The sequence below is a fragment of the Martes martes genome (assembly GCF_963455335.1).
Source record: "Martes martes genome assembly, chromosome: 4".
In the NCBI taxonomy this organism is placed as follows: domain Eukaryota; kingdom Metazoa; phylum Chordata; class Mammalia; order Carnivora; family Mustelidae; genus Martes; species Martes martes.
Window position 1 is genome coordinate 112,906,691 of NC_137891.1, and position 271,289 is coordinate 113,177,979.

Genomic DNA, 271,289 nt, shown 5'->3' on the forward strand with positions numbered 1-271,289 from the left:
AGTCTTCACATCAATAAAATGGGGCTACTGCTACCCTCTGTGACTCACAGACATTGAGGGAGGAGTGATCGCGTACATGAAAGGTGTTGAAAAATGCTCAGTGTACCTAGACGGGATCACGTTACTCTCTAGCAAAGGCAGGGGTTCTGACGTCTTCCACAGTTGTCATCAAGACAGGCATTACTCAGCCTCTTGGACTGCAGACCTTTGACCATTTTCCTTCAGCTGCCAGCCCACTGGGGTCAGACAGACCTGGGGTTAGCCTTGGTTCTGCTCCCTACCTCTACAGTGAATTTGGGTAAGTTACTTAGCTCCTAAAATCCACTTTTCTTCTTTGTGACATGAGGCATTAATAGCACCAACTCATGGGTTAGGGCTTGTAAAGCACTTAGCCTTGTATTTAGCTTGTAGTTACTCCTAACCCAGTTGTAGCTACTGTTATTGTCATCATTATCACTGGTAATTATTAACTCTTGCCAATTATTTCTTGGAATAACTTTGGTCATTTTGGTCCTTCCATTCCCCCTACCACCAGCCTGGTCAAGGCCCTTGTCATGTGACAATTGCCATAGCCTTCTAATCAGTATCCCGTGGTGACTTCTCTGGTTCACTCTGCATGGTTTCCAGAATGAGTTTCCTAAAGTAACAGTGCTTTGCATATATCAGCTCTTCTCTTTAACATTATCATTGAAAAAAAAATTTTGCAGCTCCTAACATGCAGTGAGGTCCTAGAACATTAATCATAAAAAGACCTACAAATGGATAGAAAAGTGGGAGTACCAATGCCAAAAGGGAAAACTAAATGACCACTGAACATGAGAAGATGAGCAGCCTCACTTATTATAAGAGAAATGCAAATTAAAACTGCAGTGAAATTCACATCTTATCAGGGTGACAAAAATTCAAAAGTTTAATAAGACCTTCTGCCCATCATAAGGGGAAAATCTTATATTGCTGGGAGGAATAAATTGGTACAGTCCCAATAGAAGGCAATTTGGATCACTTCATAGAAATTGCAAAAGCATATACCCTTCGACGGGAAATTTTATCTCTGGAAATTTATCTTACAGATATGCTTGGACATACCAATGGCATATATACAAGGTTATTCATTGCAGTATTGTTTGTAATAGAAAAGGATTGGAAACAACTTAAATGTCCATGGGTAGGGCACTGATTGAATGAATTACAGCACATCTCTTCAAAGGAGTACAATGCACTACTATGAGAAAATCTCTGAGGCATGCTGCTAAGTGAAAAGAAAAGCAAAGTGTAGAACTGTGGGTATAGTATGTTACTTCCTGTGGTAGGAGTTGGGGATAATATACACTTAGAGAAGCTCTGCTAGGAATACATGATATTAATAGCAGTTTTGCCTGTGGTGGGAGGGGGACTGGACAGTTGGGAGAAAGAGTCGAGAAGGGGACTTTTCACAGTATACCACTATATTTCTCGATGTTACCTAATCAGAAAATTATGATTGACCCTTGAACAATGCAGGGTTTAGGGGCACTGACCTCGGTGCTGTTGAAAATTTGTGTATGATTTTTGACTTTCCAAAAATTTAGCTACTAATAATCTGTGGTTGACCAGAAGCCTTACCTTACATAGACAGTTAACACATATTTTGCATGCCGCATGTATTATATAGTGTACTGTTACGATAAAGCAAGCCAAAGGAAAAAAAAAATGTTATTGAGAAAATCCCAAAGAAGAGAAAATACACTTACAGTACTCTCTGTCCTATATTTATCCAAAAAAATCCTCTTATAAGTAGACCTGTGCAGTTCAAACCCATGTTGCTCAGGGGTCAACGATATATTAAAAAATGCTGTTATCCATCCATTAATGTATTGAGCACATACTATGAACCAGGCACTGGGGGTACAAGTGTGAAAGTAGTTGTGTGGTGAAAAGACCACTGAACTTAAAACACCTGATTTAAATTGTGACTCTGCCTCTCACTAGCTATGGATCTTGGCACATAGTAGGCATGCAACAAATATCTGTTGAATGAATTTATGGTTGACATTACTTAACCTTTCTGAGTCTATTTCCTCTCATATAAATGGAGCTAAAGATGGTTCCTGTCCTGCAGGGGTGTTACGAAGACATAGAATGTGTCATGAAGTAGAGTATAGTCAATGATAACTACTATATGCCAGGCACTTTCACATTTATTATTTCCTTGACTTCTCACATGCATTCACTCACTCACTCATAAGGAAATGGAGGGACTGAAAGGAACAGTGACTTGCCCAAGGCCTCTCGACATGTGAGTTGTCTAGTCTTTCTTTATTGCTACCTCCCTATCATGTGCCACAAAGTAGAAACTTTATATATAGTAGGTGCTTAGGCAGTTCTGAAAATCAAGAAAATCCAACATGTTTTATCACTGTTTTTAATGACACTTTGGAGCAGGAGAAAGTCAGTAAGTCTATTTCTGATAATTCAGTTTAGATATATACTGGCTGGTCTGACATTCACTGCACTAAACATTTCAGGAAAATTCACCCAAAAAAACCTTTTTAAAATAAATATATAAAATAATAATATATATTATATATTACATATAATATAATAAAATAATAAAAATAAATAAAATCTTCTTTTTTTTTTTTTAAAAGGATTTTATTTATTTGGCAGAGAGAGGTCACAAGTAGGCGGAGACGCAGGCAGAGAGAGATGGGGAAGCACGCTCCCTACTGAGCAGAGAGCCCAATGCGGGGCTCGATCCCAGGACCCTAGGACCATGACCTGAGTTGAAGGCAGAGGCTCAACCCACTGAGCCACCCAGGCGCCCCTAAATAAAATCTTCTCATGAAGATTGAAACCCACCCACAAAACACCTGTGAGGAAAATGTAGAAACTCATTCTTAAGGATGCTGTACTTAGAATCTTACAGACTTGCCAATAATTCTTTCTTAAAGGGATGAAAATGACATAACACATATCCAACGTAGGGGTGCTTGGGTGGCTCAGTCCGTTAAGCTTCCGATTCTTGATTTTAGCTCCGGTCATGATCTCAGGGTGGTGAGATTGGGCCCCAGGCTTGTGCTGTGTCTGGAGACTGCTTGAGATTTTCTCTCCTCCCTTTGCCCCTCCCACTCCCCCAAATACCCAATGTGGCACAATTTTCAAAACATTTTTACTGGAGTAGAACATGCAGGAAGAGCAGTGCACAAACCAATTTTTATAAAACGAAGGACAGTTAATTTTTATAAAATGGACATATCTATAAACAAGCACCTGACTCAAGAAATAGAGTATTTTCACCAGCATCTGGAGCCTCCTCTGGGCTCCCTTTCCATCATTACCCAACCCAACCCTCAAGATAATCCACTCAAGATAACCACTATCCCTCAAGATAACCCAATCCTCAAGATAACCACTATCTTTACCTTTAAGATCATAGATCTGTTTTGACTGTTTTTGGAATTCATGTAAATGGAAGTATATAGTATGTATGCATTTGTGTTCAGCTTCTTTCACTCAACATCTTATTTGTGAGAATGTGATCTTGTTGAGTATAGAGGTAGTTGATATTACTGTTTATTATTGCCCAGAGCTTATATCTCTCCCGCTGGTGGACATTTGGGTGGTTTCTTTTTTTTTTTTTAAGATATTATTTATTTATTTGACAGACAGAGATCACAGGCAGGCAGAGAGAGAGGAAGGGAAGCAGGATCCCCACTGAGCAGAGAGCCCGACTGGGCTTGATCCCAGGATTCTGGGATCAGGACCCCAGCAGAAGGCAGAGGCTTCAACCCACTGAGCCACCCCGGTGCCCCCGGGTGGTTTCTTTGCTATGGACATTTCTGAACATGTCTTTTGGTGAATGTGTACATAAATCTCTGTTGAGTAGACAACAAACCTAGGGATGGAATTGCTGGATCACAGGCTACATGCTGATTTCACCAAACAGGTCTGTAAAGTGTTGCTCAAAGTTCTCTAATTTTATCCATTCTGGTGGGTGTAAAGTGAGAGATTGCATCTTTAGTTTTCATTCTGGGATGATTAGTAATTGAGAAACTTTTCATATGTTTATTGTTTTGTTTCGAGAAATGCCTGTTTATCCCCTTTTGAGAAATGCTGTTCAAATATTCTACCTATTTTCAGTCAGATATTCTGCCCTTTTCTTGCTGGTCTGTAAGCATTCTTCATAGATTCTGTATACAAGTCCTTTATTGGATACATGTGTTGCAGTGATCTTTTCTCCCTTATGTGGCTTGACTTTTCACTAATGGTGTCTTCTGAGGAATAGGAGTTCTTAATTTTAATGCTGTCCAATGATCAGTTTTTTCCTTTATAATTGGTACTGTATGTGTTTAAGGAATCTTTGCCTACCTCAAGTTCATGAAGGTCTTTCTTTTCTTTTTTCTTTGGATAGGTTTATTATCTTTCACATTTAGATTTAAAATCCATCTGTAATTGATTTTTTTTTTTTTGACATGGTGTGAGGTTGGGGGGGCGGTGTCAAGATTCTTCCTTTTTCTGCATGTAGGTATTCAGCTGATCCAGCATCATTTACTGAAAAGACATGCCATCTTTTCTCAGTGCATCGCAGTAGCATCCTTGACATAAATCGTGACCATTTAATGTAGATCAGCTTCTGGACTCTCTATTCTGTGGGTCAGTTTGTCTATCCTTGATGCCAGTTACTATGTCTGTAGCTTTATAAAGGGTCTTGATTGATATCTGGTAGTGTAAGACCTCCAGTTGGCTCCACTTTTTCACCCCACTAAGCCAGTACTGAAACGCCAATTCCACTTCCCACTTTGCTTTCAATTTGTCCAGGTGGGTATGATTGATTTGCCTGTTCCAGGATTTGGTTATTTGTGGTTACCTGGATCGTTGCCTCATCAAAGCCCTTTAAACTGCAAGCCAGCCAGGTGTCTGCAGAGAGCAAAGCCGACCAGCCGGGTAATTAACGCGGGGAAGGGGGAGGACTGGAATAGGGAATACCGTCCCTCGAGAGGGGTACAGCGAGGAAGTGGCCAATCCTCACTTCAAGACTTTTTTTGGGGGGGGGTTCGAGGGGAACCAAACTCTCGAACCCGGCAGAGGAGGGCAAGGCGAGGTCACGGCATGTAAATGTCTCGGGGTTCCGCGAGGGCGCGCGAATCGGCTCGCCGGGGTGGGGCCGCGGCGCCGCAAATCACCAGTTGAGGGCTGGAGCGCGCGCCGCGGGCTCAGAGCCGCGCCTGCAGCTGCCGGGTCCGGGGTAGGAGCCCGAGCCGGAGCCGCCGGAGCCGCGGGAGCCGCCGGAGCCGCGGGAGCCGCCGGAGCCGCGGGAGCCGCCGGAGCCGCGGGAGCCGCCGGAGCCGCGGGAGCCGCCGGAGCCGCGGGAGCCGCCGGAGCCGCGGGAGCCGCAGGGCGCACGGGAGATCCGCGCGCGGGCTTTTCTGCGGGCTCGCCCCGCCGACCATGAGCGGCCCGTGCCCCGGGAGCAGCCGCGGCTGGGGGGTCGCCGAGGGGCGCCTCTGAGTCCCGGCACCGAGCGCCGCGCGGGGAGGTGAGTGTCGGCCGCGCGCCCCGCGGGGTTGCTGCTCGTCCCAGGGCGCCTTGGCCTCCCCCTCCTCTGGGAGGACGGGCTGGGAAGTTTGTTGGAGAAAGTTGGAATAGGGGGAAAGTTGAGCCGGCGCTCCCCCTGCCCCCAGCAGAGTTTGGGGGCGGGAGTGGGGCGGGAGTGGCTGAAGTGCGGACCCGGCTTGTGCCCTCGGGGCCCTCGGAATTGGCCGGTATTCCCCAGACGTGGCCCGCGGCTGGAGCCGCTCAGCGCCGTGCGGTGAGCATCTCTGCTCTTTGCTCTCGAGCGGCATCTTCCCGGCCGCTGGTCTCCTCCAACCCCCACCCCTGTCCCCCGCCGGTCCGGGCTGCTCGGCCGGCCGCCCTTGCTCGGCTCGTCCGGTCCGCTCTCTGAGGGGGTCTGGGGGGCGCGGGGGCCTAGGGGCTCCGTTGGAAGCCCTGGGCTTGGAGGAGGCGAATTTCTCCCGTAATCTCTCCGAGAGTTTGCAAAGAAAGCGAAGGAGCCTGCCCAGTAACTGTTGACAACATCCCCCTCCCTCTCTCTTTGTTGAGAAAGAATGAATAGTTGGTTGTGTCGCTCCCTCTGCGTCGGAGAGGGGAGGGAAGGGGAGGTGGAGGGAGGGACGGTGGACGCGACTGGAAGAGGTTCGGATCTCAGCCCCTCTTTCCCTAGCGGCAGCGGCTGCCACCACTTTAAAAGTTGGATCAGGTGTAGACACTTGTCTGGGAGCGGTCGAGTGGGCTCCGAAGCAGCTGGCAAGGCGAAGTGTTCCGTGGGCAACACGGTGGGTCGTGGCTGGGGTGGAAAACTGGTTTTGGCATTAACTCGCTTGAGGAAGAGTGCACCGAAGGGGCAAGAGCGTTTGCCTAACCTCGCGTGTGCTTTCGCCCAGAGCCATTGGCTGGGATAGAAAGTGGAGCCAGGCGTTCAGAGATTTCTTTTAAACCTTGAAATTTATCTCCCAAGGCTGCACAGATCTGTCCAAGGAAAATACATTGGCGGAGGGAAGGTCAGTTTGGGAGCGGATGATCTTCCTGCACGTTGCCAAGGACGGAGGCGGGAGGAAGGGGAGGCCTCGGTGCTGAGAGAGGGGGTTCAGCAGAGCATCCGTGCAGGGGCTGCCCAGTTAATAGTGGCGAAGCCACAAGTCAGGCTGCTGTGTGGGGGTGTGCAGGGGAGTGTATGGAATATTATGTGAAAGGCGTGCCATGCGGGGGCTCCCTTACCTCCAGCTTTCTCTAAACCTGCTGAGAAGCCTGGCATTTCCAGATGACTAACCAAGATCTCAGTCTCCTGTTCATATAGAAAGGACTGCTTGTCAAATGAAGGCTAAGCTTAAGAACTTTATCATGTAAATTCTGTGTTGTGTTGCTTGAAATACAATCCATGGAAGAATTATTCATACCTCAGTCATTTGGCTAGACTTCATAAATTTACTTCGAAAAGAGGGATACTCTTCATTTCTAAACTGAAGAAAAAATTCCTTTTAAGTGCCTAAGCCAATTTTTTAATCTTCTCTTCCTGTTTGACGCTGCAGACAGGTCACAAAACTCCATATCCAAATGAGAAATTCTCTGTTGGGGTCATAATTGGGCAGCTGACCCAGTTACATTTCCAGAGTTTCAAATTTGACAAAGTTTTTAACTCCCACATCAGGTGACCATCTATAAGTTTAACTTGAAAAATAGCTCATTTTAGAAATAAATTGGAAAAATCCAAACAAGCGGGCTGCCTGTCTCTGCCTTGACTAGCACGTGCTCTTCAGTTTCTTCGGGACATCTCTGCAAGGCGAGCAAGTTGGACTGCTGGTCAGGAGCACTTCAGAGACAGCCAGTGAGCAGGACCAGGAAGGTAGCACAGAGGGTGGGAGTTGGTCAGGCTCACTGTCACCCTGTTGAGATTTCAGCTCTTTGGACATTCACAAAGGTCTCATATGTTCATATCAAGATGCAGAATCTTTGACCTTTGTATATATTTCAAGGTCTGGCATTAGACTGAATTAGGACACCGTGTCTGTTTACCTGCATAGTGGAGAGAGGTGACGTCAGGTGGCCAAAGTCTCACCTGGGCTTTTCTTTTAAAGACTGCCTGTAGGCTCTCTCCATGGGCCTGTGTGTGTCTATGTCCTGCTTGGTTTGGTGTTTATGTCCATGGCTCTGAGTTAAAACATTTACCTCCCCGTCCTTCCTGGCTGTGGTGTTTCCCAGAAGCAGTGACTTCTTTTGTGAACTCTTTGTAATAGGGATACCATGCTGAGCAAGACAGATCTGGTCCCTGACCAGCTGGGAGGAGACCTGCTATTTATTGAGTTCTTGCCACATGTCAAGGGCTTTCTGTACACTGTTGCATTTACTTTTCAGAGCAGTCCCACAAAAGAGCTATTTTTAACCCATTTTTACAAATGGGAAGCTGTCAGAGAGGTTGAGTAACTTGTTCCAGGCCACACAGCTAGTAAGTAAATGGCAGAGTAGGGATTTGGCCCTGTGAATGTCTGTCTTCAAAGCCTAGGTTCTGATTCATACTGTGTTTGATTAAAAAAAAAAAAAAAGAAAGAAAGAAAGAAAAAGAAATCACAAAGTACATAAGTATGTAATGGCTAGGAACATTGAGACAGAAGCATCTCCAAGTAGAGAAAACCTGGGAGCCAGGAAGTGGAGAATTGGGGTTAGTCTTCACCATACTTTTCCAAGCACTATGCCCACCTCAGAGCCTTTGATTTGCCCAGTACCCTTCCTGGAACTCCCTTCTCATCTTCTCTTGACTGTTTCTATGTCTTTTTTCAGGAACCTTTTCAGAGAAGCCCTCCCATACCACCCTAATCTAACTAGCTCTCCATCCCAACTGGTATGTTCTATAATTTCTTCCTGGTTTGTGTTCTTTAGGACACTGATGCTGGGATATTACCTGGTGTGTTTTCTTGTCTGTTTTGACTGGACACCCCCCCCCCACAATCCTAACTTACACTCCATGAGAGCCAGGACCCTGTCTAGTTTTTTAAGTCTTCATCCCCGGTACATTGTAAGCCCTCAGACAATATATACTTAGTGAATGAACATTTACTTCCTTTATTTGGGCTTGATTCTCTGAGATCCTACTTATATGTAACACTCTGAGATTCTGCCTGGTGGAGTCAAATGTAGTAAGTGGCTTTGCTCTCAAAATGAAAGGTACTTGGGGCATCTGGGTGGCCAGTCGGTTAAGTGGCTGCCTTAGGCTCAGGTCATGATCCTGGGGTCCTGGGATGGAGCCCTGGAGCCCCAAGTTGGGCTCCCTGCTCCTTGGGGAGTCTGCTTCTCCCTCTCCCTCCCCCTCCTTGTGTTCTCTCTCTCTCTCAGATAAATAAATGTTTAAAAATTGAAAGATACTTACCTTGAACCTAGATCCCAACTACATACCATGTACTTCCTTCCCTTAGATTTGCCCGAGGTTTCTAGAGTCTGGAAAAAATAAAAGTGAATAAGGGTCAAGTAGGAAATACAGGGAGTACCCTGTAGTAAGGTTGTAAATGAATTCCTTCCACCTATAGTTCCCCCTTCTGCCCTCCGTCCCACTTTTAGTTATATTTTTGGAAGTTGTGTCTCTGGTCTGGGCCCACCTCCCCCACTCTTAGGCCGATTTAAGCTTGACATAGGGCCCAGGGCTGAGCCAGTGTTTCCAAGTGACTACACACAGGGCAAGCCTATGTTTTAATGGGGGAAGAGTCCCAATTTAGAGGTAGTGGGTTGTGGAGGGGAGCCTGGCTTACATATTTCAAGTTTGTCTGCAGCTAAGAATTCTCTGGAGGTTTCAGCTTGGATAATCTTCTCCCTCCGGTTATTAAACTCTGCTTTACATTATTCAGCTCAGCATCCCATCTGGCCGCTGGCTGAGTCTAGACCCTCGTCCCCACTCTGTACTCCCATAGCGCTAAGACTCACCAGCTTGTGTGGCCGGGACTTGCTGTCTGCTTCCACCACAGAGTAGTAACCTCGTGAGTACTGTTGTTGACACTGTCCCCAACACCAGTCACCGTGCCAACCATGGAGGACGCCCTGCATCCTGTGTGTGGTGATGAGAAGAATGAATTGATGCTTCTCTCGAGGGACCCCTCCTCACTGCCATTCTGTTCTGTTCCTTGGGTACCCTAGTCCGAGTGCAAGTCGCTCTTTACCAAAGAGATTTGCTTATCTAGTGGGCCTCAACCCCCGACTCCACTTTGGACAATACTGGTGGCTTTCAAAAGATTGAAGCCAGGGTCACACCCACCGAGGTTCTGATGTCATTGGTCTGAGTCACAGCTTGAGTGTCAGGATTTTATTTTGATATTTTTTAAAGATTTTATTTACTAAGAGGGGTTGGGGAGCAGAGGGAGAGAGACAAGCAGACTCCACATGGAGCGCAGAGCCAGACGTGGGTCTTGATCCCACAACCCTGAGACTGCGACCTGAGCAGAAATCAAGTCAGATGCTGAACCGACTGAGCCACCCAGCGCCCTGGGTGTCAGGATTTTAAAAGCTTCCCAAAGATTCTTATGTGCAGCCAGCTGGAGGACCGCCCCCGCCCCCTGCTCCCCACCCCAGCTTCAGGTTTTCAAAACTCAGTCCTTGCTTTAGGCCCTATAGGCTCGAAGCAGCCATGGTGAGAGAGAGCAGGGATATAATTCATGGATATTGTATGGTTCCTGACAGTTTAAGAGATACTTTCACATCTGTTATCACAGTTGATAATAACAAGCTAAGGGATCTGCTCTATGGTTTAAATATTCCCTTTATGTTGAAAAATCCACATCCTGTTCTGGCTCCTAAGCGAACACACCAGTATCTCACCTCCTAAGACTGAATTGCACCATTGGTTCCTCACACTCCCCAGCTCAGCAGCCAGCCTGTTAGCCTCCCTCCCGCAGGAGGCCTCTTCTTACCCACTCTGCACATTACAGCATCGTACTGTCCTCTCTTGGCTGTGGCTTTGAGCTCCTCATTCTTCCCTCTGTCCCTCCTTTGCTTGGCCACTGCCCGAGGTCAGGGTTCTAAATCCTTCCTCGCTGGCTTGTGGGCAGCAGCTTGATGGGCCTGCCTGTCTCCCTTCTTTCCTTTCCAGAAGTCCCGGAGTTACCCGCTTGGGCACAAACCGGCTTCTTTCCCTCCCTTCCAGATCTTCTCTAGCACCTAACCTTGGAGGTACCTCCTTGCCTCTAGCATCCTCTCGGAAGGCTTTTCCATACAATTCTTGACCTTTCAGAATCCCTCCAAAATGTCTCATCTCCAGCATCGCCCGCCCTGTTTGAGATCCTCCTCAAGTCAGTTTGTTCAGATTAATTGTTTTTCCCTCCAGCATATGAAGGGTCCCTGGTGATTCTGAGTTCCTGGTCAGGGATTGGGGGTGATACATCATTGATTCTCTAAGTATCTTATATGGAAGAATTATTTCAATGGTTTTTGAATTGAAAGTAGGAGGGGCACGTGTTAACCCTCAATGCAGAGAGTAAACTGAAGTATGGGAAGCTTGCTGAATGGCATTCTCAAGCACTTTGGCCCCGTTTTGAAATCAAGATCTTGGATAAGCAGAGAAGAAACCTGTGGCCAGAAACGTTGGAGCTGGGGCAACCTTTACCCATCGTAAGAACCAGATATAGTTGATCAACTATCCCTCTGCATAGAAAGAGGTTCTGTGGGCTGCTCTGGGACTCCCCAGCAGGCTCTTTGGAATGATCTAGGCCTCCCTCTGAAGAGGGTGCTGACAGCTTGGGCAGGCAAGCATTCACAACTGTGGGGGGCGGGGTGTGTGTGTGTGTGTGTGTGTGTGTGTGTAGGGTAAGGGAATCCTGGTAGGCTTACGTCACTGGTGGTCAGGCGGGGAGGGCCAAGGAGCTTGGATTTCTTTTCAAATAATGATGACTAACATTGAGTAAGTTCTGACCTTGTGCCAGGTGCTGGCCAGAACTGGGAGCAGCCCACACGGGGACTCACAGTCCTATTGTTCCGCGCCCACCATGAGCCAGGCCTTCTGTGTGGTCACTGTTTGGTGTGGAGCAGACAGGCCCCAGAATGACCAGGTCTGGGGAAGAAGGAGGACAGCGTTAGGATCATACACCTTGTAGGAAGGCTTTCCTTCTGTCCAGCCCTTGGCACTTGTGTGTTTCTGTCTGTCACAGGTGAAGCAAGGGATTGTGGATGTTTTATTGTCTGTCGTTCCCCTTGTGCTACCTTCGTCCCGGTTCTGTGTGCTACACCATGAGCTTCTGCAGCGGTGCACTTGCTTGTCTTCAAGCCACATGCCAAGGCCCCAGTTCCTCTGTGGAATGGACTCTGCAGGGGTATTATTCAGTAATGATTTTCACTCCAAGCTGTCCTTTTGCAGTGGAGAGGGGTGGCCTGTGAGGAATGGGGGCTGCAGGGCTTTGGGACAGACTACAGAGTAAAGGAAATGTTTTGCTCCCCAGTCTTGGGGAGGCCAGTGCATCAGGCAGACTGAGTTCGGGTGCTGTGTTGTCCAGACCAGTCTGGTCCCCTGGCGGGTGGGACGGATTCTGGATCCTTAATGTCGCCAGGGACTAGTTCTAATTTTTATTCAGGCATGGGTTTCTTCTCCTGTAATATTGGCCTTAAAAATGACTTGTATAATTTGGCTGAGGCCAAAATCATAGTTTGGTTTTGTGGGGGGGGTGGGCATATGCTGCCTCTTGCTCAGGGCGAACATTTCTGCTAGTGATCGTAGCTGGGCATAATTGTTGGGTCTACTTTTGCATACAACCTAGTACACGTTTTCTTTTTCTTTCCGTACTCTTCCCCCTTTCCCCCCTTTTGTCTTATTTCTCTTCCTTCCCACTCTTCCCTGACTACAACATGCTTGCTGCTTAACCCTGCTAGTGGCAGGTGTGTTTCTGACCCCTCTGGGGGACAATGTACCCTCACCCCAGGAGCTTTCCTGTGCAGCTGAGCCCATTCATGTAGGGAGGAGTGACCCACCTCCTCACCCCTGACCCTGGCCCGTCTTCGTTAATTAGAGTACATTGATTTATTTGTAAGCACCAAGTCTTTGCTAGAAAAAATTCTGCCCGGTTACCCTGGGTAGCACAACTGAGGGGCCAGTCGACACGGAAGTCCTAGCAGCTGAGGAATTCCAGTAATCTCCACCTGTTCTTATCATGTACAGGGTGGTGGAAAGACGGGGGCTAATTATCTAACATTTATAATGTGTTCTCTAATGCACTTACCTTGAAACCTTGAGTACTTCCTCAAGAGTCCTTTTTGTTAGTCATGCTTTTCCATCAGCTTTGGTCATCTGAAATAATAAAATGGCTCATGTGCCCCTAGAGTCTCTGAAACACGTTTGCCCTTTTTCCATCAGTGGATCTGCTGCTAACCCAGGAGAGTTCCTCTGTAGGATCGAAAAAGGGACATGGTTAAACTTCCCATTTCTATTACATTTCACTGGTGACGCCATGCACTGTTTGTCCTGTTAATGCTCCACGAACCTGTTCTTTTGTTCTATGGTACATTTCCATTTCTATTTGTGAGTAGGAAGTCCGTTCTTGTGATGGCCTGAGATTCATGTCTTTGCTCTTTTCTCTTCCCCTTAGAGGAGCCGAGAATTATGGCTGCAGGAAAATTTGTGAGCCTTCCCAGAAACATGCCAGTGAATCACCAGTTCCCTCTGGCCTCGTCCATGGACCTTCTGAGCAGCAAGTCCCCTCCAGCTGAGCATCCCGCAGATGCTTATCAGGACGTGTCTATACATGGCACCCTCCCACGGAAGAAAAAAGGCCCTCCTCCCATCAGGTCCTGTGATAACTTCAGTCACCTGGGGACCCTGCCCCATTCCAAGTCCCCACGGCAGAACTCTCCTCTGACCCCAGCCATCATCCAGGAGCACCCCCTGCAAGACTGGAAAGGTGAAACCTTCACCTTTAGGTAATTTCTTCATTTATTTACCTTTTTTTTTTTTTTTTTTTTCCAGAGAGAGAACCTGGGGGTAGCAGATGGGGTAGGTGCAGAGGGAGAGAGAGAATCCCAAGCAGGCTTCACACCCAGCGTGGGGTCCAGTGTGGGGCTTGATCTTACAACCCTGACATCAACCCTGAGCTGAAATCAAGAGTCAGACGCTTAATGGACTGAGCTACCCAGGCGCCCCTTCAGGTAACTTCTTTAATGCCACAAGTGAAAATGACTTGGCTTAAAGGGCTTTTTTGAAAAAGCCTTTCTCTTAGGGAATATGTCAGCTGTACAGAGTAGAGCAAATAGTTTACCTCCCAAGGGCCCGCCACCCTCCAGCTACTCTGGGCTTGGGCCTGGGCCAGCCCTACTTTGTCTGTACTCCCGCCCACTTGCCTTCCTCTGTGATTATTTTGAAGTCAATTTCAGCCCCTGTTTTATCTGTAAATATTTTGGTATGTGTCTTTCAAAGATAAGTACTCTTATTTTTAAAAAAACGTAGCATAAAAAACTATAACACCTAAAAACTTTAACTGTTTCTTAGTATCTAGTATTTGAGAGTATTTTTACAGCTGACTTCCTATATATTGCTAAGTCCCTCAAAAGGAAGCACAGGTATATTTTTTAATTATCATGATACCAGATTCTGAGCTGTGTCCATCTGATTCTATAGAGATGCCAAGATGGCTGTAAATTAGGACCCACTTCTCCAACATGCTGAAGTAAAATTTGGTCTGGCTCCATCATCGGGTTGGCTTCTGAATACTTTACAACAAGGATTGATTTCTCCTACCCACTAGGGATCTGGGTAAATAAGCCTTACGGTTATAAAAGCTTCTTGTCCGGGGTTTGTATTGGGCCTGGCTGTGATTAGTTTCTGCTTGTTAGAGCTGGTTTAGAAACTGCCTTCCTTTTCCTGCCGGGGAAGATCAGCAACCTGTGATGTTATCGGGCAGAGAAGGGGCTGGTTCTTTCTGTTTTATCTCCTGGTGTCTCTTTTTGTCCGACCCTGCAGCAAAGAAAGCCACTTTGATCCTAGCTCACTTCTTTGTTCAATATCTATATATTGAGCATCTGTGTCAGAGTACATTGATTTTTTTAAGCACTAGTGCTTCACCAGGAAAGTTCTGCCCAGTCCCTCTTAGTAGATGAACCAAAGGGCTGGTCTGACCTTAAAGATATTCTGGCAACCAAATTTTTCCAGCAGTCTGCTCTTGCCCTTTGGTGGGGTGAGGAAGGATGTGAACTGACAGGATAGCCATGGGGCATCTGAAATGGTATCTTCCTGGAGCCACTATTCTAGCGAAGGGCCCAGGTAATACACATGTTAATTGCAGATTATATTAAGTGCTATGAAGGAAATCGCGATAGACCGAAGATTTAGTGGGCCTTTTTCTTTTTTATAGTGCAGACAGATCTTCTGAGGAGATGCTATTTGAGCTAAGACCTGCGTAATGAGAGAAGGCAGCCATGGGAAGAACCAGAGGAAGGCTGTTTCAGGCACAGGGAGAGCAGGGCAAAGAGCTGGAGGTGGGAACAAGTCTGGCATGTTTGAAAAAACTCCAAACGAAGCTAGTGTGGCCTGTAGCTGCTGTGTAGCAAGCTGGGAGGTGGACAGTACAGATGCTGGGAGAGAGCTAGGCAGGTAGGAGATCAGAATTCGTTTTAGGGGCCTAACTGCAGTTGTATAAGACGAAAATAAGTAGAGGCCAATATACTCTGTAGAAAGTGCTGGAGAGTCCTGAAATGTTTCTGATGTCAGCTCATAAGATTCCCCAGGGTGTCCTGGGCATTAGAAAGCCCTGCACCTGCTCTGCAAAATGTAGCCGGGTGACCTCCCAGCTCGGAGAGCTCACAGCCAGCCCGCTGGGGGCCCAGGTTGGTGTGGAGGTGCGCAATTCGGTATTGTTCATACCGAATCATTGGCATGGAACATGCAGAATGGGTGCTGTCATTGCTCCCTCTTGGGAAGATTAAGAGGCAGCCAAGAAGAAGAGCTTCTGGCCAGCCAAAAACAAGCACTCATACCGGGCTGCACAGGGTGGAGTCAGAGCCAAGTAGTCCCCGACTTCCTGTAGCCACTTTTTATTTATGGAGTTAACTCTGTCGTGAGCTCCATGTCCACTGTGTGCCCTAAGGAGGCCATTCATGAACTCACTCCTTGACATTCTAAGGCCCTGGCTGGGTGCCAGCTCTCACAAGGGGGCAGCTCCTGGGAGCCCGAAGGGGTGGCAATGGAGTCATCCTTTCTGTCTTGAGGAAGTTCTTGATCAACACCCAAGGTCCAAGCCGTCAACCCTGCCAGGAGTTCAAAGCTTTTTGATTTGAAAATGACTTGGACAGAGGTCAGATCTCTGCAGAAGATCTTATCAGATGATGGGCCCAAGTCCTGGGTTTGAAGTCCAGGCTGTGGAAGACTTGACAAGCCCTGCTGGCTTACGTGTGTCTATCATTCAGAACTACATTTGTCCAAATTCACAACTTCGTCGCTTAACTTAAAATACCTCATTGTGAAAGGCGAATACAGGAAGTAACAAACACATATCCTTTAGGGTTACTGCTGAGCGAGCAGGTCATGTCGAAGGATCGTAAAATCCCTTTCTCTCCCTGGTCTTATTAATAGATATTGTTATTTTTAAATGTTATTTATTTACTTATTTTTTTGAGTAATTTTATTTATTTTACTTATTTACTTATTTCTGCCCCCAACATGGGGCTCAAACTTAGGACCCTAAAGAGTTTCATGCTCTGCCAACTGAGCCAGACACCCCTATATTTGGTTCACGCAGTGCACTTTAAAAACTATCTTGAGGTGTTCCCGGTTTTGAGGAGTTCAAAGTACCTTGTATTATTATTTTATCCTTTTAAATATTCCTGATATGATTATTAGCTGCCTCAGTTCCTTTTTTGGAACAAGCCACAGAATTAACAAATAAAGCTTGTGCGCCTGTGAAAAGGAAGGGACAAAAAGGTATGAATGAGAATCTGGGCCTCCAGAGGGGGAGGACTGCCTGGGTGCCTCAGCAGAGCTGCCGTGAGGGAGAAATAGCATTTCTAGACCTAACTCAGCTCTTATAGCTCAGCTGCTATGAAAACACCAACCACCTACTGCTCACTCACTTACCACTGGAAGCTGGGACCTGGTAACTTTTTTTTTTAAAGATTTTATTTATTTGAGAGGGAGAGAGTGTGAGCCCGGGGAGGGGCCAGGGCAGAGAGAGAGGCAGACCCCCCCACTGAGCAGGGAGCTCCACGCGGAGCTTGATCCCAGGACTCTGGGACCATGACCTGAGCTGAAGGCAGATGCTTAATCCACAGAGCCACCCAGGCACCCCATGCTGGGAGCTTCCAAAGTTAAGAGTTTTAGATCTCTGGCCCCAAGGTGTGAGACTAGTTAGGTCTACTTTTAGCAAGATTATTGATTTTTTTTTTTTTTTTTGATGGGGGGACTTGTTTGAGGTTAACTTTTTTTGGTCTTACTTGTTACTTTTCATAATGAATTCATAGGTTAATTTCAGTGAGAGTGACTTGCCTGACAGTCACTCGACAGTGACTTGCCTGGATGTCAAGTCTGAAAATCTTCCATTTTGTCCTATTTGCTGTTGGCGCAATGATAATGGGGTCATCTGGGAAAGCCCAGACCCACTTTTCTTGTACACCCCACCTACACTCAGAGGGGAACCCACCAGACAACACCTTTTGCTTTGTAAAATACTCTGATAAATTGCAAGTTTGCTATTTTCCTGACAAATATATTTAGCTCATTAATCTTTAAAAAGTTACCCTTATTATAATTGCATATTATTTGAATATCTGCCCTGTGGAAGGCCCCAGGCAAAACAGAGGAAATTTCCCCTTTCACCTAAAAATTTGTATTATTAAGCAGTCTTATAAACATGTGTCCTAGCCACACAAATTACTCTCTCTCACATTTTATAGTTTTAAAATATCCTTAATGACATGTTCATAAATTATCCTGTGTGCCCATCCTCACCCCACGTAAGAGACCTGGCAGATTTCATCATGAGTAGCAGCAGTTTTTGTTCTCATTCACAGTTGAGAAGGTGGTTCAGGAATGTTGAGGCACCTGAGCTCAGACCCTGGTGGGTGACCGAGCAAGGATTAGAACCCAGAGTGCTATGGGTCCTTCCCCAGACACTGGGCCCCACAGCCTTCTGAAAAGTTGGCCTCGGCTGGGGGCATCTTCTGAGCTATCCTCTTGCATGGAAAGCTTGCAGTCCCCAGAGTCTGAAAACTAGGGCACCTTGAACACCCACCTTGGGGAAATGGAGTCTTGGCCACCAGGAGCCAGGCAGAAGGCAAGCCTGGAAGGGAGAGTTGGTCTTTCCTCATTTGGAGACTGTATCTCTTGGCTTTGTTGTTGTCTTGGCTGCCCTTGGATGTACTTGTGGTTTTGAAAGGTGGCCAAAGTGAGAAGCCAGGGTGCTCTTAAACCTGCTGCTTGATGTCACAGAAGGAGCCTTTGTTGTGCAGGCAGAGTAAGGCTTCCCCAAGAGGTGGGCAGACAGGATTTCCTCTCGACAGGAGCGTTTGTTTGACTGCTGTCCCTTTGAGTCACTTATCTTCAAGGGTGAATTTTTATTTGAACCTGGGACATTCCTTGGGCCGAGAGGGGACCGGTTCCTGTTGTTGAGATGTCTGTGTTGTCCGGATAGCCAAAGGATCGGCTCTGGGAGAGCGGTACAGGTCCTCTTCCTGTCTTTGGGTACGTGGAGGCATGCATTCCTGGGAACAGCTGCCTGGTGCCTAATCCCTTCGGCCCTGTGTGCTGTGGGAGCATGTGGCGGGACAATGTGATGTTTCATTAGTTTGCATGAGCAGAGCTGACTGACTAGTCACAAGTGTTTTAACTGACGGGACCCAGAAAGTCTGCAGAATGATCCCAAATTAAAATCCGGAATACTTTCCCAGGCGGTAAGTTACCTACCATGTTGCAGTGTCTGCTCTTTTGAGTGGAATCAAAGTGGAAGGCATTGGATCTGTGTAGATTCTTCTCAAAACACTGATTGATTTGATTGATTGATTGATTGATTGACTGATTGAGTTTTTAAAAGATTTTACTTATTTGCCAGAGAGAGCGAGAGAGAACACAAGCAGGGGGAGCGGCAGGCAGAGGGAGAGGGAGAAGCAGGCTCCCCACTGAGCAAAGGGGCCTGATGCGGGACTCGATTCTGGGACCCTGAGATCATGATGTGAGCTGAAGGCAGAGGCTTAACTGACTGAGCCACCCAGGTGTCCGTCAAAACACTGATTTACATATCTAACTCTGGGCTGTATCAGTGCCCTCACCCCCCCCAAATTATTTCATTGGTTCCTCTTGAGAACCACCAAGTTCTAGAACTTTCTACTTTCTCTTTAACAAAGCAGGATGTCTCCCCAGACATGCAAATATGTCTTTAGCTTGCAGTTAATCAGAGGGATCTGTAATGTAAAGATCCACATGCAAATACCTGCATTTTAGTTATATACCAGTGTGTCTGTTTTCTGCAGATTGGAAGCTTTTTGTGCACAGAGGAAATGTTGGGTTTGGAGTTGCAAAAGTCTATGTACTAGATTAACAGATTCCATTTAATAGAAGGCACATTTATTGAGTTAGCCGAGTGACAGTCGCTTAATAGCCAAGAATGTCTCCAGGCAAGTTGTAGTCCATTTGTTGAATTTTTATTTTTGAAATTTCAAGTTGTGTTTCTACCCCTTGGTGCTTGAAAGCAGCTGTTGTGGTTGGGGTTGTGCATTCTGAGGCATGGGGCACGTTCAGGCCCTGGTGGCCCCTGGTGTGCTGAGCCGGGAGCAGCTGGGTCAGAGGTGAGCTCAGCCCCTGCTGGGCATCTTCCCCTCCCCCACCCCAGCCCCAACCACCAGTGCGGTGGGGGGTGGTGCAGAGAGCCTGGGGACTGGGAAATGCCTACTGGTCTACCAGCTGCCTGACAGTGGTCTTCAGTCCTCTACTGACAGGGATGATTTGAACCTAAAGGCTGGGATCTGTGCATTCTCAGCTGTTATGGGGAAAACGGAAAAGTTTTTTTGTTTTGTTTTGTTTTTTGTTTTTTGTTTTTTTTTTCAGTGAGTGCAAATGTCAATGTAGAAAATGGTCAGAGAATTACACAAAGCAGTCCTTGCCGAGTGATACTGCTCAACATCTTCTCTGCCCTCCCAGGACGTATAAATGAGGGTTTCCTAGGTCTCCTCCATGCTGTTTGGGGAAAGGTCAGGTTTTTAGTCTTCTGAGAGTCAGAAACCAGAGTTTTCCACACCTCTCAGTATACGTGGATTCGGGAGCCTCCATGGCCTGGACCGAAGATACAGGCTGGAGAAGCTGTCACTGCTGTTGATGGGAAGGAGATGCCTCCATGGGGCCCATACTGGAGCCCCAGGACTGACAAGCTGGCAGGCCGCCTCACGGTGGTTCCCTTTGCCATGCTGCCACCATGCTGACTGTCCCCAGGAGACTAGCTGCAGAGCTGGTTGTAGAATTTCAGGCGGTCTCTTCTTAGAGGTCCCGAAGACAAGCGCATGGTCTTCTCGTTTTAAGGATTCTGATGTTACTTAAAAATTCTAGAAGTCTGGGATGCTTGGGTGGTTCAGTCGGTTAAGCGTCTGCCTTCGACTCAGGTCATGATCCCGGGGTGGTGGGATCGAGTGCTGCGTTGGGCTCCTTGCACAGCGGGGTGTCTGCTTCTCTTGCCTCTGCCTTACCCCTCCCCTGCTTGTGTGTGCTCTTTCTCTTTTTCTCTGACAAATAAATAAAATAAAAAAGATTCTAGAAGTCTGAGAAACGGTCCATAACAGACCCAGCCTTTGGGCCTCCTGGACTGTCTGTGATCCCAGATGCACCCGCAGACATGGTAACCAAAGCTAAAATAACTCCTGCTGTGAAGAGGACAACACTGCAGGCTCCCAACCCAAAGGTCTCAGTTCAGATCCCTGTTTTGCCACTTATTACGCATGTCAGCTGGAGCAAGTTCTAAATCATAAAGTGAGGGTGAAAATGCCTCCCTCTGAGGAGTGCTGTGAAGGTTCACTGGTCACCAGATACGAAGGCTGCGCTAAATGACAGAGCTCTGACTTCTGCACTGGAGCCTGGCACCGCCTTCTGGGGCGTCTCAGCAGCTGCCCCCTGATCACCAGCCCTTTATTCTCCTCCTGTCCCAACTCTGCTGTGTGACACCTGACCTTGAAGGCCGCTGTTGCCTTTGCTGGGATACTGACGTACTTGTGGGTATCAAAGAATGCTGCTAGTAACCTTGGCGCTGATTCAAGCAACCATACCCAGTAGCTTTGTGACCTTGTGTAAGTTATTTTACCTTTCTGATTGTCTCTCTGATTCTCTACTTTATCTTTCTGATTCTGACCTTGTGTAAGTTACTTTACCTTTCTGATTCTGACCCTTTCTTCAAAGGGCAGCTGTAAAGCCAGATAGAATCCCATGTGAGGATGCCTAGCACAGAACCTAGCATGGAGAAGGGGCTCGGATGTAGTTTTCCATCCTTCCTTCCTCCTGGAGGCTCTAATCCTTGGCCGTAACCTGAGATCCCATTCAGTGCCTGCAGCTTCTGTGGGAGAAAGTTTCCCACACGTTGCCGGAGTTTGGCCCGAGTCCTGCTCTCTGGGTCTGCCCTGGGCTGCCCTAGAGCGGTGTGTCTTGGCCACCATTCATGCTTACAGGTATAATAGCCTTGCATGGCACTGAAAGATCAGCACACCATTATACGGAGACAGAGAACAGAGCCTGTCTTCTGTGGATGGGCCCAGCCCTTTCCCACTTGCCCTTGTACTTAACATTAGTATCTTTGCTATTTATTCTTTGGTAAGTGTTTATTGAGCTTATTTTGTGCCAGGCATGATGCTGGGTACCAAGTACCCATAGAGATTGACATAGATAATGGCCCTTGCCCTTAGGCAGTGCCCAGGGTAGGGGGCGTGTAGACAAATGCATCAATCAGTACAGAACCACAAAATGAGGAGAGGCCAGAGTTCCTTGGATTGGGTGAAGGGAAGACCTCTCTAGGGGAGGGAACATTTGAAGATTTACTATAAAAAGAGAATGTAAAATACTTCACTAGTATTTATTATGTTACTATGTATTAAAATGGTATTATTTTTGAAATATGTTCAATAAGATTGAAATTAATTTTACCTATTTCTTTTTAATCAGCTACTAGAAAACTTTTTAAAGTACATGTTTTCATATGAATAGATAAAGAAGATGTGTGCACACCCCCAACAATGGAATATCACTCAGCCATCAAAAAGAATGAAATCTTATCATTTGCAAAAACATGGATGGAACTAAAGGGTATTATGTTAAGTGAAATAAGACAATTATATGATTTCCCTCGTGGAATTGAGGAAACAGAACAAATGAGTGAAGCAGGGAAAAGAGAAAGGCAAACCAAGAAACAGGCTCTTAACTATAAACTGATGGTTAGCAGAGGGGAGGTGGGTAGGGGGATGAGGGAGATAGGTGGTGGGGCACTTTTACACAGCACAGGTTTTTTAAAAAAAAAAATCATGTGGTTTTCACATTGTATTTCTATTTGATGGTACTAGTCTACATCTTGGTGTTAGGGGTTTAGGTTTTCTCCTGAGGGCGAAAGGAAGCCTTTAAAGGGTTTAAGTAAAGGAATAATGTGATCTGATTCAGTTGGTAGAATATCATTTGGCCTCTGTGGAAAAGAAATTGGTAGGGCAGAGGGACTGGAGTGGGGGGCAGGAAGTGGTCACAGAAGCACAGGAAGCAGGCGGAGGTAGGTCTGTGCTAGGACAGTGGTAGAGGAGGTAGAGGGGGGTGGGTTCAAGATCTATTTGGTAGGTAGCGTCTGTGGGACTTCCTGAAGGTGGGATGTTGTGGGGTGAGGGAGGGAGACAGCCAGGCATGGCTCAGGCAGCTGGGTGTATGAGATGGGGCCATTTACTGAGATGGGAAAGACTGGGAGGGGAACAGGGCTTTGTTTCTTTGGCTGCATTTTATTTAGTGGATGGCAGAGAGTTGAGACTTATGTTTGGGGGGTGTGTGTCAAGTGGAGGTGTTAACCAGCCGGTATTATGAGCCTGGAGCTCTGAAGAGAAAGCTGTGCTGAAAGTTGCAAAGTTAGGAGTCTCTATAGATGTGAAATTCAAGCCATGGAAACAGATGTCCTCACCAAGGGAGAGAGCTGTGTAAAGCATAAAGGGAAGGGACCTTAGGACCCAGCCCTGAGGAACCCCACCACATCTGTTCCAAGGAGTCAGCCTTGGAGGCCGAGCCTTGGGGTTGGAGGGGAGCAGAGAAGTTAGGGGAAGCTGCATTAGGGGTACTGTTCAAAGGAAGGTTTTTCTTCTTAAGATGAGAGACAGAATTCAATAGGAAAAGATCTAATCTTTTAAGCATATAATAAAACAAAAACAGTTTTTCATTACTTTAGTCTTTTTCTAAAACGTTTTTTATTTAATTAAAGCAGACGTGTCCCCAGGGCTTCCCTCCCTGTGGGCCTGTGTCAGCAGCACGGGGATGACGCTTTCCTGTGGGGTCCCATGATGACTCTCTGGGCAGAGGAGGTAAATGGATGACTGTGGGAGACATCTTTTGCCTGAGGGGTGATGGCTGCTTTTCCAAGGTTTGGTTGGGCAGCCCCCTTGAGGACGGCTGCCTGCCCTTGGAAGGCAGGTTGAGGGCATGTGTTCGGTCTGTCTGGCTCGGTGGTATCTTTCCTCTTAGAGGTCTCGAGCACATTATCTCAAAACCACAGCACTCTTATTCTGCCTTTGAGTTAGTTGAGAAGAAACCTTGACAGACGCACAGTTCTAGAGGGAATGAGGAGCGGCTGGAGGTTGGGGGGGATGGGCCCGGGGGAGTGAGGAAAGGGCAAATAGTGTACCCCAGCCAAACAAAGCATCTGCTTTTATCGAAAGTGCTGTGTTTGGGCTCAGACAGCCTGAAGCCTGATGAGTCACGATGCCAGACCCTCTCGGCCTGCCAAGAGACATACTGGCCTCGATACGGTTTTTCTCATTCTTCCTCTATTCAATTTGACTGACTGCTGCCAAGTTAAGATTGGAGCCGCAGCTTTTAGCTTAATGCTGTCACCGGAATTGTGCTGAGCGTAGGTTAGCCGCTGACCGTGTCAAGTTTTTAATCAACTGATTAACCTTGGATTCCTGTATAGACTCACCGGAGTGTGTATGCCGTGTAGGATATTTAAATGCTGCCTTTTTTCACAGGATTAGGGAATCTGCCTGAGGAGGTGGTTTAACTGCCGTTGTTTTAATACATGCCATGAACATATTAATCAGGCATTGCTGTCTTCTCAAATGAGATAGAAAGAGACACAGAGAAGCAGGAGGTGGCTGCCAAAGTGAAAGAAGCAGGAGTATCTGAAGTCCCCAGGCCTTAGACTCATGGATCGCCAGGCAGGGAAGGGTGTCCTCATCTGCAGCTTACTATGGGCCTCAAGAAGAAAGGTTGCCAGAGCCGAAGGAAATACTACGGCTATCACACGGCCCAAGGCTCTGGAAGGGAAGCACAGTTGAGGACACCCGTGAGTAGCACGCCCAGCACAGTTTGAAGGAGGAAGAAGTAGGTGATCGTTCAGGTCATTCTTGGTTTCAGGCTGTGTCTGCAGAACTGTCTCCAGCTGGGTCCCCCTCATGTGGCCTGATGAGCCGGGGCCATTCTGAGGAATTCATCCACGGGTTCGTTGACCATGGCCTATGTGCCTAGCTTCATGCTGGGTGGGAGAGCTTCAAAGGCCGGCCAGGGGCTGTGTCTGTGTGAAGCATTCATGGCCTTAGGGAAAAGGGGTGCCCTTTTGAGGCCTCCAACCTTACCAGCATCTGTTTTTTCCATCTTCTTCGCCGCTGACCGAACTTCCCACCCGTGGGCTAGCCCTTCGCATCACTCCCTAGTCTCTAAACAATTCTACTTTTCTTGACCTCTGACCTTAACATATTTCCAGGTACCACGTTTCCAGGTATACCCATCCTTGATGGGGTGGTTGAAGATGGTGCTTTCTAGATAACCCTTCCCTAGAGGCCTGCCTGCTCTGTGCCACCACCACTTGCTCTGGGCTGTCCTGGCCTTGGACCCAGGCCCGGGAAAGCTTGGGCCACGCAACCCATGCAACCAAGGACCATATCAGAGGGTGGCTCTGGGCTAGCAAAGAAATCGAGTGCAGAGTGAGCAGAGGATTGTGCAAAAGGCTAAGGGTAACAAAAAGGGCTTTCAGAAGTTAGGTTTGGAACAATAAAACCAGGGAGAGGGGTATGGGGAGAAACCAAACTGCTGAGCCTCTGTCTGGCTTGCGTGTTTTTTTTTTGTTTTTTGTTTTTTGTTTTTTGTTTTTTTGTCAAAGAACTGACTTGTCTGATTGGAAAGGGTAAGATCTGTGGAAAGAAAGAGAACTGTCAGCCTGGAGCAGAAGAGGCCAAGGAAGGAGGCTCTAATGCCGCCAAATGAGGTGAGGCCCCGACGCCCCAAAAGACCAAGGGATCCTGAGCCTGAGGCCAGGACCATCAACTTGGAGGAGTGCAGGCGCAAGGCCCTACAGGGAAGACAGAGGAGTATTTCAGTTTTCCAGAAAGGAACCAGAGAGATGAAATTAACCTGTAAAATGATGCGATTGACCTGATCTCGGGAAGTATCTTAAAAGGATTATTAGGGCAATGACTTTTGCATACGTGGTGGAGGAAACAGCAACTTTCGGTATATTAGCAGGGCGTTGCCTAAAGCAAGTCATACCAGATTAATTTCCTTCCTGGGGTAATTTGTTGGGAGATTAAAGGAAGGTTGAAAAGGTGTGTAAGCAGATGTCAGGTGATAGAACTCAGGTGAGAGGCAGCCCAGGGGGCGTAGATGAAGCCTGACGTAGGATGTGTCCTGACTGAACCAGGTCTTGGCCCACTCTGGCCAATTTTTTAAAAAATTGTTTAGATAGTAGTATTGACCTATAGATCACACTGGTGGATGACATGAATCATAGAAGAAAGATATGTCAAAATGACAGAAATGAGATCCAAAAAAGATCTTGGCGTTTGGAAAAAGTAGACCCAATCTATTTGGATAAGACTGTAGTGAGAGGCAAAGACTGGCACTGGAGTCCAAAAGCAAAGTCGGAGTATGGGGTTCGGGGTGTAGCTGCGTGCGAAAACAATTGCAGGATTTGGGTAAGGGCAGCTCAGAATGAGTGTGCTATGGTTGTCAAAGAAGTGAATGGGATTTTAGGAGCATCAGCTGAAGTTTAATATTCAGATGAAGGGAAGTGGTCAGTCTTGGCAGCCAGATCACGAATCTGGTGAACTGTTTGTAGCTCTTGACAACCAGAAATGGAAGGTGCATTCCGTACCCCGCCCCCAACTGCAGAGCCGTGAGCTTCTGCGGAGGATGTGCCTCCCTAAAGCAGATCTTTTGGTTTATTCATGAAGGAATATCCCCAAGGTGTGGTGTGTTAGTGAAGAGGAACTTCTCATGTCTGTATGTTAACCCTGGAGGAGAATATAAAATATGCACCACCCTTAATCCTGTCTCTTCCTAATGAAGCCGACTTTAACAGGTGAGGTCAATAAATACATTGTGAGATGTGGGAGAGTGACTCATTTATTTTGCAAGGTGATGAAACCAAAATACATTTTCCTGGGTGCACATCTAGAAGTATTAGAGTTATCAATTTTTAAAGCTACATCCCTTTTAAAATTAGCTAAGACTTGGGATGCTTGGGTGGCTCTTTCAATTAGGCATCTGCCTTTGGCTAAGGTCATGATCCCAGGGTCCTGAGATCAAGTCCTGCATCAGGCTCCCTGCCCTGCTCTCTTTCTGCCTGCTGCTCCCTCTGCTTGTGAACTCTTTCTCTTTCTCTCTGACAAATAAATAAAGTCTTAAAAAAAAAAAAAAGACTATATATATAATGAGCCCCCGCCTAGAGTAGGAAGTACCTCTTTCCTGGTCTCTGGGACGGCTGTATGGTTCCCAGCATCAGTAAAGAAACCTGTCCATCTAATCACATACCAGTTGAGATTTTTCCAAGAGACACCATCTCTCTACTCAGTAGGCCAGCCCTGTTTTACGTGTCCATTTTTTTCTAATGGAAAATGAGAAAAAGCTGATGGAAATGGCTCTGTAGTAAACTCCCTTTCCTCTTGGTGCGCTCCCTGATGAACTTCAAACGTGGCATTTCAGACATCTCTAGAGAGTCATTTTCAGCAGGAGCAGCCAGCCCCTCAATGTCACTTTGAAAACATCTGGTCTCAGTGGGGCTGGGGAGCCAGGCACAGCCCTGACAGCAGCAACGACCCACAGCCAAAGGGGTTCTGTCTGAGGCCACCACAGTTCAGGCACAGGCTTGTGGCTAAATTAGCTCCTTAATGTGGGGGCCCATCAGTCAAAAACATTTCTCTTGTTCCCTCTCTCCCTCCAGTGTTTTTCTTCCCTTGGTGAATTCAGGGAGTTGTGGCAAAGAGGAGGGTTGAGGTCTAGACCTTTTGCACAGTGGAGAGAAACACACACGCGTGCGCACACACAAACACACGCACGCATTTGTTCATTCACTCATTCAGACCAACACTTATCAAGCAACTGTGCCCTGAGGATACAAGGGTGAATAAAATACAGTCTCTTTTCTTAGCTCACAGTCCCATAAGGGAGATGGACAAGAGTACATGTATTGAACTATAATTATTTGTTGAAAAGTTTTATAATAAAAAAGGAGTGCTGGGGAGATATTATTCTGTGAGTTGTAGAGGGTAGGGGAAGGAGTGGTCAGAGAAGGTGGGAAGACGGTGGGGATTCAAGGCCTCTTGGTTCAGGGAATTCCAAACAATTTGGATTTATAGAGTGTGAGGAGCAGGGTGAGGAGCTGAGGCTGGTGAGATGGGCAAGGCTTAGCACCATGGATATCATCTAATAATAAATAATAAAATGAGGATGCTAGACTGTCCTACATATTAACTTTACCTAAAAGAACATGATCTAGTGAGAAATACTGTCCAGTGGACACAGACTCCTAGTAGATTTAAAGCCTGTTGCTAGCTCTTCCTTCCTGCCATCCTTCCATCCCCACGTTCTCCCACCCAGGATCCTGAGATGTTGATGGCTGTTTGTGGTGGAGAATGGAGGGTGAAGGATCCAGGTTCCAAGGCCATATCCACATATGAATGGGCTACAGCCACCAAGTTACCAATGGAAGGCGAACTTTGTCTCAGTTGTTGGGTTCACCTTCCCTGACTGTGGGACATGCCCTGGTCCTGAGTTGGTTAAGAATGGTAAAACAGTAGACCTCAGGGGTTCAGTGATTATTCCTCCTTGGCCCTACCACTTGGGGGAAACAGAGAAACTTGACCTATGGGTCCCACATATCTCTTTGTCTTGCATTTCAGTTAGGTGTTCTAAGAATGAGTTCGTTGTGATGAATGGGCACCCACAAAGCAAGAACTCTGCCCTTGACATTACAAACCTTCTAGCTACGACCCTCAGTAAGTCTTAGGTAGAAGATTTTTGACGGTGCTTCCTGTCCAGGAACTTTACTCTACTTCCTTGTAAGGTCTATAGGGATTTTTTTTGTCCTAATGTGACAGCATTTGTGAATAATGACAATTTTGTTCTCCTTCTTCTGGTTCTTATACCTTTTATTTCTCATTTATCTGTATGGGCTAGGACCTCAGGACAGTAGTGCATAGACGTAAGAATGGACATCCTTGTCTTGTTTCTGATTGATGGTTTGATTTTAGTAATGATTATAATACTTTGCCATTAAAAATAATACTTGCTGAGGGCATGAAAGCCCTCATGGAAGTTCTTCTGTATTTTGTTTGTGAAGAGTTTGTTTTTCCCTGCTGAGCTCCCAAGGATGATTTTTTTAAAGTACTTTTTTCTCCCATTAATTAGATGCCTCAAATGATTTTTTTCCCTTGTTAATGTGGTAAATTGTATCTATAGGTTTTCACCATTAAACTGACCCTGTATTCCTGGAGTCAACCTAGTTTGATTATCGTGTATTTTTATATGTTGTTAGAATTGGTTTCTTAATATTTTATTAAAGATTTTTTTTAAAAAAATGTCTATTCATGTGCGAGATTACCCTATACTTCCTTTTACTGACCTTCTCTGCTTTCGGGATCAAAGTTAAAATACCCTCTTTTTCCAGTCTCTTGAAGCTTTTATATCATTTTCAAGTAAAAACAATTCCAACATTTGGCAGAATTTGCTAGATAGTAAAACTATCGGGGCCTGTGGGACGATGTTGAATTACCGATTCAGTTTTTTAAATGGTTAGAGGGATCTTCAGATTTCTGTTTCTTTTTGAGTCTGTTTAGTATCTTTCTAGGAATTTGTTCATTTATGCTAGGTTTTAAAATTTATTAGCCTAAAAATGTTCAGAGGATTCTCTTCCTGTGTTCTCTTGTACCTATGGCTATGCCCTCTTGTCATTCCTAGATTGTTTTGTGCTTTCTCTCTTTTCCCCCAGATGATTGTCAGAGGTTCATTTTATTAGGCTTTCCAAAGAACAAGGCTTTATTTGTTGCTCCCCTGTTGTATCATTTGTTTTATATTTAGTTTTTCTCCTTTATCTCTTTTGTTCTAATTTTGTTTATTCTTTTAACTTAAGCTGGACACTTAATTAATTTCAGTCTTCTTTTTCCTAAAAATAAACATTATGGTTATACATTTCCTTCAAAATACCACTCTTTTTTTTTTTTTAAGATTTTATTTATTTATTTGACAGACAGAGATCACAAGCAGGCAGGGAGGCAGGCAGAGAGAGAGAGGAGGAAGCAGACTCTCTGCAGAGCAGAGAGCCCGATGAAGGGCTCGATCCCAGAACCCTGGGATCATGACCTGAGCCGAAGGCAGAGGCTTTAACCCACTGAGCCACCCAGGTGCCCCCAAAATACCACTCTTATTGTATCCTAAATATGCTATATTCTACCTTCTGAAAATCTGCTTTGCGAGTTTAATCTAGGTAACATTTACTGTATTTAGTGATTTATAGTATTTGGGCTTATCACTGCCTCTTATTCTGTATGTCTGTACTAACTATACATTTTTTCAAACCTACGGGTTTTTAAAAATTGTCTTATTTTGTATTGTCTTTTTAAAAATACCCTACTCCTCATTGAGTGATTACTTTTAAAATACAATTACTTTATAAAACATAACGTTTTAAAACAGTACCTTTACTTCTTTTTGAACAATAAAGGACCTGAGGATGCTAGCTCTGGCTGTGGCCTTGTGCTTGGCTTATATACCATTGTTGCCTTATATCTTAGTTTGTCTCTTTATTATTTTTTTTAAATTTTATTTATTTATTTTGGAGAGAGAGTGAGTGTTTGGGGAGAGGGGAGAGGGAGAGATTTCTGAAGCAGACTTCCCACTGAGCGCAGAGCCTGAAATGAGGCTCGGTCTGATGACCCTGAGATCCTGACCTGAGCCAAAATCAAGAATCAAGACGCTTAACTGACTGAGTTGCCCAGCCATTCCATTTTGTCTTTAAAAAAAAAAAATGTGGTGAAGTACACATAATATAAAATTTACCAGCTTAGCCATTTTTAAGTGTACAGTTAATGAACGATGAGTTAGACACTTTGTGTAAATTGTCCAGGGGTGCCTGGGGGACCCAGTCGGTTAAGCATCCGACTCTTGATTTCAGCTTGGGTCAGGATCTCAGGGTTCTGAGATCAAGCCCTGCATCTGGCTCAGCACTTGTTGTGGAATCTGCTTGCCCTTCTCCCTCTGCTCCTCCCCCTACTTGTGTGTGCACGCTCACTCTCTCGCTCTTTCTCTAAAATAAATAAATAAAATCTAAATAAACAAAATTGTATGCTATTTGTCCTTTGGTGACTGGTTTACTTCATTTAGCACAAAGTCCTCAAGGTTTATCCATGTGGTAGCCTGTGTCAGCGTTTCTTTCCTCTTTGAGGCCGAGTAATATTCCATTGTGTATGTACACATTTTGTTGATCCATTCTTCCATCAGTGGATGCTTGCGTTGCTTCCACATTTTGGCTTCTGTGAAGAATGCTGCTAAGAACACGTATGCACAAATATCTCTTCGAAATTCTGCTTTCAGTTCTTTTGGGTATTTATCTACTCAGAAGTGCAGTTGCTGGATCAGATGGTAGTTCTATTTTGAATTTTGTGAGGAACCTCCATACGGTGTCTCCTCGCAGCTGTACCCCTTACGTCCCCACCAACCATGCTTAAGAGTTCCGATATCTCCACATCTTTGCCAACACTTGCTTTTTTTTTTTTTTTTTTTTTTTAAACTCCACAGATGACACATCCGTCTTGTTCTATACCATCCGTGCTGGTTCAGAGTCATCTACACGGTAACCAGTTACTGTGTGCCTCATTCACTCTTAGATCTTCAGCTGTTCTTCTGGCATCCTCTTCATTCTTCCCAAATGGTGTTCTCTGTCTCTATTTATCTAAAACTGTCTTTATTCACCCTTGGTCTTGGTAGTTTCACTGGGCAGGAAGTTTTGAGCTCCTCATGTTCCCTTGTGGCTGATGAAGACCCCCCACTGCCAAGCTAATCCTCGTTGCACCGAGGGCAGCCTTCCTTGGCTCTTGGGCTGTTTTTATCATCTTCTCTCTGGTTTTGATGGTTTATAGTTCCCTTGCGGTGTGTCTAGGTGAGAATGTATTTTTGTTGAAATACTTCAGAGGATACATTGGGATGCCTGAATCTGAGAATGGGTATCTTTCATTGATTTTGAAGATTTCCCATCATTATTTCTTTGACGATTGCTTTTTCTCTCTCACGTCTTCTTCTGGAGTTCTGGTTAAATGTAATTAGGCCTTCTCATTCTACCTTCCGCATCACTTTTATATTTCCTATCACCTTTTCTCTCTGTGCTGTGTTCTGTGTGTGTCTTTGTGTATTTGTTTATGGTCTCATCATAGATTTGTCATATTTTCTTAGGTCATGTTTAATCTATTCCGTAGCAGATTCTATATTTAGTTTTTATTTTTATAACCATCTATTTATTCTGAGATCACTTTTTGATTCTGTCTTTTTTTTTTTAAATCCTACATTGTTATTTTATCGCTTATATCTGATATTCCGGTATCTGAAGTCTTTGAGGATCTCAGTCTATTGTTCTTTCTGCTGATTTCAGTGATTGGGGCTTGCTTCCTTGTGTATGGTTATTTCTGAAAGGAAATTTATGTTTGACCCCGTTTGTGGATATCCTGAGTGGCATTCTGTTGATAAAGTTTTCCCCCCAGAAAGTATTTACACTGTTTCCTTACTGATGGCACCACCAACCCAGACACTTTAATTTCTTAGTTTTGGATTCTCTGTCAAAGCAGGTAGTATAAATTTGAATCCCAACCAACATGAAGGCCCATCTGCGGTTACAAGTTCTTGGAGGAGACTCTTATTACTGTCATTTTTTCCATCAGGATTTGTGGTGGAGACAATAGGTTTCCTTCTTGGTTCCCCTTGCTGGAGAGCATGCTACCTTCTTAATTTATATGTACTTATTTGTTTTTGCATATTATTTTTGTAGGGCAATATAGTCCCTTTCTCACTGCTTTGCTGTTAGCTGCTGACTTCTGTGGGTTTAGGGCTTACCCTTCCTACTTTGCTTCTTACTCTCTTGTTCATGTTTTGTGTTCCTGATTTGTTCTCTGTTTCTGTATAGGTTTTGTATATGTCTATGCTCCTTGAGGATTTATCTTTCTTGCGACTTCCACAATGCATTTGAAAATATCCTTGTAACTTATCATTTAGTTTTCAGGGTATCTGGTCTACCATATTAAGTGAATCAAAGTCCCAGAGTAGAAATTTCTAATTTTCTGAGGCCTTATTTGGACTATATACAAAGGTGGATTTTTGTGGTTTAAATTTTCTTTTTTTTTTTTTTTAAAGATTTTATTTATTTATTTGACAGAGAGAGAGATCACAAGTAGGCAGAGAGGCAGGCAGAGAGAGAGGAGGAAGGCTCCCCGCTGAGCAGAGAGCCCTATGGGGGTCTTGATCCCAGGACCCTGAGACCGTGATCTGAGCCGAAGGCAGAGGCTTAACCCACTGAGACACCCAGGCACCCCAGTGGACTTAAATTTTCATTTGTCCATGCTTGCCCTTGTTTATTTATTAATTGGCTGCCATGTGACCAATACAGTTCTAAGGGCTTAGTATACATTGGTGAGCAAGATAGAAGTAGCCCTTACCCTCATGGAGGGTGCAGTCCCATGGAAAAGCCATAAACAAGCACTGGGTGCTCACAGTGGGGGTGGGGCTGGTGGAGAAGACAAAAGGATTATGTACAACAGGTATTCTCGGGCAGTATCTATGCAGCTATCTTGTTTTGTTGTTCTCTGTTTCCTTCCTGAGTTAACTATTTTTGTCAGTATGAAGGGATCCCTTAAATATTTGTTCTATTTCATCATACTTTATGGGAAAGATTTACATGTTCGTAATTTGAAAGATGTGAATGACCCTTCTGAAAGTAACTTACTTAGCAGTTGAAAAGGAAGGGACCTTATCTGAGACATTCAGTAGCTGAATGCCAGCAATCCTACGTGTACTGCTAACCGTGGAAAAAGGGTGGTAATGGGGCAAAGTCTTAGAGATAATTCAGATCCCGATATAGTCTTGGAAGTTCATATAGTACAATGCTTGAGACAAAGGTTTTTGCCAGTCCATTCTTGATGACTGTATTGAGATGTGCTAGGCACCATCTACTTAGTTCCCTTAGAAAGAATTCAGCAAGTGCCCTTACCTCTCTCTCTTCTTTCACCCAGTGAAGCCAGTCATTTACCACCATCTGTCTTTTCTCACAGATTTAGAAAAGTCTCCTAAATCTGTACCATCCCCGCTCCCTCTGTCATCCAGACCTCTCCAGCATTGTCTCCTTTGGTCTTTCCGACTCCACGTTGCCCCCCATGAATCTGTTTTCCACACCAGCGCAGGGGGGGTTTTCTGACACACAAATCCCTGGTTCTTCTGCTGCTTAAGATTTTTCAACAAATCCCAGTGCTTTCCTAAGTCTAGACATGTTTACATGGCATCCAAGCCCCTTGTGCTCTGGCTCTGCCTCTTCATCCTGATCTCTCAACCCCCACACCGCTCCTGAGCCTCTCCCAACCCTGTGCTTCCATTACTTGTTCTTTTATTCATGAATTCAGCAAATGGTTACTGAGCAACTGCTGTGTGCAGAGCACAGGGGATACCAAGGTGAATAAAGCAGAGAAAGCCTCAGTCTTCTTGCAGGATTATATTCCAGAAAAAAAGACTGGGAGCAAATACACATTTCCTATAATATCAGATATATGGAAAAAAATAGAGCCAGGTAAGGTGATAGAAGGTAGTAGTGGGCCTTATTTAGATGGGCCTTAGTTATATTTCCTTTTAAGGAAAGCTTCTCTGAGGAGGTGTTGTTTGAGCAGAGATATGACTTGTGAGGGAGTGAGCCTTTGCGAACTGCAGGGAGAACATTCTAGGCAAAGGAACTGAGTAAATGGTGAGCCACAGAGGCAGCAACCAGCTGTCAGTAGGGCTTGGATGGAATGAGTAGAATAGCCAGTGAGTGTATTAGTATGCTTTTGCTGAGTAACAAATTACCACAGACTTGGTGCTTTAACACCTGTTTATTACCTCACAGTTTCTGTAGGACCGAAGTCCCACAGAGCTCAGCTGGCTCTTGGTTACGGGTCTCAAACTCCAGATATTAGCAGCTGTGTTCTCATCTGAGCCTCTGGGGAAGAAGCTGCTTCCACAGCCTTTCAGGTGGTTGGCAGAACTCAGTTCCTCGTGGTTGTAGGACTGAGGTCTGTTTCCTGGATATCTGCCTAGGGCAGCTCCCACATAGAGGCCGCCCAAAGTTCCATGGCATGGACTTTGTCACAGGCTGTGTTGTAACGTCATGCTGGCAACGGGTCCTTCCTGTTCAGGCTCCCCTACTTTGCACGGCAGGTCCACTTGGATAGTTGCCAGATCTTGATGTCAGCTGACTGGAGGCTTACACCTGCAAAATCCCTTCAGAGCAATGCTGATGTTAGTGTTTGGTTGACTCTCCAGGAGATGGGGCTCTTGTCGGGGGACATCTTTAGAATTCTGCCCACCCTAATGAGGTTGGAGAGCTGGCAGGGACCATGCCAACCAGGGCCTCAAATGCTCTGGTGAGGACTCTAGGGTTTTGTTCTGATCAGATGGGAGTTATTAGAGGATTTTGATTGGGGAAGGATCATGCTGGCTCCTGTCGTTTCCCAAGTGCACCACAGTGTCCCATGTCCCTGTGTGTTTGCACATGCTTCTCCCATTGCCTGGACATTTCTCATCACCACCTAGCTCAGTTAAGAGCTAAGCTAGCTCACAGCTTCCTCACCTGGTGAGTCCCTACCTAATCCTCAAACCTTAGTTCAAAGGTGGCCTGAAGGGCCTCTCTATGGTGTTTCCTTCCCACTGACACCAACTTGAGTTGTGCTGGGTCTGTTGATCTGTCTTCCCCGCTTGCCTGCAGCTTCTCTGGGAGCAGAGCCTTTGTCCCTGATTCCTCTGCTTCCATTGTCTGGTCTACAGCATAGCGTGTTGTAGATGCTTTATGATGTTTGTGGGATGAATGCAAGAACGATGGAGATACTGGGAATGAAACAGACTCACCACTACTCTTGAGTCTCTCACCTTGTCAAGGAGAGACCATAGATGAGTAAATACACACTAGAATGAATCAGAATGCAAATATCATGCCATGTGCACCAAGGAGAGGTGCCCGCTCTGTGGATTACTGGTGTGCATGGAGTTTAAGGGGAACCTCTCTTCTACTCAGTCTGGAACAGTTGGATCTCACATCCCTCTATTGCATGACTTATTACAAATGATTCCTCTTTGTTATATCCAGAAGGACATTTGTTTGGCAACACTGTTAGCCATTAATTTATTCTATAATATTTAAAGAAGTCAAACATTCATTCATTTAAAACATTCTATAATTTAAGACAGACATAGGGTTCTTCATTTCCTCATCTGTATTCCAATCACTCAGAAAAGATCTGTTAGTGAAATCTGGCTTATATATTCAAGACGGAGAACCTCTTAACTCAAAATAGCAAACATGTAGATCAAGTGTCCTTTTCAGAAGGAGGAACTATTAACCTGGTTACTAATGAGAAACAAACCGAAATAGTAAATACATCATTTCTGTGACTCCCAACTGTACATCCCTTGGTATGAACCTAAGAAAGCAGTACCTGGAGAGACTGTTTTAACCCAAGTAAACACAGTGATGTTATTTAAAATGTAATAAACATAAGAACAAGATCACAGGAGGGTCCAGTTTCATTCTGCTGCTTTCCTGCGGTCTGCGGGCCCTGCGCGGCAGGGCGGCATGCCTGACGGAGGGGCCTTGGGTGCCTGCCAGCCTCGCCAGTTGTAAAGGGAGATGCGTAAAACATCATAGATTCTCAAGGGTGGGGATTCATAATTTGCATAAGCAAAAAAATTTTTTTGAATCTTTTCATTTATATTGCCAAGTTCCTCTGTTTGTTTTCTAGTGATCTCTGTTGGAGAATATAAATCTGTGGCTTAAGGAGTGTTTGCTGCAGAGACTTGTATGAATAATTGGATATTCTATTTCAAATTGAGGCTGGGGCTGCAGGGCCTACTGCCATGTTTTCTAGCTCATATCTCCTTTTGGCTAGCTGGGATGAGGTGGAGGCCAAGAGGGGAGACACAGTCCTTCTGCACTGAAACATAATTTTTTTTAGATTGAAAAAAATAAAAAATAGAAATAGAAACTAGCTATTAAAAATAAACATAATTTAGTCCAGGGCAATGATTTTTTAAGTTTTTGGATTCGTAACACACTCTTGGTTTTACTATATTCTCTCCTGTATTCCTTCCTTGCCTGTCTAAAAAGGATGAGGAGAACATGAGGATCCTCTGGGGCACCCCCGGGAGTCCTGAGTTAGAATTGTAAGACATTTGGATTCCCCTCTGCCCTTGTAGCAGAATGAACAAGGTTTCCTTTGCAGAGTTCATTTTGGGGGCAGAGTCAAAGGGGACTTCGGACTTATCCCTCACCAGAGCTTCCCCGTTTCCTTCTCTTCTGCCCAGAGAAGTATGTGGTAGAGGATCAAAGAGGAACACAGGAGGGGAACCTGAGTGGCTCAGTTGGTTAGGCATCTGACTCTTGATCTCTGGGTTGTGAATTCAATCCTATGTTGGGCTCCGCGCTGGGTGTGGAGCCTACTTTAAAAAAAAAAAAAAAGGCATACAGGAGGTTTCTCTAAGGTGGGGGGGCATTTTGGAGAACCCCCCAGACTCTTTGGTGCTGGGCTCTGTGGATGGGAGAGCAAAGGCTGCCCTGCCTCCAGGAGATCTTGTCTCTGAGTGGGGACCCTACTAATCAGTGCTGCAGCTCCGGGCCTAGTCTGTCCATGTTGGTTACCCCACCTCTTCCCAAGAGAACTTGAAGGCCCTGTTCTGAGAGAACTAGCTCAGAGAGTTTCCAGGTACATCTGTAGAGAAAGGAAGAAAGGAATATTTCAGCTTTCAGAGGTGAAAGGAAAAGTATTTTAGAGTGAAATCTGGTGAGAAGAGCAGATCCTGGACAAAATTCTAAAAAAAAGTACACTAAAAGAATGACATTTGAGCACCGAAAAAAGGAGAATTAAAATGACAACAGTGACTATATGGTCTTGGTATTTGGCAAATATTTTCCCAAAAATGAATGAAATGAAGCTCAAGGAAAATATTTGACAGTGTGTTAGCTGCCAGTGAAAAAATTCAAGCTTTCAAGTGAAAATCAGAAGTGTGGAAAACCTGCATCGTCCACTACATGCTTGACACTTCGCAGTGCTTAATAACGTCTGATGCGATCAGTGACGATACTGACAAATGTGATTCTTTTTTTATATTATAATGAAATGTGTCAAAATTTAGACTATCTGCATAACTCAGTGACCCAGTATTTTCCTGGACAGTGGATGCAGAATCACGCGTGGATTACAGGTCCAATCAGAGTGCAGGACAGATGCAGAAGAGTGAGAGGCGTGGTCCAGGATGCGCACTACAGGGAAGCTTTAAGGAACTACCATTTGTTTCCTTTTGGTGTGGTATCAGAGAAGACTAGCCATGATTACCTGAAAGTCCGATGAAATGCCCTGACCTTTTCCAGTTACATATCTATGTGAGGATGGACTTTTTTCTTAAACCAAGACATAACATACTGAATACAGAAGTAGATGTGAGAGGGGTGCCTGGGTGGCTCAGTCAGTTAAGCGTTTGCCTGCAGCTCAGGTCATGATCTCGGGGTCCTGGGATCGAGCCCTGTGTTGGGGAGTGGGGGCGGGGGGCCCTGCTCAGCAGAGAGTCTGCTTCTCCTTCTACCCCTCCCCTCTGGTCGTGCAGGTGCATGCTCTCTCTCTGTCTCTCTCTCTCTTTCAAACGAATAAATAAAATCTTTATAAAAAAAGAAAAAAAGTAGATATGAGAATTCAGCAGTACTTCTACTAAGCCAGATGTGAAAACGATTTGCAAACATGTGAGACAGTGTCACTCTTGCTAAATTTTTGTAAGAAAAGATAACTATTTGTAATAAAATTGCTTTATATAAAATATAATGGGTTCCTTTTAAAAATATTAATACATATTTTGAAAATTTCTATTTAATTTCTAATACCAGTAATCAGTAGGTATAACCCACATGAACAAAAGCTCCTTGAGGTCCTTAGCATTTAGAATATACAGAGATCCTGAGACCAAAAAACATTTGGGAACCCCCCCCAATTCCTATCCTGTTTATCCATGCATTAAGACATGGGTGTATGAATGTATATAATGCACATTTTTAAATGTACATAAACAGAGAAATTTGAAGATGAGAACAGCATTTCGGTGGTTCTAGCATCTTCTTGCCTACGCAGGGCCAGACCTCTGGGCCAGATGATTAGCCTAAGACTGATGCTATAAGCCTGAAATGTTTATTTAGGAGAAAACCAGGGGTTCAAGAGTTTAAAAGGGAGCACAGCCAAAGTGCCCACGATGGTTTTCGTCACTGGTTAGGTGGTTCCGTGGATGCAAAGCCTGATGACATTGACACAGTGTCCAGAACGTGTGGCCCAGGTGGTGACCAGGCACAGCCCAGACTCCAGTGCTTTGGGAAAAGATGCCTGATAAACAAACTTGAAGGCAGAGAATTTTCAGGCTTCAAAGCCTGGTTTATATCCCTCTTTGATGGGAATGCACTCAGGGACGGTGAGCTTATGCTGGTCTCAGAGCCTTTGGCCCTCTGAGGGACTCGCTCTAGAGCCTCATCCACTGCCATGGAGAGGAGCATCTTGGATGCCAGCCTGCCTCCACGCAGGTGCCCCCATGTGCAGCCCTGAAGGGACAGTCACATCAAGCCAAGCATGGCTTTGGGGGTTGCATCCATTTCCACAAGATGGTGGTATCCCTGGGCCAGGGGTTTGGGACTCCTTGTGCTCCGGCAGTGACCAGAATCCTCCCTTATCCCGGGGAGAAAGGCTGCCATCTCGCGGGCTCTGTCCACCACCAGGGTTTAGGGGTGGAGCCCACCCTTGCAGAGGAAGCTGCTTGTTGGGGGTGTTCGTGAGGCACCTGTTCTTTCTGTGGCTACACTAACACCCTCTCTATGGAGAAGACTACCCTCACAGGCTTCTGAGCCAGTCTGCCCTCTCAGAAAGGATGGCGTCTTTGCAGGGATGTGTTGCATTCTTGAAGTTTAAGTCTCTGAAGGCAGCTAGCTCTTTTTTCATATGCTCTGTTGAGAGAGGACCTCGCTATAACTCTGCAGGTGCTCCTAAGGGCCGCTCTCATGTCTGCTGCTCCTCTCCTTTGCCCTAGTCGGTTCTCTTCATTTCTGGAAGAAGTCAGCCTCCTTAGGGCCACCTGCTGCTGTTGACTTGTAATTGTCTGAGTAATCCCGACGTTGTATTAAGACAGACCTGAGCAGATGTTAGATGGAGAGGGAACAGTACTGGGGCACCAAACAAAATGAGGACGACCTGCTCCACTTGATACCAGGGGTGGGGGGTAATCGAGGTAGCAATTAAAAGAAAAAGAGAGTGGGCACCTGGGTGGCTCAGTGGGTTAAGCCTCTACCTTCGGCTCAGGTCATGATCTCAGGGTCCTGGGATCGAGTCCCGCATCAGGCTCTCTGCTCAGCAGGGAGCCTGCCTCCTCCCCTCTCTCTCTCTCTCTGCCTGCCTCTCTGCCTACTTGTGATCTCTCTCTCTCTCTCTCTCTCTCTCTCTCTGTCAAATAAATAAATAAATAATCTTTAAAAAAAAATAAAAGAAAAAGAGAGGAAGACGTGGTCTAGAAGCAGAGCTGGGTCTACAGACTCCATCTTCTGCCCCTGCAACTGGGTGACCTGAGGAAGCCACTGGGCCTGCATGAGCCTCTGTCAAAGAGGGTGTAACACAGCTGTCTTGTCCAGAGTACCCCTCATTTGGGCTTCCACTTCTGCTTCCTACCCACCTCTGTCGTCCTTGCTGTTCTGTGCTTCAGATTTTTAGGCTAATTTTTGTGCTCAAGTGAATGTAGAATTAGCACCTGAACTAGTCTAACATTTAGAGCCTGACTGTGATGAGAAAGCAGGTGGAGCTTCTAGATGGATTATGGCGGTGTCCCACCCCCAGTTCTACCCCCAGCACATGCTGCAAAAGGGATCTGTGTCTGTTCTAACTTCCTCATCTGTCTGCTGTGAGTACTGCCGGGGAGGCGGGCCCATCTTAATAATTTGAACGAACAGGGTGACAGGGTGAGCATGCTGTTGGATACATTTTACTCAGCACGAGAATGCATTGTTCCCAATTGTTCTCATACTGTGTTTTCTCTTTCCAGGGATCAGCATCTTCTGGACCCAGCTCTGGAATATGTGAAGGTAGGAAACCAGGATTTAACGTGGAACTAGGAGCCTGTGTAATAGATTTCCCATTTTTACCACAGTGTTGCCAAATAATGCTGCACTCTGGCCTGTGAAGGAAACTGTTCGGATTGGAACAACCAGGGGGTAATTTGACTCTTGGGCCTTCAGTAACTTTTCTAAGGGTCTTACATCATCCTATCATAGGTCTATGTTCTTTTCCCTCTTATCTGAAACCCTTGAGGCTAAATGGTTTTTAGAATTCGGAATTTTTGGAAAGGTAATATGGTACACATCTGTAAGACCCTCAGGGGGTCTAGCTAGGGTCAGCATTCCAGACTCAAAGTCATTATTTCGGCAGTGAGATGTGAGAATATTCACACAAAGTGGGATAAATAGACTACAAATGATTTTATGTAGCTCAGCTCACGCTTTGCCACCAAATGACATCAGGTTTGTTTTGCTGCCAAATGACTTAAAATCTTTCAGTTTTCAGAGTGTTTTGACTTTAGGGAGTTGGTAGATAATGAATTGTGAGCCTGCGTTTATCCTCAGCGGAGGACTGCAGGCTCCCTGAGGTTTTCTGAGACGGCCTTTCTTTCTGACAGCCACTGTCCTGTGTAGTAGTAGCTCATCTAGGACCAGGAGCTGTGGTCATGTGCTGCTTTCCAGTGGGGCTGATATTCATTGCTTCTAAACCGTCAATAATCTGAATCAATGATTTCCTTCTGAGCAGAAAGAAAAGATGCCTTTTACCAGCGCCCCCCCCCCCATATTTTGGCATGTGTATGTTTGCTTTTTTTTGTTTTTGAGAACTGAAATCTGGTACTTACTACAGAAAAGAGAACTCTGATTTGTCATACTTAGCTTCTTGCATTATGACAACTTACATCCTTAATTTTTAGGAGAAATCATGGCATGTGCTAAGTTTGAAGGGGCTTGTGTCCTAGGAGCCACATTCTATCCTCTTTATTCCAAGGGCAGTGTCACAGTTTGGGAATATTTAGGCCTGTTGCTTTTTTGTGTACCTGTTGGCATGTCTTCTCTCTTTAGACCAGAGGATGGATGATAAAGGAGAAAGCTATAGTAGAATCATTTAGTCACTTGAAGTAGTCATAATAAAGCTCGTTGGAATGGAAGTGGCTATTCCTTTCTCCTCTCTCATACCCAGTCTGAACTGTAGTATCACTGCAGCAAATGTAAAATCCTAAGCCCGCATGCTGTCATGTCAGAATCACAAGAGAGCTTTATAAAGGATGTCTGTGTGCCTCCTGCATGCAATGACCTGTGTTTTTCTGCAGGTTGTACCCTGCAAAGCATCAGTCACGGGGGTGCTATTCACAGAGACTATGATTTGACTTGAGCATGACATAAGAACTGTGCCCTAGAATTAAGCGGTGTGTAAATCACAGCAGCCCATTAAAAGCACCCATGCCATCTTTCCAAAAGTGGCTGTCTCCCGCTGCAGGCCCCCCGTACTCCAGGAACCTGGTTTTTCTTTCACAGTATCCAAGCCTTTAAGATAATCCGGTGATGAATTCTAAAGCTAAATGTAGATTCTGGAATGATCTGTTTTAGTATTCTTTAAGCTGTTCTGTCTCATTCATGAATGTCGTTCATACTAAGTTGAGTTGCGTTGAGGGGGAAAAGATACTGGGGCTCTCGGTGGCATCTGTCTTGCTAGGCAGTCCTTGTCTTCCCCAGCAGTGAGATGTGATGGGACCGCCCTCAGTGGCTTGAAGGCACTTCTTTCCATGGACCTGCTGAGGTGTTCTGAAGGTCACTCTTTGCTCCCAGCCTTGTCTGAATCTCGTCAGGGCTTTATAAAGGAAGTCTCTGTGCTCCTCCTGGATTTACCACATATATATGTATTTTATTGTATTTTATTTTATACTCCCTTTGCCCCTGGTTTGGAGGGACGGTTTGGGGATTTGTTAGGTGAATGTGGAGTATTTTCATTTGCTTCTGTGGGTGCTGAAGTTCGGAAAGCACATTCATGGAGGCCTTTGACCTCAAGGTCTAGATGGACCCATGTGTCCTGCTTCTTGGGCCAGTGCAGGCTCCTCCTAGCTTTCCTCAGACTCGGCTGCCCTCTCGAGCCTGGCTGATGAGTCCATCACGAAGGCCTTGTAAATCGGTGCCATGTGGTGCCTCGTGATTTGGAAAGTGACCGAAAATAATCAAGGGACGTGAGACAGTTGTAGGTAAACTGGGATGCAGTTTGGTGCCCCCTGACTTTGAGCTGTTACTTCCGTACGAGCTTCTGGTGCACTTAACGCCTCTGGGACATGTAGAAAAATAAAAATTCTTTGTAAAATTCATTACATTGGGTTGGGTTCCCTTCTGGTAGAGTCGGATTTATCAACCTAAAAAAAAAACAAAAATCAAAGGAGCACATTTTTAGGGACCTCTTAATGGGGGTGGTCTGATCTCTGATGGAGAGTTTTCACAGCGGTGGAAGCAGCCAGATGTGGCCCAACAGACAGCAGCTGTCATTCTGTGGCGAAACCCTGTCCCAGGTCTCCGTCTTCACATGCCTTCTCCTTCCCATGGGAGACTTTCTAACCATCCTCACCTGGTTTTCCCAGTGCCAAGGAGGGGGAGAGAGAGAGAGAGATGATGGATCAGTGGATCCATCTATTTATCTGTCTATCTGGGAATGTCTCTGCTTCCATGTGCCTGGGGAAGCTGAGGCACTGGGGGCAGGTCGGGGGTGGGGACTGGGGCTGCAGTATTGGGACCGAGAGAGCTAGGTAGAGAATGAATCCAAAATTCACTTCCGTCCAGTTTGTACTCTGTGTTCTCCTAACACTCTGTGCAGTCTGTATCGCGGCACATTAATCTGGAGTGAAAGGGGACCCGTCTGCGGTTGCTAGGCTACCAGCAGCTCCTCTGTGCTGGGGATGGAGGGAAATGTGTACAGGCAAGCAGAGAAGCCCCAGGCTGATGGAGGTTCTTTTTCTTCCTGCTGCCTCCCAACAGCACCTAGACCCTACCCGCTGAATTCCATGTTTGGTTGTGATCAGAAAGTTAGAGCAGCTCCAAACCAGCCAGAGGATTTCGGAATCTCATTCGCCGCTATGTCTGTCTCTGTAATTCTGTTAAAGAGAGGAGGTTTTTTTTTCTTTTTCTAGTTTTGCCTTATTTTTTGAGCCCTTGCTTCTCCCTACATTTTTTTTTTTTAAGATCTTATTTATTTGACAGAGAGAGAGAGCCAGAGAGGGAACACAAGCAGGAGGAAAGGGAGAGGGAGAAGCAGGCTTTGCACCAAGCATGGAGCCCCGATGCGGATGTGGGGCTCATCCCAGAACTCTGGGATCATGACCTGAGCCATCCAGGTACCGCCTCCCTACCTATTTTTTTAATTCCCCCACAGTAGTTCAAAACATGATCATCTTGAAAGTTTGATTTTAACTGGTTTGTGTAATCATGAGGTCCTTTGCTGTAATGAAATACAATCCACTCTCTTTTTCACTGCAAAAGAAACCACTTCTTCCAGGTTGGAAAGCAGAAACATTTACCGGACCTCTGCCTTCCTCCTGCTCTTTAGTCATTTGTGACTTTGCTTAGTGGTGTACAGCTCTGGAATTTTCCTCTGCGTACCTAGCATACCTTACCGGGGATAAAAACTTTTTTTTTTTTTTTTTAAACAGAGGAAATAGCTTTTGGAGGAAATAGCCGTAGGCGAAATTGTGAGGAAGGCTTTATCTTCTGGGCTGTTTGACTTATTCAGTGCCCTGTTCTGTTTTTGCCATATTTTTACCCCCATTGCAATCTATTTATTCAGTGTCGTTTCTTAGACCTGTGTCAGGTAACTGCTTAGAACATTTGATAAAATAATTGTACTAAAATGTGAGTAAATGATAATAGCTCAGGGTGTTAACCTTCCCAGATCAGACTCCCAAGTTATACAAACCCGAAGAACCCTCAGGGAGAGGAGCCCAGTCCACCCTCTGTGACTGTGGACTTACTACCTTCTTTCTGTAGGCGCTGTCTTGTCACAACTAAAACATCAGGGGATGGGTTAATGTCCTTTGAACATTTTTAGGGTCCTCTACACCTGTGATAGGCTGAAGGGGAAAGTTTTTTTTAGCAAGTGGGAAGGGGTTCTTAATCTATCCATTCTTGATCGTCAGTATGAGTGGAAGTGGCATGTTGATTGGAACATTTGTCTCAGACATTAAGACCAAGGGTGTGAGAGCTAATAAGTGCCAGTTCATCCTAGTACCTCACAGAATTGGGGATGCACCTCAACACTCCTCCATCTGCTCTTAGATCCACTATGCTTTCACTTTTGTAACCCCTTCTTGAACCTACAAAACCTACTTTGGTTTTCACTCTTTATCATTCTTTTCACTCTTTTTCTGGGGCTACTTTTTTAAGCTTCAAGAACTGTCTCCCCATACACTAAATTTTATAAATTCATATTATTTCTTGTCCTTTCCCCCTTTGTACCTGTCTTCCTTATAGATTGAAGATTCTTTCTAGCTTCTTCACATACAAGCCTTACAGTCATTTTAATAAAGCATCTCTTTTCTGGGAATGGTTTAAAATGTATTTTTTTAGGGGAGGTGGTGATTGGGGCAGAGCTGGGTGATTTTTCCTTTAAAAGAAATGTTTATTATAGATTTTTCATTTTAAATGAAAAACCTTCAGAAAGATAAATTAGAAAATAAACCCAAGTAGAAAAGAAAATCCGGATGACTGTTTTTCAAATTAGCCAAGATGTAGGCAAGCCCATTTACGTGGCCAGGCTGTAAACAGCGCCCTGCCTGTGGACAAAGGCCTGCTCTCCAGGCGACGGCAGTTAGCAAGTGTCAAGACGGAATGCAGCCTTTTGTCCCTGGTTAGCCTCCTAGTGAACAAATATCCTTTCTTTTATAGGCAGCCTGGGTGGATTCTTGCTAGAACCACTTGTGAGCTTTTATGAAACGATTTGCAGTTTCTGAGCCTCGCAGGCTGGGAGAAGGGACAGGACTGGAGCCATTATCCTGAGTGGGGACCTGCACCTCTGAGGGCTTCTTCCCCTCCCTCCCGGTGCCTCAGCCCCCCACCTCCCCACCCAGTGCGCAGGAGCAGCTCCCGAGCCTGAGTGCTTTGGCAATCAGCCCTTTAGGGGGTTAATGCACTGAAATGCTCTTTCGGAGAGGGCCTTACTGATAGGACAGGCTGCCCAAGGCTCAGATCTCCGCAAGGCCTCTTCCTGCGGCCCTGCCGGGCTACATTAGGTCACCCAGCAGATTAAAAGAGGAGTAATTATGCGAATTCCAGCGCCAAGAATAAGTGCGTGCCCGCCGGCGTTGGGGAGCTCCTGGGAGAGCGCCCGGGGAGCTGCGGCTCCCGCTTTGTGCTCAAGATGGCCGCAGCCATGGTCACGGTTAAATAGCTGCCTTGGACGAACGCCTTTTCTTCCAACAGAGAAAACAGGCCAGTCTGCTCTGAATTAGCCCGCTGACAAAGCCATGAAAGGGACTTACAAAAACAATGGCACGCTGTACATTCCGTGAGATTTTAGCAAGTTATAGGAACCAAATAACGGCGCGATTGGCTGGCTCTGCAGGTTTTTGCCTGAGTGTGCACATCCGCAGGGCCAGCGCCGTCCTGGGGGAGCCGAAGATCAAACGCCGTCCGCGGTGAATGTGAAGCAGCCCGGGGGCTCCCATTCAGAGCCCCGGGAGAGCACTCCCATCCAAACTTCTCCCACTCCACCCTGAAAACATTCTCTCTGGATCTCCTTGGGAGGTTTAATGTCACTGCGATTTAAAAACAAATTGCTGAGGCAGGGTGGGAAAACAGAAGAATAGGGACGGAGGACAGCCCTTCATTCAGTGGAATCCTTTCCTGCAGGGTCTTTCAAAATGCGGCCATTTACACAAAGTGAAATCTTATCATGAAAATGGAAAACGTTCATTTAAAAGTCTGTATGTGTATGTTGACGGTGACATTATTTATAATTGATAAAAACTGGTTGCAGTTCAAATGTCCTTCAGCTGGCGAATGGAGAAACCATAGTACACCTTAGAATGGCATGATGGTCAGCCTAAAAGATGGACTGTGGGATGCCTATAAAAACTTACTAGTGACAGAAAACAGTTGAGTTGTTGAAAAGGGGTAAGGGAGAGGTCGACTGCAAATGGGAACAAAGGAACTTTTAGGATGATAGAAATACCTTGATTGTGGTTGTTTCCAAGCTCACCTGATGGTACCCAAAAGGGTGACTCTTGCTGTATGTAAATTACACCTCAGTGAGCCTGACTTTTAAAAAGCAATCTAAAACCTCATCATATTTTAGCCCTTAGGTGATGCCACCCCCCGTAGGAGAAGTATTTGGTTTTGAGACGGGCCACCTCAAACTGCTGATCACATGGAGAAAGTGCTGAGCTGTGGGTTATTCTGCGGCCCGGCTCATTCAGCAGATAGTTTGAAGCCCATACCATGTGTTAGTAATTGCTCGGGGGAGCGAGCTGTAGGAGCCAAGTGTTCCTGAGAGCCTAACCTTAGATAGTGGTGGTGGGCATGGAAAGTCCGGGCAAGGGCTCGAGGCCTTTTGGAGAATTAAGAGTCATTTTATTTGATGAGCTGACAGCTACATGTGGACTTCACTGGAGGAGGTGAGGGAGAGGAAGCCAGGGAAGATTCCAGAGTTCACAGAGTGCCTGGCATCTTGCCAGAAGCCAGTGAATATTTTAAGGGAGGACAGGAAACTTCCAGTTGGAGACCTTGTTACCGCAATGACATTACATTAGTTGATGAGCATTTGGGGATATCATTAAATTGGGAGGATCAGCAAACTACGGCCGGAGGAGACCAAATCTGGCCGACCGCCTGTTGTTGTACGGCGCAAGCTAAAAATGGATTTTACAATTCAGATTTTTTTTTAATTTTTAAATTTTTTTTATTAACATATAATGTATTATTAGTCCCAGGGACACAGGTCTCTGAATCGCCAGGTTTACACACTTCACAACACTCACCATAGCACATACCTTCCCCAGTGTCCATAACCCAGCCACCCTCTCCACACACCCTGCCCCCCACAGCCCTCAGTTTGTTTTGTGAGATTGTCTCTTATGGTTTGTCTCCCTCCCGATCGCATCTTGAGATTGTCTCTTATGGTTTGTCTCCCTCCCGATCGCATCTTGTTTCATCAAAATTTTTTTTTAAATCAAAAGAAGAATGAGACAATTTTAAAATTCAGATTCCAACATGCATAAAGCTTTATTGAAACACAGCCACACCCTTTCATTTACATATTGCTGCTTTCTTGCCATTATGATGGAGTTGAGTCGATTTGACAGATTGGGCAGCAAAGCCTGACATATTCACTGTCTGGCCCATTACAGAAAAGATTTGCAGACTCCTGCTGTAGACCCTATGCATAGATACCGTCCCTGTTTCACCTCTGAAGAACGCACAGTAGGCTTTCAGCAAAAACTTTCATGCGGACACTTCCATGATACTACCTTGCGTCATTGACAGGACTTTACCCTTGCCTGACAACACAGCAGGGAGTCCTCCGGCAGGTTGTGAGACCTCGCACAATCGCAGAGATGATGCTGTGGCAGCCCACTGCATGATTTGGATGCATCTCAGCACCTCGTGGGGTGGACCTGTCTGCTGTGAGCAGCATCTCCCCACTGGGCCTGTCACATCTGACGCCTTCAGTTCTGAGGGCTGAAAGGGAGGTGGGGACAGCACAGGTGCTTGAATCCTGACTGTTATTGCCTGGGGCTTGTCTGGATAATTTCCTCAGGCCAGATTGCTCTGCCAGTGTAATCCTGTCCCAATGCCAGACCCAAGTCAGAAGTCAGTTCTCCCTGGGCCTCCTGAACTTGATGGTTTGACTCCAGGTCAGACCGTGGAACTGCCCTCTAGAAGTGCTCACAGGAGCCTTGTCTGGCCCATGAGTGGAGAAAGGCTAGATTCCTGCTTGTATTCTATGCTGCAGCCTTCATCCTTGACTGGAAGGAGAAAGACTCCTCTGAGATCCCAAGCAGTGGCTGGTGGAGAGGTGGCAAAGAGACTGCGGAAACTACCATGCAAGCAAGAATTGAAGCTATGACATCAGGCTAGGTTCCCATTTTATAACTGGACCCTAGAGCCCTTTGCATGTGGCCTGTCTACCCCTAACCTCATCTCCTGCCATCTGCCTTTGTCACTCTACTCCTCCCTGCTGGCTTTTCCCACTGCCCTGGATCTTTGCCTGTGCCTTGGCATGGAAGTTTCTCTTGAAGTCGAATGGTTTAAAGTGGGTGGAATTGTGTTCCCCCAAAAGATATAACAAAGTATTAAGCCCCCTAGTACCTAAATATGGCCTTATTTGGAAATAAGGTCTTTGCAGATACATCACACTAGGATGAGATCACACTGGATTAGGGTGGGCCCTAAGCCAATGCCTGGTGTTCTTAGAAGAAAAGAGAAATTTGTGCACAGAGACACTAACGCATAGGGAGAATGCCATGTGGCCGCAGAGGCAGAGACTGGGTTGATGGCTGCACAAGCCGACAACATCAAGTGTTCTAGTCGTCATGAGCTACAAGAGGCAAGAAAGGGTGGCCCCCAGAGCCTTCAGAGACAATGTAGCCCTTGCCCGACACCTTGATTTTTAGAAGCCTAGCCTCCAGAACCCAGAGAATACATTTCTGTTTTCAAGCCACCCAATCCGTGGTGCTTTGTAAGAGCCACCCCAGGAAACTAACGCAGACACAGAGCTCTAACTTAGCCATTTCTTGGTTGGGTGACTCTGGGCAAGTTTTCAAAGTTTTCCGGCACTCCGTTTCTTTAACACTAGATGGGAGAGTGCAGGAGTTGAATTAGTTGACACATGTGAAGTTGTTAGCACCCTGTCTGACACGTAGATAGCACTCAGTAAATACTAGTGTAGTAACTGTCACCCCGGTGCGTGGTGTGGCTGGTCCCTCTTGACTCAGATGTCATTGCTTCAGAGGGACCTTCCCTGACGCCCCTGCTAAGAGCTGCCTCGCCAAGTCCCACTGTCTCCTTACTGCGTATATCATGCTTACAGCACTTGTTGGGAATTCTTTGTGTTTTTTTAAAAAACAAACAACCAAGAAACCCCAAACGTCTTCTCATTAGAATGTGAGTTCTGAGGGCAAGGACCTTTTCTTGTCTTAATATTTCGTGACTGGCTGGCTGACTGATGACCATATAAAACCAGATGCAAAGGGCATTTAAATTGAAGAAGGAATGAGATTTTTCTAAAAGATCTCAAAGTTTCCCAAAGCAAGTAACACTCCCATCTCTAAAAAATTTCCAGAAATTCTTCAGCGATTTTATTTAAGGAAAGCAAGAAAGTTCTTATAACTAACCTCAGCCTACCTTCTCTTGCCAACCTGGTGTAGGATAACAATTGTGGGATCACTGTTATCATCTTAAATACTCACACATTTAGGCAGAAGTAGATACACTCTTTAAGGTGACTTTGGGCAAGTTTCTGAGCCTCTGGCTCAGACCTGTCAGTTCCTCAGGAGATGTTGTCATCAACTATAGGGTCCTAGTCAGTAGTAACTCTTCAGCTCCCAAACGGGAAGCCAGGCTTGTTAGCGTTGGACTCATTTGCTGTTAAATTCCGCCCTCTAGTGGTAATAAAATGTCACAATAGTGCAGCGTTTGGTTGCGATTCAGTCTAATTATTCTGGGAGCTTTTGATATTAAATTATTAACATTATATTCACAACCTCAGAACCAAGGGCTGTGTTTAAAGTATATAAAAAGACAAGTGGTTTTTGTTGGCTTTAAAGAAGATAGATTAAAATTGTTAAGGCATTTTGTTAACAGAGTGAATTGTGTTACATTCTTGGAAAAAAAGCTCTAAGATGCTGTGACACTGTATGTAGATTTTGTGTGAGAGGGGTTGGCATGGATCTGACGTTTAACCTGTGGTAACCAAGAAGGCTCCTTGGGAAAAGTTATATTTGAATTGTGATTTGACAGCTGGGAAAAAAAAATGGCCAGAAGGAAGCTGGTATTATGTGAAGCAGAAAACAGATTATCAGTGTGTTAGAGACTGAAGGGGAAGACCCTGTGCCTATGGGGCTGTGTATGCCCAGGGAGCGCGGAGTGAGAGTTCATTTCTTCCACCAACGAACAGCCATGAGGCCAGCGGGGCTGGAAAGGCAGGAGTGAATTTGAGCGAGAGAGAGTGACCAAAGCTGATGTGAGAGAGTGACAGGGCAGATTGCATGGGTCCCGTATGTAACTTTTGTGGAGTCATGTAGAGATGACATTGGCTTCTATGTTGCTGGCAGACTTTGTGGGGCAAGGGTAGGAACAGGGAGAGGAGTTGGGAATGCCAGGTGAGACAGGGTAGTTTGGACCTGTGACAGCAGAAGAGGTGGTAAAGAAGGGACATTCTGGTCTCATGTGAGGGCAGAGTCTTCAGGATTTCCTGCCATATTGGGTGTACATGGGAGCACAGAGGAATGAAGCATAATACTGGAGAAGGATGCCTGGGGGGCCCAGTTGGCTAAGCAGCCCACTCTTGATTTTGGCTCAGGTCATCATCTCCTGTCCTGGGATGGAGTCTCGGGCTAGTTAGTGTCAGGTTAGTGTTTTTCTGCTAAAGTTATTTATTAAAATAAAAAGAGCCCTCTGTTAGCTTACTTCATAAATATGATGAAAACTTAGGGTCCAATCAAAATTACGCAGAATGGTAGCTTAGGTATATTAGAGCAGAAGTTCTTAAACTGAGCTCAAGACCCCTTTTCACTCTTAAAAATTATTGAGACCCCCAAAGAGCTTTTCTTATGTGTTTTAACTATTGGCTTATTGTATTAGAAATTAAAATACAGGAATTTTTTAAGTATTTAGCTAACTCATTTAAAAATAACAGTAATTATTTTTGTGAAAATAATCATTTTCCAAAACAAAATTTAATGAGAAAAATGGCATTGTTTTATATATATTTTTTTCATTGTTTTATATTTTTGCAAATTTCTTGGTCTGGTCTCCTAGAACATACCTGTGTACAAATTTATACCACCGTGCATTGGGTATTTGAGACATACTGGTTTCCTGAGTTAGACAGATATTCAAAATGTTAATGTATTTCATTATACAATATTAAAAAGTCGCATTCATTTATATCACCAGTTATCAGAAAAACCACTAAAGTATCGGAAAGCTGTCAAATTCACGGTCATGAATACAAGTTTCCCCAAATTCTGATTTTTCAGTTGAAAGCTCAGGTTTCATCACTGGCAAAAAATACCGTCCATTGTTCTTCTGGAAGTGACAGGCTTACTTTGTTCCTTTTTTAGAAAATGCCTGCCAGATAAATACCACGTCCGAATAACCAGTTTGTCAGACATCCTTTGAAGTAAAAATGGTGTTCCATGCAAAAGCAGCTAGTTGAGCACACAGTTGCTTTCCCTCAAGACACCCATTGTACTTGGGTCTGCCGGAGAAGGGCCACATGTGTGCTCCCTGTGTCATCCCACAGAATATTAAAGAGAGACGTGGATGCAAAGGTCCCTCTGATTTAAAGCGAGTAATTCTTATGGCTTCATCAAGGATTTCTTTAGCAAAACTGGCGATTTTTTTAGAGAAATACTTAAAAATTGTTTTTTCAATATTTAAAACAAATTTTTTTTTAAAAATGTGGTGACTCTCCCTTGCTTTGTGCTAAGGTCCTAGCAGCATGCCCCATCATTGCTTTCACCTTATTGGTGGAAATGTCAACCCAGTGAAAATGGCAAAAAATGTCTCGGTATTTTTTTTTTTTAAGATTTTATTTATTGATTTATTTGTCAGAGAGCAAGAGAACCCAAGCAGGGGGAGCTGCAGGCAGGGGGAGAAGCTGAGATCAAGACCTGAGCCAAAGGCAGATGCTTAACTGACTGAGCCACCCAGGTGCCCCAGAATGTCTCAGTATTGTCATGAAAATAGTTTTAGCCTCATGGACTCCCTGAAAGGCCCCAAGGGCACATAGGCTGCACTTTGAACATCGCTGTCCTAGAGGGGTTCCCGCTACTTAAGAGCTGTTATAAAGCCTATATATAGGATCGATCGATCTATCTATCTATCTATCTATCTATATGTAACTCTCTCTATAAAGAGAACAGTGATCATCAGCTCCTGTTGATCTAAATCCATATTTTTTTCTCTGGCTAAGTGGGTATTTTTTAAAACAGTAACATTTATATTAAAAAAATACTGATTATTAAGACAGAAGAGACATTAAATTTTCATTTAAAAATGAGAAAAGAGGGGCACCTGAGTGGCTCAGTGGGTTAAGCCTCTGCCTTTGGCTCAGGTCATGATTTTAGGTCTTGGGATCAAGCCCCGCATTGGGCTCTCTGCTCAGTGGGAAGCCTGAATCCCCCTCTCTCTCTGCCTGCCTCTCTGCCTACTTGTGATCTCTGTCTGTCAAATAAATAAATAAATAAATAATTTTTTTTTTAAATGAGAAAAGAGGGGCACCTGGGTGGCTCAGTTGTTAAGCATCTGCCTTCGGCTCAGGTCATAATCCCAGGTTCCTGGGATCCAGCCCCATATCGGGCTTCCTGCTCAGGGGGAAGCCTGCTTCTCTCTTTCCCACTCCCCTTGCTTGTGTTCCCTCTTTTGCTGTCTCTCTCTGTCAAATAAATAAAATCCTTTTTTAAAAATGAGGGAAGATAGGGGCACCTGGGTGGCTCAGTGGGTTAAAGCCTCTGCCTTCAGCTCAGGTCATGATCCCAGGGTTCTAGGATCGAGCCCCACATTGGGCTCTCTGCTCAGCGGGGAGCCTGCTTCCTCCTCTCTCTCTGCCTGCCTCTCTGCCTACTTGCGATCTCTATCTGTGAAATAAATAAATAAAATCTTAAAAAAAAAAAATGAGGGAAGATTGAGAATCTATCCTAGAACTAAGGGCGTGTTGTTTACCACTGAGCAGATTGTGAGCTAACAACAATCTTCTGTAAATACTACCTGTTTCCGATGATGGAGCTACTCATTATATACTGTGAGGAGCTGATCCAGAGGCAGTTGCTGTTCTGCTCTGATTGTTTTATATTAAAACCGTGAAAACCCCAAGCTCAGTGAAGCCAAGGTCTGGTTTATGGTGGAGATGCTCAGCTTGGATGCGAAAAGTGCAGTCAAGGGATACATTTACTTGAGGTAGGCTGAAAATGAACATTCTCCTGGTCCTTAAGCTTTTATTAATTGCTGCCACATTGGCCCATTCTGTGCTCCCAGTGTGGGTTAGCTGGCCGAGCTCCATCCGTCCTTTATGTCAGTGAAGATAAGGACGTGTCAGACCCCGGGAACAAGAACATGCTGTTTGGCCCTGTGAGACCATTTCCTTTGAGTCCCAGCTCTCTCCAGATGGCATCTAATTGTTTCTTGAATGACCTCAGTGTCCGGGCTGCAGGAACCTGGTCTGAGAGGGCATTTCACATATTTATTAGCCCGTGGACGAGAACTTAACTACATAAAGCCCCCATTCACGCTCTCAAAAGAGCATTTTGTTCAGAAGCGATGATGAAGCTGATGGACTGTTTCCTGTGACCACCAGGCTCCAGTTGGAGTCTCATTTTTCCCAGACCCAGGTGCGTGTTTTTTGGAAACATCTGAGTGCATCGTGGCCCACCGAGTCCATCGTGGCCTGGTCTCCCCCTCTTTGTCTTTCCTGGGTCTTTGCTGGAACAAGCTCGGGAAGGACAGCGCTGCATCCTCTTCTCTCCTGGTTTCCAGAGCGTTCAGGGATTGCTCGTAGAGGTGGTAGGAGCTGGAAGTCACCTGTTCTGGAAGCCTCTCTCCATTTGGGAACCCAGGTAGCTCACGTTGGAGAGTGGGGTGCTTCTGAGGGGCCGAAGAAGGGACCAGTCCTCATCTAGCTGCAGGGAAGGGCAAGCCTGCTTCACCAGTGAGAGTGATGACGCTCTTGCAGCAAGTCACGTCTAGGGCCCCCTGTGGGTCTGAACTTTTTCGGGGGCGGCGGTCCCTATCTCTTTGCGATAGGGATGAAAAAGAACTGTGTGTCTAGAAATATGCATGTGTGCCTCTTGTGCATCTTATTTCCAAGGTATTTCTGGACCCAGATGGACAATCCCTGTGCTTTCTCCAAACCTTCTCTGGTCCCTCTCCTGTTCAGGCATTGGCTCCAACACTCCCAGGCATTGGAGTGTTGACAATGAATAAGTCCTGAAGCAAATAGACAAGGACACAGGTCACTTTAATGAGTGCTTCAGGCTTGGAGCTGGGGCCCCTCACTGGGGTAAATAAAGCAATAGCAGGAGGCGAAGGAAGCCCCGTAGGGCCACACAGACCGAGAACCAGGGCTCCGAGGCTCCTTCTGGACCGTGTTCACCTAAGGACTACAGAAGGAGTAAATTTGGGAAGATCTGAATATATTTGGGGGATGATGCAGATTGCCCTTTCTCTGACATACAAAGAAGTCATGAGAGTTGCCCTCCCAGGTAATCAGTTATCTCTGGTAAAGTCCACACGGCCTCAATAAAAGGGAATGTCTCACTACCTCTGCATCAGGTCCTCTGTCTTCCCACAAAATTCCCACAATAGCCTTTGGAAATGTCCTCCAGGAACTTAAGAGGGTGCTGTTGCCTGCATGAGTAGGGTTGAATGAGCCATTTGTGAGTGGTTTCCCCCAGCCTGGGAGGGGTGCTGGGTGTGGGAGCAAAACTCACACCTACATTCAGCAGCACGGGACATTCCGACTCCATGAATCCCTCTCCCTTTTCCTGGAGGCGAATTCATGTCTGCTTCTTCCTTGAGAACTCAAGGCAACTCAGTTCTTTAATGGAGCATCCTTGCAGTAGGCTGTGAACCACCATTCATTTCCACCCATCACTGAAACACGAGGGAACAACCCTGTTATTAATGGATGGACCTTATACATGTTTTCATGTAACATCGGCTCAGGTTGGCTCTTTCTGAGCATTTCTCAGGTAGGGAGATCATGTCGCATTCACGTGAACTCCAGCGGAGCCCAACACGGTGCGTTCTGTCTCGATCTCAGGTTTCATCTAGCCACCCATCAGTAACGTGGAGTCAAGCTGAGGATGTAAGCTGGGAGGTTTACTGGGGCAGGACAGGGGTCCAGTAGCCTGGCTTGATGACTGTTCTGGAGAAGGAAGGCCTGTCCACACTCTGCCTTGTACCTGCTTCTCAGCACACTGGCCACATTCAGTCCGATCACTTTATATAATGGGGGCACGTGGGCATAGGCTGTCCTGACTTCTCATCTCGGAGTTTATGGCCCAGGGGGAAAGGAGACCTTCTTTTCCGCTCTGATTTGAAAAGCCCCAGGGAAGCACTCCAATTGGTGTAACTTGGGTCCATTATGTCCACTCCAGAACCATTCAGTGTTCAGAGTTCTGATTGGCTCACACATCCAAAACAAGTGTGAAGGTACGTGCCACGGGGTGAAGCTTTTAAACGCAGTAACCACTGACTGCTATTTCCATCATTTTTTTTTTTTTGGCCTGAATTTTCAGTATAATGAGCTATATTTCTAGTTGTCTCTGTCTATGTGGGGTACATACGTAAAATGTTGACATATGAGTAGTAGGTTGTGTAGAGATATTTTCTTTTTGGCCTCTTCAAACCCTGTACTCCCCTTTCTCTAGTTTTCTCCTACGGACCCCCACTGCCCCCCAGTTTAATTGTCAGATCCACGCTGTTGTAGAGAAACTGGGCAGCGGAGCAGAGGGGCCCTGGATTCCCCTTATAGTCTGGTCTTGGAGAAATTCCCTCATCTGCTGTCACAGGCACCCCGGCGCTGAGGCTGCTGTGATGTTCCCAGAGATTGGGACAGGGGTTTCCTGCTGCTTTCCCTGGCAGCTCTCCCTTCCTGCAGCCTGCTCTCCCATGCCTCTGGGCACACGGGGCAAGGCCAGGGATTGTACTGTCCTTTTTTTTTTTTTTAATTTTTTATTAATTTATTTGACACAGAGAGAGAGATCACAAGTAGGCAGAGGGGCACGCAGAGAGAGAGTGGGAAGCAAGCTCCCTGCTGAGCAGAGAGCCAGATGCGGGGCTTGATCCCAGGACCCTGAAGATCATGACCTGAGCTGAAGGCAGAGGCTTAACCCACTGAGCCACCCAGGTGCCCCAGATTGTCCTTTGAATCACTGATAAAGGAGCCCATTGTCCCACCTCGGGCACGCACCAGGAATGTTCACTGTCTGGATGTCACTTCTGTAGGAGTAGGCGGCATTGTACGCAGCACCTGAGTACTTCAGGAAGTGAAGAAACTGGCTGGTAACCAGTATGATCCTTCCCATGCAACACCCTGTGTTGAGTCAGCCTTTTCTTGCAGAGAAACACACCTAGATGGTGTTTCTCCTTACACTAAGGTGGTCCCCAAGCCCTGGAGCTGTCCCCTGTGCTCTAGGGCTATGTGTCCTCCTGGCTCTTTGCAGATTCTGCCTCAGCCTCCGTCTGTCCATGTCCTACCCTTCCCCATCAGGAGTGAATGAGGAGCTCTGATGGGATATTTCGGATGAGACCTGCTGCCGCTGTTGCTAAGGGTATGTGTTCCTGGGTAGGAGGGTGGGGCTGTTGTCGTGGCCACTGTTCTGCCTTTGGGATTTGCACGAGATAAGGTACTCCCAGTGACCAGGTGGTAGCCGGGCTTCCATTATCACCTCCCAGGGATGCAGACTCTGGTTTAATGATTAACTCTGAGTCCTGTTTGCTCTTACCTGTGACATGGTGATAATGATACATGTGTCCTGGTGTATTAAATAAGACACTAGGGAGAACGCTGCCTGGATAAGTGCTGGCTCTCGGGGGCCTTGTCCAGGGTTGAAAAAGGGGTGAGGGCAGCTCCTGCTGAGAGGCAGGGTGCCTCTGACAAAGGCAGCCCCCGGAGCATCTGAGGGGAGGAAGGGGGGCTGAGAGTCCCCCTCGCAGGGCGTGTGTGTCCGGAGGTGATGCCTGACCGCTGCTGAGGTCCTGCTATCAAACTGTGCCTGCAGCTAATTTCCCTGAGAAAAGGTGATGCTGAGTGTGGTAGGCAAGCAAGGCCTTTGCCCCAGTTGGGGAAGGGAAGGGGTCCCCTCCTGGTACACGTGTGTCACACAGCTCCAGCGGCAGAAGGGAAGGTGGCACGGCAGGCCTCAAGGCTTTCTGTCTCCTCCTCTCCCGTCCGCAGCCCTCCTGGGCTGACTGTCATGGTAGCTACAGGCTCTCCCTGTCATTCCTCACGTCCATGGTGACCAAGGTTTCCCCCTCTCTCTTCTCTCTGCTAGAACAAAAGATCCAGTAGGACCCTCCGAAGCCCCCTCTTGAAGAACCACTGAAGGTCCTTCTGAATCAGTGGGGATTTTAGGTCACATTGCTCTTTAGGAAGTGGGTAAAAGCCATATCCTCCTCACCTTGGTGAACACATACTCACCCAACCATTTGTAGACAATTTCCAGGAGCTCGTGGGAGCCCCACTCCACCCCCAGCTCAACAGTGCCTGGCCTGGCCTGCTTCTCCTAGCTCTTTGGGCAGGAGGCCGAATTCACCAATAAGTCACTGATGATAAGGCCCACGATCAGTTTATGACCATGACAACAAGATATTTTCCGCACCGAAATAGTTCACTTAGGTGGCTGGAATTTGCTTGAAAACAGAAGGAGAGATTAATAAGATCATTTTCTGATGGATGTTGGACCCCTTTCAAGGTTGGGATGAGTGCAGTCAGCTCTGACTCCACCTCCCCCCTGGTGCCGACCCTGCCATGCACCCCAGGATTCCTGCCCTCTTGGCCATTCCTTGGTGCCTGTTCCATCCGCTCACACGTCCGGTAGCCTCTCTGAGGTGGAAGAAGGGCATGGAGTGGCCGCTAGGGCTGAAAGAGGGCGAGGAACATAGAGGTAGAAAGCAGATTCTGGGTGGACACTGAAAATCTGGAGAGGGTGGCTGGACAGAGCAGGCAAAGGACCCAAGTGTCTATACCAGACCCTGTTCTACTTCTAGAAATGGCTGTCGTCAGAGGAGCCAGTAATATGGGCCAATGAAGAATGAAGGTGTGGGGTCCATGGGAAGTGGTCCTCTGGGGCCTCTGGACTCCTGTGGAAGGTCTAGTTCTAGGGCAAGACCCTGGAGGGCTAGGCAAGGGGGTGAGGTTGGGGGAGCATTGGGCAGGACGAAGGCAGAAGCCCAGCTCTGCAGCAGCCAGCTCAGTGTGGGGACAAGATGGAAGGAGGGATGTGACCCAGATCCTGTTAGGGGGCTACAGGTTCCCCGGTCAGACTGGCGGGGATGGGGTGTGATAGCAAGAGCTCAGTAGTTGTGGATGGGCCAGGAGTTTCCCTGGGTCAAGGCCAAGTAGGCAGATGCTGTGGACATACATGCCGCCTGTTAAAACAAACAACTCTCCAAATGACAACAGCTCTGGAGTAGGAAATCATCTGAGACATCTGAGCAAGTGTGATTAAAACCATATGTGCAACTTTAATATGGGATCTTAAAATTTAAAGGCTAGAAATAGTTTAAGATTGAGACAACTCTTAAACACCTCCTCATTGCTCCCTGGCTTTCAAGATCCAAGAGTCACTACAGTACCAGCCTGCTGGGTAGGTCAGCAGTTGGGGCTGCAGCTGGGGGGGTGTGGCTCCCAAGCCCCAAAGGTGGGTGAGGTGGGGCATCTGTCCCCTCAGGAGGACCGAATGGGGAGGGGAGGCTCACATTTGCTCAGTGCTTACTCTGTGTCAGATGCCCAGCTCTTTATGGGTTATCTCACCTGGTCCTCACAAAGACCTGGTCAACTAGAGGAGGAAACTTAGGCTCAGAGAGGTTAAGTAATTTCCCAAGGTCACCCAGCTCACTAGCTGAATAGCAAAGACTTGAAACCACCCTGGCTGTCCTTCTAATCTGCTACCTCCCAGTGTCACTTCTGAGACATGCAAATCTGTGTCTCACAGCTCAGTTTTGGAAGATGTCATTTTGCAGAAGTGCTCATGAAATGGGGGAGCCAGGGGCAGGGGAGATGGGAGACAGTGCAGCTGGTCCTGGCTGGGGAGCCTTCCTGGTGTTCTGGCTTTGCCGATGACCCTTGGCCCCTTTATGCAGCTCTGCATGGGAAGGACGTCTGAGGGGCATTTGTGGCCCCTCTTAGTTGCTTAGATAGCTCACACTTACCAAAGTGGAAGAAAGGGGAAAGAAAAGTGTGCAGCATGGAAAATGTAGGCATTACAATGACCAGAAAAGCAAACGCCTGCTCTGGGTGAGGAGCGCGCACCATGGGGGTAGAGTGGGAGAAGGCAGGGACAGGCTAGGTCATCTCAGATGAGTGACTCCCAGGGTTGTATGGCTGAGCTTCAGGGGACAAGGTATCCCCTAAAATTACACACAAAACATTACAGTATGTGCTTTTTGCTAGGGGAGGAGGGTTGATGGTTTTCATGGATCTGAAGAAAGACAGAGACTGCCAGAGGCTGTCTGAGCCTGCCGGCGGAGAGGCTGGGGTTATGCCCCATGCTTGTTCTTTTCATTTTGCTTTGATGCTGAAAACAGAAAATGGGGCTTGTGTAACCTAGGATTTCTGGGGCGATACCAGGAAGTAGGTGGTGGTGGAGGGACGCATGGGATGGAATTGTATGTTATAGAGCAAGATGGTGAGGTCCGGGCTGGGCCCTGACCTGATTTAGCTCCCCATGGTCAGTTCTACAATTTTAATAGCCAGTTAGAGAACAGGGAATTTACTGGGCGGGGCGGGGGTGGGGTGAGGGTAAGGGGGTAAGACCCAGTAGAGAAAAGTGTGTTTGTTGAGTACTGCCCTTAGTTCCTTTGTTGATGTGCTGGGCAGATCAATACCGCTTCCGGAAGGAGGCCACTTAACAGCCATACTCTCAGCCCCCTGGGGAATCTGGGGGGACTGTCAGACGGAGCCCTGCCTGGCAAGCGCACTTCAGTGCACCCTCTGTATTCCCTGGCATAAGTGAACATCTTGAGAGTCCACAGCAATACACACAGCGGCCCCGAGAGCCAGGCCAGCGTTTCCCACCCTCCTCCTGCTGAGTCCAGGGTGCATTTCCATCTAGAGCAAGAGATAAACTGCATATGAATACAGAAAAATGGGTCCAGCGCTCTTTGGTGGCTCCTGTAGCTGCCGAGTCTGGTGTGAGGGGAACCCTGACAGCTGCTCCTCATCTTCAGCGGTCTCCCAGCAAATTCTCCTCAATCCCTGAGGTCCTGTGGCTTTTATGGGAGGCTCAGAGCCCCTCCTCCACCACCCTGCCTCCCTCCAGGTTTCCTGTGCTCAGAATCATGCAGACCGGCCGGACAGGGCCAGGTACCTGGAAAGTTTTGGGAGACAGGGTTGCAGAGAAACACACCTTTTCTGGCCCAGGGCTCATCCCCAGGCGTTTGCCTCCCTGCTTTTCAAAGGGCCGAACCTGCAGAGGGCAGTCTTGGATATTTAGGAGTGGGCCCATCCAGGTTAATCTTCCCCGTTTCCTAGGATGCCAGGGGAAATGGATGTGGTGGTAGTAGCATCGGTTTTACCCCCTGGCTTAGTAAAGCTGTCTTTGTTCATGGGAGTCTGATCACCAGGGTTTAGTAGAGGCAAAAAGCCAGGTGAGAGAGAGACCTTGCTGAGAAGGTAGAGTCTCATTGGTTGCTATGAGAGGTTGAGCTGTTTTGACCTCCACGACTAGTGTTCATCCCTTGACTGGTGCTCTGAGTGTGTCCCTGTGGGCAGGGATGAGCCAGCCCTTGCAGTCTTGGACCGGTGCCCTCTGGTGACAGCGTGCTGCCCGCCGTAGGCAGGGTCAGTGTCCACAGGACTGGTAGACCATGACCAAGAGCACCTCAGTGCACGGCAGGCTTGATGCCTTGATTCTGGGCTGGCTGTGGGGAGAATGGCAGAGTATTGGCAGCTTTGTTTTCCCAGTTGTCCTGAAACAGGTAAAAGCAAATACTTGGTGGGCACATCTTTCCCCCAACAGACTTTCCCCCCAGTGCCGGGTTAGAGAGAGGGGCGGCCTCACTGGGAGCCTCATGTTCTAGTGAAGACGGTAGCTCTCTGGGGAGGGACTCTTGCACGCTTTCAGCCTCTCTCAACCCAAGGGCTGCTGCTGACAGGAAGCAGGGATGTGTGGGATATGGCTGGCAGGCAGCTCCTGTTTCTATGGTTACTAAATAGGGCAGGTTAGTATTAGGGCTGCCCAAGGAAAAAATGGCACTGAACAGGGGCCTTCCTCCGGCCTGCTTTAAACCTCTTCCCAGATGGGGTGGGCAGCATTTGACCTGAAGGCATGGGACTCTCCCTCAGGGATCTACCTGGCTGCCCTGCTCTGGTTTTTCTCCATAGGTCTGTCCCTTGGTACCGAGGAATAAGTTGTCCAGGAGGCCAGAGGGGGGCCGCTAAAGAGCACAGTTTCCCCAGAGTTGTGTGTGCTGCCAGCACCACTCCCTATCAGTCCCTGGGGCTGCGCTAGAGATGCTGACCCCTGTCCTGGGAAGAGCGCGGTGTGTAGAAAATCCTGAATCCAAATTTGGTCTTAAATCACATGTACCAAATCATCAGAGAGTGACCCCCTGCCCCAGGTCACCGCCTTTTCATGGGGCTGTGTGAGTTACAGGTTTAACTATAAGACATTAAAAAAATCTCTCGTTTTTACATACCAGGCTCTGCAATCACACGCTGGAATCCCTAGTCCTTTGTCTGTTCTCTGCTGAATGACATGCTGTCCTAGTCTTCTGTTTCTTTGTAACTGGAAGAGAATAATCACTGTCAGGAGAACGTGGGAGAATTGATCAGTGTGGACGCAGATATTGAAAAACATAACAAGTCGGTGAAGGGCACTTTGCAAATTCATGCGGTTACCGTCTTTCATTGCAACAACGATGCGTTATTTTAGTCTCCCTCCTTGGCCATTTCAGGAGAAGTTTATTAATACCTTTGAGTGATGTTTCAGAAATTATTTTTGCTGTGGAGCAGAAAAATTAAAAAGTGACAAGGTGCCTGAGTGGCTCAGTCAGTTGAGCATTGGACTCTTGGTTTAGTCTTAGGTCATGATCTCAGGGTCATGAGATCAAGCTCCGTGTTGGGCTCTGCGCTCACTGGGGAGTCTGCTTCTCTCCCTCTCCCTCTGCTCCTCCCTACCGCTCATGCGCAGGCTCTCTTTCTCTCTTTCTCAAATCTGTTTTTTTTTTTTTAACTTTTTTTTTTTAAAAGATTTTATTTATTTATTTATTTGACACACACAGAGAGAGATCACAAGTAGGCAGAGAGGCAGGCAGAGAGAGGAGGAAGCAGGCTCCCTGTGGAGCAGAGAGCCCGATGCGGGGCTCGATCCCAGGACCCTGAGATCATGACCTGAGCGGAAGGCAGAGGCTTAACCCACTGAGCCACCCAGGTGCCCCTCTCAAATCTGTTTTTTAAAAGTGCTTAGGAAACAGTTACCTAATAAGATTAGCCTCTTCTTTAATCCTGACAACCAATTCTTTGGGCATGTGGGGGACATTTCTTAGAGTAGACTGAGAAAGCCTCAAGTGACAAGACCCATGATTCTACAGTGACCTGAGGGTCTTTTGTGTCGCTTTTTCCCTGGCCCCAGAGCACTTGATGACATAATTCTTGGTCATGTACAGGTCTGCATTATTTGCATATTTCTTTCAGGAGTGCACTCCATTCAGATTTTCTGAGGGGAGGGTATGAGGTCAAAAGCTTTGGCCAATCTCTCTGAATTTTTGTGTGGGATTTAAAGAGTTGCTCTCTTTCCTCATCCCACACTAAAGATGGTGCTTTTTTGTAGCCCCTTGGGGAAGTTTCTTAGGCTGGCGGAGCACGTCTCCTGCCGGCAGGGATGAGCAGGTAAACACTGGGCCCCTTACCTGGTGGCTGTAGGCCTCAGGGATGAGTCATCCCTACAGGTCATGGGCCCTTGCTGCTCATGAAGACTTACCTTTGAACCCTCTCTAATAGAAACCAGGGCAAACAGAGCAAATGCTTGCTCATGGATACAGTATATGGATCTTGGAGGACAGTATCGACCCACCAACTGGGCCATCTCCAAGGGCCCTGTGACCTCTGCCACCCTTGATGCTTGCTTCCAGGTTCTTGGATGGACTTCCCTGGGGTGGAGCCCCCAGGACTGCGCATCTGGCTTCCAAAATCACAAAAGACAGGGACTGAGGGATCACAGAGTAAGTCAGCTTCCCCTCCCCCATCACTGCTGTGGTGACAGACCCTCTGTAGCTCTGTCTCCACATCCTCTGTATTTATTAGGGCTGCCCCTCTGCTCCTTCAGGCTGTGTTCAGGCACAGAGGCTGCTCACAGGCATTGAACAAACAAGTCTCTATTTTTACAGGCCGACTTGACCTAGTCCAAAGGCCAAGGCCTCCTGAGGACTTGACACTAATCCTGTTGGATATTTCTCATACCTCCCTCATGCCTCATCTGGTGTTGTTCCTTTCTGGACTGAATGGGTTCTGTTTCTTCCTCGTTACAAGTTTCTGCCTGTGTGAAGTTTCAGAAAGCTTCAGGACACATTCCAATTTTGAGTGGCCGAAGCCACAGAAAGGTAACATCTGAAACAGCAGGAAAGGGAGAGCTACAGGCAGAAACCTGGGTTTGATAAAAACCAGAATTGTTGAGCATCCACTCTGGCTGGAATGCAAAAAGAGAAGCAGTTCCCTAAAGGTCACAGGAGGCTCTTGGTGGGGGCAAGGGTCTCTTAGCCCAGGAGAATGGCTTGGCTACGTGTGCCCCCTGGTTCGAGCGCTGGATCCGGGTTAGCCAGAGAGGACCACTGGATGGAGTATTCGAACTGAAGAAGAGAAGTGAGACAAAGAGTTGAGTCAGAAGAGGGTATACAGCCTGACCCCCAGCCTCCCAACAGACAGCTCGGCCAGGTGGGACGGTATGGGGCGCCCAGGGTGTTTGCCGACAGACGTGCTAATTAAACACCAGAAGACTGTATTACCCACGGTGATGGCTGTGCCAACGTTATCAGCTACAAACTGGCTGCCAGGAGCATTCTAATTAAAAATAAACAGTGCTGCGGGTGGGCTGGGAGAGTGGGGACGGGGACCCTGTTCCCATGTCTTCGGACTTCTAGGATTGGTCCTAAGGAGAAGTCACACCCCAGTCACCTTTTAGGTCCTTTTCTCAAAGGAGCCTTTGTCTCATCACAAGGTGGTGTGATGTGTGCTTCCTTAACCCTTAGCTGCTGGGGTGACAAGCATACAGATCCCTACTCCGGGAGCCGATTGCCTGGTGCCCTGGCCAGGGGAAGGACAGGCTGTCTGCGGGGGTTAATGATTTCTGCCGGGTCTCTAGATTGAGGGGACAGCTAAAGCCCAAAGCTCTTCAAGGAGAGGTTAGAATTTCATCAGAAAACAAGTCTGGTCACATGAGAATTTCTGGCACTGTGTGCATGGCAGGCTGGACACCAGCCTGCCAGAATTGAATGAGTGGATCGTATTGGCTTCAGCGGAGGGGAAAAGTCCCAGCCTGGCCTGTGAGCAGGAGTGAGTGGCTTGTTCCCCAGGCCGGCCGCTGGACCTCAGGCAGGAGTAGCAGGGCTGCCGCGGCGGGGCTGGAGCTCTGACGCTCGAGCCCCATTTCTTTCAGCCCTAAAGAAAAAGTGTGTGGTCCAGGGACTGGACATTGCAAGATGCCTAAGGAATGCAATGCCTTCCACGCCCTGTCGGCAGCCCTGTGCTGCTTCTATCACCGCCGGTCATTCCTTGGAGCCAAGGTAGGTGCGGCTTTGAGATAAGATGCGCTGGAGATTCTTTGGGGAGACCTGAAAGTGTTAGTCTTCTAAAAGGCCCCAGAAAAAGTTTGCAGCCTGCTGGCCGTGGAGCAGAGGCACTTTGTTTGGCGGGTAGATCTTGCTAAGCCCCCCATAATGGGCCTCCCTCCCCTGGAAACGGAACCCAGCTGCATAGAGGGGGGCTCCGAGTCTGTGTTTGGGAAAGAAGCTCTGTTTTTCAGGACACTTTCAGTCTCCTTGGGGGGATTTCTATACCAAAGTAACTCAGTAAGATGGACCTATTTTTGTCCTCTCTGTCTTTGCATCGCTCTCTCTCCCCTCGTTCGCCGTGACTGTGACCTGGCTGGGGCATTAAGTCAGTAGTGTCTAGAACCCACAGAAGCCACGAAATACCTTCTCTCCAATCTCAGCCAGGCTCCAAAACAATTTCAGTGTTTGGAACTGTCTTGTCTTTATTGCTCTCATCTGGAACCTTTGTTACGAGACACCAATGCCAAAGGTTTTGCGTAATACGTCGGAACACTGTTTATCTTGATGAAAATCCTCAAAGAACCTCATTTGATTAATTCAAGACGAGACCTGTGTTCTGTGTTGCCTGCCTGGGACAACACTAAGAATGAGAATTAATACAGGCTCTCATTGATCTGCAGGGTTTGTCTGCCTTGGAAAAAAATTCCCGTCAGCCGTTAGCTTGACCACGGCCCTCCCTTATTCGTGGGAAATAGAAATCTGAAATCTCATGACATTCTCCCCCCTATCCCCCCAGATGGTGGAGCTCTGTCTCCTGAGGGACTGACTGACTTTGTGCAATTGAAAGAGCTAAAGCAGAGTTATGATGTTCTGTTTCCTTCTCAATAATGCTTAAAAGAACTCTCCGGAAAACATAACAGGAAAACCTGCTAAAGGGAGAAAGAGCCCTTTGTCGAAAAACAGACACTGAGCGAGAAGAGGTTAGGTTTCTTCTGATTTTACTGCCCTGATGGAGTGTTCAGAGAAGCTTTCTAACCATTTAGCAAAGTTCGTTTTTGTCTCTTTGTCAAGGAGTTTGGAGGGGGATGAGCAATTAATCATCAGTTAAAAGTGTTTCCTCCCTGACTGAAGAGCCCCTTTCTATCCTGGAGCCCAGTGGGGTGATATGAGGACCATGTGGTTTCTGGCCTAAATATGGATCATTCTAGCGTCGGGTAGATGAAGTCATGCCATTAATGGGGTTGTAAAGCTGTCAAAGATAGACCAGGAGGTCCCAAAGGGACCATGTGCTTCCAGTTGGCAGTAGGATTTCACTCTAAGAGGAGTCCTTTCATAAGCCAACCTCTGCTAATTCAGAAAAGTGCAAGTCAGCATTGGTATGTGAGGAAACAGCCTCTAAATAAATGGGTCTGAGTGATGAGATTCTGTTTGGATGCCCCGTCCCTCTGCCGTTATGTCCTTTAAGGCCCGCACAGAAAGGCCACAGCGATATATGGGGTGCCGCCGTCCCTCAGCTTCTCCCTCCCTGGCCTCCCCCCTGACCACTCTTGGGGGTCGACTGGCCGTAGAAACACCTCCCTTCCACCCGGGGCTTCTCACCTTGCCCCCAGCTTGGTGCATCTTCTTAGCACAGAGAGAGGACCTGGCTTGCTCACTCACCAGAAACTGGTGCTTCCAGACCCAGTTTAGGGTCCCCCACCGAGCCTCAGGGTGTGCTTCCCTGCCCTGTTTCACTTCGTAGTTACCTGGGGAAGAAAGTCCTCCTGGGCCTCAGTCCCTGCCAGTGTCGCCCCGGTGATCACACTGCATCGCTTTATTGACTCGGACTTTAATTAGGGGTTTCAGGTCTTGCCACTCATAATTAGTTTCCGCTGCAATTAGGGTTTCAGAATTAAATTGGGATTGATTGCCTGATAGCAAAGCGGAAACAAGGCTCCAGTTCGTGACCGTGTAGGCTGCTTCCCTTGGCATGAATTTCTCATACCAAAAATAACACTCTGGTAGCCATGGTAACTTTCCATTTGGTCTAATCCATATTATCTCGGGAGAAACTAGAATGTTATTAATAGTGTTTGTTGTATGGGAAGAAAACTAAAAATGTAAAATCTCCTTCATTACATAGACCAGTCACCCTGGCACTTAGAGGGAATAAAATCTTACTTGCAGAGATTTGCTGGAATTTAAAAAGTATTTAGGGGCTGGTGTGGACTTGCATACAAAGGCCCAAGGGGTTGGTGGCAAGAAGGGAGAGGAGAACTAAGGGTATGCAGACCTCGCTGGCCCCCAGGGAGCTGAGGCCGGAGATGAGATGTTCGGGCCATGTTGAGGGTCATGACTGTAACATCCTGGGTGAGAAAAGGAAGGGCTACTTTGCTTATGCCCAGTGGAAAAGAGTTTGGAGTGAAGATATTACTGATCCATAACATTCCTGGGGCACGTTCAAGTTCAAAAGACCCTGAACGTCGACTGTAGTAGCCCATCCAGGTGTGAGCACTCTTCGGCAGGGCGGGGACGATAAATGACAGTGGAGGTGCCGCCCCCGCCCCCGGCTTTGAAGGACTTACTACAAGAGCATTGGGTCATGGTGTCATTCTATTACATTTGCAGAAGTCTTTCCAGCTTCCTTGGGAGTTCCTTCACAAGGAATGCACGTGAGTTGTCTTACTGGAGTCTCAAAACGAGTGCTCCAAGTTGAGAGTTTACCCCTTCCCACAGAGGAGAAACGGGGGCTCAGAGAAACTACCTACCCAGAATCATTTAGGGGGGCACCAAGGTGTAGAAACCGGCTTCTACCCTCACCTGGCTTCAAGCCCAGTGTCCTTTCTACGGTAGCACGTTAAGACCATTGACACCTAAGATGAGATGATACTGATGACTACTTCAGCGCAGTGTGGTTGGGGAAAAACAGTGCCTACCTCAGTTTTCAGGAGAGGCCTGGGGCAGGCGGGTGAGGTGGGTGTGTGGAACTGCTCTTTGGAGAATCAGTAATCCTGCAGCCAGTGGTGGGACCACCTTTAGGTCCCTTGTGAACCCCAGAAGGAATTTGGTGAGAAGCACAGTAAACAGATCCCATTTCTAGAACTGGCAGTAAGAACAAACTCCTTCTTCTTCTTGTCGCTGTGCCTCTGATTTTCTTGTCTGGGGACGGGGGAAAGGAGCTGAATTTTGCCACTTTTACCGATGACTGCCCTGAAGAAAAGCAGTGTGGTTGTTTTTTTTTTTTTTTTTTAAGATTTTATTTATTTATTTGACAGAGAGAGAGAGAGAGAGATCATAAGTAGACAGAGAAGCAGGCAGAGAGAGGGGGAAGCAGGCTCCCTGCTGAGCAGAGAGCCCGATGTGGGGCCCGATCCCAGAACCCCGAGATCATGACCTAAGATGAAGGCAGAGGCTTAACCCACTGAGCCACCCAGGCGCCCCAAGCAGTGTGGTTTTAACCCAAGAGGTGGGAGTTACCTTGCAAGGACAGAATAGCCACGTTTCAGAAGGAGCCTGAACAGAGAGGTTGGAGTATGGAGTCTCGGCTGGCCAGCCACTAAGTCCAGTGGCAGTGGTCTTGTCAAAGAGAAGTCATGGCTAGAAGGCAATGGGTTTTAAGCACATGCTTTCCCACGCGTAGATTTGATCATCTTGGCGCTCTATAGTGGGAAGAACTGAAATTGGGTTGTTGCTACTGTTGTGTTTTCCTTTCAGTCGTTTCCTTTGCCCCCACAAAAAGGATTTGGAGTCTCTCTGATTGCACATTACAGTCCAAGGTGTCCCATCTGCCCATCCCTCGAGGGTTGTATTCCTGGAACTTGTTTTCTTTAGAAACTGCCTTCCTGTGTGAATGTGGCAGAGCCGCGGTTCTGCTTGCCTTCCCGGTGGCCAGTCCCTTGGTCTGTTTGCTACTGTGACCACAGCTTGGGTCCTAGTCCTCCATCCTGGTGTTGATGATGGCCTGAGTTGCTGTAGTCAGTGGGGCAGATGCACCATCAGCACGAGCTGTGCAAGGTGGAAAAGGTCAGTCGGAAGATGTATTTTCAAATTGACTCAGCCCCTCCTCCTGGAGACTGCTAGTTGCTCATTTATCTTTCCTGTTCCCACCCCCTCCCACCCCCGCCAAAAAAGGCCTAGCACAGCTTTTTAAAAAAGAGACCTAAATGCATTCCATTGGCATCTGGGAGCTTGGGGGATCTGGTTTCAGCATCAGGGAAAGGGAGGACATGCCTGATGGTGGCTGGGTCCCGGCATCCCCTCTCTACAGACCCCGGAGCTTGGATCCCAGCCCAGGCCTTGTTTTTGTTGGAGAGACGTGGGTGGGAAGCAGAAATGAGACTGGGATCCTGGGAAAATTCTGTTAGTGGGCTTATCACCTCCAGCACCACAGAGAACGGGGCCTGTGCCAAACATCGGGGGCGGGGGATGCTGGAGAGTCAGGGTGCTCAGACCACAGAGATCTCCCTGCTCTGTACCACGTGGAGGACCCAGGGACCTGTCCCTGGCTTTAAAGATGTCAGAGACAGCTCTGGGGTCTTTTAGTTGATGCATATCTGGGGTGTCTCCAGGCCAGCAGAGGAAACAAGGGCTGCCCTAGTTGGGGACAGGAGGGGAGGGGAGGGGAGGGCGCCTTATGGGTTTGGAATGCGGCATCTCTGTCCTCATCTGGATCTCCACTGCATGTCCACGGCCCCAGGGGCTACTGTTGGAATCTGGCTCTGGCCACGAGAATGCCATGGCTCTTATTTTTCAAGCTCATAAAAGAGCTACGATCAGTCTTTTAGTTTGTATAGAGGACAGCTCTCCTCGGTGTCCCCTCTGAAACACGTGTGCTGTTACAAAAGCAGTTTGCACAAAGAACCAAGAAGATAGAATCCCGGAATTTGAGAGACCCGGGAGCCCCCCCCACCCCGCTTGCAGTTCATCAGCTCCTCTCCTGCCCTCTGCGCCCAGGGTGTGTGCCGCCCAGGGTGTGTGCCGAGGGGCTCCTGGGCGCTGGGGAGACAATGCAGGCTCCCGAGGAGGGAGCAGTTCCGTGGCCGCTGGGGAGATGGGTGTGCAAGTGGCTCTCTCCGGGTGCCCGGTAGGTTCCGGGCAGGCAGAACCCCCAGGGGGTGTGAGACCCTGCACCAAGGCATTAATCCGGCCCTGGGTCAGCGAACTCCATGGTGGATATAATACTGAGCAGCTGCTAAAGGGGCAGTAGGTGGAAGACAGAGAGAGAGTGAGAGTGAGCGTGAGCGAGCCTCAGGCACTGGACCTCAGGTGCAGCCCATGCGGAAGGAGAGATGGTGGCGAATGGACAGTGCAGGACAGGGGGCCAGTGAACAGTATGGATGGGGAGCGCAGAAGGTCGGGGGCTTGGTCCCTTTGCGGGCAGCCTGAGCTTGAGGAGCATAACCAGCGTCTCCCCCAACTCTTGCCCATGTCCTTAAAGCCTCCTGTCAGTTCAGTTGGTCCCTGCTCAGCTCAGGCTGGTCTGCCTCCCTCCACCTTCTCTTTAGGCGCTTTCGAAATGCTCAGATCTTGTTTCTTCTCGGCCGCAGTTAAGACCATCAGGCACAGTATTTCCGTCCCCACCCCTGCCTCCACAAGCCACAGCTCTATCCAGATCCAGATCCTCGCTTCCTCCGAGGATGAAGTGTCCCTCTCCCTAACCCAGGCTGGCCCGACCACCTGTGCCCGTGACCGCCCCCTCCTCAAAGACGCCTCTCCATTAGTCTGTCCTCGGGGACCTTCAATCTGTCCTTCTCCACTGCTTGCCTCTTAGTTTGTAAACATGCTTCGGTCTTTCTCAGTCTAAAAATACCACTGATTTCCATGTCTTCCTTTCCTGGTCCCTATCTTCCTCCACCCAAAAACTGATGAACAGTCTCTGCTTCCTCACTTCCCAATGGCCACTCAGCCTCCTTCACCCCACGAGCAGCCTTGCCAAGTCCTGTGGCTGCCATCCAATTCTGATTTTATTGGAACTCTTCTGCACTTGGGATTATTGGCTCTTCCTTCCTGGGACTCTGTTCTCTCGCCGGCTAGGACGCTACACTCTGCTTATTCCCCTGGATCCTTCCTGAGAACTCCCACGCTATTGCTAAGGACTAACTCTTTGTGCCCCTCCAAAATTCATGTTGAAATCCTAACCTCGAGTGTGATGTATTAGGAGGTGGTAGGCGGAGCCCTTATGAATGGGATTAGTGGTCTTGTGAAAGAGGCCCCAGGCAGCACTCCTGCCCCTTCTGCTAGGTGAGGATGCAAAGAGAAGAAGGCTGTCTACACAGCCAATCTGCTAGCACCTTGATCTCCATCTTGCCTCCAGAACTGTGAGGAATATATGTTTGTGGCTTCAGCCGCTCGGTATATGGTATTTTTATTACAGACGTTCCAATAGACTAAGACACTATCTTCAGTTTCTCTTAAAAGCCAGCATCCCCTAGCCCTCTTCTGATATGTCATCAACACCCCATCTCTTAGGTGGCAGGTGAGACAGTCTCCCCCTCCTTCCGAGGATTCCCCAGCTCCCGCCGAGTCCAGCCCTTCTCCCCACAATGCCTGGACCCCACGGCCTGGTGAGCCACCCCCACAAGCACCTCCGCTACACAGCCTCTTCCACAAACCTGTTCCCTGTGTGCTTCTGTGTTGGGAGTTGGTGGCTCAGCATTGCCCAGAAGCCCCTATACCTCTTCCCCGCACCGCGTCCTTATTTTCATATCTCATCAGTCACGCTTTAGGATTTTACTCCTAAACATTTCTGTCATCCGTCTCTTCCTCCCTGACTCTACCACCCGTACTGTGCTAATTCAGGCCTCTTGCCATCTCTTGGTCGAAATTCTGTAGTAGCCCCCTAACTGGTCCTCCTGCCCTGAATCTTCACAGGGAAATATTTCACCTTTATGTTTGACATTTCTGGACACAGGGAATGTACTGTACCCTTGAGGCAGTTCGCTCCCCCACACGAACAACTGTCCAAGTCTGCGCCACTGCAGTATCCGCCTTATTCTGCAGCTAAGTGGGCACGATAGCCCTTCAGCTGCATTTCTTCCCTTGCATTCTTGTGAACACGTCTATTTTGAGACCATTTTGGCTGGTATGAGTGAACACCTAGAAATAAAACTCTGTGTGTTTGTGCGTGTGTGTGTGTTGGGGGTGATTCTAGATTAGTTTCCCTCGGGACTTAAACCAAGGATATTTGACCATCCTCTTGGGATGGCGACAGCCCAAGTGTTGAGCTATTTCCACACAGCCCTCATGTTTCTTTTAAGTCTGTTCTGTATCGACTAAACATTTCCAGTTCTTTATATACTCTGGGAGACTTGGATTCTAGTTTTTAGTCAATCCCTTATTCTGTAAGTCTGAGCAAATCATGAAAATTCAGGGCCTTGGTGATGTTTTCTCTTGGGAGATATAACTGTTCTCACTACCTGTTTGACTCCAGGGATGCTGTACAGATTCATGAGATCTTGAGTTGTTTTAGGTGCTTTGGTTCTCTGAAATTCAGCTGCCGTTTTCCCGTTTCTGCCATGACCTCTAGCATGGTGATTGTGGTTTTCAAAAGCTTGTTAGATGAGATACATGGGCGTCAAGTGCTTTGAGCACTGGGAGAAATATACCTTTAAAGTGACGTGTGAGTTGTATGTTGGAAGTGGTGAAGTTGATACTCGGCCAAAACCCATCTTGTGATGAATCAGTTGGTTTTACTGAGAACCTACTTTGTATCTGTCCCTGAAAATATGGTGTGCTTTATCCTGAAGCAGATGCCCGAGACAGTTGTTAGTCATGGTATGCTTTGGGAGAGGTAAATTTAGAAAGTCATTTTTTCTACACCCCATGCTGGAAAGGTTTCTGAATCTTTGGATTTTCCTCTGTGTGCTTGGCATTTCTCTCTTCTCTTTTTTTTCCTCTTTTTTTTTTTTTTAAGATTTTATTTATTTATTTGACAGAGAGAAACGAGAGGAAACACAAGCAAGGGGAGTGGAAGAGGGAGAAGCAGGCTTCCTGACAAGCAGGAAGACTGATGTGGGGCTCGATCCCAGGACCCTGGGATTGTGACCTAAGCCAAAGGCAGATGCTTAACGACTGAGCCACCCAGGTGCCCCTTTCATTTTTTTCAATTACGTCTCCTAGTGTCTTTCAACCATGATACATTTTGTTTATACAGTAGTGCCTCATTCATTCAAGGTGAATTAAGAGAAGGATGATACAGTTGATCCTGAACAATCCCTCTGTGGAAAGTTCATGTATAAATTAACCACTAAGAGCCCACTGGAGGCCTAACATAAATAGTCAGTTACTGCCTATTCTGTATGTTTCATGTGTTGTGTACTGCATCCTTATAATAAAGGAAGCTGCAGAAAAGAATATGTTATGAAGAAAATCATGAGAAAGAGAAAATGCATTTACAGTGATGTGCTGTATTTACCCAAAAGGCTCTGCATGTAAGTGGACCTATGCTGTTCTCACCTGGGTTGATCAAGCATCAGCTATATTTGAATTGAGTTGATTTTTATTTTCTGTGTTCTCCTGAAGAGCAAATAGGGCATCTGTTTTGGAGAACAGCTATGTTTCCCCCAAATCACTCATAGTTTGGATCGAGATGCATTCACAAGGCCGAATGACCAGCAGGAAGGATTTCTGGCTTGCACCTCCTTGCATTCTGAACTTCGGCCAGCTGGTCTCCAAACCCTCACCCTGGGGTCTGCCTTAGCCAGGGTGGTCTCTGTCTCTCCTTTCCCCATAACATAACAAAGGACTACTCTTACTGGACAGAATCTCACCGCCAGACCCAGTAATTAATATTTCACTTCATTGTCTCATTTAGCCTGTGTGCCGACCAGGTGAGGGACGTATCCTTGGAAGCCGAGGACACGGTTAAAGGGAGCAAAACAGTAGACATGGGGGTGTCCTAGGTCAGCTGGTATTCAGCTTTTATTCAAAATCTTTTATTTCACAGGCTCACTAAGTGATTAAGTGCCAGCAGTGGCCTTCAGCCTTCATCCTAAGCATGGCAATCTGACTTCTCACTGGGAGGAATCTGAAAACGGGGCTGCCTCATGGGGATGATTTGGCTGTTCCTGGCCCCTCTGCAGGCCAGCTCCAGGAAGTCCCCATCTGAATCAGATCAAGCAGGGAAGGTACCCGCCCCAGCTTTCAGCAGGGCAAAATGCTAACAAATGGCTTGTTGAAAATCTCACTGTGTTTCAGCTTATCTTTCGCCAGGGAAAGATGAGACGAGGCACCCCCCCCCCATCCCCCCCTACCCCCCACCCCCACCCCACCTCCCCGCCCCACCCCAGGCCTTGGAGCTGAACACGAGTCCCTGTGCTCACTTTGTCGAGAGGGTAAGAACATTACGGGCAGAGCCACCAGGACAGGCGGTGGGGGTGGGGGAGAAGGAGATCTTCAGTGTAAGGAGCATGTGGAGCAATTTCCCGCCCGTGCGGAAAACTGTTGTGAGGGAGAGCGGCCACATCGGTTGGTGTTGGGCATGCTCCATGCTGTCCAACTTCACATTCCTCCTACAGGTTTTGGACTCATCAGTCTCTTGTGAAAAATAATTTTCAGTCCCTTGGTGTTCCACCAGAATAAAACCAAGCATCAAAAGCAGTAACATTGTGATCCTACAGGACGGGAGGGCATGGATACCTTGCCTAGAGAATGACAGGGATAAAAGGCAACAGGGGTTGAACGTCTAGGGGAGCTACGGGCACCTAATGGGGAGCCTAATGGAATGAGTTAAGCCTGGGGGGATGAAGTTACTTCTTCTTTTTTTTTTTTAAGATTTTATTTATTTATTTGAAGCAGAGAGGAAGATCACAAGTAGGCAGAGAGAGAGGGGGAAGCAGGCTCCCTGCTGAGCAGAGAGCCCGATGTGGGGCTCAATCCCAGGACCCTGAGATCATGACCTGAGCCGAAGGCAGAGGCTTAACCCACTGAGCCACCCAGGCGTCCAGATCAAGTTACTTCTGCCCCTAGGGGGTGCACCCTGTTTAGACTCCAACCTGCCCAATTTAAAATGAAACTAGTCTTTTTCATACACACACATGGAAAGCAGAATTTTAATGGAAATTTCTCAGAACCTTGATAAACGAGTTCCACAGATGTTCTCTTCATATTTCCTATTCATGGTTTATGAGCCTCTTTTGTTAAGTGTTTGATAAGGTTTGATAATGAGTAAAAAGGAAATCTCTTGGATTTGGGCTCTCCAGTGGGTTTGATGGCAGTTTCCTGTCTGTGCTAGGGTCTGACAGCCCCCATATCATTGTTTGTGTGTGAAAAGAAAAATCCCATGTGATAGGAAAATGAAGCATCTTAATTTAACAGCAAATTGCAAATCTGTTTTTAATGGCACTGGAGCAAGAATCTGGTGTTAAGTGTGATAAATTATACAGGTTTAATTATAAAATGGTAAAATGGCATCAAAAGCCATCTGCAGAATCTTTTCTGAAGAGATTCTTTCTAGGATTTAGAAAGGAGAAATTATGTCATCAGGGTACTTAAACATCAACATCAAATTAACTGAAGTGTCTCAGAGTGCTAAAACTTTCTGAGATTTTATGAGATGTCTTCGCCACGGATTCCTTTCTCACAAGGGGCCAGACACCCTCGCTGACCTCAGATAGGATAGAGAACTCCGAGAACTTCAGCAAAACTGCTACCGCCATACATTCTCTTCAGATGTCTGTCCCCTCGAAGAGACGGTAACCTGTCAGGCCGCAGAGTCATTCTTACCCACACCCACGTCTCCTGTCAGATCTAGTCCAGGAGGCCAAGTGGCACAGCGGGCGCTTGGTCTCAGAGTCTAATCACGGGCACGGTGTTCCAGTGGCTAGCAAGCTCTTGATTTAAAACTGACCTCCTAATTGTTTCTGCAGAACTGTGGCCAAGAAGGTGAAGTAATCAGAGGCACGGTGTTCCCATGACTATCAAGCTCTTGATTTAAAATTGACCTCCTGACCATTTCTGGGACACTCTAGCCAAGAGGGTTAGGAAGCTGCCCATGAAGACTATTTCATTGAGCTTTAGTGTAAGGATTGAAAGGCACAGGCTCAGGGGAAGGGGCCCCAGTAAGACCAGAGGTCCCCATTTATCAACAGCCCAATACTTAAAAGGTGGGGGACATGCTCAGAGTCTCTCCCTTCTAGCCCAGAGAGCACCTGTGCATGAATTCGAATAAGGCACCTTTCCTCAGGATACGTGCCATCTGCCAGGCAGCCGTTGTAATCAATATGGAAATTTTCTGTGGCTGCGTATGAGGGGCACTCCTGAGATGTGCTGCACATGTCCCGGAGCCGAGGGCCAGGCCACCATGTGCCCATGCACTGGACCGGACCAGGCTGAAATGCCCAATTGCTCATGCCACCATTTGCTTTTGTCTACCAAATGGGATATTTAAAATCTAAATTTGACTCCCCCCCATCCCGTCTTTGGGCTTTTGTTTACAAAGTTAATTGTGTACTTAACTAAAGCTTTTGGCTTTAATTATAGTTATTAGCACGGAAATGCTATTCGTCTAGGCTAGCACCCAGTGGGAGAGCTGCACGAGTACATTCAAGCCTTTCTTCATTTATCTTGGGAGTATAATAAAATATTTTTAGGCAAGCCATAAAGAAAGTGAGTGTTGATAAAAGGTGACACAGAACCCAGTATACAAAGGGTTTCATATCAAGGCTTGAAGATTGGCACAAATGCTACCTTTCTTCCTTCCTTCCATTCTGCCTGCGATGAAAACATCTGAGGGATCCTGCTCAGAGTTGCTGGGCCTAAAGCTTAGGGAGAACTGGGTCTTTATGGTTGGCCAGTGGGCAGGGTTAAGAGTGGCAGGAGTAATTGGGATTTATTTGTCATGTGGGTTCATGATCAATTTCTGCAAGTTTTCTTTTTTTTTTTTTTAAGATTTTTATTTATTTATTTGACAGAGATCACAAGTAGGCAGAGAGGTGGGGGGAAGCAGGCTCCCCACTGAGCAGAGAGCCTGATGCAGGGCTCAATCCCAGAGCCCTGAGACCATGACCTGAGCAGAAGGCAGAGGCTCAACCCACTGAGCCACCCAGGTGCCCCAATTTCTGCAGGTGTTCATCGGTAAAAAGATACCACCTGGATCTTCTAAAGAGCCCTTGATAGACTTTGGAATTTGATTATAAACTAGGCCACTGCTTGAAGATGAGCACAGGGCAGGTCCTCACAGGGACCCGTTTTCTGACATGACCAAAGAATGTCGGTTTTAGGCGGATGGACTTGCAGGACGGCCCTGCATGTGGCAGCCTCCGTGAGGCTTCGGAATGCTCTGTGTTTTGCGGCGGCATGTGCTGTTTTGAGAGCCGGAGCCCAGTCCCTTAGTCTGTTCGTGCTTGCTTCGGGACTGCAATGACACAGGCTCCCAGGCATCACAGGCTGGGTGGATTCCAGATGAGGGTCTGCCCCTTTGAACTCCTGCGTTGTCCCAGCTTGAGCCACCTGGTGGCCGCTCCGGGCACATCCCTGAGGGGTTTCCCAGCAGCATGCGGGAGGACTCGGGCTTTGCTCAGAAAATAGACCAATTTTGTGCTATGATCTGCGACACCAGGAACACTTACAGTGTTGTTTGTGATCATAATTTCTGGATTTGATTTCTAGAAAAATGTGACCTGCACGGTTGTTTGGTGCTACTTGATGAGAGTCCCAGACTGTTGTTGACTGCTCCCTCAACGGAATAACCTGCCCAGGGCTGAAAAAAGGAAGCTTTTGTTTGAGAGCCGGTAGCTTCAAGGTGCTTTGGCCCCCCACTCTTGACTGGGATAGAATAGCCCAGAAGCAGCCTTCCTCCTCATTCTCTCTCTCTCTTCCCTTGCCTCTTGTCATGCACAGATTCCCTTCCTCCTTTTCTTTTTTTTTTTTTTTAACTTTTTTTTAATGCCAGTTAATCTCTAAAACCTTCTGATGGATTTTATAAGTCCTTGAAAAATTCTTCAGTGAAGTAGCTTTCCATTCTTGTGGCTACCAGTCTTCTTGGAAAGGGCTTTCAGAATCTGCATTGTCTCAAGTCCACGCACACCAGGCTGGGTGTCAGTGCCCTATGCTTCCTATGCCTTAGGTCAGGTAGTCCCGGGGAGTGAGATGCCCCTCTTGGTGCATACAGAAACTAGTTCAGCAAAGTCTAGAAAGGTGGCCAGGGTCACCTTTTCTTGACCAGCCTCCAAACTTGATTTTTCTCCCCACCCCGGGGACAGGAAGCTTGGCTCCGGTCAGTAAGTGTTTACCGGGCACCTGCTATGTGCCAGGCACAAGGCTAGGCTCTGGGAGCCAAAGGCAAATATGGTCTGGCCTCTGTCCTCAAAGAGCTTATGTCCGGTGGACCACATTGCCTCACTGGCTAGCTGTCCTTAGCGGATTAGAGAAGAATAGATTGGCCTACTTGGGCCTTTAAGGCTCCTGCCTGCCTTATCTAGCCTCCCCTCTGTCCTCTCCCCATTCCCCAGTGTGAGCTCTTGCCAGGCAGTTGAAGCCTCTGCAGGGGTGACCCTCTGACTCATGGACCCCTAACACATGATGGCAGCACCCTGGCCCATCTCCCCCACTTGTCAAGCCTCTGCCAGTTACTTTGGGGGAATCCCTAAGGGATCCTCACATAGGCATCTGTAGCCCTCCTGTGATCCAGGTCTTCTAGCAGATTCAGACCTGGATCCTAGTATGTGGTGTCAGTGTATGGCATAGGGGGTATTTCACTTCACTGGGGTTAAAAAGAATGCGTTCAGAGTCGGGGTCTGGGAGGACAGGGCAGGATAGGGGTCTGTGTCCCCCATGAACCAGGTCTGAGCCCTGGGAGAATAAAAACCAGGCATTGGAGCCCATCAGGTTCTTGTGGGGGCACTGGGAGAGTCTCTGGATCTCATGTCAGCCCTCACTGGGGTACTCCTTAACTAATATCGCCGAGCCGGCGTACTATGATAAGTGTGTGACCTCATAGGTGGCCAAGTGTAGGAGTAGAGATGGGGGTAGGGAGGTTGTTACGAGGCTGCTACAGAAGTTCAGGGAGAACAGAACAGGGTAAACTCAGTGGGGATTAGAATGCATGTTGGTAAGCAGTAGAATCAGGAGTTTCTGTGTTGGTGGAAGCCAGTTCCGAGGGTTCTGGCTTGGGTAATGACAGAGGAGGTGCCGGTGACCAGGAAAGGGGGAGAACGGTAGGCTTTGCAGAGAGGCTTTCCATTTATTTATATCGACATCCATGTTCTGGAGTGGATTCTGGTCAGTATCCCAGCTGGGGATGGAGATTTGGCTATCATCAGCACATTTCAGAAGTCTCAGACTGGCTTTGTGCCCCAGGGCTGAGCCCAGCCCCTCTGCCCACTGCAGCCAGATTGATCTATCTAAAAGCATCTTTTTTTGTACCTGTTGCCTATTGAAAATCTAGGCAGAGGTTTTCAGTGACTCTCTGGAGCATGAAGGTCTGACCCCTCAGCGTCCAGTGTCCAACTCCCCTCGGTCCAGTCCCCACCTTCTGGATGAGGATGTCTTTGGCACAGGTGACAGGAGTCCAGAGCGAAATAGCTTAGGTCACAAGAGGAGTTTGCTGCGGAAGGAATCAGCTGGGGCTTAAGGGATGTGCATGCCCCTGGGACACCTTCCCTCTCTTGCTCCTCTTCTCTTTGCACGCTGATTTCTTCCTTCACCCAGTCTGCTCCACATGGTGGGTCAGTGCGAGATGCAGGAACCGTGTGCTTCTAGTCCCATGATGCACCCCCCACCGGTGTGGGGCCACAGCGAGTTTTCTCATTTTGACAGGGGAAAACCAAAGGCCAGTGAGGGGGAGTAACTTGCCCAGGCTCCAGAGCAGAAGGGCAGGGATAAGATCCAGGCGGTGGTGTGTCTCCAGAGCTCAGGGCTGAGTTTAAACTGTTTCTCTGCGTGTGGTCTTCCGAGAGCACTGTGCCCTCCTGAGGGCAGGGCCCAGGGTGTCATCCCCTCTTGGCAAATAACTTGGCAAAGTGCTTGGCCCTGATTGTTGATGGCCGGGAAGTGGTGCCGTCCCAGACTTTCCCTTTCTACCTTCAGCCCTTGGGCCTGGGGACAGGATCTTTCCTGGTGATTTGCACAATTTAAAATTCTATGGGCTTTTCTTAGAGGCAGGAACAGAGTAAAATAAATATTAATTATAATGCAGATGACATCTTTTTCCAGTCGACTCTGAGGTCTCCTACATACAAATGAGTATGTCGCCTTCTCTGGGGCTTTCCCACAGCTTACAATGTGCACACCCTCCCTCTGTCCCCAAACTCAGGAGCGCAGACCTCCTCCTCCGAGGCTGCTGGGTCTTATTGTTCCATCTGATTTGAAATGCACGCTCTAAGGTCAGGCAGGCCTTGTGAGAGGAGACCCTGGGCTCCATTCCTCCTGGGCCGGAGCAGCTTTTTCTTTCTGGGAGAGCTGTTGAAATACGGGTTTCCGTGTCGATCAGAGTTCGCAGCACATTTGTGGAACCGGCTCTGTACGTCCAGAATGTGTTTTCCAACCATCCCCCGGGCTCTGGCTATTCCAGCCCGTCAAGAACGGACTTGCTGGGGCTGGATGGGGTGGCAGAGACGTTCAGTCCAGATTCAGAGCGATAGGCATGATTTGGGGAGTGGCCACACCAGGCTCGAACGGGTCGTGGTGCTGTAGCAGGACCAGAGGTGCTGGGCGGGCAGGAGGGTGAGGCCACCTGTGGACACGAGGCCGTTCTCCTGAACTGCTTCCTTCCCAGGCACCCACCCCGGACGCACGTCAGGGGTCAGACTGAAGGGCGTCAGACTGAAGGCACCTCCGGGGAGAAGTGTTTCTTTTATATAACCAGACGCGTCGCGTTCTGGTGTATCTGTGATAATAGTAACCCGTGCTGTCTGTGTCCCAGGGATGTTCCGAATGCTTTGCAGATATGGACTCGTTCCATCCTGATGAGCATCTCGCCTTGTACTATCATCCCCATTTTGCAGACCAGGAGCCTGAGGCTCTGCGGAGAGATGAAGTCATTTAACGAAAACCACGCAGCCTGTCAGTGGCCCAGCGGCCTGTGGATCAGGGGGGAGAGGGCTGGCCGTTCTTAGGTAGTGTGCTGTGACATCAGGGTCCTTAAAATGCTGGCAGCAGGAAGGGGGTAGCTAGACTCAGGTTTCCCTGAGAAGCAACAGTTACGGTAATGCACAAATTTACTAGCTGAACTTCAGTTTGGTCGGACAGGTGTGGGCCTCCCCACCCCCTGCATCAGCCCCCAGAACTAACTACTGGGATGAGATGACATTTTGGAGGTGGAGCCGTGTGGGTTGGAAACCATGATACAGTAGTTACTAAACGTCCCTCCCTCTCTTTCCTGCTCAAGGTATTCTTCTTACTTAATCTACATCCATAGCCCCTTTTCTTGTACCCCACCCCTCCCCCAACAAGAACTCTCACATTTCTGGTGGCTCCATCCGACTCAGGCAAAGCCTTGGAGTAGGAGACATGAGGCCCGCCCACGTCTTTCTCTCTTGTGGGTGATGGGGGAATTGGTCACTCCAGTGAACCTGGCAGAGCTCACAGGCAGAATGTTCTTGATCTAAAGCCTAGCAGCAAATCTTTCTCTAGAGGGTGCACCCCAGCTACCGTGTGGTGGGGAGCTTGGGATGGCTGGATCCGGAGCCCGTGCTGGGGCAGAGAAACTCGACTCTGCCTCCAGCCCTTGAGCCCACCACCACCCCCTCCTCACCTCAACACGAGGAGCTCGGGTCACACACAGTCAGACTTGCCTTCTAGGCATGAAGTTCAGATGCAGGGGAGAGTAGTTAGAGAATGTGAGCATGGAGGAAAAGGTGTGTTGCTACAATGTGTTGGTTAGTAACACCCATAACATCTGTGTGAGATAGAGATATTCATGGGTTTTCTTGCTGTCTCTCTGGTGGTGGAAGAACATAAAATCCAAAGGGCCAGTGAGGACGTATTCCCATTCAGTGTAAACTTTCTGAGGGAGCCAGGCCCTACTGTCCTGGCTCTGGGGTGTCACGGTGCCCTCTGTCACAGAAGCCCGCTGTCCCGTACTCACAGAATACTGAGAATGACTTGGGTCCAGAGAGTCTCTGAGGCACATGAATTCATGAGATGTCTGCAGAAACAAATGGGGAAGAGCTGGGAAAGTTGAGCTGAGAGAAGAGGCTATAAGAATGGGGCCAGATTGGTATGAAGAGCTTATGTGCTCTTTCCTCTCCTGAGATTGGAAGGCACTGGAGTGATCTACCGGTACCACTCTTCGGCTGCCTCATGCATAATTTTGGGCCCTGCAGAAGATAACAACGTGTGTGGGAATAGGGACTTCTCTTTTCTCCTTTTTTCCTCAGAAGATAATCTCAGGAAGGCCAGGAGACTTCTTCTGGCATTAGTAGAATCAGTCAGAACTTCAAAGGACACTGGTAACCACACCCATGGGATAAACCATTGCTAAGAGCAGAGGTACTGCTGTATTACCCTAAATTGCTAGAATTTCTTTTGTGGTCCCAAAGACCCTAAAACTAGCTGAGGCCATGACTGAAAGGGCTGCATTTCAGGAGCAAATTCATGTTTGCCCCAGATGGCCACATTGAGTGGAGAGGTGCGCTATTAGCCGAAGTTCTGGTCGTTGGGGGCAGGCTGACAGAATCCTGCCAACCTCACAGTCCCATGTGACCTATCCTGTGAAGCGGGAACGTCATTCTTCATCTCAGAGGAGCACAGATATCCATCACAGTGCTTTCAAAGATGCAAATGGATACATTTTGCCCAATTTCCCTGTACCGTCACCCCTTACCCACCATGAGGTCAACAGCCCATCAAAGTACTTATATATCGTGGCACGATCATAGTTGACAAGGGCAAGGCTCATAAAATATAGGCACTTGAAAAGAATAATAAAAGTTGCATTAATGTATGTGATTAAAAGAGTATGTGAAAGTTCTAGAAGGCATTCACCCCTGAAACAATTACTAATGTAATCATGAGGGTGACCCTGTGTGGGTGACTTTTGATTGCCTTGGTCAGCTGTTTGAGAGATGTTGCCCACGTCTGAGGCTGAGGTAGAGGCTCTCCGAAACTGATCTGGTTCTTTTTAGGGTAGCAGAACCAGCTCTCACGGGCTTGAAATGAAGAGTCCTCTTGCTTGCAATTGCTTGCTGACCTGGATCTCTCTCCCACCCACCTTTCCTCCTTTTCCTCCCCACTCCCTCTCCTCCTGCCTCCTTATCTCCCTCCCTCTCTCTCCACCCCAGCTGTAAATCTAGTCAATTGGGTAACCTCCTAACTTTGCACAAATTATGCAAGAGCTTAAGGGCATAGTTTTTGAAATCTAAGTTTCCATCTCAAGGTATGGTCAATCTACCTGACCCCCTTTTCTCTCCTTCCTGGGTACTTTCCTGCAGCGCCCGATGGTGCCGCATCTTCACAGTCCACAGTTGGGGGGAGAACAATAATTGTGGATATTCCTCTAAGGAATTAGGACAGAAGTAACAAGATAGCAGATTTTGTATCTCTGGTAACAAGTGTAAAGCAGTATTACCTCAAAATCTGGAGTGAAGGATTGTTGTTTATAAAATGCGAAGAAATCTTGGCTATTTGTGAAGGATGCTGAGAAGGAGAGAGGGGATGATGGTGGGAAGTGGCCTGCGTGTTGGGCATTAGGGAGGAAGGAGACTGTAAAGAGAAATATGGGAATAGCTTTTCGGGTCTGGGTGAATACAGTTTGGGTGGAGGGTTAACTGGGGCATGACTCCTGATGACTACATTTTCAGACCTCAGGCCAAGAAGAAGTGGGCCCGGGGCACAGTACGAGGGAATCGGGCTCGGCAGAAAGACTGTCAGGATGGCCGAAGGGAAAGTAGGGTCACAGCATCGGTTAGGAGTTGAGTTCAGCTGCCAGTAACAGGAACAACCAAAATATGGGCTTAAACGGGACAGAAGGTCATGCAGGATACCCGGAGGTGGGCAAACTGGGGCTGGCGTGTTGACCCCACCATTGTGAGGGATTGGGCCTCTTGGGGCCTCTGCTCCCCCACTTGGAGGCTGTGGCTCCCTCCCCGTGTCCAAGATGGCGCCAACAGCTCCAGAGGTCAGGTCTCGGCTTAGAAGTCCCGCTAAGCAGCAGTGCACCTTTCCTTGACCACATGACGACATTAAGGGAGGAAAATTGAGGAATGACGTCCTTGAGTTGTGTGGCAACACGCTCAGCTAACATGGGGCTTCATATGGTTTGCGACTAAAGAAGAGAAGCTCCATAATGAAGAAAAGGCTAGAGAGGCCTCATCTTGGGGTATTGGTTCATTCAGTGACTGCAGAGAGCCTAATTTGTTTAGGCATTGCTGGAGGGCGGCAGGTGGGTTTTTCTGCTCTCGTGAAATTTAAAATCCAATGGGAGGCATGACAGAAAATAAACTATCGGGAAACGCAGTGTGGTTGAACGCAGTCCAGACTGCGTTCTGGACTGCAGTCTTCTCAATGAGCGGTCTTCCGATGTAACTACAGTTAACGACGGGCGTGGAGCAGCGCTGCCGGTGACTGCGGGCAGTTGATGTAGCTGGCCTTGGCATCTCTGCGATGCAGGTGTCTGCTCTGCGGGACGGGGAGTGGTGGTGAAGTGGAGGGGGGAGAAGTAAGCAACTGGTAAACCAGAGCCCCACTTTGAGAGTGGCCCTGAGTCCTGCAGCCAGTGCCCTCCTGGGCCAACGTGCCCACCGAGACTTGAGGGCTGTAAAAATCCCAAGTCTGTTTCCTTTTCCTTGGGTGGAGAAGGGTCTGGACTCCTTCCCGTGAGGAGAATTCGGAGATTCCTAGAAGCTTTTGAGGTCAAGGTGGGGAACTTGGGAAAACCCAAGGACACGGCATATTCCTGCTGCCATGACCTTCAGCCAGTGATCCCTGAGCCAGGTTTTGCTGGGAACCAGGCAGGAGTGCAAGTGCAGGTCACACGTGAGTGGGCGTGGATTCTAAAGGGAATCTGGAGGCAGTGTCGCCCATCCAGACCTCTGCCCCAGCCACTGTGTGGCCACCTACATCTGTGATCCTCATTCAAACCTTCAGAGGCAAAAGACCAGTGTTTTCAGTTTCAAGTTCCAATCTGTCCTCAAAATGAAATATCAGAAAAATGAAATTAAAAAGACCTACAAAATACAAAGTCAGACTTGTGTTAGTAGATTCAAGAGACAAAATCTTCTGTCCGTTTCTAAAAAGTTTCTAAAGGTGAACTCAGATCCTGAATTGCAGTTTGCCAGTAGCAGAGAATTCAGGGCCATTCCATCATCAGTGGGGGAACTGCACTTTGGGCCGCCATGTCCTACAGCTCTGGACCGCGGGCCAGCCGATGGGCGGCTGTCCTTCCTGCTCCCTGTTAGGACAGTTCCCAAGGAGAAGGAGGAAGGTCCCCTGGCTTAGTTGTGCCTCCCTCCCTGCTCATCTCTCTCTGGTGCCCCCTACCCTGCTCCCCTTGTCTGCAGCTGCTTTCTGAGCCCCCCCACCCCACCCCCCCACCGACTTGACAGGAAGGATCTGCCAGCTCTCCTACCAGAGTCCTCGTGTGTAGGTGAAAATGTTACCGCATACTTGTAGCCGGAGAAATGAAAGGTCACAGCTAATTGTAATCATTATCCAGGCTCCCCTACCTGAACGAGGCTTTTGGCATAAACTGGCTTGACTAGCCAAGCAGCCAACCGCAACACAGGCTGGCCTTTCCAGCTGGCGGGCCTGGCTGTCCCGGGCAGCAGGGGGACGTCACCACTGACCCTGTGTTGCAGTTCTCCAAGGAGAGGCACATCATGGACAGGACCCCCGAGAGGCTGAAGAAGGAGCTGGAGGAGGAACTGCTGCTGAGCGGCGAGGACCTGCGCAGCCATGCCTGGTACCACGGACGCATCCCCCGCCAGGTACCTGCTCCTTCCTGCCAGCGCACGCCCAGCCGTCCTCAGACACTACCACACTGACCGCCCCGCGGGGTCACCCTCTGGCGCCACGTTGGAGCAAGCCCCAGTTTTAGCTAAAAGCAAAGAGTCAAGTGGACTATAGTAACTTAGGTCCGTCCCCAAGAAGACCTTGGGGAGAACTAAGGTCAGGAACCCATAGTACATTTCCACATGCTGGGGAAGTGGATGGAGGAAAGTCAGGTGTTCTGTGGTCTGCAGAGCTGGAGGCCGCAGGAGGCCGTGGCTGCAGGGGTATAATCTGAAGAGGTTCAAGGCTGGCCTGTCGTTCAGATAATTGAACTCCTGGCCGGCAGCCTGCAGCCTCATACCCTTTGGAGTTTCTCTCTTAAGGCAGTAGTTTAATTTCAGGTGAAGAGAGGGTATCATCGAGGCAGGTGGCAAAGAGCAGCAAGGCCGCTAGTGCCCTCGTGGGGCTGGTGACTATTCATTCACCATCCCTCCCCTGCTGTGCCCCTGTCTGGAGCTGAGAAGAAGAGGAATTACACCAACGACCATAGCCCCATGGCTTGGAATGTACTCTGTGCGGTTGTCATTTGGGGTGATAGCCGTGAGTGTTTTTTAATTTAAGATATAGAAACTGAAAAATATAAGTGCAGAATTAGGGTATAGAATTTCTTAGGGTTTGTTTTTTTTTTTAAGATTTTATTTATTTATTTGGCAGAGAGGCAGGCAGAGAGAAAGGTGGGGGAAGCAGGCTTCCCTCGAGCAGAGAGCCCGATGCAGGGCTCGATCCCAGGACCCTGGGATCATGACCTGAGCCGAAGGCAGAGGCTTTAACCCACTGAGCCACCCAGGCGCCCCTCTCTTAGTTTTTATCATAACCTGATCTGTCCAGTCACTCACCCAGGACAACATGACAGGAAAGGGGTGGGTGGAGGGGGGGAAGGGCATCATAGTTGTGACAATTTTTTTTAATGTAGTAGATCTCTCAGCACTATCAAAGAAATAATCTCTATTCTAACTTTTTTTTAAAAAAAGTTTAAAATTGATTGTAGAATATACAGAGAGTAAAATGAAGAAAATGAAATTCTCACCCATAATTCTCCCTCCTGGAGATAGCCACTGTGAACATTTTGATATAATTCCTCCTTCTAGGCTTGGCAAGTATGAGATCATACCACATAGACTTTTGCAACCCGTTGTCTTCATTTAATGATATATTCTGGGCCTTTTGTGCTGCTGTGAAATAGTCTTCCCCACCACCCTCCATTGTATGTATGTCCATTGTACACGTTCCCCACTCTTGGGTGGGCACCCTCACCAACAGGCTTTAAGATAACTACTATGTTTATAACTAATTATTTCCTCAGGCTCAATCCCAAGAAATGGAATTTCTGTGTGAAAACATATTCTTAAGGCAAAGATGCAAGTTTAAAGTAACTGTGGCAGCGCACTGTTGTGCGTGTGCTGATCCAGTGTTGGAATATCCTGGGAGAAATGTCCCAGTCTCATAAAACTCATGACCGTCACTACCATCCTTCTCTTTATGGTGATCATAAACTTTCGTCCCACTTGCAACAAGTGCAACTTTTCAGCCGCACGTCGTTTGATTGTTTAACGAATGGCCCACCATACCAGTAATAATGGTAGTTACAGCTAACCCTTTACTCCATTAAATCTTCATAGCCACTGTGTAGGTGACATTAACCCATTTTACAGGTGATGTAACTGAACCACAAAGAGATGACCTAACTTGTCCCAAGTCACCCAGCAGAGCCAGAGTGCAAACCCAGGCGGTCTGGCTGGAGGAGCCGCCATCTGCAACACAGTGTCGATCCTCCTTTTGCTATAAACATCAGCATCTTCATTGTTAACAGTTTTTGAGCACCTGCTGTGTTCCAGGCACTGTCCTAGTGCTTTGCCTAGATTATGTATGCAGATAACACTCCTCCAGTGAGAGGAGACACGGAGCTGACTTGGTCACAGGCCCGCCAGTGAGTGGCGAGCCCAGCACCCCACTCAAGTCTCTGCTCCCACAGCCTCTGGCCTCCCTTGCGTGTGGACCCCTTGCGTGTGGAGGATCCAAGCCGACAGAACCCGCTCCTCTGCCTGTTGGTGGTGGGGAGGAGGGATCAGGCTCCCTGGCCCTGCATTTCCTTCTTTCTTTCATTTTCTGTTGCTTCACTTGCTTCAGGTCTGCGTGCAGGTCATCTTCTCATGACACCAGCTGACCCACCCCATCTCAGAGAGCAGCCCTCGTCCCCTCCCAGGCACTTCTTATCTCCCTTCCCGATTGACTTTTTTCCTACCTTTACATCTGACCGGCCATCCCGGCTGCTTACTTACCCTCTGAGGTAGCAGGATCTCCACTCACCACAGAGGCCCCATGACGGTGGGGATGTAGGGAGGCCAGCGGGCTCCCCATCCCTGCCCTAAGCCAGGCGCCCCCAGCAGGACTCAGCACCTGGCGCCTTGTTGGTGGGCGTCCAGTAGTTCTTAGGTGAATGCCTGGGTCTTCTAAGAATTTGGTGTTTGAGAAAACAAAGAGCCCGCCGAAGAAGAGACAGAATAGCCTTGTCTCCTATCGGCCCCAAGAAGCGGAGCACGGTGCAGCTTTAACAGGAATGTTCACTTGCCCTTCCGACTCCCCCCCATTTTGTCCTGAAGGTGTCGGAAAACCTCGTGCAGCGGGATGGTGACTTTCTGGTCCGTGACTCTCTGTCCAGCCCCGGCAACTTTGTGCTGACCTGTCAGTGGAAGAACCTGGCTCAGCACTTCAAGATCCGCCGGACGGTGCTGCGGCTCAGCGAGGCCTACAGCCGCGTGCAGTACCAGTTCGAGACCGAGAGCTTCGACTCCATCCCCGGCCTGGTGCGCTGCTACGTGGGCAACCGCCGGCCCATCTCGCAGCAGAGTGGAGCCGTCATCTTCCAGCCCGTCAACAGGACGGTGCCCCTGCGCTGCCTAGAGGAGCGCTACGGCGTCTCGCCGGGCCGGGCGCAGGACGGCAGCCTCCCCGAGGTCCGGCCAGATGCGGGCAAGAGGCTGAGCCTCACCATGGGCGGCGTGCAGGCCCGGGAGCAGAGCTCGCCCCAGGGGAACCTCCTCAGGTGAGTCAGGGCCTCGCTGGGTGTGTCTGTTGGGGGGGGGTGCCGGGACCAACGGGGGCCCTCAGGACAGGCCCAGGCTTTGGTGACACGGGTGAGGAGCAGTGAGAGGTGCTCCTAAGGGTGCCACCTGTTACTGGAACAGCTGCCATGAGGCAGCACCTGCTGAGCTCCCAGCTGAGTTGGTGCATGCATGAGATGAGGCAGTTGCTGAGGAAGGGGAGGCCTGGCCAGGAGAGCTCTGTGAAGAAAGGAGGACTCTGGCTGCTCTGAGGACTAGGGAACATTTGGATACACACTGCAGAGGGGAGGGTGCTCCAGGCACGGGGCTCAGTGTGAGCATGTGCAGGGCTATAGGAGAGAACACGTGGGTAGATTAATGGGGCCCAAGGAAAGGGCCCAAGTAAGGAGCCAGTAGGGGCAAGCTTAGGGAGGTGACCCCAGCCAGATCATGGAGGCCTGAAAGCCACGCTGAAGGGTTTGAATTAGCCTCAGAGACTTGACATGGTGAAGGTCCTGAGAATGGAGCAGGGTGGCCATGTGTGGGAGGGGCAGGGAGGGAGCTCGGAGAAGGAAGACCTCTGTCAGTGAGTCGTGAGGGTCAGGCTGTGCAGGGGTAGAGGAGGGAGAGCCTGGGACTTTGGCTTCCTGGGACTCTCGTGCATGTGGGGAAGGTTGGAGAGAGGTGAGTCAGAGGGGGCAGACTCGGAGGAAAAACCAGTTGCTGCATCTGAGATACAGCCATAGGCTCATCTCTGAGTGCCAGCGTCCAGCAACAGTCTGGAGGTATGGGAGGGGAGTTCAACCTGAAGGCTTAGATTTGGGCTTGGTCCACATGGAAAGGGTGATTGACCTGGTGAGAAAAGATGAGATTCCTGAGATGGGAGACACTGAGAGTCTGGGGGCTATGTCCAAACCTGGGGACAGGGGAGAGAAGATTCCAGAGAACTGGAGGCCCGGCTGAGGCACCCTGCCCTTGACGGCCAGTGCTGTGTGCTGTCTTCACATAGGACCTGTCTCTCAGGGAGCTGGGTGCCTGTGCTGCCATCTGATCATTCGAGAGAAGGAGAGCAGGGAAAAGGCGGGCCTGGCAGGGTATAGACTAGCTCCAGACCCTTGGCGACACAGCCCCCTTCTCTGGCTCCCTGGCCTCTGAACTCACACGCCTAAACCAAGGATTCAGAAGCAAAACACAGGACTCTGGGCAATACACATGAGGCCGTGTGCTGCTGCAAAGCTCTGGTCCATGTTAGGCAGGGTCTGGCTGGGGACCCTGCCTACCTGGCCACAAATGCTGGTCTGCCACTGATCAAGCTACTTACCTTCTCTGGGCATCACTCTCCCCCACTGGAAAGATGGGGTTCGTGAGGGTTAAATGACTGAAGACTTGTGAAGTGCTTGGAACAGTGCCAAAGGGCTATGTAGGTGTGAATAATCATAATAAGGATTATTTGGGGAGGCAGTAGAATGTAGGACTCAGTTGCAGGGAGGAAGGCAAGAACTGATGCAAAGAAATTCTCCTTTTCTTAGTAATAAGAATGGACGTGTGATCCCTTAAAAATATTGAAGAGATGCTTCCTCCTTTGTTTCTTTTTTGAGTGTGGGAATTGGCTGCTTAACTGAGGAAGAGGAGGGTAATATAATGAAACAAGCCAGGGAGCATTGGGCAATGCCCAGAACCCCTGCCTGGGGCAGTGCTGGGCAGGAAGACCTGCCTCCTGGTCTATGCTCAGTGACCCAGATTTAGAAGAGAAACTTATTTTTTAAGATAAGGAATAGAAGACTGAGAAAGTCTCTCGATCAATGAAGCAGGCCCAACAGAGCCACTCTTGACTGCCCAGTGAAAGCAGAGTTTTTTGAGCCCTGCCCCTTCTTGGCCGCAGCAGCAGAAGGTCTGACAGTGGGGGCGGGGTGGGCTCCGCAGGGAAGCGCCTCCCCGCTGCTGTACGCCCTGCCCTCCCCCACCCTCCAGCCCACACCTTCCCTGACGTCGGCCCGCTGGTTGGCAGGCCAGCGGGGTGCGCCGCAGGTGGGGGTTCTGGGCCAGTAGAGTCTGGTTGCTCTGAGGATCGCTGCAGAAATACCACTTGGCTGAAGCCACTGCCTTTTGGAATTTGCCCTCTGCCCTGCCTTATCACTGAGGGCTTGCTGGAATTTCTCTGTTGCTGGGAGTTTGGGGTTTTTGGGGATAGGGGGGGTGTTTGCTTTTTTCTTTGTCGCTTGCACAGGGAGGAAAGAACTTAGCGATTTCGGTAACCTAAGCTTGTGGGAGGGCCAATTAAAGTTCATTACAATTTGACTGGTGGGGTGCAGTCTCTTCTTAGCAAAGGAGAGATTCTGTTTGTGGGGGCTAGAGAACTTCCGGGTCTAAGTAGGCAGGGGAGCAGAGGGGTTACTAGCAAGTTGTGTGGAAGGTGATATTTCCTTGCTTCCCTGCGTGGCTGTGCTCTGTGCCTCCCAGCGCGGGGCTCGGCGAAGGCCGGGCCCTACCCCAGCTCAGCAGGAGGCCTTCCAGGAGGAGGAGAGGGACTTTATTTGGGCGACATGGCAAACTTGCGCTGAAACGCAGGCTGCCCCAAGTCTTCCTTCCTAACTGACACCAGGAGGCATGGTGGAAAACGCCTTTCAGTTAAACAAGTCGTTCCTCCTGGGTCTGTAAGTAATTTTAAGCTCTGTTAAAAGTACACGAAATTCTGGTTCATCAGATTTTCCTGAGAGGATCATGAGATCTTTGCTCTGCTCTGCTCAGCCGGATGGAAGGGCTCAGAGGACCAGACTGGATTGGTCCCGGGGACATGGGGATGGAGCCTGGGGCACAATCCTGTGTTAACTAACCACCCCCAGCAGTCATTTCCTCCTCCAACAGACATTCCTCTACTGCTGGGATGTGCTGTACCCCTCAGCCTTCTCGTAAAAACTTTCCATGACGCTGCCTAAAGGTTTTATGATTTAATGACACGTTTCTGCTCCACTTATCTTTGGCTTCAGAAATAAAGAGAAGAGCGGTAGCCAGCCAGCCTGCCTGGATCACATGCAGGACCGACGAGCCTTTTCCCTCAAAGCGCACCAGTCGGAAAGTTTCCTGCCACTTGGTAGGTCTTGGGACCTTTTCTGGGAGGAGGGTGGCAGTGTTAGCCTGATTTCCTTCAGGCTGTTTCCCCGCTCCTTCTGGTCCTCTGGTGTGGGGACAACACAAGGCTCTGCCCTGTAGGCTGGAGGGGAAGGGGTTTGTGAAACTCTGTCGGAGATGGGTCACTTTATGTGTGCTAGCTAGCTTTTAAGCCTTACTACAAACCTTCCCATCGGGAATGATTATTCTCTTCTCCTTGTTGAGGACACTGAGGCACAGAGGTGACATAACTCCTCCAGGGTTACCCGTCCAGCCCCCTGTGAAGCCGGCATTTGAACCCAGGTTTTCTGATGCACGGCTCACCTGCTAACTGGTAGCCTTCATGACAGAGGAGCCTCTCTCTGTGCCCTCCCTGGGCGGAGGGGGCTGGGTCAGAGCTGGGCTTCCTGGGGGACCCTTCCTCCTCTCCATTCTCCTTTCGCAGCCAGAGGAGCGAGGAGCTGTGGGATGGGGGCAGACCTCGTCAGCAGCATTGTTAGTGAGCCAGGGATGGTTGGTCATTCATTATTTTTATAACTGACCCTCCTTGGGACCACAGGGTGATTTTCTTCATGCCCCGTGGTGAACCACTTCCATGTGGGTTAGCTCAGCATCTTGTCCCCCACTTCCTAGGGTGCCTCCGGCTCTCCCTCCAGGGTGGCTGGACCCACCCTGGCCATGAGAGTGATTCAGGCCCTCATGCTCTGTGACTGAAGACTTCTGTTTCTTAGGGCAAGACTAGATTACTCACTGCCCTCCTGGCGCATATGTCTTGTCCTTGACTGGACTAGCCTTCTCTGACCATAAAGTGACACTGCGGCCCAGCTGCTGGAAGTCACTGGCATTCAGAATCCCCCAGAAGTGGGGTGCGGCCAGCCAGCCCTCGAAATGCTCTGGATGGCACTAGGTTGGGCACTAGGTCCTAACGCATTATTTCTGGGAAGTGACAACTGAAACCCCAAGGGTGTGAATGGAGGAGATGTCACTCCAGGTTTGCCTTGTGTTCCCCCACACAGCTGAGCTTTTCCTGACCCTCACTTTTCCTCCACAGGCTGCAAGTTGCCCCCTCAGTCCCCAGGGGTGGACACAAGCCCCCGCCCAAACTCACCCGTTTTCAGGACGGGCAGCGAGCCCACCCTGAGCCCCGCACTGGTTCGGAGGGTCTCCTCGGACACTAGGGCAGGGGAGGCCCTGAGGGGCTCAGACAGCCAGCTGTGCCCCAAGCCACCCCCCAAGCCCTGCAAGGCACCCTTCCTCAAGGCTCCCCCATCTCCATCCACCTGGCTCAACTCGGAGGCCAACTACTGTGAACTGAACCCAGCCTTCGCTGCAGGCTGTGACAGGGGCGCGAGGCCCCCCATCTGTGCCCAGGACAGCTACGTGGAGCTGCTAAAGACCAAGCAGAACGGGGGGCCGGGTCCCCGGAACTCTGGCACCAGCTACTTGATCCTCGAGGATGACGGGGCGGGCCCTTGGGAGGCAGTGGCCGTGCAGATGGACCGGAGGCCAGAGGAGGGCGAGGCTGAGTTCGTGCTGCCCCGTCTGGAGACGGCCTCCTCATTCAGACCCAATGACTTTGAGTCGAAACTCCTTCCTCCTGAGAACAAGCCCCTGGAAATGGCAATGCTGAAGAGGGCGAAAGAACTGTTCACAAAGCACGACCCCAAGGTCATCGCCCAGCACATGCTGAGCACGGACTGTGTGGTAAGTGCCTGGGCAGGGGGTTTGGCTCTGTCTTCGGAGAGTTCAGACAGGGATGGCGGGCTGGCCTCGCTCCACCTTACCCTTTAAGTGCGGGGCTGGGAGAAAAAGTCAGAAGATAACCTGGGTGGGGATTTGTTTAAAGGGTGGGAAGCGCAGGCCTGGGACAACCTTTGCCCAGGTTGGAAGCTTGTAAAACTTCCCTCGGGCAGAGGGATGCCCCAGCCAGGCCTTCCCCAACCCCACGCTCCCCACTCCCCCCGCCTCTGCCCGCCCACCACCCCCCGCCCCCGCCACTGGCTGCAGGGTCTTCCCTGGCCTTAGCTCTGTCAGAACTGGGAGAGTCAAGTCCAAGGACAGAGGACTGTAGATGAAAATGTACTTTCTGGAGTCATAAAGCCTAGGTTATTTTTATTTTATTATATGTGATGCGTTCTGTGGACATATACACACACGTCATACATTTATTGTTACTCAAATGGGCTTGAGAATAGACATTTTAAAATTTACCCTGTTTTTTTTTTTACGAGTAATACTTGCTCAATTTAGAAAAATTATGAAATACAGTTTAAGAGAAAAGAAAAAAATTACACAAGGTCTACTTTCCTGATGATCACCATGGTTAACATTTGTTCTGCAAACTGATACATGTCAATAATTTCATGCACATGTTTGTGTTTACCGCAGGCCTGAACAGATGATTCTATTTTATTGTACTTTTTTTCTAAACATACTATTTTAAACCCTGAGTCTTTGACCAAACAACATAGTATGATTATCTTTTCATGTGACTAAATAAATATATGTTTACATCATCATCAGTTTTGACAGTAAGCATTTCTTTTAGATATGGGCAGCTTTTGTTCATGAGTGACCCTATGGCAAGGTTATCCTTTAGAGACATCTTTCTAGAAAGCAAGTGTCTTAGACTGGGAGGGACTCAGCCTACCCCTCAGTTACAGAGACAGATCCAAGTGTTGGAGCAGCAGGTAAGGCCTTACTTAGTGAAATTTAAAGCCCTTATTCGTTCAGGAAGTCAGTTACCTTCAAAGTTCAGAGCCTGTTTAGGAACTGAGTTTTCCTCATGACTCACGGCAGGAAGTGTAGTCTCTGAGCAGCGCCCTGGGGACTCCCTAGTTGGTGGAGCTCACAGGGGGACAGAAGGCCTCCCAAAACAGCCTTGAGGAACTTGAAGCAGGTGCTAGCTGTTCTGAGCTCTACAACCCAGCGCCTGGAAGTGGGTCTGAGGGATCTCTCAGTACCTAGTTGGCAGGCCCGGGGGTGGGGTGTGTGTGTATGGCAGGGAATGGGGGCGCCCTGGGGAACAGATCTGGAGAGAGGCCAGGCTGAAGAACAAGGGTTTGTTCACGTGGTGGGTTGGGTGTCCTTGGTCAGTGCTCACAGGTCATATTAAATGCTTACCTCACTTAAAAGCGGGCTAAACCCGTTCGGGCAGTATGAGGATTTAAGACTCCTGTTCTGTTTCCTGGCCTGGACTCTAGGACGCCAGTAGGCCAGGAGTCTGGTGTGAACCTGCCTGAGTTCTCCACAGAGGGAGGTCCTCATAGAAACATGGATCAGGGTTGACAGAACAGCCTAATTCCCAGGAGGAAATGAATCCTTCTTCCTGTGACTTCAGACAGTGCTTGGAGGATCTAGGAGGGTCTAGGAGGAAGTGAAACGCCTCACTGTCCTTTGGCAGGAGAGTCTAGGATGTTCCTACCACCTTGGCAGCCATGAATCTAGAGTTCAGATCTGTTCTCGACTGAAGGAACATGAAGCTTGCCCTTTTCCTTGTTTGGTTTCTTTCTTTGCATTTTGTCCTTCTGGTCGGGTCCCTCTCCCCTGTTTGCCTTTAGGCATTCCCTGGAAGAAGGGCTGGATAGAGCCCCCTGGCAGTAAGGTGGAGACCAGGAGCAGAAAGCCGCTGGACTCTGCTCACCTTCGGTGTCCAAGGGCAGGGCTGTTAATAGTCTTCCTGCCTCCCTCCGGAGTCCACTGCCATTTGCTTTTTCTCTTCCTGAAACCACTGACTTTAGGGCTTTGCCAACAAAGCAGACACAGCATCTCTGAGGGACATAGACGGGCTGTTGTTACGCACTCCAAATGTAGGGACCACCCGATAGGGCCACTCAGAAGCTGAGAAGAGACACTGGACAGTGTTTGGGACCCAAGCACTGGTTCCCACCCCCTGCAGAGCCCGGGGCTGATGCCCGCAAAGGCCATCCTGACAGTGGCTGGCCTGAGTGCCTCACGGCTGCCTGTCTTGCAGTGTCAGCCCCTCCTGGGCAGAGCTGGGTGGAGGGCATCCACTGAGCCCCTCTCACCCTGCAGATGGGCACTATCCTGGCCTCCCGCTGAGTGCAGCCTGTCTCCTACCCATTTGTTGCAGTATCTAGAAGTGGGGCCCCGTAGGTGAGAGTTGGCCTCTGGGGATGAAATCCCTGAGTCTGATTCAGGCTCTCAACTTTCCGATTCTTTCTGTCCCCACCTGTAAAAGGAGGAGAACCATACCAGCTGCCCAGGTGGTTGTGAGGACTACGACTAAATGAAGTAACTTATGTAGACCCGTCCACACACCATGCCCGACCAGAATGAGGCTAGGTCTTGGCTAGTGTTGGGTATTTAGCCTTGCTTTAGCACCTGCTGTGGGGTGGTGGGGGGTGGGGGGATGTGAGTGAGGAGACAACAGTGATACAGGACTTCAGACCACAGCCCAGGTGGGAAATGCTCTGCAGGGGAAGGCACAGGAACTGTGGGGCCTCTGAAGCACAGTCTTAAACGTGGAGGAAGGAGGGGACATCTGAGATGAGTTTTAAAGACTGAATAGGAATTGACCAGAGGAAGAATGCAAAAAGCGTCTTCTGGGTGGCAAGCGGTGGACGTGTGCAGACGCCACTGTCAAGGGTTGGGTTTACAGAGGACTCACTGTGTGGCAGTGAAGGTGGGGATGGAGTGGGGAGGGGGTGGGACTTGCAGGTCTTTCCTTGGGTGTTAAGTCTCTACTTCTGGGCTCATTCCAGGTTGTTGCTTCAAGGCACTTTGCAGTTCAGTGAGGGGACAGGCCCGTGAGTGCATAGGGCAGATCAGAGTCCTCTGCTAAGGGCAGCAGAAATGGTGGGCAGAGCCAGGCAGTCTCACTGCAATTCAGAAGATCCCTTGGCAGCTGCGAGGAGGGCCAGCCCCCCCCCCAGCACCCCCGTGGGTCACAGCAGCTCCCTCAGGCAGTCTGGAGATCCTGTAGAGTAAGGATAGCTGAGATCAGAAGAGCAGAGGGAGGCTGGAATGCCCCACCTGGGAGTGCTGAGGTGGCGTGCCGGGTGTGTCTCATAGTAGATCCTCTGGAAGCGTCCATCCCTCCTCTCCGAGCTACATGGCTCTGGGCATTTTCCCAGAGGACCAGATCCAAGTTCTGCAGCCTTGGGGCAAGCAGGTGTCAGTGTATCCTGGCAAACCCCCAGGAAAGTGAGCGGGGGTTGCATGTTCACACTGAAGGAAACCGACTTGGAGGCTTCTCTCTCAGAGCAGGGATCATTCTGGTTAGTAGTGCTTCGGGCACAAAACTGAATCAGTGATAACCATTTGAATCTCATTACACAGACTATGTGTGAATTGGAGGGTGCCCACCACTCGGAGGCTGGGTTTGGAGGCTCTGATGGTGCAGCTGTCTAAACAAGCAAGCGAAGTGTGTGACCGCAGGTGGCTGGGGGTACATCTGGGTTGCTTGACCATGCTCAAGGTGTAAATCCCTTTCCAGAGATCTGGCCACAGTTCTTCCCTCTTCTACATGCCAGTGGTTCACAACTCATATTTTCAAGTGGCTTTAAAGTCATTTGATCCTCTGCAAAGTCCTTGAGAAAGGCGAACCTAGCAGCTGCATTAGAGAAGGAGACACTGAGGCCCAGAGAGCATAGTAGGAATCTGGCACCCTGTACCCCAGTCTGTCTCTGCATAGCTAATTCCCACAGCTCCACTTCCCCAGGGCTGACAGTGGTTCCTTTGCTCAACCACCGAAGTTAGGGATCAGGGTTGTTAGTATCAGCCAAACGTCAGGTGTTTTTTGTAGCCTGTTACGAAGACAATCTGGACTGATGCCTGGGATCATTATAGTCGAGGACAACTCCAGCAGGAGGAGGAGGAGGAATTGTTCTGTGCCTGCCACGTGTCCAGACTCGATCGGACGCACCGTGCCTGCTGGTTGCCTCATTAGACATCAGGATGCTGCAGAGTGTCATTAGCCTGGTGTTGTCGAGATGCAGAGACTCGGCTGTAACATTTCGAGGCAATGTGTGATAAATACGAATGGTCGACTTATACCTGGTACCGGTAGACAGTGATTACACACTAGAGGCAAGACCAGGAGCTGGCTGGGACAGACAAAGGTTTTCTGTAAGGAAGGCCTCCTAGGGAGAGAAGGGGGTATGCTTGAGACCTTGGGTTTCAAATTGCTGTGCATGTTTCTAATGGTTTCCAGACATATGGTGCCTTGACTGAGCTCAGGGGAGATATAATTAAGGGTAACAGTGGCCAGCCCTCGTGGGAAGTGAGAACACAAACAGCAGACCTGGCGGCAGAGATGCAAGCCCTCGGCCCGGTCGCTGTCCCACCACAGGGACTCCCCACCCAGTGCGCTCGCAGCCCTGCCGCCGGCAGCGGGACCCGGCCCCTGGTGGCCAGGAGCTGGCAGGGCGACGCCGTTGGCCAACTGGCCAGAAACATCAGATCTGCAGATTCTACGGACTGTGCTAGGGGCTTTCCTCTCCGGTTTTGAATTCCCGTGGTGTCTTGGAATTCTTCTAATCTCGTCTAGAAACTCTCTGTGGGGAGGCTGCTGCCTGAAAGGAAACGCAGCAAGCACATCCACACCATCCCGGTTTCGTGTCTTTCTTTTCACGTGCTGCGTTCGTGTTCATGGTGAGCCCGCTCCCTGATCCAGTCCGTCTCCGCTTGCGTTCTCAACAGGTCACGAGGATACTTGAAGTCTCGGAAGAGATGAGGAAGAACATGGGCGTGAGCTCAGGCCTGGAGCTCATCACCCTGCCTTATGGCCACCAGCTGCGCCTGGACATAATTGAAAGGTGAGCCGTGCTGCCCCCCCCCCCCCGCATTTCGGGCCCATCAGCACAGCAGCATTTGGAACCGATGAGGGCCCAGCACCGACCCGGCCAGGAGCCTTTCCCTTCTCCCAGAAGCCTTAGCCACAGAATTCCTGGAGAGGCACAAAGTAGCTGGCACAGAGGAAGTCAGGGAACAAAGAACACAGTCCTGTCCCTGCTCCAGGAGGGGGTGGAGGACGGAAGAGACTGTTGGCCCTCGCTAGCAGAAGTCACCCCTGTCGCCAGCCTGGGTGGCGCGGACATCTAGCCCCCCACAGCTCCACCTCCCTGAGCGGCGGCTGCTCTGTCCCTCCGGAGTTCAAGACCGCGCCAGGACTAAGGAGATCGTGGGAGAGGTTGGGAAGAACAGAGTCTGAACGGTGTTTTCTTTGAGGGGTGGGCAGGGGATGGCAGCACTCAGGGCCCCTAGCCTCTGAAGCCTCACTGCCCCCTTCTCCCAGTGTCCCCAAAACCCAGGCTGCCCGCGAGACCCACATGCTGCAGCGTTGGAGGTTTAGAAATCAAAAAGACAGAAATAGCGAGGCCTGTTTTTAAGAGACGTGCTAGACTAGATTCCCGTATTGCCGCAGACATTGGACTTGTTGACACACATGAAAAGACCGTTGATTTGGGCAAGACTGTCTTGTTATCTTAAGTGTCCTATTTTTCCAGCCAGTTTCCTAATTGTCACGACACAAACGTGGGTTGTAATGGACACCCAGACATTCTAGGTCATTAGCGCCATCCAGTCTGAGCTGTCGGCTGAAATGTGGCAACTGAGGGACACACTGTTGTATTTTACTGTGGACTCTTTCTGGTGTAAACAGCCACATGTGGCTGGTGGATGGTGCAGTCCTAGGATGTCAGCCCCTAGAAAGTAAACAGTGCATTTCAGGGAGCCTGAGGGATCCACACAGCCGCTTTCTAGGTTCCCTGGCCAGAAAGCAGATGAGCCGGCCCCCATGCCACTGTGGCTTTGGTTCCCAGCCACAGAGAGAAAACACCCAGAATGCCGAATGAAAGGCTTCTGGGAGGCAGGAGGTTAAGACATGGTCGTTGGCTTTGTTCATTCTTGTCGTTGAATGGCTTTGGAGAATTGTGAATGCTCCTCCTTTTCCTACAGGCTTTCCGAGATTCTAGCCTCTCTCTGCAGGCACCCTCTCCCCTCCCCAAGCTCCAGGGGCCTGCTTCTCCTCTAGTTTTGCCCTCTGTTGTTGCTGGTCCTGTGGTCACGGTTTCAACAGAGGTGAGCCCTGCTATCACACGGCCCCATTCCTCATGCAAAGTGTGTCAGTGCCAAGCCCCCAGGTTCCAGGCCTTACTTTATCCCGGTCGCTGGGTACACTGTACATGAACTTGGGTTTAGGCAGCGGTCGGCAGGCTGGGGGCTCCTCCAGACTGTTTTCGGACTTCCTTGCCGGTCTCCTTATCGCCAATTCCCCGAAGCCTCTCTCCTTGCTCTGCTTCCTGGTCAGGGCTGACCTGGGGGATCTGCCTGCTAGAGCCTGGGGAGCGGGGTTTCCTCCTTACAGGGTGTGTACTGCATAAAGGCCGAGAGGATAGCCATTTCAAAGGGTCAGATGACAGCAGCTTCTTGTGTTCGAGAATCAAATACAGACCACCCTTTATTTTCAACACACCACCTCACCCATTCCAGGCCTACTGAGCGGAGATGGCCTGTGTATAACGTTCAGTGTCTGTCCTTGCCACCCACCCGAGCATCTGCCTCAGACCTGCCATGCTGTGTTTTTCCTGCAGCAGTGGGTATGGGAGCTCATAGGCACACATTGGTTGAATGAATGGATAGAACTACTCTGATCTTAAAAAAGTAGAGAACCTATCTTTAATTAAGGGCAGTTTAAAACACAGGAAAAAACAGTGAACAGAAGGATCCATTGAAGGCAACACAGGAAGCCAGTGTACTGTTAGTTAAGAGAAACATCTGAAATGCTCAGCTCAACCTTAACACTTTGCAAATAAGTAAGAAAACTCTTCAATAAATTCAGCAAGTAATAAAAATATACTTTATGTTAGGATCCATGAATGAAGACCTCAGGAAGAAGAAGAAAAGGCAGATAGAGACAGACTGACAAAATGGACGAGGATGCAGAGAAAGATGTACACATGGAGACAGTTGTGGTCACAACTACCATTTGCGAGGGGCCTCCTGGCGACAGGAACTCTAGTGATTTTGACACTCCCACACCCTCTCTCTTTCTCACAACAACGCTTGCTCCCATTTTTACAGTGAAGAAATGGAGGAATGGAGCAGTTAGGTAAGAGCCTGTGGTCATACCATGAGTGAGTGCACCTGCACCCCCCAAGACACACACACTCGGAGAGAGCAGAGCTCATCACTTATAATCACTAGAGACAGTGGTGGGACTAGGCACTTGATAAGTCATGCCACTGTTGGCTCAAGGCACTGAGAGCATGCCGGACACTACGGGCCTGCAGAGAGAGGAGCATGGCCATGGAGTGACATCCTTGGCTGTGAACCTGGAGAACAAGGTGGCCCTGGAACGCCAAAGGCATGTTGTATTTTGGTAACCATTGCCGTGGATGGGGGCTTCACCTCCGGCACTGGTACCACGGCCTCAGGGAGATTTAACAGAGGCCATTCTGGCCCAGTGCCGTCAACTCGCTGGTCGCGGTTGAGGGAGAGAAGGAAAGGATTGCAGTCTGTGCTGCCTACCATCAGCGGAGACTGCTCTGTGACCCCATTCATATTAGTCCCATTGTCCTGTGGAGACTTCCTGTTGTGGGTCTGTGAGCTTGACCCGGGTAGTATAGGGTAAGAAAAGGGAGGATTTGGGCAGATACAAGATTTCTTTTTTATTAGGCTCTGACTTGGAGGGAAATTCCCATCCGTCAGCTGCGCAGTCTTTGTCCACATCTCCATTCACCTTCCGGCCTCTTGACCAGAGCCACACTCTCTCCATCTGAGTTCCTCATGCCTTCTGAAGTGCTGAGACCCGTGTCGTTGTTTTGGGTCAAGCATACTCTCTCATTTTTCTGTTATTCTCCTTTCCCGGTCCAGGGTGCCCAGGGGAGGTGGCCCAGGGCTTCCCTGAGGATGGGATTCCCCAGCGTGTGAGGGTACCAGGGGTCTCCCCAGACCTCTTATGGTGGAAGTTACAAGGAGCCCTGTGTACTTCGGAGCAGCTTCACCCGAGAAGGGCCTCCTCGTGCTCCAGATGGTGGGCTGAACGTGGCCCTGTCCTGGGCAGTTGTCCTTTCTGACTCTAAACAGTGCATCCTTGGAGGCCTGGCCAAGGCCCTCCTGCTGTCAGCCTGGGGGAGGGGATCTCACCGTTGAAATCGGCACCCAGAGAGTCTGAGCTGCCAGCGCCTCACAGGGCGAAACAGCAAACGGCATAAATCTAGTCCTTTTCCTGGCTGGTTTGCATTCCTTTCTTCCTAGTCCTGTCTGCCCTATGCCTGACCCCTGGTCTCCTCCTTCCCAGACACAACACGATGGCCATCGGCATCGCAGTGGACATTCTGGGCTGCACGGGCACTCTGGAGGACCGAGCGGCCACCCTCAACAGGATCATCCAGGTGGCGGTGGAACTGAAGGACTCCATGGGGGACCTCTACTCCTTCTCGGCCATCATGAAAGCCCTAGAAATGCCACAGGTAAGTCTCCCCTGGGTCGGTGTGCCCTGCACTCCTGTGTGGACTTAGAGTTCTGAAAGTAGGACTGCAAGCCCAGGCTTAGCAAAGCACCCATGTTTTTAGGCAGTCCCAAAAGGCCGACTAAATCTTAGTGAAAGCAGCTCTGATTAGGGGCAACCGAAAGCAGTGTCAAAAGTGTTTCAGCTCCGTTTTTAAAAACTGGATCGTTGTTGACGGTGCACACCTTCTCTTTGGTGTTCCAGAGGAGGAGGCGTCCTCAAGAACAATCGGTATTCCTTAAGAACCAATCAGCAGATATGTCTGGCTGACGTGTGTCATAGAAGAGACTTCCCATCTGTGTCACCAGACAATTGGGGAGCTTATCTCTGAGAATCCCCAGAGTGGTTTGTCTCAAAATTATGTTGCTCAGATCACCTAAAACAGACTTGTGTTTAAAAATTCAGATTTCTAGCCCATCTGCCACTTAAGCCCCTAATTAGAGTTTCTGAAGTCAGGCCCCTTGCATTTATCTGCTTGGATGGGCTGTTTTTAGGATGAGTGTCAAACCAGAGAGGCTGTGTTTAAAGTCCAGTAGATCTGAGAGAGGAAAAGTTGTTCTGTCATCTTGATTGCCTTGGAATCCGTGGTCCCATTTTGGTTCTGTCTCACAAGCCCTGGATGTGTGTAATCTCACCCTCGGGGTCCTCCCGTCCTATAAACCCAGTCTGCAACTGGTAACACCGAAACCGCTGGTCATTTAGCTTGGCTCTTTGCTAACTACAGACTGTCTCTGAAAGCCTGCTGGGCACTCACTGAAAAGCCACTGCTGCTGCTAGGGAAGACCCCACAGTCACATGTCCTGTAAGTCAGAGCATGTTAGGAACGTCATTTCCTGGCATTAAAGCAAGGTCACCCTTAAGACAAGCTGAACAACTTAGGGCCTTCACCAGGAAATTTTGAGGAGAATCAGTTCCAACCACAATATCCTAAGAGTTTAAAAACTCCTTAGATGCCTGGAATTTTATAGGATCCATACTTGAAATAAGAAAATCCAGCTGTATTTTCATGATATGCTGACTCCTATTACTAGCAGGGGTTATAATTTTTCATTCCAGTGTTTTTCATTTGCATCGTATTTATTTTTTCTCACCCAGAACGGCCTGTAATTTTGGAAGGCTGCGGCATCAGGCTAAGTTGGGTGTAGTCCTCCAGCCCAGAGCTTCCTCTGAGGGTGTGCTTGCCATCCATGGTTAGGGGCGTCTCCCAGCGCACCTTAATATGCCTGTGCAGGGGGCTCCCTGGCCTCCGGCACCATCAGACTGTGCCCTGCTGGACCCCTTCAGCAGTGAGGGCGTGCAGTCCTCCAGGGCATTTGGGCCCCCCACAGTGAGCTAGGACGCTGCCAGGAGAGGGAGGTGGCAGACCCAGGGAAGGCTGAGGGGGGACTCCTATCACTCCTGGGTGTCCTCATCCAAATCTGACCCTGTACTGTGGGCTCACGTGCCTTCTCTTCTCAGCTTCCAGTCTCAAGAAAGAGCGTCCAGCAGAGTGCGCCCAGACGAGAGACCGGGGCTACTTTGGGAAAGCAGATGCTTCGGGGAGGGGAAGAGAAGGGACAGGAAGAAGAGAGAGGTGCATGGGGTGGGGGGTGGGCAAAGGAAGACAGGTCACCTTTCTGTCCCAGCAGACCTGCTGGTGCCGATCATTTCTCCCCTTCCTCTGGGAAGATGCAGCTCTTAGAGGCCAAGGGAATGAATCTCTTCTCTGTCACTTACCAGCTATAATAACCTGGAGCAATCTAACTATTCTCTTTTGGTTTCTAATCTATAAAACGAGGCCAAAATACTGCCTCATAGGGCATTGGAGGATTAAATGAAATTCTTCAAATACCCGACAAAGAGTTGGCATTCATTCCCCCAAATATTAGTGCCCTTCCTCTTTCTTGTTTTATGGAAAAAACAAAAAACTTCAGACACTCCAGCTTGCTGGTTTTATGGTATGAGTGGGGGTTGTCTGTCTTGGGGCAGTCAGAGTCAGTGGCATATGTTGGCATTGACTGTTCTAAAAGAACAGAATGAAAAGGGACGAGTGAGTGGCATCATGTGGTCTGGGCAATCTTCTGTGTGTCTCAGACATTATTACTTATGAGGAAATGAAAATGCTATACATTACATTCCTACATGCTTTCATCAGTATAACCTCTGTGGACAGTTGGCAATTCCCATCAACATTTAAAATACATGTATTCTTTGACCGTGTAGTCCCATTTCTGGAAATTTATACCCCCAATATTTTCACACACATACACATTTGCAAAATCTTCACAAGGTAATTTCATAATAGAAAAATTTTGTGAAACTCTTCTCTATGGGAGACTAGGTAAACTTTAGCTTATCAGTAAACTGGAACATCATTCAGAAGTTTAACAAAATAAGGCTCTTCTGTGCTGTTTTATACATACTTGAATGATTTCCAAGCAAAAAACTGAAAAATGTATAAAGCGTGATATGCCTTTTATTTTAAAAGTTGTATATGTGTATACACAAAAACCTGGACACATACAAGAAACTGATGAATTGTCTCTGGGACAGGTCGTTAGAACAACACAGAACAGGGGCAGGGGCAGGGATTAGCCTTTCTGTATACACTGCTTTTAGCTGCTTTGACTTGTTTCTAAAAAGAGCCTTTTCCAAAATGATAACACCTTTCTCTCTTCCAGATCACAAGGTTAGAAAAAACATGGACTGCCCTGAGGCACCAGTACACCCAAACCGCGATCCTCTATGAAAAACAACTGAAGCCTTTTAGCAAGATCCTGCATGAAGGCCGGGGTGAGTACAGGCTCAGCTTGAGTGGGAGTGGTGGTCGCCCAGCATGTATCTGTGGGACCGTTAGGTCTGCTCTGCTCTGGTTTGATCAGAGCCTTTAGCGGGACATTTCATGAGATCCGAGGTATCTGTAGGATTGTTGATGGATCATTGAGGCTTTTATCAGATGGCCACGTCATTTCTAGAAGAACTGCGGTTGCTAAAACAGGACTTGGCCTACCAGTCACCTCACTCCGTGCTTTCCTTTCTTAATTGAGGTGTAATGTATGCAACGTTGTATTAGTTGTCAGTAGACAATGTAATGAGTCAATATTTGTATATACTACAAAATGATCACACTCCAAATAATATCCACATCATATACAGTTATCAAATTTTTCTTTCTTGTGATGAGAACTCTCAAGATCCACTCTCTCGGTTACATTCAAACAATGCAGTGTGGTATTAACTGTAGTCACTGCGCTGTACATTACCTCCCCATGACTTACTCCCTTTGTACCTGGAAATTTGTATCCTTTGACCCTCTCCACCCATTTTGCCCACCCCTGACCACCAGCCTCAAGCAACCACCAATCTGTTCTCTATAACCATGAACTGAGGGGATTTCATTTTTGGTTCTATTTTTTTTAGATTCTGCATACAAGTGAGATCAGATAGTATTGCTCTTTTTCTGTGATATATTTCACTTAGCAGAATGCCCTGAAGGTCCATTCATGTTGTCAGACAGCAGGATTTCATTTCTTATTTTTATGATTGAATAATATTCCTGTGTGTGTGTGTGTGTGTGTGTGTGTGTGTGTGTGTGTAGTTAGTTATAAATATATATATAAGTATACCACATTATCCATTCCTCCGCTGGTGGACACTTTGGTTGTTTCCATAATCTTGGCTACTGTAAATAATGCAGTGAATGTGGGGTGCAGACATTTTTTAAAGTACTTTTTTTTCCTTCAGATAAATAGCCAGAAGTGGAACCACTAGGTAATATGATAGTTCCATTTTTAATCTTTTGAAGAATCTCCATACTGTTTTCTGCAGTGGCTGTGCTAACATACATGCCTGCCAGCAGTGCACAAGCATTTTCTTTTCTCCACATCCTTTCCAATATTGTTATTTGTCTTTTTGCTATAGCCATTCTAATAGGTATGAGGCAATATCTCATTGTGGTTTTGATTTGTGTTTCCCTCATGTTGAGTACCTTTCCATGTACCTATTGACTATCTACATCTCCTCTGGCAAAATGTCTATTCAGATCTGCCTTTTTTGTTGGATTTTTTTTTTCCTGTTGACTTGTGTGAGTTTTTTATATATTTTGGATGTTAACCCCTTATCAAATAGTGATTTGCAAATACTTTCTCCCATGCCGTAGTTTGCCTTTACATTTTGTTGATGGTTTTCTTTGTTGTGCAGAACCTTTTTAGTTTGATGTAGTCCTACATATTGATTTTTGCTTTGCTGTCTTTGCTTTTGTTGTCAGAAAAAATAATCACCAAAACGAATGTCAGGGAGCTTCTGCCTCTCTTTTCTTCTAGGAGTTCTGTGCTTGCAGGGGTCACATTCAAGTGTTGAATCCATTTTGAGTTGATAATTGTGTATGGTGTAGGGTAGTGCCCCATTTTCTTTATTTTACATATGGCGCTCCAGTTTTCCCAGTACCATTTATTCAAGAGACTGTTCTTTCCCCATTGTATGTACTTGGCTCTTTTGACATAAATAAATGGGCATGGGTTTCTTTTTGAGCCCTCAATTCTGTTTCATTGATGTAGGTGTCTATTTTTATGCTAATACCATACTGTTTGGATTACTATAGCTTTGGAATCTAGTTTGAAACCAAGGAGCATGATACCTCCAAGCTTGGTTCTTTCTCAAAACTCCTTTGGCTATATGGGGTCTTCTGTGGTTCCCCCATATTTTAGGATTGTTTGTTCTATTTCTGTGAAAAATGCCATTGGAGTTTTATAAGGATTGCATTGACTGTAGATTGCTTTATATAGTATAGACATTTTAACAATATTAACTCTTCCAAACCATGAACACAGAATATCTTTCCATTTGTTTGTGTCTTCTTCAATTTCTTTTATCAGTGTCATATAGTTTTCAGTATATAGGTCTTTCAGCTCCTTGGATAAATTTATTTTTAGGTATTTTATTCTTTTTGATAGTTTCTTATTAGTGTATAGACATGCAGCAGACTTTTGTATATTAATTTTGTATTGTGCACCTTGACTGAATTCATGTATTAGTTCTAACAGGTTTTGGTGGAGTTTTTGTTTTCTATATATATTATGTCATCTACAAATAGTGACAGTTTTACTTCTTTCCAATTTGGATGCCTTTTATTTTTTTCTTGCCCATTTGCTCTGTCTAGGACATCCAATACTGGATAAAAGTGGTGAGAGTGGGCATCCTTGTCTTGACCCTAGAAAAAAAGCTTTCAGCTTTTCAGCCTTGAGTATTAGCTGTGGGTTTGTCAGATATGACCTTCACTATGTAGAGGTGCGTTCCTTCTATACCTTCCTTGAGAGTTACCATAAATGGATGTTGTAATTTTGTCAAATCCTTTTTCTGCATCTATTAAGTTGATCCATATGTTTTTTTTTTTTTTTTTGAGAGAGAGAGCACACAAGCAGTGGGGAGGGGCAGTTAGGGAGAAGAAGAAACAGACTCCCCACTGAGCAGGGAGACTGATGCCGGACTCAATTCCAGGGCCCTGGGATCATGACCTGACCCAAAGGCAGATGCTTGACTGACTGAGCCACCCAGGCATCCCTGTATGCTGCTGCTTTAGAATGGAATACTCTGTATATATTTGTGAAGTCCATCTGGTCTAACAGGTTATTAAGGCCAATATTTTCTTACTGATTTTTTGTCTGGATGATCTAGCCAGTAAGTGGAGTATTAAAGTCTTCTATTATTATTGTATTGTTGAGGTGCTCCTATGTTGGGTACATAAATATTTACAAATGTTATATTCTCTTATTGAATTGACCTCCTTATATAATGCTTTTTTTGCTTTCGTTTCTTATTACAGTCTTGTTTTAAAGTCTATTTTGTCTGATATAAGTATAGCTACTCAAGCTTTGTTTTGGTTTCCACTTGCATGATTATCTTTTTCCATCTCTTCACTTTCAGTCTGTGTGCATCCTTATATCTGAAGTTAGTCTCTTGTAGGAAGCATAAAGATGGGTCTTTTTTAATCCATTCCGTTGCTTATGTCTTGATTAAAACATTTAGTCCATTTATATTTGTTGATAGGTGTGTATTTTTTGCCATTTTGTTCATGGTCTTCTAGCTATTTTATCCTTCCTCTCTGCTCATTTCTTTATCTCTTATTCTCTTCTTTTGTGGCTTGGTGATTTTCTTTAGTGCTATGCATGGATTCCTTTCTTTTTATCTTTTGTGTATTTACTGTAGGTTTTTGCATGTGGTGACCATGAGGCTTACATATAACAACTTATAACAGTCTGTTATTGAACCTGATACCAACTAAGTTTGAATCCATTCTAAATCTGTACATTTTTACTCCCTCCGCACAACATTTTGTTTCTGATGTCACATTTTACTTCTTTGTATCTGTGTTTCCTAAGTGTTGTAGTTAGGTTTACCACTTTTGTGTTTTAACCTTCTAGCTGTATAAGTGATTAATCTACTTTTACTGTCTATTTACTTTTACCAGTGAGATTTGTATTTTTACATGTTTTATTACTAAGTAATGCCCTTTTCAGCTTATAGAAGTCCATTTAACATTTCTTATACAACCAGTTTAGTAGTAATGAACGCCTTTATCTTTTATTTGTTTGGAAAACTCTTTGTTTCTCCTCCAATTCTGACTAATAGCTTTGCCAGATAGAGTATTCTTGTTTGGAAGATTTTTTTCTTTTAGCACTTTGAATATATTGTGCCAGTCCCTTCGAGCCTCTAGAGTTTCTGCCAAAAAATCTGCTGATATAGTCTTATGGGGGTTCCCCTATACATTACAAGTTGTTTGTCTTACTGCTTTTAAGATTTTTTCCTTTAACTTTTATTTTAATTATAACTTGGTGTGTGGATCTTATTTGTAACTCTGGGCTTTCCTGGATCTGGATGTCTTATTTCCTTAGGAAGGTTTTTAGCCCCTTTTCTTCTAGTACCCCTATAATGCAAATGTTAGTTTAAGGGACTTATGGAACATCATTAAGAAGACTGTCTTCACTTTTCTCATTCTTTTTTGCTGCTCTGATTGTATGAGTTCCATTATTGTGCCTTTGAGTTCACTAATTCTTTCTTCTGGTTCATCTAGTCTGTTGAAGCTCTCTACTGTAATTTCCAGAAAGTTCAGTTGTTTTCTTCTCTGTGACTTCCATTTGAGACTCTTGTATTTTCTGTCTCTTAGAAGTTTTCACTGTGTTTATCCTTTTCCCAAATTCAGTGAGCATCTTTATGACCATTATTTTGAACTCTTCATCAGGTAAGTTAGCTATTGCCATTTCATTAAGGGTTTTTCTGAGTTTTTTTTCTCCTTATCCTTTCATTTGGATCATATTCCTGTTTCTTCCCTTTGCTTGATTCTTTGTGTTGGTTTCAGTGCGTTAGATAAAACAGTTACCTCTCCCAGGCTTGAAGAAGTGGCCTCATGTAGGAGATGAACCTTACCATTCAGCCCTGATCTAGTTCTTGGTTATCTCTCTAACCTTTGCGATTGTCTAAGCAGGCTTTTATTTTTAATGGCTCCCAGTAGTTTAGGATATGCCAAGACCTGTCAGTGTCCCAAAGGGAAGGGTCTTGGCCAGCATCAGTTTTTTAAATTATGCAAATATATATAGTCCTGTGAGAATGCAAGTATAAGCCCCCATTGGCCACCAGAGCCAGGTGATGTGGAGCTGTCCCATGGATGGCAGTTGCCAAAAAAAAAAAAAAAAAAAAAAGGCTTCAAACAAGGGTATTAGCTTAGCTCCCTTCTAGGCGGTATCAGGAAGCAGTAGCAAGGCAGAGGTAGAGGCAAAGATGGCACCCACCAGCCTACATTACCTCCAAGTATCTCTGTAGGCCCCCAGTCGTGTGCCAGAAGTGAAGCCTGCTTCTCAGGCTAAGGCTCCAGGACAAGCAAATAGACCTCTTTCACAGAAAGACTGGGGTATGTTTCAGTCTGCTATCCGTGCAGCACCCTGGGGGGTTCCAGTTGTTAACAGTTCTGTGAGATACAGGATCATGGTTCCACTAGCCTTTACAGCCAGGTGATCAGGGGTGTATCATGGGGAATACCCACAAAAACTGAGGCACCAAATGTGTGTAAAAGCTCCCCTCTGAAGATACTGGCACTCTGCAGTTTGGCAGAGGGGAGAGCATATAGATGTCGCCTGCAGGAAGAAAGAAAAAAATGATGGCACCTGCTGGCTAGAATAAGGCAAAGAGCATGAAGATGTTGCCCGCCAGCCAGCAGGCCCCTAGATGTGTGCTATATTAGCCTGCCCCTCAGACCAACACTTCAACTTTAGCAAATGAGCTCTTTACAGTCTGCTGCCTCCATGCTGAGCCCTGGTACAGGTGAGTCTGAGCACACAAGCCCTTTAATAAAGAGCTTGTTCTCAGTTTGTTACAGCCTGTGGGTCTTGTGGGCGAGAACAGTCGTGATTTTCAAAGCTAGCTGTTTTAGGGGCTTGTCTCTTAGGTGCAGGTTTTACAGTTGGGGCATCCAATGTGGGATTCAAACCCTTTGCTCCTCAGGGAGAAAGCTCCAAGTTTTGCATTCTCTCCCAACTGTGCCAGGATTGAGGTTTATAGACAGGTTGGGTCCTGGCCTCTCCTACTTGCTTCGATGTGGGCCTTGTTTACCTGATATGTAGGAGTTGCTCAGTTTTTAGGGTTTTTTTCAGAGGAAGTTCCATATTTAGCTGCAGTTTCGGTGTCTACTGGGTGAAGTGAGCAGTCTCTTCCTATGTCACCATCTTGAATTGGAACTCTCTTTCCTTAACTTCGGAAAAAAAAAAAAAAACAAACAACATGGAAAACTTTATTCCATTTTTCAGAGTCTACGTGTGTTCCCCCCAACAAAATATCAGTCCCACTATTGATGCCTCTTGTCACCCTGATGGAGCGCCAGGCTGTCACTTTTGAAGGAACTGACATGTGGGAAAAAAATGATGAAAGCTGTGAGATTATGCTGAACCACTTGGCCACAGCCCGGCTCATGACAGAAACTGCAGACAGCTACCGGATGAATGCCGAGAGGATCCTGGAAGGTAAGAGCTGTTTTCTGTAAGCCGCTCTCTATTCTGCATAGTAATTAGAATGAAGGAACAAAAGAGCATGGGTGCTCTCAGTTAGGAAAAGACAAAGTAGGAAAAATTAAGTAGGCATGGACTTCCCTTTCTTATGATTGATCATTACTCCCTCTTAGTCCCCCTGAGTGACTTGAGAATCCTGTTTCTCCTTTCCCATGTGTTCTGTTGTGTCAGTGGCATAGAATAAACTGAGAGAAAGGGTCAAGAAGGAATTGGTCCGCTTGCCTACCATTAGTACTTCTGATTGGACCTATGTGAAAGTGGGCCAACATGAGGAGTTAAGAGTTCTATGTGACTTCATTTACCTGCATTCCTATTTCTTCCCACAGAGAAGTGAGGTCCCCTGCTTTTAGCATCAGAGGGTCCAACACAGGCAAAGGCACTGCTGAGAGAGCCTGGAGAAAAGTATAAACCATCAGTGTCTTAAGGAATGACCAACTAGGCTGAAGGAGGTGGATATTGGTGGGAAGGCCTATTTATTTCTTCCTGAAAAAAAAGCTGTTGCTCCAGAACTAAGTGGCTTACAATCTATCTGCTGTAGGTTTAAGAACTATATACATCTTTTAGTTTTTTAATCAGAAAACTCTCTAGGGTTGGCAAGTGTATGATTCAGAAAATAAAAGCACCTAATTGAATTCACCAGATACTGGAGTGCCTGCTTACATAAAGCTAATAACTATATTACTTTGGATGTTGCCTAAGCCAATATATTAGGATGGGTTTTGAGAAAAGGGCTTGAAGCTGCTCTACAGCAAATTAAGGTTATCTAATCGCATTTCTCAGTTAATCCTGCTACAGATTTATGTAGCAAGTTTCCATCGCTGGGAGTAACTATGAACCCAGTAAGACCAGAGATTTGCTCACCATCTACCCAGGCCAAGGCAGGGAACCCAGAAGCATGTTAATTGAATGATTAGAAATCATCTGGCCTCTGGTGTATTATCTGTCAAAGATATTCTGGCATCACAGGGAAGGATGGACTAGAAGTCGTCTTTTTTTCTTATGTTAGTCACCATACAGTACATCATTAGTTTTTGATGTAGTGTTCCATAATTCATTTGCGTATAACACCCAGTGCTCCATGCAATATGTGCCCTCCTTAATACCTATCACCAGGCTCACCCATCCACCCATTCCCCTCCCCTCTGAAACCCTCAGTTTGTTTCCCAGAGTCTCTCATGGTTTGTCTCCCCTGACTTTTATTTTCTTCACAAAGATCCTGTAAATCTAGATGGTAGAAACAGATTTAAGGACAGAGCAGATTACATCCAGCAGGAACCAAGGATAAGAACCACATGTGTATGACTCTGGCTGGAGGTTTCTACCTCTCAAATAGTTGACTGAGTATCCTTGGTTTTATGTAGACAGATCTTCTCTTATGTAACAGAAGAGAGGCACGAAATAGATCCACACATATGGCTATCCATATATTTTTGAGAAAGGTGCCAATGTAATTCATTGGCTTTAGTCTTTCAACAAATGGTGCTGGAACTATTGGATATGCAATGCAAAAGAAAAAATGAATCCTGATCCTTACCTCAACCATGTACACACTGATCAATCTAAAATGGATCATAGGTCCAAATGGAAGAGCTAAAATGTAAAGTTCCTGTAAGATAACAGAGGAAATTCATTGTGTCCTTGGATTAGCAAAGCTGTTTTAGGACACAAAAAGCATGAACCGTAAGAAAAATTTTTGATAAAATTTTAAATTTTGCTCTTCAAAAGACACCATTAAGAAAGTGAAAAGGTGAACCATAGACTGGAGGAAAATATCTGCTAAACGTTTATCTGATAAAGGATTTATAATCTAAACTATATAAAGAACTCTTATAACTCAATGAGCAGACAGACAAGATTTGAACAGACAATATACCAGAGAAGATCTGCAAATGACAAATAACTATAAGATGTTTAAAGCATTAGTCATTGGGGAAATGTAAATTTAAACCACAATAAGACAATACCACGTACTGCCTAGAATGGTTACAATTTAAAAAGAATGATAATACTGGGGCACCTGGAGGCTTAGTTTGTTAAGTGTCTGACTCTTATTCATTTCAGCTCGGGTCTTGATCTCAGGGTCATGAGTTCAGACTCCATGTTGGGCTCCACACTGGATGTGGAGCCTACTTAAAAAAAACAAAAATGGTAATACTAAGATTTGGCAGCTTATGGAGAAACTGGAGCTGGTGAGAATGTAAAATGGTACAGCCACTTTGGAAGAGTTTGACAGTTTCCTTAAACATACTGGGGTGCCTGGGTGGCTCAGTGGGTTAAAGCCTCTGCCTTCGGCTCAGGTCATGATCCCAGGGTTCTGGGATCGAGCCCCGCATCGGGCTCTCTGGTCAGCGGGGAGTCTGCTTCCCCCTCTCTCTCTCTGCCTGCCTCTCTGCCTACTTGTGATCTCTGTCAAATAAAATAAATAAAATCTTTTAAAAAATTGTATAAAATAAACATACATACTGTATGACCCAGTAATTCCTCTCCTAGAGAAATGAAAACACATGTCCACACAGACTTACATACAGATGTTTACATTATTCATAACAGCCAGAAACTAGAAACAAGTTATACATCCATTCATTCCTTTTTATTGCTGAGTAGCATTTGTTATATGGACATTCCACATTTTATCCATTCACCAACCGACAGACCAGTTGGTGAATGGATAAAATGTGGAATGTCCATATAACAAATGCTACTCAGCAATAAAAAGGAATGAACTGATAACCTGCAACAATATGGAATAGTCTCAAAAACATGGTACTTAATAAAAGAAACCAGACATAAAGGCTGCGTTGTATGATTCCATTTATATCAAGTTCCTAGAAAAGGTAACACAAAGCAAAGAGGTACTAGCTAGTTTTCCAGGAGGGTGGAAATGTTCTAAAACTGGTGGTGATGGATGTATAAATTGTATAGGCTTACTATTGTATATGAAACTGCAGCTATAGTAGGTGCTTTATGACACATAAATTATACATCAATAAAGCTGTAAAAACAAGATTCTTTGAACACTCCTCTCCACAGTGGCTTGTGCACACGAATTTTATTCTACCATGTTTCAGTGAGTTTACTTGGTATTCCTTCTCCAACGGTGCTCAGGTCCTTGAAGACAGGGCTCTGCCCTTTCCTTGTATAAAGCAGAGCCTGTATTTTTCTTTGGGGGCATTTTTAAAGTTCTGATAAAAGATGAATTTCATTTTGATCTGACTTTAAGCAACTAGATTTTCAGTCTATTGCTGACATTACCTTTGAAAACTGAAGTAACTGTTCTGTTTTCCTAGGTTTTCAGCCAGATGAAGAAATGAGTGAAATCTTCAAGACTGAATTTCAAATGCGATTGCTATGGGGCAGCAAAGGTGCACAAGTGAATCAGACAGAGAGATATGAGAAATTCAACCAGATTTTAACTGCCCTCTCACGTAAACTGGAACCACCTCCTGTAAAGCAGGCAGAGCTTTGATAACTCTCCAGAGAACCTTAGGATATTATTTGAAGCTTCTCCAGTTTCTTCTTTGGGAAGGCTTATCATTTGATAAAGTAATAATGTGCAAATCTGACAGTATACAAACTTTTAGTATCCATAGGATATTAAACATGTAAATTGCACAGAGCACACTTATTTATGAATTGTTTAAAATTACTACTGATTTTAAAATGAAAATAATTTATTATGAAGGTAACTATTGCTAATGTTGATCAGTAAATTTAAGAGAAGACGATGTTGGCTGGTTGCCTTCTTCTTCTGAGGTATTTGACCATTTTAGTTTAAATTCCTTGACAGATAAGTGTAAATAGAAAAGAGTTGAAAAGCCTGAAAGATTATGGAAGGTATCAGTTGTATGATATTCTTTAAATATGAAAAATGTAAATAGTCATATGAAAATATATCTTTTTGTGAAATAACTGTATCTGGTCTCTTTATTATTAAATAACTCATCATAGTACAATAAGTATACCTCCTACCTTCCTGGGGTATCCTCTTCCCTAGATACTATATCCTAATAATAAACCAAAATTAATGAGAGGATATGGAAAATGTAAGGTTTGTGGGCATGGGAGACAGAGTGAATAGTGATACAAGGTAGACCTGGCTCCAGAAGACCTAGGTTCAAAGTGAAGCTGTGGTGCTTGCTAGCAGCTGGACTTTGGTCAAGTCCAAACTCATCATTCTGCGTGCAGCACAGCACCTAGTATAGAGGAAATACCCAGATGCTAGTATACTTCATGACAGCACTTCATGCATTTGAAAATAACCAACTGCTGAGCTTCCAGTTCCAGATGGTGATGTAGGAAAACCCTGAACTCACTTGTTCCCAGATACACCAAATCGATACCTATTTATAAAGCACTTCCTCCTAAAGAAGTGAGGGCTTACTGGATAGCTTCTGCACAACGAAAGACGAAAGCTAGACCACACACAAAACAGCAAGAGGGATAGAGGGATGGTGACAGTAACAAAGGGAACCCCTACTCCCAAAGCTGCAAACTGAAGTGGGGAGGGATACTACTGAAGGACCACAAGCAGATTTGTTTGTCCTGGGGTAGAGAAAAGCCATGGTTTAAAAGGGCAATTAGAGAGGCACCTGGGTGGCTCAGTGGGTTAAAGCCTCTGCCTTCGGCTCAGGTCATGATCCCAGGGTCCTGAGATCGAGCCCCGCGTCGGGCTCTCTGCTCAGCGGGGAGCCTGTTTCCCTCTCTCTCTGTCTCTGCCTGCCTCTCTGCCTGCTTGTGGCCTCTGTCTGCCAAATAAATAAATAATCTTAAAAAAAAAAAAAAAGGGCAACTAGAACATAAAGGAAACAACCCTAGAGCCCTGCAAAATAGTGGGGGAGCTGCTGGAACTCTAGAGGGTCAGAGGGACTGGTGAACACCATGGTTTGTTCCCCCCGTCACCTTGACAGAGCAAGATAGAGCATGGTCTTGGCACCATTGCTGGCCTGCCACCTCAGTGAGCCCCAGGCCTGTAGCCCACACCAGGCCCAAATGCCCTGGCGTGCAGAAAAAAGCCATAGTTTAAAAAAGCAACTAGAATGTAAAAGATCCAGCCCTCAGACTCCACCGAAAGGCAGAGAGCTGCTACAATGCTCTCTGTTCAGAGGGGCTGGTGACACTGTTTACATTCTCCCTCCACCTTTATAGCGTGGAAAAGAGCAGTCTACTGCTTCCACGAGCCCCCAGTTCCTAGCCCACACCAGCCCAAGCCACCCCATCAGAGTGGCCTCAGTATGCCACATACTGGACACCCCTGGTCAGCATCCATATAGCTTCAGCTGTCTCAGCAAGGTGACAGAGGCACAAAGCACGCCAGAGCAGTCCAGGCCCATGCCACTTTGGCTCCAAACAACTTGCTAGGGCAGGATGTCCTGGCTCATGACCTTTATGGCTCAGGGTGCCCCCCTCTATGAAATGACTTGGGACACTGGACTGCATCCCACTCTAGCTCACTCACCCCACCAATGCACCTCCTATGCAGAACACCCTAGGACACCTAAGCTTACACCACTTCAGTTTCAGCTGCCCTGCCAGGGCACCCTCTGCACAGAGTACACTGGAACCCAAAACTTGCACTAATTTTGGCTTCAGCTATCCTGCCAGGTGCCCTCTGCACAGAAAACACTGGGACCACCCTGGGCCACCCACATCAGCTCTGGACATGGCAACAGGGCAGCCCTAGCAAAGAGTGCCAAGGACCCCTCGCCCTTCCCAGCCACAGCTCTAGCCAACTAAAATCACCAGGAGCACACAGTTTATACAGGGGACGACCAAACAAAAGACCATTTCTTCAAATTTAGGAGAAATAGCTCTTCTACCTAATTCATAGAAACAAAAATAGTAAACCAAAATGAGAGAGGAATATGTTCCAAACAAAAGAACAAGGCAAACCCTTGGAAAAAGAACTAAATAAAAAAGAGCTAAGCAATATGCCTCACAAAGAGTTCAAAATATGGTCAAAAGATGCTCACTGGACTGGATAGAAAAGTGGATGAATTCAGTGAGGATTTTAACCAAGAGACAAATATTTAAAAAGAACCAGAGGTGAAGAATACAATAATTGAAATTGAAAAATACACTAGAGGCAATCAACAAGAGATTAGAGAATGCAAGAGAATGGATCAGCAATCTGGAAGGCAGGTAGTGGAAAACACCCAAGCTGAACAGCAAAAATAAGGAAAAAAAGAAAAGAAGGGGAAAAATCAGGTTAGGTTAAGGGATCTCTTGGACAACATAAAGTAAACAAGTATTCTCAGTATAAGAGTCCCAGAGGAGAAGAGAGAAAGGGAAAAAACACTTAAAATAACTGAAAACCTCCCTAACCTGGGGAAGGATATATACATCCAAGTCCAGGAAGCAAAGAAACCTCTAAACAAGATAGACCTAAGAAGGTCCACATCATGACACACAATAACATTTTTGTTCTTGTTAGAACAAAGATTAAAGATAGGTAATTCTACAAAGAGGGAGAAGCAACTAGTAACATACAAGGGAAACCCCATAAGCCCATCAGTTGATTTCTCATCAGAAATTTTGCAGGCCAGAGAGGAGTGGCAGGATACATTCAAACTGCTGAAGGGAAAAAAGCTACAACAAGGAATACTATGCCCAGCAAGGTTATCATTTAGAATTGAAGGACAAAAAGTTTCCCAAACAAAAGTTAAAGGAGTTCACCACCACTAAAACAGTCTTACAAAAAATGTTAACGAGACTTCTTTAAGTGGTAAAGACAAGACCATACTGAGAAGAAAATTATGAAAAGAAAAAAACTGACATAAGTAATAGCAAACATACAGTAAGGCAGTAATCACGAAGCTAGTATGAAGGTTAAAAGACAAAAGTAGTAAAACCAATTATATTTAAACAGTTAAGGGGGACTCACAAAATAAAAATGTGAAAATTAACAACATATACATAAAACATGTGGGGAGATGAGTAAAAATGAAGTTCTCTTATAATGTGTTCAAATTTAAGGGGTCATAAATATATGAAGGCTAGGGGTGCCTGGGTGGCTCAGTGGGTTAAAGCCTCTGCCTTCGGCTCAGGTCATGATCCCAGGGTCCTGGGATTGAGCCCCACATTGGGTTCTCTGCTCAGCAGGGAGCCTGCTTCCCCCTCTCTCTGCCTGCCTCCTCTGCCTACTTGTGATCTCTGTCAAATAAATAAATAAAATCTTTAATATATATATATGAAGGCTATATACTTAGGATATTACATACAAATCTCATGGAAACCACAAACCAAAAACCTATGATATACACACAAAAAATAAAGTGAAAGCCAAGAATACTACTAAAGAAAGTCATCACAAGAGAGCAAGAGAACTATAAAAATCAGAAAACAAAATGGCATTATGTACATACCTATCAATAATTACTTTAAATGTAAATGGTCTAAATGCTCCAATCAAAATAATTTATTGTTACCTTTTCCTCTAGCTGGTTAAGTACGAGTTTTCCAGGCTTACTTTCTAGGCTTCTGACTTCACAAAGGAGACACTTTCTAGTTTATTAGGATCCCTCTCATTTTTTTCCTATTATAGAAAATTTGGAATACAAGATTTTAAAATAAAATAATAAATTTCAATCACTCTGCCACAAACTGCAAACACTTACCAATTTGCTTTTTCTTCCTTTTTTCTTCCTGTCTTCTAAATAATTTGGGGATCATATGAAATACCCAACTTTTCTCAAGTTACAAAAATTTCTCCATCATGTTAAATAGCCTTTGAAAAAATACAATTTATTGGTTACATAAGTTATACTATAACCAATTTCCTTCCATCTTAAATATGCCATCTTAATATTCCATTTTAAATATGTTCCAATATACTAGAATGAAGTATGAGCCTCTCATTATGGTCTATTTATTATAAGGGAAATATTAGTTTTGAATCCTGGTTCTCTGTATTTCCATTAATGTGACCTAGGATCGTAAGGCCCTCTCCCATTTTTTTCCAAAGGATTATTTGCTTAAAAAAAAAACAAATAAAACCAAAAAAACCCAACCAAACCAAAAGTACTATTCGACTTCTGGCAATATGGTGGTTTAGGTACTCTTGGAAAACCCTTTCATTATAACTAAATAAATAAATTTTTTTTTAAGATTTTATTTATTTGACAGACAGAGATCACAAGTAGGCAGAGAGGCAGACAGAGAGAGAGGGAGGAAGCAGGCTCCCTGATGAGCAGAGAGCCCGATGCGGGGCCCGATCCCAGGACCCTGAGATCATGACCTGAGCTGAAGGCAGAGGCTTAACCCACTGAGCCACCCAGGTGTCCCTAAATAAATTTTAATAAACTTACCTTTTAATGAACTGTTAAACTTGACAGAATGAAAGGGAAATCCCCAAGAAATAATCCTTCCCATCCCACTTCACCTACCAAAAGGATCAGCAAATAGATACTCTGTAAGAAAACTTAGGTGGCTCCCTAAGGCAAATACTAACATCACCTTAGTGAATGGGAGGTGTCTTAGGTGAGTCAAAGGTGAAAGATCTCTATTAAGTAGATCTCTATTAAGTAGATCTCTATTAAGTAGAGTCCCTCTATCAAGGGTCCCGGTTGTTAGGCTGGAAAAAAAAAATCCATCTGCCTAGCAAAGAGAGGTTACCAAGAAATAGGCCTTTCTTTTATGCATAGCTACAAAAAAAGAATTGTAGTGAGAATGGTCTTTGGTGAGGATTTGCAACTATAAGCCTATTCTCAAACAAATCTAGAGTAAAAACCCAAAACTAAACTGATTTACAATGTTCCTAGGTTGCTGGCATCCCTGGGGCCTAGCAAATAAACCCATCCTCTCAGGAGGAAAGCATCCAGTATTCATACAAAATAAATTTAAAAATGAAGAAAGTAATGTTTAAAACTAAATATATATTTACATATGAATATATATAAAATCAAGCAGAAGCAATGTTATCATGAACAAAATGTTGGGGAAAGAAAGATTTAGAACCCAATGCCTTCAGATACTAGAATTATCACATTTTAAATGCAACACAATCATATACAGTTGTGTATAAAGAGAAAATGAACCCCAAAAGGAAATGAGTATTAAAAAATGCACTGGGTGTGGTGCATAAACAATGAATTCTGTTACACTGAAATTAAATTAAAAAATAATAATTATTATCTGTATCTAACCTACTAACTAAAAAAATGATTACATTTTGGGGGGCGCCTGGGTGGCTCAGTCGTTAAGCATCTGCCTTCGGCTCAGGTCATGATCCCAGGGTCCTGGGATAGAGCCCCACATTGGGCTCCCTGCTTGGCGGGAAGCTTGCTTCTCCCTCTCCCACTTCCCCTGCTTGTGTTCCCTCTCTCACTGTGTCTCTGTCAAATGAATATAATCTTTAAAAAAAAAAAATTACATTTTAAGAGAAACTTGGTAGATCCTTTAGAAATGTATAGTAAACTAAAAAAAAAAAAAAATCAATGGATGCTAATATTAAACAGAAGATTAGATCTTGGGGCACCTGGGTGGTTCAGTGGGTTAAGGGTCTGATTCTTTCCGCTCAGGGTCATGGGATGAAGGCCTGCCTCAGGCTCCACACTGGGTATGGATCCTCCTTGGGATTCTCTATTTGCCACCCCAACCACGATCATACTGTCTCCAAACAAAAAACAAATAGCAAAAACCCAGAAGACTAGATTCAATTGAAGCCTTAATGAACTCACAGAGACAAGGAGAGGAAAAGTAGAAGACAAAGATGAAAAGATTTAAAAGACCAAAACAGAATGACCCAAAGCATCGCATCAGAGCTCCAGAAGGAAAGAAAGTGCGGTGGGAGGAAGCAATTCATCCGGAAGAAAGGGCAGAGATTTAAGGATTGTTGAGCAGTGAAATGGGTAATCTTCTAGGTATATCGAGACAATATTGTGTCTACTGTGTGAAGTTAAAAAGGCAATCAAAACAGTAGCACAAACTAGGATCGGGGTGATCAGTTACTAGAGTTCTGATAAAGTGTTTTCTTCTAATCAGTAGGAGGATTAAAAACACTAATTAGCTTTAAGTTTTAAGTTGTAAAATGTAAAGGGTAAATGCTATAAGAACAAAATCAAAGTTTCAAATTAGAAGAGGAAAAAATGGAGAAAACAAGAATGCAAAAAGACAGTAAAGTGAGATGAATAGCAGATGAATGACATCCGACAAAAAGTCAGAAAAAACTCCAAAGTTATCAATAATCACTGTAAATACAAACAAACTCAATCTGCCAGTGAGAAGTCAGAGATAGCCATCTAGATTTAAAACAAAACAATCTAGGGCACCTGGGTGGCTAAGTGGGTTAAGCGTCCAACTCTTGATTTCAATTCAGGTTATGATCTCAGGTTTTAAGATCAAGCCGGACATCAGGCACATGGAGCCTCCTTAAGATTCTGTCTCCCTCTACCCCTCCTTGCATTTTCTCTCTCCCCCAAAAATAAAAAATAAAACCTACACTCTATATAAGAAACAAAATATAAAAATACATAAAAACTTGAAGTCCATATAAAAAGGTTAGGAGAGGGGCACCTTGGTGGCTCAGTGGGTTAAAGCCTCTGCCTTCAGCTCAGGTCATGATCTCAGGGTCCTGGGATTGAGCCCTGCATAGGGCTCTCTGCTCAGCAGGGAGCCTGCTTCCTCCTCTCTCTCTGCCTGCCTCTCTGCCTACTTGTGATCTCTGTCTGTCAAATAAATAAATAAAATCTTTAAAAAAAAAAAAAGGAGAATTTTGAGGGAACAGGGTGTGATTAAGGGAATGTAGTATGTGTCTGGAGTGCTGGTAATGCTTTATTTCTTGACTCAACTGTTGATTTTATAGTAACTTACAGTGTACATTTACGTTTCATGCATTTCTCTGAATGTGTATTTTATAACAATGTGTTAAAATATTCATAAAAATATGTGATACCTAGGAATGTTTTCAAAAGATGTACAAGAGTTTGGTGAAGAAATTTTTAAACTTTAAAAATCTGAAAAACACTTTAGAAAAATAAATAGGAACATCATGTTCCTAGATTTTAAAACTTGGTATCAGAGATACCACTTCTTAAAATGACCTATAAACTCAATGCAATCCCAACATCCAGCAGGATTGTTCAAGCTAACTTGATAAGGTTTTCCTAAAATTTACATGGCTAAAAATAGTCAAGACCATCATAGGAAGATAAGATGTAGGGAGGGGGGGAAATCTGTTCTACTAGATATAGAAGTTCATTATTAAGCTACAGTAATTAAATTATCACTGGAAATTTGATATGACAGAAGTAACACTGGCAACAGTGGGGAAAAGGGTAACTTTTTAAATAAATAACTCTTGGACAATTGGTTAAGCAAATGAAAAGGGGAGGAAAATGGCCCCTTGTCTCCTATCATAAACTAAAATAAAATCTAGATGAATTAAGAGCTTCCATGTGAAAGGCAAAACCATAAAACATTTAGAAGAAAATCCAGAATTTTTTATTTTACTTTGAATCAAGGAAGAATTTTTTAAACTAGACAGAAAACATTAACTACAAAAGATCAGTCTACATTAAAACAAGTCTGTTCATCAAAGGAATCATATTACAAATGCAGCCTCCAACATTGGCTACGCCTGTTCCCTGCCACCTAATATTCACACCCTTCCGTTGTCCCCTTCTACACTGCACCAGGTTTGTTTTGCATCACCAAGTACATATGGCAGAAGTCATGGTATATTATGTCTGAGATTAGGTTATAAAAACTACGCCTCTGTCTTGGGTTTTTTCTCTTGTGGATACCTGAGGGAAGCAAGATGCCATGTTCTGAGCATCCCTATGAAGATGTCCACATGACAAAGTCCTGAGACCTGCCAACAATCATGTGAATGATCTTGCAAGCGGATCCCCCAGGTCCACACAAAGTCTCGAGATGACTGCAACCTCCGTAGAAACTAAGCCAGTCACCAGCTACGCTACATAGCAAGATAATTAGCACCCTTAATGCATAAAGAATTCCCATGAATATAGAAAGACAATCAACAACAAAAAAAGGGCAAAAGATATAAATTGCCTTTTCACAGAAAAGGAAACACAAAAGATTTTCAATTTCATCAATACACAGGGAAAGCAAATAAGACTACAATGAAAGGCCATTTTCATTCACTGAACTGACAAAAATTGAAAAGACTAACTCCTAAGTGTTTGCCAGGTTATGGAGCGTAAGTAACTCATACACAAGTTGTAGGTGTGTAAAACTGTTACAGTCACTCTGAAGGAAAAGGTGGCATTTTTAAAAAACTGAAGATAATTATAACCCACAAACTAGCGACACAAAACTTTTGTTATCAGTAAACATGCATATGAATCACAAGAACAGAACAACACAAGAATCAGGAAAAAGCACACATATCCATGAACAGGCAGATGGATATATTGTGTATTTATGTAATGGGATACTATACATACTAAAATAAACTATACATAAACATGGATAAATCTTAAGAGTGTTGAGTGAAAAAGCCAGTCTCAGTATTCAAAATATTTAAAAGTGGAATGTTAATAATACAGAAATCACATGAACCAATAAGTTCATACACATCAATGTGCAACTCTAGTAAAATAATTCTTTATCCTTTAAATAAACTACACAATAAAACTTAAATCTAAAGTGATGAAAGTAGCACATTCAGCAACCACTAATAATTTCCAAATCATTTTGAACAGCTGGGCTGATATAATTTTTTGTTTAACATGACTCTCACCAGCTAAATGATATCCTCACTATTTGATAAAAGGCTGCAAACTCTTCCAGTGACATGCCCCATTCAACTGATAGTCATTAATTTACTAATGTGCTGTTTGGCACCTAAAGAGAAGGGACATGCTGCTGATCCACATTTTACCTCATTGGACAGGATAGTGCCATCTGGGTGCTGGCTATATGCCAAGAGCCAGTGGTAGGAGCTCCCAGCTAGAGGAAAGAATGGGGGGTGGGGGAGTACTGGTTGGATGGGGATTGATGATCTGAGATGAACTGGGAAATTGTATGTTAGGTCTGTCTCATTCCACACCCAAACTGGTTCCCATATTGGCCAAACCAGAAAGAACCAATGACTGGTCAGATGCCAGTTATGATTCAGGACAAAGAAAGAAGGGGATAGCAAAGAGAATATAAAACTAGGCAAGTCTGCCAGAGCTTCTGCTGGCCCTGGGACAAAGCAGCTTGGTCAGGCCAGTTAGTGTAAACCAGTGGAGATGAAGAGGGCAGAAAAACAAAGATACTCCTATCTGGAGACCAGCCAAGGGAAGAGGGGGAAGAAAAGAGCAGGAGTTGTGCTATCACCTGGGGAGAGTGCTCTCTTTTGGACTTAAGAATCCTTGGTAAGGTCACTCTCCTCACATCTCTTCAGTGCACAAGGCAGGTCACCCTCCACCACAAAGGGCTATGTCCCTAACACTTATGCCTACCCACACTCCCAATCTTCCCAGCTGCTACCAGAGCTTAGACACCTCCCCTTGAGCAGGATGAGCCATTTCTTTGGGAGGATGAACAGAAGAGCTCTTCTTCAGCTTGGTTGCTCAGGTTCCTCTTCCACTCAAGGGCTTACAAAGATTTCCCCAAACCTGAAATAATAGTAAATCTATAGCAATTCCTTCACCTTTGTCATCATTGCTCAAACCTGAAATATGTCATAAAGTATCATGGGTGGTTTCTGAGAAACCACATGTACTGGAACTTGGTTTTACTAGTTTCTGGAATTATCATTTACCAATAGGTATGGAAATATTTCAGTATTAATATTAACCATGGTTGTAACGGTGTACACTGGTTCAACATCAGGCCTGCACATATAGAGTATGACAACTTCTTTACTCAGAAACATGGAATGCTAATCAGGTTTAGGAAAAAATACTCTTGTGGTAACATTGAGAGAAACCGACAAAACAAAAACTAAGAAATTCGGGATAGTGGTTATCGTTCATGGAGAGGAAAATGGTAATTTTCTATTTAAATTGGGTGATACACTTATATTTATTCTGTATGGTTCATAACATAGACATATTTTCCACAAGAAATTTTCCTCAGGGTTGACATTCTGGGTTTACCCTATCAGCTCGTTGCAAACTCCCATTTTCTCCAACAATGCTATCACCATCTTACAAAAATGAGTAAGAAATCCTGTAAGTCCTGAAATTGTGCTGAAATAAATACATTTATCTCGAGTTTCCCAACCGTATCTAAAGAAAGGAATGAGGCTAATTTGATGTGTCTTCTTCTTAGGATCTAGGTCAGTTCCCCATTACATTTTCTTCTAAATGTTGACAAAATTGCCCAGTACTTTTAAGACTTGTCAAACTTCCCAGAGTTTAGTGTTCACATTTTGTATTTTCCCACCCCTAATCTTTTAGCATCTCTTAAATTTCCAATAGTTTCTTATTCACAGTAACTATACTTGAGAATGTATTTGGCCCCAGGTTTATGAGTTCATTGAAATAGGTTTGGTGTTTCTTTAGTATTTTTTCATCTAAATGAATACCTTCTCACAAAGAAAATCTATCCTTTTCAACAACTCTGGAGATCCTTTCTCTCTTGTTAATATTGTTATAAGGATGTTATCTTTCCCTAGCAAGTAGGATTTGACTTCCTTGATCTCAATTCAGATAGTTTAAAAGCCCTTCTCATTGTTTTGAGTTTTTGTTGTCGACACCGTTTTCCTGCTATTTTGTATGTGTCCATACTTCCAAGCTTGGCATGGATCTCTAAATTCTAATCACAACAATTACAACCCGTTATTGTTCAGGATCAACCCAGAGTTTTGGTATTTTCTGGGGTTTCTAGAAGTTAATAGTCATGGTTTCATATTTCCCCTTTTAAAAAGCCGAGCCTTCTGAAATTAAGACTTCCTAAAATGTCAGATATGACACTATTGTGACAAACATTGCCTTCCCATGCTTTGAAATGACAGGAAGATACAGGTGCTCTCTGACCAGGAATTCAAGGAGAAGCACAGTAAATGCCGATCAGCATGTGGATAGATCAATCTATGGTACAATGACACTTTTTATGGATGCAGAGGATAAAATGGTGTAAAAGGAAAGTCTGTGCAACATAGCTATGGTAAATATAGAGATTAAAAGATCCAAATTATTACACTCCATTTAAAATTACTCTAAAGAAACAGTTAGTTTTTCTTACCTTTAGGAAAGCTTGAAAGAAACTAAAAACTAGAATAAAATTTCCAAAACTGCTTTGCAAAAAATGTCACCCAACACAGATACTTCCACTTCTGGAACTTGTCATCTACTTTGTATCATCAGAAATTCAGCACAATGAAGAACAAAATCATTACATCTCCTTAGTTCACATAGGAATAAGAGATAACACACTATACACCTTAAACTGACCATGAAAAGATTGTTTTATTCTGTGAAAATATTCTCAACAGAGAACACGATCTTAAACAAAGCATTTACCATTAAATCAACATGTGCACAAAAAGAGTAAAAATTACTGAAAAATTAAAGATTTCTTTTGGACAATTCACATGTTCAAAATTTAAGAATGATTTAAGAATGATTTAAACTGTGTAAGTACAAATGTCTGTCCTATTGTAATAACCCATGTACAGGTTGCACTATTCCACGTGAAGGACCTTGCCTCCTACGGAAGCAAATCCTGCTTTGAGAAAAACAAACAGTAGCTTGAAAAGAACAGTTAGTCCTTACAAGAAAGCCTTAAACTTTGCCCTCTGTGGCTGTCAGCCAAAAAAACACAAGCACTTCAGGCTTTGTACAGAGGACAAACACAGCCAGATCACATTTCCTCCTCACTGCTAACCTTTAAAATAAAAATAGCACTAGATTTTAAAACTACTTTATGTAGTCTGTCAGTACTGAATAATGTCACATTATATAAATAACCCTGTAAAGAGATTCAAAGTCTAAGCTATATAGTTTACTAGCCTCAAAGGTAATACACTATATGTCAGCTGTGTAACAGGGGTGTACTTGATCTTATGAAGGCATTAACTTTCACACAATTGTCACTCAGCTTTAGTATAACTGGTAGTACGATTCAAATAACACTGGGGAAAAAATTATTAAAGCAGTCACACAGCTTCTAAAATATTGCTTAAAATCCAATAATACACAGACCATTTCACGTTCTTTCTTTCCTCAAAACAGTAACGAACAAAATTAATGAAGCTTCTGTGGTACAAATACCAACCCCCCTACCCATGCCCATCTCCCTGTTAAACACCACTAAGAAATTCGTTAAGATACAAGTCATTAACAGAATCACAAATGTGAGGCAGGACAACATGAGCAACAGGGGCACTAAGGACAATTATATTTACAAGTATAAACATACAGAAATTTCCATTTTACAAGTAAAAGTGCACATAGATCATTACAAAGTTTCACTAAATTTTATCTGGTTCAAACAAAAGCATCACTTGGAAACAGACTATCGTTGTAATAATCAAATAAGAACATGGTCACCCCAAATTAAAACACAATGGGGGGGTCCATAAAACTTCTCATAAAAACACTGAGTAAAGTAAAATGGACTTGGACATGTCTTTAGCTTGATGCATAAATTTGAAGATGCACCATCAAACATGGTAGAGCTCTAAAAGCCACCTACCAAGGCTACATCGGCATCCGCAGCAGCGCTGCCGAGTTAAAGGAGGTCGCACTGAGCTGACACATAAAGCCCTTAGTGGGATACTGTAGTGGTAGTGTTGGCAATCAACAGATTTAGGCACTCTAGTTTAAGGCAGCATTTGAATGGAAGCAGCTGACTTCTGACAACAGTCCTTTGTCTTGAGGTGGTGAGTATCTTGTGTTTATTATGCCAGGATTTCAGTGCTGACTATAGATTCTTCTCAGACTGAGGTGAAGATGTATTACGTTTCAGAGTTCTTTCAACTGGGTTGTAGGCTAGAGCAGAGATGTTTTCTTTTTCTTATCATAAATACTTTAGGTTCACAAACTACTTCATAATGCCCAAACTGGAATGTTTGCAGTTGGGAAGTTATAGCAGGGTACACGAATACTAGGATGGAAACATTAGTGCTGGAGATGTCTGACAAAGTGACTTGCACTACAAATGTAAAACAAAACAACGACTTTGACAAGAACAAGGGATTATAAAGACATGCCTGAAAACTCTAGCCCAATCGCTCTAGACATGCAACAGGATGTTAAGCAAGCACAGAGGTGGCGCAGGCAGACACTGACAAATGGCAAGGGTTCTAACAGACAATGGGTCTAAAAGCCAATTAAAACAGAGCTGGGATAGACGGTCCTGTTGGGACAGCCAAATGTAAGACAAATTTCATGACAGCTCTACGTTTTTTCTGACTTAAACATCAGTAAAAGAAATGGAAAAAAAGTTGGCCATTTTGGGCTTTTTTCCCTTTATGTGAATAACTGTGAATGAGGAACTTAAGGACTGCTATTAACAATGATTCTTTAAAACAATGTATGGAAATGATAATGAAGTTAGTAAAAAAAGAAAAAAAAATGTCTGCATGCATTCATGCAACTTGCTTCTCTCACTCTCTGAGCCTGACAACTTAATACCCTCCCCCTAAAAGCAGCTGCATGTAACCTCCTTCAACATCTTGCCCATTTCCTCAGAAACCCTCTTCAGGAACCTGTAGTCCAGGAGGAAAAAGAAAAGAACAATTACTGAAGACCTTTGGTAAGACCAAAAGGGGTATTCAGTTTAAAGTGTCTGTCCCAAATGTCTAAAATCATTTTAATAGTCAGCTATGTGAAAACACCAGAAAAATCTGGACGTGAGCAAAATTAAGGACCAGTCTCTTAACTGCTTCTTCACTTTACTTCCCCACATGACCAGCACTGCACAATCCTTAATTACACAGCATTTTCCAACAAATGCTTGTTAAAATTAATTGGAAAAAAATAATCTTGAATTGATGATTGAGCTAAAATGAGGAAATGTCCTAAACAGTGGTACAGATAAAGTCCTACAACCCAGTTAGTCAAAAAAGGTTTTTCTTTTCAAACTAAAAATTTGCCAGTACTTTCCTTCCATTCAAGATTTCCTCTCAGTTTATTTAGAATCTATTTTCCTAAGTATAATTGCTAAATCATCACATAAGTGGTGGTATTTCCCAAAAGACATTTTTCAAGATGAAAAAATATAAGTGTTAATCTGGAAGGAAGTCTGTACATTATTGAAAATTATTAGTATACTAGATGAAAATATTTTCAGGTCTCAAAAAAACTCCATTTTATTCACATAAGAGCAAGACCAGGTTGATTTCTTTTACAGGTCTCTTGATTAGCCTACAACTAAAATAGATTTATGTTCAAGGTGTTTGTTTTCTTCCTTTAAGAAACCAAAGCTAAGAATAGGCAGAAAAACGAAAATGATTGTATTGATTTTTTCAATTAGCCAACTATTACTTTTCTTCCTGGAAACTGCAGCTACAAAAATTCAAACTCCTAGGCCAAACCACTCTTTTGGGAGTTAGCTTTCAGAGCAGTTTTACTTATTTGAATTCACTTACAGTCACTGTGTTTTCTGAAGCAAAGTGTGTGTTGGGGGAGGAGGGCTTCCTATATCTGGATTCCTGCCCAACAGATCAAATTCTATGACTTATAAGGCAGAAAAACACAAATCTTTCACAGAGACTTAAGCAGGACATAAAGCAAAAGGCTTTACACCAATAAAGCTTTACATCAATAAAGCTTCACACCAACGTCACTCAAATGGTAAAACATCACGAGAACAGTTTCTTGTGGTAATAGTATTCACATCTTTAAGATCGAGCCTACACTCAGCTCACATAGTGAACAGTGTATCTTGGATGCCTTTAAGTTTTCTTGTTTTCCCACCCATTGAATGTGTTTTTGTTTTATGTTATCGTTCCTATGTCATACACATCACAAAACTGCCTGGTTAGTTTAGATGTAAGTTACTGCACCTTTACTGTTTTTCTCTAGAGTTACATCTATGTATGATGTGGGAACGTAGCCTTCTTCACCATTCTGTCTCCGAGCTCTTGTCCATCCATCACCTTTGTCTTCCTCAATTATGTATAGAACTTCACCTTCTTTCATTGCCAGGGTACCTTCATTATGTCCTAAATGAGAGTTTTCATAGCACAAGCATAGTTAATAACTTCAAATAAAAGTTACAAATATACAAAACAACATGAAAACCTACTAGATTTCAATGTACCTGGAACTAAGAGCCCACTAACTCTCATTAGCAACAGCTTTATGATGCTTTAGTTTAACCAACACTTTCACAAACATTATGTCACTGGAAATGCACAATAACCCTGGCAAACTGGCATTGATATCACCCCCCCCCCCAATGCAGATGAAGTATCTTAGCTACATTACGTGTTTTTGACAGGATACTCTTATTTCACTACTTCAATTTCTTTCTCCAAATTTTTTTTGAAAGATTTTGTTTATTTATTTGACAGAAAAAGAGAAAGACAGAAAAAGGCAGCAAGAGAGGGAATACAAGCAGTGGGGAGTGGAGAGGGTGAAGCAGACTTCCCACTGAGCAGGGAGCCTGATGTGGGGATCGATCCCAGCACCCCAGGGTCATGACCTGAGCCAAAGGCAGACGCTTGACAACTGAGCCACCCAGAAGCCCCTCCTTTCCCAAATTTGAGTGGCATTGCTACCTAGAAAATTCATGAGGTGTGGGTCAGGAAAATATTACTGGAGGGTGGGAAGAAAGAAGAAAAGAATATAGTTTGGAGAGGGAATAGAGAAAAACACAGGTTCAACTCTGGTGATGTTGGAGGCAGAATAGTCATAGCCACAAAGCATGAACTTTCTTCGAAATCTCCTCAGACTCAGGGCTCTCCTTCTTCTCCACTACCAACCACTTCCAACCAGATTAGCAGTAACAGTTTTCACTAATGAATCTTCATTTAACATATGCTAAATTCTCCAGGTAACATTAGAGCAAGAACTTATTTAATACTACTTTCTCAGAATGAGGAGTAAATAAAAACTTTATTCAACTTTAAAATCAATACAATGGATGGGTGGGGAAGGACCTTGAATCATATGCCACTTTATAACAAATGATTATGGAAGTGTTACTCTGCTCCTCTGTGAATTTAGGAAAAGGATTTTTCACAGTCCAAGAGAGGGAAGGGCAACAAAAAATCTCCAAGAGAGAACCACAGTGTCTTCCATCCCTCACAGGAACTGTTCTCCAACCATCAGAAGGGAAGGATGGTATAGTCAGAAGTGACCATATTCTCTCCTTCTCTCACTTGAAAATATAGCCTACACGGTCTGAATATAATAGGGACATTCAGTTATGCCATGTGCCTTGTACCTGTCTCTCAATGATAGCAAGTTACAAGGAAGAGCCTTTTACTTCCTAGGTTGAGCTACATGCTCAAGCTGCTTCAACTGTGATGAGTACATGTAGTATTATTAAGATCTCTGGGGGAAATTAAATTCTGTTATCGACCAAAGTTGATAAATGAAATCTGTACTAGGATGCTGATAACACAAGTAATTTTCTTTCAGTGTCATGTACCGAAGAAAAACCTCTATTTGTAATATAGTTAAAACAAAAATATTCATACTAATGAGCTGGGATTACAATTTGCTGACAATGAACTATACAACTAAGGACATTAAAGTGCATGATTCAATGCATGTAGACTTTAAGGAACCAGTTTTTATCAAACACAACAGAAAATCATACCATCAAAAGGGTAGATAGCTTTGCAATGTCCAATAGCAGGCAAAGGATCATCATCTTCAAATTCATCATCAAACTCATTGTGGTGACCATGTTGTTGAGTTGGTCCACGGACTTCTTGGTTTGCATCATCAGTGTAACTTCCCTCAGGACTATAAAACATAAAAGTATACCTCATCAAATATCACAAACATGGGAACTTTTTATGCTACCTACAAGCTGAATTCCTCAGGATCAATTCAGAGAACTAAATAACAACGACACAGTTTCAAATTAAGCCTTTATTTTCTTAAATCCTGATGATATACATAAATTGCTGGTAATACAAAATGCTTCTTTGTTGAATTTACTGAAATTAAAAAATTACAATGTTCTAGGCATATGGCATGCATTCAATAATCACTGGGTCTGTCCAGAGATAAAATGGAGGGGACACTTGTCTTTCATCACCGCAGATTTATCACCTCCTCTTTTGGCAAAAGAACCCTAAAATTCCATAGGGGGCCCATCCAGACCCATGTTCAGTTCCCAGGCTTCAGGCAGAGCTTTGTCCTGACTGCAAAGGGCCTGTCTCAGCATAGCACATGTATGGTCAGAGTGAACAGTTCATGAGGAGGCTTATAACCCAATCAGGTAGAACAGACCCCAGAGACTTTTCTTTAGGACTGAAAAGAAGCTCCCTCCCCGCCTTCTCTACTGGACTTGAACCTGGAGAAATATGAGCCCCAAACTTTGGAAGATCATCATATGAAGGCTTCAAATGGAGCCTACATAGTAGAAGGCAGAACTATAAGGTGGAAACAGTTCTATCATCTGAGATCCTAGATCAAGCTCTCCCTAAAGCAAGCCAATAAAATCCCTTTTTAGTTTAAGCCAGTATGGGTAGAGTATTTATTCTGTCCCTGAAAGCAAAAAGACTCCTAATAAAGTTAACTTCCAATTAATCATGCCAACAATGAAGTTAGTAAAACTCAGAAAATTCAAAGAACAGGTAATCCAAAGGTATTTTTTTCTTAAAATTTTTTTAAAAAGAAAAAAGTGTTAATAATTTTGCTAAAGAATCAAATGACTGAATAAGATAATGGGAAAATCTGTATGAACAGAAATTAAAAGCACTTTCAGTATGCCTGGAAGCCATGTTCTTAAATAACACAACCTAGAGATTATATTACTTTAATCTAGGTTTTACCTAGTAACAAAAACCGGTATATTTGTAAGTATCTCTTGAGATACTAAAGATAGGTACTCTTTCAAAAGTGATAACGTAAGAAAAGAGAAGGAAGAACTAAAATTTATCAAGCACATACTATTCCCAGGTATTTTACTACGAGGTGCTGTATGTACATTATTTTATTACTAATAACCCTGTATGATAGGTATTTTAATCTCTATTTTATATTTTAAGAAACAGACTCAGAGATTATTAAAAACGAACTTGTTCAAATTGCACTGTCATTAAATAATAAGCCAAGATTTGATACTAGATCTCTCAAATTCTCTCTAAGGAGAATCCTAATTTGTTGGATGTTACTGGAGGAGGGGGGTAAGACATATACACAGCGGGGGAAATGTCACAAATGGTATGAAAACATGGAAACTTAACAAAATGCCTTTTGGAAGCTGTGATTCAAACTAACAATACAGATTTTTTTTTTCCTTCACAAAACTTTGAGCAATTTAACAGTTAAGTTTTTCTTTGGCATACGCCACCCAACTCCATCTAAACCTTGGAATCTTCCCAGGTCAGAGGAGCCTTTGCCTCCAGACTGTAGCTCCACAAATTTTCTGTTCCTACCTGTTTCTGGATGCATGCAATCTAATACAGACCAGTAATAGGAAATTTCATATTTTACCTGTAGCTACTGTAAAGAAACAGAAAGTCATTTAGGTTCATAAAACTAATGTTATTAAAAGCCAAACCTGTTAAATCAGGGAAGAACTCTATGAATTTTAGGACAAAAAGGTGAGAAAAATTTGAGGGAAAAGAAGAAATACACATAAAATGCAAAAAGTGACCTTTCTCGTCCCTGTGTTACAAGATGATTTATGTCACTGCTATGTCTTCTGTCTCCTCTCCCACCTGTTTTGCCTTCAACTTCAGAGAGCCAAGCCTTAGGGAAAAAAAATAAGTAAAACTTAGCTCAATAAATATTTTTAAAAGTTCCCAAGATAGTCTACATTTCAAATGTGCTTTAAGTTTTTATAATTACCTAATTCTTAGAGAAGGGAAACCTTTATTCTGGTTTGATCAATGACCAACTTCACAGCTGGTAAGAAAAGCAGGTTTAGTTTTACATAGTTTTAATTAGGAAAAACTTGAATGAAGAACTAATTCTAAAGATTATATACTATAGTGATTCCTTTTAGACCATACACCCTAAAATTGAATAAGAATTTGAAGATGAAATTGTAGTAAAAACCAACCTATCATAATGAAGTTTATAAAAATGATTTTACCTTAGACAACTGCAAAACAAACCTACCTCATTCTTATGGATTTCCATTCGCAGGCGGTCAATGTTATTCATGGTCTCTGCTAATTTAGGCTGCAAACTCCCTGGATCCCCCATTTGTGGATTTTTCTCATACACATCTTTCATTTTGTTGAGCGCTTCTCTGGAAATGGGAAGGAAGTCACAGAATATTCACTTCGTATGTTTCCAGGTAAACATACCTGGAATGACTCTGGTGACTCTCACATAGCCTAATCTTAAGAGTCCTATCTCTTTAAATTTAGTCAAACATTACCAGCTAAAGATAACCCGCATAAAGATGATAATGTATACAGAGTTAGTAATTTATGGAGACCGTCTTTTTAAATATTTGGAATGAAAAAATAGATTTCTAATTTCTTGCTTCTCATTTATAAGATTTTATACATAGTATAAATACATACTGTATATACGTATATTGTGTGTGTATGTGTATATATATTATATATGTCTTTGTACATATATAGGTTAAATGAAGGCCTGAAAAAATATTTCTCAATATTCTTAAATTCACTTCCGAAATCAAATTCATTATATCCCCATGCACTCATACATTCCTCAGTGTGCCTCATCTTAAATCACAGCATCTTTGTCCTCCCACTCAACTATGCTAGAAATAGGAATGCCATCTTTCACCTGTCCCTCTCCCAGTTCATTCATCTCTTCTTCATTTCTCTAATCATATCACTGCCAGTTATACTTCAGTCAGCACTCTGTGACTCCCTCTAACATTTGACATTATTGACTAACACTCTAATAATCTTTTCCACCTTGATTTCCTGGAGGTTCCATTTTCTTTTCCCTTCTCACCTCTACTATCTCATCTCCTTCCCTGGCTTCTTCTCTACTTCTGTTCAAACTTTAAACGTACGTTACATAAAATGACAAACGTTTCTTCTCACCTCATCCTACATTCATTTTTGAAAATGATTTCTTGTTTTTTTCTAGTTTTATTGAGATATAATTGACTCTTACTATCTTCAGAGGATACTCAATCTCCAGCCTTCCTTCTTTCCTAAGTTCTAGACACCCTGAACAAGTACCTTTTTTGTTGTCCATCTAGTGCCATGTTTTTTTAATTGTGTGCTCTTTGTTCATTTTTCCTTTTAAAATAAGCCCTTAAGTGTGGTGAAGTATTATCTAGTGCTTCTAAGTGCAAGAAGGCTGTGAGGTGCCTTATTGAGAGAATACATATGGTTAGATAGGATTTTTAATGCATGAGTTACAGTGCTATTGGGCCTGAGTTCAAGTTAATGAATGAACGGTATATATTAAATTATGTGTCTTCAAAAAGAAACACATATAAAACAGGGTTATAATCTGGGCAGCTCAGTGGGTTAAGCATCTGACTCCTGATTTCAGCTCAGGTCATGATCTCAGGGTCCTGGGATCAAGCCCTGTGTTGGGCTCCATGCTCAGCCAGGACTCTGCTTGAGATTTCCCTCTCCTTCTGCCCCTCCCCCCAACTCATTCTTTCTCAAATAAATAAAATAAAAATAAATATAAAAATAAAAATAAAATAAAAAATAAACAAAAAAAACCAAGGTTATAATTGATCAGTTGATAAAAATGTGACCAGAGGCTAAAGGGAGCTTAAACCTGTACTTCACTATTCACAGTGACTTTATAGAATATAACTACTACAAATAATGAGAATTGATTACATTACAATATTTAATTTACAATTAAGTATACTATCATACCCAATGTACAATTCTTAAGATCAAAACTTTAATCACTTCTACACCTAAAACTGAAGTGACATTGTGTGTCAACTATACTTCAATAGCAAGAAAAACAAAACACTAAATCTGGAATGAAACTGCCTGAGCTGCAAAAAAACAAAAACAAACAACCCAAAAACCTTCAAGCACTCATGTTATAGTTTAAGCTCCAATTTTATCTTCAGTATAAAAGCAGATAGTAAGGCACCAATTCACTTAATAACCCTTTATTCATCATAACTATCTGTTCATGAAAACAGAACTAAAGGAAACTTTATATAAAATTGAAAAAAAATTACAGCTTTGAATCCATGAATCTGAAGCTGTAAGTGATTAAGTGTTGTTTGCCAACACATTTGCTGCAAACAAAATAATTATAGCTTTAGGTTTTGACTGAACTCAATGTATATATCGAAGCAAAATGAAATGTATCAAAGTGTAAGAGATGGTTAGTGCTGGTGAAACTATTTTGTAAATGAATCCTCAAACTATTTTGCAATATTAGGGAAAGCATAAATATAGACTACTGGCATCCAAGAGGTAAGCTGCAACCTAAGAAACTAACATTTCATTATTACCTGTGACATGGCAACCATAAAATTTTTCAAAGTTTAGGAGTCTACTTTTCCCTCAAAAGGTATTTCAATTAGGATATATGATTTTTAAACCTTTTATACATCACATTTAAACACATCATTCAGAGTCAACCTCTTAAAGAATAATATGGTAGAAAAGACTTAATGGAAAATACTTTTGGTCTGATTCTTTTTGTAGTTCTCGGTTAAGTTCATCGATGCGCTGCTGCAGCTTTTTACGTCTCTGTTCTGGTGGCAGATGACTGAAATCTTCTAGTGCTGGGCCCTGAAAATCATTATAAAAGACATCTTCAGGACATTTTATTTTTTAAATATACTCACTATAAAATAAAAATACATATCAATTTTAAGTTTAATTTCAAATTAGCCCCCCAAACAACTCTTTTTAAAAAATCGTAACAGATATGTATGTTAATTAAAACAACTGTATTGAAGAGCTCGAATTCCAGTCAGTTTATGAAGGCATAAAATAGAATACGTAAAAATGTAACCAGATGAAGAAAATTGGTAATGACCACTATCAGATTATTTTCAGGTCTTGGCGGTTAAAATAAATACATATGAACCTTCTTACGGCAACAACAACAAAATGGAAACACATAACATTTCTCACCTATACAAATTATTGTTTTATAGATAACATCACAATGCCAAATCAAATATTGCAAACGCTGACTGCAAATGTGAAAAGTTTATAGAAATAAGCAACTTACCTCATGAAGATAATCTAATTGGTGAAATATATTTTGATATTGAATAATCTTTCAATAATTACATTTATTAAGCCACTCTTTAGAACCAAAACATACCTGATTATTAAAAAACAAAAGGTAGAACTATCCCCTGTGTGAAATATAAGAAATTATTCTAATAAGGAGATATTCATTATCCTTTTGTACAACCTAGTAACATCCCTCAGTTATTCCTGAAAGAAAGTTATAATCCAAAAAAAGATGGGATCCTTCTTTAGGAAAGATGCTTGATGTTTGAAAAATTTTTAATGTTTTAATATTCAAGTAACTATCATTTAAGAAAAAGTATTAGTATTTAGATGTAAACTTCTGATTCAAATTATGTCTTTCTCATCTTAAGTGTTAATCATGTCACTCTTATTTGTCTTATCAGAGCTTACACAACAGAGCCAATATTAGCAACTACTGATTCCATTTACTATAAACCCATATTTACATCTTAAGTTTTTATACACTCCAAAAACTGATGACATTTTTCTTTTGGTGATTTTAGGAATATGCCAGTTCAATTTTCCAAGTATCGTTGAAATGAAATGCATCCTTGCTCTTTAGGCCACTTTTGCATATAACATATGCTAAGTAGCTTATTTCATCATCTGTAAGAATACTTCCTTGACTTTAAAAAAACTCACTTTTAGGATGGAGCCATGATCAAAGGTAACATTTAATTAATAAACAGAATCTCCAGAATTTTCCCCAAGTGGCCCATACATTATGGATATTTAACAAGCTTGCCTTTAAAAAGGCAGAGTATCTTGTCTGAGTAATTTTTGTTCTTTAATCTACCAGGTAGCAGAAATAAGAATCTGTCAATCAACTAAATCTGACCTAACTAAATGAATGGAAGAACTTCTTAAAGAAGGTGCCTTTAAATTTAGTGGTCAATTATTAATGTAAGCTGTCAGATTTAACCTAATTTCAGGTACAGGTTTTGAAAACTATTATATATGTGCCAAAGATAAAACTTCATAATTTATATTTGTAAAAATATTTCTTAAAAATTCTGAAAAGCTACTTAATGAAGAAATATAATTCAGTGTGGTTTTTGTGTAGTATTACAATAAACTCATAATTACCTATAAGTAAACCTTCCAGATTTCTACTTACCCCTAATTAAACCTTGTTCTCAAATTTATTAAACAGTGGATACTTAGGCATTTCTGATATCCCATTTTGACACTATAACCTGTTCTTTTACTGAATATGAGAACACACTACTTCCTATAGATATAGACCTCTGAGGCATTTTACAACTTTTCCTACTACAGGGGGTTAATTTCTAAAAGGACAGACTACAAGTCTGAAATTAAGTGGTCTGAAAGAGAGTGGTCTATTTTCCAAAAATAAGAAACTATGCAAGCGAAGATTTGGGGGTTAGGTCTTCACAATGTAGTTCCATTAATGTGTTTGAAATGTATAAAGGACCATCACACACATACACTGCACACACACACACACACACACACACACACACAATTTAGGTTATGTGTACTTTTATTCCCATTCAGTAGTACAGAAGAAGAAAGCACGAACTCTCTAATGAAATTAGTAGGAAATTTTCTTTCTTACTGTTTTGAAAATCTAATGTTTCTTAAGATAAACTAGAAATAAAAATTTATACAATCTTTTTCAAAGATGTTAAGAAAAATTATTTTTAATTTTCCACCTGTAAAAATATGAACTTTTGTTCTACCACATAACTTTAAAAATAATGATTAACCATAATTTTATGCTCCGTTAACATGACAAGGACTCCACTCAGTAACATTTAAGAACGTAATGGGTTGATTACAGTTAATCACATTATTTTTGAATTTTATGACATCAAGAGATACTGGCATAAATTGGACTATGGAATGAATTATAAAAAGAAAAGACGCATACAAGGTGAAAATGTGGGGTTGTACCTTACCACTTATTTTGAATTAAAAAAAAAAGTTTTGAAATTATTTAATGTTGGCACAGTATATAGATCAGCACATAAGGCTTACCATCTTCACCGACCACTGAATAGTTCAATGGAAAACAGAAAGAAATGGTAAATTATTCACATGAAATCATAATACAGAAGATGCAATAACTTATACTTTTTTTACAGTATTAAAATAAATCATGAACATTTCACAATCCAAACAATTATGCCAGAAAAACAATTTTAAAGCACATGTTGGGGAAAGTAAATTACTTGCAAAAAAGAAATACACTGATGATAATGGGCAGATATTTTCTAAATGCAACTAAAATCCAAAACAGAAATCATTTGATTAGTAATCATTTATTTTCTTCTTTAAAAGATAATCTTTTCTATAAGTAGATTCACTTATATAGCTCTTTATCCTCAAAATACTAATATCTGAAGAGCTGAATATAAAGATCTACTATTGGCCATTTAAAAGAAATCTTATATGAAGTATTAAAAAAAGAAAGGTTCTTTCCAATGCATTAAACAAAATACCATCACAGGAATTTTTATAGTTCAAAATAAATTTCAAATAAATTCCGAATTTAGTTCAAATAAAATTCAAAATTTTGAATTTAAATATGTCAAGGGTAGATAAGGGTAACATTTCTACTTTAGTTTTAAGGTTTTTTTAAGAAAATTATATTATCAAAGTACATTATCAAAATAGTAACTGAGTCACCCAGACTCAAGTTTCCCATATATATTTCCTAATAGACACAACTATATGGGGTGAATGTTGCTTTGAAGATCAAGTTTCTATTTTTCAAATTTTATTCTGAAATCCATATGTTCAATAAGCAACACTAAAAATATAATGGAAATTTTTAGAAAACTGGATATAATTTCTCAAAATATGAAATGACATAGCCAGAATGCTCTCATACAGTATATATACCACTAGTGTGTGTGTGTGTGTGTGTGTGTGTGTGTAGACACACACACACATACACACACGCATATATATGCCACATTATGTGGGTTAGCAACTGGCATTGCATCTATCAAGCATTCCCAGTAAACACGTGTGCACACATGTGCACGCTTACGCACGCACACACATACACACACACGCACCCCTTGTGACCCATAATACACAATACAGCTTTAAAAAGTTAATCTTCACATTCAATGTGTTTGGTTCGCAACCTCTGAAATTTATTTTTCCCTATTTTCTAAATCATCATGTTTTAGAAAACGTGGGGGATGTCAGGTAGAATTTCACATAAAAAAACTGAACATTAATAAATAACTGACAAAAATATCTACCCCTTATCTCCAATGAATTAGCTATATATATAGATGGTTATGATGATAAGAAAGATGACATTTATTATTCATTATCTTTCCAAATTAACTTAACATTCTTTAGACTGTCAGTAGTTTCAGGGAACAAACGCACAACTTATTTTGGTATCACAAAATTCCTGATAAAAAGATTAAAAGGATTAAATTTTAAAAAGATATTCACAATCTTTAATTTTATTAATACAAAATTATACAGAGCACAAGAAACAAAATATGTTAAGTATTTGAATTTATGTTATAATTTTCCCCAGCTAAATTTAAGTGAAATAAAAATTATTTTTCCAGTTTCTATATTAATACGTTTTAAAGAAAACATTAAGATGATTATAACTGAAGTATCAAATGTTTCAGTTTTTAGTTAATCTAGTTTCTTATCAATTAGAAGATTAATTTATAGTTCAATAACTTTAGATTTGGGGATACAAAAAACAAGTTCTTTGTAAAAATATTAGAAATACATCAAAATATTTTTTAAGTAATTCATGTTCAATGCATAAATACCCTCTTACTCTCATAAACAATTATCATGTACCTATAACTAGAAAATTTTATATAATTCCACACTTTAATAAATACACAAAGGAACTAAAAAGGAAATCAGGCTATTATAATTATTATATGTATTTCATTTAAAGACAGGAAAATCCTGATAACTGTATTCTGAATAAATAAAAGCTTACAAATATGAGTTTAGGTTTTTCAGATCATGAATAATTTAGATGGAAAACATGGACTCACTATTGCTAGATAAATCTTCCCCTCCAAAAAAGGATTACAAAGAAATCTCAAATAGTTACAGAGTAAAAATTATTTGTTTCTATATGAAGTAGTTAATTTTAGGTGTGCACCAAAGTAATAGTGCACCTAACCACTAATGGTTAGGTCTTGATGTCACAGAAGGAAATTATACACCACCAGCCCTCAGAAAAGGTCTACTGGTCAAAAACATCAGTCCAATATAACATTTCTCATACCTTTAAAAATATTAGGAACTACACATACTAGGGTTTAAAAAAAAAAAAAGAAAGAAAGAAAAAAAGAAAAAGAAATTATAATTTTTTAGGAAAGCCAAAAGTAGCTATTTAGGAAAAACAATGTTCAAACATAGTGCAAAATAAGAGTTTCTGATTTGAATGGTACAACTCTTGAGCTTTAAGAAACCTTAAGACTTACTTTGTAAGCTTAACAGACTGACATGTAAAACTGGCTTTTTAAAGCTTCTCTTCTTTTTGGATTTTTCTACATTGAGAAAATTCTTCAGTGGCAGAAAAATATTTCTACAGGTTAATTTTTAAATAGAATCTGATAAGCTATCAAATACCAAAATGAAAAATTTCTCAATAATAATAAACTTTGTTTTCTGCTCTATCCTCTAATCCCCTAGAGTCAATTTATCTGCCATATTTTCTACCTTGCATGTTGCTTTTCCATTGGTATGAAAACTAATAACAGGAGGAGGAAGATTTTGGCCTTCTGGAACTGCCCCCCGCCCCAGAACAATGTACTAATATTTAAAATTAAAGCAGTAAGTGTAAATAAGACAAATAATGGCTAAGCAGATACTTTTAAGTTCTACAGCTTATAAAATTCTATCTTAAGAATGAAGATGTCATATGTTTAAACTTCTTTCTCTAGAGCTCAGTTTTAACTTCCTAAACTTTTCTTCACAGAACTATATTTATTTCCTATCTCTACAACTATACAGTATAGATTACTGTAACTGGGTCTGACAGACTTGGCATGTACAAAGCTATAGCTATAAATAGTAATTTTGCATAATTTATGTAACAGAATTTAATTAAGTCTAAATCATCATAGAGAATAAGGATGGGAATTCTACCCTCATAACTCAATCAACAGAAATCCCAAGTATGATGTCTTAGAAGTCCTTCAAAGAAGTGTTAAGGGCTTTTAAAAATGGATACAGGTACCTATACTGCTTGTAAGTATAATACAGACTCATTCCTAGAGACTTTTCAGAAAGTCATTAATTACCTGTATCATTCACACACAGAATTAGGTAAGATAGATGTAAAAATGTTCATGACATTACAGGAAAAAAGGAAGTCCAAAAAGGGACATCATACACTAGAACACATCTGCTGCATTACTGACAATCACTTCAGTTTGTCATATTGTTTTAATGAAAATGCAGAGAATAATGTAATCTTGCCCTAAACAAATATATCTTGCTCTATACGTGGCCAGAAGAGAAACTCAACTAAAGCAATTTGTAGAAAAGACTATAAAATGTATTAAAACCAGACAGGCTAAACAGAGAAGGAAAGAGAAGACACAAAAAAGAAAGAAGGAAGACAGAGAGAAAGGGAGGAAAATGGACAGTGTGGGGAGAGTGGGCAGCAAAAATAAGAGCCCAACTATAGTTTATCACCACTAATGATTAGATTTCTTATGGCACTGATAGACTCAGAGTTCTCACCTGTGGGCTTTCAAACCTATGTTTTTCATATGTCCAAACAAATGCTCAAATTTCATAAATATATCTAAATTGTGAGCTATGAATATTATAAGCACAACCTTAAAATCAAACATAAATAAGAGAAATTAGCTTCACTGACATAATGGAATAACACTAATATTTATCAGTTGTATAACAGCTGTTGCTAAAAAAGTTTAATATTGCATTTTACTATTCTAAAATTTTTCACTTACAGAGAATATCTTCAGTTTTAAGTAAACATCAAAGGCTGGCCAATTGTTTTTTTAAAGGAAAAATTCTGGTAAAAAGTACTTTTGGTTTAGTCCAAGAACACAAATTCCACGTGGACATTCCTCAACATCTAGTATTTTATAGGCTTTTTAATTTACAAAATACTTACTAACGTATTATCTTACTTTGATCTACAATCCTAATATTTAACATGCCTTTTGTTAATTCTTTAAGTACTGGAAACTTTTTATACTTCTAAAAGTAGGGCAATTAAAATCGAACGTGATTTTTTTATTGTCAACAAAATATAAATTGGCAGAAGTCATTATTAGTGACAAATTATTGCATGAGTAACTCCAGTGACAAATTACTGAAAGTCTTAAAAATGTAAATACGTTACAAGACAATGGTGGACATATGATTTCACATAAACAAAAAAAATAGCTAATATGACTGTACCCAGCACCCTCTTTATAATACCATTCTTTTATGGTTGAGCATTTCAAATGTTATAAAGAGGAGTTGTTTTTAACTTGAGGGTAGCTATACTTAATTCTGTGGTGTTTTTAAACTGCATATTTACAGGAGAGAGCCTTATAATGAGGGTGGAGAGTATTAAAAGCCACACTACACACACAATAGGCCATCATGCATTTTAACCCATTATTAAACTTACCCCTCTTTTGAGGCTTCTGAAAGAAGGAATTCTGGGCTTCCCTGTTTTTATTTCATTCATACAATAATGCACGGGCTCAATGGAGAATGTGAGAAACTGGGACCCATTAGGAGTACTGGATGTGAATAAACTAGTAGGGGTTAAGGGTGGGGACTGTGGCTAATATGGAAATAAAGAAAGGAATCAATAAGCCAAATGTGCATAGTTTTTTCCTAAATGAAAATTCTATTTTTGGCAACATAATTTTCACAAAATAAATCTCAAAGTTTTCTATAAAAATAAGAGAATTAACATAGTTTTGCCAAAACTGTCATTTTAAAAAGTCAAATTTACTTTTAAAAACGTACCATTTCATTTGATCACTTTTTACAAGCTGACATTAAAAATATAGAGTACACAAATTATAATGTTAGAGCAATATGACCTACATAAAAAAATTCTCTTCTGGTTTCTAGAATATTAGCAATACCTAATTGGTTATACTTAACCTGTATTTGTCAGAGATAAAGGTGGCAGCTACAGGTAAAGTTATCTAAATAGGTAATGTTTATTAAAATATTAAAATTGCAACTATTATCACAAATAGGCAAATTTCATTACATTTGTGGTTTTTCTCTCAGACTGTTTCTATTTCATCCTCATTACACCTCATTAAAAAAAAAAATCAGTAGTCCTTATTTTTCTAAGCTCCATCTAGTTTGATTTGACTTTTTAAAAAGTCTCACCTCTCAACTTCTCACCTGGAAAATATTATTAAAAGCATGAATAATGACTGAATTAATTCTAAGTGCATTTCTAAAGATATTTATAGGTATATTATAATTTGAGTTATATTTATGCACATTCTTATGTCAAGAGCAGAAAAATGAATTACAATCATGTGTACTTTAGAAGAGCATATCAGATTAAAAGTACATATCTATTCTCAAACTAGACAGACACTGTTATAAACACTAAATTGGTAAGATTAAGCACTCATCTATTCCATTTGCTCATCTGTTGAGTTAGATTTTTCTAACATATACAACACATCAAAAAATGGATTCCAACAAAAAGTTAAGAATGAGGATCTCTTAGTAAACTAGAGACTTTTTAAACTTCCAATGACCACAAACACTGAGCCCTTCCCATTAAATATTTACCTGGATGATAAAAATAACTTTATTAGTATAATCTATAAAACCTAATGTGACATTTATTTTTGCTATGGTCACCCATTCATTCTAATAGAGAAACTGCAATTTTAGTGGTCTTACTGTTAGATCATAAAGACTCCTTAGAAATTCTGATTGAAACTATAAACAAGTGAAATTTCAAAGGCATATAATTCATGAGATATTAACAACTATTTAATATTTTTACATATCAAGTGGTGTTCAAATGTTCAATCCAGAAATAATTTTTACTATTTAGATACAAATCTGTTTCTAATAAGTAAAAAGTTAACTGAATCATTCAAATAAAAATGCTTATTCTCTATTAATAGTAAGCCATTATCCAATCAACACCTACATTGATTTAAATGACACACTAAAATAAAATTATTAGCATAGAAGAATTTTATGACTTTTACCTTTGGCTTCTTTCCAAAGAGCCACAACTTGCCCTTGGCCTTTCCTACTGTGGTTTTGGCATCCATCTTCCCACTTTCTTGTTTGGATGCACTGATAGTCCCATCAGATATGGTTCTATAAATATGCTGACTGTAATCTTCAAATGGAAAGTCTCCTGGAGGTTCAAATCCAGACTTGAAGGAGTCTACCACCATTTGAGAGTCCTACACATATGAAACATGTTTTTAAAACCATTTCATTTATCTTTAATACCATTAGCTTTCAAAACTTTACTCAAGAAAAACAACAAATAAAAATTTAAAGGGAAGAATTCTATAGTTATCATTAAAGGTTTAAAGTGAATAATTTGTTCCTGTAGATTAGTAATAAACCTTAAATATTTTAATCCCAATAAAAATACTAATTTATAATCAAGTTAACGCTTTATAAATTTGTAATATTCATGAATGTTTTTATTTCATAACTTCAACCCACTGAAATTCATCTAAGGACAAGTTAGTTGATAAGAAAGATCTGACAGAAGGAATACAGGAAGAGGTTCTACTCAAGTAGAAATTCTAAGAAGTTTCAAAGGAAAAGGGCATCTAACTGCAAAAGAGAGTAAGAGACAAGTAGAAAGGCTTTCATTCATCCAAATGGGAAAGGATAAACAAAGTATCTTAAAGATATACATGTTAACTGAGCAACAGAGAAAGATCTCACAAACAGTATTAAATTAAAAAAGCAACTTTAAAAATACAAAGTTCAGTATAATTTCCCTAAAACTTTAAAACTCATATAACTACTATATATCGTCTTTGGACAAACCTACCAGGATCCCAACGTTCTACTGACACCTTAAGCTCATTATTTTCAAGCAGAATACTTTATCTCTATGAACTCCTCCAGACCGGACCCCTAACCACTTCTCTTTTGTGGCCTATTTCTGTTAATTGTGCATTTTACCTGTCATTTAGTCAAATGTTATCCATAAGTCACACTTCAGTTTTGTCATTAATGCTACCCCTACCAATATGAGAAAGGAGAAGGGACTTAACTATATTTGTATTCTTGTATCCAGCCATACTGAAATGTAAACGTAATCTCTGAATTCCCAATTAAAGAACCCAAAAATTCTTATTTTTTTAAAATTTATTAATTAATTTTGGAGAGGGGAGGGGGGGAAGCAGGCAAGTGGGGGGAGGGGCAAAGGAAGCATCTTCAAGCAGACTCCCCACTGAGCACTGGGGTGGGGGGTGGCTGAGGGAACCCCCACGGGGCTTGATCCCAGGACCCCAATCTCATGACCTGAGCCCTGAAACAAAACCAAGAGTCTGACACTTAACCAACTGACCCACCCAGGCACCCCCCAAAATGCTTTTTTAATTTTTAAAGGATTATTTACTTATTTATTTATTTGACAGAGAAAGAGAGAGAGAGAGATCACAAGTAGGCAGAGAGAGGGGGGGAAACAGACTCCCTGCTGAGCAGACAGCACGATGCAGGGCTCAATCCCAGGACCCTGAGATCATAACCTGAGCCAAAGGCAGAGGCTTAACCCACTGAGCCACCCAGGTGCCCCCAAAATCCTTTTATTTTTAAAATTTAAATTAGAATTCTATGTGTTACCGGAAGGATGCTAACTAACATAATACCAATTTGCTATGAAGACTAAAATATGTGGTATATATTTGGTACCCCCCAAACACTGGTTCTCTTCTCTTACTCTTTCCTCATAATCTCTGTTTCTGGCCAACCATCCTTTCTGGTCACTCAATCAACATTTACTGAGAAATGACCAGGTACAAGAGTCTTGCTAGACCTTAATCAAGATAGAATGTGACTGGATATACTTCCTCAAGGGGAGCAGGGCTATGCTGTTCCTTCTACTTATTAAAGCCCTCCGCCCTTTTTCCCATGGGCCATTACTTCATACACTACCCATGCTTCAGGTGCCAACTCTTATATTAAAAGCAATTCCTACAATAACTCCAGATCTATTTCTTTCTCTTAACTTTCACTAGAGTTAAGAATATAATACAGTTTGTAACCTACAGTTCACAGGTTGCATTATACTCTTAGAGTAGATTTAGTGAGGGGAGGAAAAGGATTAGAACTCTTTCTTTCAGAACTAGAATTTTAGTGTTTAGAATGATCTTTAAACCCAAAGGAGTCCAATCTACTGCCAGACATCTACAGAATATAATTTAGAATCAGGTACTCATCAATTACTTTGCCCCTTTCCTAATTCATTTCACCATCCCCAGCTGCATACCTAAACCAAATACACTTATTCAAATACAATTATATAGCACTTACTCTTCTTTCATCAACTGATTTTGCGGCGAGAATCATTCCTTCCAAACATTTTGAAATGATAGGAATAACTTTGCGTTCTGAGTCTGCAAATCCTCTGTAACACTCACTGAGTTTAATAGTCCTTCGTTCATCCATTTCTTGTAGTTGCTAATAATCAGAAATTTTTTAAAAAAGGGAATACTGAATTTTCTTTTCATGCTGAAGTAAATCCCACCTCCAAATTAAGGATTCTACAGTAACAGTTACATTGTTGTTAATACTTTTTCAGTGCTACAAACTTAAAATACTTAAAACTTGAGACCTGTTCTGTAACAAAAGAAAAAAAAATATCCAGCCTTTTTAGCACATCTTAAAACCAGGTGACACTGGTTTTCAAGTATTCTAAAGGCACCCCCTAACAGGCTACCAGCTCCCTACCTCTTACCACCTCCACCTTTCATTCTTCAGTCAGAGCAGTTGTGTATGTGTCCAGGGAAAGCTGCACTTGAAAAGAGAATTCTGATGCTCTTTCCGCCCCCCCCCCCCGCCCTTTTTAAGCAACTGACTTATAACATATATAAATCTGAGACTTCTAAGCCCTTTAGTTAGTTCAGACTACTTCCATAAGATCTGGCTGGACTAAGGATCCAGAGTTGACTGAATACAACAGGTACTCAGATCTACCAGTAAGTCTACTGCTCAGAGTCAAAGGATTGGGGACACAAGATGAAAAACAGGAAGCCATATGGTGAAAATGGTATATACAATGGAATCCCCACAGTTCAAAAATTCACTGGCACATGACACTAAGAATTATGCTGTAACAAGTGAAGCCAATAAATTAACGGCATTTCTGACATTTAAAATCTGCCAGTGCTACAAAGCCTTTCTTTCTCCTAGGAAGCAGCTACACTGCTCAAATCCCCAAACTCACATAGCCTTCATACCAGTTCTTCCTCTCTAATTACTTCCCGAAGCCTGTGGGTTTATTTTGACACCCACATTTTCACAAAAGGAACTGCTCCCAGCATTACAAAATGGCAAGACTGCTCCATAGCAAGGTCCAAATAAAAGGATCAGCCCAAAACACAGAAAGTGGTTGATCTCCAAGTTATGGTCTCCCCAGAACATGAAGGCTTAGCTGGAGAGCCTAGAAAAGCACCCAGAGAGAGGACTGGCAGGCTAGATACTCTGGATTAAATGACTGGAATATGATATCCACTCTAGCCCACTACCTCTAACTATGCTCCCTTTGCACTGCTAATTTGGTTAAAAAGAAAAAGGAAAATATATTTGGGCTCACAACTCTCTCCATATAAGCTCTGCTCTCCCACATTACTTTCAACACCATTTCACTTAATCCCTCTTCTCTAAATTCTCGTCTTTCTGTAATAAGCAGTAACATAACTTAGCCTTCATAGAAATTCTCGGTTTTTAGCTCAGGTTGTTTGGCAACTGTTTATCATCAAATGATAATGGATGGAATTTGTAAGTAAACTTATGGCCTGAATTACATTTATGATCTGGCAGCTAGGAAGACAAGCAGGCAAAAACTGGGATAGCAAATCCATTTCATAAGATTTATTTCTGCCACATGGAATAATGCCAGTGATTCTGGTATAGTGTCAAAAAGCTACATCCCAATTCTTGTCAAGCAGATTACAATGTACAATTCCAGTGAATTCTCCCCTATGTCCTAATGCTCAGTGATATGGTATTAAACTTTATCCAGAAAACGTCATTGTTTTAGTGTTTATTACACTAATAATAAATCTATAGGAAAATCTGTGATTTCAAAGTTAGGAAAAATTTACTTTTCAAATCTATAATCATAAAGGAAGTTCATATCACTAATCCTGGTGACTAATAAATATAGAAACATGCTGGTTTATTCCTGAAATTTAAGTTTTACATTTGAAGAATAGCTCTTCCAACTCTAAAACTACATTAATTTCATACATCTAAACTTTACCTTGTAAATCTGAGGAATCACTACGTAGAAATGTTTGTGTTGTTCTCCATTAAAGTTCTGTAACTGTGCCGCATATTCATTTTTATTTTCATCAGCCATATGTGTACGCAGATTCAACTGCTGTTTGGCCTAGAGACAAATTGGTCCAAATCATTACCAACAAAAATAATGAAAAAAATCATACCTAATTTGCTTTTCTAAGAATTATACCAAAACTAGACTTTTTCTAATTATTAATATCACTTAAAATTTAAAGAGATGCTTGCAGATCTTCTGGCCAGAGCACTATCCTTTGCAACATTCCCTTTCTCTTACTGCAAAAGAGTCCTCCCTCTTGCAATAATCTGTTCAAATGAAGTTTCTCCTTACCAAATCCAGATTTTTTAAAATTAAACAAATGACAACATTATGGCCTGACTTAAAACAGGATGCTCTTAATCAGAAGGGAAAAACAGTACAGAAATATTTTAGACAGTTAAAGTCAGTAGTGCAATATGCCTTCAAACATAATCCACTTATATCCAACTAGAACCACAGTGGAACCAAATAATGATAAAAATGTTAATTTTGGATAAAGTAATACTTGACAACGATCTCCATCTCTATAAAAAACCAGAGGTACTTTAAGGAATGTTTATTTAGAATACAGCTGTGTTCATCTCAAGCTCTTAGAGAAGTGTTTTTTGAGAGAGTCAGGTTAGCATCATCTATATTGATAAGAATGTTAGAATACAAACTTAACATAAAATCATTAATTCCAGATTTAATGAAAGGGAATCTAAATAAATTTCTCAACTGTTCTAAAGTAATAAGAAAAAACTAAGTAGGAATTCAACTCAATTTTTCAGTGTTTCAAGGAATAAATCATGTTATACTACAGTATTTTGGAAACAGTAAAGCACATTGTGAATAAACTTCATTACTTTAATTCCATTTTCTGTAAATGGAGTCTCTAGCCTTCTAACAGTAGGTCCCTAAGTTATTCGGAATTCAGAAACAAACTGACCTATGGAAATACATGCTAGCAAGACACCAAATTAGCCCACAAAAATGCATTTAATCCACAGTGTACTTGAAGATTACAATACTTAAGTACTACGGAAACTAAACACCAAGCCCAGAGTATTTCCACAGAAAAATACATTTGAAGTTCCAATGTGAGACCTTAAGTACACATTCATTTATTTCTTCCCTCTTTCTCCCTGCTCCCACAAACTATGACGGAAGACAGTATTCCAAATTATTCTCTACTCACAATGGTTCCATCAGGAGAAACCATTTCTGTTCTAAAGTCACTAGCTGTGATTGCCAAAGCATGGGGCAAAGGTTCCAGCAAGGTATGTGGGAGTATAACACTAGAAAGCTAATAACAACTGAAGCTTCCTCTGGCATACAGTGGGCTTCATACTAATTGCCTTCTCTCTTTTATTTTTTAATATTGCATTAAAAATCCTTTAAATTTTTAATTGTGGTAAAATATACAATACATGTAACATAAAACTGACCACCTTAGTAATTTCTAAGTGTACAGTTCAGTAGTGTTATGGTAAACTCACGCTGTATTATTGCTTTAGGAGAATCAGTAACTAGCTTGCTCCCTCTTCACCATTTTTTTTTTTTTTAAACTTTTATCAATAGTTGCTCAATTGAAACTATGATCCCTTCCCTCCCTGGTCACTTACAATAGAATTCCTCTACTTCATAGTTCTTAAAGCAAATCCTCAAAGTTTTCTAAATTTCTAATAAGTAAAGGAACTGCAAACAAATGAACATGAAAAAGGAAATTATGAATATGAAAATTCTTGAGTTAGGTCAAACTATTAAACATGTTATATCTGGATTTCAAAATATCTAATTAGTCTCTAAAGATATCTTTACAGACAAAATGAAAAGTTAAATGAGAGTCCAGTTAAAGAGATCCTTAACTTGTCTATTACATAAACTATGTATTCAAACAATGTTTAGTCAAAGGAGTTCTTAAGGAACCAGTGACAACAAGAAAGGATGAATCCCATGTATTGAACAGTGCTGCTTCCAACTGCTGTGGTCCACATTTTTATCAAATAATGGTAACACATTATGTGCATGACATGATGCTGGGAAGGAAATGAATATATGGATGATCAAAATCAGGATCCAAAAATCTTCACAGCAGAGTTGAGTCTAATAATTGATACAGATGTACATATGCATTTAAAATACCAACAGTACAAGTTCTGAAACATGTTCTCATACCACACCACATATGAAAACACATTGGGTTAACCATAAACTCAATGGGAGTCCATCCAAACAAGTGGTCAATATACATTTAGGCCATTATTAACATAAATTTGGTGTTCAAAACAAGGGAGGCAATCACACTCAGGACTAGTAAGACCATACCTGTATTATTACATCCAATCAGAAGTAACATAGTTTATGTGGGATATTAACAAATTAACAGGTATCCAAAGGAAAATAGTTAACTTGAAAATATTTCCTAAATAGAATAAAAGAAACACAATGGTTTATCTAAGGGTAGAAAATCTGCTACAAATATCTAAAGAGCTATTAGGAGGAAAATACAGATTTGATATGTTTCTGGTATCTCAAAGAAATTTAAACAGAGTAATGAGTGGGATCAATATAAGGAAATGTTAACATTGGCAGGTGTTTGGGGAGAACTGCCTTAAGACTGTGTATTTCCAACAAGACGGAACTTAGTATCATTAGAGGTTTAAAGTCATTAAAAATCAAGTAGAAGGGGCACCTGGGTGGCTCAGTGGGTTAAGCCTCTGCCTTCGGCTCAGGTCATGATCTCAGGGTCCTGGGATCAAGCCCCGAATGGGGCTCTCTGCTCGGCAAGGAGCCTGCTTCCCCCCGTCTCTCTGCCTGCCTCTCTACCTGCTTGTGATCTATCAAATAAATAAATAAATAAAATCTAAAAACAAAATAAAAAAACCAGGTAGAAAAAATAAAAGCCTCCTAAGTTATACTAGAAGGCCTTTAAGGTAATTGTAAAATCTGGATTTTATATAATTTTATAGCTTTAAAGTGGTAAAGAAAACAGAATGCAGAAAATAAATCACTACTCCCTTCCTTACTTTTTTCTTGTTCTAATCTTATAGAGAATTATAGAATCCTAAGTTGAAAATATACAAATGGAGGGCCTTTGTATATACAAAAATGTGGAGTAAGTAAGTAAATCCCAATATTTCAGCTCCATCACTATGTCAAATGTTCTAAGATAAAGAGCATATAGCAGGGGAAAAGGAAAACCTAAGCAGCATAAGTTACAGGGCTGATCGTACAAATAGTTAATGTTACAGAACATCTGACCCAGGTCAGTTAGTGACAAGAGAGTTCAGTTTCCCAAAATGAATGAATGAATGAATGAATGAAACAAACAAACACATAAACAGCTAACATCACATACCTCTAACACTTTGATCTTGTTTTGCCTTGTGTCAAATTGGGGAACCACACTACCCAACTCCCATTTGCACACCCCATCAACCTACCTTAGACTTTTTTTTAAATTCTTATTTATATATTTGTCAGAGAGCGTGAGCACAAGCAGGGGGACTGGCAGGCAGAGCACGCAGAGGGAGAAGCAGGCTCCCTGCTGAGCAGCGAGCCCAACACGGGATACAAGCGCAGGACCCTGGGATCATGACCTGAGCTGAAGGAAGTCGCTTAACCAAATGAGCCACCCAGGCATCCCTTACCTTAGACTTTCTATTGTTTTGGAATAGGGCAGAAACTCACTCGCAATAGCAACCATTTCTTTCTTATGCATTCTGAATGCAGTTAAGACAGAATAAAATAAAGTAACACATATTAACTACTTTCTCAGACTAATTTGTGATATGGAAGTACACAAATATTTGTATATTTTAGATTTAGACATAATTTTTCTCCTGGGAAAACTACCAATACAAACATTGTAACTATTTTCCATATGTAAATAATGATATTTTGATGCGGAAGTCAGTTTGGATTATTTCTTACCTTTTCAACATCTGCCTTGGTTGCATTAGTATCATTATCCAATCTTTCATAACTCTGTTGTGCCTTTTCCGCCTCTCTACATTCTCTTTCAAATTTCTTTTTACTCTGTTTAAAAAATTAAAATATCACACTGAGATACAGAATTATCTCATTAAAAAATAAATTTAAAATGCTGCAACTGTACATTGTATAGAATTACGTAGTAAAAGTAAAATTTTTCTAAATTAGGAAAGAAATGTTAGCATTATAATCAATCCATATGAGTTAAATATCAGACATTATAGACTGTGAAGGAAAAAAAAATCACAGGCATGACTGAGTTAATATTTATAATATACTTCATCATTTGCCAATAAGAAAAAAATCACATGTATTTTATAATTTTTTATTATAAGCTCACCTTCAGAAGGACTTTTTTGGTTTGTCTGGTGTTTTGTGTTTGGTTTTGTAGGTTTGTTTAGCTGGTTGGTTTTGGTGTTTGCTTTTCATTTTTTGTGGTGGAATGTGGAAATGTCCTCCCTCCAAAGTGGCTTCAAATTGTTTCTTCTAGGTGTCCCAGGAATACTGTTAGCCCAGAACCAGGCCTTTAAAATTTTCACCTAATTCAAATGACTATGACTTTGTAAAAGCTATTCACAACAGAGCTGTGCGATATGTACCATATTTCCTTTCCTGCACACTTCCTTTTTTTTACTCCTGGACTTAATATTTTATCTTTGCTTAGTTTTCAACATATTTTTTTCTAATTCCACCCTAGTGTGCACAGTTCTTTAAAAATCTCTCCTCAGTTAATTCTAACATATTTGGAATTCTATCCATTTTATTTTCTTAATGAAAATCTCTTCCAAAGGCCTTGATCTACTGTAATTTGGACTACGTAGTCAAACTAGACCTATTGCATAGCTGCTTCCTTAAAAATTCCCTTCACCATCATTGCCGATTCCTTTCACCTCCCCTTTTGACTTTAAATTCATATTTCCCAATTCACACTTTCCCCTTTCCTGGTTCTTTATTTTGCTAGAATACATTCAGCAACAGCTTCCTAAAAGATCTGCAGGAGGTAATTTTCACATCTCCATGGCCAAAAATACCTTTACCATCACTTTCAATTGATAAAATTTGGCTGGGTATGATGCTGTCAGAAACTGTCTTCCTTCAGCAATGTAAAAGTACTAACTAATCCACTGTCTTCTGGCTTCTTGATCCCATTCTGATTCCTGATCCTCTGCATAAAACATGTTTGTTTTGTTTTCCACTCTGGAGGGTGGTAAGCATCTTCTCTCTCCTAATGGTTCTGAAATTTCATGAAGATATGTGTTGCTCTGAATCCACTGTGCTGAGCACCTAGAAAATCCTTTCCATCTGGAAACTCGTGTCTTTCCATTCTGGGAAAATTTTTCTTGAATTATTTTTGTCTGTCCATTTTCAGTGTGTTCTCTTTTATAGAATGCTTATTACCTTGAAAATGAACCTACAGGATGAACCCTCTACTTTTCCTGTATTTTCAATTTCTATCATTCTGCTCTACTTTGAGAGATTTCTTCAATTTTATTTTTTCTAATGTGTTTTTCATTTCTGCTATCCTAAAGTTCTTGTGTGTGTTCCTTCTTTGACAGCATCTTATTCCTATTTCACAGATATAGTATCTTCTCTATTCCCTTTCAGAATATTAATAATGTTTCAAATGTTTTGATTGTTTTTGCTATTTTCTATTTCCTTTCAGTTATTGTTTCTTCAAAGCTGCACCCCCCTGCCAAAGTTTTGGTCTTCATTATTTACATTAGTTGTTTTCTCTAAATGTCTGAGGATCCATGCCTTTCTGTTCTTATTTTAAAAGCTAAATGAAAGTTCTACAGGTGGGGCTTGTGGATTATTGTCTCTTCCTCTAGGGTAATATGGCCAGGCAGTTTCCTCAGAGAAACCATACTATTGTTATCTCTAAGTCTTTCCTCTCAAGCTAGTTAGATTCCCCAGAGAAGATTCCTCAATTTCTTACCTGGAAAAACATATCCCTTGCTACTGTATTCTGAGAATCATTTAGAAGAAAGCAGAGGATGTCAACATTTTCTATGTAGCTAACAACCTCATTAGAACAAGTTAGATGTCAATTTCTTATCTCGAGGATTACAAAACTATACACGGGGCAAATCTGGGTTCCGAACCTCATAACTACAAGGTCAACGTCTAAATTTTTCACAAGACACCTCTCCTCCTTTGACCTTCAGACAGAGACAAATTTCTCTGCTGTCTCCTTTGACCAGTGGGCAGAGTTCTTACAGTCCATCTTTCACTAAAGGGCTAGTCCTTTGAAGGTTCAAAATTTTACACAGGTTTATCAGTTCCAACTCTCTACAACACATAGAGCTAAAACATCATCTCTGTCCCTGTATATTAAAATGTAAACCCTTACCAAGGTCCATTAAACCACCACACTCCAATACCTCTGCCTTTATTCTTCAAATGCCACTGTATCAGCTCATACACCTACTGCTCTGGCCTCTAGTTTACCCGTTTTCTAGCAGTTAGTAATAGATTTCCCTTTCTCTTAGTTCTAAGAACTTAAAATACAATAAAAAATATTTTAGCTATTATATCAAAGTATTTGTAGCCAAGAGGTTTCTGAGTTACCTCAGATTGTCATATAGCTAGAATCAGACATACCTATACAATTAACATCAAATAAATGTGCTCAGAAAATTTTACAAATTCTTTAAATGTACCACTTTGATTAGTATAAAAATACCAAATGAGACATGTACAATTTATTCAAAGCACATAAATATATCTGAATGCACATAATATTCAGAATGTCACTTTCCTATTAAGATTAAATTTCCACATTAAAAATAAATTTCCACATTTACTTCTCTGAAACTCAGTTCATACTGTTTTCAAACTGAATAGCTACAGGCTACTAATTTTGTTTCAATGTGAAGCTACTATATACAAAAGTACTTTTATATTAGGCATCTTATTATTTGTGAAAAAGAAACTATTAATTTCAGTGCGACAGCAAAAGAATCACTAGTACAATATTAAAAATACTAATACAGTAATATTAAAAATTCTCCTTCCCTGAAAGGTATCATTATACAATATAGGAATACACTCCAGAAAAGACTCCCCTTCCTTCACCCTTTACATGCCAGACTAATCAGCAGCCACTTCTATTCCCCCACCACTTCTTAGAAGAGCCCACCTCCCAGGGTAAAGCCTGAAAATAGCTGATACTTGCTTTACCAGCCTCCCCACAGCTGGAGCATGGTCAAGTAATCTAATCCTGTCAAAGGTACCCATTAGGAAGTCTGCTGGGGATTTTCTGAAAGTTTTCCCTCCCTAATAAAAAGGAACAGTTAAAAGAGAAATGCTCTCTTTTTCCTGCTTCCGAATTCAGCTGAGAGGATGTGATGCCTGGCAGCTTAAGCTGGCTGTTGACCATAAGGAGACAAGCCTGAGGAAAAAAGCCAACATAGTCAAGACATAGAAAGTGGACAGAGAAAGCAGAAGCAGGTTTAGTGAGATCACTGAGCTACTGACCAACACTGAAACTGCTCCATTTCTGAGCTCTATTCTTAATAAATCTGCACGCTTTGTTACCTAAGCCGCCTGACAGACCTGGCATCTTTGATACTTCTATCTTGGTAATCTCTCATCAGCCCTTCAAAATCTTTGCAGGCTACTCTCTTCTGCCCTCATCTTAAATGCCGGTGTGGCCTATTTTCATTATCCCAAGGTTAATAACTGTCTTTTTAAATATTTTCCTCAACTTTCAATACTCTGTCACTAACTCAGCCTGTCTCTTCCACTTCTTTATCTCTCAATTATTTCAAAAATGTTAGGAATTTTGCAAATTCATTTCCTTGATTAAACAGGAAGATAAAAGAACTAAGAAATGGGATCCTGCACATATTTCTACATATTCCACAAAAATTATATTTGTCTGTCTCCCTCACTAGACTGCAGGTTAGACAAAAACAAGGACTATGTCACTTATTCTTTTTTCCCCACTGTTCACTTTTTTACCATGACTCAGTACACATCAACAATACCTTCAATAAACGTAAGTTGAGCTGAACACACCTTTAATGGTTCTCACATTTTTTTTTCAATGCTTCTTTCTTATGATCCCTCTAACTTATGCTTAGTAACTGCCAACTGTTCTAAAGGCAAGTCAGCACATATTAACAGGAATAATTTGTGCCAACACAAGTTTTTAAAGGGACCAATGACTCATGAGTGTAGGAGTCTGTTATTATGTGTAAATGAAAACACACATACATACACACTCATTAGGCGGCAGATACTAAGAGAATGCTAGGTAAGGTAATTTAAAATTTAATAAATGTAAACACTCCCTAAAAGTCTTGTTAAAACCAATTAAGATGAAAATGAAAACAAAAATGAAAGGGACTATTAATATAAATAAGAATTCTCAATTAGCATTAGTGCCTAGAATCATATATCAATGACATTTATATAGCAGAACTTTACTCTTAGAATATGTGATTTCGGGGCACCTGGGTGGCTCAGTGGGTTAAAGCCTCTGCCTTCGGCTCAAGTCATGATCCCAGGGTCCTGGGATCCTGGGATCGAGCCCCGCATCGGGCTCTCTGCCCAGCGGGGAGCCTGCTTCCTCCTCTCTCTCCCTTCCTGCCTCTCTGCCTACTTGTGATCTCTGTCTGTCAAATAAACAAATAAAATCTTAAAAAAAAAAAAAAAAGAATATGTGATTTCAAGCTCTGAATGTGTGATTTTAAAAAAAAGGAAAAAAGGCCAAAAACACGCATATACATGAGGTTTTTTAAATCTCAAATCTAAAAGTCCTTTTCCCAAACTAAATTAGCACAAACTAAATTAATTTAACATGGGAAAAACTCCCTTTAGCATAATTTTCAAGGAATAGTGTCCATAATAAAAAATATGCAAGTAAGAGAGTAAAAAGTTAGCTGCTTGCTAACCTGAGAGTTCAGAAAGAATATACTTAAGATTTTATTTATGTATTAAGAAAGAGAGCCTATGAGAGTAGGGAGGGGCAAAGGAGGAGAGGGAGAGAGGAGAATCTGAAGCAGACTCTGCATTCAGCAGGGAGCCCAACACAGCTGAAACTCACGATCTGAGCTAAAACCAAGAGTGGGATGCTCAACTGAGTCAGGCAGGTGCCCCAAGAAAGAATATTAGTCTTATACTATAGAACATAATGTGGTAGAAAATCTTAATGAAAGCAGACAACAATGTTCCTTACAGACATCTTGTTTTTCAAATGACTGCATGCCAGAATATTTAAGAGAAAGCACACTAGCAAGCACCTTTGGAAGTCTGGGTTTTTGGTTTTGTTTTTTTTTAAGATTTTTTATTTGAGAGAGAGAGCGTGCGCACGCGAGCGAGTAAGCACGGGGAGGGGCAAAGAGAGAGGGACAGAAATTCTCAAGCAGGCTCTCTGCTAAGCTGGATCCCAGGACCCCAAGAACACAACCTGAACTGAAAATAAGAGTCAGCCATTCAACCAATTCAGCCACCCAGGAGCCTCCACCTTGGAAAGTTTTTATAATAAATAATTATTATACTTTTATAATTTTACCTATAAATACTACCAAATATTTTCTTTCCTATAATTTGATGGTCTATGACCAGGAGCCCAGTACTAGGAAGATTTACATTATTACAGAATCACTGAACTGGAAGAAACATTTCATATAATCTAGTCCACTGTTTTGATTTTTCATATGCTAAAGATGAAATCAAGAGAAATCAAAAGACAGAACTAGATTCTAGGTCCTCTAAGTCTCTGTCAAATTGTCTTCTGAGATACATCACTATTAATATTCCCACTACCCCTACTCTTTTATCAATATTTTATAGTAACTACTGCAAAATCAAAAAGTATATTCCTAAACTTTTAGAGTTATCTGAAGTTATCTGAAGATTACAGAATTGGTACAATATAAAGCCATATAGAAAAAGAAAATGACAAAATGACTTCACATTCTTTGCACCAATGTCAAATAGAATAAATACATCAAGAAATATTAAACTCAAAAGATGTGAAGCATAGGAGAATTTGGGGCTAAGCAGTCTACAAAACTATAAGCATGAAAACATTATAACCTACATTATCCATCTGTTTCCAGCACATGTCAAGGTACTGTTGAGCTTTCCGTCCCTCTTGAAGATGCTGAAGATCATAACCAAAAAACAAACAAAAAATTATATTTGAATACTAAAATTCTAAAAACCCCCCAAAACCTTTACTTTTCACTTTATTTTTTCTAGGTACTAATTATATAACTCTATCAAGACCTAGGAAAAGACTATTAGTAAAGTAAAACTCTCTAAAATGCACTTAATAAGTATTATCTGAATACTTTAAGTATATCCTATAAGACAGATATAATCTCTAGACAAAGACATGACTTATCTTGAATAGAGGCTGACAAATGTTTTCTATAAAGGGTCAGATAAATATCTTAAGTTTTTGCAAGCCATGTGGTCTTGGTTACAAATATTCAACCTTCCTGATATAATACAAAAGCAGCCACAGGAAATACATAAGTAAATGAGTGTAGGTGTGTTTCAATAACACTTTAATTATAGTCAATGAAACGTGAATTTCAAACAATTTTCACATGCCATGAAGTATTCTTTTGATTTTCTTTTCAACTATCCAAAATATTACAAACCGTTCTTAGCTCATGAGGAACTAAGAAAAAGAGGCAGTAAGCTAGATTTGGCCCATGGGCTGCAGGTTACCAAATCTTGGTCTTAAACCCAAAGGATCACAAATTAGCAAGAGTATCAAGATAATTTTAGTTAAAAGAAACTGAAATAGCAAACCAGTTTATACTGAATATTACTTTAAAAAGAAAAGTAATTATGTGAAAACATTTCATGTACTATATAACTGAATGAAAACAATAATTACCATTTTTCTTTCAGTTTTCAGATCATGAGCATATCTCATTAATTCACCATAAACTCTGTGCGCCATTTCTTCTGCTACTACTTCTCGCTGTCCTGCATAGTCATTTAACTCGTTAAGGATGTTAAAAAAGGCTATACACGAGGTAAACCTGACAAAAAACATATTAAAAAATTTATGTATTTTTTCTTTAAAAATGTTTTCCATGAGGTATGGATTGAGCCTGACACTTGACAAATTTTAACATACTCAACCTAACTCTCTGCTAGTAGCTCCAAATTAACTCTATATGAAAAGAATACTACATTTAGCTCAAGTTGTATGTTTGTATATCTTCAAGTAGTCTTAATTTATAAATAAAGGGATATATGGGGTCAAAAAATAGTAAGAATACTACCTGCAGGCTCTTTTGGCATACTGGAATCTCTTAAGTAGTCAATTGACTGGCCTGAGCTGGGGAATGAGCTGGGATTCCTAGGACTGGCAGCTGAACCTGTTGCAGAGATGATGTGCTTGCTCTCGAGGACAGAACCTGCCAATCATACCACTCAAATGCATCTCGATGGCTGATCTACAGAACAATTTTGCTATCAGCTCTGGACACAGCTGCTTGTATGCCTGCCCACATCCTGAATGGAAGTAAAGTGCCATTATGGTTGGCACCAAAGAGGGGTAGGAAGGGGCAATAAGGGTAAAAAATGTGTGTGGAGGGAAGGAGAGAAACAAAGAGAATTGCTGTATTAAAATGTACGGATCTATTCTAAATACACTGCCTGAACACTCTTTCAGCTGAAGGCAAGTAACTCAGATAATACTCCATTAACACTAAACTTAATAATCCTAACAACTAACAAATATACACAAAGTTGTTTTAAGTCTAGTCTCTTTGTTTCTGTATTTTACAACCATCCACTATCCCTGTTTAAGACTACCAAAAAGCTCATTAGCAATTCCTAAACTTTTATTCAGAGTTCCAAGGTTACTCTGAAAACCTTATTCCTTTTTGTTATCCCTTTAAACTAACCAGCTAAACTGTTTTAATACCTGTAAGAGTAAAAGCAAGAATCTGACAAACTAACAACTGCAAAATAAAGTATGCAGAAAATACCCTTTTCTTTGGAAGACTAAATCACTCAAATACAGTCCCAGTCCACATTTTACTTGGAAACCCATACTTTCAACTATTTCAGAAAACTGAGCCCAATGAAATATTCTTTATTAGAATAAATACTTTCTTATTTAAGAACATGTGATTTTTTAATTACAACTTTAAAAAATCATTATAAAGGGCTACCAGCATATTTTACTAAATAACAAAAATATAAGTTTTTTTATTTTAATATGCAATAATAAACAGGTATATAATTTACCTTGGTTCTTCATCTTTGGAGGAACGTTTGGGACAATACTTCTTAACCAGATTTCTACAGGAAGAAAAAAAGTTTTTTAATGTATAAAAAATACTACTGTTGACCATAAGAGTCTCTTAATCTCACAAAACAAACTGAAGGTTGCTAGGGGTATGGGGGTAGGGAGAGGGTTGTTGGGTTATGGACACCGGGGAGGGTACATGCTATGGTGAGTGCTGTGAAGTGTGTAAGCCTGGCGATTCACAGACCTGTACCCCTGGGGCTAATAATACATTATATGTTAAAAAAAAAATAACTATTGTTGAAACTGAAATATTCTAAAAATTGACAATTTCATGATATCAAGAATTTAATGACATAAAACAAGACAGCAACATAATCCTCTACTACCATTAACATCATGATCCCTATAATTTGTTCTTGAAATACTGATACCTATAAAAAGAAATGTTATTTGTGTTTGTATGAATGTAATCATAATAATTTGGATGATTACGCTGTCACATAATAGAGGTGAGAATAAACAAAGTACAAAGAATAGAATAAACAAATTTTAGTCCACTAAACTGAGCCACAGCAAAAAGACAAGTATTTCAAAGAAATAACATCACTATTTCATTTTGCAAATCAGGAATTTTAGTATGAACTACGAGTAACAGGCGAATAGATGCGGACTCACACGATAAAAGAACATCCTCCATAACTCTGCTTTTATGACCCTTAACATTCTCTTTTTTAAGCAAATTAATTATATTTATACTTGTTTAACTTTCTTTGCCTGCATCCATGTTCATTCTACAGAGTCTCAGCCTAAAATGCTACCTTATCTCACCTTTGCAAACTCAGAGGAGACTAGAACATGTACAAGTCAGAATGGACTACTTGGGTTTGAATCCTAACTGTTTTTTGTGGCCATCTACGTGTCCTTAGGTAATTTACTTGCCTGGTTTCCTATCAATGGTGATAACAGTACCTAAACACTACGGTGTTATGAAAATTAAAGTGGATAATATTTGTAAAGCATTTACCAGTGCTTTGTACAGTTCTCAAAATATGGTCAATGGACAAGTAAAGGTACACAGACTCTTTGTTACCAATCCACAAAAAGCTAAGTACAGAACTTGAGAATAATTTTGTCTTTTGAATCTAATAATAAAAAAATTGGTGCCTATATTTTATGTCTCCTTTTATGTCATTTTCCTAGTATTAAATTTTACTGTATTTTACAAAAGCATTAATATACAATGAACTGGAAACTTAAAAAGAAACTAATCCATCAACACAAATAATGAGATACACTGCTTTAATCTGTAGGCATTTAAAAAATAAATGGCCCTATGGTCTTTCAAATAAATACTTCAAAAGAATCACTGTCTTAATTACTCTTAAGTCATCATTGATTCATTCCACTTAATTCAGCTTATCCATTCTATAATTATCTACTATATGCTAGGCACTGTGCAAGCTACTGGGAACTTAAGAAATGACTGAATACCCATGCTCAAGATATTTATACTCTACTGAAAGAAGATAAACATATACCAATAATTACAATATACAGCATAATAAATGCTATGATAAAAGTAACAAAGGGTGCTATGATAGACAAGAGAAAGTCTTAATACCCTGAACAATGGGGGAAAGAACAGGCAAGACATTGAGAAGGGTTAATATTTACCGAATTAATAAAAAAAACTCACAGTCAGGGCACCTGGGTAGTTCAGTCAGTTAGGCATCCTACTCTTGGTTTCAGCTCAGGCCATGATCTCAGGGTCCTGGGATCAGACCTGGCATCGGGTTCCACACTCAGTGAGGAGTCTGCTGGAGGTTTTATTCCTTGGTCCCTCTCCCTCTCTCACTAACACACACACACTCTCTGTCTCTCTCTCTCTCTCTCAAATAAATAAATTAATTAATTAAATCCTTTTTAAAAAATAAATAAATAAAAATAAAAGAATAGGTTAAGTGACCTTTGGGCAACATCAAGCATACCAACATCTACGTTTTGGGGGTACCAGATGTTAAAGAGAAAGAGAGGGAAAAATTATCTGAAGAAGTAACAGCTGAAAAATTCCCCAACTTGAGGAATAAAACAGATATCCAGGTCAAGGAAGGAAAGAAAGCCCCAAAGGAGATAAACTTGAAGAGGTCTACCCCAAAGCACATAATAATTAAAATGTCAAAAATCAAAGAGAGAATCTTAAAGCAGCGAGACAAAAAAGTAATTATGTACAAGGAAACAACCACCTAAGTCTATAGTTTCAACTATTCAGTAGAAACCCTGCAGCCCACAGCATGATATATTCAACGTGCCAAAACAGAAAAAAAAAAAACAAAAACAAACCTACAACCAAGAATACTCTATTCAGTAAGGTTATCATTCAGAATTCAGAATTCATTCAGGAGAGAGAGTTTCCCAGGCAAACAAAGTTAAAGGACTTCATCACTACTAAACCTACTTTACAAGCAGTGTTTAAGGGACTTCTTGGAGCAGAAAAGGCCACAAGTAGGAAAAAATTATGAAAGAAAAAATTTCACTAGTAAAAGCAAATATATGGTAAAAATGGTAGATCACTCATAAAAGTAGTATGATGGTTAAAAGACAAAAGTAGTAAAATCAATTTTATCTACAATAATGAGTTAAAGGATACACAAAATAAAAAGATGCAAAATATATATGTTAAACACGTAAAACAAAGGGAGGGGAAGGATGTAGTGCTTTCAGAAACTTAAGTGACCACAGCATGTATACACAGCATGTTATACATGAACCTCATTGTAACCACAAACCAAAACCCAGTAACACATATATAAAAAATAAAAAGAATCCAGCAAAACACTAAAAAAAGTCATCAAATCACAAGGGAAAAAAGCAAGAAAAAAAAGAACTAAGAACTGCAAAAACAACCAGAAAACTATTAACAAAACACCAATCAGTATATACATATCAGTAATTATCTTAAATGTAAATAAACTAAATGCTCCAACCAAAAGACAGAAGGTGACTGAATAGATTTTAAAAAAACAAAAACAAGACCTATCTATATATGCTGCCTGCAAGAGGCTCATTTCAGACCTAAAAAGATACATACAGACTGGAAGTAAAGGGATGGAAAAAGATATTCCAGGAAAATGGAAACGAGAAAAGCTGAGGTAGCAATACTTGTATCAGATAAAACAGGCTTTAAAACAAAGACTTTAACAAGAGACAAATATGCCCCTTATATAATGATAAAGAGATTAATCCAACAAGAGAATACAACAACTATAAATATCTATGCACCCAACACAGAAGTACCTAAATATATAAGTCAAACATTAATAGATATAAAAGGAGAAATTGACAGTAATACAGTAAATAGTAGGGGACTTTAGCACTACACTTACATCAATGGATACATCATGTATACACAAAATTTGCAAGGAAACATTGGCTTTGAACAACACATTAAAGCAGATGCACTTAACAGATACATACAGCATTCCACCCCAAAAAGAACAGAATACATTCTTTTCAAGTATACATGGAACATTCTCCAGGAGATATCACATTTAGGCTACACAACAAGTCTCAATAAATTTAAAAACACTGACATTGTATCAAGCATCTTTTCTGACCACAACAGTATGAAACTGAAAAGTCAATCACAAGAAAAAAACTGGAAAAAACAAAAACATCTGGAGGCTAAACAATATGCAACTAAGTAACCAATAAGTCAACAAAGAAATGAAAGAAAATAATAAAATACTTTGAGACAAATTTAAATGTAAACTTGAAACTGAAAACCTTTGAGACACAGCAAAGGCAGTTCTTTAAGAGGTAAGTTTATAGTGATAAAAGAAAAACCTCAAACAATCTAACCTCACATCTAAAAGAGCTAGAAAAGAACAAAACCCAAAGTTAACAGAAGAAAGGAAATAATAAAGATCACAGCAGAAATAAATGAAATAGAGACTTAAAAAATAGAAAAATATCAAAACTAATAGCTGGTTCTTCAAAAAATAAACAATTAATAAACCTTTAGTCAGACTCATCAAGAAAAAAAAAGAGAGGACTCAAATCAGAAATGAAAGAGGAGAGAAGTTCCATCACAGAAATAAAATGGATTATGCGGCTACTATGAAAAAGTATACACCAACAAACTGGACAATGTAGAAGTAAGGACAAGTTCCCAGAAAAAAGCAATGTTTCAAGAATGAATCAGGAAAAAAAAGAATTTGAACACACTAATAACTAGTAATTTGACTCAGAAACAACGAAAAAAACTCGTAACAAAAAAAGCGTATGACCAAATGGCTTCACAGGTGAATTTTACCAAACATTTAAAGAAGAATTAATATCCATCCTTCTCAAACTATTCCAAAAAATTAGAGAAAAAAAAATTAAATAAAGGCTTCCAAATTCATTCTACATAACCAGCATTACCCTGATACCAAAATACTACAAAAAAAGAAAATTAGAGGTCAATATCCCCGATGAACATAATGCAAAATCCTCAATAAGGTATTAGTCAACTACATTCAACAATAAATTTTTAAAAATTATTCAACACAATTAAGTGGGATTTATAGCAGGGATGCAATGGCTCATATTCATAAGTCAATCAGACTGATATATCACATTAACACAACAAAGGATAAAAATTATATGATAATCTCAAAAAATGTAGGAAAAGAATTCAACATCCATTCAGGATAAAATCGCTCAACAAAGTAGAGATATAGGGAACATTACTCAACATAACAAAGTCCATGCATGATAAGCCCACAGCTAACATCATACTCAATGGTGAAAAGCAGCTTCTCCTCTAAGATCAGGAACAAGACAAGGATGACCACTTTTGTCACTTTTATTCAACATAATACTAGAAGTTCTAGCCAGAGTAATCGGACAAGAAAAAGAAATACAAAGCATCCATATTTGTAAGGAATAAGTAAAACTGTCACTATTGACAGATGACACAAAAACATACCCTAAAGAGCCTACCAAAAACTATAAATGAACTAAGAATTAATGAATTCAGTAAAGCTGCAGGATACAAAATTAGTATACTGTTGTTTCTGTAATAACAAAGTAGCAGGAAGAGAAATTAATCCTATTTATAACTGCATCAAAAAGAGTAAAATATCTGGGAATAAAGTTAACCAAAGAGATTAAAGATCTATATTCTGAAAATTATAAAAAGATGATTAAAGGAATTAAAGATGACACAAATAAATGGAAAGGTATTTCATGCTTATGGATTGAAAAAACTAATACTGTTAAAACGACCATACTACCCAAAGCGATCTACACATTCAATGAAATCCCTATCAAAATACCAGTTTTTCCCAGAACTAAACAAACAATACTAAAATTTGTATGGGACCACAGAAGACCCTGAATAGTCAAAGCAAACTTGAAAAACAAAGCTGGAGGTATCACAACCCCAGATTTCAAGATATACCATAAAGCTATAGTGCTCAAAACAGTATGGTACTGTTAGATACCATAGATACTTAGATACATGGATCAAGACAACAGAAAGAGAACCCAGAAATAAATCTATATTTATATGGTCAATTAATCCTTGACAAAGAAGGCAAGAATATACAATGCAGAAAAGCCAGTCTCTTCAATAAACGCTATTAGGAAAAATGAACAGCTATGTGCAAAAGAATGAAAGTGAACGACTTACTTGCACCATACACAAAAATAAACTTAAAATGAATTAAAGAAGGGTGCCTGGGTGGCTCAGTGGGTTAAAGCCTCTGCCTTCGGCTCAGGTCATGATCCCAGGGTCCTGGGATAGAGCTCCGCATTGGGCTCTCTGCTCAGCGGGGAGCCTGCTTCCCCGACCCCCTTGCCTGCCTCTCTGCCTACTTGTGATCTCTATCTGTCAAATAAATAAACAGAATCTTAAAAAAAAAAAAAAAGATCTGAAACCATAAAACTCCTAAAAGAAAACATAGGCAGTAAACTTCTGAACATTGGTCTTAGCACTTTATTTTTGGGCCTGTCTTCTCAGGCAAAGGCAACAAAAACAACCATCAACAAAATGAAAAGGCAACATACTAAATGGAAGAAATGAACAAATGATATCTCCAATAGAGGTTCATATCTAAAATATATAAAGAACTCATACAACTCAACACCAAAAAACCCCCAAACAATCTGATTAAAAATGGGCAGAGCATCTAAACAGACATTTTTCCAAAGAAGACACAGATGGCCAACAAACACATGAAAAGATGATCAACATCACTAATCATCAAGGAAATGAAAATCAAAACACCGACAAATCACCTCATACCTGTCAGAATGGCTAGTACCAAAAAGACAAGAAACAAGTGTTAAACAAACTGAGGGGTGCTGGAGTGGAGGGGGGTGGGAGGGATGGGATGGCTTGGTGACGGACACTGGGGAGGGTATGTGCTTTGGTGAGCGCTGTGAATTGTGTAAGACTGATAAATCACAGACCTGCACTCCTGAAACAAATAATACATTATATGTTAGAAAAAAAAGAAAGAAAGAAAGAAAGAAAGAAAAAGGAAAAGAAACAAGTGTTGGTAAGGACATGGAGAAAAGGGCACACATGTGCCTTGTTGGTGCAGCCACTGTGGAAAATAGTGTGGATGTTCCTCCAAATTTTACAAAATAGAAATATCAGATGATCCAGTAATTCCACTCTGAATATTTACCCAAAGAAAATGAAAATACTAATTCAAGAAGATGTATGCACACCCACATTTACTGCAGATTTATAATAGTCAAGATATGGAAGCAACCTAAGTGCCAATCAATATACAAATGTATAAAGAAAATGTGGAACGTGTGCACACACACACACACACTCACTCACTCACACAGGAATATTACTCAGCCATAAAAAAGCATCAAATCTTGCCGTTTGTGACATCATGGATGGACTTAAAGAATATTACGCTACATGAAATAAGTCAGACAAAGACAAATGCCGTATGATTTTGCTTATGTGTGAAATCTTAAGAAAGAGCGGAAGGAAGGAGGGAAAGAAAGATGAACAAACATAAAACAAAATAGAAACAGGGTTATAAATATGAAGAATAAATGGCTGGTTGCCAGAGAGGAAGGGATGGAGGACACGGGTGAAATCGGTGAAGGGGGTTAAGAGGTACGAACTTCCAGTTATAAAATAAGTAAGTTGCAAGGATTTAAAGTACAGCATAGGCAAGAGAGTCAACTATATTGCAGTAATTGTATACTGACAGACAGTAACTACACTCATCAGAGTAAGCATTCTATATTGTATATAAATGTTTAAATCACTATATTGAACACCTAAAACTAATATAACATGTCAACTACACTACAATTAAAAATAAATTTTAGGGGTGCCTGCGTGGCTCAGCTGGTTAAGCATCTGCCTTTGGCTCAGGTCATGATTCCTGGGATCAAATCCTGCATTAGGCTCCTTGCTCAGTGGGGAGCCTGCTTCTCCCTCTCTCCCATTTTGTGCTCTCTCGCTAACTCTGTCACTATCTCTGTCTCTCTCAAATAAAATCTTTAAAAATAAATAAATTTTAGAAGTTTTATTAATATTTAACACATTAGGGCACCTGGGTGGCTCAGTGGGTTAAGCCTCTGCCTTTGACTCAGGTCATGATCTCAGGGTCCTGGGATCGAGTCCCACATCAGGCTCTCTGCTCAGCAGGGAGCCTGCTTCCCCCCCCCATCTCTCTCTGCCTGCCTCTCTGCCTACGCGTGGTCTCTCTCTCTGTCAAATAAATAAATAAAATCTTTAAAAAAAAAAAAAAGAAGGTTTAAAAAAATATTTAACACATTACTACACTAGTATATGTACATTATAAAAAATTATGCATGCACGGTACAGTTTTTATAGGTAAGCAATAAAAGTTCAGAGATCTCTGGCCTAGAGAAATCAAATATATAAAACACTTTTACATAACATAATACGGTAAGAACAGAAGATTCTATGGAGGGGCTTCCCCAAAAGAGAAAGTCCGAAATTTCTTACTTCCTGACATACCCTGAGAAGAGGTGAACAAGAACTAGACAACCAGAAAGCCCTGGGAGGAGCCTAAATAGAGAAGATCTAATAAGCATAGGCACCGAAGAGAAAAATTACAGCATTTATGAAGACCTATAAATCGGTTCATGTTGCTGAACACCAATCAATCGTGAATCAAACAATGGTAATCAGTCAGGCTGGAAAGGTATATGGGAGGCAGCAGAGGCCCTTCTATGTCATATTAAGGAAGTCTAACTAAATACCCTTTACCTGCGGTTTTTACTCATGATTATCTGAAACACCACCAAAAATCATTTTTGTGGATGAATTACTTTATTAATCCAAACATGAGCAAATCTATGTGCTACACATTAATTACTTCTGGTGCTATATCAACAGAAAAAGATAAAAAAACTCGGTTAATTAGAACAGGCAAATACGCAAAGACAGAAGTAGATTAGTGGTTGCCAGGGCTTGAGAGAGGGGTGAATGGGGAATGACTACAGATAGGTACAGGGGTTTCTTTTTTACAATGATAAAAATGTTCTAAAATTAAATAATAGTGATGGTTTGAAAACTCTGTGAGTATACTAAAAACGACTGAATTGTATACTTTAAAGGGTAAATTTTATAGTATGTAAATATGTCAATAAAGCTATTATAGGAGGAGGACTGGCTACAAGATAGCAGTCCATCTGCCACAGGTACATCAAAACAAGTCTAAAATGGAATTTATCTTCTTTATAAACCTTATTCTTTTCTTACATTAATAGTACTACCATCAACGTAGACATTTCAGCCAAAAATCTAGCAATCACCCTACATATCAAGTCTCTCCCACCTTAAGGTGTTCAAGTCCTAGAGATTCTAGTTCCTAACTTTTAAATTCTTTTTATAATAAAAAGGAAAAAATTACTCCAGAAGAAGTCCCTTTTTCACAACCTTGCTACTGTTCTGGAAACAGACATGTGAGGATAGGATGACTGAAGCTATTACCACATCTTGCAACCAAGATCAAGACATTCACAATGCCACTGACATCACTAAGCTCTAGAATCCCGTTTCCAAACTTATTGTTATGTGGGAAGACTCTTACTTGGAAAGGACTGCTTCTTAACTAACACTACAGAAGAGCTGAATAAAAATGTCCAACAGGGGCGCCTGGGTGGCTCAGTGGGTTAAAGCCTCTGCTTTCGGCTCAGGTCATGATTCCAGGGTCCTGGGATAGAGCCCCGCATCGGGCTCTCTGCTCAGCGGGGAGCCTGCTTCCTCCTCTCTCTCTCTCTGCCTGCCTCTCTGCCTACTTGTGATCTCTGTCTGTCAAATAAATAAATAAATAATCTTAAAAAAAAAAAAATGTCCAACAGAGAAATGTAGTAAAAACTGGAACACTGAAGAAACTTCTGGGATCCAGATACATATGTGAGAGTTAACACATAAGAGGACAATAACAAAAAGAAGAACTACCATTTGTCATCCATATATTATTCACCAATCTCTATGCTAAGTATTCCATAATCTTATACTTACAGCAAACCTACAGGCAGGTATTATTAGCCCTATTCTATAGGACTCAGACATGGTCAGATAGCTAATAAAGGACAACATGAAGGGTGCCTGGGTGGCCCAGTCAGTACAGAGTCCAATTCTTGATTTGGCTCAGATCATGATCTCAGAATTGTGAAATCAGCCCTGGGTCAGCTCCACACTGAGCATGGAGCTTGATTAAGATTTTCTCCCTCTCCCTATGCCCCGTCCCCTTCCCTTAAAAAAAAAAAAACAAAAACGGGAGGGGGACACACCAAACCCCACAACAAATCTGTTTCAACACCTTAGTTAAAACAATAATGAATGAAAATGGGTCCACCCAAAATGTACAAAATGAGAAGGTAGCTAAAAATAATCTAGAAATATAATTTAAGAGGGAAGGACAAACTGCTCGACAAGAGGGGTAAGGACGAGCAGTCAGGCAGATCAGAGGTAAACAAATTATGGCCCACACAGCTGCCTGTTTTTACAAATAAAACTTTACTGGAACACACCACACTCATTCAACTATGTATTGTCTGTGACTGCTTTTGCACTACAACAGCAGCAAAATTGAATGGTTGTAACATATAGCATAGAAAGCCAAAATTATTATCTGGCACTTTATAAAAAATGTTTTTCAACTCTTAAGAGAAAAACCCAAGAAAGCATATCACTGAAGATAATTTTTTTCTTTTAAGTTCTAAGAAGAAATAGTCAATTCATCAAAGAGATGTAAAAACACTGGTACCAAAAATGTAATTTAGCAATTACAAGGTAACTAACTTATGAGCACCCTGATTATGATAACTACAGTCTCCAACCTATAAATGTGTTGCAATCTAAAAATTATTAAGTCAGTCATTCCTACCCCCCCAAAAAAAGAAAGAAAGAAAGAAAAGTTTGTGATTTTTCAACCATAAATCCATGAATTACTTTAAACAAAAACAGCCCAAACTTGGGCAAAGAACATTTCAAAGAGCAAGGAGTTTCAAACTCTGAACCTGTTTTTACATATCAACATTTTAAGCACTGTTTAGAATCATAGGTTATGTGGACATCAGTTGTTTTGCATCACTCACTAGCTTTCTTTAATTTTTTAACAGCTTATGGCAGGCACATTTCTGCTCATCAAAAAAACATGTTATTTTGTACATTTCCCAGCCCCCTTGCAGTTAGGCAGGACCACGTGGCTAACTCTGTATAGTGGGCCACAAGTTCTATGTAACTGCCAGACTAAAGCACTGAGAGCTCATGCATAACCCTAAGGGCTCTCCCATTCCCTACTGAAACAACTGTGGAAGCTTCATGCTGAGATGGAAAATGGAAATAGTCTAGATTTCTGAGTTACCACATGGGCTTCCCTAGAGTTATAGCTGACACTGCACAAGCAAGTAAGCTTTTGTTGTGTAAAACTCCTGGGATTTGGGACTTCTTATTCCAGTACTGCCTAAGCAGATCCAAAACTAGAGCTCTCCCAATGTCATGTCTATGTAGTTACAGTGCAGCTGGCCACATGCTATGGTCCAGAAATTTTTATTTGATCCGGCCACATTATTCCAAGCTAACAAAAGCCAATCGTAAAATTTCTGTTGTACTTCTTGGGAAGACAGGTTCTCTTCCTGCTGAAGCTAACCTGAGAAGACATAATCTTAGATCCACCATGTGGAAACAGACTTGGGAATTAAACCAACAGAGAGGAAAGCAAAACAAGGAAAAAAGAATTCTTAACACTTTTCCTGAGTATCCAGATCCCTGACCTTTTCAGTCACATTAAACCAATCAATTCCTTTTTTTACTTAAACCGATCTGGGTTGGGTTTCTGACTCTTAGAATTATAACTACCAGAGGTTAACCACAAAAGTCATAACACAGCTTAAACATAACATAAAAACTATTAATTTAAACTCTAGCCTCAGGGAGGAAAAGCACATATATACAAGAGGGAAGAGGAAGAAGAAAATAGTATTACTTTTACCTTTTTGTGCATGCAGGGTTAGTCCTAAGCAATTTTTTTAAAATCACTCTTGCCACTCTTAATTTATAAGTCACCCATCTTTAGGCAAATCTTCCCAAACCCCTAGTATCCAGAGGCCACAGAAACCATATACAGGCCACTTGACTCCATCCAAGGCAACACTGACTAGAAAAACTGAAGTGTGGTCCAAAATGTTTTGCTTATATTCCACCAAATCAAAACTTTTATTTCTAAGAAAACATATGTTTTGGAAGAAGACACAACAAATTATTAATTGTACTCACTTCCAGGAAGAAGGACTGGGAAGGGACTTATATTTAAATACGTTATAATGATCATATACTATTTTTGTAACTTTTTAAAAAAAATTAGTGATAAAGATATACAAAAAGAATGTATCCCCTCAAAGCAGCTGCTCATCGTTGGACCTTCTAAGCAAACAGTCTAAAGTGAGCAAAGATTCGTAACAAGTGTGAATGGCTAAAAGCTCCTACAAATCCCTGCATTGCATTTTCAACATAATATGCTTAATTAGGTCAAATAAATCTCAGAGTGGCATGTCTTAAACATGTAAGTGCAAAGCATTCAGGTTACTCCTAAACTAAAGATCTGCTAGGCAATTCATCATTCTCAAGAAACCTGCCCTTACTGTCAGTTCCCCTAGATTATTCTTTTTCAGAACTTTTCCTTTCTAACATGTCCAGAGATTCTCCAAGGAACCAATTATGATAGCAGTTTATATGTAAGCAGTTTATATGCTTTTGAGTAGGGTGCTATAAATTAGGAGTTAATTAAAACACAAAGTTCTGTACATATCCAATATATATCAGAGAAATTAAAATAAATGTTACAGGTCAACCCTCCCGGGTCCCTTCCCTCTTCGGGAGTATTAGCTTTGAGCTAATACTCAATAAACCTTGCTTTCCTGCCCCCCCCCAATAAAATAAAATAAAAGTCATAGACACACTGGTACGTTGTTTTGATATATGTGTGTCTCCTCTCACCCATGTTTTCTAACTACCGTAGGATCATGTACTCTGGATACAGAGGAATTAACATTGTTCACTGTTCCTTCAGTGGTCAGAGAGAGCCTCTAAATTTAATGGGCATCTCCAAAACTCACAGTATTCCATATATATATATGGAATTAATCCAAATTTAAATTGTTGATCTTAATCTTTTTTATCCATTCTAGTTTGTTGTGTTTTTATTTATTTTTTTTGGTTTTAGGGAAAATTATAAAACATCTCAAATAATTTCTCAAAACTTTAATTCACTTTTATTAAAACCACATATTACAGTTAAATGATGTCGTATAGAGTATCTCAGAGATTTTTAAAAGCTAAAAATCACGTCTATACATTTTCCATCAATTTCAACATGTGAGAAGCTGAGTTCTAATGCCTATTTAACAGGCCATCAATATCATATTTGTAACATGGGATACAAATCATACTATTTCTCCTGGCAGAATGGTAGTGTTAAAGACCTGAGACTGATCAGCATCCCTCTTCTTAACTGACCCTTCCCCACATCTGTTAACATCCTTAGGAGTTGCCAGATTAATACAAGTGGCCCTATTTGTGGGTCTAAATGTAAGTGATCCAGAGATAGAAAACCAAATCTCACTGGGAGAAAGAGTTTTCTTCCTGGATTTTTTACGTCTTGGGACCTGATACTGCTTTGAGGCCAGTAAGAGTTTAGTATCTAGGACATAAAACTTAACCTGTTGGTGACTGCATTTCCTACTTTACAGAGAAATCCAGTCTGCACCCAAAGAATAGAAGGCAACCCACCAACAGATGCATCCCCCCCCCAAAAATTTTTATTTATTTAGAAAACAAAAAACAATGGGCTCTGGATGTGTTCAGGTACTGACTCTTTTTCCCCCTGTAACCTAGCTGCACCCCAGGCCTTCAATTAAAAAGTAAAATTAGTAAAAGATATCAACAAATTTCTCTTGTCAATAAATTTCTCATTATACTTATCATTCAAACTGGGTTTTCTATCACTTACAGCCACGAATCTTTTCTCATATAGTGTAAAATTAAACAGAAAAGATACCCATGTACAGAAGAATAAAGTTGTATACCCTTACCTTCCACCACATACAAAGACTAACTCAAAGTGAATCAAAGACCTAAACATAAGAGATAACACTACAAAACTCTTAAGATAGGGGGAAAGTTTCATGACACTGGATTTGGCAATGATATCTTGGATATGACACCAAAAGCAAATGCAATGAAAGATAAAGTGAAGTGGACATCAAAATGTAAAACTTGTGCATCCAAGGTCACAATCAACAAATGAAGAGCCAATGAACCAATGGAATGGGACAAAGAATTTACAACCCATGTTTCTGATAAGGGGTTAAAATCTAGAAAATATATTCAAACACCTAAAATTTGATTTAAACACCAAGAAATTTGATTTAAAAATTGGACAAAGAACTTGAGTTAAATTTCTTCAAAGATACACAAACAGCCCTCAAACAAATGAAAACATACTTGGTATCACTAATCATTACAGAAATGCAACTCAGAACCACAATGAGATCTCTTACATCCGTTAAGAGGGCTGTTATCAAAAACAAACAAACAAAGGGAGCCAGGGAGGCTTAGTTGGTTAAGCACTTGACGCTTGATTTCAGCAGCTCTGATTTTGATCTCAGGGGTCGTGAGTTCAAGCCCCGCACTGGTTTTAATGCTAGGTGAGGAGACCACTTAAAAAACAAAACAAAAACACAAAAATTACAAGTGTTGGCAAAAGGTGAAGAAATCGGAACCTTGGGCACTGCTATTGGAAATGTAAAACAGTTCACAGCCACTGAGGAAAAGAGTTATAATGGTTCTTCAAAAAATTAAACACAGATTTACTATATGATCCAGCAATTCCTATTCTAGGTATACACTCAAAAGAACTGAGAGCAGGAACTCAGTCAAATATTTGTACACACATGTTCATAGCATCTCTATTCATAACAGCCAAAAGGTGGACCCAAATGTCCATTAACAGATAAACAAAATGTGGTACATGCATACAATAGAGTAATATTTAGCCTTAAAAAGGAAGGAAATTCTAAACATGTTCCAACATGGATAAGCCTTAAATTATGTAAGTGAAACCAGCCAGCTGCAAAAAAAGAAATACTCTATTTTACTTACAAGGTACCTGGAGTAGTCAAATTCACAGAAACATAAAGTAGAACTACAAGGGCTGGGAAAAGGAGAAAATGGGGAGTTTTTAACAGGTATACAATTTTAGTTTTTTTAAGATGAGTAAGTTCTGGAGATTGGTTGCCTAATGGTATGAATATAGTTACAGCACCTCAAATGTACACTTAAAATGACTAAGATGGTAATTGCTGTTTCCCTTCTAAATATCAGATTCTTAAGTGACAACTATATGACATCTTCAAAGTCCAGATTCAAATAAGGAGCTATATCTGTCTGGGTAACCTATATTTTATACATACAGGATAACAAACATTTCACCTCATTTTAATCACTGCTACATAATTCAAATGGTACAAAAAATAATTTGGAAATTAAACTACTCAAGGCATTATAAAAGAGCTGAGAGATTAATGAACGGATCTACACAACCAACACCATTAACAATCAAGTTATTTTTGTAGTTGTTTAAACAATAATGAGGTCTTTAAATTCTTTTCACTGGAAAGTTTACTATTAAAATATTTAATATGACTGACTTGAACTTTCTTTCCTAAGAGCTTTGTGTTTTACTTGTTAGGTACTGCTTCACTGTTTAATCAAAAAAAAAAAAATCTGAAACATTTTAATAGAATAATTAGGAACAGGGTTTGTGATTCTCATTAAGGTGATGAGCCTGAGTTTCTTTACTAAATGAATCATTCCACATTGTGACTCATTCCCAATACTCTGCTATAGGGAAAATACATTACAGGTCTTAAAAATACAATGGTAACAAATAACATCAAACTCTTGTGAAGATTAAAAAAAGACAGAAGCATATATAAACAGAAACGACCCTCCCTCAAACAATCCAGTTGTTAAAAATAGAGGTCAGTAATTTGTTATGATAATTAACTTAGGAGGGCTGGGGGCAGGCAGCAGCATTTTAGGTATAACAGCATGAAATGAGATATAAATAGAGCTCTACGGCTCACAAAAAGTACAAAGAAGGATAGGAGAAGAATGCCAATGATCAAAAAACTATCAAAAAGCTAAATTATGCTAATGATAACTACATGAAGTCCAATCCAAACGTATCAAGAAAATACAGTAATGCGACATTAAAGAAAAGGCTCTCCAGCTGTCATGGTGTTTGCTCTCTAAGTCATCAGGAGAAAAGAGCTGAGAGTTAAGGAAAATATTAAAGGCAAGACTCAGAGAGAACTAAAGTAACATTATGCTATCCCTCACACCAATTTATAACAGGTTATGGGAACAATAAAAGTAAAAGTATTATTTATCTTAAATTCTCATAATTAAAAAAACATTTTTGCATGAAATTTAAAAAACACCCAGAAGTATTCTTTTCTTTAAAGATTTCTATTTATGAGAGAGAGAGAGAGAAAGAGCAAGAGAGAAAAGCACAATCAGGGAGAGGGGCAGGAAGAGAGGGAGAAGCAGCCTCCCTGGTGAATAGGGAGCCCAGCAGATGAGGGGCTCAGTACCAGGACCCTTAACTGACTGAGTCACCCAGGTGCCCTCAAAAGTATTCTTAACATCTGAAGAAGGAAATGAAAATAAACAGGGCTTCCTGAAAGTTTTTTTTTCCTTAATGAAAAAAATTCTCTTGAAAGGAAGAAGGACTTCTAAGGTGTTAACCTTTTTTTCCCAACCTATCCTTATCTTTATGGAAAACACACAACTAGACCTAAATTTATGAAGTGCATAATTTAACTTACATTTTAATCAAATTTCTGTTACCTGTAACATTATAAGTAGATGTGTTAGTTGTAAAGACTATGTTATATAGTTTTTAAATAATTTATTATACTCTCTAGTAAAATACTCAAGATCCAAAGATGTGTCAGTGGTACTAGGCACTGGTGATAGGAAAAAAAAAATCCTCAGTAGAGAATTATTCATTTTCCCTCTGCTGAAGCAGCATGATGTACTATCAAGAGCCCAGACTTAGCAGCTAGTCTGAATCCAGCTAACTTTCTTCACCTCTCTGTAACTCAAGTTTCCTAAGCTTTAAAATAATACTGACATCTCACTGGGTTTTTATGAAAACAAAACATATTAGTATGTGTAAAAGCACTAGAGCAGTGCTGACACATTAAATGCTACATAAGTGTTCAGTAAATACAGAAAAAAGTGCTTGCTCTGTGCCAGGCACTGCTCTAGAAGCAGTACAAAGAACAAACAAAAATCTCTTTCCTTTGCAAAGTTTACATTTATTTTTTAAAATACCTTATTTACTTATTTGAGAGAGTGAGAGAGCACTGGCAGGAGGGAGCAGAAGAGGGAGGAGGAGAATCAAGGTCCCTGCTGAGTAGGGAGTCTGAGACTTGGCTGGATCCCAGGACCCCAGGATCATGACCTGAGTCAAAGGTAGACACTTAACCAACTGAGTCATCCAGGCACCCTGGGAAGTTTACATTTAATAAGTAGGTCATGATATTTTAGAATTAAGAAGCACAATTATTTAGCCAATAAATCATCCAATACAGACACTGAGATATATGTATTCAGGAAAGCTGAGTGATTACTGGAGATCGATAGAAATCAAAGAATTTCCACAGGATCTAATTCTATGAAGAAAATTCATCTAAACCCCAAAATATGGGGAATAGTTCTTCCTGCCTCTATCCAAATGGCACTGTTAGGGTTTACTACATTAAGCAGTTAATCAAAAACTCAGAAGAGACCAAAGCAGTAGAGAGTTAAACAACAGCTAACCAAAGAATAAAAGTAACCTCCACTTTAGATGCACCTGGGTGGCTCAGTCGGTTAAGTGTGGATTCTTGGTTTTGACACAGGTCAAGATCCCAGGGTCATGAGACTGAGCCCCACTAGGGCTCGGTGCTCAGCAGGGAATCTGCTTGAGAGTCTCTCTCCATCCACCCCTCCCCATGCCCCCCTCTCGCACATGTTCTCTCTAAAATAAATAAATCAAAAATAATAATAAAGTAGGGGCACCTGGGTAGCTCACAGTGGGTTAAGCCTCTGCCTTTGGCTCAGGTCATGGTCTCAGGGTCCTGGGATTGAACCCCACATCCAGCTCTCTGCTCAGCAGGGAGCCTGCTTCCCCCTCTCCCTCTGACTGCCTCTCTGCCTACTCGTGATCTCTCTCTCTCTGTCAAATAAACTTAAAAAAATAATAATAATTAAAGTAATCTCAGGGCACCAGCTTGGCTCCATGGGTTGTGTGTGTGCCTTCGGCTAGGTCATGATCCCAGGGTCCTGGGATGGAGCCCCATGTGGGGCTCAGTGCTCGGTGGGGAGCATGCTGCTGCTTCTTCCTCTGCCTGCCACTCCCCCTACTTGTGCTCTCTCATATGCGTTCTCTCTCAAATAAATAAATAAAATCTTTTTTTTTTTTTAAAAAAAGATAGAGTAATCTCCACTTTCACCAAATCAGTACTAAGATGAGCTCTCTGGGTTCTTGAGAGACTAAACAAAGTGACAAAGAAATAGAAAATTCTGATAAAGAGGCATGAGAAAGTAAAGACTAAATAGAAAATAAAAACCAGTTTTATTTGGATTATTTAGTATCTAAGCCTACCCTAAATACTTGGGACAGCTCTTAGTAGAACAACCTCATCGCAACGATGTACATGACAAAAACTCTAGAATGGACAGAAAGCACTTTGTACAAGGTCCAGCATATGACCAGAAATCCTAATTTCTTTTATTTACTTATTTATTTATTTATTTATTTGACAGAGAGAGAGAGAGAGAGAGAGAACACACAAGCAGGCAGAGCAGGGGGAGAGAGAAGGGCAGAGAGGGGGAGGGAGAAGCAGACTCTCTGTGGAGCAGGGAGCCCAACATGGGGCTCAATCCCAGAACCCTGGGATCATGACCCGAGCTGAAGGCAGCTGCTTAACCAACTGAGCCACCCAGGTGCCCCCAGAGAACCTAATTTCCAAACTAAACTGAAATACAGACCACTTAATTATTTATTCATTCAAATTATAATCACCCAGCTCTCAAAGTACCAGCTTATGCTGGCCAGGCTTGGCACTGATACAGAACATTAGAGCAAAAGGAATTTGGAGATTTCTGTTCTAGTTAAAATAAAAGTAGCTTTAAGTTCTGTCGTCCAATCTATTTCTCTTCCGGTATACCACACTGCCCCATTTGAACCAAAAAGGAATGGTCTGGGGTGGAAGTAGGGGAATATAATTTCATAGAGCAATCTCTATGATGGAACTTAATATTGTAATTTTAATCATTACTAGAAAAAAATAAAATGGAGCACCTGGTTGGCACAGCTGGTTAAGCATCCAACTCTTGGTTTCAGCTCAAGTCATGATCTCAGGGTCCTGAGATCAAGCCTTGCATCAGGCTTCACGCTCAGTGTGCCCCTGCCCCCCCAATGCTCGTACCCTCTCACTCACTCACTCTCTCAAAAAATAAATCTTAAAAAATAAATAAATAATATAAAATGATACATACCTATCATGTCAGCTTCTTTTACTAAACAAATTTTAATCTCTGCCATACAAATAGTGTAAGTTTATTAAAAGAATGACCAACTTCAGTTTTTTATGCCCTGCTAACCAAAAATCATCTTACAAGCAATCATCATATATCATCAATTAAAATGGTTTGATTATCTCTGTCTCCATGAGTGGATAGATGCTTTATTTTCTATTTATTCCTATCCTCAAACCACTACCAAAATCAATCAATACCAAAAATCAAAATAAAGTTAAACCAGAACCATCAAAACAGGCAAAAGGGGAAAAGAAAATAAACTGAAGGTACTAAAGACTGACAAATTTTAATCTTACAACATATCTAAAATGTAAATGTACAACAGTCTGAATATAGTTATTTAGGAGGAAAAAAAGGCTGCCCCACTATGAAAGATACTGTCTTCTGTAGCAGCAAAACAGGAGGGAGTTAACCAAAAGAATTTTTCCCATTAAAGAAGAGGAAATAAACAAGGCAAACTTCTTCCCTTTGGACAAGCAGATACTATAAAGAGCAGCTGATAATTCAATCATTTACTAAGTATTCAGCCAAAGGAGCAAATCTCAATGTAGGAGGAGGGAAGGGAGTAGTGGTCTCAAGTTACACGTGCCTCCTCCCAATTCTTCCTTACTGGAATTCCTCAGCACCTTCCAATAAAATCCTGCCTTTATTGAAAATCACAACTCCTGGAGAGCCACTGTTAAAATGGAAATGTGCCAAATTTCTTTAGTATGCTGGGACAGAAGAAAGATGCAAATCACTGACCTACAGCATCTATACATAATAAAGCCTACTTTCTCACTATAAAATTTTATTTTTCATATCATGTAATTGTGGGTTCCAGCCACCCTTGCTTCAATGAAGTGGTGTTCAAATCAATTTTGACAAGAGAAAATTATAATGGTTATTATCATTATCATATTCAGCCACAAAACAGAAAGGCAAAGAAATCTGCAATTAGTCCTATTACTCTAGTTCAACCTTGGCCTTCCCTGAAACCCTTGAGTCCAGAGATTCCAAACTGCTGAAGTTTACTTTATAAATTACCAATTTTTATTTTAGTATTTGTGACAGACTTTTCTTTTGAATATATCTTCTTAGCTTAAGAACAAGTGTTTTAAACTATAAAAATAATATATAATCATTGAAAAACCTTCAGTAATTCAAAAATCTAAGTAATAAGTGTTTTAAGTTCCTTCCCTTACCACCCCCCCCACTCCCATTCCCCAGGGATAACCACTGTAAAACAATGTGGGGTATATTCTAGATCTCTTCACAATACATACAATTTTTATATGTAACTGTATAAACAAACTTGAGCGAACAAGGAGATCTTGCTGTACATTCAGTTCTATGAAACTTGCTTTTTACACTGATGGACTGAATAGCCTTTTAAGTTGATCCTGCTACACACAATTTGTTTAAATTGCATATCCCATAGTATTTTTCATCATTTCCTTACTGACAAGGTACTTTTTGATATTGGAAATACGGTTTTCATTCTTTTTTATAATATATTAAACTTTTCCTTTATTGCCATTTCATACCACCATCATGGCATTGTCTCTATTTCTTCTCACTTCCACTGAAAAACTTGGAAACTTGGGGCACTTCGATGGCACAGTTGATTAAGGGACAACTCTTTGTTTCGGCTCAGGCCCTAATCTCAGGGTTGTGAGAGTGAGTCCTGTCCTGTGTTGGGCTCCACGCTCTGTGTAAAGTCGGCTTGAGATTCTCTCTCCCTCTGCCCCTCAAGCATCATTTTTATTAAGTTCTAGCAAAAACTGTCAAATTGTAGTCTAACAATGATTTTCCACTTGAACAAAATCTTAAGATAAATTCCATCCGTTTTAAGGCTAAAATTTTCCCTTTAAAACTATTATCTTCTAACACCTACTCCAACATCACTTTCATCAGTAATATATATCTAATTTTTGTTAGAAATGGAGCTCAACACACTTGATTTCCAAGTTATAGAAACTCTGAAGATCTGAGAAACTGAAGAAATCTTCAATGCTTCTGAAAGACTACTAAAGCAAAAAGTTACAGGGAAAAATTATATTACTCAGGTATTTCTTTTTCCTAGCATTTTGCTTCCTGATTTTAGGATTCTAAAATGCTTCTGGAATGATGTCTATTCATGATCTAGCTAGCCAATATTCCTTGTGGTACTAGCAATTATTCAATTAAATTGATGATTTAAAAAAATCAGTTACCTAATTCAATCAGATTCTGACCCAAAAAACCCCACAGAATTTACATTTATCTAATACTCAACTAAAGATGTAATTTCATTTCTGAGAACTGAAAAATCTTTAACTTACCTCAATTGTTTCGCATAGTTCTGTTCAATTTCTATCCTCTCTTTAACAAATTTGGCATATCTTTCCAGGAAGTCAATTCCCCATTGTGTATGCTTGTCTAAGCTGTCGAACTGATCCTGGAAAAGAAGGTGAAAACACACTGAAAAGTCTAAAATTTTATCCACAAATATTTTAATCAGCTTCTGATATTTATTCAGAAAAGCAGTGAGTTCTAAAAGGAAAAAAACCTAGGCTCTTCTGGTCTCTACCCACCTCATTATTTTAGATCTACAGAGAAACAGGTTATAAATGCTAAACTTCTTAACATAATTCACACAACTTTATGTCTAAACGCTTCTACGTATATGGTTTCCCCTAGATGCAACACCCTCCCCTAGTCACCTTTTTACAATTTACTCTTTCTTACTCCTCCCTTGAGATTTAGTTCAGGCACTATGGCTTCCAGAAAATGGTCCAAAATTCTCAGACTGGGTATGTTGGTCTTTCTCTGGGTCTTCAAGACTCCCAAAGGTTACGATCTTTTCCTTAAGTTCTTATTTAAATTCCAAATAATTAACGCACAGTGTAATTACTAGTTTCAGATATACAATAATTCAGCACTTCCATACATCACTCAATGCTCATCACAACAAGTGCGCTCCTAAATCCCCATATCACCTATTCCACCCACCCCCCACTCACCTCACTTCCAGTAACCATCAATTTGTTCTCTATGGTTAAAGGTCAGTTTCTAGGTTTGCCTTTCTCTCTCTCCCCCCGCCCCTTTTTCGCCTTTGCTTATTTTGTTTCTTAAATTCTACATGAGTGAAATCATATGGTATCTATCCTTCTCTGACTGACTTGTTTCACTTAGAATACTGTCTCCATCCATGTTGCTGCAAATGGCAAGATTTCGGTTTTTATGGCTTTTTTGTGTATGTGTACACATACACACCCCCACACCCCACATCTTCTTTACCCATTTATCAATGGATACTTGAGCTGTTTCCATAATTTGGCCACTGTAGATAACGCTGCTATAAACATCAGGTTTCATGTATCCTTTTGAATTAGTATTTTTGTATTCTTTGGGTATAAATTGCTGGGTCATAGGATACCTCTATTTTTGACTTTTTGAGGAAACGCCATACTGTTTTCCACAGTGGCTGCACCAGTTTAAATTCCCACAAACACTGCAAGAGGGTTCTGGGTTCCCTTTTCTCCACATGCTCGCCAACACCTATTGCTTCTTGGGTTGTTGATTTTAGCCATTCTGACAGATGTGAGGGGATAACCATAGTTTTGATTTGCATTTCCCTGATGATCACTGATTTTAAGCATCTCTTCATGTGTCTGTTGACCATCTGTAGCTCTTCTTTGGAAAAGATCTATTCACATCTTCTGCCCATTTTTCATTGGATTATTCATTTCTGGGGTGCTGAGATTTGTAAGTTCTTCATATATTTTGTATACTAACCGTTTATGGGATAGGTCATTTACAAATATCTTTTCCCATTCAGTAGGTTGCGTTTTAGTTTTGTTGGTTGTTTCCTTCACTGTGCAGAAGTTTAAAAATTACTATCTTATTTACTTGCCATACTCTGTTGAGGGCAGAAACCACGTATCATTCAACTCTGAACTCCAAAGTCACTAGGCCTGGCACTGTAGCAGGTACTCAATGAAGCTAAATAAAATCAAATATACTGAGGTTCAGATTCTGGGCTCTGCATTTACCAGATGTGGGCAAGTCACCATGGTTCTCTGAACTTTTGTCCATCTTAAAATGGGAGTCCCATCACACACCTCAATAGGGTTATGATGATGTTATTAAGTGTTCTACAATGCAGTAAACAAGAAACTAATACATCACAAAATATCACTGTCCTGCATAAGAACTCTTACAATCCTCAAGATACTCCTTTCTACCTGCTGCCTAAGAAACCATCATTTCCTATCCTTCAAGAATAATCTCCAGATTGACTAATAACTTGGTACTTTCTCCCTCTCCCGTATCGAAAGTCTATAATGTTGATAAATGTTCAAAAATCATCCCTTTCTATTATCTCTAACTGTTCTTCTTTTTCTAAATCACCTATGGTTTAACAGGATTCGTTATTTACAAATAAATCATCTACAAGTCTTTTTGCTTTTTATCCCTTCCCCTACCTTAAATCATTTTAAAATTCTACTTGTAAAGGTAAATTCTACCTAAATAGCACAGATAGAATTCATCTGGCTACCACAGTTTGGTATTACTACTCCAATTCTATTTTTCCATAAAAGTTTTTCATTATCATTTGGCTTCCAAAGTAGACTTGATAACAGCAAGAAAATGCACTGCCCAGTGAACTTAACTGGAATATTATTAAGATTTCCTATTATAAATTAAATTCCCTTTCAAACTAAAAAACTCTCAACAAAGAACTTTCCCCCAGAAAGGAAAAGTCTGAAGCTAAAGCAATCACCCTTCATTTTCCCAAAATGCTTCAAAGGCTTCTTCCCACCAGCTTCTTCATCGAATTTTACATTAATACTTCCTTATCTTCTAGATAAAATCTTCATTTTTTAAAACTACAGACCCTGTCAGTAAAAAAAAAAAAATCTAAACAAATACCCCTGTTGTGTTTATGAATTATATAACTGTACTAAATTATGTAATTGTGAAATCCATAAAAATAAAAATCTTAAAAAATGAAAATGAAGCAAATATTAGTTTTAAATGGTGTTTTTAAACTTATTTAACAAAGAAAAGTCTTTGGGCCATGACTTTTTAAAATACTAACAATTTTAGTGAGATCAATGAATTAAATATTCTTCATTATTTCTAAAATCTTGGTATAATACTTAACGGCAGGACACCTGGATGGCTCAGCTGGATTCTTGATTTCAGCTCAGGTCATGATCTCAGGTTGTGAAATCAAGCCCTGAGTGAGGCTCTGAGCTCACTGCAGTCTGCTTGTCCCTCTCTCTCCCCCTTTATCCTCCCCCCTCCTTGCCCACACACACACTCACATGCACTCTCTCTATAAAATAAATCTTAAAAACATATCAAAAAAAATTTAATGACTAAGAAATCTAAAACCCTAGTTCCAAACTGTGACATTTAGTTTTTAGTGGTTGTCATAGTTGGGGAAACAAAAAAATCTCACAAAAATCTAAAGATCTAAGTGGAAAAAATTCACTACTAACAATATCTTCCAAATCCTTTTCAACCCCATTCACCAATACACAACAGTTTGTGTTAAAATCTGGCTAATAAAGGTCCTTGACGTTAGGCTGTTAGTTTTACAAACTAATCAGAAAGCACTGGATCTTTATGTTTTTAACATGTAAGTTCAAACTCCACTGAAACTGTGATGTAATTTTGTGTGTCGATTTGGCTAGGCCAGGTTGCCCATATAATTTGGTCAAATATTGTCCTGGGTGTTTTTGTGAAGGCATTTTTGAGATGAGATTAATATTTAAATTGGTGAATTTATAATAAAACAGATTACTCTCTGTAATGTGGGTGGGCCTCATCCAATCAGTTGAAGGCCTTAACAGAACAAAGACAGACCTTCACCCTGCAAGAAGGGGTACTGCCAGCACACTGCCGTTGGGCTAGAACTGCAACTGGAATGCTTCCCTGGGCCGACCTTGCAGAGTTTGGACTTGCCAAACCTTTAAAATCATGTGACTGAATTCCCTATAAACCAATTAATCTAATTTTCTCTACACAAACACACGCACACACACACATACCTGTTGGTACTACAGATATAAAAATTGAAGGTACACACATCATTTTCAGCAACAAAATTATATAATGATATAAGGATTCCCAAACATTCATCATCAAAATGCTTTCGCCACAGCTCCAATTTCTTTGGAAAAGTAGTGATACACTCACAATTAAAATGTTTCTTATCTTGAAGGAACAGATTAAATTTTCTCAAAAATACTTGCTAAAAAGCACATTACTAACAGCCACTTATTAAAGAAATGGTTGGGGGTGCCTGGATGACTTAGTTAAGTGTCTGCCTTTGGCTCAGGCCATGATCCCAGGCTCCCTGCTCAGTGGGAATCTGTTTCTCCCTCCATCTTTTGCCCCTTCACCCCTGCTTGTGCTCTCTTTCACTCGCTAATAAATAAATAAAACCTTAAAAAAAATAAATGGTCAACAAATTTGAAACACCCAGGAGATAAGTACAGACCTGTGTGAAACAAATATTTTCAGTGGTCCCTCCCCATTTCATTTGGAGATACTGTAAAAAATCTATCTACTGTATTATAAAGGCATTGTTTTTCTAAACAATGACCATTTTTATAAATGACCATAATAAAAATATGCTGTAATATTCTGTGAACTTCTGACTTCATTTTTTTTTTTTGCTTAACAATAAATGAGGAAGTGAATAAATTACAACCATATCCCAATCTCCTTTTTAAAATTCTAGTCAATGTACTGCTGTTTCACTGGTTATATGATTTCTTCATAAAACACTGTTCAAATCATGTACTATTAAGAATAAATCTTCAACACATCTTTCCTTTAGCAGTTCACAAAAAAAGTACTTCTAAATACACTTTATTATTGAAACAATCAAAAAACATACACTGAAATATTAGAAACATCTCTACCTTAATTAAACTGTATAACCATGCTTTTGGCATGGTTTTTTCTAAAACATTTCTTTAGGAGTTTCTTCTAACAGTATCCTGTTGAGATCATTAGTTTGTCACCATGTTGGTTTACATATATTATATCACATTTTTACCACAAAACGAAGAGCAAGTACATTCCTAATAGCATGTTTTGACCACTAAGTCTGAAATCTGAAGAGGATTCCAGTACACTCATGTTCACAGGAGCATTATTCACAATAACCAAAAGGTAAAAACAACCTACATGTCCACTAATAGATAATCAATAAACCAATCGTGGTGTATATATACAGTGGAATATTACTCAGTCTTTAAAAGGATATCGTGACACTTTAACAGGGATAAGCCTTGAAGAAATTATGCTAAGTGAAATAATCCAGTCAGAACAAATATTGTGATTCCATTTATATGAATTACTTGGTCAAATTCAGAAAGTAGAAAGTAGTCAAATACAGAAAGTAGAAAGTAGTCAAATACAGAAAGTAGACACAGAAAGTAGAAATGTGGTTACCACGGGCTAAGGGGAGAATGGGGAGTTACTGTTTAATGAGTAGAGTTTAGGAAGATGAAAAAGGTTCTGGAAAAGGAGGATGGTGATGACTATACAACACCATGAATACACTTAATGTCAATAAATTGTACACTTAAAATAGTAAATGTTATCTGTATTTTACCATAATAAAAGGAGGGAGGCTTTCAAACATTTATCAGCAAATTCAGTGAAACTTAGTATACTTTTTTTTTTCCTTAGTATACTCTTGATCATGTTACTTTAAATATCACTAAGAAATTGCAGAGGTCACAATCTGCATTCTTATTTTTAAAACTCTTGCTTATTCTGATGGCTTCATCTTATTATCTGATTATTTTAAGACAAAATACATTCAGGGCAAGCTTCATTACTAACAGCAACAGATCAGTAGCCATATTTCAAATAATCTCATTATAGAAAACCATGTCTAGTCCATATGATTATGATACAGCCATTGTTATCTTTTTTCTTTAATAAACATTATTAATAACCACTGTTCATATTTGTTCTCAATATACTTAACATATAATTTCTGTATAGGGAACTTTAAGTCAAAGACAAATATTTAAAATGCTAGTAAAGTGTCATACTTCTTTTTTAGACAACATGTATAGAAATTCTAAGCTCTTTTCTCCTTATCTCAGTGGATCATCTTGTGTGCTCTACTTTGAAGACCCTTGAGCTTTAAATTATGCATTATCATCTGATCTATATCTAATTTGATCTATTTCTAATCTACTATATGGTCTTACTGCTTTTTGTTATCTTTACATTCTCTTGTATCCACAAAGAATTCTAGTTTTCTATTTTAGTTTATCACATTCCAAATTAAATGAAGAATACTGGTCCAAATTTACGTATCCCCCAGGTTTCTTTTAAGCTCCTTCAGGATTGTCAAAGAAAAATTAAATCATCTAAAGAATTTCATATCTAAGACTTATGTCAAACTGTTTTAAAAAGTTAAATGTCATTCCTATTTCCTCAAATACTCAAAATCATTTATGTTGTAATTCCACTTAACAGAACCTTGGACTATATATATTAACTCACCAAAAGGTATTTTTAGAGTTGGTCGCCATAACAAATGTATAAAAGCTCAATCAGAATATTAAGAAAGTATAGTAAAATTTTACTCTTCAGCTACTGAAGGTTAAGTTACAGTCTATAAAATCTTTTGATAAAATTTTTAATTTCTGATTTTTTAAATATTCAAAAATATCACTGGACAACTGTACAAGTAGAAAATTACAGCTAAATAACTGAGTTAATTATATTTAACTAGGATTTTCCTATACCTATTAAGTAAACAGATCCCAAATAAAGGCCAACTAAAAAATATACCAATCAGTATTAAAAGGCAGGATAAGGCAAGATATACACATTTGAAAGTGAAACAAAGTTCTGTTTTTTAACTGCTCTGGGGGAAAAAAGATCTGAATTGAAAAAACTATCTCTGAAAGACAGAAGACTTAAATAAAAAATTTTATATACTGTCACATATATACCCATATTATAAATGATATTTTGCCTCAGTCAGTCCACAAACTGTAAATAAGAATTTATGTCGGGGTACCTGGGTGGCTCAGTAGGTTAAGCCTCTGCCTTTGGCTCAGGTCATGATCTCAGGGTCCTGGGATTGACTCCCACAAAGGACCCTGTGCTCAGCAGGGAGCCTGCTTCCCTCTCTCTTTCTGTCTGCCTCTCTGCCTACTTGTGATCTCTGTCAAATAAATAAATAAAATCTTTAAAAAAAATTTTATGTCAAATATAGATTTAATGTTATGACACTTAAAATGAAGAAGAAACATTTTTTATTTTAAAGATAAATTTAATCCACTGAATAATGTATCTGGGTTTTAAACTAGACATATTAATTGCAATTAATTAAGAAACAGTATAAATATTACAGACTCCAAACATTTAAAAATGAGTGATTTAAATTCTAAAAGTGAGCGAAGAAAGTAATATAGCAATAGTCATACAAATTTTAAAAAGGCAAAGTAAATAGCAAGAGATCTAAACAAGATTCATGGTTGAAATGTTAAAACATTCAGTGAGCAAATGTTCATTTTACATTCTGTAATTTTACCATTTTACTTTTTCTCTAAGCAGAACTCAACAAAAACATCAATTATAAAACTGCCAAAGAACTTCGCCATAAAGTTGTCTCATTACTCTGAATCCAAGATACAGTAGATAACAAAGTATAAATTTATTTTTCATTTTTATATACCAGCTCCCAAACAATCATTTCAATCACTTCCTTTGTTAGCAATGATTTTAGCATTTTTATGGGATTTAATGACTTAAGAAATGTTAAAACCAGGGATTAATAACAAAATTAACTTCACCACACAGCCTAGAACATATAGAGGCTCTTACTTGCTGACTGAATAACCATTTAATTTGCATAGTACTTTTGAATTTACAAAGTGTTTTCACATGTATTATCCAATGTTACATACAAAACCCTTTTGGACAAGGCATTTTATAAACGAGGAAACCAAGTTTCTGAAATGAAGGAATTCAACCACTTTGACTCCGAAAACTTCATCTTCTTTCTACTATAACACACCATTGTTTGGTAAGTAAGTTTAGTAATTAATGTTTATTAGGAAATAATGGTTCCAGTCCTTGGTTTTACAAACATAAAAGCTGATGATAAAAAACAGAATACTTAAGTGATTTGCCCATAGCTGATTAGCAACCATAATGGGATGGGGCTAGAAAGATTATCTTCTAAAATCATTGCCAGTCTTATATTCTTAATAACCAAATGAGTAACTCTTATGAATATTGTTACTAAAAATGATGCATTTCTTTTACCAGAAGAGAAATGGTTTGAAAAAAATTCTGGGTCACTGGGGAGCTTTGAGCACCATGATAAGAACAAATTAAAAAATCTCAGTTAGAAACTGCCTAACACAAACACACACTGAATATTTAAACTCTCTTTACAAGATCCCTGGTTAGTTGTTCAGCCTTTTTTGCGTGGTCAGAACAACTCCAAAAGCATGAGAGAACATGGCTGGACATCAAGGAATGCTTTTTACTAACACAAAATAAAGCAGAAAACTCTTAATAAAAAAATAAGAATCGGGGATGCCTGGGTGGCTCAGTCAGTTAAGCTGCTGCCGTCAGCTCAGGTCATGATCTCAAGGTCCTGGGTTCGAGTCCCACACTGGGCCCCTTGCTCAACGGGGAGCCTGCTTCTCTCTCTGCCTGGCACTCTGCCTACCTGTGCTCGCTCGCGCTCTCTCTCTCTCTCTCTCTCTGTCCCTGACAAATAAATAAATAAATAAAATCTAAAAAAAAAAAAAGAAAGGAATCAATCCTAAAGCCTTATGGGTAACACCCTCAAATCCCTTTAGTTTCAAAGCCTGAGATCACATTTCTCCCCAGTCCATGCCAGCAAATACCTTGGACTATACAGTAGAAAATGTCTGGAAATGCTCAAAACAAACTAAAGAAATTAACCAGTATTCTGAAACCACCTATGGATTACAAACAAATAAAGTTATCAAAAGAGGCAATTTATCTTTATTCCCCCCATTCTCTCTACCTTTAGCATTGCTCTTATTTCTATGGATTTACTCTAGATTACTAAGAGTACAACTTCTTCCACCCCCTTGCTTTCATTAACCCCTCACTTCCTTTTCTAACACCTTCATCCTTACACAGCTTCTGTGAAATGTGCTCTCTCCCCTCAGTGGTATGCCCTAATTAAATGCTATCTCATATTTAAATTCAAGAAAACTATTACTTTCTGTTTCTTTCAAGTACTGTTTTTTAATTCTGTAAAATGTTTAAAGTTATTTTACATTATTCATTTGGGAACACAAGGAAAACACCCTAAATTAAAGTTGGTGTCACCCAACTAAATGTCCACACTATTCAGCATAAATCAAACGAATTATATGTTGCTCCAAGGTTCTATTGTATAGTAATGTAATAATAAATACTAAATTTACTCAGTCACCTTACTTTTATCTATAAAATTATAGCTTTAATGCAATTTAATTAAAAATAAGTATGCATTCCAAAGTGTTATAATTTTTTTCAGAAGTCACTATTTTATATTCAATCCCTGTTTTTCTAATTACTTTGACACAGCCTTGCATGCAAATGAAGTCCCAATAAAGTACTTTTGGTAAAGCACCAAGGGTCACGACTATTTAAAAAAAAAACTTTCTTCACTAAAAAGCAGAATAATGACTTTGTTGTCCTAGTTTGGGCTTACTCTATAGCTCTGACTTTCTGCCAAAGTTTCTCCAGCACTTCTGAATACCAAAGTACTACCAAAAACATTCTTAAGATCTAACACAACTGACTTTTCTCATTTTTGGATTCATATGAAACTAGAAACATTTTTTAGCCTCGTGGAACTAAAAAATCAATTTGTAATTCAGAAACAACTAATTCAGAAACAATCTACCCCCAAAGTAAACAGGAATATTTTAATTTTAAATAAACTTAATTATTTGATTTGTTTCCTTGTGGTTTTAATGGGTGGTTTGTTGTTGTTGTTTTTTAAGATTAATTTATTTGAGTGAGAGAGAGCAAATGGGTGGGAAACGGAGAGGGGAGAAAGAAAATCCTCAAGCAGACTCCCCACCGAGCAAGGAGCCTGATGCAGTGCTCAATCCCAGGACCCTAAGATCATGACCTGAGCCGAAATCAAGAGTTAGCCACTTAACTGACTGAGCCACCCAGGTGCCCCTGTTCTTTAAAATACGGATGCAAACTTGTGTATATGGAAAACTTACCTATTACCTTTTAATTTTCAACTAAATTTTAAATTATGCTTTCAGTAACTTCAAAATCTATACAGATAATCCTTCCAATACCCTAGTGCACATTATTTGACTTCTTACTTCTCTTCCTACTACTTTCTCTTCCACTCTATCTCAGCAACACATTCCAATGGTCATCCCCATTGTTATTAGCAATAACTATACACATCTCCTCCTCCAATAAATTTCAAGACTTTAATTCTCAGATGGTCCATCCTCTCTGCCAACTCACAAACTCCAGTACTCCAAAGCCAATAACTTTTGGTTGTTTTTTTTGTTATTGTTTTTGTTTTTTTAAAGTAAGCTCTACACCCAACATGGGGCTTGAACTCACTACCGGGAAATCAAGAATCACATGTTCTACTGACTGAGCCAGCCAAGTGCCCCAGGGCCAGTAATTTTTGACCCCACAGAGACTTCAATCCACTGATTCTGACAATTTCTACTGCCCATCCCCCTCCTGTCTGCATTTCCATCTTGACACAGCCTGGATGCCATAAGCCATCACTGTAATCACTCCATCCAAATAGCTTCAACTGTCTGCCCTCTCTTGCTTTGCCAAATTTCAACACTGTTTTTTTTTTTAAAGATTTTGTTTATTTATTTGACAGAGGGAGATCACAAGTAGGCAGAGAAGCAGGCAGAGAGAGGAGGAAGCAGGCTCCCCGCTGAGCAGAGAACCTGATACGGGGCTCGATCCCAGGACCCTGGGATCATGACCTGAGCCGAAAGCAGAGGCCTTAACCCACTGAGCCACCGAGGCACCCCTCAACACTGGTTTTATACTTAACTCTTTACCAATCCTTCCTCGTGCTGCTGGGAAAAGGTGGGATGGGAAGGAAGGACAGACAGACAAGGCAGAGGAACCAACCAACCAACCACACTGACTGGTCATCCTTTGAAATGTGTGCTTACCTAACTCAAAAGGCTTAAATACTACTTAGCCTGAACCCATTCACCATCCCATTATCCCAGCCAACTATCTTATACCCTTTCAGTTTAAATTTACACCACTTCCTATCCATTTCTCTTTCAGCCAATAATCTTGCTTCCTACCTGACTAAAAGACGCAATCAGAAGATAATTCCTCATTCTCCAACTCTATTTTTACCATGAACACATATGTGCTTTTATTCTGCCCTCCTGCTTATTACTTTGGATACACTATCCACAACCTTAGTGCTTCTGCCTACCTGAAGAATGAGTGCAATTTCAGGTTTAGTTGTTAAAATGTTTAAGACCCTGAGCCTACATATGCTTGATGTATTTTAGAAGAGTAAGAAGCTGAATAAGCAAGCTACAGATGAATGAATATAGGGAAAAGTAGAAGCTAAAATGGGAAATGTATGGGGTCAGAATTGCACAAGCTCTACCTTCCACCATAAGGACATGGGCTTTAACACTGATTGAGATGAAAACACATTGGAGGTTCTTGAGCATACGCCTGACATGACAGGACTCAGATCCTTAAACAGATCACTCTGGCTTCTATGTTGATTTTTTTTTTTTTTAAGATTCTATTTACTTGACAGACAGAGATCACAAGTAGGCAGAGAGGCAGGCAGAGAAAGGAGGAAGCAGGCTCCCTGCTGAGCAGAGAGTGGGATGCGGGCCTTGATCCCAGGACCCCGGGATCATGACCTGAGCCGAAGGCAGAGGCTTTAACACACCAAGCCACCCAGGCGCCCCATCTATGTTGATTTAAAAAAAAAAAAAAAAAAAAAGATTCAGGGCAAGGGAGACTTTTGGGGAAGGCTACTGCAATAATCCAGACCAGAGATCAGATTAGCCTGTACCAGGGTGGAAGAGCAGAGTGAAAAGTGGTAAGATTTTGGATATATTCTGAAGGCAGTGGCGACAAAATTTTTTGATGTTTTCAGTGTGGGTTGTGAAAGACAGACATCAATTTTGGGCACCATGATCTAGAAGGATGAATTTGCTTTGAACTAAACAGGCAATTAAGTAAACAAGTCTGGTCAAGGGAAAGACAAAAGTTTTGGTTTTAAACAGTTAAGTCTGTGATATTCTTAGACATCCAAGATATGCTGAGTAGGCAGTTAAATACCTATTACCTAGAATTCAACAGAAGTGGTCCCCATCAAGACAGATGGTAAAACATGAACCTGAATTCAAAAAGGCTGAAGTCATACCGTGCATCTTTTCCAATCACAATGCTATGAAACTAGCTATCCACCATAAGAAAAAAATCTGGAAAGAACACAAATATAGGGAGATTGAATAACATGCTACTAAACAATGAATGGGTCAACCAAGATATCAGGAGGAAATTAAAAAATACACGGAGACAAATGAAAATGAAAACACAACATTCCAAATCTTTGGGATGCAGCAAAAGCTGTTCGAAGAGGAAAGTTTACAGCAATACAGGCCTACCTCAAGAAGTGAGAAAAATCTAAAACAACCTAACCTTACACCTAAAGGAGCTAGACAAAGAAGAATGAACAAAACCTAAGACCACTAAAAGGAAAAAAATAATAAATATTAGAAAAGGAATAAATGATATGGTAACTGAAACAACAAACAGATCAATGAAACCAGGAGCTGGGTCTCTGAAAAGATCAAGAAAATTGATAAAACTTTAGCCAGACTCATCAAAGGGGAAAAAAAAAAGAGAAAGAACTCAAATTGTACACAATACAAAATCAGAAATGAAAGAGAATAACAACAACACAACTATAAATAAGAGATTATCATGAAAAATTTATGCCAACAAATTAGACCGCTAGAAAAAAATGGATAAATTCCTAGAAATACACAAGCTCCCAAGACTAAATCAGTAAGAAACAGAAAATTTAAACAGAGCAACCACCACCAATGAAATTGAATCAGTAATCAAAGAACTCCCAACAAACAAAAGGCCAGGACAAGATGGTTTCACAGGTAAATTCTAGCAAAATTTCTTTGAATGAATTAAAAAGAGTTAATACCTATTCTTCTCAAACCATCCCAAAAAAGAAAGAAGGAACCCTTCCAAATTTATTTTATGAAGACAGCATTACTCTGATACCAAAACCAGATAAAGACACTACCAAAAAGAGAACTACAGGCCAGTATCTCTCATGAACATAGATGCAAAAAACCTCAACAAACTACTACACCAAACAAAATTCAACAAATATATTTAAAATATCATTCACCATGGCCAAGTACAATTACTTCCTGGACTGCAAGGGTAGTTCAGTATTTGCAAACCAATCAACACGACACATTCACATCAGAATAAAGGATAAATACCATACTATCATCTCAGTAGATGCAGAAAAAGCATTTGACAAAGTACAATAACCATTCATGATAAAAAACCCTCAAGGATGTAGGTTTAAAGAGAACATATCTCAATATAATAATAGCCATATATGAAAATCCCACAGCTAACATCATACTCGATGGTAAAAAAACTGAGAGTTTGGGGTGCCTGGGTGGCTCAGTGGGTTAAAGCCTCTGCCTTCAGCTCAGGTCGTGATCCCAGGATCCTGGGATCCAGCCCCATGTCGGGCTCTCTGCTCAGCGGGGAGCCTGCTTCCTCTCTCTCTGCCTGCCTTCCTGCCTACTTGTGATCTCTGTCAAATAAATAAATAAAATCTTTAAAAAAAAAAAAAAAACAAAACAAAACTGAGGGTTTTTCCCCCTAAGATCAGGAACAAGACATAGATGTCTACTCTCACCACTTTTATTCAACATAGTACTGGAAGTCCTAGCCACAGCAATCAGACAAGAAAAAGGAATAAAAGGCACTCAAAATGGTAAGGGAGAAGTAAAACTGTCAACATTTGCAGATGACAGGATACTGTGTATTAAAAACCCTAGACTCCACCAAAAACCTACTGGAACTGAAAAATGAATTCATTAAGGTCGCAGTATACAAAATCAATATACACAAATTCATTACATTTAGATACATTAATAATGAAGCAGTAGAAAAACAAAACAAAACAAACAAACAAAAAACCCTCCATTTACAGTTGCACCAGGAATTAAGTTTAACCAGGGAGGTGAAAAACCTGTATTCTGGAAATTATAAAACACTGATGAAAGAAACTGAACATGACACAAATGGAAAGATAGTCCATGCTTTATAATAATGCATCTAATATAATAATTTTAAAATGTCCATACTACCCCACCCAAAGCAATCTACAGATTCAATGCAATCCCTATCAAAATACCAACAGCTTTTTTTCATGTAACTTTAACAAATAATTCTAAAATTTGTATGGAACCACAAAAGACCCTGAATAGCCAAAGCAATTTTGAAAAAGAAAAAACGAAAGTATCACAATTTCAGACTTAAAGTTATATTACAAAGCTGTAGTAATCAGTATGGTACTGGCACAAAAACAGACCCACAGATCAACAGAACAGAAAGCCCAGAAATATACCCACAATTATATGGTCAATTAATCTTTAGGAGGTGGCAAGAATATGCATCAGGAAAAAAGACAGTCTCTTCAACAAATGGTGTAGGAAAAACTGGTCAGCTACATGCAAAAGAATGAAACTGGACCACTTACTTAAACCATACACAAATATAAACTCAAAATGGATTAAAGACCTAAATGTGAGACCTAAAACCACAAAAATCCTTGAAGAGAGTACAGGCAAAAATTTCTGACACTGGCCACAACAACTTCTTTCTAGATATATCTTCTGAGGCAAGGGAAACAAAATTAAAAATATACTATTGGGACTATATCAAAATAAAAAACTTCTGCACAGTGAAGGAAGCAATCAAGGAAACTAAAAGGCAACCTACTGAATCGGAGAAGATATTTGCAAATGATGTATCTGACAAAGAGTATCCAAAATATAAAAAGAACTTAAAATAACACCAAAAAATAAAATAATCTAATTAAAAATAGGCAGAAGACATGAACAGACATTTCTCCAAAGAAGACATCCAGATGGCAAACAGAAACATGAAAAGATGCTCAATGGCACTCATCATCAGGGAAATGCAAATCAAAGCCACAAATGAGATATTACCTCACACCTACCTAAATTACTAAAATCAAAACACAAGAAAAACAAGTGTTGGGGCGCCTGGGTGGCTCAGTGGTTTAAGCCGCTGCCTTCGGCTCAGGTCATGATCTCAGGGTCCTGGGATCGAGTCCCGCATCGGGCTCTCTGCTCGGCAGGGAGCCTGCTTCCCTCTCACTCTCTCTGCCTGCCTCTGCCTACTTGTGATCTCTCTCTCTCTGTCAAATAAATAAATAAAATCTTTAAAAAAAAAAAAAAAAAAGAAAAACAAGTGTTGGTGAGGACGTGAAGAAAAAGGAATCCTCATGCACGGCTGGTGGGAATGTAAACCAGTACAGCCACTATGGAAAACTATGTGGAGGTGCCTCAAAAAATTAAAAATAGAATTACTATATAATCCAGTAATTCCACTTTGGGTATTTACCCAAAGAGTACAAAAATATTAATTTGAAAAGACATATGCACCCTTATGTTTACTGCAGCATTATTTGCAACAGTTAAATTATGGAAGAAGCCCAACTGTCCACTGATGAATGGATAAACTGTTGTGGTGTGTACACACACACACACACACACAAATGATTATTCAGTCTAAAAGATTGAAAATTTTGCCATCTGTAACAAAATGGATGGATCTAAAGGGTAAAATGCTCAATGAAATAGGTCAATAAAAGACAAATGATTTCACTCATAAATGGAATTTAAGGAACAAAACGAACAAAGAATAAGAGACACAACAAAAAAAAAGACTCTTTAATATAGAAAACTGATGGTTACCACAGGGTTTGGTAGGTGAAGGGAATGGGAGAAATAGTTGAAGCTCCCTGATAATGAGCTTATCATGATAAGCACTGAGTAATGTACGGAACTGCTGAATCACTATACTGTATACCTGAAAACAATATACCACTATATGTTAATTATACCAGAATTAAAATTTAAAAAATTAAAAGTGGCCATCAGAAAGAAAAACATCTGGTAATTTCTGAATAATTTACCATGTGCACAAAGGAAGCAAATGATAGGATTCTTTGGTAAGTCACACTTGAAGGGTTTAAGTTACAATTTTTTTATATTATGTTAGTCACCATACAGTACATCATTATAAGCTACAAATTTCTAAAGAGCACATACAAAACTTGATACAAAATATTTTCAGAAAAGTGACAAAATTTTATGGGGCACCTGGGTGGCTCAGTGGGTTAAAGCCTCTGCCTTCGGCTCAGGTCATGATCCCAGGGTCCTGGGATGGAGAACCGCAGCGGGCTCTCTGCTCAGCGGGGAGCCTGCTTCCCTCTGCCTGCCTCTCTGCCTACTTGTGATCTCTGTCTATGAAATAAAATCTTAAAAAAAAAAAAAAAGTGACAAAATTTTAAAATCCCTAACCTATATACTTCTAAAATAACCAAATTCAGAAAAGCATGTAACTCTTGATTTAGGGTCGTGAGTTTGAGCCTCACACTGGGTAGAGATCACCAAAAACAAAAACAAAACCCACCAAGAAATGAGAAATAAAATAACCGATACACAAAATTCCTCCTTTCTCTGAATACCCAAATCTAAGGTACAGCTTATGCAGTACATTTTTTCCGATTATATATTTTCCTTCTTATTGCAAAATATACCCAACATGCAAAAGAATGTATGCAATGAATATGTAGTTTAACTTTTTTTTTTTTTAAAGATTTTATTTATTTATTTCAGAGAGAGCGAGTAAGAGAGAACATGAGAGGGGAGATGGTCAGAGGGAGAAGCACACTCCCCACGGAGTTGGGAACCCAGTGTGGGACTTGATGCCGGGACTCCGGGATCATGACCTGAGCCGAAGGCAGCTGGTTTATCAACTGAGCCACCCAGGTGTCCCTCCAAATGATAACGAATATGTAGTTTCTACTAGGAAAACATTTTCAAAATTTATTTAATACTAAAATACTAATTTTAATATCAATACCAATATTATTTTGGCACCATTTACAATAGAAACATTTGTTTTAATACCAGTATTCTGAAGTGTTCACTATATAACTCCTTAAAAAAAAAAGGCGAAAAAAAATCAGTGAAACTAAAGCATTTAAAATATAGACTATGGGGGGCACCTGGGTAGCTCAGTTGCTTAAAGGTGGTGAAATCAAGGCCCACATCTCACTCCATGCGTTGCCTGCTTGAGATTCTTCTTCCTCTCTTTCACCCTTTGCCTCTCTTCCCTGCATGTGCATGCTTTCCCTCTCTCTAAAATAAAAATTTTTTTTAAAAATTAAAATATAGACTACAAATATATTTTTATAAATACAACACTAAACATCACAAAATGGCAGCTTTCACAAATTTACAAAACAATGTAAAACACATGGTTATTTTTAACATAAACTAGCATATTTAATAAAAATATTCTAAAATAAACTGAACAGTACATAAACTGATGATCATTTAATTATGACACCTGAAGATAAAATTTCATTTGACATTTTTAAAGTAATCTTTCATTGAAAGAGCCAATAGCATTTTTTTGTTGTGTATATTTTTATGCATTTTTCCAGCTGCTGATACACTTTCTACCTGAAGACAGCAATGAAGAGATAGTTACAAGCTACCACCACATATCCACCACATATTTTCCTGTGATGCTTTAATCTTCAAGTAATCTCACCTCTTGAATAGCTTTTGAGAAAATCTTTTGAACTGTCTTTTGTTTCAACAGGAACTAAAATCGTTTTTACTGTTAGAAAAGTTATAGCTTTTACTTCAAAGGAACATTTGTAGATTGGTGTTTATCTCCTTTAGTTTCATCATGTAGAGATGGAGGTTCCAACACATTTATCTATACATCATTTTAGTTCTTTCATGCTCATAATCTCTGAATTAAATTACAATTATTCTTGCTACAGAGTTACACTTTATCAATTATTTTCAACTTCTTCTTGAAAATTATGTAATTATAGAATACTTACCTTTGTTTAATCTGAAATTCTAATGCAGAGTACATAAATAACTACCTGGCTACATCTCAAGATGCAAATGATTCATATTTTTTAGATTCCAAAGCAACTGTATTATACTAACAAAAATAGTGGCAAATCAATGCATTAAAATAGCACATGATATATCGGACCAAACATCAATACATCAATAACTATACACAAATAGACTACTAATGTTTCCAGTGTTCACTTAAAGCATTTATTCAGCTTTCAGTAGACTACAAGCTCTAAATGCAGGATCTATTTATAATTCTTTGCATCTCCTGCCCAGAGCAGTTTTTTTTTTTTTTTAAAGATTTTACTGATTTATTTGAGAGAGAGAGAGAATGAGTATACATGAGTACAGGGGGAAGAGGGGGACAGACAGAGAGGGACACGCAGGCTCCTGGATGAGTGCGGAGTCCAACGCGGGGCTCCACACAGAGCTGGATCCCGGGACCCCCAAGATCATGACCTGAGCCAAAGTTAGACGCTTAGCCCGCTGAGCCACCCAGGTGCCCCCCACCCAGACTAGTATTATTTAGTAGCTCTTGACCTCTGAACCTCAGGTTCCACAACTGTAAAACTGGTATAAAATTACAGGACTCCAAAATGAGACCACTAAATAATATAAAGCATTCAACACAGTGCTTGGCACTGGTGTCTATTATTACTCATTTATTCAACAAGTGAAAGAGTGCTAAGCTTGGCAGTAGGGACACAATGTGAGCAAAAACATACTTAGTGAGAAGGAGAGTTAGTAAATTAAATAATCACAATTTCACTTTAACTTCATTGGCTAGTATTATCAGAATAATTAAATACTGCAGTGATGGTTAATTTTTTGTGGTCAGATTTGTATATCTGAAGGTGCATCAACATACAGATTTTATGTCTTTAAGCAAACTCAACATATGAATGCTGTATTTAGAAGACACTTAAATTACAAGATAACTGTTCTCTGTGGACTTTAAAAATGAATTTTTAAAATACCTTTAAAATGATTCTACTGATCCAAAATAAATGTACATACTATCAGAATGTTATCTGTTCTATTTAATAATGGTCAAAGGACTACACCTATAAATTATCTAACAACTACTTTAATTCTACCATTTCTGACAATACCATAACATCCATATTGATGATCCATCTTCCCACCTGTCCCTCTCATTTCACAGTTCTTTGTAATTTGAGGACCCTACTGATTTTCACTTGCTTCACTTCAGCCTCTTGTTTAGCACTGCTCTGCTTCCCAAATCTCAAATTTGAGCCCACAGTAATTCAGTGGTTTCTTAAGGGTAAAGCTGAGACTACAGAATAGGATTAACTACTTAAAATCTAGTTTTATGTATACTCTTTTGCCCTGGCTCAGATCCTCTGTTCATCAACTTTTTTTTTCCTTTTTTTAAAGTATTTTATTTATTTATTTGAGAGAGAGAATACAAGCAGGGTGAGTGGCAAGGAGAGAGAGAAGCAGGCTCCCTGCAAAGCAGGAAACCTGATGCAGGGTTCGATTCCAGGACCCTGAGATGATGACCTGAGCTGAAGGCAGATGCTTAACCCACTGAGCCACCCAGGCGCCCCATCAACTTTCATCCTGTCCTTGCTATCTTTTATCCTGGACAACTTTGTGCCACTGTTCCTCTACCCTCACACCAATAACAGAGTATCATTCCCCTGGAGCAGACATTTTCTCCTCTGTCCTGAGACCAAAGAACATGATTAACAAAGGCAGGGTCAAGAGAAGAACCAGTCCCTGTGTATACACATTCAAATTTTTAATATGAACATTCTCTAGAACAGTACTAAGTGCATCTCTTTGTACAATCTCTTTGATTTCTTGGCTTTCTTCCCCCTGAGCTCATTATCCTTTTTATCCCAGCCTTCTTCCCCCTTCCCCCGTTTCATACTCAAATTTAAAACTGTGAGCACAATTTAAGTATGAAAGCTAACCAGAGATCGTATGTCTAGAAGGAGTATCAAAGGTCAGCCTCTCTATTTACACACGAGAAAACTGAAGCCAAGATTATGCTATTTGCCCAAGGTAACAGAGCTCAATTAACGATACAGGTGTCTTAGTTGTTCCTGTTTTTGTTCCTTCAAATTAGTATACTTGGGAGGCGCCTGGATGGCTCAATCCATTGAGTGACTGATTCTTGATTTCAGCTCAAGTCACAACCTTGGGTCCTGATATCAAGCCCCAGGTCAGCTCCGTGCAGGGCTCCTCGCTTAGCTGATAACCTGTTCGAGGTTCTCTCTCTCCCTCTCCCTTTGCCCATACCAGTACTATCTCTAAATATATAAATATATAAAAATAAATATATAAATCTTTAAAAAAAATTAGTACACTTAAGTAAGTAAATGCTCTCAAAGACTATATTTATCATTTAAACTTAGTTGTTGGTATGTATATTCATGGGAATAACTCCAAAGAGTGACCTTACACTATTCCTAGCATAAAATTATGGTTTAAGTACTGAGATAATTTAGCTGTTTCTATATATGCTCTATTATAATTGGAAGAAGCAGAACTGGCCCAGACTCAACTTTTATGGTTTATTTTCCTAAACAGCATCAGAAAATTTTAATCTGTAGAATCAAGAAATTATAATTGTTAATACTGAAGTATATTTTTATATGATACAAAAGTATTATACATTAATCTATTCACAAGAGTCTCTAAGATCCAAAAGCAGGAATATTCAGAAAACATACATGACTTAGTTCTTTATTCTTTCTTATATGTAATTATATTTATATATAATTATAATATATATAATATAATATATATAATATATATTATATAATATCTATAATAATATATATTTCTTATATGTTAATTATATTATAGGTGTTAGGCACTGAATAAAAAGGAAATGGTCAAGTAAATGAATTCTCTTGCATGTTACCATAAAACAGGTACTATGAATGCCACTTTAAATTTACATGGCCACCTTGCCCTTTCCTTATCGATTCTATAGGATTCTTACTTCAACCTCAAAAACTGGCTTGTGAACAGGTTGGGTAGCTAATACTAGCTCTCATCTCACCATCACCGTACATAGTACTCTTAAATGAATAATATAGAACTTCAGACTTTTTTTTTTTTTAAACTTCCTGTTAAGATTGATCCCTTTTTACTCCTAAAACAGCACTGGAGTAAACCTTATACTGTACATGAAAAGGTACTAACAAGTGTTATATCTATAAAGTAAGCTTAAAGACTATTAAAATTCTTACCTAGACCTTTAATGTCTAGAGCAAAATGACTGTCAACAGAAAAGGAATAACTTGTACTTGTTTATGAAATTACATCATATACTTAGAAACTAAGAAAAGTTGGAAACAAGGCAAACAAAAAACTTTCAAGTTAGCACTATGTTTTTTTGGCAGATTTGTATTCAAATGGAATAGACTGAAATTTTACATACCAATACTTTCCTTTTTCTTCTCTCAATTTATCTTCCTACTTCTGAAAAGGACTGAGGAAAATGACCAAAAGTTATTCAGAATTAGACTGTTTATTCACAGGTGGCAAGGAAATACAATAAAGTGCTAAAAATGTATTATAAATGGACAGCAGTCTGCTTTTGTTGTATTCCCAGCTCAGAGATAAAAACCTATTTTGAACCTCAATTTCTCTTCAGTTTTACTATGCCTTCATTTAAGCACAGAATACAATTAATTACAGGGTTGTAAGTATGACTTAATAAATTGATTAAATTTCTTTGAAAATTGTTATTTTATCCCATAATTAACGGTCCATTAGTTTCCTGAATTTTTCTTCCTAAAAATTCTTAATCATTTCAGCCGTCAATACGGTCTTTCTTTCTGATGGTATTAATACCAAATGATTATTGACAGGCTGTTAGTGCTAATGACTGAATCTAAAGTGTGCTGTCACTAAAATATTCAGAGAGTAGTATTCATCAAGTGATTTAGATTTTTTTTTTTTTTAAAGATTTTATGTATTTATTTGACAGGCAGAGATCACAAGTAGGCAGAGAGGCAGGCGGAGAGAGAGGAAGGGAAGCGGGCTCCCCGCTGAGCAGAGAGCCCGATGCGGGGCTCGATCCCAGGACCCCGGGATCATGACCTGAGCCGAAAGCAGAGGCTTTAACCCACTGAGCCACCCAGGCGCCCCAAGTGATTTAGATTTTTAGCCAAAATCTTATATAGGCCTATTTAAACTAGGCCTATCTGTTTATATAGAAATTAAATAGAAGGGACGCCTGGGTGGCTCAGTTGGTTGAGCGGCTGCCTTCGGCTCAGGTCATGATCCTGGCGTCCTGGGATCAAGCCCCACACTGGGCTCCTTGCTCAGCAGGCAGCCTGCTTCTCCCTCTGCCTCTGCCTGCCACTCTGCCTGTGCTCACTCTCTCTGACAAATAAATAAATAAAATCTTTAAAAAAAAAATTTAAAAAAAAAAAAGAAATTAAATAGAAGTCTGTTCTCTAACACAGAGAGACACCTACAACAAGAGGGGAAGCTTCAGCTACTTATTAGTTATGCACTTCTACTACAGCATTTATCTGGAGTGATTCTATGGTAACACAGATAAGATTATTAGTAACATGCATCAAAAGAAGTAATCAGGATTTTTTTTTTTCACAGTTCTACTTTAAACCATTATTTGCTCTTGCGCTAACTGGAAGACTTGAAATACAGTCTGGAGACCTTATTAAGTAGAAACTTGAAGAGATTAATAAGCTGCTTCTTTAAATTAGGAGGATTTGAGGGCACCAGGGTGGCTCAGTCAGTTGGGCATGTGCCTTCAGCTTGGGTCATGATCCTAGGGTCCTGGAATCGAGCCCCATGTCAGTCTCCCTGCTCAGCGGGAAGCCCACTTCTCCCTCTCCCTCTGCCTGCTGCTCCCCCGCTTATGCTCTCTGTCAAATAAACAAGTAAAATCTTTTAAAAAATAAAATAACAGGGGCACCTGGGTGGCTCAGTGGGTTAAACCTCTGCCTTCGGCTCAGGTCATGATCTCAGGGTCCTGGGATCGAGCCCCGCATCGGGCTCTCTGCTTGGAAGGGAGCCTGCTTCCTCCTCCTCTCTCTGCCTGCCTCTCTAGCTACTTGTGATCTCTCTCTCTGTCAAATAAATAAATAAAGTCTTTAAAAAATAAAATAAAATAAAATAAAATAAATTAGGAGGATTTCTAATTAAAAGATCCTGAGAGGCCCAACTTGTAGAGCCCCCTGTGTTCAGGAGTGAGAATGTATAAAGACGGCTGAAAGGATATATGCTCCAGTACCCCCAAAGCATGGACGAAGTTTATGTGCACTATCTCATTTAATCCTCACCCACAACCCTCTTAAGTCAGTGGTATTATCCTTCTTTTGTACAGAGAGAAAGGGGTTCTCAGAGGTTAAGTGGTTTGTGAAGGGTACAAAGTTGGGAGTCTTTGCATTTGACACTGCAGGAAAGATGAAAGCATTAATGATTTGTATTTGTATTCAGACTCAGGCTGGTATTATGTGCATGGAACACTTGACTAATAGAGATTTACTCATTTCTCCTTGCTAAATGGTCCTAAGTTCAGTAAAATCATTAACTGTGAAGAACTGCAATAACTTAGGGAAGTGTGAAGTAGAGAGATTTAGAAGAGTTACAAATTTTGATGTATGATTCAAGGGCTGCCTTTTGGAAAGCAAACCTCAGAATGTATCTGAATCATCAAGTATCTTTCCTGCCAATGTGACTGTGTGAATTAAAGAAAACTTGAGTCAAAATTAAACTTCCCCTAGGAAGGAATATTTTTGGGATTTTCAAAGTTGCTATATAAATCTCAGAATGCCCCAGGTATTTCTGAATGGCTAATTCTGTGTAACGTTTGTGTCCACCTGACTTGGGAAATTCGTTCTCCTTCATAAAATTGCTAAAGGCTGAAAGATAAACTATCCAAATCTTGGCATGGATTGGGGCCCTAAACCTAACACTGTAATTCTTGGTAAGAGTCAACTCTATAAAAGTATTGACTCTCTGACTTTTCTATGAATGTAGCTGATTACATTTTTGCTACTTTTAAATTTAAATTTAATTACTGAAAATTCATTTATTTCACAGTTTAATGATCATCACTGTTATCCATAAAAAATGTAAGGACTTATTCATATTAAATTTTTTAACATGAGGTACCACTGTAGAGACACTTCCAAGTTTCCAAGTTATAAAAAGCATGGGGTGTAGTTCTGAGGCTACCTGGGGTACGAAGCAGGAAGAGTGAATAGCCAAGGCAAACTGGGGAAAATGGCCCCTAGATAAACTGCCTGGGTTTGTTACTTGACCTCAGCAGTTGAGCTAAAGCATGAGGTTCCCGGACTTCTGAATTTCATGGACCACCATGAGTTCAGATTAGATCTGGAAAATGGCAAAAGACTGTCAACCTTATGTTTGTTTGATGTCTTTACTTTAAAAAAATTAAATTTATAAATTACTGCCTCCACTTATCATTTTATAAAAGAAATAATTTAACACAATCCCCCAAAGGAAAATATAATTTCAGAATAAGACAGTCCTTTACATTAGTAACTTATATTTTAAAAAAACACCATGTAGTATTTATTTTTCTCAATTTATGCAATATTTGTGAAATGTTTATTGTGAGAACAGCATTTGAGAATCAACTGTCCAAAGTGAAGTTTCCCAAACATTGATCATTAGTTAAGAAGCACCTCAGGAGTTTTAAAAATAATGACTACTAGGACTCAACCCCAGAACTACTGAATCAATCTCTGGAGTTAGGTACCCAGGAATTTTGATACACAGTTAGGTTTGGGAACATTCGTCCAAATTATACATAAATACAATTTTTTTACTTTACTCTTTACTCTAGAAAACCAATATCGCACCATGTGCTAAGTAAAAAAAAAGTTTTTTTTAAACATTATTTTTTTTAAGATTTTATTTATTTATTTGACAGAGATCACAAGTAGGCAGAGAGGGGGGCGGGGAGGAAACAGGCTCCCTGCTGAGCAGAGAGCCCGATGCAGGACTCGAACCCAGGACCCTAGAATCATGACCTGAGCCGAAGGCAGAGGCTTTAATCCACTGAGCCACCCAGGCACCCCGTAAGTAAAAAATATTTTTAAAAGATTGTATTTTTAGGTAACCTCAATACCTAACTTGGGACTCAAACCTACAACTCCAAGGTCAAGGAACACATGCTCCACCAACTGAGCCCAGCCAGGTGCCTCATAAACAAGTATAAGTTAGGCAGTTCTTCAAAACAGTTATGTCCAATCTGGTTGACGGGAGGAACAAAAGTGCCAAGAAGAAATCCTTTGGGAAATCAGTGGAAGTCTTGCTTGGAGTTGTTATGTTTATATGGCAGATGTATGAAGAAGAATACATCAATCTTACCTCAGTGGATGAGGTGTACTAAAAACAACAGTGTGCCAGGAGCTAGAGTGTTGGCAGGAACTAGGGAAGGGTAGTAGGGCCATGGTTCTCCAGTGGGATTAAAGTACTCTCAACACAGGCAAAATAACCAGGAAGAAACTAAAGCAAAAATACAGGCTTTTCACTAGGACCTCCACAGCATATAGTATTGTCACTTAGAGCTACCATCTCAGCAAATTCCAAGTTTGGAAAATGTCACTTGTTTTAAGCTCTGTGATTTTAAGCTCCCTAAGGATTAACTAAGAAAGTGTTTGACACAGTGTTCATACATAGGAAATGTTCAATATATATGCACTAAGTCAATTTTTAAACATTTTTTTAAACTATTTTTCTTCCACACTTGGAAAAGGTTTCAAGATTCTGGGACATGTACACAATTTAAAACAGGATAGGGTAACAGGTTTAATACATCACACTCAAGAGTTCAGAACAAGAACCTTTTCCTTGTGGAAAAAAACATTCACAACAGAAGTAAATAATACAGAGATCTTTCTCAGTTACCAAGAGTTGCAGAAAAGAACAAAATGTTTATAATTTTGTAAGACCCTAATTTTTGACTCTGCAACACAGTTAACATTAAGTTTTTATATCAGGTTTACTTTTCAAACATTTTTCTTCAACTGTTATCTATATTAATGTGCATTTTGTTCAGTATATACCAATTCATTTTGGGAGACCTGGTTGGCAGATGAAAATGAATCCAAGACTGAACACTTGCCACCCGCAGTATGTGTAGGACACAGAATAGTAGAGCAGTCTAGAATTCAGATCCTGTATTGAGTCCCAATCCCACCTCTTCCTGGCTCTTGCACACTGCTCAAACTACGCAGTCTCTGTGTCTCATTTTCCTTACCTGTAAAGTAGGGAATACTAACAATACCTACCTTACATAGGGTTTTTATTGAAAGTAAATGAGTATGTGCAAAACATAATTGGTAAGTGTTCCATATGTTGCTTTGACTGATTTGGAACAAGTACTGACTCCAGTTTTACAGACTTTTCTGACTTCTCTTTTTATTCTTAATATTTATTTATTTATTTGAGAGGGAGACAGAGAAAGAATATGCAAACCAGGGGGGGGGGCAGAGGGAGAGAAAGGGGAAGCAGACTCCCCGCTGAGCCAAGAGCCAGATGCAACACAGAGCTCCATCTCACAACTCTGAGATCATGACCTGAGCAGAAAATGAGTCGGACATTTAACCAACTGAGCCACCCAGGCACCCCACTTTTTGACTTCTTTTTAACTGAACAAGAATATTATTTTAATCCTCATGAAGTTATCACATACACAATGATATAACAATGAAGTTGTATCAAACAATATATCAAAACTCCTGATCTTATTTTAAGCAAACTTTGTTTTGTTTTGTTAAAAGGTGGCATGTGCTCCAACTTTAAGACAATTTTAACATGCTACCAGATGAGACTAATAGTGGGCAAAAGCAAGCTAACACAGCCCTGAACACCTGTTAAGCGTTTTTTTGGATATGCCAAAAGACAAGTCCTCAACGGACCTGTGGGCAGAGAGGGAAAAGCAGCCCCCCCACCCCCCGGCAGAGAGCCTGATTCTGATTTGAGGCTCTATCCCAGGACCCTGGGATCATGACCTGAGCCAAAGGCAGAAGGCAGAGGTTTTAACCCACTGAGCCACCCAGACGCCCCTGGACTTTTAACTTTTTAAAGGAGCTATGTGTTGTCATCTATAGCATAAAGTTTTGAGAAGGAACGACTGTCTTTCCTTAGGATTAAATATAGATTATAGATTATATCATTCAGTGATCTTAATTATTTTGTGACTAGATAAATTTTTTTAAAAAATTAATGGTTCTGTAAAAATAGGACGGTTTCTTTATCGGCTAGTATTTCAGTTTATATTAGTCTAATTTCAAACTGAGTTACATCTTTTTCTTTTTTTTTTAAGATTTTATTTATTTATTTGACAGACAGAGATCACAAGTAGGCAGAGAGGCACGCAGAGAGAGGGGGAAAGCAGGCTAGGTAGGCAGAGAGGCAGGCAGAGAGAGAGGGGGGAAGCAGGCTCCCTGCTGAGCAGAGCCAGGACCTGGGATCATGACCTGAGCCGAAAGCAGAGGCTTTAACCCACTGAGCCACCCAGGTGCCCCTGAGTTACATTTTTCTACTCTTATTTTTACTCTTGCTAATGTCAAGGTACAATATAGACAATATAAAAATTAAATACAAAGACTATGTAGGAACTTTATCTCTTAATAGCAATTATCAGTTAATACTGGATGTTGATCCATCCAATGGCTTTCTATCCAACACAGAAAAGATGCATTCAGGGTCATTAAGAAAGACTATTGCTCCGTCATTATACATGTATATGTATGTGCAATTTCTTTCTTTCTTTCTTTCTTTCTTTCTTTCTTTCTTTCTTTCTTTTTAAATAATTTGGATCCTTTTCTTGGTTCTTTTTTTTCTTTTTTTTTTTTTTTAAGATTTTATTTATTGTCAGAGAGAAAGAACACAAGCAGGGGGAGTGGCAGACAGAGGGAGAAATAGGCTCCCTGCTGAGCAAGGAGCCTAATTCAGGTCTCATCCTAGATGAGTTGGGTGGAAGGCAGACACTTAACCAACTGAGCCAACCAGGCGTTCCTGTATATGCAATTTCTTTGAAGAAATTAAGAGTTTTTTAAATTACAAAAACTAAATAGACAAATTGATTGCTTTAAGAAGAACTCACTGGCAGATTTCAGAATAAGCTGTTTTCATTTATTTCAGCTCAGTAAAAATCTATCAATGTCCTACTGTCATATTAAAGATACCTTCAAACAGTTCGCTTAAAATAATTTAAGGATTACACAACTTACACTCATATCCAACTATTTCTGAAAATCTAACATCTGACAGGTTGTATGTATGTCGGGCTTGAAGGTAGATTCACAATCTTTATTAAAAGTTCAACATACAGAGTATGTTCAGTCTGTTAAGCGTCGGACTCTTGATTATCAGCTCAGGTCTCAATCTTAGGGTCATGTTCAAGCCCCACAATGTGCTCCATGCTGGGCATGGAGCGTACTTGGAAGGAAGGAACGAACGAACGAAGGAAGGAAAAACGTTCAACAGTCCACTATATGGTTCTCACCTGGGGTCAGTTTTGACCCCTCCCCACCCAGGGGACATTTGGCAGCTGGGGTTAATTTTGACCCCTCCCCACCCAAGGGACATATGAGAATGTCTGGAGACATTTTTGTTTCTTTAAGTAGGCTCCACACCCAGCATGGGGCCCAAAGCAGGCCTTAAACTCATGACCCTGAGATCAAGACCTGAGCTGATATCAACAGTCTGACACTTAACCTACTGAACCACTCAGGAGTCCCTGGAGACCTTTTTGGATGTCCCAATGGTGAGAAGAGGGGAGTGGGGATTGCTACTTATATCTTGTGGGTAGAGGCCAGGGATGCTGTTAAACCTCTTATGGTACACAGGACAGCTCCTACTCTGCCTCAACAAAAAATTACCCTGCCCAAATGTCATTACAGCTAAGTTTGAGAAACCTAGTCTATGCTCCTTCTAGAAGATACACTGGTAATCTTAAGATTGAAACCCCAGAAATTATTTGAAAACTACATAAAGGAACAGGAATGCTTTGAAGTGACCTAGGTACAAAGGGCACATGAGAGAAGCAGGGTGTCCCCCTTATGAGCCTTTACAAATTCAAAACACACATAAATGAGACAAAGCCGAGAGAGCTTTAGGTTAAACTTTAAAGAATGGAAAATGGGGGTGATAAGACTCTGGGTCAGATGTTAAAGAGAAGATGACAGCAGCCAAAACCTGGAATTGGAAATGTGCATTAAATATTGAAAACCAGTAGTAAGGGAGATGTTTGATCTCCATGATAAACATTTTTAGTAAAAGGAAACACAATCTGAGAATTTAACAATTTTAAAATTTTAACATATCCAGAGATATACCATTTAATGTTTCTGCCTCAGGATAAAGGCAACAAGGGATGTTAAAAACAAGACAACCAGCTCAAAATGGATTTGTTTATGCTAAGTCCCACATAACCAAACTGAGGCTTAATTACAGTTTTGGCTCTCCCAGAAATGAAATCTTAAACTGGTCAATCAGGAATCACCTGATCAGCATTAGTTAGATAATCTGCCTGATAGACCCCTGTTATCCCCTAAAGGAAAGTAACCTTGCAATAACCAATATGCTATTTTGACTAGTGTAACTTCCTTGTTTCTGCTCCCTTCTGCCTATAAAACTCTCATTTTGTACAGCAACTCGGAGATCCTTTCTATCTACTAGGCTGGATCCTGCCTGATGCATGAACTGTTGGAAAAAGCCAGTAAAATCTTTAAAATTTACTCAATTTTTTTTTAAGATTTTATTTATTTATTTGACAGACAGAGAACACAAGTAGGCAGAGAGGCAGGCAGAGAGAGAGGAGAAAGGAGGCTCCCCGCAGAGAGCCCAATGTGGGGCTTGATCCCAGGACCCTGGGATCATGACCTGAGCCAAAGGCAGAGGCTTTAACCCACTGAGCCACCCAGGCGCCCCTTACTCAGTATTTTAACTGAACTCTTTGGACTTCCAAACATTCTTCAATGTACTAAATGAATAATCTTAATACAGTTAGCACTGTGGAGGAAGTCAGTTAGTTACTGCTGGAGAGAACCCAACTTGCCTCTTTTCATGAGTCTTAGATGTAATAAGCAAGCCAATGTAAAGTAAGTACCCATTTCTGATAAAACTTCAAGGGGGAGAGGGTCAGTGTTAAGTAGTCTCATTTGGTCTATCACAATAATCATTCTGTTGCAAGCATTCTCAATTCCTTTGCCCTTCTCTTGCTTCGCTGTAGTTCGGATAAAACTCAACCCCGATTACATACAGTTGTCTAACTCCTCCGCAGGCCTGTATTGAGTCAACTGAACAGAGCTGGAGAAAAACAGCCATCCATATTACTTGGTCTCACTTTGAAATTTTTGACCACAAAACTCAGGAGGGCCTTCAGGGCTGCCCTTTAATCCCACATTTTCCTGGTCTGTCTATTCTCCTACTCTTCACAACTTGCTACTTCCTCTTGCTCATGAAACCTCCAGTGCCATCTTCCCGCATTCTCAACTACTAATTTAGATTCTATTTTCACTAGGAAAATTGAAGCAATCTATAATTACCTCATCTTCACATTATTAAACTATCAGTCTGTGTCTACCTTCTTCTGTTCTTTTGGTCCCTGGTCCTAAGATCAATTCCTTCATTTGGGCACTGACCCCACGCCATGTCTTACTCCAGTACATTTTGAAATTGTACCCTCTTCCACATTATCAATTCCCCAATCCTCTAGATCTTTCCTATTCATCATAAACATACATCCCATTAATATCACCCATGTAAAAAAAAAAAAAAAAAAAAAGAACAAAAAAGCAAGAAAGTCTGTTACTCCATTTCCCCACCTAGTCCCACTTTATTTCCTTTCTTAGCAAATTCCTCCAGAGAGTTGTTTGTGTACTTGCTGTTTCTACTTCTCGCACCTCCCATTTACTTTTCTCACCCCCAAATTCTTTACTGTGTATTTTCTACAAACATGGAAATTCTCCTACATGAAGATATAACCATCAAAATCAGAAAATTAACAATGATGTAATATTGCTACCTAATTCTCAGACCTTGCATTCAAGTTTTTTCAATTGGTCCAACAATGTCCTTTAAAACTACAGGACCAAGTCTAGAATGATATGTGCCAATACTGTCATGTTTCTTTAGTGTCCTTCAATCTGTAACAGTTCCTTAGTATTTCCTTATCTTTAATGCCTTTGACACTTTTGAAGGTCTCAAGCCAGTTATTTTGTATAATGACCATCAATTCCGAGTTTGTTTGATCTTTCCCCATTATTCAGATTAAGCATCTCTGGCAGGAAATGATGCCATCTCCTCATTGACTTCAGTCAGGTGGCACATGACTTCAATTAGTCCCACTACCGGTGATGCTAACTGATCACTCCATTAAAGTGGTAACTACCAAGCTTCTCCAGTGTAAAGCACTCCTTTTGCCTTTGTGATTAACTGTGAAACTATGAATTATCTTTTCCATCAAATTTGCAATTTATTCATTTATTTATTTTTGTCATATGGACTCATGGGTTCCTATTTTATTCCATGGATTATCATTCATAACATCATTATTTATTTTGATGCTTAATTAAACGGTTTGGCCAGTGGAAGCCCCTTTAAGCTGCCATCTGTTTGACATGTCCTCACCATTCTTTGAGCACTTCCTTACCTGTAGAACAAGAAAGTTCAGGCTCATCTTGTACTCTCCCTGCCCCAGCCCTGGAATTAGTTATTTCTCCAGGGAACTCTGGTTGCTTTTAATGGAGAAAAATGTTTCAGATTCTGATCATGGAGGTTAGAGCAGAGCTTGGGAGTTTGTTTTGTTATTACTGCCTTTAAATTCCCCAGATGATTCTAATAGTCACCCACTTAGTTTTAAGGTCTGCAAATTAACAACAATGTTTCTCAGCCAGAGGTAAGAGCCACAATCACCAGCAAAGTTTTATAAAACTCCAGGTGGCTGACTAACCAACATCCCCACAACTTAATGAATCAGAATCTCCAGGGCAAACTGCCCAAATGGTCAAAAACTGAATGAAACTAGAAAGGAGCCATGTTGTTCAAGAGTATGAAATCCACAAAATAAACAATATCCTTTGGACTATCAGAAGTGGAATGCAGAAAGAGATATACATTTTACCTAACCAAGAAACAATCAGGATAAAGGAAAAGAAAAAAGGAAAAACACAAAAACAAAAACAAAAACCACATACCTAGGTACTCCACCTAGATAACATAGTCAAAATACTAAGAAAAACAAAAATGTGACTTCAGTTAACAACTAACATTCTATTTACAAAAGAATAAGTAAAATAAAAAGTAAATAAATACTGCAGCATGTTAACTTTCATCCCTAAAAAAAAATTCCAAAAAAAAAAAATATAAAATATTCCCATTAGTCTTCTTAGAATAGATCTGCAAAGTTATCTTAGTTCCAGACATTAACTAAATTCTGTAGTAAAATTCAAAATTCAAAAGGTCATGTATGAATTATACAGAAGTTTTCATTACTCTTAAATATCTCCTAGACCCCACCTTTCTTAGCCTTTCATAGTTGAAACTACTGAGATTAACAACATAAAGTCTCTACTTGACAATGACAAGTGCTTCCAAGTGGAGTGCCACTTAGCTGAAAGGTTTCTTAAACCAAAAAGAGAGCATAGGGGTGCCTGGGTGGCTCAGTGGGTTAAGCCTCTGCCTTCGGCTCAGGTCATGATCTCAGGGTCCTGGGATCGAGTCCCATATCAGGCTCTCTGCTCAGCAGGGAGCCTGCTTCCCCCCTTCTCTCTCTCTGCCTGCCTCTCTGCCTACTTGCGATCTGTCAAATAAATAAACAAAATCTTTAAAAAAAAAAAAAAAAGAGAGAGAGCATAGCTAACACTTACACTTGGATTTTAAGTTTCTCAAACTAAATGCCAAAATCAAACATCTCTTTGTATGAAAGAGTGGCTGACAAGTTCAATGAGAAACATCAAATATAAACACAGTACTATCTTAGCACTGCAATTAAATTTCTTTTTTTCTCAATACAGTACTATAGCCATCAATACTGGTTTTTACTTACATTTTACTAATAACATACTACCACAGCAAATTAAGGTGAACATTAAGAACTGAAGCTAAAAGACAGTTCTCCAAAGATATATAAATGTACATGAAAAGATGCTCAACATCATCTGTCAATAAAGTAAATGCATATCAAAACCACAATGAGGTATCACTTCATACTCACTATGATGGCTATAATCAAAAAGTCAGATGATACCAAACTCTGACAAGATGTGAAGAAATCAGAATCCTCCTGTTTTGCTGGTGGGAATGTAAAATGCAAAAACAGTTTGGGAGTTCCTCTAACAGTTAAACAGAGTTACCATATAACCCAGCAATTCCACAAATTACAAGTCCAAGAGAAATAAAAACTTCTATCTACACAAAAACTTATCCACAAATATTTATAGCAACATTATTCATAAGAGCCAAAAGCAGAAACAACCCAAATGTCCATACACTGATGAAGAGGTTAATAAAATGTGGTACATATAAGCAATGGAATATTACTGAGTAATGAAAAAGATGAATATTAATGATATACTCTATAACATAGATAAGCCTTGAAAACATAATGCTTATTGAAAATTTCCAGTTACAAATGACCACATATTGTATGACTCCACCTATATGAAATGTCCAGAATAAGCAAATGAGTAGCAAAAGAGAGTAGATTAGTGGTTTCCTAAAACTGAGATTGGGGGCAAGAAAGAAAGTTACTCCTAATGGGTACTGGCTTTAAGGTTGATGAAAAGTCCAAAGAAGGATCAGTAGTCAGAGGTTAGAAAGGTGGGAGAATTAACAGGTGGAACACAAAGGATTTTTAGAGCAGTGAAACTACTCTTTATCATATCAGAATGGTGGCTATGTCATTACACATTTGCCTAAATCCATAGAATGTACAGTATCAAGACTGAACCCTAACGTAAACTATGGATTTGGGTAATAATGATCTGTCAATGTAGGTCCATCAATTGTGGCATTATGTACCACTGTGGTGGAAGATGCTGATAATGCGGGAAGCTATGCACACCTGGGGGCAGAAGACACATGGGTAATCTCTACCTTATGCTCTACTTGGCCGTGAACCTAAAACTGCTAATTTAAAAAGAAGCCCATTAAAAAAAAAAAAAATCAGTAGTTGGGTAGGGAGGGATGAACAGGTAACAGCACAGGGGATATGGATATACAGGGGATATGGATGAAGATATATATATAAATCGGTGGAGGAAAATAAAAATATAAGATAAAATTTACCATCTTAATCATTTTTAACTGTACAATTCAGTGTTAAGTACATTCATATTGTTGTGCAACCATCACCACCATCCATCAGCATTCTTTTCATCTTCAAAACTAAAACTACACCCATTAAACAATAATTGCTCATTCCCTCCTCCCCTCTGCCCCAGCAACCACCATCCTATGTTGTCTCTATGAATGTGAATACTCGAGGTACCTCATGCAAGTGGAATTAAACAGTAATGGTTTTTGTGGCTTATTTCATTTACCATAATGTCCTCAAGGTTCATCCATTTTTGCAGCCTATGTCAGCATTTCTTTCTTTTTTAAAGCTTAATAACATTCCACTGTAGCTACACACCATTATTTTGCTTATCCATTTATCTGTTGATTAATACATGGACTGCTACCCTCCAGCTACTGTGAATAATGCTGTAAATGTGGGTATACAAATCTCTCTCAAGACTCTGCTTTCAGGGGCGCCTGGGTGGCTCAGTGGGTTAAAGCCTCTGCCTTCAGCTCAGGTCATGGTCCCAGGGTCCTGGGATCGAGCCCCGCATCAGGCTCTCTGCTCGGCAGGGAGCCTGCTTCTCCCTCTCTCTCTGCCTACCTCTCTGCCTACTCATGATCTCTGTCTGTGAAATAAATAAAATCTTAAAAAAAAAAAAAAAAACTCTGCTTTCAGACCACCTGATTCGCTCAGTAGATAGAGCATGTGACTTGTGATCCCAGTGTCACTGAGTTCAAGGCCCACTTTGTAGAGCTTACTTTAAAATAAACACACAAACAATAAAGACCCCGCTTTCAATTCTTTTGGTAAATACTCAGAAATGGAACGGCTGGATTACATGGTAATTCCATGGTTAATTTTTGAGGAACCACCATACTGTTTTTCACAGTAGCTGCACCATTTTACATTCCCACCTATAGTGCACAGGGTTCTAAGTTCTTCATATCCTCACCAACACTTGTTTTTTTTCTGTTGTTTTCATAATAGCTATCCTAACAAGGGTGAGATAGGCCACAGAGGATTTTTAAAAAGTGAAACTATTATTGATCATCTTGGGATGTTGAATACATAACATTATACCTTTGTCAAAGCCTATAGAACTTCACAGCATAAGGAATGTGCCTTGGACTATGAGACTTTTTTTTTTTTAATTTTTTTTTTTTGAGAGAGAAGGACTATGAGCAGGGTGGGGGAGGAGTACAGTGGGAGCGAGGGGAAAGAGAGAAAGAGAATCTTAAGCAGGCTCCGCGTCCAGCCTGGAGCCCCACATGGGGCTTGCTCTCACAACACTGAGATCATGACCTGAGCTGAAATCAAGAGATGGACGCCTAACCAAGTGATCAACCCAGGTGCCCCTATCTATGCAATTTTTTTAAAAAATCACTGAGAAATTCAGAGGATCCCAAGAAAGAATGCAGACTGAGATTAAAAAAAACAAACAAAACAAAACTAACAAGTTCACTGAAGGGAATGGAGAGAATAAATGGTGCTGACCTAAGTAACTTTGAAAATTAGGAGTCCATAGAACCAGAGGGAAAAGGAACTGCATATAAGTACTGTACTCTAGTTGATAAAGTTGTTCCGCAGAGGGCTACATGTTAGTAACTCTGATATTGCTATACTACAGCTATACTGAAAAGGAACAATTAAGCAAATGGGTGGTGGCCAAAGGGAGTTGTCCCAAGTGGGAATTTACAGATAAGCAAGAAGGGGCTAGATGAATACATATACAAATGGACTGGTGTTAGAGATATCATTAAATATTTAATGTAGACACAGATTATTACAGAAATATTTATAGCTACAGTGCACCTACAGAGCTTAGTATATCCATATGTATTTCTTTGTTTTATCAGCTGAGAGAGAATAAAAGAATAAAATTGCAGTAACAACTACATCTACCACCTATATCTTGGTCTGTAATACCGTTTTCCAATAAAAGGAACCAGAGCTCTTTGAAGAAATGGTTGGTTCTAGGACTGGGACAGAAAATATGCAAGAAAAGCCTGGACCATCTTATAGTCGAAAGAAGTAAAGTTGTTCTTTTTTTTTTTTTTTTTTAAAGATTTTATTTATTCATTTGACAGAGAGATCACAAGTAGGCAGAGAGGCAGGCAGAGAGAGAGGAGGAAGCAGGCTCCCTGCTGAGCAGAGAGCCCGATGCGGGGCTCGATCCCACAACACCGGGACCATGACCTGAGCCGAAGGCAGAGGCTTTAACCCACTGAGCCACCCAGGCGCCCCAGTAAAGTTGTTCTTTAAAAAAATCCTTATTGGGGTGCCAGGGTGGCTCAGTTGGTTGAGCATCCAACTCTTGGTTTCAGCTCAGATCATGATCTCAGGTCCTAGGATGGAGTCTCATGGGATTGAACCTCATGTCCAGCTCCCTGTAGGTGGGAAGTCTGCTTCCCCTATCTCCTTCTCCTTCTGTCCCTCCCTGCTGGTGCACACGCACGCTCAATCTCTCTCTAATAAATAAAAAAATAAATTTTTTTAAAAAGTCCTTAGTGGTGAAGTGTTACAGGGACACAGCAGCCAACTGAAAACGCTCCCAATGGCCAAAGCTGGAACAATCTGAGCAAAATAAATGAAGTAGCATTGGATTATATCCTTGAATCCATACTGCTATAAACAAATGAGTAAATTAATAAATGGGGAAGAGATAAATTTTCCATGCAGAAGAATTCCAAATAAATTATGCAGCTACTCCAACCATAAAAAAGGGAGCGTAACTCCCTTCTCTTTAAGTGTGGACTACAACAGTAACTTCCTCCCAAAGAATACAGTATAGAAAGAGGGGGAAAAAATAACTTTACAGTGAAGAGATCCAACAAACGCTACTCCAGCCAAGTGAGCAAAATCATTATCAACTGTAATAAATCCTGTTGATATGTACCTTTGAAATGATGTGATGAAAATGGCACACAATCATCCTCCCCAAAACCCATAAACCCAGTCTGATCACATATAAAAACATCAAATTCCAGCAGAGAAACACCCTGAAATACCCTTCTAAATTCTCAAGGTCAACTATAAGGAAAGTCTGAAAAAAATGGCAGACAAGAAGTGCCTAAGGAAACATGACAATTAAATGTAATGTGGAACAGAAAGACATTAGGTAAAAACTAAGGAAATGTGAATAAACTATGGATTTTAGTTAACAATAATATACTAATATTCATTATTTGTAAGAAATGTACCATTCTAATGTAACAACTTAAAGAAAAGAAAAGCAAGTGCCGGTAACACTAAGCTGATGGTCTCTTACTTCCTGGAGTCAATTTAATAGCTTTGTATTATATCCACATGACTAAGAGACCTGGGTCATTACAGGAGATCTTTATTGTTTCCAACATCCAGGAAAACTTTCTCCTCACAAAATAAACTTCTGGACTTCTATTTCAGTACCCCTTCCTCAGTCCTGGCAGTGCCTTCCTTCACTCAGCCTGAGGTTAGGTAAACTTCAACAAGCCAGGACCATCAATTCTGACCATTATGCAAAACACACATGTACTCTGGCAGGTGATGTCGTCAAGGCAGGGTATGGCAAACAAAAGGTGGGCTATAAACTCCAGGTGAGACACAAAAGCCCTTCACCACCAAGCTCTTAAAATGACAGTGGGCCATATTAGACTCTGAAAGACCTCAACTCTAAAATACCTGCTTCAACACTTCTATTACTGCTTTTTCTTAACTCCCTTGCTATTATTCAAATATCCATAAATAAATAAATATGTATGTGTGTGTTTGCCTCTACAAAGCAATCATTAATTCACTGGGGACAGACACCATAAATTCTGTACTTTGGGACACCTTATACTTATTCCACTTTTTCCTTTCTAATACACTACTTTTGTTCAGGTGGCAATGTGCCCAGTTTTGGACAGTGAGACCTAAGGGGAAGTTTGTTGTAGAAACTGGGAAAGCTTTTGTCTTCCTGACAAAGAGGCAGATATATTTAATATTGTTCCTCTTTCTTTTTCTTACTTACCCCCCCCATTTTGGGGGCATTAAATACAGACATGATTTTTGGAGCTGCAATCTCCAACTGAGGGAAAGTCCAAAACAGTCCTGAAAGTGCTATTCTGAGGGAAAGTCCAAAAAAGTCCTGAAAGTGACTCAAGCAGTCACTGGCTTGGGTTACAAGATACAAGACTATCTTGTTGTATAAGACAAATAAAATATTTAAGCACCTCTTAAAAAAAAAAAATCAAGTTGTGGCCCCTAGCACCATAAACACCAATGATAAGTGTGACTTCAAAAGAAAGATACCTTCTGAGCTTTCACAATAGGACTGGAAAGGAGGTAGAAGATATGAACAATGCCAGGGGGATCTACTAAGCAAAAACCCTTAAAGAGATCAAAAACTTCAAACAGCCCAAACCCTAAACTTAATAGGTAGGGCATATCAAAATTCAGTATGCCCTAATCTTGAGAGACATCTTTCCAGGATCCTGGGATCACAAAATATTTAAGGAAAGTCTCTAACATGAAAAACAAGAACCAAAACTAACAAAAAGGGGGGAGAAGCAACTTAGAGGCTACAAATATTATGCAGGGATAAGAAAACTAAACACAATAAAACAAAAAACCCTATTTTTGGTATTCACAAAGAACTAAGAGAAGATAAGTAGAGGATGCTATGTTAAAAGTATACTCAGAAAAAAAAGGGGGCAGTAAAAAAAAAAAGAAGTACATTCAGAAAATAGAGGCTCCTGGGTGGCTCAGTCAGTTAAGCATCCAACTCTTGATTTCAGCTTAACTCTTGATCTCAGGGTCATGAGTTCAAACTCCACACTGGGATTCACACTGGGCATGGAAACTACTTTAAAAAAGAAAAAAAGGGAAAAAAGTACACTGAAACAACAACAACAAAGAACAGCTCTTAGAAACTAAAAACACAATAGCAAAATAATTAAAAACTCAATGTAACAATTTTCAGTTTCCAATAGTAGCAGACTAAGTTTTTTGGATCACCTATCACTATTCTACTGGATTAACAACTTTAAAATATGGATAAAAATATATTTCAAAAATGTAAAGCATCAAAAGACAAGTCAAGATAACAAGGAATTACAAAGTCACAAGCAAAAAATGAGAACTCAAAAAGGGAGGGAGAAAAGCATATAAGCTACATTTGACCTGAGGATGTTTGCCAATCCTGAAAATCAGGATCTTTGTTTTGATAACACAGCACAAGATATGGGGGCAGAAATTAGAAGCCCAACAACCACACAAAGGAATTTCTAGCCCTGAATTTGTTTTAAGATGGTCCCAGACTAGGAGTGACCCCAGGCACATGGAAGAAAACATAAATCCTATACAAAACATAGAACACCACAAACTAACCATAAAGGATGATTCCCACACACAACATGTTAAACAAAAGACAGATGAAAAAGAATATATACTGCATGAATATATACTCATGTGAAGTTTAAAAAACCTACAAAAGTAATCAAAGGCAATACAAGTCAGAATAGTGGTTACTTTCGGGCAGATATTTACTTGAAATGGCATAAAGGAAACTTCTGTATCCTGATCTTAGGGGCAATTACGTGAGTGTATTCATTTAAAAAAAAAAAAACATTTAATTTTGTACATGTAAGATTTGTACACTTTAATGTATGAATGTTATATCTGAATTAAACTTTTAAAAAATGAAGGTAAAAGAAGGTCATTTTCAGATTCGAAAAGTTAACAAATGTTGATTATATTCAGCCTTGGCAAACAGTACTAAAGATGTTAATTTAGTTCATGATCTAAGTCTAGAAAATTGACTCAAAAGTTTGTTGGTATTTTTTTATTTTTTTTAAAAGATTTTATTTTTTTATTTGACAGAGAGAGATCACCAGTAGGCAGAGAGGTAGGCAGAGAGAGAGAGGGAAGCAGGCTCTCTGCTGAGCAGAGAGCCCGATGTGGGGCTCTATCCCAGGACCCTGACATCATGACCTGAGCCAAAGGCAGAGGCTTAACCCACTGAGCCACCCAGGCGCCCCTAGTATGTATTTATTCAAAAGCTATTTAAAATACCATAGCTGTTTCAGGTTGCCTGAGTGGCTCAGTTCGCTGGGCGGCTGCCTTCGGCTCCAGTCATGATTCCCAGGTCCTGGGATCAAGTCCTGCATTGGGCTCCCTGCTCAGTGGGGAGCCTGCTTCTCCCTCTCCCTCTGCCCCTCCCCCCCTCTCTCTCTGTCAAATAAATAAATAAAATCTTTAAGAAAAAATACCATAGCTGTTTCAATAATTTTGATTTTTATATTTTTAATGGAAAAAAACCTAACCACCACTAACATTCATCAAGAATCTCTCAGAATCAGCACTTGTACTCACCAAAAACCAATCTTTTATGTTTTCCCTATTCATTAAGTCTCAGACAATTTTCATTAACCTTACATGACCAAGAGAATGTTAACTGTTCTCATTTTCAGAATCCAAAGGGTCAGGGCGCCTGGGTGGCTGTCAGTCAGTCAAGTGTCTGCCTCCGGCTCAGGACATGATATCAGGGTCCTGGGAAGGAGCCCCACCTCAGGCTCCCTGCTCAGCAGGAAGTCTGCTTCTCCCTCTGCCTCTCACGTGTGTGCACATCCGTGCGCCCTCTCTCTCTAGTAATTAAAAAAACTTTAGAATCCAAAGGGTCATAAGATATGCTATCACTAAAAAATAATCATTTGTTACCAACCAAGGAAATGAGAACTCCAAACCTAAAAGAGAAAAATTTCATATGAATAAGTACAATCAGTTATATTTCCAGATTATAAAAACGATCCGTAAAGGGGCACCTGGCTGACTTAGTCAGTAGAGCATCGACTCCATCTCAGAGTCATGAGTTCAAGTAAAAACAAACAAAGGATCCCTAAAGTTAAACAAAGATGTAAGAAATATACATGCTGGGGGAAAACGCCTAAATACCCTTAATACTCAAAACATAATTTGATGAGTTATAGCAATTCATTGATTTCCTCATTCAACAAGTATTTCAGTACCTATTATATGCCCATTCCCTTTGTACAAATTAAGTATACAGCAAGGATACAGCAGGAACAAAACAGATGACTTCTACTCTGGAAACAAAATAATGGTGTGGGAAAAACAGGAAAATCTGACTCTATATAAACATTTATATTTTTTCAAACTACAACAAATGAGGCACTATGAAAGTCTGATGATTAGTTTTCTAACAAGAACTTAAGGAAAAATGGTTCCTAAGCCCCCCAAATTAATAATTAATCTGGATTCAATAGGCACATTTTACAAAAACTTTTATTCTTAGTATTCAAGATTTCTTTTTCTTGGGCTCTATACAAATTCTAAATGCTGAATCCTACATTAGAAAAAGCAATCAGATATCATTTTACAATGCCTTACAGCAGCTCCCTATGGTGTAAAAGAGGTGGTTTTAAAGAACTAGTCAATAAAAATCCTGTAAAAGTAATCACAGAATACAAATTATAGGAAAAAAGGAAAATGCTTAAAAGCACAGGTGACAATATTAAAATTAACTATATCAACAGATTTTTAAGCACAATTTGCAATTTTAAAGCATCTACCATTCTACCACCAATTACCTCAAAATATTCCAAAATATCTTTATTATATGAGAAAATCAGTGCATAAATCAGCACATGAAGCTATTTCAGAGCAAAAGTGGTAGGATCAAAACTTACTACATTTACCAATGAACACCTCTCAGCCTCAGAAAAAGCACTGGAACTAAACTGATATAGAAATAAAAATATTAACTCATAGATAAGGGAGAAAAGGGAAAACAGTATAAACAAACTGCAGAAATAACATATATTTAAAAAAATACAGCTGGTATCAGGACCAGTAACACACTGTTAAAAGAACGAACACCCTTCAAATATTCTTGCAGAGGCAATAAAAATCAATAAACCTTCATCTTTTATTACCCAGGGGGATTCTTCCTTCTGCCGCCAAAGCATTCAGAAGGAAGAAATAATTCCTTCTACTAACACAAACTACAACTTCCTTCTGTGGATTTTTAACTGGTCTAAAAATCAAGTTTATTATATGCTAATAAATAAATAACACCTCTCTCTCTCTCTCTTCTGTTCATGAATGTAAATCAAGTACTCAGCCAAATCAGCCTCTTAACCTGGTCCCAATCTACCCTGCATCACTACTTTCAGCCAACCCATATACTCAATTTCAAGCCAAACCTAACCACTACATTCAGGTCAATCCAACAAACATTTACTAAAGATCTGAGTAGCATCAGGCTCTATGCCAGGCAGTGTGCTGACAGGGAAAATACAGCAATGAATCAGACAATGATTAAGCAATGAATAAGACACGATCTCTGCCCTCTAGGAACTTAGGCACGTATATGCAAAACCTTCCTTATTCCAAAGCCCATGCCAAGTATCTTTTTGTTTTATCTGATATACATAGCTTGGACTGATACATGGAATAGCTTTTGTTTCCTATAAAACAATATCTTCATATAATCTTTTCCCACTAGTTTTTAATACACTGTAGGTATAACTATGTTTCCCAAAACAGAATTTTTCTTTTTTGCTGAGCTAAAAATGTTTAAAGACTGAGGACTAATAAATAAGACAGCACTTGTAGGTGCCATAGTTATAAATTACCTTTCTCTTATTTTCTGCCTGCAAACGGGCTCATTTATAGGAAAAAGTAGGTAAAATAGATTTGTTTCTAAAAGATTTTAGTCATTTATTTGAGAGAGTGAGCATGGTAGGGGGAAGAAGAGGAAGAGAGAGAAGCAGACTCCCCGCTGAGCAAGGAGCCCCCACATGTGGCCTGTTCCCAGGACCACAACCTGAGCCAAGGTAGATGATCAACCAATTGAGCTACCCAGGCACCCTGGTAAAATAGGTTTTTAAGTGTCCAGCCAAACTCACATTTATAGACAGGGAGAGGAAGAAAGGGTGTAACTCTTCCAAAATAAAGGCAGGGAAGGGGAGTGGAACTGAGTGGTTTAAGGAAGCAGCAAATGCAGAAGTCAAAGGCCATTCTCCAGCTTCTACCTTAATATAGTCAGGATAAAATGGTGGCATAAACAGGTGTCTTGATTAATTCTCAGCCTCCTTAACTAAGAACAAGGACTGTAATACAATGTTGAACACAACAATTTCTACCAACAAAACGGAATATAACATACTTATACCATGACTATTTTCCAAAGGTTTGAATGTACAAGAAATAACTATAACATAAAGTGGTAGTCCTATAAGAAAGATATTATCCAGAATGTGTACTCTGGAAAAAAGGGGGGGGGAGTTCAGAGGAACTGGTCAACAGAAGACATTCTGGAAAGTGATGCCAACACAGAGGAGTATTTTGGAGTTAGGAAAGAGTATCACCTTAAAATGAATGTTTCCTCACAGCAGGACTGATATTATAAACCTTCATAAATTTCACCATACATTCACAGTGCTTCCCCGTAACAGATGCTCAATAGTTACTTTATTGTTTAATTTAAATTCTTACAGCAATTTCATTGCCTTCTAATTAACAAGGAGTTTTCATTGTCAAACTCCTCCACACGGGTGCACATATTTTCTAAAAAACGTGAAGTAATGCTCAAGTCAATATTATAAAAATAGTCTAACCACAATGGACTGCAATGGAACCACACTGCTGTTTTCTAGACAAATCTATTAATGTGTTCTAACATTTCATCAGCTATTTTTGCAGTCACATCACAGAGCTATAAGTCAGGTAAAGTCAAAGAACTCCCTTTAGGTCAGTTTTTCCCCAGCTGTAAAAGTTTTTGAACCAAATAGTAAACCTTAACTTCATAATCTTGGTTTCAACTTATTAGGACATTCTCGAACTGTTACCTAGATCACTTAATCTATCATCACCTACAAAGGCCTTCAGAACCATAAAGACTTCCTCCAGGATGCACTTTTTAATCAGTAATCAATATCCTAAGTAATGAACTATTAATTCAATTGGGCAAAACATGCATGATCACCTACAGGCATTGTTTTAGTCAGTGAAAACAAGAGATTAATCCAGTTCTATACTCCAAGACTCTTAAGTCTGGTACACTTACAGCATAGATTTTTTTTTTAAGATTTTATTTATTTATTTGACAGAGATCACAAGTAGGCAGAGAGGTAGGCAGAGAGAGGAGGAAGCAGACTCCCCAACGAGCAGAGAGCCCGATGTGGGGCTCGATCCCAGAACCCTGAGATCGTGACCCAAGGTGAAGGCAGAGGCTTTAACCCACTGAGCCACCTAGGCGCCCCCAGCACAGATATTAAATAAATGCTATAAGGACAAAGATAAAGAAGCATTAGGGGTTAAGACTGGGGGTATCCAATGAATTTATCATCCAAAAGAGCATGAGCGGGGTGCTAGGTGGCTGTGTCAGTGGAGCATCTGCCTTCGGCTTAAGTCACCAGACTATAGGCCCAGGATCAAACCCTGAGTAAGGCTTCCCGCTCAGCAGGGAGTCTGCTTCTCTCTCTGCCCCTCTCCCTGTTTATACTCTTTTTATGTTCTTTTTCGCTTATACTCTCTCAAATAAATAAAATCTTTTAAAAAAAGAGAGCATAAGTTTTGTCAAATGCATTTAACTAGTAATTTAACGAAAATAACAATGGCTTTTAAATTACACACTCTTAAAACTAAGGGCCAAAAAGCACATAGATCAGGAAACTAAGGCATAAGAAAGGTTTATAAGACCCAACAAAATGAGACGCCTGGGTGGCTCAGTCGTTAAGCCTCAACTTCCAACCCAGGTCATGATCCCAGAGTCCTGGGATCAAGCCCAGCATCTGGCTCCCTGCTCTGCGGGAACCTTGCTTCTCCCTCTCCCACTCCCCCTGCTTCTGTTCCCTCTCTCGCTGTGCCCTTCTCTGCCAAATAAATAAATAAAATCTTTAAAAAAAAAAAAAAAAAAGACCCAACAAATTATGTCAGATATTGGAAGCTACCTTCTAGCTTCCAGAAGAGTCACCTCACTTCCCTTGGGGAGCAAATTTCTGAATAAATCATGATATGCATTTAATGTGCTCAGCCATATTTTTTTCATATCTATATACACACTCACAATCCATACACGGATTTTTTTTTTCTGGCAAAATTTGGCTCCTCAAACCATCATAAAAGTATCTCCTAATAAATAAAACTTATTGACTGAACACAGAACTTCTCCAACTCTAATTTTCTCCCTTGTAAAAGGGGCTAATTATAAAATCTGATTTGTGAAATCATTGATTCATATTTGGCCTCTTTTTGATCCAACCATTCTTCCTGTGATAATTTAAAAAAATCAACACAATAAACAACACTTAAGATGCTATCTTATAATTAATTACATTGCAGCCTGAAGAAACGAAGACACTGTCATCTCTTTGTTTGATATTACCCAGGACACAGAACCCAGAAGTCTCTAGCATATATTCAATATTTAAATGCTCATTTGGAACACCTGAAGTACCTTAAACCAGAGCATAAATCTAGTACCAGTTAATTCGTATCCCCTCTCAACCACACACAACAAAGTCTGACATAACCCATTAGTCTATCACTATTAGTTCTCCCCCAGAGTCAGTATAAAGTGGTTCTCTATTTTATTACTTTATTCTCAAATTTAACATAAGACTTAAGAAGCATTAAAATATCAATGAAACTCCAAAGAATATAAGAAAAAAACAAGTTTCAGTGCATAACTGCGTTCATCATATTTTTGTAACAACATGTTCCCAATAATTAAACCTATGGGATAGTAATGTGATCCTAAACATGAAATAATTAGAACTGGTTTCTAAATTCAGAATTTCAAGGGAACTCTCCCAACCTCAAATTCCTCAATGACAAGAGCACAGTACAGGTGTTTGTTACAATCCACTAGAAGCACAATATCCTTATTCAAAACCGAACTGTAAAAACAGGAAGTCCAGTCAAAATTTTCTAAGGTCTCTTCTGGTCCTAACAATAGCCCTTTACACCAACTTCTATTTATTTAAGGCTTAAGCATCAGATGATACAAGTTGATCCTCTATCATTTAGTTTCTAACAAATATTTCCCTCAAATCCAAAACCCACTAAAAACTTTAAAACATGGTGCATTAAATTTTAAGAGGAAACTTAATTTAAAATCTTTTTTCATAATTTCCAAAGGATACAAAACAATTTTTAGTTACCAGAAATTCCCATCTCTTCTACAGTTTACCTTTCCAAATTGCTGAGAAACTATTCAAATGCTGAAAGTAACCAAATTACGGGAGACGGTGGGGGACTGCTAATCACTTCTGAATGCATTATATTCTTAAATTATAACTTAAAAAAACTTTTAAAAATCGCATTTTAATCTTCAGTTAAAATACTGTTTCTCCTTAAAACTGTTTTTCTGTAGTATGATAGAAAGTGCTTCTTAAATCTAAAAGTTAAATCTAAATATTACTCTGCTCTTCCTATGTGTACTTTAAAAGAAATATTCTGAGTACATTTTTGCTTCCTCTGGAACGTGGATCATTTAAAAATAGAAATATTTTCTAATTATAAAAATGAAAAAACTAGATCTACTTTGATGGCGCACTATAATCAATTACAAAATGTACAAAATCAAAGGGAAAAGACCAATAATGCCTGAGAATCTAAAGTAAAAGGTTAAATTTTACATAATTCATTTACTATATAATCCTCTCTAATGTAAGAACAATTAATGCTATCTAAGAAACGAGTGTCTGAGTTATTTTCTCTTGAGTAGTGTGTTTACAGACTGGGCAAACACTTGTCGTGAACGTTGCAGGAGATTCCTGTGCTGGCTAAGTGTTCTACTAGATGAACTCCAAGTCTCTTTCAGTTCTAAGATTCCCAGCGTGTGAGTAAGAGGGGAAAAATAACCGAAGAAAACATTTGCCCTTCAATTAACCAATCTACCTTCATTCGCATCCTACATGCTCCTGTAGAGAGCAGGAAGTTCTTTCTCCCCTTTCTCTGGGTTTCACCAGACCCTTGTTAACAAAAGGCATAGAAAATGTGCACAGGTGGGATAAAAAGGGGAGTGGCTGAAACCATGCAGCTCTCGGGACAGCGCCCCCACGCCCCGGGTCCCTCGGCTGCACCTGAGAAATCACTGCCCTCCACACCTCCACCCTTGCGAAGCTGCATCGCGAGCGAATTCTCCGACCTATTACAATCCACCCGCACCTTGGCCAGACACTGGGCATTGTCTGAAACCTTCAGCGCCCAAGAAAGGCGAGGAAAAAAGAAAGAAAACGGGGAGAACGAGTGAAAATAAAGAAGAGCGGAAGGGGAAGTAAAGCAATCGGGAAGCCTTCGCTCCTTTTGGCAAAATTGGCTTCCCCGTCGACCCATCAGTTTAATTTAGAGTCCAAAAGCAAACCTCCACCCCACCCCCAGCCCAAGGTAGCAGCCGGGGATAGCCCAGCCGGAGTCCCCAAAGCCACGCGCGGGTTCGGGACACACAGACAGCGAGAGGAAAATGGGTTTGTGGGCCGGGCCTGGCTGGCCGGAGGCCGGGCTCGAAACAAAGCCGCCCGGCTCCCCCTACCTGGGGCGAGGGCGGTGGGCGGCGCCTCGAGGCTCCCCGCGCGGTCCTGGCCCGGCGACGCCCTCGCCCCGGGGACCCTTGCGGGAGCTGGGGGCCGCCGCAGGGCCCCTCCCCGCCCGGGAACGGCGCTACTTCGGGACAATGGACCCCCTCCCCACCTCCGGGCGGAGAGATACAAAGGGAGAGGAGCGCCGCCCGGCAACGAGCCAGGCGTCCGGAAAGTGAAGACGGAGGAGAGAAAGGGAGAGGGTGGCGGCGGACGCGGGAGCCCGCGGGCCGCTCCACCCGCCGTCCAAGGCGCTGCCCTCAGCCCAGCCGCAGCGGCAGAGGCGGGAGCGCAGACCAGCAGCCACTCAACCCCGGCCGAGAGGGAAGAGGGGTCTGCACACAAAGAAGAGTGGAACCCCCGCCCTCCGCTAGCGCTAGGGGCGGGGATGGCCCAAAGGGCTCTGGGCGCCGACGGTCAGCGGCGCCTGCCCAGCCCGCGCCCCTCGCGGGCCGGAGTCCGCGCGGGGCGCCCCTCACCCGGACTCACCCACAGCTCTGTGCCCCAGCTCATGGCGGAACTTGAGGCGACTCGGGCCGTCTGGTGGCTCGCTGTCCGTCCGTCTGTCGGATATGCCCTTAGTCTGTTCGACCTCCCACTGGCTGGCCGACGGGCTCGCAGCTCCGCCGCTCTGCCTCCGAAGGTGCCGCCACCGCCGGGCTCCCCAGTGAGTGAGAAAGACGCGACTGGAGAAGCCGCCGCCGACGCCGCGTCCCCGCCTCCCGGAGCCGGCAGGGAGGGGGCCCGGGCCGAGGGGAGGCGGGACGCGGAGAGGGGAGGGGGCGGGGCGCGGTGCACCCTGGGATCGTGGCGGACCCGCGCTCGCTGGGTCTCCGCGGGCAAATCCCCTCGCGGAAGGGTCCGCCACTTCGCTGGTTCACGGGCTAGGTCTTTTCCCGCCTGCCCCTTGGGGCTCGGGCAATTCCACCGCCGTCCGCCACTCGCATCTGTGTCTCCAAGGTGGAAGGGAGAGAAGGGAAAGACGCCCACCACCCTTCTCTACCCTGAGACCCTTGGATGAGGCAACTCCAGTCACCCTCCCTTCCTGCCTCTTGCGCCCTCCACCCGAGAGAAATCCTGACATAGATGCCTCCTACAAATCCTTGGGTTTACGTAGTCGGGCATTTGTGGTTTGTTTTTTTCTTTAAGTCTTGATTGGTAAGGTGATCTTGGGAACCACCAAAATGTGTAGAGGTTGAACGTCAAATGTGAAAGCAACGTGTGCCCCGATTCTATTTTTAATAAAACATTGCAATTTTATAAGTTCTGTCAGGAAATCGTAAGAGGCGGATCTTTCAGCATTCATTTTGGAATGTTGCCATAACAAGAGATGAAAGACATGGACCAATGCGAGGCGAGCTGTCAGCTGCAGGAAAGAACCGAGCTTGCCCCAGCGGTGGGTTGTCCCCGCGGAGGAATGGGCACCTCGTCTGTGGGGGCTGAACGGGAACCAGATTCCTCTCCGGTAGTGCAAAGAGCCTCTTGGAACTTCAGGGACCTCTCACTCAGAATATGGGACTCTTGGAGGCAGATCCACCATTTCCTTTTTCCTATGTGGAGTTAATTTCCCGGCCTTTCTGAGCAATCATTAACTGCAATCAGCCAGTTTGGCGGGTACTATTAGATACCAGATACACTTAGCAGCTCCTAACATATGCTTTTGCATTAATTGCTGGTCTCCTAAACACACACACACACGCCTCAGTCCAGTCACTAGCACAGTACTCCTCACTGTTATGACAGCTGAGTGTCTTCAAGTTCTCCAAACCGGAGTGTCAGCATTTGAAACTCCTCCCCTTCTACGGCCTGCTCAGGTGCCCCAATCTCTTCCGCTTCAGTCCTTGTCCTTGCTTGGCTGTGATCCCTTTTGGGGTGAAGAGGCAAATAACCTGTGCCTTCCTGACAGGCCGCCATTCTTGCTGAATTCTTAGGCTCCTTTCTCGGAATCCAGCTTGAAGTACACAAATACTCTCCTCCAATAGCCAAGTTTTAAATGCTTAAGTATGCCATTCAGTGAAAAGTATGTAAAGCAGTGACTGCACACTTTCTTTTTCCAATATTTTTCTATACTGCCTCTATTTCAAATAGAATTCCTTCAATATTACTTGTACCGCCTAACGCAGCTATCCATTTCTCCTCTCCCTTCCTCTCACTCCCTGGACATCATGAATGCATTTAGCAATTACAAGTAAGATTAGTAATGGAAAATATAGTTATAAAATGGATGTCTCATTATTCAGAACCATTCCAATACTAAGGTTTACTGTGTCTGAATATTGTCATAAAAGTTAAGACATGTGGAGCCTAATTTAAGCCAAAATTGCATGCTTTCCTCTTAAAAAGTAAAATAATCTACCATTCACATTAAAAATTATCCTTAACCATACTGTTACACAATTTCCCAAATGAACATGAAGTATTTTCTCCTAGATGAACACTTTTCTTCTCCTGAAGTTTCTGAACAGAACTCCACACTTAAAACAATTAATTTCTCTCCAAAAAGTTAGATTTTCCACCAAAAATTTCAAGGAAAATTTCTGTTATACTACATTGCTATAAAATTTAAACATAATTCATATAACCAACTTAAATTGATAATATTTTAAATAATTATTTGTAACTTGCAAAATTTTATATTAAAATTCACTATTTACTTCAACAAGTTTTAGGCAAAAATGATTAAAAAGTGAAAACTATCACAACAAATGAATAAGTATGTTTTGTGTTATGTTTTGTTATAAAAATAATAAAGATTAATCAGCTTCCAAAGTATTTTCTATAACCAATCTCTAAAATAGTATAGGTACATTTTAGCTAACAAACATCTAGAGGTGTTTCACACACACATATATAGTCACAAATATATATTATTAGTATGGCAGTTCATAAGAATGTTGTGGTGGGTTGTTGTTTTTTTTTTTTGAGGGTGTAGGGACAGGATGGGTGGGAGAGCTGAGGGAGAGGAAGAGAAAGGAACAAGCAGTCTCCATGCTCAGCACAGAGCCTGCTGCCTGGATCTCAGGACCCTGAGATCATGATCTGGGCGGAGATCAAGAGTCGCACATTTAACTGAGCCACCCAAGCACCCAAGAATGTTGATTTTTGACATAAACAGAATCCACTGGGTTTTAAATTATTCATATATATAAGATTTTTTTCTTTATGGACCTACAACAAGGCACTCTTGAACAGTTTAAACACATCATTTTTCTCTCTAAAAAAGATAAAACTTTGCATCTTGAAAGCAAAATCACTTCAGTATAACAGCAGTCTATTATTTGATTTCAGATGGTACTACCGCCAAGTCATATTTTGCATCATTAAGGGATACAAAATTCTGTCAAAGCAATCATCTTACACCTTTTTGCTATTTGACCTATTTTGGTAATCTATTATCACAGAGTTTCTGTTTCTTTTACATTTTTTATAAGGTAATCAACACTAAGAAGGAATGGAGGAAAAAATATTATTTTAGCTTTCTCCACATAGTTTTTTTTTTCTTTTAAGATTTTATTTATTTATTTGACAGACAGAGATCACAAGTAGGCAGAGAGGCAGGCAGAGAGAGAGGAGGAAGCAGGCTCCCTGCTGAGCAGAGAGCCAGGGCTAGATCTCAGGACCCTGGGATCATGACCTGAGCCGAAGGCAGAGTTAAAGCTTTAACCCACTGAGTCACCCAAGCGCCCCTCTCCACATAGTTTTACAATGCAGCCACTCTACTGAGTAAATTTGAAAGAGCTCAAATTACACAGACTCATTCGCAATTTTAAAAATTATTACACTGTATTATTATTAATTATGGAAAATAATTTTTATTGAATCCGTTTCTCTTCAGGCATATATTTGAACTCTGCTCTATGATAAGCCATTGAAGTGTTACATTTTCTTTTGCATATTTTTATCTTGTATTAATTCAAACGTAATTTCCTTTTACAGTTTCTTGGTTATAAACATTTAGCTGATGCTCCTTCTAGTTTCACATTTTCCCTGCATGAATTCCCTTATTAAGTCAGATTGTAAAAGACAATTCTTCACTGCTGCATTCTGGAATATAGAATAATTTACTAGCCCAAATACATCAACCTTCAACCATAAACCAGTTTCTTGTCTTAAACCTAAATTTTTGCAAAAGTTTATTCCATATATAAAGTTAGTAATGTGAAGTATTTTCAAAGAAAAAGGTAAAACTTTATATCAACACCTCGAATATAGAAAGCTTTTCTCAACATACATGTATCAATGTCCCACTGATATATGGTTACCAATCATATAGAATTTCCACTATTGAAAGGAAATCTCATATATAAACAATAGCAACTCCATTCTTGCCATTTAAGTGTCTTAAGATTATCTTAAAATTACAGCAAGTGTCCACAAATAGAATCATTATCAACATAGGTAGGCCAGAACAATCAAGCTAAAACTATTTTAGGAAGAATATCAAGACGATGTACTTGTCAGCTCCATTTTAATGCTTTGAATGGAGAACCACAGTAGAAACAAGATCATGCCAGGATGGAGATCCAGGCCAGCCAAATGAAGAATGGCACTGACGAGTTAATAGTTATCACTGCCTTCTGCACTGCCAGTTTTCCTAACCAAAAGTTTGGCAGAAATTCAAAACTTCAAGAGGATAGTTCAAAAGTGGCTCACTGAAGAAAAAGAAAGAAAACCACCTACTGTTTTGTCTTTGGAGATTCCGCTGTCCATTACTGAATCTAGTTGAAGCATTTTATATACTTGCTCTAATGAAACCTTGCAAAGAGAAAAAAGTAAAAAAACAAAAGACAGAAAATTTTATTAAATTAAATTTTATTAATTTTATTAATAATATTTTAATAATATAAAAATTTAATAATATAACATATTAATATAATAAATAATATTTAATAAATATAATAAATATTTAATAAATATATAAAAATTTAATGATATAATAAATAATATAAAAATTTAATAATATAAAATAATAATATTTTATTAATAAATAAATTTTATTAAATTAAATTAAATCAAATGGAATAGATTTGTTTAAAGAGGTAACTCATTTCCAATTTTCTATGATGATTGATTCTTTCCCACAAGTTATTATAGAACATGTGACTTTAAAAGAATTTAGGTGTTTATTTAGAGCAAATTCTCTTTAGAGTCAGAAGACCTTGTAGAACAAAAGTTACATACAGGTTTCTTCAGGTGATTGGTGCACCTTCCCAAATCCATTCAAAATTTCCATTAATTAAACTCTTAAAGCATTCATTTGTTTTTATTTTTGTGTGTGGGTTTTTGCCTGTGTTGACAAATTTAAAAACACATCACTTAACAAAAAGAACACCTCATTCTCTATTTTCTTTTTATGAAATCCAATCAAGTATATCATATACACTTGTAGAAATAAAAACAGCTTTTACAGGCTCACAAGAGCCAACTGTTAAGTTTTCAGGAGTTTTGTAAACACATTGTTAAAAACGTTAACTCAATATCAATCATAGTGAAAGTACTTCCACCATGGAATTGGCAAATGCTACAAATCAGGGCTGTCTTTTCCCTTGAAGAAGGGATTGTTAAACATCAGCACACCACTGTTGAAAGCCTATACAGGTTAACGCTGAAGGAAATGAAAATTTACCTTTAGCTACTAAGGAGAACAATTCTGAAATGGAATGATGAATTTTAATTTTATTGACTCCATTCAGATGTATCTGGGATACTAGGTTCTAACATAACTTTTCCTTCATTTCCTGTGTAACAGAATCATACCTATCATGGTAATCATTGTTTCTGCTGTTTTCCTATTTGGATTCTAATGTTTGTAAATCTTTGTCATTTGATATTTACTATAGCATGTTATTTATTTACTAAAAAGTCATAAGTAACAAATTGCTTCCTCTATATCAGGATATTATGCTACCTATGACTCAATGTTTAATATTATTTTTGTTGATAATAAAGATGATTTAAATAATCAATAATGAAAACCTACCTCTAGACTGATTCTCTTCATCCTTGTCCAAACCCAATTAGCTAAAATTTTAGTGCTGATTTTAAGGACCAAAATACCCCAGATTTTATATATCTTAAGTTCTTTGAAAGTTACATAATCTACTATATGTAAACTAATGTAAGTTTTTATTTTAATGACCATTGCATTGTAACAATACAGTTTTTACCCCTTAAATAAAACAGCAAGTTAAAGCTGCTTATTTTGAAATAAGCCAACAGATAACCAACTTCTTGTTAAACTATTAGAATTTGACTTTATCCTGAAGGGCCTGTCATATAGCTATAATCTAGGTCATCTCTAATATAGGGCATTCTAGAGAGAATTAGGTGGAGTAGCTTCCTATAAATCAAAATTTTCTGTAGGATTGCCAGATTTAGCAAATAAGAATACAGGACTCCCAGTTAAATGTGAATTTCTAAATATTAAATAGGACATACTTACACTAAAAAATTATTTATTTGTTGCTATCCGAAATTTGAAATTTGAATTCAATTGAAATTCCTGTATTTTATCTGGCAACACTAAGTATTCAGGATAATCTTAGATTAAACACCAGAAATAAGGAACTCTTAACCATGAATTTTGGCCGTGAGTCTGAAGGAGTTGGTGAAAACTTAAAATTGGATATAAAAGATTTTTAGGATCGCCTGGATGGCTCAGTCAGTTAAGCATCTGCCTTTGGCTGGGGTCAGGATCCCAGGGTCTTGGGATCTAGTCCAGCATTGGGCTCCTTGCTCGATGGGGAGCCTGCTTCTGCCTTCTGCTCCTCCTGCTTATGTTCTCTCTCTCTCTCTCTCTCACAAATAAAAAAAAAATTAAAAAAGATTTTTAATAGATATGTCTGTAGCATTTCTTGAGAACAGAAACATAGCTTTTATCTGTGGCTTTTTTTTAAAAAGATTTATTTATTTATTTGTTTGTTTATTTGACAGACAGAGATCACAAGCAGACAGAGAGGCAGGTGGGGTGTTGTGGGGGTTGGGGGGAAACAGGCTCCCCGCCAAGCGGAGAGCCTGATGTGGGGCTCAATCCCAGGAACTTGGGAATCATGACCTGAGCCAAAGGCAGAGGCTTTAACCCACTGAGCCACCCAGATGACCCTATCTGTGGCTTTTCATGAAGAATTTGCTTCTTAGAGAGTTTTGAAGAATTTGTGCCTGAGAAGTTTCAGAACAATGGGTAGAAGATGCTATTGCTTTTGTTTAATAGAGAGAGGAACTTTCTGCTGTGTGTTTATATGCACAGAATACCCCTGAAAGGATACACAAGAAGCTGGAAGGAGAGGTTACCTCTGGAGGGGAGAAAAAGGGAGACTGAAGTGACGTCTCACTTTTCACCGCTCTTCTTTTATACCATTTCCACTTAATTTTATTATATTGCCAATGTATTACCTATTTAAAAGGAGTTTAGAATTAAAAATAACAGTGCCTAGGCCTCACTCGAAGCCTGTTAAGTCAGAATTTCTAAATTTTCAGTGGTTGGGCCATGATATTTGTATGTAGTTGTGTCTCATATTTTTAATATGAGATGTATTTTGATTATTTTTTAAAAAGATTTTATTCATTTATTTGAAATAGAGAGAGCCCAAGCTGGGGGGAGGTGGGGAGAGGCAGAGGGAGAGGAAGGAGAAGGCTCCCCACTGAACAGGAAGCCTGATGCAGGGCTGGATCCCAGGATCCTGGGACCATGATCTGAGTCAAAGTCCCACTCCTAACCAACTGAGCCACCCAGGCACCCCTGATTATTCATCAAAATCACACACATACTGTTCTGTGGCATTTGCCAAAAAAACAACGAACACAAACATGCACACTCCACACTGACACAAATACCATCCTTTATATCTCCGAGGAAAGTCCCAGAAAATGAATGACTCACTTTAAGCTACACTGGAGAGATCCTGTTTGGAACTGATAGGGAGTGAGTCAAACCAGCCCACACTCAAGGGTAGGGAGACAGGAAACTGCTCAGTGTTTAAGTTGAAGGCTCAGGAATATGGACTCCTAATTAATGTTTTTGGCCCCTAGAGTATGCAATGGCGGTAATTGAGCAGTTGCTTGTACCTCTATTAAGTAACCTGCCTTTTTTGCACTTCTAGTGGGTGAGGCCAGGAGTAGCAAGGACCTGCCACTCTCGGAAATTCTTGCTGGCATGGTAGGAGTTTGCCCACGTGCAAAGAGACAGCCCCACCTGTTCACAATTTACCTCATCCTACCCACTACCCAGCAAACATCCTTCAGTATTCATGGACTGACTACAGTTCTTCAGGATTTAGTCCATTGTCCCTAGCTAAGTCTGTCAGAGCACTGCCTGAGTTGTTTGCCCCAGATCAATCTCAAGAAACCATGTCTCTTCTCCTCTCATGCTTCTCTCCATTTCTGCAAACTTGGCAGCAAAGAATTTTTTCATAGGTAAATATATAATTTGGGGGGGGTTTACTTCCCGTTTTTAGTGTTCTATTTCTGGTCTATTGTGTGCAGAGGAAAGGAATGCCACAAATGACTAGACTGCATCACAATTTATGAAAGGCATTTGATTTCATTCACAAAAACAGCTCTAGCCATTATTATGAACCCATATGGTAGAAAAGGGTGCCTGGTGTTTTTTCATTGAGAGTAGTCCTGGGGCTTCTTGGAAATTCATCTTTAGCCTCCAAATTGGGTAATTTCTGAGATCATTATGACTACTTCACTTAGGAAGAGGGAGATTCAATTTTTTCCTCAGTAATACTAAGTATTTTGTTTGTTACAAGGATCCAGATGATTATCCTAAAATCCTTTTTTAATAAAAAGACATTTTTAATAAAATGAAATATTAAGGATCTGTGAATTTTTTCAACATGCAAGAACCTTCATGATATGGCCTCAAACTCTCTTGCCCCCTGTCTCCTACCATTCTGCCATTACTCCCAAACTCCATCATATCCAAATGCACTTAGATCCATTACTGCCTGGGTATCCTATCATGCCTTGGTACACGTGTTCCTCTCTGTCTGGTTAACTCACATTCTTGAAGACTGACTTCACATGTGATGGGTCCGAGAAGCCTTTTGTGAATCTTCCTTTCCTTCTTCTTTCCTCTCCTGACATTGTACTTGGTGCTCCTTGGTATGTTCTTATTGTTCTCAGTACCTATATCTAAACAGATAATTCAAGTAAGTCTTTTTACTTGTCTATTTCCTCTGCGCTCAGGACTATTCCTGGCTCAGAATATGTATCCAATTAATATTTAATAAATGAAAATGAAAGGCTCTCAAATAATAAAACAAAATTCACCTTCTATAGAGCTTTAGGGTTGACAATAGATGTAAGGAAATCATATTTCTAGGATTGATTTTCAGATTCTTTTATATCAAATGCTTATATCCTGTTCTTATTTGCTTCCAAATTGCCAATAAACTAGAATTAAAATGTGATTTAAAAGAAATCTTAAAATGAAAATTATTTATAAAATGATGTTCTTAATTGTACTCTTTTTTGTACAGAAAAAGATTTGGTAGGAGCTAATTATCTTAGGTTTGTAAAGTGCACAGAAATTTTTGTACGTTTTTAAAAATGAATAAATTCTCCCAAACTTCAAAGTTATTTTAAAATTGCATGTAAAAATGGTATCCGTTAGTTACCATTTTAAAACTTGTTCAGAAATACAGGTCAAAAGAAACTCTTTAAAAATTAGTAAAAAGATTTCAGAAAAACCAAAGCAACCATGACAGCCACTTTCCTGGCAAAAGATCAGCAGAGGTGAGTTAAGTGTTTTGTTTTTGGTTTTGTGTTTTAAGATTATATTTATTTATTTATCAGAGAGCGCGCGTGCGCCTGCACAAGCAGAAGAGCGGCAGAGGAAGAGGGAGAAGCAGGCTCCCTGAGGAGCAGGAAACCAGAAGCAGGGCTCCAACCCAGGACCCTGGGATCACAACCTGAGCCAAAAGTAGACACTTAACCAACTGAGCCACCCAGGCACCCCTAAGTGCTTATTAAAGAGTGAATAAGCCACAAAAAGGAAGTGAGCTTAAGGCTTTTTTTTGACGTATGGAGAAAGTCAATTCAATTATGACTCCCAAACTTCTAATCTAAACATTTTATCTTTTGCTATTTGTTGTTTTCCTGAAGAATTATACTTGCAGATATATAACATAATTAATCAATACAGCATATTTTAATGTATTTAAGTACAAGAGATAATTTGGCAAGACTTAAATAGAAAGCCAGCCAGATAAGGCCATCTGTGAAAATACATAATCACAAACTCAAGAAGTAGTAAACAAGTTAATCTACATTCAAGTATAAAAGTTATAAAGTACAGAAATAATTTTAGAATACACCACCTCTTGTTTAAATCCACACGATTAGATTTTTTAAATTACAAATCTTTTGAATGTCTGGGAACAGTATTTATGGTTGGTTTGAGGTGTTTTTCATCTTTTTTAAAAAAATATTTTATTGATTTATTTAACAGAGAGAGACAGAGAGATCACAAGTAGGCAGAGGCAGGCAGAGGCGGGGGGAGCAGGCTCCCCGTTGGGCAGAGAGCCTGATGTGGGGCTCGATCCCAGGTCCCTGAGATCATGACCTGAGCTGAAGGCAGTGGTTTAACCCACTGATTCACCCAGGTGCCCCAAGCTGTTTTTCATCTTTTTCCAAGGCTACTATGAAAAGGTAAAAGACGAAACACTTGATTTTATATTGTTGTGTTTGTTTTCAAACCATTGAATGTGTTCATGTTTTCCCAGCTTGATGTTAACACCTTCTCAGGTTTGGATCAGATCAGTCACAAGGCAGATTAATACCGGCTTTGAGATTGATTGACTTTAAAGTGTCACCAGGATCATCTCTAAGCTATATAATCTGCTTAGCTTCAAGCAAATTGTTTGTCTTTTACTTTAAATTCCCTTAAGAAAAGAGAGTTTTAAACTCTCAGAAAATGCAATACCTTTGGAATAATGATGAAATTATCCCCCATTATAATCAAATGTGTTTAGGTTTTGTCAAAACCATGCAACTGTCTATATATTAAAGGATTTTATTTTTATTTTTTTTTAAAGATTTTACTCATTTATTTGACAGACAGAGATCGCAAGTAGGCAGAGAAGCAGGCAGAGAGAGGAGGAAGCAGGCTCCCCGCTGAGCAGAGAGCCCAATGTGGGGCTTGATCCCAGGACCCTCGGATCATGACCTGAGCTGAAGGCAGAGGCTTTAACCCACTGAGCCACCCAGCCCCTATTAAAGGATTTTAATGGGATTTTTAAAATGACTCTTTTTCCAGAAAAACTCTACCAAAGGATGAACTTTGCTAAATATGGATATGTTCTACTTTAAACAAACCTGATAGAGCTTTTAAAAATCTGAATATAAAACACCCATGTTGGCACTGAAGAGTAGGAAAGCTATAGCCTCTTTATCAAATGGTACTCAATCAACTGGGTACCCATATGGAAAAAATAAATCTTGACCTCTACCTCTTATAATTCATAAAATTCAATCCCAGGTAGATTTTAGCTCTAACTATGAAAATTAATATAGTGAAGCTTCTAGAACATATCATAAGAGATTATCTTCATGATGTGATGTAGGCAGAAATGAGTTAAATGGGATACAAAAAAGCACTAACCACAAAGGAAAAAATTGGCAAATTAGTGTTCATTAGTATTTCTCAAAAAGTGCTTTTGAGAGAATGAAAAGAAAAGCCCAGAACAGGAGAATATATTAGAAATACATATATCCAACATAGGACTCACATCGAGAATATGAAAACTACAAAACAATAAGATAAATGACATGACAGAAAAATTGGCAAAATACATGGATCAGCACTTCCCATAAGAAAATATTCAGGGGCTCCTGACTGGCTCAGTTGGTAGAACATCTGTCTCTTGATCTTGGGGTCATGAGTTTGAACACCATGTTGGATGTAGAGATTACTGAAGAAAAAAAAATATTCAAATAGTCTACAAATGTATCAGAAAGTATTTAGTCTTATTAGATATCAGAGAATGCACATTAAAAAACCCCATGAAATATTACTACATGTCTATCAGAATGGCTAAAATTTGAAAGATTGACAATATCAAGTGTCAATGAAAACATGGAACAATGGAAATTCTCACACACTGGTGGAAATGAGAATTGCTACAATTTGGGGGAACTGTTTGGCAATATGACACACTATATGACACAAAAATTCTACTCCTAGATATATACTCAAAATGAATATATTCATATGCACGCCAAAATGCATGTACAAGGATGTTCATAGCAGCAATTATTCAACTAAACACTGGAAACACTCCAAATTTCCTTCAGTAGTAGAAAGGATAAATAGAGGTATATTCATATAATAAAATACATTACCACAAAGAAAAAGAATGAAATACACCTACAAGCAAAAGTAACAAAAAATATTAAGTGAAAGAAGCCAGATACAAAGAATCTATAATACATAATTATACTCATAACATTTCTCAAAACAGGAAAACCTAAATTATAATGTCAGAAGTCAGGATAATGTTTATCTCTGGGGAGAAGGAAAAGGGTGATGATTAGGAAAAGACACGAGAGGGTCTTTTGAGATGCTGGTAATGTTCTTTCACTTTAGATGGAGAATGTTTATACAGGTGTTTTCACTTTGTGATGATCTTCAAACTGGAGATACCTAGATTTATGCATTTTGTATATATGTTACTCATCAATTTTTAGAAAGTTAATTTTTAAAAGAAAAAAGCTGATCTCTTGAAGGGGATACTTATTTACCTGGAAAAATAATTCTGCTTTCCAAAAGAAATATTGGATCATTTACAATGTCTTACAATTTTCACTGAACTTTTCAGAAACTTGTCCATTGAATAACATTAACTCACACACATGCAAATCTTTATTAAACGTAAGGTAGGGGAGTTTAATCATTGCATTGGTTTTGACTGCCATCTAATGGCAAGAATGCTGCATTGTATAGAAGCAAAAAGAACCTGTCCCTCCAGTGAGCAAAAGAACATTGACTTTGGCTACATTTTGCAGGACTGTTTTTCTGTATAATTTACTACCTGCAGATATTAGGCAAATATTTGGACATGATGAAAATATTTAGGTGTACTATTAAGACATGCCAATATTAGGACATGATGTAAATATCATGACATTTATTTAAGATGGTTAAATCCGAAATAAAACCGAATTTTCCATTTCTTTGTGTAAGAACTTCATGATTTTATTACAATTTTTATTCTGTCTCTCGACCAGACTGTATAGTCCTTACAGATCACAGCCCACTTAGTACAGCAAGTATCAGGCAGCAACACAACATGTATTTCTGTTACCATGTTACCATGAAAATCTAAAAGGAGAAATAGACTAAATATGAGTAATTCAATTCTTTGAATATAAGCAGTGCTCAGTACAAAACATTGGATTCATGTACCACTTAAAGCATCCTCCTTGCGCGCTAGCTTTTCAGTTGGATTTTGAAAGCAGAGGCCTATGTGGCCTGTTGCTATTCATCTGACATGCACTATGTTAAAATCTACGACTAAAAGAAAAAGGTAGAAAGTCCTTAGGTGAGAATTCTAGGTGAGAATAAGCCCTTTCGAACCTCAAGTGTTAAAAGGTTATTTTTGAAAGCAAAGAATTTCCCTACGCAGACTCATCTGAAAGAAGCTTTAATATGACTATCACCCTTTTGGTGGATTTCAACAACTTCCATGGAAAACTGAAAAATAGAGAGAAATTGAAAAAGAGGAAGTTTTGGTTATATTTCTCTGGCACCCTGTTCCTGATCAAATCTTGTTTGATTACTAAGAAACCAAGATGAACACAGTTTCACCTCTAGCAAAATGCCCCAACCCCTTGTACTATGTTTAATCCAAGCAGAAGTAATAAAGTGTTTGCTTATATTAAGAGTTTTATTGAGGTATAATGGAATATTATAAACTGCACATTTAAAAATATATATTAATCAAATATATATTTATATTATTATGATATCATAATATGTGTGTAATTAATATATTAATTAAATATATAATTAAATCTATATCTATCACAGAAATTAAGTTAATAAATATATCCATCACCTCCAAAAGTTCCCTCATGACCCTCTGTAACCCAAACCCTCCTCCCTCTATTCTGCTCTGTTCTTAGGCATCCATTCGTTTGCTTCTGATCATTACATTATATATGTGCTATCTAGAGTTTTCCATAAATGGAATCATGATGTATGTACTCTTTACTGTTGTACTCCTTTTATTCTGCAATTATTTTGAATTCATCTCTTTGTTGCTATATAAATTGCTAGTTCCTTTTTATTATTGAATAGTGTTCCATTGTATGGGTATACTACAATTTATTTATCCATTCATGTTGATTGACAGGTTTTTGGTTTATAAATAAACTACTTGTAAATATTACTAATAAAGCTACTATGAACATTTGTGTAAAAGTTTGTGTACTTTCATTTTTTTCTTTGCAGTGATTACATAGAAGGGTTTGGCAGGCTGATTAATGACTATAGCCAAAGATGTATGTCCTAATCCCCAGAACCTGTAAATATCTTACCTTATACAGCAAAAGTCACTTTGAAGGTGTGATTATGTTAAGGAATTTAAAATGAGGAGATCATCCTGATTATCCAAGGAAGCCCAATGTGATCTCAAACATCTTTACCAAAGGGAGGCAGTAGAGTTAGTCAGACAGAAGATGAAGTGATGGTGGAGCAGAGGACAGAGAGAGAAATTGGAAAAAGAATTTATGCTGTTAGCTTTGAGGATGGAGGATGGGATCATGAGCCAAGGAAAAACCTAGAAGGCAAAGGAACGAATTCTTCTCTGGAGCCTCCAGAAGGAACCAGACCTGCCAACACCTTGAGAGTTACTTTGGACTTCTGACCTCAAAGAGTATAAGATAATAAATGTATATAATTTTAAGTCACTGAGTTTGTGATAAACTGTTACAGCAGCAATAGAAATAATGTAGTAGAATGTATTTGCTAGGTCATATAGCCGGTCTGTGATAAACTTTTAAGGAATTCCCAATTGTTTTCAAAAGAGATTGTACCATTTTAAGTTCCCAGTGGCAGTGTATGAGAGTTCCAGGTGCTTCACATATTCACCGATACTTAATATTATCAGTCTTCCTAATTTTAACATTCTAGTGGGTATATGGTGGTATCTCATTGGATTTTAAGTTTGCATTTCCCTGATGAACAATGATGTTGAGCATTATGTCATGTACTTATTTGCCATCCATATAACTTCTTTGGTGGGGCAACTATTTACATTTCCCTTGCCTATTTAAAAAAATTTGGTTTATCTTCTTCTCATTGATTTGTATGAGTTCTTTATATATCTTAGATACCATTTTTTTATTGGATATATGTTTTGCAATTTTTTCCCAGTCCATAAGAGTGTCTCTTGAAGAGCAAAATTTCTTAATTTTTATAAAATCCAATTTGTTCTTTGTGGTAGTCAATTTCTGAAATGGCTTCTAATGATCTCCACTTTCTGGCATTTTTGCCCTTGTGTCCTCACTTTTTGAGTGTGAGCTGGACCTAATGATTTACTTCTAATGAAAATCTTGAGGGGAAAGTGATGGAACTTCACTTTCAAGATTTTGTTATGAAAGTCCATGACCTCCTTCTTGTGTGTAGCTTCTTCCTGGCTTTTCTCTCATTCTTTGATGAAACAGGCTGCTCTGTTGTCGGCTTCCCTATTGAGAAGCCCATGTGGCCTGATGTTGGCCTCTGGCCAATAATCAGCAAGAAACTTAGACTTTTTCAACAACCCTTGAGAAACTGAATCCTGCCAACAACCATGTCAGTGAGCTTGAAAGTGAACGTTACCCAGATGAGCGTTCAGATGAAACCACAGCCACATGGACAGCTTTGATTGCAGTCTTATGAGAGACTCTGAAACAGAAGGCTCAGCTAAGTCATGCCTGGCTTCCTGACCCACAAAAGTCATACTGTATATTGTTTTAAAATCACTAAGACTGGAGGTAATTTTTACATAATAGCAAATAATTAATATGGTAGGGTTTTTTCTTTTATGCTTTTTGTATTCTTTTTAAGAAATCTTTGCTAAACCCAAAGTCATGAAGATTTTCTCCCATGTTTGCCTTTAGAAATTTTTAAGTGATAGCTATTTATTTATTTATTTATTTATGAGAGAGAGAGAAAAAGAGATAGCAAGCGGGGGTGGGGGAGGAGGACAAAGGGAGAGGGAGAGAAGGTTCCAAGCAGACTCCAAGCGGAGCAGAGCCTGACGTGGGGCTTGATCTAATGACCCTGAGATCATGACCCGAGCTGAAACCAAGAATTGATGCTTAACTGACTGAGCCATCCAGGCACTCCTAAAATGTTAGCTCTTATGTTTAAGTCTACAATTCATTTTGAATTAATTTTGTATATAATGTGTATACAGTGTGAAGTAACAGTGTATGGCATGTGTGTAGTATGAGGCTCATTACATCACATATGGCTATCCATTTGTTTCGGCATCATTTGTTTGAAAGATTACCCTTTCCCCAGTGAATTGCATCAATCCTTTGTGAAAGTCAATTGACCATATTATGTTTGGCTCTAATTACAAACTCTCTACCCTCTTCTATTGTCTATTTTTACACCAATACCATAGCAACTTGATTACTGTAGCTTTACAAGGCTGGAAATTAAATAGTGTAAATCCTCCCCAACTTTACTCTTTTTCAAAGTTGTTTTGTCTGTTTTAGATTTTTATTTTCATATACATTTTAGAATCAGCTTGTCAGTTTCTATAAAAATTCTGTTGGCCTTTTTTATTGGGATTGTACTGAATCTATAAGAGGAGAATTGACATCTTTATATTGAGTTATTGATCCATGAATAGGCTACATTTCCCCCATTTATTTAGGTCTTCCTTAATTTTTCTTAGCCATGTTTTATCCTTATCAGCTTTCAACATCTTTTGTCAGATTTATTTCTAAAAACTTCATATTTTTAATGCCATTAAGAGATTTTTAAATTCTAAATCCTTACTATGGCTAGTATTTTTTTATTTTTTCTATATAGACCTTGTATACTTCAATGACAATAACTCACTTCCTAGGTATAGTAGCTTTTTAAAAATAGTTCCTTAGGGCACCTGAGTGGCTCAGTCAGTTAAATGTCTGCCTTTGGGTCAGGTCATGATCCCAGGGTCCTGGGATCAAGTCTCACATCTGGCTCCCTGTTCAATGGAGAGCCTGTATTCTCCCTCTACCTACTGCTCCCCCCTACTTGTGTTCTCTCTCTTTCTCTCTCTCCCCCTCTGTCTCTGTTAAATAAATAAATAAAATCTTTTAAATAGTTCCTTAGGATTTTCTTTTCTTTTTTAATTTTATTATTATTTTTTTTAAAGTGAGACTTGAACTTACAATCCCAAGATCAAGAGTCACATGCTCCAGCATCTGAGCCAGCCAGGAACTCCATCTCCTTAAGATTTTTTCAAAGGTGACAATGTTGTGTACAAATATAGTTTATGTTCTTCTTCTACAATTTACATGGTGTTTGTTTCTTTTTATGGCCTTAATACAGTGTTGAATTTAAAAAATGAGCATGGACATTTTTTGCCATGTTTGGAACCTTAGAGGGAAGGTATTCAGTCTTTTATGATTTTCCATGAGGCTAGCTGCCATTTTGTTTGTTTTTAATGGACTTTGTCAGGTTGACAAATTCCTACTTTTTTGGAATGAATATAAGTTCTGTCAAATGATTTCTATCTATTGTGATGAATGTGTGAGTGTGTGTGTGATTTTCAAATGTTATACCAGTCTTACTTTCCCAGGACAAACTACTTTAGTCATAATATATTATCCTTTGTATCCATTACTGGATTTAATTTGCCAAATTTGTCTAAAGGCACTTTGCATTTATGTTTATGAGGAATATTAGAATGTACTTTTTTTCTTCTATTGTTCTTGTCTGGTACCAGGTTGGTGCTGGTCTCATACAATTAATTAAGAAGTATTCCCTCCTCTTCAATTATCTAGAGGAATTTTTATACAATTTTAATTATTTTGCTTTTATGTTTTGATAAGACTTCAACCATGAAGAGATGTGGGCATAGAATTTTCTTTATGGGAAAGTTGTTTTTTTTTTTTTTTAAGATTTTATTTATTTATTTGACAGAGGTTACAAGTAGTCAGAGAGGCAGGCAGAGAGAGGGGGAAGCAGGCTCCCCACTGAGCAAGGAGCCCGATGTGGGGCTCGACCCCAGGACCCCGAGACCATGACCCAAGACCCGAGCTGAAGGCAGAGACCCAAGCCGCAGAGCCACCCAGGTGCCCCTGTTCCTCTCCTTCTTAATATTGATGACTGTGTCTTCTTTATTTACCTTTACTATGTAACTATTAAAATACACATATGATGAATAGACTGAACTGCAATGTATAAAGCAAATATGTAGTCAAGACATTCCTATTCCTGAATCTTTGAAGTAGCTATTTCTATGGGATTTCTAGGGGATAACTCTAAAGAAAACAAACAAGGAGAATAAGTAAAACATTTATATTGGTTCTTGAGTTGAGGGTTGTCTTCTGGAGCCACACTTTAAGCAATCTTCTCTCATCCTATATAGAACCGGTCACAGTCAATATGTGAAAATATTCCCTTGGCTTGGAGTTACTTTATGGAAGATTTTTTTTTAAGGTACAGCTTTTTATTTTCTTTTAAAAAAGATTTTATTTATTTATCTGTCAGAGAAAGAACACAAAAGAGCACAACAAGGAGAGCAGCAGACTCCCCACTGAGCAAGGAGCCCAATGTGAGACTCGATCCCAGGACCCTGGGATTATTACCTGAGCAGAAGGCAGGTGCTTAACTGACTGAGCCACCCAGGCATCCCTGGAAGATTTTTTTCTCCTCAATTCGGTTTTATTGTGGTAAAATACACATAACACAAAATTTACCATCTTAACCATTTTTACGTGTACATTTCAGTGATATTAAATACATTGCTAATGTTGTGCAACCATTACCATTATCCATTTCTAGAACTCTTCATCCTGTGAAGCAGAAACACTGTACCTGTCACCGGGACTCACTAACAAGCTCCAAACACTCCACAATAACCCAGTTTTGTAGCCCTGTTTACAGGTGCTGCTTGCCACCCGAATGCCAGGGGCTGCAAGCTCCCAACAAGCCCCATGACCCAGTTTCCAAATGATTTGATCCAGGTTAGATATTGTGCTAACCCTCCAGATGACCTCGGGATCATTACTATCTAATTTAATAATAAAAAACATACCTATAGCCCCATAATAGATCTGACTCACCTGTTTAAGGGAAGAAAAGAGGTGGCATTCTGATTCAGAGAAATCTGTTCACCAAAAAAATCCCAATGTTGGGGCACCTGGGTGACTCAATCATTAAGAGTCTGCCTTCAGCTCAGGTCATGATCCCAGAGTCCTGGAATCGAGCCCCGCGTCGGGCTCCCTGCTCAGTGGGAAGCCTGCTTCTCCCTCTCCCACTCTCCCTGCTTGTGTTTCCTCTCTCTCTGACAAATAAATAAATAAGATCTAAAAAAAAATTCCCAATGTCAACTTGCTTACCCACCCCTTAGTTACCCTAACCCCTTAAAACATTGACCATGAGATCTAATCGGGGAGAAGGCACCTTTAGAACACGAGTTCCTACAGTTTGGTTATTTGGCGAACTGTATTGAGTAGGAAAAAACCCTGCCACTTTGGTAATATACCCATTAAACAACTCCTCTCAGGCTCCCCTGGGAACCACATTCTACTTTGTCTTTATGATTTTGATTACTCCATGTACCTCATGTAAGTGGAATCTTATAGTATTTGTCTTTTTGTGACTGGCTTATTTCACTTAGCATAATGTCCTTAAGGTTCACCCATGTTATAGCATATGTCAGAATTTCCTTCCTTTTTAAGGCTGAATAATATTCCGTTTTGTTTCCATTTATCTGTAGATGTGCACCTGGGTTATGTCCACATTTTAGCTATCGTGAATAATGCTGCTATGAACGTGGGTATACAAATAGCTGATCAAGTCTCTGCTTTCAATTCTTTTGAATATATAGACAGAAGTGAAATCGCTGCATCATGTGGTAATTCTATGCTTAATTTTTTGAGAATTCACTATACTGCTTTCCATAGCAGTTGTACCATTCCTATCAACAGTGCACAAGGGTTTCAATTTCTCCTCATTCTCTCCAACACTTGTTATTTTCTGATTTTTTTTTTTGGTGATAGACATCCTGATGGGTGTAAATTGGTTTCTTATTATACTTGATTAGCATTTTCTTAATGATTAGTGATGTTTGAACATCTTTTCATGTGCTTATTGGCCTTTTATAGATCTTTGGAGAAATGTCTATTCAAGTTTTTTGCCCATTTTCTAATAAAGTTGTTTGTTTTTTTATTGTTGAGTTTTAGGAGTTCTCTGTATATTCTGGATGTTAATCCTTCATCATATATTTATTTTGCAAATACTTTCTCCTATTCTGTGGGTTGCTTTTTTATTCTGTTTATAGTGTCTTTTGATGTGCAAAATGTCTTAATTTTCATGAAATGTAATTTGTCTGTTTTTTCTTTTGTTGCCTCTGACTTTGGTATCATAACCAAGAAATCAGTGCCAAATCCAGTGTTGTGAAGTTTTTACCCTATATTTTCTTCTAAGAGTTTTACAGTTTCAGGTCTTACATTTAAGTCTTTCCTCCGTTTTTAAAAAAGATTTATCTATTTATCTGAGAGAGAGAGTGCAAAACTTGGGAGGGGCAGAATGAGGGAAGAAATAGAATCCCAAGCAGACTCCATGCTGAGCGCAGAGCCTGACGGGGGTACTGGATCTCTCAATCCTGAGATCATAACCTGAGCTGAAACCAGGAGTCGGACATTTAACAGACTGAGCCACCCAGACACCCCTGTCTTCCCCCCATTTTGACTTAATTTTTGTATATGTTGTTAGGTAAGAGCCCACTTTCATTCTTTTGCATATGCATATCCAGTATTCTCAGCACCACTTTTGAAAAGACCATTCTTCCACCATTGAACAGTCTTGGCACCCTTGTCAAAATCATTTGCCCATATGTACTAGGGCTTATTTCTTGACTCGCTATTCTATTCCATTAGTCTAGATGTTGTTTTTATACCATCATCACACTGTTTTGATTACTGTAGCTTTGTAGTAAGTTTTGAAACTAGGAAGTGTAAGTCATCCAGCATTATTCTTTTTCAAGATTGCTTTGGCTATTTAGAATCCATTGAGATTCCATATGAATTTAAGATAGGTTTTTCTATTTCCTTTTTTCTTAACTTTTTTTTTTTTTAAAGATTTAAGAGAGAGAGAAAGAGAGAGAAAATGAACAGAGGGGCAGAGGGAGAGAGAGAAGCAGAGTCCTTGCTCAATGGAGAGCCCTACAGGGGGCTGGATCCCAAGACCCCAGGATCATGATCTGAGCTGAAGTCACCCACTTAACTGACTGAGCCACTCAGGTGCCCCAGGTTTTTCTACTTCTACCAAAAAAAAAAAAAAAAAAAAAAAGTCATTGAAATTTTGGTAGGGATTGCATTAAATCTGTAAATCACTTTGGGTAGTATTGATGGCTTAACAAATTAAGTCTTCCAATCCATCAACACAGGTATCTTTGGCTTATTTATGTTTTCTTTAAATTCTTTCAGCAATGATTTGTAATTTTCATTATACAAATGTTTCACCTCCTTGGTTAAGCGAATTCCTAAGTATTTTTTATGTCATTGTAGATGGAATTGCTTTCTTAATCTCCATTTCAGATTTTTGTTACCATATAGAAATGCAACAGATTTTTGTGTTGACTCTGTATCCTGCTACTTTGCTGAATTTGTTTATTATTTCTCATAGGTTTTGGGGGGGAATCTTTAGGGGTTTCCACATATAAGATCATATCATCTTTATACAGAGATAAATTTATTTCTTCCCTTTTAATTTGGATGCCTGCTATTTCTTTTTCTTGGATAGAACCTCCAGTACTATTTTGAGTAGAAGTGTTGGATGGGGCATCCTTATCTTGTTCCTGATTTTAGAAGAAAATTTTCAGTCCTTCACTATTGAGTACATTTGCTGTGAATTTTTCATATGTGGCCTTCATTATGTTGAGGTAATTTTCTCCTATTTCTAGTTTTATTGTGAAAGGGTGCTGATGGATGTCTTTTCTACATCGGTGGCATATTACATTGATAATCTCATTTTTTTGAAGGATCCTTACATTCCGGGAATATATCCCACTTGGTAATGTCATATACTCCTATTAATATGCTGCTGAATGAGAAGGTACTTACATTTAAAATTTTTATTTAACAAACACAAGTTATATTTTATGTAATCACTCTTCTAGATATTTTACAAATATTAAGTATTTTAATCTGCATAACAACTCTAAGAGGTAGGTATTATTTTTATCCCCATTTTATAAATGAGGAAAGTGAGTCACATGGAAGTCAAGCAAGTTTCGAAAAGTCACTTGGCCAAAAAAGGACAGGCTGAGATTTAGATACAGGTAGGCCTGGTTTCAGAATCCAAGTTCTTTACTATTGCTTTGTGCTGTCTCTCAGTAAGCCTTTTCATCAAATGCTATTTTGACCTAGATTTTCCTCCTGAATCAGAGGTTTTAGGTTTATAATATTTATTTCCACTTAAGTGTCCATTTGCAGGCTGCCATTCTGTTAAATAATAGATACACCCATAATCAGCTTTCCTACACACCCTGGAGTGAGAGCCAGGCTGTTATTTCTATCATACATGACACATTCCCCCTTTTTCTCTAGTTGACTACAGATCTTTATCCTATTCTGGAGAACATTTGATCAGATAATTTTCACTTATACATTCATAAATTATATGTCGTACCAAGACATTTATTATCAGTGTCTGAGTTGTCAGATAGATTCTGAGACCATATGTGTGAAAGCAATTTGTAAGCTGGGAAGTACTATGTGTCAGTTAGTAATAAGGCATTATTATATTGCTCCAGGTTTTTCATTAAGTTCAGCTTTCATTTTAGGATAAAAAATTTCAATTTCCTAACATCTTAGGAAAAATGAAAACTTTCTCAAGTTTTGAGGAAACTTATTTTCACAGGCTTGGATATTTAAAGACACCATAGAGATCATCTTATCAAATCTCTCCTTTTTTATTAAGGAAAGTGGGATCTAGAAAAGGTAAGTGATTTTCTCTAGGTCTTATTGCTAAATAGGGACAGGTGCAGGATTAGAAAATCCTGCACTCCTTACCCCAAACCTAGATTTCTTTCCATTATTGTACCAGCTCAACAAACATAGACTGGGCATTTATTATATTCCAGACATGTAATATTTGGCTTATTTTTAATGTAAAAATGTAAAAACATATTTTTATTCATAATTTTCACAAAAAATAAACGTGTCTCTAATGTATAACTTTGTCATGTCCAATTTGACAGTCTAATATATGAGAAAATGGAAAGGAATCTCATTTGTTCAATATCATAGTAGAATTATAAATTTCTATAATTTTTCTAGGTAACAATTTATTCATTTTAAGTGCAAAATAAGCTTAATATTGCCATTTTAAGTATTATTTAAAATTTTCTCATATATTTCAATAATTATTTTGTTGTATTTTCTTTTTCTCTTTTTTCCATTTTTTTAAAAATTTGAGTGTAGTTGACACTCAATGTTATATTAGTTCCAGCTGTACAACATAGTGATTCAACAAGTTTATACATTATGATGTTTACCACAAGTGTAGCTATCATCAGTCCTAATATATCACTATATACTATTAGTATATTCCTTACATTGTGATTTTTATTCCTGTGACTTATTCATTCCATAAGGGGAAGCCTATATTGCCCTCTCCCTTTTTCCATTTTCCCTACTTCCTTTTTCTCCCCCACTCTGGGAACCATCAGCTTGTTCTCTGTATTTATAATATCTACCTATTTCAATAAGTATAGTTGAACTACCTACCATTGAAATGGCATACAGTGGCAATAAGTGCCACCTGCATACAACTATGGTGTTTTTACCCTGCAGAAATCTATTACATATGTCTATACTGCCTCCAGTCTGAAAGTTAAAACCATAGGTATTTATCATTTTTATTAAAACCTTATTAGTAAAAACTCCCCATATACAGTAAAATGAAAAAAAAAAAACAACGACAATTCAACACCATATACCTTCCATTAACATCTACCTGGAATAGACTTAACATTTGTCAACACTTTGTCATACTTTCTTTGCTTGGGCATAGCTTACTCTTTTTCTGAACCATTTAAAATTAGGTTGCAGGGCACCTGGGTGGCTCAGTGGGTTAAGCGTCTGCCTTCGGCTCGGGTCATGATCTCAGGGTCCTGGGATCCAGCCCCGCATTGGGCTCCCTGCTCAGCGGAGAGCCTGCTTCCCCTCCTCCCTCTGCTGTTCTCCCTGCTTATGCCCTCTCTCTCAGTCCATCAAATAAATAAATAAAATCTTTAAAAATGAATAAATAAATGAAAATAGGTTGCAGGAATCAAAACACTTTACTCCTAAATTGTTCAGCAAGCATGTTCTAAGAGTAAGGATGTTCTCTTTGTTGTTGTTGTTTAAGTTGATTTGTTTATTTGTTTTTACAAAATCTCTACATCCAATACGGGGCTTGAACTCATAACCCCAAGATTAAGAGTCTCATGCTCCAGCAACTGAGCCAGCCAGGTGCCCCTTTGATTGCTTGTCTTACCACACTACTTTGCAACAAAAATAAGCGCATAAATTTTCATTACCAAAAGCATTTCTTTCCTCTGATCATAAGGCTCTAAATTTTGAAAAAAATTCTTTTGTAAGGGCGCCTGGGTGGCTCAGTGGGTTAAAGCCTCTGCCTTAAGCTCAGGTCATGATCCCAGGGTCCTGGGATCGAGTCCTGCATCGGGCTTTCTGCTCAGCAGGGAGCCTGCTTCCCTCCTCTCTCTCTGCCTGCCTCTCTGCCTACTTGTGATCTCTGTCTGTGAAATAAATAAAATCTATTAAAAAAAAAGATAAAAAAAATTCTTTTGTATTCATTTATCATTCCAGTGCTCATAAGTATAAAGCTTATGAAGACAATGAAAATATATTATACATTTTTATAAGTAATTATTAAACATACAATTCCAATTTTATTGGAAACGCATTTCTTAATGAGTTGAATGGGTCATTTTAATTTTTTTATATGGATGAATATAACATTACTATAATGAGAGAGGATTTGGCATCAGTTTTTTTGTTTGTTTGTTTAATATTTTTTTTTTACTTACTTATTTGAGAGAGAGAACACAAGTAGGGGGAGCAGCAGGCAGAGGGAGAAGGGGAAGCAGGCTCCCTGCTGAGCAGAGAGCCCAATGTAGGACTCCATCTCAGGACCCTGGGGTCATGACCTGAGCCAAAGACAGATGCTTAACTGACTGAACCATGTAGGAGCCCCTTAGCATCAGTTTTATTCCTAGTTTTCTGTTTTAATAGATGTAAGCACTGAGAAACCAGTTTACATAAATAAGTAACTGGGAATGGAAGGAGTTTTGTCAGAGTAATGCCACTCAATTCTTTGAACTTGGATTACAGGCAAAAAAAAATCATATAATAATCTATCATCAAAAATCATTTTTAGAGGTGCTTGGCTGGCTCAGTCAGTTAAGATTCCAACTCTTGATTTCACCTCAGGTCATAATCTCAGGGTCATGGAATTGAGCTCTACGTCAGGTTCCATGCCCAGCATGGAACCTACTTGGGATTCTCTCTCTTTCTCTGCTCCTCTCCAGCCCTACCCCCACTAAAAGAAAAAAAAATTCTAAAAAAGAATAATTTTTACATGGTGTGCCTGGCTGACGCCTGGTTAGGTATCTGAGTTTTGATTTCGGCTCAGATTACGATCTCAGGGTTATGGGATCCAAACCCTGTTCAGCTTCATGCTGGGTGCAGGGTCTGCTTGAGATTCTCTCTCTCCCTCTGCCTCTGCCCCTCCTCCCCCTCACACACACACACTCTCCCTCAAAATAAATAAGTAAAATCTTTACTACTACTAATAATAATTTTTGCTAATTTCTCCACTGACAACTCAATTAAGTTCTCCTTTAAATTTCCGGAAAGAAAAAAAAAATTGAAACAACCTGACTTTTAAAGGATTTGCTCCCTGTCATTCACTTTCTTCATATCAACAACCATATTCAAGTTTTCACTTTCTATAGCCTGTAAGTTTTTTGTTTGTTTTTAATGTTTATTTATTTATTTTAGAGAGAGAACTTGAAGGGGAAGGGCAGAGGGGGAGGGAGAGACAGTCTTAAGCAGACTCTGGGCTCAGCATGAAGCCTGAAGAAGAGTTTCATCTCACAGTCCTGAGATTACAACCCTGAGATCACGACCTGAGCGGAAATCAGGAGTCAGATGCTTAACCTACCATGCCACTCAGGCGCCCCTATGGCATGGAAGTTTTTAATACCTTGGGAAGTGCATGTAGAAGAATTTGAGATGTGAGGAAGATTTATTGTTATGGAATAAGAAAGAAACAATTGTGAAAGGAGAATCTACACTTCCATCACAAGCTCATATTCAAGCAGATTTTTTTTCCTTTTTTTTTTCTTAACATATAATGTATTATTAGCCCCAGGGGTACAGGTCTGTGAATCATCAGGCTTGCACACTTCACTGCACTCACCATAGCACATTCCTTCCCCAATGTCCATAACCGCACCACCCTCTCCCTACCCTCTCTCCCCCCAGGAACCCTCAGTTTGTTTCATGAGATTAAGAGTCTCTTATGGTTTGTCTCCCTCCCGATCCCATCTTGTTTCATTTTTTCCTTCCCTACCCCCAAACCCTCCACGCTGCCTCTCAACTTCCTCATACCAGGGAGATCATACGATAATTGTCTTTCTCTGATTAACTTATTTCGCTCAGCATAATACCCTCTAGTTCCATCCACGTCGTTGCAAATGACAAGATTTCATGTCTTTTGATGGCTGCATAGTATTCCATTGTATATATATACACCACATCTTCTTTATCCATTCATCTGTTGATGGACATCTAGGTTCTTTCCACAGTTTGGCTATTGTGGACATTGCTGCTATAAACATTCGGGTGCACGCGCCCCTTCGGATCACTACATTTGTATCTTTAGGGTAAACACCCAGTAGTGCAATTGCTGGATCATAGGGTAGCTCTGTTTTCAAGTTTTTGAGAAACCTCCATGCTGTTTTCCAGAGGGCTGCTACAGCTTGCATTCCCACCAACAGTATAGGAGGGTTCCCCTTTCTTTGCATCCTCGCCAGCATCTGTCGTTTCCTGACTTGTTAATTTTAGCCATTCTGACTGGTGTGAGGTGATATCTCATTGTGGTTTTTATTTGTATTTCCCTGATCAGGCAGATCAATCTCTAAAAAGAGTCTGTATATCAGTTGAGGATGTAGAAATTGACTCCTTAAAATTTATCCACCTGTGAACCTTGGGAAAGTCTTAGGTATCTCACAGGCTAAGCATCATATCTTTGGGAACACTGAGAGGTAGGCTACATGTCTATTTGAGCAGCTCTGCTCCATCTGTGAAAACAGGTAACATGAGTGATAAATAAATATTTATAACTTTGAACCACTGGGAACTCAGATTTGTTACTACAGCAAAATCTAGATCACAGATAGAAGGGAGAAATCTAAAGTGAGGTGCTGTCACAAGAACCTAAAATATTTAAGAGACAGATGACAGGTAGCAAGAAAACAATTTTCAGAGGATGGAAAGATAGCAATCCATGTTATGAGGTGATAAAGCATTTCATAAAACTGTTTCCTACAGTTCATTTGGCAGACAGAGCATATAATAAATTTGTAGCTTAAGCAGCAGATTGAAAAAAAAAAGGAATTTTAAAAAATATTTTATTTATTTATTTGACAGAGAGAGATCACCAGTAGGCAAAGAGGCAGGCAGAAAGAGAGGGGGAAGTAGGCTCCCCGCTGAGCAGAGAGCCCAATGCAGGGCTCAATCCCAGGACCCTGAGATCATGACCTGAGCCGAAGGCAGAGGCTTAACCCACTGAGCCACCCAGGCACCCCCCAAAAGGAATGTTTTATGTTCATTCTTGTTAGCTTGCATTTCACACGATATTACAAAAAAGAAATGAGGTGAGAAAAGAATTGACTGGTTTGCAAGCAAGAATGAAGAGAATAAAGAATCACCAATTTGAGGACTCATGGGGTTGAAATAGACAACTACATCTCAACCTCAAATAGTTAAAGATAAAACTTTATGCTTGCAGTGACAATGGATAACTAGAACTCAGCCTGAAGGCAATGCATCAAATTAAGAGAATGGCTGTTTCATCAACTTCTTAAAACTCTAAATGGTTTAACAGGTCCCAGATCAAAATCCAACCAACCAAGGTTATATAGACACAATGGCTCAGAGAAAAGAGGCTAAGGCGGGGAAGTGACTCTCACATCAAGTCTGATAAAGTTATGTAATCACTATGAGAGACAAAGGGAGAGGAAGGGAGGAAGGGAGGGAGGGGGAGAAAGAGAGAGAGAGAGAGAGAGACAGAGAATATGAATATGGATAGGGGTTAGAAAAACAAAGAATTTTACCAAATGAGAGTTATGCCTTGGAAGGAAGTATGGAGGTGACTATTAACTTGTAAAGCTGATGAAAATGACTACTTTTGGTTTCTTTCCCTTTTCATTAAGTTCCGAGAGATTTGCAGTTTCGAAATAATTACTACACTGGACTAAATAAAAGAGATCATAACCATTCACCCTTAGAACTCCAACATCTCTGGGAAGAAAGGAGGAGGGCATATCCCTCCAACACCCAAGGATGTGGCCAAGGATTACGATGGAAAAAGTCGCAACGGAGAACAGTGAACTATGGGGTCACTGCCAGGGGGCAGAGTCAGGGCTTCATGAAGAAATATTCCTCATTCCCCAAGGTGATATAAGATCCTCAAAAGAGCTGCCAAACAGAATTTCAGAACTGCCACAGATCGGTGCCTGCCTCGGCTACACGTATCCTTCTTGAAAGGAATCTTTCCAGTGGTTATCTTTTCCAAGGGACAGATAACTTGACTTTTCAGGCATAGGTTTTTATGTCAAAAGGAACCACATCTGTACCTATTGTAGAGGTGACTGCACATCACTCAGAGATTCTGGGTTTTGATCTGGATGCCCTGAGTAGATAGAGCTTCAAGGATGTCTACCTTGGGAAGAGGGTGAGTGTATTTTGCATGCACGAGGGAGTATTAAATGAATATTTGTTGATCACAAGAAAATATTGCTACTCCCCAATATTTCTGATTTTTTTCCTTTAGGCACATGGTAGGACTACACTTCCTTGCCCCTTTGAAGCTAGAAGTGGCCATGTGATTTCTTTTGGCCAATAAAACTGAATAGAAGTCAAGAGCATCAGTTCCAAGAGGAAGACTTTAAGAGATGTTACACCATTTGCCCTTCTCCCTCCCCTTGCCATGGTTCCCAGTGATGTTTCAGAGAGTGAAGCCTCTGTGATTTTGCATCTTTTAACGAGAACAACAAGGAGCAGAGCCCCTGCCAACCTAAGATGACACAGAGCATGAGTAAGAAATATACTCTTGCCATTTTAAGCCGCTAAGATTTTGAGGATGTTACTGAAACAAAATCTTGCCTAACACAGAAACAAACAAAAAAAGATAAACAGAAAACAGCTTGCCTTAACTGAAACAAAAAAAAAGAAAGAAAGAAAAGCATATTATCTTAAAATAATAAAATCTAAAAATGACAGTCTTTAAAATAAATTTCTTTTCAAAATTTGGCTGCAAACACCATCAGTGTCTAGCAGAAAATAAGGAAACCTTCTGTTCATTTTAGCCCTTAGAATTTGCAATGAATGTTTAAAAGAAACTTCATAATCTTAATACAGCCTGGCTAGAATTGCACTGTACTACAAAACACATTAAAAGTAACTATGATCCAGGGGCACCTGGGCGGCTCAGTTGGTTAAGTGTCTGCCTTTGCCTTAGGTCATGGTCCCAGGATCCTGAGATCGAGTCCCGTTTTGGGCTCCTTGGTTAGTGGGGAGGCTGCTTCTCCCTCTCCTTCTGCCACTCCCCCTGCATGTGCTCTCTTCTCTCTCGCAAATACATAAATAGTCTTTAAAAAAAAAACAAAACAGACCTGGCGATTAACAGACCTGTACCCCTGGGGATAAAAATACATTATATGTTTATTAAAATAAATTAATTAATTAAAAAAAAACTGGGATGCCTGGGTGGCTCAGTCAGTTAAGTGGCTACCTTCGGCTCGGGTCATGATCCCAGTGTCCTGGGATCCAGTCCCACATCAGGCTCCCCGCACAGCGGGGAGCCTGCTTCTTCCTCTGCCTCTGCCTACCACTCTGCCTGCCTGTGTGCTCTCTCTCTGACAAATAAATGAAAATAAAATCTTTAAAAAAAAAATCTATGATCCCCAGTTTGCAAAGAGCCAAGGTGGAGCGGGATTGTTGCCAACAGATGAATGACTCTTTAAAATGGTAGCTGAGGTGATAATAACATCGAGGTTTCCACATCCTTTATGTATTCACTACAGAATCTAACAGTGCTTGACATGTAAGAGGCACATGGTAAGTATTTGAAGTATTGGCTACAGCTAAACCCAGCTGCTCACTTAAAAATCTAGTCTCAGTTGGTTAAGTGCCCAACTCTTGATTTTGGATCACATCATGACCTCTGGATTGTGAGATCGAGCCCCATGTCAGGCTCCATGCTCAGCACGGAGTCTGCTTGAGATTCGTTCTCTCCCTCTTCCTCTCCTCCTGACCCTCTCTTGCTCTCTCTCTCTGAAAAAAATAAATATTTAAAAAAATAAATATTAAAAAAATATATTTTTAAAAATTTAATTGAGAAAAGCAGGGGGCATCTGGGTGGCTCTGTTGGTTAAGTAGCCAACTCTTGAGTTCAACTCAGGTTAGGATCTTGGGGTTGTGGGGTCGGGCTCTGCATTCAGAGCCCTCTCCTTCTACCCCCCCCCCCCCGCTTGCACTCTTTCTCTTTTCTTGCTAAAATAAATAATAAATAATAAAATAGGGGCACCTTGGTGGCTCTGTCAGTTAAGTGTCTGCCTTCAGCTCAGATCACGGTCCCAGGGGCCTGGGGTTGAGTCCCACATCAAGCTCCTTGCTCAGCGGGGAGCCTGCTTCTCCCTCTGCCTGCCACTCCCCCTGCTTGCTCTCTCTCTCTCTGACAAATAAATAAAATCTTTATAAATAAATAAATAAATAAATCTTAAAAAAGAAAGAAAATCTACTATCCAAGATCAGCCTATGGAGCTGGGCTATCCCTGATGAGGGTTGCCAGTGCGGGTAGTGTAGAGGTACTGGGGGAAGTAATTCTGGTATCATGGTAAAAGGCAGCCTAGGTTGTTAATCCCCAGATCTTTGTTCCAAGAATAACAAATAAAAAATCCTGGTCCCCTCTATTCATATTGCTAATGATTCCTCTGCCATCATGATTTAGTTTCATGAGTCAATAGATTCTTCTTTTTGCCTAAGGTAGTCATGTCAGAGTTTTGTCACCTACAAAAAAATGCCATCTACTATAATCCTTTCTCAAGGGATTAACGTAACAGATATGAACAAATGATTAAAAACAGTGCCAAGTGGTATTGTGGAGCATGTAAAAAGGCCAAACCTAGAAGTCTAACAAAGTTATTGGGCATAGTGGGTAGACAGATGTAGGCAAGCAAACTTTGAGGCTCACTGACTCGTTGACCCAGGGAAACATGTTTGAATATTCTTTCATCAGATCTATGAACATTAGTGAAAGAAGTCCAGAAGGGCAAGAAGAGTCTAAATCCAAGAGTGTCAAGGAAGGCAAGGAGAACTAAAGGCTTCAGCTTTTGGGCTGGTATTCGGTTTCCTTTTTTGTGTCAGCAGGCAGTTTTGTATTTGCAGCTGAGAAAACGGAGCAACTCACAGATGCTAGAAAACCCAATTACAGAAGGTGGGGGACTCCTGACACACCAGCCATAGTGAGGCCACAGCAGCCCTAGGCTGCTGGACCCATCTGTAAAATGTGTTTGGTCTGGTTCACTGACTAATTGGTTCAATCCCAAAAGAGCAATTAAAAGGTAGCTCCCAGATCCCAGCCAGCTTGTACTATTGTGGAAACATTTTAGGGATGCCTGGGTGGCTCACTTGGTTAGGTGTCTGCCCTTGGGTTGTGATCCCAAGGTCCTGGGATCTATGTGGGCATCGGGCTCCCTGCTCAGAGGGGAGTCTTCTTCTCCCTCTGCCTGCCACTCTCCCTGCTTGTGCTCTCGTTCTCTCGCTCTGGGAAAAAAGTATTTTTTAGACCATACCTATGACTAGAAAGAATAGCTTAAGGTAAACGATTTTAAAACTAAAAACATTGTTGGGGCGCCTGGGTGGCTCAGTCAGTTAAGCAGCTGCCTTCAGCTTAGGTCATGATCCTGGAGCCCCAGGACTGAGCCCGGCTTTAGGCTTCCTCCTCAGAGGAGAATCTGCTTCTCCCTCTCCCTCTGCTTCCCTCATCCCCCACTTGTGCTCCCTTTCTCACTCTCAAATAAATAAATAAAATCTTTAAAACTAAAAACATTATTTTTGACAGATGTTCTCTAAATGAAATTATTTATATCCAGTTCCTGCAGGCAGCCCAACAGACATATTTTCATTAAAAATACTTTTATTATTAAAAATACTTTCATTGCAAAAAATTCTCATATATAGTAGAGAGTAGAAAGTAGAGAGGTTAGCATAATTAACTTCCACATACCCATGACTGATTCAATTATCACATTTTGCCATATTTGTTTTATCTCTCTTTTATGTTTTTTAATTAGTTTTATTTTTAAAAGATTTTATTTTTAAATAATCTCTACACCCAGCATGGGGCTCGAACTCACAATCCAGAGATCAAGAGTCGCATGTTCCCCTGACCGAGCCAGCCAGGCGCTCCTCATCTGTCCCTTTTATTTTCTTCTTATTAAAGTATTTTAAGGGGGCACCTGGGTGGCACAGTCAGGTAAGTATCGGACTTCAGCTCAGGTTATGATCTCTTGGTGTCCTGGCATGGAGCCCCGCTGAGCAAAGAGTAGCCTAGTCCCTCTCCCTCTGGCCCTCCCCACTCGTGCACGTTTTCTCAAATAAATAAACGAAATCTTAAAAAAGAAGATTTAAAGTAGTTTAAGGCAAATTCAGACATCACTTCACCCTCACATATTTCAGTACTCATTTTTAACGAAATGGCCTGTTTTTACACTACCACCATGCTATTATCACACTGTAGCAAGTGGTGTTGGTGCTTTTTCCTACACCACGTGGGCCCTTACCATTTCAGTGTATGTTCTTGGCTTGCGGGCTTTCTCTGGCCACTGAAGAGTCCACTCTGTCTCCCCCTCCCATGGGCGCAGCTGAACCAATGCCTGATGGGAGCTGGTATAAAAGTAACCCGGGTCTCTTGACCTGGGGGTGGGGATTGGCTCCGAGGTATAGTCCACACTACTTTTCCAAGTACATCAGTGAGATCAAGTTTCACCTGCCCACAGTGGTTAAGTTGCTTAAGAGTGCAGCTTTTATTGGCTGCTAGTCCTTCCTCATCTCACTTCCTCTTCCTCTTCCAGTGTTTTCTGGGATCTTTCCTAAAATATACTACTTGTATTTGAATCTTTATCTCTGGGTCTGGAAGAACCCAAACTATGAAACTCACCTAACCAGACTTACAGTAATTCTTCAGTATCATCTAATACCCAGATCTTATTTGAGATTTTCCTAATTACATCAAAATTACCTTTTTATAATTGGTTTGTTAAAATCAGATTTTTTTTAAGATCATAATATTAGATAATGTTTTAATAGTCACACATTTATATACATAGTCATATATCTATAGGCATTAAAATATCTGTATGGGTCATTAACAGTATCCCTAGTTTTCCCTTCTTTTTTTTTTTTAATTTTTTTATTTTAATAAACATATAATGTATTTTTATCCCCAGGGGTACAGGTCTGTGAATCGTCTGGTTTACACATTTCACAGCACTCATCATAGCCCATACCCTCCCCACCACCCTCTCCCGTCCCCCCTCCCCACCGCAACCCTCAGTCTGTTTCTTGAGATTGAGTCTTTTATGGTTTGTCTCCCTCCCAATCCCATCTTTTCATTTTTTCTTTTCCTACCTCCCCCCAAACCCCCCCACCTTGCATCTCCACTTCCTCATATCAAAGAGATCATATGATAGTTGTATTTCTCCGATTGACTTATTTCGCTAAGCATGATACCCTCTAGTTCCATCCACGTCATCACAAATGGCAAGATTTCATGTCTTTTGATGGCTGCATAGTATTCCATTGTGTATATATACCACATCTTCTTTATCCATTCATCTGTTGATGGACATCTAGGCTCTTTCCACAGTTTGGCTATTGTGGACATTGCTGCTATAAACATTCGGGTGCACGTGCCCCTTCGGAGCACCACGTTTGTATCTTTAGGATATATACCCAGGAGTGCAATTGCTGGGTCGTAGGGTAGCTCTATTTTCAGTTTTTTGAGGAACCTCCACACTGTTTTCCAGAGTGGTTGCACCAGCTTGCATTCCCACCAACAGTGTAGGAGGGTTCCCCTCTCTCCGCATCCTCGCCAGCATCTGTCATTTCTTGACTTGTTAATTTTAGCCATTCTGACTGGTGTGAGGTGGTATCTCATTGTGGTTTTGATTTGTATTTCCCTGATGCCGAGTGATGTGGAGCATTTTTTCATGTGTCTGTTGGCCATCTGGATGTCTTCCTTGCAGAAATGTCTGTTCATGTCCTCTGCCCATTTCTTGACTGGATTATTTGTTCTTTGGGTATTGAGTTTGATAAGCTCTTTATAGATTTTGGATACGAGCCCTTTATCTGATATGTCGTTTGCAAATATCTTCTCCCATTCTGTCAGTTGTCTTTTGGTTTTGTTCACTGTTTCCTTTGCTGTGCAAAAGCTTTTGATCTTGATGAAATCCCAATAGTTCATTTTTGCCCTTGCTTCTGTTGCCTTTGGCGATGTTCCTAGGAAGAAGTTGCTGCGGTTGAGGTCAAAGAGGTTGCTGCCTGCATTGTCCTCAAGGATTTTGATAGATTCCTTTCGCACATTGAGGTCCTTCATCCACTTTGAGTCTATTTTCGTGTGTGGTGTAAGGAAATAGTCCAATTTCATTTTTCTGCATGTGGCTGTCCAATTTTCCCAGCACCATTTGTTGAAGAGGCTGTCTTTTTTCCATTGGATATTCTTTCCTGCTTTGTCGAAGATTAGTTGACCGTAGAGTTGAGGGTCTATTTCTGGGCTCTCTATTCTGTTCCATTGGTCTATATGTCTGTTTTTGTGCCAGTACCATACTGTCTTGATGATGACAGCTTTGTAATAGAGCTTGAAGTCTGGAATTGTGATGCCACCGACTTTGGCTTTCTTTTTCAATATTCCTTTGGCTATTCGAGGTCTTTTCTGGTTCCATATAAATTTTAGGATTATTTGTTCTATTTCTTTAAAAAAATGGATGGGATTTTGATAGGGATTGCATTAAATGTGTAGATTGCTTTAGGTAGAATAGACATTTTCACAATATTTGTTCTTCCAATCCATGAGCATGGGATATTTTTCCATTTCTTTGTGTCTTCCTCAATTTCTTTCATGAGTACTTTATAGTTTTCTGAGTATAGATTCTTTGCCTCTTTGGTTAGATTTATTCCTAGGTATCTTATGGTTTTGGGTACGATTGTAAATGGGACTGACTCCTCAATTTCTCTTTCATCTGTCTTGTTGTTAGTGTAAAGAAATGCGACTGATTTCTGTGCATTGACTTTATATCCTGACACTTTACTGAATTCCTGTATAAGTTCTAGTAGTTTTGGAGTGGAGCCTTTTGGGTTTTCCACATATAGTATCATATCATCTGCAAAGAGTGATAGTTTGACTTCTTCTTTGCCGATTTGGATGCCTTTAATTTCTTTTTGTTGTCTGATTGCTGAGGCTAGGACTTCTAGTACTATATTGAACAGCAGTGGTGATAACGGACATCCCTGCCGTGTTCCTGACCTTAGCGGAAAAGCTTTCAGTTTTTCTCCATTGAGAATGATATTTGCGGTGGGTTTTTCATAGATGGCTTTGATAATATTGAGGTATGTGCCTTCTATCCCTACACTTTGAAGAGTTTTAATCAGGAAGGGATGCTGCACTTTGTCAAACGCTTTTTCAGCATCTATTGAGAGTATCATATGGTTCTTACTCTTTCTTTTATTAATGTATTGTATCACATTGATGGATTTGCGGATGTTGAACCAACCTTGCAGCCCTGGAATAAATCCCACTTGGTCGTGGTGAATAATCCTTTTAATGTACTGTTGGATCCTATTGGCCAGTATTTTGGTGAGAATTTTCGCATCTGTGTTCATCAAGGATATTGGTCTGTAATTCTCTTTTTTGGTGGGATCCTTGTCTGGTTTTGGGATCAAGGTGATGCTGGCCTCATAGAATGAGTTTGGAAGTTTTCCTTCCATTTCTATTTTTTGGAACAGTTTCAGGAGAATAGGAATTAATTCTTCTTTAAATGTTTGGTAGAATTCCCCTGGGAAGCCGTCTGGTCCTGGACTTTTGTTTGTTTGGAGATTTTTGATGACTGTTTCAATCTCCTTACTGGTTATGGGTCTGTTCAGGTTATCTATTTCTTCCTGGTTCAGTTGTGGTAGTTTATACATCTCTAGAAATGTATCCATTTCTTCCAGGTTGTCAAATTTGTTGCCATAGAGTTGCTCGTAGTATGTTCTTATAATTGTATTTCTTTGGTGTTGGTTGTGATCTCTCCTCTTTCATTCATGATTTTATTTATTTGCATCCTTTCTCTTTTCTTTTTGATAAGTCTGGCCAGGGGCTTATCAATCTTATTAATTCTTTCAAAGAACCAGCTCCTAGTTTTGTTGATTTGTTCTATTGTTTTTTTAGTTTCTATTTCATTGATTTCTGCTCTGATCTTTATGATTTCTCTTCTCCTGCTGGGTTTAGGCTTTCTTTGTTGTTCTCTCTCCAGCTCCTTTAGGTGTAGGGTTAGGTTGTGTATTTGAGACCTTTCTTGTTTCTTGAGAAAGGCTTGCACTGCTATATATTTTCCTCTCAGGACTGCCTTTGTTGTGTCCCACAGATTTTGAACTGTTGTGTTTTCATTATCATTTGTTTCCATGAATTTTTTCAATTCTTCTTTAATTTCCTGGTTGACCCATTCATTTTTTAGAAGGATGCTGTTTAGTCTCCATGTATTTGCGTTCTTTCCAAATTTCCTCTTGTGATTGAGTTCGAGCTTCAGAGCATTGTGGTCTGAAAATATGCAGGGAATAATCTCGATCTTTTGGTACCCATTGAGACCTGATTTATGACCCAGGATGTGGTCTATTCTGGAGAATGTTCCATGTGCACTAGAGAAGAATGTATATTCTGTTGCTTTGGGATGGAATGTTCTGAATATATCTGTGATGTCCATCTGGTCCAGTGTGTCATTTAAGGCCTTTATTTCCTTGTTGATCTTTTGCTTAGATGATCTGTCCATTTCAGTGAGGGGAGTGTTAAAGTCCCCTGCTATTATTGTATTACTGTCGATGTATTTTTTTGATTTTGTTATTAATTGGTTTATATAGTTGGCTGCTCCCATGTTAGGGGCATAGATATTTAAGATTGTTAGATCTTCTTGTTGGACAGACCCTTTGAGTATGATATAGTGTCCTTCCTCATCTCTTATTATAGTCTTTGGCTTAAAATCTAATTGATCTGATATAAGGATTGCCACCCCAGCTTTCTTCTGATGTCCATTAGCATGGTACATTGTTTTCCACCCCCTCACTTTAAATCTGGAGGTGTCTTCGGGTCTAAAATGAGTTTCTTGTAGGCAGCATATTGATGGGTTTTGTTTTTTTATCCATTCTGATACCCTGTGTCTTTTGATTGGGGCATTTAGCCCATTAACATTCAGGGTAACTATTGAGAGATATGAATTTAGTGCCATTGTATTGCCTGTAAGGTGATTGTTACTGTATATTGTTTCTGTTTCTGATCTACTACTTTTAGGGTCTCTCTTTGCTTAGAGGACCCCTTTCAATATTTCCTGTAGAGCTGGTTTGGTGTTTGCAAATTCTTTCAGCTTTTGTTTGTCCTGGAAGCTCTTTATCTCTCCTTCTATTTTCAATGATAGCCTAGCCGGATATAGTATTCTTGGCTGCATGTTTTTCTCGTTTAGTGCTCTGAATATATCATGCCAGTTCTTTCTGGCCTGCCAGGTCTCTGTGGATAGGTCCGCTGCCAATCTAATGTTTTTACCCTTGTATGTTACAGACTTCTTTTCCCGGGCTGCTTTCAGGATTTTCTCTTTGTCACTAAGACTTGTAAATTTTACTATCAGGTGACGAGGTGTGGACCTATTTTTATTGATTTTGAGGGGCGTTCTTAGCATCTCCTGGATTTTGATGTTTGTTCCCTTTGCCATATTAGGGAAATTCTCTCCAATAATTGTCTCCAATATACCTTCTGCTCCCCTCTCTCTTTCTTCTTCTTCTGGAATCCCAATTATTCTAATGTTGTGTCGTCTTATGGTGTCACTTATCTCTCGAATCCTCTCCTCGTGTTCCAGTAGTTGTTTGTCTCTCTTTTGCTCAGCTTCTTTATTTTCTGTCATTTGGTCTTCTATGTCACTAATTCTTTCTTCTGCCTCATTTATCCTGGCAGTGAGAGCTTCCATTTTTGATTGCACCTCATGAATAGCTTTTTTTATTTCAACTTGGTTAGATTTTAGTTCTTTTATTTCTCCAGAAAGGGCTTTTATCTCTCCGGAGAGGGTTTCTCTAATATCTTCTATGCCTTTTTCGAGCCCGGCTAGAACCTTGAGAATTGTCATTCTGAACTCTAGATCTGTCATGCTACCTATGTCTGTATTGATTAGGTCTCCAGCCTTTGGTACGGCCTCTTGTTCTTTTTTTTGAGGTGAGTTTTTCCGCCTTGTCATTTTGTCCAGGTAGGATTTGCTTTCTCCTGCTGTGGAATTCCGCTGTTCTTGGTGACTGAAGTTGGTTTTGGATCGGTTTCTTGTTGATCTTCTGGGGGAGGGGCCTATTGTAGTGATTCTCAAGTGTCCTTGCTGCAGGCAGTATTGCACCGCCCTTGCCAGGGACCGGGCTAAGGAATCCGCTCGGGTTTGCTTTCAGGAGCTTTTGTTCCCTAAGCACTTTCCGTAGAGTTCCGGAGGACGGGAATGAAGATGGCGGCCTCCCAATCTCTCGGCCCGGAGGAGCCGAGAGCTTGGGGTTCCGCTCCTCAGTGCGCTCTCAGAGCAAAGCGCCCAACAGCCCCGCCTCCCTGGCTTGCGGTCGCGCCTCGAGGAAAGCAGTCAATTGTTGGAGCTGGAGAAAAGCGCCGGGTCGCTTTTGTCTCCGTGGCCTCCGGCCGCGCTCCGAGCCCACCCAGCCTGCGACCGGCACAAGGTAACCCCGGGCTGAGAGCTCACTCCTCGGCTTTGTCGCTGTAGCCGGCTTCCCCGCTCTAATACCTGCGAGCTCTGCGGCACTCAGACACCCCCAGTCCTTCTGTGACCCCGCGGGTCCTGGGGTTATGCTGACCCCGCCTGGGTTTCCCCCCAGTTTAGCCTCTGGAGCGATGTCTCCCAGTGGAGCCGACTTTTAA

General features: G+C 41.3%; 2 protein-coding genes across 5 annotated transcripts; one reads left to right on the forward strand and one right to left on the reverse strand.

Moving 5' to 3' along the window:
* The first annotated feature begins 5,373 nt into the window (after nt 1–5,373).
* On the forward strand, nt 5,374–115,382 carry BCAR3 (BCAR3 adaptor protein, NSP family member). Of its 2 annotated transcripts, XM_080801835.1 has the most exons (12): nt 5,374–5,515; nt 13,089–13,419; nt 40,241–40,280; nt 85,622–85,750; nt 88,415–88,857; nt 91,843–91,946; nt 93,015–93,667; nt 98,627–98,742; nt 102,228–102,399; nt 105,098–105,209; nt 111,212–111,424; nt 114,757–115,382. In XM_080801835.1, the coding sequence occupies exons 2-12, from the start codon at nt 13,103–13,105 to the stop codon at nt 114,933–114,935; spliced, it is 2,478 nt and encodes an 825-aa protein (XP_080657961.1). In that variant the 5' UTR covers nt 5,374–5,515; nt 13,089–13,102; the 3' UTR covers nt 114,936–115,382. The 2 variants fall into 2 exon arrangements, with proteins under 2 accessions (XP_080657961.1, XP_080657962.1); XM_080801836.1 differs by lacking the exons at nt 5,374–5,515; nt 13,089–13,419; nt 40,241–40,280 and adding an exon at nt 64,624–64,922.
* Nucleotides 115,383–126,808: 11,426 nt separating this feature from the next.
* On the reverse strand, nt 126,809–232,359 carry FNBP1L (formin binding protein 1 like). 3 transcript variants are annotated; one of them, XM_080800904.1, is made up of 16 exons: nt 232,124–232,359; nt 183,872–183,987; nt 162,412–162,465; nt 161,045–161,192; nt 160,235–160,297; nt 154,126–154,230; nt 150,133–150,261; nt 148,182–148,328; nt 145,883–146,086; nt 144,310–144,468; nt 139,686–139,700; nt 137,098–137,207; nt 134,614–134,746; nt 134,147–134,241; nt 132,134–132,282; nt 130,219–130,529 (listed from the first exon to the last, which is right to left on the reverse strand). In XM_080800904.1, exons 1-16 carry the CDS (start codon nt 232,145–232,147, stop codon nt 130,351–130,353), a joined length of 1,830 nt encoding a protein of 609 aa, XP_080657030.1. In that variant the 5' UTR covers nt 232,148–232,359; the 3' UTR covers nt 130,219–130,350. The 3 variants fall into 3 exon arrangements, with proteins under 3 accessions (XP_080657029.1, XP_080657030.1, XP_080657028.1); XM_080800903.1 differs by lacking the exons at nt 139,686–139,700; nt 144,310–144,468 and adding an exon at nt 126,809–129,071 and having other exon boundaries at nt 130,371–130,529; XM_080800902.1 differs by lacking the exons at nt 139,686–139,700; nt 144,310–144,468.
* Between the last annotated feature and the right edge of the window lie 38,930 nt (nt 232,360–271,289).

Excerpts from the sequence above, each read along its gene's own strand:
- BCAR3 (XM_080801835.1), top strand. The coding sequence starts at position 13,103 with ATGGCTGCAGGAAAATTTGTGAGCCTTCCCAGAAACATGCCAGTGAAT. Across the intron at positions 91,947-93,014 it reads GGAAAGTTTCCTGCCACTTG|GCTGCAAGTTGCCCCCTCAG; the intron begins GTAGGTCTTGGG and ends TTTCCTCCACAG. Across the intron at positions 102,400-105,097 it reads AAGCCCTAGAAATGCCACAG|ATCACAAGGTTAGAAAAAAC; the intron begins GTAAGTCTCCCC and ends TCTCTCTTCCAG.
- FNBP1L (XM_080800904.1), bottom strand. The coding sequence starts at position 232,147 with ATGAGCTGGGGCACAGAGCTGTGG. Across the intron at positions 183,988-232,123 it reads GCTGGGGCACAGAGCTGTGG|GATCAGTTCGACAGCTTAGA; the intron begins GTGAGTCCGGGT and ends CTTCTTTTCCAG. Across the intron at positions 144,469-145,882 it reads TCTTTGGAAAGAAGCCAAAG|CCACAGTCCCCACCCTTAAC; the intron begins GTAAAAGTCATA and ends TTTCCATATTAG.